This window comes from Xiphophorus couchianus, chromosome 21 (genome assembly GCF_001444195.1).
Source record: "Xiphophorus couchianus chromosome 21, X_couchianus-1.0, whole genome shotgun sequence".
Taxonomy (NCBI): Eukaryota; Metazoa; Chordata; class Actinopteri; order Cyprinodontiformes; family Poeciliidae; genus Xiphophorus; species Xiphophorus couchianus.
The window spans coordinates 6355039-6643396 of NC_040248.1; the positions used below are offsets into that span (position 1 = coordinate 6355039).

Below are 288358 nucleotides of genomic sequence, written 5' to 3' on the forward strand. Positions count from 1 at the left end.
AAAATGCCAAATTAATGACATCCATGCTCATGGTGAGTGTATGTGTATTTCTAACTTGCACTATAAAGCTTCATGATATGTTGAATAATTTCTACTATAGGACTCCGCTATGCTTTAATTGTTGATAGTCATTTTTGCCTCTGGGCAAGCACAGCCCAAAACATTGCCATATGCTTGGGCTACAAAGTCCTAAACTTTTTTTCTCATCTTCAAAAAATACGTTGGTTTTTTTTCCTTTGTTAAATTCAGAGTCCTATGTTCCCAACGTTTTCCCCTGTATTTGTTGATCTATGAAGAACATTTTTTCATTTGGTGGAAGGTCAACTGTATTAGATCTTGAATCGTTTTTTTAAAGTACAAAAGTTTGACCTCCGTTTTGACGGTTCAAGACCAGAAAGATAAAAGCACTTCCAGGTTGGGACTCTTGCCTAACCTCTGTCTGGAATAATAAAGGAAAAATATTCAATAATACATCACGGAAGCTTTTTGTAAGAAGAAATCTGAGTCTTTTTACTAGACAGCTGAGAAAATACACAAAGAAATGGGATTTAAGAGCAGCGTTTCCCTCTGAGACGTACTCACGTCATTTTTGATTACCGAGATGTGCAACTGTCCAAACAGACCTGCACTCTTCTGAATCAGAAATTAGAATCTTACGCCCAGAAGTGATTCACGTGCAATTTGGCGAATACAAAAACATCCCAAGTGTGCCTTTGCCTCCAGCTAATGATCTAAATTACATCTGAAGTAGAAGCAAGAAACAAAAAAGAAAACTGCTGTGTAAGTTAAAATAGTGACTCTGAGGTTGAATTATTATGTGTCCCCTCATGTGGCACAATGCTGAATTAAATAGCTGCTTTACTCATTTTGAAGAAGAAGAAATGAAGAAGCAAATGAGAAGTGGAAAAAAGGAAAACAATGTCAAAGGACACTGAAAGAGATGTGTTAATTTACTAAAGACGTCTGGAAGAGTTAATTAAGCCAGCTATAGGGAAGAGGAGAAAGTGCTGAGTCCCGGAGACACAAAATATTTATTCATCAGCCTATTAATGTTTAATTTCTTTTTTTGCTCTGTTTTTCAGATGCAAATAGGAAAGGAAAAAGCTTTGAACATTTGACCTTGTATGTAAAAAGTATGAGGTGAGCCTGAAAACCCCTAGGGATTGTCTTAATCACTAAGAACCAGCTGCAAAATAAAAAAAAGGATATTAAATGAATGGAAAATATCTCACATCATAAGAAAATGCTTTTGTACTCCTGCAGTTTGGTTTTCCACCACCTCACATTCAAACACAGATCATCTACAACTGCATCAGAGCAAGGGATGCAACACTTCGAAAAAACATTTCTACACTCTGAACTTTCATTGCATTTCGTCACTTTGCAACCACAGACTTGAATGTGTTTAGATCGCCTTGCGCATGAATGGTGCCATATATGTACATAATATTGCTTTGTTTTAATGGAATTCTATGTGATCAATGAAAAGTAACCCATAACTGAAGTGAAAAGAAAACAATGGTTTTTAAGTTCATACAGTAGTGAAATTGGACTTCCACCTGGTGAGTCTGTCCTTGGATATAAAATTGTTTTCAAGATACAACAGAGATGAAAAAGCAAAAGTTATGCGGCCCCTCATGACACAGGAAATCACTGACTTCACTTAATTTCTTTTTGCTTAGTCCCAGGAAACATTTTGTTGCGTAAACTTACAATCAGGGATCTGGGTGTGCTTGTGTGATGTTCTTACGTACCTTGTTCTCTGTCCTTGCCTCCAAGGTTTCTTCCCAGGTTACATCTTGGATCTTTTCGTTCTGTGACTGTCTATCAAGCCACCTTGTGCAATAATCCACCCAGATTACCTCATCCAGGCAACTGTAAGGTTCCCTACTTTCTTAAATCCTCCAACCAACCTGTCTGCCCTCCAAAGCTCCACCGTCTACTCAAATCAACACCCTAAACTTCGTTCATTCCTCCCTGGCTACAAACTGTCCTCTGCAACCAGTAAGACAATATTCTCATTCTGCGATGTTCATTCCTTAAATGTTCTGTTCTGCTCATCTCTTGCCCTTTAGTCTCAGTTATTCCAACCTCTCTTTGTTAAAGGAGCCTCCCCTGACACTTTATTTTACAATAAACTGGTTAAATATTTAGCTTGTCTCCTGAGACCCAAAGCATTAGAAAATGTCCTTAGGAACACTAGGATATTTTACTAGTCCTCACAAAATGACATTGCAATGGAACTAATTGGTTTTGTTGCAAAAACAGCAGCAGTTGAATTGTATTTGAATTAAACTGTTGTGTATTTTCTCCCAATATCTTCATTGGTGACTCACAATCTGGCATTTTTATTTGCAGTCATCCCAAGCAGGTAGATATCAGCACCGTATGTTGAATTATTTTATTTAAATGGAAGCATGTTTATTTATCAAAGGTACCTACAGTGTTAAAAGCTGGGATAATGTTTTACAGCAGGGTCTTCAAATCCAGGCCTTGAGTGTCAGTGTCCTGCACCCTGTAAATGCAGGGCAAACGACTCAATTACCTTCTCAGTTTACAGTCAAGTTCTTCAATGTCCGACTAATGCCCTGATTATTTGACTCGGGTATCATGAAGCAGAAACATCTAAGAGTTGCAGGACACTGCCAGACCTCCAGACCTGATTTGAAGACCCATGTTGTACCTAATGCTGCTTCAAACTTCTTCACAATGTTCTCCCTGACCTTTCTCTGGCATTTCTTGATCTTCACGACGCCGTTTGCCTGTGTTATCAAACCCTTGCATTTATACTGAGATTAAATTACACACTAATGGAATATGTTTTGGGTAATTTCTGAAGGAATTGATTGTGCTGGTCTATATTTAGGGCCATAAGAATAAAGGGGTTAAATACAAATGCAGTCCACATTTTACAGACATTTGCGCCTTTTTTTTATCATATTTCTCTTCACGTACACAATTATCCATTACTCTGTGTTGGTATATCACATAAAATCAAAATTAAATACATTGACGTTTGCGGTTATAATTGTGACAAAATGTGAAAAGGTGCATGATTACTTCTGCAAGGCCGTGTGCATGAAGGATCAGTTGAAGATCGCAAACTTTTGGTCTTATCTCTGCATTCAACACCAAATATCTGTTGATATGTTACACACAACAGTACCTGCTCCATCGATCCCACAAAATGAGCGAACCTGGTATGGCTGAGGAGGAAACCCTCGTACGCCTGATTTGTCAGCGGCCCTAATTATATGGCGACAAACGGGTTGCCAATCACGAGAATATATTGTGTGGTTGTATCTCAGGAACTCATCAAGTCAACCCAATTAAAAGCTGCAATAAGAACAGACATTGGCAGCCAACATGGCTCTCATTCACTTAATTCATGATTGCCAATTAAAACAGAATAGCGTGCAAAGTTGTAAAGCTGTCAGAAGGGCCCAGCTAAATTACCCTTTTCCACTTTGAATGATGGATGCGTTCACTGCTCTCCCTTATCTTATTTATTCTGAGTGGTATGGGATGGGTGGTGGGTGGGATGGAGGGAGCAGGAAGAGTTTAAAGAGTGTGACGCTAATAAAGAAAGTTCCTCCTTTCAGAGAATTAGAATCTCCTGGTGGAAGACTGTCAAGCTTTCTACGAAGAAATATCTAATTAAATCACACACTTTGGACTGAAACCTAGTAGATAACTCAGTCATATTTAAGATTAAAAGTATAAAGTGAGATAACACCGCAAGTTAATTGTGCTGTTCCCTTCCCACAACTGCTTTGCAACAGAATACCCATACCGTGCTCACAGTTCACTCTTTGTCTCTTTGCACAGTCATTTCCTCTATTATCGTTTCTCGTTGATTCCATGTCAATGATTTTGGAACTGAAGTTCCCAGATTTAAACTTGAATTGTCTTCAATGTCTTAATGCTTTAGAAAGTGTCTAATGCAAATGTGAATCATGTCCGTGTAAACCCAAACCAGTGATGATCTCAGTCATGTTGTCTTGCTCTTACAAACTTTGCCGTTTTTTTCCCTACATGCAGCAGCACAACAAGAGTCGACCACTGTGATTAAATGTGCCAGATCATATTTATCACCTCCTACAGGGCTGGCATGAGCATTGCATTATTTTTCCAGAGCTTTTTAAATTCTGCTGTTGTGTAAAGTCTTGTTTTTCAGATATGCAACAGAATATGTTTTTGGAAACATTATGTAAACAGAGTTTTAGTATTTGAATGCAAAATGCAGAGATATACGTTACTATTAGCTTTTATTGCTATTGGTAATTACCCTGTTTGATGAGTGCAAAATTAGAAAATAACGGAGTGTTGGATGTTATTCCTAAATCCCGTTTTCGAGTTCAACAGTAAATATAATGCATCATAAGAAGAACAGAGCTTGCTGATTCAAGTTTTCAGCTTTGGAATATACTAAATAATAATGTTTTTTTTTTTGCTTTTAATCTATGTGTGGGAATTAAAGATTAATTCAAACACTTATATTAAAGATGTCCTGAACTACTGATTTTTCTCTGTCTAGCTAGTTATTATGGTTAATTTGCATTATATTTATGTTGTAAATCATTGCAGATATTCCAAGTACAAGCAGGTATACTGGTATCACATTAAACACATTTTAGGTTTTTGACACTTTAAGTAACCTAAAATAAAATATGAATGTAAAGATTGGTTTTGGAGGTTTTTCTCCCCATCATCTCATCATTTTTGTCACTGAATAAATATACTGTACTCTGCTCCAAGTTTGGTGCTGCGATTACAAATACTTTTATTTTATAGTTTTTCACATGCTTACTAAACGTGTGTAGCCCTCACTTAAGCAATATTAGTAAATAAGTGAGTTTTGGGTTCTTTACTTCAGTATACTCTCTACTATTTAACTTGAATCTCTCTAATACTTTTGGATCAATCAGCATTTGAACACTACTACAGTAAATTACACTACACACTGTGTAAAGTAGACTTAGTAACCCTCTTTTAATTAGGCAAAAATAATAACAAAATAAGGAAATGGCAGGTTTTTTGGGTTTCAGGCAAAACAGAGCATTGTTCCAACAGTACAATGAATCTGCATAAACAGTGCAAACACCAGTCACATAACCCACTATTGTAAAAACCTAACCTAATGCCGGCAGAAAATATACTCTACGTTGCAGGCCTGTTCAGATGCTCATGCATGTAGAAATCCCAACGACTCAACAGTGCAGAGCCTCTTCACTCAATGAGCAAAATATTAAAGTACAACTCAGTACCTTGTGTAATCGTGATTTTCCACAGATGAATCCGATCAATACTTCGTCCTGTGTTCAGAAGGACCTTAAAGCGATCCGAAGAAACAGCGGTTCAGGAATGATACAGTTGTGTGGTTTCCATGTGCTCTCCACGTGCTCCACATCTACTGGCCCTCAGTTCCCACGTTGCCAGAGGTACTCTGAGCGACGCGGGCGCTAAGAGTGACTATCTGGAGTCCGGGTCCTCGTTTCCCACGTAGCCAGAGGTACTCTGAGCGACACGGGCACTCAGAGTGACTATCTGGAGTCCGGCTCTCGTTATCCAATCCGGTAACGATCTTCTGTAAACCTTTGAGTTCCACTCTAGCAGCGAAACGGCAGCCTACAGTAGTCCATGTTAGCGAACAGCTAGGTTAGCTTCGCTCTAACTCCCGAGTGAATACAGCGGCAAATAAACAAACATACAGACCAACAGCTTCTCTTTGAAACTCTACTGTGTCCTGCTAACTTGCATACTGTATATTATAACTTCTCCTTACGACAAGTCTCAGCTTACTTACTTCGAAACCAGCTAACTGCTCCTCCTCCGCTATCACCTCTCTCGCTCAACCAACTCTCTCCTCTCTTCTTCTTCGCTGTTTTTTTTTCTCTTCACCCCTGTGCTACCTTCACAGACCGTACTCCCGTAGGAAAATACAATTTTCACTGGCAATTCCCCACAAAGTAAAGATAACTTATTTTAAACAATGCAAACATATTTCTATTAACTTCATATGAACTTTGATATGTTACTTGAAACAAAAGGATATAATAAATGAACTTATCCTTGCTATTTATTATCTTATACATCTTTTATGTTTTTACTATCCAGGTTACACCCTCCCCCCACTAAATGTCTGGTGTCCTCAACAGACTACCAAAGAACTACAAAAACTTCAGGAATAGGATGAACCTAAATAGAATACCCTAGGGGTGTTAATCTTTACCTATAGTAATGACAACCCCTCGATGGATAATAGTAATAGGCTGATCACTAGCTTTCCCTGGCTCATCATAGGTTAATCGAACTACTGGTTTAATCTGTCTCTTTGGCCTTAATTTAGGAGTGTCGTACAACTGATTACGAGTTTGTGGTTTTGGAGTTTTGACAGATGGGCCGACTCTGGAATTCAAATCACGTTCTGGGGCAGAATCTTGTTCATCTTCTCCATATTGGTCAGGCTCCTCATGAAAATCCTTCACTGAATTTGCCTCAGACTCACTGCCCTGAATGGATCCGCTATCCTCCAGTTGCAGTTCCTCATCACTGCTATCCGTAGAATCTTTTTCATCAGCAACATTGTCCTGTTCATTCCCACTGGCCTCTTGTGCAGCTGCTTCAAATCTGATAGTGTGTCTCAATCCTTCTTTCACTCTGTCACGAGTGTAATAGCGTTTCTGAGGCTCATAGTACTCATATTCTGAGGCCGAATCAGAATCTAAGGATAGTTGAGGTTCAGACACAACTGTAGCCTGCTTTGGTGTCTTGATTTTTGCTATTTGTCTATTCGAACAATGCCGGCCCTCTGCAAGGGTAGGCAATCTCACTTGTTGGTCAATAGGAAGGATGTGATCTCTGTGGACTGTTTTCAGATTACCACTTCCGTTCTCTTTCTTCAGTTGGTAGACAGGAAGATTGGGCATTTTCCCAACAACCTGATAAGGTATAGGACTCCATCTGGTTTGCAACTTATGCTTCCCTTTTAGACCCCAGTTCTTTAGCAAGACTCTGTCTCCTACTTCTACAGACTGGAAACCAACTTTTCTGTCATAAGCCGTTTTATTCTTTTGATGGACTTTGTCTGCTGTCTCGGACGCAAGCTTATAGGCTTGATGGAGGTCTTCCTTTAACTTCGACACATAGTGCGAGTGACTCTCATCAGCTTTGTCAGTTGTCGTCTCAAAGCACAAGTCTACTGGCAATCTGGCTTCACGACCAAACATTAAAAAATAGGGTGAAAACCCAGTTGCATCACACCTGGTACTGTTGTATGCATGGACCAAATAAGGAACATGCTGGCTCCACTGACGTTTCTTTTCGGTGCTTAGAGTACCCAACATCGAAAGCAATGTTCGATTGAACCGTTCTGGCTGAGGGTCTCCTTGCGGATGGTATGGGGTAGTCCGTGATTTTCGTATCCCCATGGTCTTCAGTAAGTCTTTAATCAGGCGACTCTCAAAGTCTCGTCCCTGATCAGAATGGATACGAGCTGGTAAACCATAGTGGACGAAAAACTTATCCACTAAGGTTTTGGCCACTGTTCGAGATGTCTGATTCTTGGTTGGGAACGCCTGGGCATAACGTGTAAAGTGGTCGGTGACCACTAAAACATTGCTCATCCCTCTGGAATCAGTCTCCATCGAGAGGAAATCAATGCACACAAGATCCAATGGACCACTACTGGAGATCTGGTGAAGTGGTGCAGCTTTCTGGGCAGGAGTCTTGCGTGTTATGCATTCACCACATCTTTTGATATGTTGCTCAATGTCTTGACCCATTCTTGGCCAGTAGAACCTCTGACGGAGTAAGTCCAAAGTTCTCTCTATGCCTAGGTGTCCTGAGTCATTGTGCACTGATCTCAATACAACATCATGGAAGATCTTTGGCAGGACTAACTGATGAATCTCCCCACCTGAGTGACACTTGGTGATGCGATAAAGCAGACCATCTTTCAGTATGGTCAATTTGTCTTTCTCTCTTTTCAGAAGCAACAGCTCTGGACTGGTGCCAGACCACTGATTAAGCGTAACTGCCTGGACAGCTGGACCAATGACTGAGTCATCTTTTTGCGCCTGAACAAGATCAGCTTTTGAAACATGTTCCAGAGACTGCAATTCCATTCTCAGTGGGAATGCATATATGTCTGGTATGCATTCTGGGGAAGCTCCAGTTTGGTCTACACATCTGGTTGAACACTCTGGGTTTTCTGATACCTCCAGCCTCCTGCAGATGGATTTAACAGCTGCCTCAGGTATAGTCTCCCATTCGGTGCCATCAACAAAGTTCCTGGAGAGGATGTCCGCATCTATGTTGTGCTTGCCTGGACGATAAAGAACATCAAAGTCGTACGTAGACAAAGCAGCCAACCATCTATGTCCCACTGCATTGAGTTTGGCAGTGGACAGAACATAAGTCAAGGGGTTATTGTCAGTACGTACTGAGAAGCGCGCCCCATAGAGGTAGTCATGGAAGCGATCCACCACCGCCCACTTTAATGACAGAAACTCAAGCTGATGTATAGGGTACCGCTTCTCAGACTGACTTAGTTTCCTGCTGGCAAAGGCAACTGGCCTTAGTTCCCCTTCTTGTAGCTGGTATAGTACAGCCCCCAGTCCCTTGAAGCTAGCATCCACATGGAGCTCATAGGGCTTTGTAGGATCAGCGAAGGCTAGTACTGGTGCATGTGTTAGGCAATGGATAATCTGATGAAAAGCTTGTTTGCAGCAGTCATCCCACCGTTCTCCAAAGGGTTCCGACTCTTTCAGATAGGACTTATTGAGGTCTGGACTCTTTTTCTTGCTCTTTTGTGTTGGAGCATAGCCTTTAGTCAGTTCAGTGAGGGGTCTCATAATTGCTGCATAGTTAGCAATAAATCTCCTATAGTATCCACAGAAGCCTAAAAAGGATCTTAGAGACTTTAGGTCATGAGGTTGAGGCCAGGTGGTCACCGCCTCAATCTTCTGTGGATCAGGAGAGACACCCTCAGCAGACACAATGTGCCCAAGGTATTTCACCTGCGGTAGACAAAATTGGCATTTGTCCAGGGAGAGCTTCAATCCGGCTTCCCCAAGACGATCCAGGACTTTAATGAGTCGCTCCTCGTGTTCCTCCAGCGACTTTCCAAAAACAATCAAGTCATCCAAGTATACAAGGACCTGAAGGAGGTTCATATCTCCCACTGTTTTTTCCATTAGTCGCTGGAAAGTCGCAGGCGCTCCTGTTATTCCTTGTGGCATTCTCTCAAATTGGAAGAAGCCCAGTGGACAGATAAATGCCGTCTTCTCCTTATCCTCTTCTGCCATGGGAATTTGGTAGTATCCACTACGCAAGTCAAGCACTGAAAACCATTTACTGCCAGACAGAGAATCCAGGGCTTCATCAATGCAAGGGGTTGTGTATTGGTCCGGAACTGTCCGACTATTAAGGAGTCTGTAATCTATGCACATCCGTATTGTTCCGTTTTTCTTTCTAACTATAACAATCGGGGAAGCATAGGGGCTTCGAGACTCTCTAATGATGCCAGCACAGAGCAACTCTTGCAGGTGTTTTCTTACATCCTCGATGTCTGCAGGTGTAAGTCGACGGGATCTTTGACGAAACGGCCTTGTGTCGACCAGACGGATGGTGTGCTCAACATTCTTTGCAAGGCCCACATCCCATTCATTAGCCGAGAAGACATGGGGGCGTTCTGCTAGTTTCTGTTTCAGCCGGTCTTTCCATTCCTCAGGCACAGGCGAGTCACCAAAATCAATCCGGTCGCTGTCAAATACGGCCCTTTCCTGCTTCTGGCACGGCACAGAGATGACACTTTCAGTGCGGTAAATGTGACCCATAATGGTTCCGATAGGAATAATGGTCTCCCTGGCAGACTGGTTCTCGACCAAAATCCTAAAGTTGTTAACTTGTACAGCATGTGAAGGCACCACCATAGGTTGCAACAAGACATCACCTGGCAAAGGAGCTAACGGAGAGGAATCAACCATCAAGATCTCCTTGCCCAGTGCCTGCTGAAAATGTACCTTGCAGGTTATCTGCACCTCTTTCCCTGGGGGTAAGGACAATGGACTGGACCCCTGCCAAATCACACAACCAACCTGGTCATCTTGGGAGCCCAGGGTGATAGAGTGTGTGGGTATATTTGCAGTTTCACCGTAAACTTGGATGCCCAGAGTTCTAGTGATGTCCCGCCCCTCTTTCCTGCATTCCTGTACCAAATTACGGACATGGCTGGTGTTGGTACCAACAATGACAGGAATCTGCTCTTCCTTTGGGCTTGGACAGATGAGAGCAAGAACCGGCACTGTATGTCTGACACCTGTTATTTCAGCAGGATACTCAATGTCCACCACAACATACCCGAGGTAGGGGTAACTGACATTGGACTCACTTAAACCCCAAAGGTCTAGGCCAGTGACTGGGTGCACTGGGACAGAGGACAAATGGGTGTTGTACCAGGACTCAAATATTATGGTGACCTGTGATCCACTGTCGAATAAGGCCTCACAGGGCTGTCCGTTCACCTTGAGTGGTACAATGCTGGGTGGTCCAATCAGTCCTTCAGGGATTCCAGCCAGAGTGGGAGAAGTCAGAAGACCCTGCTTAACATTGCAATTGGTGTCAGTGGTATTATTCAATGAAGCAGCTGGATTTTCTTTCATTGCTCGGATAGTCTGAATGAGCTTTCTGATTACTTTGTTTTGATTTTCAGGATTTTGACACTTTGCCACAAAATGCCCTTTCTCTCCACAACGGTAACAGAATTGTTCCTCCAGAGATGGTCTGTTCCGATCGGGAGTTCTTGTTGTTGATGTAGCCTCCACTGCTGCCACCGAAGTAAGATGTACTGAGGGTTCTGGAGCAGTACCTTTCTGGGCTACCTTGTTCTGCAGTCTTCTGACTTGTTTCTTCAATGCAGCCAGTTCTTGGGTATCACTGCATTCACCGGACTGCACTGGGGATACCCTTTTCTCTTTAGCATCAGGGGACTTAGATATGCAGGTGGCAAACTTAGTCTTGAGCTCTTTAATTTCAGCTTTGAGATTTTGTATTTCTGTTTGCTCTGTTTCAGAATGTTTTGTTTGCACATGATGGACAGATGAATTAAGTTTCCTCCTCGATGCCTCATACTCTTCCTCTATGCGGATCTCACTTAAGAGCTGGAGGAAAGTTGGGGGTGAGGACTTTTTCTCTCTCAGACGCAGCTGAATTAACATGAGGTCGGAAACAACGGCCCCTCTTAGAAGTTGCTCTAGGCGTGCTTTGTCTTTGCTATAGCTTGTTAATCCTCCTCTCTGAACAACTTTAGTGAGGGACCTCTCCAAGCGCCTTAGGAAATCAGACAGCTTTTCATCTGGTTGCTGCTGCATTAATCGGAATGCAAAATAAAGATCATCTCCAGATTCAGCACTGCCAAATGCACTTTCCAATGCCTCCAAATATTCATCGGGACCTGCTTCAGGGTTCGACTCACGAACGGATTTAGCAATCTCTAACGCGGGTCCCTTTAAGCTTTCCATCAGCCTGCGCCTTTTCTCCTTGTCAGTGTAGTCACTTTCCTCTATCATGAGCCATGCCTGTTCCAACCAGTGGTCAAACGGCTCCTCACTGGGAGGGATTGGCAGGTTTCCTGAGAACAGCCTCAATCGCCGATAACCACCTTCAGCTTGTGGTTTACGTGTCTTCTCCAACAGATCGCCCACCGCTTGCAATATAGACTCAGTAGAATTTACAGGGGGATCAGAGTTGCGCTGTGGTTGAGCAGGGCTGGAAAATAAGCTTTGTATATCTTCCATAGTCTTTCCCTCAGTGTCCAGGAGACTTCTCACCCTCTGAGCGAAATCATTAGAAGCTGCACTTTCATCAAGAGTGACTATCGGCCATCTTTGACCACTGTCCGGCTCTAGCACTTCTTTTGGTGCATTCTCTCGGGGTATATTTTCTCTGCATTCACAGAGCACCATACGGCAGCTCAAGGAGGTGTGAAACTGACGGCCCCTGACTCTGACTCGCCCCAAGCATTTAATAGTCTCCAATGTTTCTTCTATCTTGGCTATCTCCACTTCTTCTGGAACCATTACCAAGAGAGCATTAGCTTCTTCCAAACCTTCACCCCGACACCACCTTTTCAGCTCCGCAGTTAGCCCAGAGCAATCTGCCATACTTCAAACCACAGTAATGAAAAATGTGAACTAGCTACTTTAAATCAATATAATTTTTTTTTTTTTTTTTTACAGTGTTGCTTGTTCAACACTTTTTAAAAAGACCCAAAAAATCCCAGCGGTGCCTCCAATTTATGTAGCCCTCACTTAAGCAATATTAGTAAATAAGTGAGTTTTGGGTTCTTTACTTCAGTATACTCTCTACTATTTAACTTGAATCTCTCTAATACTTTTGGATCAATCAGCATTTGAACACTACTACAGTAAATTACACTACACACTGTGTAAAGTAGACTTAGTAACCCTCTTTTAATTAGGCAAAAATAATAACAAAATAAGGAAATGGCAGGTTTTTTGGGTTTCAGGCAAAACAGAGCATTGTTCCAACAGTACAATGAATCTGCATAAACAGTGCAAACACCAGTCACATAACCCACTATTGTAAAAACCTAACCTAATGCCGGCAGAAAATATACTCTACGTTGCAGGCCTGTTCAGATGCTCATGCATGTAGAAATCCCAACGACTCAACAGTGCAGAGCCTCTTCACTCAATGAGCAAAATATTAAAGTACAACTCAGTACCTTGTGTAATCGTGATTTTCCACAGATGAATCCGGGCAATACTTCGTCCTGTGTTCAGAAGGACCTTAAAGCGATCCGAAGAAACAGCGGTTCAGGAATGATACAGTTGTGTGGTTTCCATGTGCTCTCCACGTGCTCCACATCTACTGGCCCTCAGTTCCCACGTTGCCAGAGGTACTCTGAGCGACGCGGGCGCTAAGAGTGACTATCTGGAGTCCGGGTCCTCGTTTCCCACGTAGCCAGAGGTACTCTGAGCGACACGGGCACTCAGAGTGACTATCTGGAGTCCGGCTCTCGTTATCCAATCCGGTAACGATCTTCTGTAAACCTTTGAGTTCCACTCTAGCAGCGAAACGGCAGCCTACAGTAGTCCATGTTAGCGAACAGCTAGGTTAGCTTCGCTCTAACTCCCGAGTGAATACAGCGGCAAATAAACAAACATACAGACCAACAGCTTCTCTTTGAAACTCTACTGTGTCCTGCTAACTTGCATACTGTATATTATAACTTCTCCTTACGACAAGTCTCAGCTTACTTACTTCGAAACCAGCTAACTGCTCCTCCTCCGCTATCACCTCTCTCGCTCAACCAACTCTCTCCTCTCTTCTTCTTCGCTGTTTTTTTTTCTCTTCACCCCTGTGCTACCTTCACAGACCGTACTCCCGTAGGAAAATACAATTTTCACTGGCAATTCCCCACAAAGTAAAGATAACTTATTTTAAACAATGCAAACATATTTCTATTAACTTCATATGAACTTTGATATGTTACTTGAAACAAAAGGATATAATAAATGAACTTATCCTTGCTATTTATTATCTTATACATCTTTTATGTTTTTACTATCCAGGTTACACGTGTAAAACCAGTAGGAAGCTTTACTTCACTATAGGAATCAAACTATATTTAAACCATAACTCATGTTTTTGCTTTAGTTTTATTTCTTTTTTGAGCAGCAAGAATGTTTGCTTAAATGTCTGAAAAGCAACTTATCCTGTCCGTGTCTTCTGCACCATTAGCCACTGTTGCCACACTATTGATGGCCTAATTAAGACGTGTCAAGCCGCAATATGTCACATTTTTTAAAAGGCTGAAATTGATAGCTCACATTAATTTTCACTTTCTCCAAATGACCTTTAATTTTGCTCACAAAATGCAGGCTCGTGTCTCCGCTGGCAACACCCTCCCCATTTCTGCTTCTGAAACAATATGTCAAACCCGCTTTGACAACACGGGAGGAAGCTACCTGCTCGCAAGAGGGGAGCGCCTGAAAGCCTAAATTGAAGTCACTGTCAGACTTCAACTATCCATCAGAAAATGATAGGCCATAGCCTCCCTGTGGAATATTTGTTTATAACTTTTTTTTCTCCTTTTTTGTTTGATCAATATAATCTTTAATAATAACCGTCCCTATGTAGCCTGGTGCTTTCAGCAACTTGCTTTTGTCCAATTTTTTTTATTGTGTTCCTCCTGAATTGTCTTGTAAAAGCAAAACAAGCCCTAGATCCAGTCACGGTGCTTCAAGCATCTGGAAGAAAGTGATGGCTTCCATTTGGGCCCCCGTCGCTGAGGGTTTGTTCTCATCCTCAAGAGATGTGCTCCGTAGGCCAAGGTCTTTGCAGCAGATTAAAAGAGCGTGTCACTAATGTCACCCCGCTGACGAATCAATGGTGAAGCGCAGGAAATGAAAGCAGTGACGGACACATCAGCTCCTGTCACTGCGTGTCTGCTCGGAGCCTTCTCTTCATCCTTGGCAGCTGCCGGGACCTGAGGGGGACCCTGTCAGCTGGAGCCGGCGTGGCTCCCGGCACAATCCTGAACCACGGGGGGAAAACCCACGGGAGACTCACTTGAAAAGGGCTCACAAGGCTTCTGAGCATCAACTCAATCAACTTCTGATACTTTGTTGCTGCGCTGGGCCAAAAGTTTGGAGAATCCAGCCTCGGCTTGAGGTTTAGAGAGGTGGAAAAAAAAAAAATCATCCAAGTGCGAAGAAAAACAAACAGATGGCAGTAAGTTCATAATGTGTTGTGACAGATTTAGTTTTTCTATGTAACAGAGATAAGCAGCTTATCTCATTCTAGCTCTGTCTTTATTCCTTATGATTGCATCAGTTTGTGCAATAATAGATTTGATCACCATTTATCTTCCTTTTCCAGCTATTTATTCATTATTTTAAGTATTGTAAAGTCACATAGACTTAGATGTGCATCTCTTCCCATTAGTGGAGATGCATATGAGTGTCAACTGAGTATATATTTGACTTGCATGTTCTGGCTATTGCGGTGCACTTTTATCTTTTATGTGAAACATAATGTGATTAGAACAGAAGTCCACCTACGAAGGCTGCATGGCTGACAACTTTACTTTTTAATTTACCGGCTGTTTGATAATCCGTTGGGCTTCAGATTAGTTAACTTTATGAGCGGTGAAGACTTAATTAAGAATCTGTTACAGATTTGTAATTGGCTACAGGTCTGGACTTTGACACATACTTACATAAGTACTTTGTTTCAAATCCTTCCATCGTGTTCATGGTTGTTTGTGAGTGTGGTTCTTTTGGGAGTTGAAACTCCACCCCAGTTTTAAGTTCAATACATCCCTTAAGTATTTCTTACAACTTTTACATGTATTTACAGCTCTGTGTATCTTTATTTGCTGAAACAAGTTTATTCCCACATCATGATTCTGCCACCATCATGTTTTGCTGACAAAAAAATATATTTAGCGTGTTATAATTTAGCGTCTAAACAGTTGGGTTTCTACCCTGGATTTGTAGGAAGTCAGTGTTTAAGCATTTTTGCTGTTTTCTAGGAGTTTGTTCCAGATTTGTGGTGCATAGAAGCTGAACGCTGCTTCTGGTTCTGAGAGGTCTGAAATGTTGGTGCAGCGATAGCAGGCCTTTAATGTATTTTGCTACTATATTTGTGGATCATTCTTAACAGCTAGGAAACCAACCAATTTCAGCAATGCAATAAAAAGCTAACGGCCAGTGTGTCTCTTATGGTAAAACCATGCATATCTGACGTAATTATAAAAAGGTGAAAAAAGGCACGTTTTTGTGGATTCAGTAAACTCTTCTATCTCCTCAGCTCTCTTCCCACGTGACTCTTTTTGGTTGATCGAGTCCTTTAGATTATCTCTGTTTTGGGGGATTTGAGGTTCACTTCCTGAAGCAGCTGGACAGCACCGACACTGCAGGGTCACCGGCTTTGGCTTGGCGGGAAGGCATTTGATTTTCAGGATCAGGACATTTTTGCTCCAGAACAAACAACCACCTGGGCTTGTTTGTCTTCACCTGAGTCTTTCAAGAGGAATAAAACAGCGCTGCTTGTTTCCTCATTACATGGTGGCCAGGAAGCACGGGGGCTTGTTGAAGAAACAGAATGCAGATGCTTGTGGCGTGGGGAAAAGAAGAGGAGAAAGAAGAAGAAGGGACGAGGGGGGCGATAACAAGCTTTTTTTGCCAACCAGCCAGCTTTGCTGGAGTGAATGCAACAGCACCAGCTTTTTCAGCCTGACTGCTGGAGCAGATGAACACACATCTTCCCCACCATGGGAGAGGAGACTGTCATGACAAAGCCAGTCCCTTTGCCTTTTTTTATAGTTTACATCCCTTCCTGCCCCTCTTTCTCTTTCTGTCTCACCCTGTCCCCATTTCTATTTTGCTTGTGTTAGCTGTTGGCTCTTCCTTTCTCTTGGTCTTCTTGCATATATAATAAAAATGAAAAGTATATAGGTGATATACTAGCTATTAAAAGCATGAAACATTTGGCACCGTTCAAAAGCCAGGGTTACAGCTAGCAAACACAACTTGAATACACTTTGCAATCTAAAATGCACATTTAAAATCCATCCATCCATCCATTTTCTAACACGCTTGTCCCTACTGGGGTCGGGAGGTGGTGGTGCCTATCTCTAGCTAACGTTCCGGGCGAGAGGCGGGGTCACCTTGGACAGGTCGCCAGTCTGTCGCAGGGCAGCACAGAGACAGACAGGACAAACAACCATGCACACACACACTCACACCTAGAGAGAATTTAGAGAGACCAATTGACATAACAGTCTTTTTTTGGACTGTGGGAGAAAGCCAGAGTACCCAGAGAGAACCCACGCATGAGCAGAGAGAACATGTAAACTCCATGCATGACCCCGGAAAGACCCCGGGCCGGGAATCGAACCCAGAACCTTCTTGGCAACAGTGCTTCCAATTGCGCCACTGTGCAGCCCCACCTTTAAAATCAATTAATTAAAAGTCAAATGATGTAACTGAACCATGTTCAAAAGACAATAGAAGTATATTTCATTGTAGTATTTCAGAAATGATTCACAGCAAATGTATCAATGTATCTTGTTGTAATTCCGCCAGTCCCAGATGCGGAAGCCGCGGGATCCACTGATCCAGCAGGAGGACCAGGCGTTTGGACGTATTCAGCCGCCGTCGGGCTGAATACGGACTTGCCAACACTGCCAAATAGTCCTCGATCGCTCTCCATAATCCTTCTGGGTCCATAACGAAAAGTAGCGTGCCTCACCGTTCAGTGTGGTCGGGTCCTTCTGTCATAAAGTGGTGTGGATGGTGGTGAGGCAGACGCTGTAGACCCAGGTATGATGAATAATGAATTTAATAAGGCAACACACAGTCCAAAAACAGTCCCAAAGCCGGGCAGCACGGCCGAGCTAAAGCCAGGGCTCGACGCCGGTAGCAACCGGTTAACAAGGGACGAAAGGTAGACAGGGCACACAGGAACGGCACGACAAGCGCCAAGGGCGGCAAGTAATGACAAGGACCCGACAGAGACGCAGACACACAGGTGGCATTAAATACATGGGAGGGGAATCACAGAAACGAGACACACCTGGGAACAATTAAGGGGAAGACAGGACAACGAAGAGACTCAAGGACAAGGAAAACTCTAAATAAATACACAGACAACACAGAACATGACAACAGTAGGTCATTTGTGAAGAAGATGGCTGCTCTGAATGCTGAACTGAAGATTATTAACAGGAAAATAAGTGGAAGTTAAAAGTGTTATGCATTCTGCAGCATATGTATTACCTCTCCAGTACAACATCCTACTGTTAACAGTCGGATACTGATACATGACTTATACATTACAGTGAAGTATCTGTATTGAACTGTGAGTGGCTAGACAGAGATTAAAACTTCAAAAATGCAAAGAAATTCACTACAATCATGTAGATTCAAATCAATTACAGATGTTCCAATTTGAGTTCCCAAAAGATGCAGTCAAATTCAGTCGTCTTGTTCAAATACATATAGTCTTTAAGGAAACCCAGCAGATTGCATCAAGTCACCGAGTTGCAGAAGTCACCTTACTTAAAACAAAAGTCTTGACAGCTGAAGGCTGATGCCACTGAGTCGTTAACTTTGAAGCAATCCATTCTCTTACCGAGTATGCATGGGGCGACAGCAGGAAGGAAAACTCCAAAAGCACAGTGAGGAAAGAGGTCAACAGCCTAAGCCCAAAGCTGCATCACAGAGGTTGCTTATGATAACATAAACACTCTAACTTTTTAAAAATGGCAATCCATACAGCATTTTGGATTTTAGATAAGCAATACTTTAGTCATAATCTGTGTACTTGTGATCTTGTGTTCAGTTCAAAAAAACGATGATTCCTGAAGTCCTCTAAGTTTTTGTGCTTAAGAACAAAAATCCTGGCCTTGTAACTTTAATGTAGAGCAAATTAGACAAGAAATTATAGGATAAATGTTGACAAGCTGTTTTCCCTTATGTAGAGGTTCCACAGTTGCATATTTGTGTGGATTGAGAGCACAGCCGGAGCTGCCACTGCTTCCCTGTTCTATGTCACACAGAGCACTGAATGCAGCGAGCTCGGCTGAGTCATTAGGATTCGGCTCAGGATGCTGCTTCGTTCGGCACAAACCGAGGTGAATGAACATGTCTGTCTGCAGATAGACGCCTCTCTTTCACAACCTGCTGTGACGTGTCTGGAGGGAAATTACTGAGGATGACCTTTGTATCTGTCTGTTATTCAAACCTCCTCACAATCTCAGCTATTTACCCCAACATTTCTCCGTATCTTTCTGGGCTCTCTGCCCTCTGACTCTCTTGTGGAAGACGGTGGCTTTATTTCCGGAGCCGCTCTGCAGAAGTGATGTCGCCGTCTGAAATATGCCACGTGTTCATGATAAACTTTCAGTAACATTGATTATTCACACAGATGCAGAAGATTGTCCTTGAAGAATGAGTGTCTCTGCGGCATTGGCAGCCAGTGTCACAAACCACCAAGTCATAATTTTGCTTGCGTGCAAAATTGCATCTGCAAGCGTGACAACATTTGCAACACATTGTATATCAAGGAGGATTAAGACAATTTATATATGGTGGATACAACCAGTGGTAATGCTGAATCTGCTCGTGAGAAAATATGAGAAAAATAAAACGTCTACATTCGGAGCAGGGTGAATAAAAATCTGTTACAGTAAATTATTCCAAGTCTAACCTTCTGCAAGACAACTTCTAAGCTGCAACTCAGCAATATCGCCCACCCTCGCCTATAATCTATTTAACCCCCAAGGGAAAAGCAGAGGTATGGACTAAATTGGTGTAATCTGAATAAGGGTTTCTTGACTACAGCCCTTTTAGCCAGTGAGGGAACGTATCCACCTCCAGCCTCTGCAGACCTGACAGACAATAAGAATATGACCATCTGAATCAATGCAGCCAATCCCCCGTGATTAGGTCATCCATTAGTTCGGTTGATCTTTCAACCCCCTCAATTTGCGTCTGATGAAAATGTTATTGCTCAATACTTGTTGGATGATTTGTTTAAATCTTTTGCTTCTTAAACGAACAAGGAGTAAGAATGTTTTGATCCAGCATATGCAAATGAGGTTTTTTTTTTTTTTTCGGTCATGGTCCAGAAAGTGCGGGGGATTGGGAAGAGGTGTCAGAGTGCTGGCCTCCTCTCTTGAACATCAAGGCCTTTCTGCTGCATCTGATCCTCTCCTGTCTGTTTCTTCAAAAGTCAAAATGTGTTGGAATGCAAGCTGGTGTTGTCTGCTGTCCAAACCTCAAACCAGCTGGGACTCGAGGCCTTGATGCGTCTTAGCTCAAAAAAAAAAAAAAAAAAAAAATCTGCAATAATATTTTGATTTGTTCTGTAAAAGCAACTGATTATACATTTTTGCTTGTGTGCAAAAGTTGTCTTCTGCAATTGAGAAAGGAGGATTTATATATGTGTCTCAAAGCTGACAGTTTCAACAACATGAGCTCTTCAAGAAAGGCTTCCAGAAAGATGGGGAGTTAGTTTACTCAATTTTATCCTTCTTCAGGAGGTGCAGGGGCCTCTGTAAGATCAGAGAAACCTCTGATCTTACAGAGGGGCCTCTGTAAGATCTGGACAGGGAGGCCTGATTTACACTATCTGCAGTAATGTGTCCTGAAGGTGTTTGGTTGAGGTCACAATCCTGTCTCATCCATAGGTTTATTTAAGTTTTCTAGTTCTGTCATGTGTTCTGTTCTCCATACATTCGGCCTGTCTAGATACCTTTGTGTTGTAATTCAGCCATGTTTGGTCCATGTTATTAGTCACCTCTTTTCTTCAGTTAACTGTCATCCATTTTATTGATTGTACTGACCTGGTTTTCATGTCACTAATATGACCTTTTCAGTATTTAAGCATTCCAGTTTCATTATTCATTGCCGGATCCATTTGTTCGTATCACTCTGGTTCTGTGTCTCGTATTCCTCATGCCTGATCTGCACGTTCCTTCATTTTGAAGTTCCTGAAGTTGGCTCACCCGAGTAAGCAGACATGCACACATCAGGACACCCTGCAGTGTGCATATCACTGTGGAGTTGGAGCTGAAGACACCCTCAGACACCTGTCAACAAAGCCACTCTCATCTAGACAAAGCAGGCAGCACTGTGAAGACAAAATTCAGCCTGCTTTGCTTTGTCAAAAACTCCAGAAGACACTAGTGCAGGCCTCAGCAATTGCTGAATCATCTGACAAACAGATCAGTTTGAGACTAAAGGACTTTGTGTCTAACCAGGTGGTCAGCAGCAGTGTACTCTCACCATTCCGGCTATCAGAAATACTGAAGTGACTGTAGTACTGAGAGCTGGTGGACTATTTTGTGGCATGGTGAGGGAATAATCACCTCACCTTGAATGTGAACAAAACAAAGGCATTGATTGTAGATTTTAGGAGGAACAGGGTTTCACATTATTTATCCATCAAGGGAGAAGTGGAGGTGGTTAAGGAGTATGAATACCTCTGCGTTCGTCCAGACAACAGGCTAAACTGGAGACTTAACAGTGAAATTGTCTACAAGAAGGGACAGAGCAGACTGTACTTCTAGAGAAAGCTAAGGTCCTTCAAAGTTGTCAGCAAGATGCTGCAGATCTTTAACGTCTGCTGTGGAGAGTGCCATCTCTTCTGCCGTCATCTGTTTGAGTAGCAGCATCAGAACCTGGGTTTGAAAAGATCATCTGCCTGATAAAGAAAGCTGGTTCTGTTTTGGGGACAACTGTGGAACCTCTGGAGATGATAGTGCAAAGAAGGATTCTTTATAAAATCAAGAAAATTATGGACAAACCTGACCAAGCCTTTCATGAAACTGTTATACAACAAGAAAGAGTCTTCAGTCTGAGGCTTCTTCAGAAATGTTGCAATACAAACGGCTACATGAGCTCCTTTCTGTCCATCAGCATCTACAGCAACTCTTTGAAGAACATGGAATAATATGATTTACAACAACACTGAATTTTCCTATGAATTGATCATTAAATTCTCTTATCTTCTGTCATTTCTGTGTTCTGGTCTACAACAACTCCACTACATGACAGAGGCACCCAATTCTTTGCTTTGCATTGAATTTGGTAAGATAAGGTTTGCATCCAGCTGCTCACTCATAAAACCTTCTCCATGACTCCGTCCATAATGTTCTTGAACTAAACACATTGAGTTTGGAGGTCTGTAGGGATCAACTTTGCAGAATGTTGGCAACCTTCATGCATTACCCGCCTTGGCATCTTCTGACTACATTCTGTGATTTTTACATAGCTTTCCACTTCAAGACCTTTCCTTTTGACATTTTCAGTTGTTTCCACTTTGCTATAACACCACTAGCAGATGACTATATAATATTTAGTAGCGGTGATGATGTTGATTGACCTACAAAATACATGTCAAAGCTGGTGTCATAGTGATTTGACCAATAAGATGTAATTGGTTGTTATGCCTCCCCCTCACAGGTTGCCAACCAGATTTAAAACGCAACACACTAAATTTAATTGAGTATAAATACTCAAAAAATAAACAAGAAATCTGTTAAAATTACCATTATGATCAACAACCCTGTGTGACTCATAAACACTGAGACAGAGTTATTTTTTGTTTTTTAGAGCATAAAAAGCAGAATAAAATCAATTGCAACATAAATAAGACCTTTTTCTTTGTTCAAAAAAAGACATTTTACCGTTGAACAGCAAGCTCATTTTTGACCATTTCACCATTATTCTGCTGTTCTTCTTGCGCTCGCCTTTTGTGTTTATGCAGTGATGCTCCCAAAAGCACATGTTATGACAGCTCTTTAGCTGCGAGCACATCAGCACGTTTTGTCCACCGGGAAAATCAATACCTTGTTTAGAGCTGAAATTGGACAGTCAATGGGCACAATCATCTGTTTCCAATGACAGTAAATGGCAGTTACTGGAATCAGAATGTCAACTGTTTGGGACCGACCAGCAATCAACACTGCGGATCAATTTTTCCACTTACTTTGCAGTTATAAACATCAACCCACATAAACCCATACATTATGTATGGTTAGAGGAGTAAGATGTATCCAGGTGTAGCCCAATGTGCAAATCAGCAATGGCTTAGAGGCAAGTCCAGACTGCAAAAAGAAAAATTTACAGCACCACAAACATAGGATTAGCTATTTCTAGCTTGCTGGGATATCGAACTGTTAGTGTGTGGAGAAGTTGGTGAAAAGGAATTTAAAGTAGTGATCTGACTGGCAAACATAAAATTATGTATACAAACTTCAGTATTTGCAACATAAATGGGTGAATTCAGTATCTGTTGGGATGATTAGGAGGAAAATAAATATAAAAACAGAGTTAGATCTACAGTAGTAAAACAGGAAGGGCTGCAGTTTTCAAACACACATGTCCTCATTTTTCTGCTGTCTATTTTTGTTCTATCTCTTGATGAGGTGCAAATTTATTCCTATTCTTGCTAAATTCTTGTCCTGCTTAAAAAAAGGCATGTCCAAAATGACTCAGTTTGTCCCTGTCCATTCTGTCTTTTCTGACTGTAACAACTGTAACTCACCATACAATACATAGGTTTAACTCAATTTTAAGATTTTTGTGTCAGAAATCGGGAGAAACATTGAATTGTTTGTAAAATAAAAGGAGAACTGTTTTTATTATTAGCTGGTTCATTTAAAAATTGCAGTTTGTATCAGTGACAATAAAAATAATACACAATGGACAACAATTATTTAGCTAAAAAACAACAGCAAAAAAAGCCCCATAAAATTACAATTCCAACCATTCATATATGTAATTTATCCCAAAAATGTTGAAATGATTTGGGGAAAACTGCTTGTATTTCTACAGGGTATATCTCCAGAAAATAAGGTCTGCAAACTGTGGTTTTGCTTTTATTTTGCTTTGAGAGTAATAGTGTCTTCCTTTCTCTACAGTCTCTCAGCTCATTGGTACAAACCTTGCTTCACTGTGAATAATGATGTTCTCTCAACAGCTTTACACAGCATCCTCACAAGGTCATTAGCTGTTTGTGAGGTTGATACACACTTTGTTTTTTTAAAAAAAAAAAAAAAAAAATGTTCGATTCTTTCCTCTCTTTCACAAACAAAAATAATTTTGGTCATTGCAACTGACGATGCAAACATAGAAAGCTTAGTCTGATTTAGTCTGACAGTGAGACAAAATGGTTATTTTTCTTTTTATACAGTCTCCAGTTTTAATTTTGCATAATATTTAACCGTGCGACCATTATTGCCCTCAAGTTAAACTGCTGCAGTTAAAATGTAGGTTTTTATATTTGCAATGAGAAACTGCAGATCTTCTATTAATTTGTTGTTGATCATTAGTCCAGTTAGAACCATGAATCATCTGAGCTTTTGTTGAAACAGACAAGAGTTCTCGTACTCCAAAGATATTCCACATCTTTCATTGGCCCTTATCAGATCCAAGAATATTATTATTGAGTCCATAATTGAGATTGGATTGGTTCGGTCTAGATCAGTTCACTGAAGTTAAGATTTTCACTTTTCAAAACCTCTCAGCTGAACCCACTTAAGAAAAAATTAGCAGTTACTGATTAAGACAGACACAAAATCTTTTTGCTTTGTCCACAAATGCATGCTGCTCTTGGCTCTTTGGTGGGTTAAGTTAAGTCACCAACACAAGGAGGTTAACTTTACACATTGTGAAAGGTGTAAAATCATCAATGCTGACAGTAAAATGCAGCCTGCCACTCCACAACATATTTTCAAACCACTCTTTTCTGCTGAGGTGACAACTTCAAAAACAAGAAAAACAAACCTTTGTGCTGGCTAAACAACTTGAACTATATTTTTATTTGAACAAAATGGTTTCTTTTTTCAGTAAATTTTTTATGTTTTACTTTGGGACTTATAACAAACAGAAAAAAGAAATCCAACCCTGTTGTCCTTGGGGGCCATATTTCATTATTCTTTCATCAGCCGATATGGTGTCCCTTCGCGGTTTCTCCTTAGTCTCTGAACAAAAAGACCCATCAAGACATAAATGCGTGTGTGTGCGGGTGTATGCGTGTGTGTCATTGGGGAGAAGATAACAGTAGTCCAGGTGATTAGAGGTCATTGCATCCTGGCTGGGGGTGGAGCTGGGTGGGTGGGTGGGTGGGGTGTCATGGAGGCATGGCCGTTAAATGCCGGAGTGGGAAACGGAGGGGGTGTGTAGCGGGGACGCAGGGCCACATCACCTCGGGCTTCTTCTGACTGCCTGTGATTGATGGGGAAGAGCTGATGAGCCAGGCTCCCAATGTCACTCTACAATTAAATAACTCTCACCACTGAACTGCTGTGGACTCCTCCTCCTCCTCCTGTTCTGTGATAAACCTCCGCCTGTCTCCTCCCTTTCTCCTCTTTCTCTACTCTCATGCTCTACCCACCCCCCTCCTTTCACTCTTTGCCACTCTTTTTTTTTTTAAGACATGTGACAATCTCAATATGATCCACCCTAAAATGTCACCTTCTTTGCTTTTGTCACTTGTTTACCACAATCCAGGAAGCAGGTGTTTATCCTCAGCTGCTGGTTGTCCAGTTCAAACTTTGCCAGCTGTTCTTCCAGGTATGACAGACAGAGGCTGCTCTTTCTATTAGTTTGGGTCAGTGCTCCCTTCCCAAACGAGAAGGAGCTGCACTATTGTAATGCGCCTGTTTCCAAAAATGCAAATAACGCTGAGGAAAAACACAAAGAAGATAATCCATCCATGACTAATGACTCTAATATGAAACCTAATGTGGAAACAGGTGTTTAAACTTGGATAAAAATATGTAAACCATGTGCTCTGAAGTAAACTCCAAAGAGCAAGCTGGAAGAGACTGCAAAGATTTTACTTGAATAGTGTGATGATGCATACAGAGTTTGCTGCATATTGCCACTAATTAGGCCTATGACTAATATTGGTTTGTTCACAGTGGGCTGTAGTTCATGGAAGCCAACCTTATTCTGCATTCTTTTGTCACCCGATGAGCTTACTTTGCAGCTAATTGGGCAAAGTATAAAACTCTCGGCGCACGAATGTGTATCTTCTGGAGAACATTTGGGATGTTAGAGGGAGTTAAGATGTGATAAACAGACTTTTGAACATAAATGTTCCATGCATTTCAGACATATTTGTCTTTTACATTTTCATTTATAAAAAAAATAATATGAAAAGTGTCTGGGTTTTATTTAGGGGTATCAGATTAAAAAGGACAGAAGACAAATGCACACCAGACTTTTCACAGTTTTTATTTGAAAAGCACACAATCAGTTTCCTTCAGCTTTTGGTTTTTTGTGGTTCTTTGTCTTGGGCTGTCATATAACCCCTGGTGGAACATGGAGGTGGCAGCTTAATGATACGGGAACGCTTTTCTTCAGGAATGACAGAAACAAAGTTCAGAGCTGACTGGAACATGGAGTCGGCTAAATGCACGGAAATGATTAAAGTAAACTTGCTGGTGGTCAGAGATTGAGGTTTGCCTCCAGTCGGAAAATGACTCCAGACGTCCAGAGCCAGAATAGAAATGGTTTCTTCACAGTATAATAATGACTTACAATGGCTAAATGCAGAATGTGTGGCAAGACATGAAAATTAATGTGCACAGATGTTCTCTACATAATCTAATTACAGAATCAGATATTTTGCAAAGTAGAATGAGCAAAAAGTGTCTAGCCTTGAAATGTTAAGAACTACCCCTATTGAATAAGTAGGGAAATGTACAATTCTATCCCACACTTTTATGTTTTTCTTTATAAAACAATTAGACAAAACTGCATATTTTTGCTCCACATTTACAATTAAAATCCCAATAAATATGTTGAAGTTTGTGGTTGCAGTGAGACATAATCTAAAACTAGAAATGGGCATCACTATTTTAATATATTTTTACTCATATAAAAGTAAAAAGACATTGATGCTGTGCACATATCTCTGAGCTCACCATCCCCATGGTAGGGCAGCATCATGCTGGGGAATAATTCCTTCTTCTGTGGAGACACAATGTGGAAAATGTTCAAATGGTATTAACACTTTTTAAGACACTAGGTGTTAATAAAGGTTATGTCACCCCACATTGAGAAAAATAATTCTGGTGGAAAACCCACCCTGCACATCAACCTAAACACAAAATCCCTATAGTGAGATAAAGCGGTAGCAGCATCATGATGTGGGAATCTATAAAATGATCTGTTACATAAAATGTTGAAGTTTGTGGTTGTAAGTAGAAAAATAGGAAAGGTTTAGTGAATCTTTCACGAAGTGTACATGAGAAATGCGCTGTTTTTACATGCTGCTGGCACGATTTAACTCTCAAAGCAGCAGGAGGTGAATGTATGAATCCTCTCATTGGTTAAAGATGTCAAGGAATTTGCATTGACTTATTTTCTCTTCTACTTCCTCCTCTTACCACTACCAAAGCATTCATTTAGCAGCATACATGCCATCTGCTGCCAAAAACCTGGCAGCTATAATTTTTTGGTTCTCCGTTGCTTCTTGTCAGACGCACCGCGTGTGTCTTCTGGCTTTATCACCTCGCCAACTTATTTTTGGTTTACAAAAAAAGAGAGCGAGGAAAAAAAAAATAAAACTCCATCCTCTCCAGTAAGGAGAGGATTTGGCTCGGATGAGAGCGTTATTTCCCGTCTCCAATCCGCTCCTGCTGCCGCTGCTGCGCGTCCCTTGTCGCCTGCACAGTACAAGAGGGATGTAGAGACTAAACCCCGAACCCTGCAGCTGGGGTTCCCTGCACACCACCGAGGCGACAGTGCGCAGGAGAGAGATAGAGAGCGAGAGAGACACGGAGGGAAGTATGGAAGGAGGGAGGGAGGGAAGAGGAGAAGGTGAGAAACAGAGACGGGGAAGAGTCAGAAGCGCCATCTCCCTGCTGTGGTTGAGCGTTTACGCGCGATCCGAGAGCACATCTCCAGCCTCTCCGGGACTAAATCCACCATGATAACTTCCAAACTCCTAATTCTCACATAATCTGGCTTTCTTTATGGGCTGCAATAAGAGAGGGAAGGTGCAACTTTTACCAACGGAAATCATCCATGTGAAGTTCCTTTGGTAAGTAAATGTCCATGTTTTTAATTTCTTTTTTAATAGAATGTGCATTTATTTTATTTTATTTTTGAGTCATTTCCACTCTGTTGCTCACTTAATTCACGCATTTGCTTGGATTATCTGTGTATATTTCATCCCATCGTTTATCCTGTCATTAGTATTCCACGGACACGGGTTTCCTGCGGCGGGCGCTCACGGGGATGTTTACTGTCGGCGCTTCCCCGCTGCCTGGCTCCCCATCATGCGCTTATTTACCACCTCCTGATGTTCTTAATGTTCGCTGCTGGTCTGTTTCCCCCATCAAACTTCTAATCGCTTTGCGGAAATGATTCGCGCATGTCTTGGTTCTTGTTTCATTTCGTCGGGGAAACCGTGGCTGGCTGATCGGATCCAGACGCGCTGCGAACTTTTCCTGCACGGTGCAACTGTGTTGACAGCTAATGCGCAGTGATTGATGTTTAACAGGAGGGTCAAAAGCAGCGAGGTCACAGAAATTTTACCTTTGAATTACTTTGGCTGCGTTGATGCAAATGCCGCGCAGTTTGACCAAGTTGTGTGTTTTGGAGTGAAGTCGATTTTCCATAATTTTTACTCAAGTCTCTGTTCAGCTTTCTAAACAAAATAGAGTGTGTGGTATTTGCGTGGCATTGACTGCATTCAATTATTGCTTGAGTGCACTAGCGTTACAATTTCATTTCTATTTAATAGAAACCCTATTCAAAATGTCACACTTTTTTGTTTCCCACTAGGTGAAGATGTTTTTCTTGTAAATCTGATTGTTTGCATGGTTGGAGGTGGAGGAGAGGAGTGGGATTAACTTTTTCATGACTTTCCACACTTTAATTAACATTGTTGCAAATTTGTTACACTCGCAGGCTCAGATAATAAATCATTCTTCGAAACAAATATTTTTTCTCTCCTAAATTTATGAGGAGCAACGTTTTGTATCATAAAAGGTTTAGAAACTCAGAAAATGTATAAATATTTATGCATGGGGAGGTCAAACGTTAAAAATGGAATTCATTAAAAAAGAGGAAAAAATACAGTGATACATGACAATCTTAATAAAAAGAACATATTTTGGTGTCCAAAGAATATAAATTAGGAATGCAAATTTCTTAAAATATTGGAACATCTGGCTCCTCACAGACACGCTGTCTTTGTTCACACTGTTGTTTCTGATGTCAAACTACAGCTTTTGGATATTGCATTTAAATTTCATTTCATAATTGGTTTTGGTGGCAGAAGATTGCACACTGGAGCTGGCAAAGGGGATGGTGGGGGCATGTGGGAATGGCTAAACCAATAATACTGTTGACTCTCGCTCAAACTCTTTGTATACAATTCATTTATATTAATGAAAAAGGCAAGTTTAATTGAATTAATTGAATAAATGATCTGCTAAATTACAATGCTTTTTGTTACGAAACTATTTATCTTTTGATTAATTTATACTTACGTCATTTTGAGAATATTTTTTCCACTTTTAAACCATTATTCTCAGCCACAGCTCCTGATATATGAGAGCAGCATAATGAATTTAAGATTCTTTTGTTTTTATATCTCTAACAGAGTCAGTGCCCTGGTCCACCCAGACCCCACCCCTTTGAAAACTTAATTGAAGAAATGTCTTTTTTTAAACTCATTTATGTGCCTGTTTAATATCCAACTTTAAATATACAGTGTTTGTGCAGCAAATGCTTTATTTGCATGCTCCACATAACGTGACAGACCCCCAATGGCTACATAAAATTTATCACATTTGAATGCATGTGTGAACCCACATTCACTGGTTGTCAGCGTATCAGAAACCATGATACTGAGAGCTGAAATGCAACTCAAGCCATGGAAGTGACCCCATTTCCAAGTTTTATTTACATCTAATGTGGAAAAACAGCTCTTAAGCCCTTTATGGTTAGAAAGATAAATCTAGGAATAGAGATGTTTCTTCACACAAAACCACCAGGGGCAACTACTTTTCTCTATACTTTTTAATACTTATTTTTTCCATAAAAGCAAACTAACTTTTACTTTTTTGACAACTTAACCTCCCAGCATCATAACTATCTGTATGTAAACATATTTATATTCTGCTGTGAAGTTCAATCAGCTGCATATCTACTTGAGAAAGTTGTATTCAAGCAAATCAATGAAGGAATGGTAGGAATCAGTGAGAGGATCCTTTCAGCTAGAGGGCTCAGGTTCAAGCTTCTGGCTCAGCATGAGTCTGCGCTCTCTCTCTCTGTGTGTGTGTTGTAAATAACCTGAAGGATAACACGGAAGCTCCTGCAGACAGTAAAAATCAATGAATCTTCTTATTACAGTTATTACAGTTATGAGGCAACTACTTGTTTTATTTCAGGAACACAGAGAAAAGCATCACTGGTTTGTGCGCTCTTTACCTGAATCAAAAAAAAGAGAAAAAAAGAAGAAGAATCTTGATTTAGAAGCTGTCCTAAAACATATTTAGCTTAAACTTTGCACAACTTCTTATGGCATTTCCCGCTTCACCGTCTGAGTGATGGATGAGCGGACAGATACGAGAGAGCGTGCGATTGCTAAAGTGAGAGCTGCGGTGCTGGTAATCCTGTTGTGAGGCTGGAAAATGGGATTAGAGCAAGAGAAACAGAGCCAAAGGAAGACTGGAAGACGCTTTACATTCACAGCTCTGGCTCACATTTTCACTTAATTTAATGACATCACTTTGACACTGGTCAGCGATGAGTCTCTGGAGGTGACCCAATGCTGATCCAGACTCACCTGCTGTCAGATCGGTGATTTTCTCTAGTGATGTCTGAAAGTACTGAAATCCAGCATCTTTCTCAGATTAACGTGTTGTACGTGTGCCACCGTCCCCAGGCGTTGGCAGCATTATGCTTTGGGGTTGTTTAGAAAGTGACAAGGCAGACAGCCAGAGTTGATGAGACATTGTGGTGTTGTCTGAATATATTTAAGCTAAAGCTGAAGAGCTACGTTTTTTTTCTTTGCAATCTTGAAAGTTAGAAATATTTTTGAGAGTTTGGAAGCAAAACATTGCAAATATTTTATTTGCAAGCAAGTTTACATGACTTCCATATTTTAAAAAAAATATCAGATTGTCTCTTTAAAAGAAAGATTGGAAATGCTGTCCCTTTGTAAAAGTTGAATAAATCAGTTGTATATGAATGTTCAAGACGTTTGCTCAACAAACGTATGTACTGGAGTAAAAAAAAACTAGATGTGATACTTGAAAACTAGGAAGCTCCCTTTGTACAATATGACAATACCTTGAGCTATTTTTCACTGTTTGTGCTGCCAACTCCACTATGAAACATGGAAGTGATGGCACCACGCTGTGTGACTGTTGTTTCAGTAAGGTAAAGGAAGTTAGCCAGAGTTGATGATACTTTGTGAAAATGTCTGATTTCCTCCCCTCCCACCAGGAAAACTTGTCATGTAGGAACATTTAGATGGTTTGAAAGCATAATATTGGAAAGACCTTCACAATATTATCTTCCTTATTCAACAGAAAACAAAATGTCTCTCTCAAAGTAAATTTGTAAGGTATTTTTTCTTTGAAAAGTGAAACAAAACTCTTGAATATGCCTGCATGAATTAGCCTCCATCTATCAACACACTTATTCATTCACAATGCATGATAAAAAAACTATTGTGACGATAAAATTAGAAATAATAGTTGAATGCGACTGAGATGGATCTGTTTTGCACTACAGGCCAGAACTTCATGAAACACAGGGGTGGCAACATGATGCTGTGGTATTTTTCAACACAGCCAGAAAAAATAGCCACAGTTGGTTATTCTTTGTGTTGATAATTTATTTCAATTAAATATAAGAGGCTCGTTTGTTACAATCTTTACATTTGGACCTGGTGGCACTAAAATATTGCATGCAAGGTAAAACAACCTCATAAAAGAGGAAGCATTATGTCTCTTTAAAAGCATATTTAAGTTATTTTCTCCTTAAAAAGCGACATAAAACACTGCAGTTTGCCAGCAGTAAAGACTTTTGGCTCCACCGTCGCACTTGTTTTTTTAAAATTCTTTTTTAAAGAAATTCTGCCATTTCCTATCAACACTCATCATTCTTGCACAAAACAAGATATAAACTCTTCTACTGTGATAATACAATTAGATATGAGTCTTTTACTTTATTTTTTTAATCAAGATTGTATCTTTTAAACTAATACTGATAAATTTTAAGCCGACATGAAGATCTTGTCATCACATCCACGTTCATGTTTTGCCAGTCGAATATTTCATCTAGATTTTATGCTTTTTTTCTCCAAAATGATAAACTGCATCAAGAAGAAAAATAAAACATTGATTTCCTTGGTGCGTGACACCCCTAATAAATTAAAATCAACTTGATGGTAAATCAGAAGAAACTCATTAAATAAAAAGCCAATATCTGCTTTAGTGAGTCCATTTCTTATACCAGAGCTGCATTATCTCCAATCTGTATGAAGCTTCCATCTCCTCTCTCTCACGTTGGTGCTTTAGCAAAATGACATGCATTAAGTTGGCTTGACTCGACCCCGTCGAACAACACCAGCGGTGCGGCCGGCCTTCGCGAGTCGTGTTGCCCTGCGGCCACATCTGCTCCACTTTTCACCTCTGCCACTAACTCTCAATAAAGAGTGTGTTTATGTGTCCATACTTTTCGACTTTTTCAGTCGATTGGGATGAGTTTATGTATTTTTTTTCCCTCCACAGCGTGCGGGCTGAAAATACACACAAGTATCAAGTAAATCTGCAACTGGTGAGGATTTCTCTTGCAAACATTCAGCTGTCTGTGCAGAGGTGTTTTTGCAGCTGTGATTTATTTCTTTATTAATTATTAGCGTTGCCTAATGACTTTCCTGTGGTGAAGTACAACAAATCACTTCCACAGGATGTGTGTGGTGTGCGTTTTTTTTTTCATCCTTCTTTCTTGCTTGAGGGGAATGGAGAGGAAGTAAAATGAGAAGTGGAAAGATCTGTGTGGGAAGAAAGAGGTCACTGTATGCCAAAGCAATTACCTTTCTCACCCAGGGCTGTGCCAATACTCTACATAGAGGAGAGACAAAGAGAGGTCAGAGAGGAAACAAACATGAGCACGTGTGGTCAAAAACGCCATCCTGAAGTTCACATTCACACATAGACCTTCGGAAAACAGTCCCATGCAAAGATATTCACACCCATTGACCTTTCGCACATTTTATCAGATAAACGTTTCAACCACGTTGTTTCACATGATGCACATGCATATTTGGGAAGTGGATGGAAAAAAGGTGCTTAGTCATCAAACTGTTTTAGTTATGAAAATCTTAAAAGGGTGTTGTGCTGTTGTATTCGGCTTTGTTTAGTGTAACACAAATAAAAGGAGAGCATCATGCAGAAAAGGTCCTTTAGCCTTTTAATGAATGTATTTGTCAATTTAATTAATTTTTAAAAGTTGTGTCACAGACAGTCATACAGTTTTATTTTAGAAAAAATGGATTCTGTTAATAACATCAGCTTTCACTGTCTTTTATTGTCCATATAACAAGTTCATATTGTTGAGCAATAGCATTGCCTGTTAGAGTCACCTGTTGCTATGCTAGGTGTTGCTGCAAGTGAAAAGCTAGGCCCAAAACACATGCAAAAAACCAAGGCATTGAAAGTTGTGATTGGTGGGACAGATGGCTTTTATGCTTATTAATAGGTTTCCATTTTGAATTTTTCCCTAACATTGTGCTCATTACTCATCGATCTGTAAAATGATGCCCTCCACAAAGCTGTTCCATGTTACAAGAAAGGTTGGGGCCTTCTGATGTCTGGAACACATCAAACATGTGGAAGATGCGAACTGGTGGTAGAACTAAAAAAACATTTGAAACAACCAGAGACAACAAACCTAAACATACAGCCAGAGCTAAAATGAGATGGTCTAGGCCACAAAATGTATCTACGTATTAAAATTGATGTTCCTAGATGCTCTCCATTTAATTTGACTCTCCAGCTGTGCAAACCTTTTCCATCTATTTCAAAATGATGCACTATGTGTTGGTTTATCTCTCAAAATCCCATTAAAATACATAGCAGTTTGTGGTTAAAGGATGTAAATGTGACAAGATGAATATGTTTGCAAGGCTCTGGATGTATTGCTGCAGATACCGTTGGACCTCAAACAGACTGATAACAGCAGCCGTCATATGAAGTTCCCAGGATGCTTTGTGACATGAAGAGCATTATCTGTCAAAGCCCGCCGCTGTCCTCGGCTCTGACAAGTCGTCATGTTCTGGCGTCATCAGGGGGGTTGGGAGTCTGTCGTAGCATGTTGATGGCAGTGAGACAGACCCGCAACCCCACCCCCAAGCCTTCCAAGCCCCCTCTTGCCCCTCCACACCCTCTCTTGTGCTCCAGCCGGAGCAACATGGTTTTTCCCACTCGGAGTGGAGGTCAGGATCGCCGGGCCTCCATGCATGCTGCTGACAGCTCAGATTTATTTTTAATCACGGTGATGAGAGTGCGCGCCGCTCAGATCATGTGGCTTGCTAGAGTCGAGTGGCGAGTCCCATTCACCGTCACCATCATCTTATAGAAAGAGAAAATATGACAAAATAATGACCTTGGTGAGACAAGGCCTGGATAATTGTTAGGCTGCTGAATGGCGTTTGATTGTTATGCTGTCGTCTCGCTCGGTGTGAAATCTCTTTGCTTGCATTCATTGAAAAGCCCTGTCATTTCTCCCTCCATCTTACCCCTATTAACACTTTGACCTCACCTGATTCTCTTTGCAGCATTTGTAGGTGAGAGTGTGTGCATTGCATTTACTGCCTGTCCGCTCTATTCATTTTTTTACCTATTTCCTTAGGATTGCTGGAAAAATGCCATTATCATTGCATCAGCAGGCCCATTACGTGCTATCAGAAGTGACTGCGGTCATAGAGACAATTCTGCTGACACGCCTCTCTCTTCTCTCCTCTGTCTTTGTCTTTCCCTTCTTTTCTGTTCTGATAGGTGCCAATTACAAAGAGTCAGTGTCCAAGCCCCCCAGTCAAGTCCCCGGTGAACCTCTCGACCAGCTCTCTGGGTCCAAATCGGCAGGAATAATCCCACTTTCCCTCTCCGATAAAGGAGAAACAGGAAGTTGTGCAGCAAAATGCAGAATTTGAGTCATTTTCAACCCGTGTGCTCTTTTCAGGGTCCAATTGCTGCTGCTTTCTTGTGAAACGCAGAGTCCGGACTGTTCAGATAAAAGCCCAAGGGTTTTGACATTTCAGTTCTTTTTAATTTTTGCTCCTGTTCTTGCTTCAGTGCATTTTGGAGGGGAGCCCAGACGATGGGTTGGTGTTGTTCAGGCATATGCAGAGCCCTGGCTCTCCTGGTGCTCCTGTTTGTCTTGCGGGGGAGAGGCTGCTGCTGTTGGGGGCTGAGTCCCAGCTCTGGGGACGGGGAGAAGTCCCTGCGCTCTGATCCGGACTCCTGGGAGGCCCTGCACAGGAACAAACGCAGCTGGGTATGGAACCAGTTCTTCGTTTTGGAGGAGTACACAGGAAACGAACCTCTTTACGTCGGCAAGGTGAGTGATCCGTAACACGGGTTTTCAAAGCTTAACAGTCTAGAGCTGCAAGGGAATGACATAAGCACAGTGATGCCAAAATACATCCACACCCCTCTGCTTTTTCCAAGTTTTGCTACATTATAGATTTGTTCAAAATAGATCCAGTTTTCTAAAAAAAAATACCTTCTCAAAAAACTTGTTTTCAGAGATTTAGGTAAGTTTCCAAAAAACTGTGACATACCTTTGCAATGACACTAAAAACCATTGCATCCAAGTTGTACTGGTCATCCTTCTGACGCTGCTTGCAGAGAACATGGGGTAAATTCAGTTGCTTCTGCTCACATCCAGAACTGAACAGTTTGTTTTTTTGATTAACTTGACTAAATTACACCCTAGCAGAGAAAGTTCGATCCTAAAGACCAGGATTCAAACATGACCAGAGGATATCTGTGAAAAAGGCAAATAATTCTGATTGCAGGAAGATATTGCTGGGAGAAGCGAGACACATTTGTAAACAAATAAGAGTTTCAGTATCAGAGCTGAAATGGGAGAAGTTTTAAACCACCAGGATCCTCATTAGAACTGGGGAAAAAGATAAAAGAGAATGCGTTGGTCACATTAGTGAAGTTTTGTTCAGTTGCGGAGCTTAAAGTGCCATCCAGAAGGTCAACCAGTTCTGACACACACCACCTACAAGACCTTTATGATGGATTAGCCACAGGCAAGCCACTCCTTAATAAGAGGTACATAGGAACCTAATTAAATTTGTTAGACTAAGAGAAATACAAAAAAAACATGAGTCAAATGAAATCAAAATAGAACCTTTTTGACTGGACTTTCATTGCTAAGTATGGAGAAAAACACCACCATTATGCTGACAGGAATGAGAAATATGTTACTAGTCACTATAGTAGGTAAAATGGCAGCAGCCAAATGGAGAAATACTTCAAGGATACCTGCTCCAAAGACTTGATGATTCATCTTCCAATCTACTTGATACGGCCAAGATAACAGAGGACTAAGAGTACTCTTCAGGAGCAGGCTGTGGCTGTCTTTGCATAGCTAAACCAGAGCCCAGACTTGAATCCAAATGAACATCTCTGGAAATACTAAAAATTGGCATCTAATGATGGCGCCCATTCAACCTTGACGGAGCTCGAGACGATCTGCAGGGAGAAAATACCCCAAAACAGATGAGCCAAGCTTGTAGATACATAACCAAGAAGCCTCGATGCCGAGGTAGTTGCCAATGATTATTAAACTGTTAAGCCATGGTTGTGAATACCTTTGAAAGATAATAAGCTTTTGGGGGGAAGAGGATAGTTGCTTCTGCAGGAGATTATTGTGAAGAAAGTATAATGAAGAGGTCTGAATACTTTCTAGTGGGAATGTACTGTATATCACCTGTGTCTGAATCTTTCTTTGCTTAAAAATATTTCCTTATGTCTGCAGGTTTGGTGCACCTGTATGGTAATATGTATATCAATAACCTGTTAACACAGAGACCTGCAGAAACTGGGACACAGCAGAGTTTTTACAGAGTTGTGCATATTCCCACTGTCCTATATAAAATGCAAAACAAATGAAAAGACTCCTCACAGACTGTGTGGGAAGAAAGGGACTCTGCATTTTATTTCAGAAAGCTTGGTTTTAAAAAAACATGTTTTTAGTTTTGAGATCAGCATCGATGTGACAAGGTAATTTGCATTGTAATAAGTCCCCAGGAAAAGTATACATTACACAAATATGCCTTTTTGCTGCCCTGCCAAGGCCCAAGCTGATAGATCAAAGATATGCCAGTTTTGGCAGGAAAATAAGTACAAAACCCTCATAAAAACATTTAAGACAAGGCAAAAATATGGGGACTAATCCTTCTTTCATGGGAGTTGGCAGTGCAATCGGTTCTTCACGATTCTCACTTTTTTTGTTCAAAGACCAACAGTGAAAATAGCCTACAGGTATATATTTTTTTACCCTAGAAAATGAAATACATGTTTGTAGCATCATAAATACTTATATGCAAATATATATTATGGAAACTGAGTGAAATCAAAGATTTTGCTATACCATCTAACTGGAGGAAAAAACTCATAAATGTTACTGCATAGAAGTGCAGACCAATCTAATCATTTAGTTTTGCTTGGTATTTTCTTCAGGTTTAGTCACACTGTCTTTATTAGTAACAACGTAGCTACAAGGTTAGTGCTACTTTACTGGAAAGTATCTTTATACTCTGTAGGAAAGACATTTTTTGTAAGGTCACACAGTGCCAACAGTAATAATAATAAGTTGAACTTGAATTCAACTTCTGGTTATTTTTGTTGACATTCAACCTACATTTGCTCCATGGCTAGCAGGAAGATAAGATAGGTAAGGATTGTTTGGATGCCTACTGCCTAATTGAAAGTAATAAAATAAAAATAAAGATCAGAATACAACTGAAACCAAATCCTGTACCTGTTTATTATCAAACAAGCAAAAGTAATCAGAATTGTTTGCAAAAACTTGGAAAACTATCACTTGAAATCTCAAAAAATGGTTTATTATATCGGGATTGCTTTGATCAGGGCAAAACATAAAAATTCTCAAATCTAATCTTTACCACCTGTTTCTTTCTGAGCATTAGTTAAAAACACATCATTCTTTTACAGTTTTAGGGATTTTTAAAATATGTTTAGAGGAGACATAAAAATACAGCTCAGCGGAAGCCATATCTCTTCACTTGTTCCTTTCACATACAAATTAGCCTAAGTAGAACAGTTATCTGCAACAGAAAGTTAGAAAAGTTAAAACATGACCTTATAACTCCCATGAGCTATGGCTTCCAAAGTTTTGGGATTGTTTATTAAATCTTTAGACACAAAATTTAAAAATAACTGCTAACACCAAATCTGCCCTTGTTGTTAAAAACAAGGTAGTATATGCAGCATAGCCAGTCCTTACTGGCTAGAAAAATAGCATCAAAACTCACATGAGTTATTGCTTTAAAGCTTTAGACATTATTTTGTGTTTAATGCAGAGGACAAAAATTTAAATAAACTAAATGTCACAGAAATTCTTACACTGTAAGATTCTTACAGACACTGATTAGTGTAATTACTGTTATTACCTGTTTAGGGTCTGACACTGGTTTTTCACATTCTGTTACTTGAACATGGGTGATTAATAACACCGATAAAATGCTGCAGTCTTATGCTCCACGTGGTCACAAGGAGGAGATTTTAGTGTAAAAGTATATCAATATATTTCTAATTCCATTCTATCTGAAAATCCTGCTGGACGTATATTGTATCTTGCAAAATGCTTTTGCAAAAAGAGCTTGAACTTCCTGGGGATTAGCCTCCTTTCTCCACCCAGGTGTACGCCTTACGGACAAAACATTAATACCACTGCAGGTGAAGTGATAAACATTGATTTGCTTCCAAACTGTGCAATGTTCTGCAGGAAAGTATTCATTTTTGACACTCGTGAGAATGTTACTCTGTATTGCACCGCCTACCTTTACAGAACAAATAGATCTACTGGGAAAACTTGTGGAAATCAGATCAAAAAGCCTCTCTAACCTCCATTACCAGCTTCTGCATTTCCAATACCCTGACATAAAGTAAATGCAGTCTGCAAATTAAAATCAAACATTATTTTGCTGAATAGCAGTAGAGACTAACTGGAGTGACTGTATATACTTTCAATCTTGGGAAAAGTTTGCTAACCCCCTGAATGAGGTGGAAAGGTTTATCTGGGATTTTCTCCCTTACCTATAATCTCAGAAATTCCAACGACAATGAATGGATGGGTAGAAATAAATAGAAGGCTATTTTTTGCCTTTATAAAAGCATAAAATGGTTGATTTGCATGCTATCAAGAGATGCACCAAGCAACTTACCATCGATTATACTCTAACAATTTTCCTTTGATAAACTCTGATTTGCAATGTGCAAGTCAGACCCTAAAAATATTTTCTGTTATTGAATGCGTCAATCTTATAAACTCCCTCCATTTTACAAAGCAACTATCAGTATTCACTATGATTCACCTTTTTATAGGTAAGAGTTTTAAAGATATGCTTTTATCCATAAATTACAAAGATCTTGCAATGGATTTATTTTTGGTTGAATTCCAAACTACCTCTAAGACAGAAACTGAAGCACATTTTTTTCTCCCCTCCAGGGGGTCTTTTGTGGGCTCTAGTGTCCCTTATATGAAAGTAGGCTGACAGGAAAGGGGGAAGGAAAGAGGGGAAGACATGCGACAAATATCGCCGGGTCCAGGAATCGAACCCGCGACGGCCACGTCGAGGACTCAAGGCCTCCAAACGTGGGTCGCGCTATCCCCTGCGCCGCCACAGCACGCCTGAAGCACATTTTTTAATCTCTTTTATTGTGCTGAGAATAAGAATTTATAAGCGATGAGAATCACCATCGATGTTGGCCACAAGAAACCTGATCAGAGCATTTCTATTTGTAACTGTTGGTGTTGAGCTCATAATCCAAATATAAAACAGCTAAAAGCGTCTTAAAATTGCTGTATGAAGAGTGTTAAGAGAAAGAACTCCTCACTTTAAAATAGAATATTAATGTGCAAGTTCTCTTGCTGTGCAACTGTGCAGACAGTTTCTGTGAGCTTTTAGCACCACCAGTATAAATGGGGGCCCTCCTGCTGCAGAAAACGGCACATGCATGTGCAGTACAAGCCAGATGGTACTTGGATTGGTCTCTAGATCCCCGTTATCTTGCCGAATTTTCTGGTCTTATTATTAAATTAGTTTTCATCTTTCCGCTCATCTGCGGGATAATCATTCTTATCCGCCGCGTATTTGCTGGGTCTGCTCTCGCAAACCCATTTCCTCACCGTCTCTGGACTGAATTAGGATCTCCAGCTGGAATTAGGATACATTTTACTGTCCTATTGTTCTTCTTCTCTGCTTTGGTGCCAGGAGGATGCTGCGAGGGGAAAGCATCTACATCAGACCGAGCATATTTGCGGCTCGCCTGGAGTTCAGCTAAGGGTCATTTTTATGTCCAAGTGTCTGTCGTGAAATATTGTCATCTGTGATCTGTGTGTCTCCTGATATCTGTTAAGTCTGACTGCAGGGAGGGGCAGTGTGGACCTTTATCATCTTCTGATGCTTTGTCTTTGTCGTAGCCCCTTTTCAAAATGAAACAGAGATTTCGCTGAAGAAGCTGAAGTGCCTGTTTTCTTTTGCACTATCTTGGGCCTGATTGCTTTTCTTGTTAGTAAATCCTGAAGCATGCAAACAGACTGATTACTTATTCATAGACATGTAGTTCAGAGCACATGAAAAACACACATTTATTTTCAAGGTTTGTTCTGAGAGATTCTCCTTGTTTTTTTCTACATGTGTGGAGTGATTTTTCAGTTAGTTTGCTTTTTTAGGGTTTGCCAAACAAGTGACACAGTTCTACAAATAAATAATTCATCAGATAAATATTGATGTATATGATAAAGAAAACTGTGAACTATGTATCATGTTATAAGTTAAATTAAAAGTCAATTGCAAGTATTTTTAGGTTAACTTATTGAGGGTAACTCAAACAATTCGTGGAAAATGTTTCATGATAGTCATTGCTATGAAGGGTGACACCAAAAACCATGAGGTTGTTAAAGCAACCTTATAACACCGAGAAGTTTTAAAAGAGCCTTTTGTTTGTTATTAATTACACAAACATTAAGATGATTATGTATATTTTGTTTGAATAATTGTATTGGAACTATACACGCAAAAAACAATCCATTTTCAGCACCTTTTCATGAACTGAATTTTGGTCCCTGATGCAAGTAGTGTGACGAAAAACAACACTGAGTGTGAAAAGTTACACAATCTACATCTTTACATCTAACCTCCTACCCAGACTCAGTCTAACCCTTTCAAAAATACTGAAAATCTGATTCCTTTTCTCCCGATGGGAGGCCCAGGCTGCCCAAGAACTTGAGAGGCTGTCACATTATTTGTTCCCTCAGATCATAGCTGTCACACAGTGTGGGTTTGTTTGGTATTGCAAGGTCACAGTGTTGCTGTAAAATATCTGGACGGGACACCCTGACCTCGAGCGACAAGGGAGGTCCTGCCATGTCAGGAAAATGACCTTAATAGAAATGAATTCTTCATGCAGCCTCTGCAATAAAAGATGTAGGGAGACAATGAAATGGATGCAGCTGTGGCTCTGAATTTTCAGCACTTTTACTGGCAAAACCAGACTACCAGAGTGGTATGAGCAGTAATTGCTTTCATCACTTGTTTCCTCATATCTAACATGGCAAACAATGGGAATCTGTGTCCAAACAAAGGCACAGTCTGCTGCACGACTTGTGTGGCTGGAAGCAAAGGGAAAATATGATACAGTTGGTTGGAAAATGGGAAGTCATCGCTTTTGGCCCCGGCCTCTCCCTTTGCATCTGCAGTCTGCTTGGCTTTAATGCATTCTGTCAGATTCTGAATTCCACAACCAAATCTCTCATTACGCCTTGGCACTCGGCCTCGGGTAAGCGTGCTGGCCTGGAATCAGCTGCAGTCACATCAAGCCGGCAGAAACATACATTAAAGAGCCTCCGAAAAGCTGAACAGAGATTGGTGATGCTTGTATTTAAACAAGCAACAACGCCGCAGCGAGTCAGCCACTTAACAAACACTTGCACTTTTGGTAAACATGATGCTATTAACAGATTCTGCAGGGTGTTCATGCTGCTAAATATTTGCAAAGCATCTGCTGAGTAAGAGAGGTTCAGAGGCAGAGTTTATGCAACGTAGCAAAAAACAAAATAAATTGTTATATGCAATTTGGAGTGCATGTCTTTATGTTGCATTAAGTGTTGTTGCTTTAAATCTCGAAGTTTTACATTTTCATGTTTGCAAGCATTCTACCAATTTTTTAATAACTTCATATGCACATGTAATAAATTAACTGTTTTTGTGAATGAGACCCAGTTTTTTACCATTTGATAAGGATATGACATTTTACTAAACTAACTGTCATGAAAGGTATTTTTCATTTTAATGAAAATGCCCTCTATATGACAACTATTCCACGACATTGAAAATCAGATAGGAAATAAATGACAGACGTCAAGAAAGCGGCACACTCCCTATTACATGTTATAGAGCTCAATAGTTCCCAAATGGCGTCTCATTATCAGGGTGGCAGCATATCCATGCTGAGTGGAGCAGCCTGGCAGTAGTCAAGGTATCCATGATGTGTGGTCTGCACACAACTTTTTGAATGCCAAACATGCTTCATGCCAAAGCTACAACCTCATCACACACATTAAGCTGGCAGTGCTCCATGTCATTTATTTTTATCCTTTTGGTCCAATGCTACTCTGTGCGGCATCTTGCTGTTGCTATGGCTGTAATTAAAATGATCTCATCTCACAGCCTGACAAACACACCCCTACACATATAGATATTGGCGCACTATGCTACCTATGGAATATAGTTAAAAGCTTGTGAGAAGTACACACACCTCCAAATTGCGCCAAATAGACAGGTTGCTGGAAGACCAATGGAAATTTTGAGTTCTTCAGCTATTTTGTAATTATGCAAACTGTTAAAGAGAAGCCCTGGGATCGTGTTTAGCATGAAGACGGATGAGTAGGAGAAAAAGGCGACCTGGTGGTCATATACATTCATATTTGATAAATTTGAATATCATTAAACAGTTATTTATTTCACTGACTGTATCATAAATAAAAACAATTTATATAGATTAATTACACAAGTTAGTTATTTCAAGTCGACATTTTTGTTAATTATGAGGATTTTCGACTTACAGCTAATAAAAACACATAATTTAAGACGAAATATTACATCAAACTAATAAAAAAACTGTTTTAATACAGAAAAGTAGGCTTAATTAAAAGTATATTTAACACAGGCCCAAAAATTATTTTCAGAAAGTACATTTAATCTGACAAATAAGCCTCATCGTTATACTTTTTAATGAAAAAGACTATAAATATTTTCAGCAATTTAAAGCACACAAAAAAGTTGCTCAGAAGATTGCACAAGGTTGAAATTATTGCATTATAAATGGCAGTATACACTACATGTTGCTAAACAGCTCATGAAAATGAGATGTTCTCTCTTAAGCAATCAGGCTTAACTGAAGGTTGAGGTCAAAATACTTCTCATATTCTTTGGAAATTTCATATACAGAAAGAAAACCTTTTAGAAAGGATGACCAAAGAAAGCAATATGGGACATTTTGTCATAAAGTGGTAGAGCCTTATTTGACTTCCCTGTAAAATAAAGCTTTCTTAATGTGTCTCTGTCCAGTGACATTAGAACAGTCTTGGAGATCTCGGTGACTGTGGGGCAGTTTTATTCCTGTGAGAAGGGAACATAAAGATTAGCCATAATTTGCACTAAAATCTCTGGATGGGTCCTTTATCATGCTTCCTTTTATTGCGCAGCATTAGCACATTAGCTACAACGACTGCTCATGATGAGCCTTTTTTGACCTCATGGGGAGAATTTGGGGGCCTGAAAGATAGCAGTTTATTCAATATTCAGGGGGGACAGGGTAATCCCACAGATAATTACATTGAACTGAGCACAATATGATGCAGGCTGCTTCATTAGCATTCTACTTGGCGTTTACTGTCAAATGGGTTAGACTCATAGAGCACAGGGTGCTGCTGCAAAGGTCAGGCTCAATGGCATCTCCTCACACTCGCTGGTGCTGCAAACACACCAGAGCAGCAGCTGGGGAGCGAGAGCAGCTTTGTGAGCCAGAGAGGGAAGAGGCTAATTCAAACTGACAGAGGGAGGGGGACATCATACACCGTTGCCCAGGGACAGGAGCTCACATTGCGGGGAGCTTGTAAGGCATCCTCGAGGCCTATGGGGATGGTGGGAGAAGCCTTTATCTGAGCCTGGGATTCAAAGAGGATAGAATACAGCAGTAAAAAAGCGGACAAGAGGGTGGTTATCAGCAGGGCAAGAGAGAGGAACATTGTTTACACTCAGTCTCTCTCATATGTGCTATAGGGGGGCTAGAGTCAGCACTGCATTGGTGACTTTTAGATGTGAAATTTGAAGTCCACGGGGCGGTCAAGGCAAAATCAAGACACTGCAGTTCAGACGGAGGTCTAGTTAAAACCAAAACAGCCTGCAGACTTGACTCAACAATGACTCCTAATTCTGGCTCCTTAAACCAGCATTGAAATTTGTTGCATAGATCAGACTGGCAGGGAAAATGAAGCTGCTCTTCTTCAAATCCACCAGGAAATATCAAGATGACAAAATCTGGACAATAAGTGAAACCAAACAAACCCTTTCTGATTGGAAAGAAGATTAAATACTGTTCTGTCTCGTTTGTTTATTTGAGACGGTACAATGGATCAATTCTGATATCCATCAGTTGATTGGAAAACTAAATCCAGGATAGAGACTGGAAACAATAGGGCACAGCTCTCAAGTAACAGAATCCTCCAACCAGCACCTTTAAGTCTCTCTAATGAACTACTTTAGTTGGTTGCATTCAGGTCTGTTTCTGGGCAACAAAAGGATTCTCCTGGAAGTTACCGCCTTTCTTTGACAAAACAAAGAGGATTAACCACAATGAAAATATACAAGAAGTATCACATTAAATTAGTTGTGGAAAAATTCTTCCATGGTTTTCTTAGTTGTTACTGTTAAAATATGGCAATTCTCATACTGGCAAAAATTGTCAATTTGTTTTTCTTTCTTCCAAACTGATGTAATCTTGTATGCAGAACTAGTCATTTGCAGAACTAGTCATTTTGAATATGGATCTTTGTGATTTTTCTAAAAAAAACAACAATATTAATCAAGCTGCCTGTTTCAAGCTGCCTGTTTGGTCTTATGTTAATTAAGACACATATGTAACGATGAATAAAAACAAAATAACAAATTCATTTGCTAATGCTACATTGAAGTGGTGCTGCCACCTTCCACTGACAAGTGTTCATAACAAGAGACACAAGGTTATTATTGTGTTATTCTAATGCTACTGAAATGCTATTGCTAAAACTTGTTCGCTTCTTTCGCCTGAAAGGGATTAAAATTAAGTTTGCTTTTGTGCTTGAACCAGTTTGTTGTAAATCCCATCTTTGGGAAACATCTCGCAAATTAATGCTGATCACTTACTTAATGTACATTATTTTAGTCAGATACAACATGTTACACTTGTAATTGTTATTTCTGTAACAGTCTCATCTACTAGCAACAAATTTGAAGTAGAAATGAATCATTGATTGTCTTTGTGTGGTGTATACAATAAATACTCCTTTATGGTTTGTAATGTAATCCTATATAGGATTTAGTGATATTGTGGGCAGTAGAAATAGTTTTACGTAGAGGCTGCTGTATTTGATCTTTTATGGGGTGTGTAGATGTTCTTTTAACAGCATACTTTTATCTGAATATGCCTTTACTGAAGTTTCCTGAAGTGCTGATGTATCGACTTTTCAGCATCCCCAACAGGTCAGATCTTGAATAATTCAGGAGAGGTCCTCCGCCTGTGCAGAGAGTATAGATGTATTATGAATACACACAAAAGTTAAGTTTTCAAATCTCTGTATTCTTCCTCAACAAAGTGGATAACAAGTGGCCTGGAGACTATTGCATTTGGTCTGATGGAATTATCAAGCATTTCTCTCTGCTTTGAATAAAGTTAGCAAGTTTCAATAGGCAGTTCATGCAAGTTTGATCAACTTTTGCCTTTTTCAATCCCCAGAGATGGGAATGATAAGTTTAAAAAACGATGGTTTGGGAGTCTGTTTACTTTTTGTGAAATGCTTGAATATATTTGTGCTGATGGAAGACCATAAATGAACATAATAAAATCTGAGAGGGAGAGAAATAATCTTTAGATGGGCACTGAAGCTACTTCTGCTCAAGATGCAATGAGATTTTAAGATGTACATTTTTCACGGCTAGACATTTTACAATAATATCAGTTCTTACTGATGTCATTTCCATCTCAGTAAATTTGTAGATTGTCAATGTGCCTGAATACAGCAGTGAACTGGAAACAAAGGCAGTCACATATTACTCCTTGAATATAAGAGCTAAGATATTGAATTTCCCATCTTTATGATGCCTGTGTCATGCCAGCATCCCTTAGGTAGATGCTCATTATGTCAAGTATGGTTTGAAATTGATTTGTTTTGTATAACCTGCTGTTGCTGGTGGGACCCTGGGTTTAAAGTCTATCAAAACTCTCAGAGATTTGATTTTGACAAAGACTTCCAGGCTGCCTCCTAATTTGATTGCTTTCCACTTCAATATGTATTCTAATTTCAGGAACGTATGACTGACAAAGTAAGTTTCCTCTTTTCAGGTTAAGAGAGGAAGAAATTAAGGGTTAAGCAAATGTAAAGTCAATTAGGTTTCCTTGTTCAGTGCACTATTTCTTGGATCAACGACAGACGCTACATTATTGAACCAAACAGGAATTCTTGTATCCCAGGTGGAACATGGAAAGCAATGTTTGTGATTACAATTTTGTAAAAGAAATTGCTCAAATTAATAGCCGCCATATTGTTGAACAAGCATTGTTGTTTGCTGGGATTGAGTTTTGCATGATTGCATGCAAACATTGAATGAAAATGACAACAATTTTCCAAGTTTTTAGTTCAATATTAAAATTAAAGTTTCAATAAATCAATTAGTTGTTCTGTGTAAAACATTAACAAGTAGCAGGTTAAATTTAAGTTGAAACCTATTGTGACCTCACATTATATTCCTCAAATTCTCCGACTAACCTTAGCATGCTAATATAACTATCTCATACTACGTTACCATTATATCAGAAGCTGGATTTAATTTAATATTTATATTTACATTTGATGTTGGTTAGGTTAAAACATTAAGACAGGATATCTGGAATAAGAATGTCAAAGTCAAAATTTTAATCTATGAAAACATCAAACATTATTGCAGATGACTGAGTTATATAATCCTGGGAGTCTCATGTTGAACCTGTTAAACGTATGGCTAATATTCAAAAACATCTCATCCCCATCAACTTTGTTTTGTTTTCATGTTAAGGTTTCAACATGGAATGTTTTTAGGCATCAGATCTAGTGATTGTTACATTTTAATAGACTCACAAACATTATGTGATCATACCAAAAGGTAGAGCATTTAGAGACATGTGATTCCCATCGCTTTGCACTTTTTTGGGTTAGGGCTTGTTTGGGAGCGAAGTGAATATGGCATTAAACAACAGCGGCTAATGTGGCTACACAGACATAAGTTTTAGCAGATTATAAACTTCAGAATATTTTCCAGCAGATGTTCATATAAGATCAATATGTTCCATTACAGGCTATTTTGCTAAGGTTGAGGTTCCAAGGCAGTGGACAGTGGTCTATTGTAGATATTAGCCTCTGTTCTCATGCTATTACAGTTTGCACTGTGTGAAATATAGCGTATTACACCACAATTTGCATTAAAACTATTGAAATAGGCAGTTATAACCATATTCAGAGGGACTCTCACATTTTTGTAGATTCCAGCTATGGATGTGCTGTTGTGGTCCATAACCCTCAAGAATGCTGGGGGTTCAAAGTAGAACATAAGAATGTGAATTTGAAGTAACATGAAACACTTGCCATATGTTCAGCATTAATATTAAACTATTTCATGACCTGTGTGACAAAGGCAAATGCAGAAACCTGTTGGGGGTAAATGTTTTCACAACACTGTGCCTTGATACTGGTAACTAGCACATGCTTAGAAGGCTTTTCCCCCCCCTTCAGGATCACAACACGACAGTGACCACAATCTCTTCATTTCTGTCTGATTTCCACAGTTGCCAGTTGTCTCTTACTCCAAAGAGACACTTGTTGGCTTCAGCTATATGGGAGATTTTCATCTGAATATGCAACTGACAGATTTGCAGCAGTTGTGTGATGCTTTCAAGTAAATATTCACCAAAATCTCCAAATAATATTGCTGTCCTCAATGAATCAATACCATTCAGTATCAAGGCAGTCCTGCAAAAAAAAGGGACTTACCTGGTACCAGCTAGTTGTACCTAAAAAAGTGGCTGATGGGAATAAAAAAAACAAGGACATGGTTTTAGTAAAATATTTATTTGACTTCAAAACTGGAGATTTCCTTTTCCAACATCTTTCTTTTTCCTTTGGAAAAGAAATCAATGGAGTACATAAATGCATTATGTCACATTAACCTGATTACACTGAGCAGTCTAGCTTTTACTTGTGTTTGTGCACAGGTATGCATGTTGAAGCTGAAACTCTCTGCCTCTATTCTTCTCCAGCTACACATTTAAACATGCTTGACTCATCCCCACTCCACCCTCCATTTTCTAGACATTTACCATCCAGTGGATGAAGGGACCCTAATATCCTAAAACCAGGGATGCATTGGCCACCTCTCTCTGTAATTAAATTCAGTTGTAATGAATCATACCCCCCTCCTTATAATCCTAAAACAGACTCTATTTCCACTGGGAGGGGGAATGACCTACATGTACTAGAAAAGCTCTTAGTGTAGTCTTTCTTGCTACAGCTTTCCATCTCGGAAGTAAGACAAATGCTCACAAACCTTTTAAAGCTATGTAAAAAGTAAATGAGTGCCATACGCTTATTTCCATATCAGTGTTGTTCATTATGCAGCATATAGATCACACGGGGCGTAGTTTACGCAACCTGCCTGCAGCTTTGAGCGCCTCATAACACAACGCCGTGTGTGGGTTTTTCTTAATAACATGGTCAAACATCCCTTTCTTCAGATTTTTCTCGTTCAGCTAATGTTTTGTGACTTGAATAGCAATGCAATGCGCAACGGCTCATTGCTTGGTGGAGATGAATGCGTGCATACAACACAAGGTAATTAGGGTATTGTAAGAGCAAGTCGGCAGGCTAATGCTTTTGATTCACAATGGTGCCGCTGTACCTTTGCTCTTTGTGCTGTATTTTATCATTTGCAGACCGTGTTGGTTGCAGCCCAAGATACTGTCAGCGACTCATTGTTTAAAAAAAAAAAACAAAAAAAACTGCAGCAGGGAGAACACAAATATATTGTGAACCTTGTTTTTCCTCTTTTAAACATCCTCAGATGGAGAAGGAAAAGATCAACCCGGCGTCTGTGAAAGATAGCCCATTAATTACGATTTCTATCTGTTTTATGTTTGAATCACTGTGTTCAGTTCATTAGTCTTACTTATTTAATTGCCCCAAACCATTAATTGAATGAATGAATCCGGCTTTTGTTCTTGCCAAATAATAATGATGCAGTATAAAACATGAAGCACTAGAAGACTATTTTAATGTTGTCAAACTGCTGTTTATTTTGGCACACATTATGCTTGCTTTTGTATGTTAGTCTTTTAAAGAGCAGAGCTGAAAGCTTCCAATACTCATGGTAACATGTGGTGGATACATTATCAGAATAATAACACCTAATCCACAAACACCTGGCAGGAATAAAGCTCATTAGCTCCTAATTCTGTTTTCATTTTGATTAGAGCTCTTGCTGGTTTAGTGGTGGTTAGCAGCATTGGCACGAGTCTCATCATTAATGTTTGGTCATTTGAGTTGAGGAAAGACTTGAAACTGCGACAATTGTCAGCACACTGACTGTGCTGGTAGAAAGTACTATCTGTTTTTATTACTTTTAAATGCTTGAGGTCATCAAGCAAAATTTAATAGCCGACTAAGATGATCTCAGTTAATACAAAATGCAGTTTTTCAAATGCTTATTCAAGGGAACAAATGTAAGGAAAAAAGACCTAATCAAACCAACCTAAACCAAATGTGAACAAGTTCATTTCCCCTTAGTCTAGGAACTGGTTGGGCGCTTGGCAGTAACAACGATCATCAAGCTTTTGAGATAACTGGCAGAGTCTTTTCAGAATTGTTCAAAATTGGTTTTATCTGTGTGATATTTTTAACATTTTAAGGTTATGCCACAATATCTCAATCAGATTTATGTTCAGACTTTGACTAAGCTACACATTTAATTAGTTTTTTCTGTTAGACTTTCAGAGTTGCTGGTGTTCTTTGGGTAAATCATCCTGTCACAAACCACAAGTAAACTTGAGCTTAAGGTCATGAACTGATGGTTAGACATTCTCCCTCAAGATTTTCTGATGCAAGGCAAAATCCATTTTTCCATTAACAGTGACAATTAATTTAGGTCCTGATGCAGCATAGCAGCCAATGATGATCTAAATAAAATGGTAATTTTTTCAGAAATCTCGTTGTGAGTTTACACCAGATCTAACAGGACACAGCCCTTCCAAGAAGTTCCACTTCATCATAGAAATTTGAGATGGAGCTTTGTGTCCTTTTCATCAGTAGGTGTTCACCTTAGATCTCTCCCATGGATGTAATTTTCCGCCAGTATCTTTCTTTTTATTAAATTATAAACATTGACCTTCACAGCGAGACATTATATCACCCTAACTCTTGTTCTGGATTTTTTTTTGTGACCTCCTGGAGGTGTCGCTCATGTCCTTTTGAAGTGATTTGGGCAGGCAGTTCACTTTTGGGATGGTTCACTACTTTTCCATGGTTTCTCCATTTGTGGATAATGGTTCTCACTATGGTTCAATTGACCCTCAAAACCTTAGAGATACCTCCAAACCCTTTACAAATGGAAAGATATGATTGACTGTATTTTTCATCCATTCTAAAATTTCTTCAGATTGGTGCAGAAAATGTTCCATTTTAAGATCTGTTAGCCTATTTAATGTTGTCAGATATGCTCTATTGAAGTGATTTATTTATTCTACATATCAATCAGTAATCAGGTGAGGGTATGTCTCATGAAACCAAACCAAAAATCTAAAAGTCTAACATCAATTTTATATAAGTACTTCTTGAGAATGGATGTAAAACTACAAATCCGAATCAAGTCATTAATGGCCCTCATCCTGTTAAGTAAATGAGGTGGCTAAACAATATTGCAATATAACAGAACATTTACAGAAGTTGATTTAAGAAAATATGATTTTCTCTAAAGTGGAGATGTCAATTAGTGCTGCTAAAACCAACTCTCCATGTTTTGATTCAGGTCATGTTTAAGCACAGGAATGTTTTTTAACTTTTAAGGCTTAGATCCCAGTTCAAAGAGAACAAACAGTTTTCCTGAACAAATAATGGAACAAAAAAGCTAGGATATAGGTTTTTGAATTACAGAAAAATATATGAAATGTATACAAATTTAATTTCAAACAATGTTAAGATTTTATTTACTCTATTTTGGTTTTCGAAAAATATAAGCAGTCATTTTTGCATTTATTTTTGAACATCTGATTGTTTTTTGTTTTTTTAATATGATTTTCTGAATGAACAGTCTTGCAGGGAATTCATTGGTAGTTTGTACAAAGAAACCCAAGCAATTCATAAAAACTCAGTGCTGAATATATGGAAACAATTTTTACAACATAAATAACTCTAAAGATTTTAGTTACACTCAGCTCTTCGGCAGAAATACATTTCCCTTCGTTGGTGAGCTGCTGATGTCTTTGTCAGTCGAATGACTCACTGCTTCATTCTTTACTGAGACTGCTTCTCTTCCTATTTCTGGAAGCCACTGGCTTTTCTCCTTCAAAAACTGCGTGGCTTACATGAGGTTTAGCTTAACATGTCAATCTGTATAAACACTATTATTTCAGCTTGATGCTTTCAACTGTCAGACACAACAAATAAGTGTTTAATGTTGCCATTGACTGTACCTCCAATAGCTAGACTACTGTCCTCGTGTCACTACTTATTTTCCCATCCACTGCTGTCCCCTTTTCTCTGTGAGTTAATGTTTATATGGATTGACACATAGTGACATTCTGGCTAGTGGTGCATTGGTCATTATTACTCACTCAGATCTTCCTAATTTAAGTAACACCTCATCAACTAAGTGATCCCTTTTTTCTCTTGAACTATGTATTAATAAAGTATACTAATGTGGTGGGATCTGGTACATGCTCTTTTGTCACCAGGGAAACAATGCTTGGTTTATTGTGTAAAGCAAGCATTGGTTTACACAATGCTTGGTTTTAACTCAGAAATAAAACTGAATTAAAACTCTAGAATATACTATGCATTAATTGTGTTTGCAAAAAAATAAAAAATGAATTATTCATAATAAATTAAAAACAAAACTTCTATAAGGACTAAGCTATTTTTGACGTTACAATTCAAACTGCTTTAGAAAGGTGGACAAGTAGCCATTTAAAAAGTCAAGGAGCTGCTACTGCAATAGAATGACAATGATTTGTTGGATTGTGCCTGAATCTTTCTGTGTTTGTTTGTTTAAAGCATAGCTGAAATGAAACAGCTGAAACAGACTTATATTTTGGTGATCTTGTTCAGTTGGAGTTTTGCATCATTTGCTTGATTTTTTTTTTTTTTTTTACAAATCTCTTAGCAGGACATTTGTAACAGGAGTTTTGAATACATATGGCTACATGTCATTAGTGCAGGTAAACAATCATGGGTAAAACAGTGACTATGAGTGACATTCAGCTGCTGTCTTTCACCATTTTTTGTTTCTGTATTGCCTGACAGTCATTTCTGTGTCACTTTCTGTCATTTTTGTGTCACATACATTTTATTTTGAAGAGGCATGTCTAGAAGGGTTGCTTTTGTGTCAGAAAACTGCATTTCAAATTTATGTGCTTTGAAAAATTTGGGGTTTCTGTTTGTAACATATATTTTCCCTGTGAGATATTTCAATAAAAAAAAAAACATGGTATAAACATTTAGAAGATCATTATTTTGATTCTGATTTATATTCCATAAACAGTAGCCATAGTTGTTCACACTAAACTTGCTGAGAAGTTTTAGTCTTAAAGTACTAAAGGTATGCAAATGGAAATGTGTAATTAATACAAAGCCTCTGTTTAATGACCGAATGAAGGTAAATAATTCTAATTGAGGAAGTGATCTGTTCTTGTGTCAGCTTTGTTTGAGTCACAGGGACGACTCTTAAAACTTTAGTGTTTGATTTAGATCCCAGATGCATCAGTGAACCAAACTAACCCTCTTTCTTCTTCACTGACTTCATGTACGGTAATTCATTTTAGAAATGTAATACATTTAGGATCAGACTTCAGGAGTTCTTGGCTCATCAAACCATAAATACAGTTACTATATTGAAAGTGCTGGTGGCTGAATCAATCCAGTTGGATTTTCATTTTCTTAGCCTGGAGCATTCATTCAATTTCAGGGACAGCAAAGATAAGTGGATGTTCTTCTGCGGGTAACATTTAGATAAAAAGTGCTTGTTTGTGTATTTTTCTGATGATATAGAGAACAGGGGAAATTCCTGATTTGTATGATTTAAACATACTATTTGGATTTTATTTTAATGGTGAGTCTTTATTGCTATCTATTTTCCTTTTTATTTCATTTTATGTTAATCCCACTTTCCGTCAAACAAGTTCTTGAGAGTGGAGTAGCATAGCTAAATGTGAATTTTCTTTTATGGCTAATGTTTAATAAAGTTCAGTGAGTTGTTTTACCTATCTTGAGATAAAGATATTTTAAGATAATATAATCAAACAAAAAGCTGGAATGTCATAGACATTAGATGCAACTGTCACATTGTAGCCAACACAGAGGAGACTGTTGCAGACAGTCAATGACATCCTCCACAAGATAGGAAAACCACAACTATTGAAAAATAGGTTTGATGTACATAGAGATCCATTTTTGGATATGATTGTAGCACTGCTACAATGCCTTAGTTTAGTCTTAAAAATCTCAGATAAAAATATATTTAGAACCACTGGCTTTCAGCTTCTTCCAGTCACTAATGCAGGACAATTTTCATGCTCTTTTGCAGCAATAGAGAGATGTGGCTCCAGACATCCTGTCTTTATTTTTAAATGTTAGTTTCTTTTCATTTTGGAGTCTTGTCACACTAAATTGTATTCAATTTTAGAATATATTCTACCCAACGATATCATTTGTACGTATCCATCTGAGATTTTGTTGAATCTTGTGGTTGAACAGAAGTTTGAGGTATTTGCTGTGACGATACTGTGTTCTTGGAACCCAGCCCATTCATTTGCTATAGCGGAGATGAGTTCATATCCTGACAGTTCTAAATTATGCCGAGGGGATGAAGCTACGCAAAGACTACGGGGTGATTCAGAGATGGATTGAGCTGTGATCTAAGGTTGTTATTGAATTTGGCTCCTGATATCCCTCAGAATGAAGAATGGAGTCAGGAGAGTGATTTGCTCTTTTTTTTTTTTTTTCCTGGTGCGAGACTAAATATATTCACTACTGGAGGGATTGTGTACACATCAAAAGTCTTCCTTCCCAAAGGTTCTCTCATGTTGGGGTTTAATAAGGTATTTTATTGTTTGAAGTAGTAGTGCTTGTTTGAGTTGTTTATAGTCCCTTTGGATTGAAGCAGCAGTGCAGTCAGTTGTGCGAAAGAAATGGCATTATTCTCATGTTTTTCTTTCCTCCTCAACACTGGGCTTCAGTTACAGTTTGGGTTTTTTATTCTCTCCTCAAAGAAATAAAGTAAGGTTTGAGTCACAGAGTTCACAGTGTACTTCAATGCTAGAGGTGGGCACACTTGTTGTTCATAGAGGGAGCTGCCACACAGAGAAAGCAGGGATGAGGGGAAAAAGCTCACATAACATGGCTTCAGTCCTTGAACATTTCAGTTTTTAAAGTGTTATTACAGCACTGGGATGAGTCACTGGTCAATGGCTTTCTGCTCTGCGCAATCTTAAGTTTGTTGATGGTATTTTATGCTGAAACAACGAAAGCACTGCAAAGGCCTATTGTAATCAATGGATTTTTCTCATTCCTTTCCAACCAAAAGCTCAAATTTGGGGGCCAAAACATATTTAAAACTCACCAAATCATAAAATTTGGAACATGTGAAACTTCTCAGTATCTATGAAGATGATTCATAGATACTGAGACCAGACTACATGTGGTCTAAACCCCACATGAAGTCGACCATTTTGGATCTAAGTCAAAGTGGTGAAGGGAAAAAAGCCAGAGAAAGCTTCGGTTACTGCAATATGTTCTTTTGTGTCTTAGTTTAGAACTTTAAATTGGAGGAACGGAAGAGTGGAAAATTATTGCTGGTTCAAACCTTTAAAAAAAAAAAACTAAAACTAAAACCTGTTACCTGAAACCAACCCATGTCTATTGAGGGACAGACATGTTGTCTTTTGCAGAGCAAAAAGAGTTATGTAATATAGAAAAAATGCCTTATTTTCTGTCACTGACACTATGTGCTGGGAAAATGCTCTAAAATCCAATCATGAACACAAAAGCCTTCAGCAACGGAACTAGGAGCCCTTATATTGGAAAACAAAAGTGACATTAACTATATTGACTGTTGGCTGATACACTGTAAGCTGTCTGCAACACTAAATTCTGCTCAGCTGCGAGAAACTGTGGAGAGGCTTACCTGATTTTCACAGTCCTAATGATGTTACCTGTGCAAAGAAGAAAGCTCTGCGTGAAGCAGTGCAAGAGCCAAACAGTTATTTAGGAGACAGGCGTCAATGCAAGCACTTATTATTTAGTGTCGCAGTGCAGACTCTGATATTGAATTCAAGCAGCATTGTTTCATCATAGTCATTTTTAAATTGGGTTAATTGAAGTTTATTTATCTAAGATGATCAGATCTACGTTTATATTATATCCTGCCATGTGAAATCATCATTTTCATCAAGTTTAACAGCTACTCCATGTAAGTTTAGATTGGTAACAAAAATCTTTTTGAATTTCATTGGCCCTACTCTTCAGATTCTTACTTAAATTTTATTAAATGCAAATTACTTTCTTTATCTTAGCAGCCCAAATTATCATGCCAGGTTAAAAGTTTGCAAATGTAATGAGAAATTGGATCAAGCTGAAAATCCATTCATATAATTACAACGGATATTAATTTGTCAGGACTTTCATGCAAATCACCACCTTTAATGGTATATTTAATTTACCAAAAAATAAATTAAGTTACCTAAAGGCCACACAATGCAGAGGCCGGTCTCTGAACTCCTGATTACTTTCTGCACAACTCTGCCCAACAATTCTGAAAGTACTGCAGGTGTGCTCTTAGTGCATTCTCAGAAATCACTGGGTGAATAAGACAAGAAGTCAGGGTCAGTTGAAATTAAACCTTGCACTGAGAGCTCTTAGCATTAATTATGTATAAATGAAAGAACACATCAGAAGAGATAAAAAGGACAAGAATGGGTAAACAAATCTCAGCTGAATTTACAGTGTGCATATTTAGTGTGAGCGAATGTGAGCTGCAAGTGTGCAGCACCTTGAGGATGATTAGAACAAGGTGAATTAGTGGTCATTTACAAATTTAACACATTAAAACACAAACACTGTAAGTACGCCCACGTGGCTTTGAATACTTTGCAACATTCCTTTTGTTATTACCCAGTGGACTAGGTTTGACTTGTCTTGTTTTAAAATATGTTTTTGACCAGCATGACATACATTATGATAATCCTGGGCACAAATACTATGCTTTAACACTCCAATAAAGGGTGTAGCATGGTGTGAACATTTCCGGATCTAATGTAAATGAAAGATAAAATTGTGCTTATTTCAGTTTTGTTATAATCCTTGGATGTTTGGATTTGGTTACATTTGTGTCTTTAACGACTCCTTGATATTTATTACATATGATTAGGTCTTGCCATATTCCATTCAGTTCCTGTATGTATTATTGCTAGAAAGTCTTGCCATATAGGTTCCTTTATATGTGTTCAGTTTCTGTATTCTCTCTTTCGGTTCTTTATGCTTCTTGGATTTTGTTTCCTTTTCTCTGCATTGTTTATTTCTCTTATTTTGTTGTCTCAACGACTCAGTTTACACCCTAAAGTTAATTATTTATCTTCCCTCAGTCTACCTGTTGCCTTAACTCCCAGCTGCACCCTGTTAGTAATCAACTGCCTGCCTCTCGTCTACAATCACACTCTGGATTTAAGCTAACTGGTTTTCATTATCCTTTGCTGGGTTCTCCTGTTGAGTCCGCTACACTCCATGTCTCTGTGTACATCACGCTCTGTTGTAAGTTTGCCTTTTTTTTGATAAATATCTACATTTTACAAGATTTCTATGTAATTTCAAAGTCAAAATGTTATATTTTACCAAGGTCAAATTTCCACAGTCAACAGTCTTCTCTAGCTTTATTTCAAATACACTTATACATTGGTTGGGTTTTATTACAAAACCTACAAACAGTAAAAAAAAAAAAAAAAATTGAAGATGAATACAATGAGAGTGGAAGGAGAGAAGGGGAGATAATTATAAAGATGAAGCAAAGGTTAAAAAAACTAGATTGATGGATGATGGATTGATAAGTTGTCTGATGTATGATTGGATGAATTGATGGAAGAATGGATATTGTTAATATGGATGGATGGGTAATTGGATCAATAGTAAGTTGGATGGATAGTTGGATTGATGAATGGACAGTCTTATAATGGGCAAATGGATGAGAAATACAGTAGGTAGATGAATGTATGGTCATAATAATGGACAATTTAATGGATGGATAGATGGATAGATGGATGGACAGATGGATGGACAGATGATAGCTGGAAAGGTGAACAGAGAGGCAGATGAACAATTAGACGACTTGGATACAACTTTTAGAGGATGGAATAGATATCTGACAAAACAAATATTTTGCCAAACTCTATTTTATTCATATGTTTCCAGACTTTTCAAGATTAGGAACACTGGAAATTATTATGGCTCCTGGGCATGAAGGTGTGTACTTTAGGACAGATGGCCTGTATTACTGTTTCTGACCTTTTCTGAAATACATTTATAGGATATATAAATAGTTTTAACGCTCACATTAAACCAAATTGATCAATCTCTCACTCTGAGTTTAAAGAATAGAAAATATTCACAGTTCAGATGACATTTGTTATCTTGATGTGACTTCCTACCTCTATGTTGCTGACAAACCTCTTAATTTTAGGTTTGTTGTTTTTCTGAATGGCTTACTGATCACATTTATTAAAATAACAATGGCTGACTGAAGACAAAGCAATCAGAGGAATAATAACTGACAATCAGCTAAAATGTCTTAAAATCCTGTAGTAATGTAAAACATTTTTTACTGCTGGTTTCATATTTAAAAATCTGTCTTCATATTTAAACTAGTGGTGCAGTGATTTTCTAAATTTTGGTAATTGGTTGATACTTACATGTAAAGCTGATGTTATCCACCTAAGCTAAGGTCTAAAAATGAACCACTGTCCTCCTCTGCTCTCCTGTGAGAGAAGCTTGACTGACTGACCAGCCCGCTAGGTCATGTCTGCGTGCTTGCAGTTAACAATAGTCATCCCTCTGTTACCACCTCAGCGACTTTTTTATTAAATATTTTTAAAAACTTACTCAACGTAACCATTTTATCAGAACTTTTAGGCAAAGAAATTAGTTAAAAAATGTAAAATGTCACAATTTCAAGTAGTTCTTGTATGATATAGCATTCCAGACCATGAGGAGGTCTGACTTCCGTGCTTTACCCAAACTTCTGCTGACTCTTCATGTGTTGGCCTCGGGGTCCTTTCAGCAGATGGTGGCTCATGCAGTAGAGATGTCACACTCACTTTTGTACTGTCTGGGGCACTTAAGGCAACAGCATGTAGCAGCAGAGGCACACTGGCTTTCCACAAGTGGCAGATGAAATTAAAGCTAACTTGTTCTTGACAGCAGAGTTTCCAAGTGTCATGTGCACAGTAGATGGATCTCTGTTTTCCATAATATCACATTTAGGCAAACTAGAAGACATTTCTTCTTCCTGGATGTTGTCAGTGGTCTTCTCTGTTCCACATTGTTTTCATGGGTATTTATCACAAGCACAGTGAGAAGAAATCAGTTATTTTAAATCTCTAAATCTAGCAGTGTCATTGTAAACACTGTTTCTTTGATATTACGCAAAAGAAATGAAGCAACATTTACCAAACAATTTTTGTAAATTTGGTCAGCTAATTGCTATTAAAGCTTAACATTATTTCTTTTTTTACAATAAAACATGATAGTTTATTGCTTTAAAAAAAGATAAGACAAGATATTGTAAATACTTATTTACTTACCAGATTTACTGAACTAATTAGAATGTGAGTTAAATACTTCATAATTTTGTCTTCACTCCTTATATTAACATAGCAAAAGTTTCAATTCAAGAACACCTGACATTTATATTAAAATGCAGCAAAGCAACATCTTGACAGGAAACATATTTTGCCTTTTGTTTCTTTGAAACATGTCAACTTTAAAATTTCACATACTACAATTTCTGATCTTAATCTTTAAAATATAGCAGCTTAATCTGTAAAAAGTCATCAGTCAACAGAACATTTTCCACATCAGAAACCATGTCTCATTTTAGTAGAAAATTGTCACAGGGCAATCCAGGGCAACATCCGGAACAATTGCACTCTTTCACTGACAAAAATATAACATTGAACAGATACAATAAACTTGCTGTACAGAACCATAGAAACAGTATTCAAGCTAGTTGCCAGGGCAATAAGTTTCTTTTTGAGTCACATGTACCTGGAGCTGGGTTTTGGGCATATTGTATCGAATCCCACAAAAAGTCTTTGAAAGACTTCGAAGGTTTTCATAAGTTTGGAGGCATAGTGGAGATTCATGGCATATGTCAGACCAAGGAGCAGGAGCAAATGTATGCTTTGGCTAAACTGCCAAGATAAGTGAGCGCCAACACTCTGTCGATATTTATGCTCACTGCATCTGGACGGCGAATGCAGATAATCATGAAGCAGTTTTAGGTGCCTCATCCACACTGTGCTTCCCGTAATGAAATGGGCAAAAACATTTCAATGCAAAATAACATAAATACAAACAAACTGCACAGATGGTATGCTACTTTGTCCAAATGACATCTAGGGTTAATACCACAAGCGAAACTGAAAAAGCGGTTTAGAGTTTGGAATAAACTGGAGCTTTAATAAAAGATGGCAGAGCATTTCAAGTTCAATGCGAGACTCTTTTTAATATGTTACTGAAAATGTTTTGCAATGACTTCATTTGAAATGCAACAAACAAAACAGATATTATACAATCCAGGGCTTATCATCCATCCTGGAGTTTCTACTATTTGGCTGTTTGTTGCTTCTACTACATACAATTTCAGTTCACCTTTCAATACAACTCATCACATCAAACTTGTGCAACAGATTCAGGTAAACAATTCTGCCATTTTAAAGTAAATCTACAAAGTGATCAAATGAGCTTCAGTCCACTCTCTCCCATAAGATTAATCTCAGAGTTACATTTCTTCTCTACATGGTAGATATTTGAGTCACACAGTTATAGAATAATTAAGAAAACCTTGCAAACTGTGCTAAAATTCTGAGAAAATTTAGAAGAGTAGGTTATTCAGACAAAACTAACACAGATTAATAAAGATGCTAAGAGCAGGTGCCAAAATAACAACAGTGTAACTTTAAATAGTACAATTATCAACAGACTGAAAAAATCTGATCCCACGCTGAGCACAACTCCTTGTATTGCAGGAAATTGGCATGTTCTTGATTTATTTCTGTTTTAAGATGTTAATGTAAGTTTTATAAACATTTAATTTATAAGCATTTCACTCCATTAACTCCAACATGGTAGTGTTATAGTAGAGCCCCGTATAATTACCAGTAAATTTTGGACAACTTTTCTGATTTATAAAGAAGGAAATTGGTGTTAATTTTCTTTATGCGTTGGACAACATTAACAGTTAAAACTATATTAGCAGCATTTTTGCTTATTTGCACCTCGTTGTAAATGTTCACACAAGCGTTTGGAGGCTGCGTCCTCAGAGGCTGCCTGTGTCTCGCCTGATGTGACTGATACATCTTACTGACTCAGACGAAGCAGAAACTTCACAGGCTCATCTGAAAACCTCTTCACGGTCCCGCTATGACTTTTACTAAAGGCCATTTTCAATAAATGTCAGGCTCCAAATATTGGTAAACAGTTTTAGCTCTGATCAAATTCCAGAGGGGAGTTATACACCATGAGGTTACCATGTCTGTAGGATTACAGGGGTTCCACTTCCGAAATGGCACATTAAACAAATGGAGCATTTCCCTGTGGTGACGGCAGTATTTACTCCCACCACTGTGGAGGACTGCCCTTTCACTTCATGTCCCTGCTTTCCCAAATGTTAAAGCCCTCCGTTGCCTAGCCTATTACTCATGAAAGGTTGTTTCACCACACTACAAAGAGCACTTCTGGAAGACAAGCTGGCGAAATTGTTTTATTTTGTTGTATAGATCAACTTTTTATGGCACATTATATATCCTGAGTTTACTCATTGCTCTTACAGGCAAATTTCTCCTAAGCACTCTTTAATGTAAAAGTTTGCATCATGCAAATTCTTACCTTCTTTGATATATACATGTAGTGGTATTGATGTTTTTGTTTTTCTGTATTGGCTCAGAATCTATAGAGAAAACTGCAGTTTTTTACAAAAATACAAGTCAGCGGTTCCTGAAATTGTGTGATTTATGGTGAATGAAGTAGGTGGTTATCTGTGTCCTGATGCAGATCTGTACTATTTGGATTGTTCATTGTCCTTGTCGGTCATCTTCCCCCAAGGATCGGGAAGGACTGGCCGCTGAGAACAGATTATTGATGTTATTGTCATCAGCGGTCACCTCAGAGTACTGGGAGTCATCAGTGCTCTCTACAGGTTCACTGGTTTTTAATCAGATTCATATGTACCAAAATAACTGTAAAACAGTTTCAGCAGAGAGTGTTGAGCATTAAAACATATATCTTTTGTGCTTAATAAGGGCCTGCTATGGCAATGAATGGAGAAAGGAATATAACTGGTATTGTTAAGCCTTATTTCTACTGAAGCATCGGATATATCTGTAGGATCCTTTCCAAATTATTAGAATAAACCTACCTATACAATTAAAAATGGAGTAGAGCTGGGCGATACCATGAAATAAATGTTCCTCAATAGACATGTGAGAATAGGTTGATAGATCTTTGATGTACAGAAATGTTTAATAGATCCGTGCTGGACCAATCATGTGGCTAAAATAGAGCCATGCAAATTTAAGTTGATGCAGACAACACATTAGGAGCCACAAAGTGCTAATGGCAAATGCCTGAGGTATTTAGCTATTTAAAGTTGGACAAAAAGACATAAAACTTAACAATCCAAGATGAGAGCGAGTTCTTGGCCTCCCTGAAAACTGAGATTGTACGACATAATTTCTGACCCAGCACAGGACATATTAACATCACTGAGACAGTACTCCATGGGTAGGTTTACTTTTTTATCAGAATAAACAGTCTGCTTTATTCATAAAATTTTTGTCTTTCAAAGTTGTTGAAGTTTCTTTTTTTTTCTTTCCAAGACAATGATTATAGAGTATTTTTTACTTGAAAGCTGCTTAAATCCACATTGAGAATGAAAACAATTGTTTTTATTTATTCATTTTTTGGACTGCTATACAAAGGAGAGATTCTGAGAATTTATATTTCAATAACTTTTATTCATTTGACCTCAACAGCAAACCTTTTTTTTTTATCTTCAGCCCAGACATAATAAGTTTGATAGCAGATATTCAAGTAAATATGCATTGCATCAGTAAAAAGTGAAAATGAAATATGAAACTTCACTGTGAAATGGGCTATTTCTTATGTGAAGGTGTAAATTTATTATTTTTTTATTGCATTCAGGGATTACTATCCTTAAAAAACTAAATATAAAGCTCTGACGTGGAGTTAAATTTTTAGGACTCTAATCCATACCTGAAGGGGGAGCGTAACTAAAAGAACCAGACGAGGAGATTAAATCATTTTTGGTGGTACCGCATGTAATCAGTTTAAAGCCAGGTTTTGTATTTTTTTCCCCTTCTTCTGAATACACTTTTCCTGACATTTCACTTACAGACAGGTTATTTGTTCAGGCATACGAACACACATTTTTAGCTCTTTCACAGCTATTTATGTAAAACCTACTGGATTTGCTTTGAATCTGTTCCATTAAATATGCACATACAGCAGATACAGAGAAGAAAAGCACCCAGATGGAAGGCTTTGGAGAGAAGAAATGTAATAACTACCCCAGCATAGTCAGTCTGACTTCATTATATGGAAGTGGGACACATACATGTTGAGTAAATGTAAGAAAAATTAATAAGTAGGAAAGTTGCTGTTTGAGTCCTTTAGTATGTAATAATATACAGTTAGGCCCTGTTGTGACGCCGTCCTGCTGTGCTGCAAACTGCTGCTTATGCTTTTATCATGCTGAAGGGAATACAACCGTCTCTCATCACAACGTGATTTAGTCATGAAAAGAAAAACTTTGTGTGTACTGGAAGGAATTCTGATTTTTCAAAACATTGTGGTAAATAAAACATTTGAGTTTTGTTTGCCTTATACTTTTTGTATGAAGTAACAAAGGACAAAATAAAGCATCAGGTTAGAAGTTTTAAGCTGAAAAATTCCTGGCTCTACACATAGCTTTTTTCTTTATACAAATATGAAAAATATAATTGAATAAAAGTGCATCTTGCGACAGTGAAACACTGATTCTTGTGAAAGTGAAGTCGGTCTAGAAAAGCCTCATCTTTTTGCTGTCAGCATCTGACTTACCTGAAGTCATAAAGAAAGTAGTTGAGTTGTTGCCAAGTTGCATTGTAGCAGCAAATGAATAAAAACTTCAGTTGATCGTAAAAACATAAAAACTATACAGCGTTTTTTAAAACACAGTTTGATATTTTGAAACATGCAAACTATTTACTGTTCAAAATTTTTGAAACATTTACTTGTAAAGTAATAAAAATAGGATTCTGAGGTTTTCCAAAAATATTATTTTAAATATTGTCTTGTTCTCTTGAATACAGACATTGTGCGTCATCTTGTCTTGTGAGCTGGGTGTATCAGGCCATCTGTTGTAACTACTGCAGGAGCGCTCACAAACACTGCAAATAAATGAGTCTTGTAGTGTCAGAGAATCTGTTTGCAAGAATCCTGAGATGAATCTAGTTTATGTCACTAACCTGGTTACTGGCACATTGTTTACAAAGAAATCAACTGAGAACTGATGAATAATTTACTGTAGAATACATTTTTAATTTATTGATGTGGTTCAGAGCTGGCTATCTGGCTGTGGAAAACCAAAAGATCTTCTTGATCAAACCAGAAAACAGCTGCCCCCGGATGTAGCCCTGTTTAAGCACTGCAACTACATTGATAATAAAATAATAATATTTTTTAAAGACCACATAAACTGCACTTATTGTATATTTTACATAAGGCAGGGCGTGAAGGTAAAATACAAACTGTGCAAATTGAATAACAGTAAATCAAAAGTAAAGGATATTAAGATTATTCTTCAAACCAATCATAATTTTTATACCTTTTGTCCAACCTAGAATGTGTTTGGATTTGGACTTTGAGCATGTTACTATTCAAATCATACACCTGCAAACAGTCCAGTTAAAAAAAAAATAAAAAAAAAAGCCAAAGGTCCATGAGCACAAACGTCTTCCTGCTTTGAATTCTCAGGAAAATTACATATTAATATGACATAAGCTACTCTTTCTAAAAGGATGAAATTTGCACAATACCCAGTTTGACTCACTTGGGTATTAATTTCCGCATATAATGTTTATAAAACTGGGGGTCACAAGCCATAAGTACGACCACTTTGTCATGGTGTCTCATTCTGCCCTAATTATACTTGTATAGGAGAAATTTTGTCAAACTTGACGGGGTATGGAATTAAAAAAAATTATTTCTAAAGAAAATGAGGTGGTCATCAGCCTATCAAAAGCTGTCTCATATTTGAAAAGGAATTGGATGGTAAAATAATGATTGCATTGAAGAAATCCAAAGGAGTAAATATCCTTTCCCGGCCGGTCAGCACTTTATAGTTTAATTAAGAAAGACTCTCCTGAGTGTCGTGTGACCTCACGAGTGATCCTAGCTACCCCAAAACACCTATCATGGATTTTATTGCTGTTAAAGTGCCGACCATTAGAAACCACAAGGCCTCTTCCCACCAGCAGCCATGATATTCATCCACAGAAAGCAGATCTTTTAAATACAGTCCTTTTTGTTCAAGCTTTTTAGTCCTTTTCAGTTGAAAAAAATGCATGTTAGATGGAAATAGTCCATCAAAATATTATCTTTGTTGGTAGAGTTCAAAAGTTGAAGAGCATTTCATCTGTTTAACCCTTGTGTTGTCTTGCGGGTCAAAAGTGACCCACTGGCATGTTTAGCTGTAGAAAAAATATCTTAAAACAAACTTTATAAAGCAGAATTGTTTATTTTCTTCCCATCCCAAATGGAAGTCATGACCACACATGCTGGATACTTTCACCTTAGCCGTCTGACATTCTGCTGAATGGCAGAGCTGCGTAGAAATCATTTTGTTGTTGTTGTCTGCAGAAACTTTGACATGCACATTTGATGAAACATTTGTGTGTGTAAAAGTCTACAGTGTAGTGAAGTTTACACAAGTTCGTGACATGAGAAAAGTACCACATGTTGTACAAAACTATTGGTATTGATTCTTTTTAACTTGGAGGGATACAGGTTTATTCAAACTTGTTCACGCAAAAGTAAAGATTTATTTATTTATTTTTTTAAATTATATACTCTGTAAGTCGATTCACAATGACAAAAAAAAAAAGATTTCTTAGCAGGGATGTCTTAAGTGTGACCCTGCGGCCATTTGTGGCCCTCTAAATCTTCTAGATTTTCATTCCTACATTATATTCCCACAACCTTTCCTTCTCCTGTGCCAGAATTTAGCTATGATAGTTAATATTTATGCACTGTCACATTAAAGTTTTTGTGGTTGAAAGGAAATACCACAATCCTAATGTGATTGCACATTGATTACATCTTCACTTCAAATGCCATGTTAAAATAGACAAAGCCTCTACTTGTTGTTAAATGTAGAAACTAAAACATGCATGGCATAATGTACAGGCAGAGTTTTATTTTTATTAGAACATGTCAGTGAAGAGGATGAGCAGCTCTAGAGTCTGAAAGCTGGGGGAGGTTGAGAACAGCAGGTCAGGCTATATTTATAGCCCACTTTAACCTCCCCTACTGTACTGTATATCCTGCAGATGACCTTACCTGTAGAATTTAGGTCTTTATGCCTCCTTGATATATGTGGTTCTGTCATTGTTTGACTCAGATGCCTGTAGCAATATTACCTAAACTAATTTGTCTAAATTTTACTGGAGACACTTTACTCTGACAGCTCCTTAAAAGTCTACGATTTAATTACGGATTATGTACATGTTCCATCAGTCAGTTCAGATAAAATTCCTTTTACATTAACAGATTGGATGAGATGCTTTATTTGATCTCTTTATATCTAAGACCATACAATTCACAGTGTTAGTTTTTCAGATTCTTTTCAATTATGTAAAATTGTCATGTGATTTTAGATAAATATAAACCTCAGTACCATGATAACAAATGTTGATCTCAGAAAAATTAGATTGTACGATGATTGAAGATTCAACATGTCTCAGTAACACAATACACTGGTACAACAGCACAACCTTCGACCTCGTCTGTATTGTCTCTCTGTCATTTAGACACAGGAGTTTGTTTTGCCTTTATACTTTTTGGAATAATTTATTTTTCTTATTTGTGGAAAAGCCTGGTCATCTCTCTCTGTTCACCATATTTCAATGGTTTCCTTCTTCCCTTTACCACCTTATATGGAAAAAAAATCCCTTTTGATTGTCATACGTGGCTTTTCTTCACTTGCACACAAAAATAAGACAATAACATCCAAGGATGTTTTTTGTGATGAGAGAGAGGTTTGATTTTTCTTTTCTTTAATGCTTTGAAAAGGATGCCTATTCCTGTGAACCATTTTTTTCCATCATTTTGATTAAAACAGTTTAAAGCAGACAAAGAGAAAAACACTCAAAGAAAAAAGGAACCATAAAGTGTCAGTAATGTCTATTTTCAAGGAAATTGTGGCATTTTATAGCATAATCAAGTAATGGTTTACATGAGTTGTTATAAAAATGATGAATATATGAAACATTAAAGAAGTTTGACTTGGTCCCTGTTCTTTCAGGCATGCTTCCTTCTGCAGGTCATCACAACATTTCTCAATTATGCCGTTCATATCTGTTCTTAATAGTGTTGGATTGAGATGTAGTCCGTATGAAAAGCTCAGCAGATGCACAGTCCCACCAGGTGTTTGCTAACTGCTGCTGCTAGTCTGGAAGAGCTGAATAGGGAAGGCTTGAGTTGGAGACTGTAGCTCACCAATATCTTAGTAGCTTTGGCTAGTTCAGGTCCAAAAAGAGCATTTTGCTGAGAACACTTAACCCCTTAACCTGCAGCGGAACGCCCGCGTGTCATTGTTCCAGTTTTCCATTGTATTTTTCTGGGGTGAGGGTTGAGGGGTTTTAACAGCTGCAATTAATTATTTTTTATAAAATAAAGTACAGACCAAAAGTTTGGACACACCTTTTAATTCAATGAGTTTCCTTTATTTTCATGACTATTGACATTGTAGATACACACTGAAGGCATCAAAACTATGAATAACACATGTGGAAATATGCACTAAACAAAAAAGTGTAAAACAACTGAAAATAACCCTTATATTCTAGTTTCTTCAAAGTAGCAACCTTTTGCTGTGATTACTGCTTTGCACACTCTGCATTTTCTTGATGAGCTTCAAGAGGTCGTCACCTGAAATGGTTTTCACTTCATAGGTGTGTCCTGTCAGGTTAATAAGTGGGATTTCTTGCCTTATAAATAGTCATGAAAATAAAGAAAACCCATTGAATTAGAAAAGTGTGTCCAAACATTTGGTCTGTACGGTATATAAAACATATTTAACATAACAAATATAACAAATATTTTTTTGTTATACATCAACAAAAAAGCAGTGTTTTTTTGTTATGCAGAAGGAGGAGAATCCTATAGCTTAAGAAAAATTCAGTTCATATATATATACACTGCTCAAAAAAATAAAGGGAACACTTAAACAGGTGTTTAACACTTAAAGTGTTCCCTTTATTTTTTTGAGCAGTATATATGCATTAGGTAGTAATGTACCCACTTAAACAAATGGTGTAAGTAAAAGCATTGTTTTATACACAAAAACATTACATTTGTGATTATTAATTAGTTGTAGCAATGTCTCACAGCGATAAATCTTATGTATCTTGGAAAGCCTGTTTATTCCCCTTTAAATCGTTCCACATTTGTAAGGAAAATGCATCTCTAGGTTCAGCAGCAGAGTTAAGTGTGTCGGTGACGGCCAAGAAAAGTCTCCTGCTGCATAAAAGAGCTACCAGAAACTGAATTAGCTTTGCAGGTTCTTGGTGAGGTCTAATGAGATGTGTTAGGGCACAGTAGTATCCCCAGTTTTGCCTCATCCAGATTTAGTTTCCCAAACGATTTCAGTATGCTTAAAACTATCACTGTGAGGTTGTGGTGATGGCTTATTTGGGTCATTTGTGGAACATGAGGAGTGGTGTTATGATCTGGTCAGAGGGAATTTTAAACACAGCAGGACTTGTGGAAGGATCATTATGGGAAAGTGCTGCTGACCAATAGAGCCTGAAGGAAAAAAACAGGGACAAGGTTGATAAGAAAACCGTCTGATTTTGGTCACCAAATGTTTTATCGTTGAATCTTTTAAACAAAACAAAAAAAATCAGGTGGACAAGTTTAAACTAAAAATGATTTTCCAGAAATAACTACATGGTAAGAAAAAAGATTTGCACAAATCCTGGGTTGATGCTAACATAAGAAACTGCATAATGAAGATACACTTAATGAAAAATGTGGAAAAGCATTAACTTTTATTTAAGTATGAAACAATATTTGGATTTTCAGAACCTTATCCGATTGTAGTGTATACAAGTTACGTCCCTCAATCCATCCATCTTCCAAATGGAAATCTTAACCATGAATTCAATTTGAGTTGATAATATATTAAATTTAAGAATCTTATAAAAACTATTCCTTTAAAGCACTTAATGTGTGCAAACAATTAGTTTATTTTGGAAAAGTCTTTCTAGCAGTCAGCTACTCATTTTGCATTGTTGTAAAACTTCCTTCCTGAACAGTAAGGCAATGCAAATTAATTTGTATTTCACATTTTATGTGCAAGACAATTGAACAAGATAAAACAAATGAAATATATATACATATAATATATCTCTGTGTGTGGTACAGAGATATATTTTATGATCTTTCAGGTATGATCTTTCAGACTACAAATATTTGCTAGATTTTTCCGTATTAATCTTTTTGCTTTGCACCGCTTTAGCCATTAAACTAATTGGTACTTTTCTTATTTTCACACATAGAAGCAATCAGCTGCAGTCAGTTGTAACTACTAAGAAAATCATCAACTTGAAAATTATTTCAGAACTGTCAACACCATTGAATTACTTTTCAAAGAAGTTGTGTAGAGCCAGTGTGTATAATTTTCCTGGTAAAATATTATCATTTTTAAATTACACATTTCATATTATGGTCAGTTAAAACAACAGGCAAAAGAATAATTTAGAAGGTTTTGAACATTTCAGAACCATCATTTACAGTAATGCCAGTAACAAGCCCATCTTTAATAAAAAAGCTACTACACAGAATCTGAGTTTTCATCTGGATCCTGTTTTGATGTACATATAAACTTTTTAAAAATTTTTTATTATGCCTTGCAAGTATTACAAATAAAAACTTCCCATGAACTGCTGCTGGACTATGTAAAAAAAAAAAAAAAAAAAAAAAAAACAGGTCTAGACAGTGTTATGAAAACCTATTTAGGACTTTAACTGCTTGTTTCTTTGTCTTGAAGCAGGAGCATATTATTTCCTGCCAGATCCTGGTTGAAGGTTCTTTTGCAGACGAGGACTGTAATGTGTTTCGTAAAAGTGTGGCGAATGCATAAATAAATACATTTAGCACCTACATACATTAGTATTTTTTTTCTTCATTCACACATAGAACCAAAAATGCCTCATTGAGGTATTGGATTTCCATGCGATTTTCTTCGCATGGGGGATCTTGTCTCATACCTTTTAAGGTGGGAGAAAATCACGATTCAATTTCCACATACAGCAACAGAGCCATTATGTCCCTGGTGTTATGACTCAGTCAGCAGGTGCAGATATGAGCTGTCGCTTTCTGTTGGAAACAAAATAAATGAATGGCAGTCACAATACTGAAAATCATTTTTCTCGACTTTCACCAAAAGCCGATTCTCTCGTGTGTACAGCTGCCGCCTCGGAGACGCAGCGGTCTCATCCCTGCTGAAAACGGCGCCTTCAGCATTTTCATATTTATCCTCTAAAAATAACCGTCTGCACTTTGCTTTGTCTGCTGTCAAGTCGTGACACATGTCTGTATCTGTTTGCACTGAAACTAGTTGTAACCCTCACCCTATTGGAGCGTTTTAATCAATAATTTGCAGCAGAAGACACAATTTCTCCTAATCGTAAAGAGTATGTAGCTCCTTTGAGGACAATATAGTGACACTTCAATTATTTCAGTTTATATTTCAAGTGCTGTTTCTGCCAGTGTACAGACACATCTACTGATCTATGTCAACTGACATTTCAGGTGCATTTTTTCCTCTTTCACATCTGGCAGAACAGCTGTCGTAATCATTAAAGAAACCTCTCAGAATTGCTTGTGGGAACTTCTTTCATGTCTCGACGTGTTCAGATAGAAAACAAAGCAAATATTTGTTCTTCTTTGCGAAGCTTTCTTAAAGATCTTATCAAATCAACAATTTACAGCTCTTATTTTGCACATTTTGGAAGGGAACTAGAATTACTGTCCCTTACAAAAGTATAAATGCACCTTAAAACTTCACATTTTCCATGAAAAATATAATTTTAAGCATATTTTTGGTCCTATTCTGATCTGTGTTTGGGTTGCTTTCTTCCAGCAGGGACAGGAAAATTGAAAAGAGTTGTTCAGAAGATGGGTGAGGCAAAAAAGGACAAAGGCTCTGGAGAAGCTGCAGAGATTTACAGCTCTTTTAATGGGATAGCTATTAGCATGTCTCATCAAACCACAAATCGAGGTTTGATGTTAGACTGGCAAGAAGAAAGCAATTGATGAAGTCAGACTGAGAAAAAAAAGACAGAAAATTATGAAAGATGGTTCAAAGAAATCAAAAGCAACCATTGGTTGAGTTCAGGTATTCAGCAATCTCCTGTATTCCTCATTAATTTGGTCCAGAACAATCCTGTGTGATGCTGCTAAAATAAAATTTTTGGCCCACGTTTCCAAAATTGACAAACTAGCCAATGGCAGCATCATGATTGGGAACTGCTGTTCATTGGCAAGAATTTTGATTCACAAGAACAGCTTATCTCATTTAGAATATCTTCAGTATTGATAAAACAAACAAATGCACAAGCTCATTCATTCATATTACGAAGAGTAATTACCGAGAGCTAAGTTCAAATTTAAAACATTCCAACTTCATCTGTGTGGCAGCAGTCAACTTTGCATGGGATTCATCTCGCTGCATTGCAGAGCTATTTTACCTCTGCACAGCACAGACAAGGATGGGTTTGGAAGCAGAGTGCAGTGCTCCAGTCATCTTATTTGAAAGAAGCTGAACACCTTCAGTTGTTCTGTTTTTCCCCAAATGTTCCCTGACCTGATGTCAGGGTGACCTTGCTGGATTTCCTTCCCTTGCAAAATTTTTATCTGTCTAAAATGTTTTTTTTTACTTGAGAATAAACTGAATGTTGTACTACGTTTTTTGGAACTCGCTCTCAAACTTATCTTAAATCTTTTGCTTGCTAATACTTGATTTTTCTGATTGTTGAATGTTGTTTTATTTCACTTGTTTTATGTTTAAATGTCCCACAACAGAAAACCAATAAAAGTTCTGCTATGGCAGTATTGGTTACAGTAATATGATCAAGTGGCAGTTGCAAATGTTTCCACATTTCTTTTATTGTTTATATTTTGTCATGTTAAAACTACAGATTTCAGACCTGCTTAGGAGAGTGAGATGGCTAAGATCAGAAAACATTCATGAAATGGTCCAGTCAGTTTCAATTTCCCTGATTCTAAGATCTTTAAAGGACAGAATAACTAAAATATTCCCTAAAACTGAATGTAACACACAATTTCCTTCTTCACTCCATATCCAACTTCACCTTTTACCCCCTGCACAAAAAATTACTCAGAAATTCTCTCCACAGATGCTTCAGTTGTCTCTGATAATGACAAGAGACAAACAAATAAAAGAAAGCACAATTTCTTCTGGCATACCTGTCAGGAAATTACAGCATCCACATAAGTCTGCTGTCGTAAAAACTGGTGCATACACAAATGTGACTGATTCGACCTGACAGTTGAAATATTTTTTCCTGTTTTATTGAAACTACAGGATATGTAAGCTGGCAGAATCAAAAAGTGTCAAATAAAAATTTACATCCTAAAAAAAATTACAAACATAAGTATGCAAGTGAAACACATTTTTTCTTTTTAGGGGAAATATGCGACAAATCCCATGCAACTGTGCTCTGCTTAGTGAAAACCCACAGTCTCCCTATAATGATTACTAATTCCCCACCTCCCAGTTGGAAATGAAAGAGCCACTGAGCCTCGCTCCCAAAGCACAGCTCCATGGCTACTCACCAGAACATGGCCGAGTGAATAGATGAAAAACCAAGCATGTCTGGAGCCGATGTCACTGACAGCTGCTCCTTCTGCAAATGTGGCTCTTTTTTGTGGTGGAGTGACCCTTTTATTCTGTCTTAAGCTTGGTTTCATTTGATTTTTGTATACATTTTAGTTGTACTTGCTGTACAGTTGGATGCAATAATGTTAAGCACTAAAGTAGTAAATAATAAATGGCTTTTTAACACATTATTTAGTCTTTAATTTACACTCAGAATGATCTAACAGTAAATCTGTCTTTCCTGGTATCTTTTTTAAGATTTAGCTCTCTGCATGCTTCTTCCACATTTTTTGTTTTTCGATTAGCTGTCGAAGTTGGTGCTATTTTTGATTACCATGCAAATTGTGGCATTGTCATGTAACCTAATTCTGTAACATTTGGCCTAAAACCATCTTTGCCCTCTTTGTTGTAAAGGTGAAAAATGTTGGTAGGAGATTTTACCTTAACCCCATTTTAATTGCAATTAAATATGTCATTATTATTATTATTATTATTATTATTATTATTATTATTATTATTATTTCTTCAGAGAGTAATCTTGGGTAAGTTTCCAAGTCTGGGAAGGCTAACAATAGTTCTGTTTTCTCAATTTTTTAAGAAGAAGCACAATGCATTGTGTTTTGGGATGTTTGGGCTACTTTATGTTGTCAAATGGGCACCATTTAAGTCGTCAGCCACTAATCAGGCCTGGGTTTCATTAACGAAATTGAACTAATAACTAGTATTTAACTCATTTATGATCTGAGAAACAGGGAACATGCTATTTCAGGTATTGTCATGTTGTTTCATGGAAGTGACACAAACTTTCAGAGCACTGGAAATGTTAAATGTGTGTGAAAGGTCATATCTGATGTTTGTGTTCACTAAACACGGGCGCCAATTAGTTTGGAGGGCCCCTCATTATTGCCCTACCATGTTTGTCGAATTCTTGATGCATGTTTCTGTTTGAACTCCTTTGTGAAAAATCTGAGAGTAGTTCTTTATTGATGGCTGTTAGGTAGTGGGGGGGAAGCTGTTTCTCTGCTGCAGACTGAGTAATGCTCGTGCTATTGTGTCCATTTTGAGTTGTGGAGGCTTCGCTGAGTGCAGGGCATTTTTTTCTCCTAAAAAAAAAATTTTGTTCAGCCACCTTGAAACATCTGTGTCACTGGTTGTGTATCTTTATTTATTTGAACTTCTGACAGAGGTATATGTTTTTTCCTTTTGGTACTTTGCACATCCACTATGAAAGAGACACTTTTGCACCTTCATGCATCTGTTTTCTTCATGTACCGGATGGTGAAAATCAACAATTCAAATGTTTGATCTCATCAAGCAGAAATTCCTGTTTAAAAAGTCTGAATCGTCGGGTTGTTACTGGCTCTTTCATGCTTACTGACCTGCCTTTTCCGTCGCCGAGCGGTACACGAGCAAATTCAGAAGTTAATAGGCTGGTCCCCGGAGACCTGCCAGCACACAAAGTGATGATAAGTGTCAGGACTGATTTCAGAAGACTCTGTGTTTAGATCCCACCCCTCCTCACAATTCCCCGGGGTGCCTTTGAGCTACACCGCAGAGCAGCGCCATGCTCCGTGCTGTGTTACGGCTCGCCCTCAGGGAAGCAAAAAGGGAAGAATCACTAAGCTACTATTTTGATTTTATTTTTTTATTTTTTATTTTTTGCAAGTGAAGCAGCTTTGTGAAAGTAATAAGAATTGAGTCTCCAAATAGCACCTTAAAGTGAGAAGCTAGCATTTTCAAATGAAGCAGAGAGATAAAATCATTTATTCAGGTCTTATTCTTAATAAGAACCCCCTGCCTGTACATATCTCATGCAGCTTTTAGTAGAAGCAAGATGTGGCGAGGTGAAGCCAGTAGCCTTTCCTTTTGTGAGGCTTTTACCACCGAGGGGAAAGTTGGAGACACAGCAAGCCAAACAGTCCACGGAAAAGACCACATGGTGTGTTTGACCCGCTGACCTGGCCCGCTTTGTCCTTCTTGTCTGTGGCATTCACTGGAAACAAACTGCCACGGATGGCTTCCTCCAGATTAAATGTTGACTCTCTCCAAGACTGACAATTTACCTCGGCTTTGCTCCCGACAGCAGGAGATGGTGAATAAACATGGCGGGCTCCATATAAGAGAGGCCACGTATATATGTGTACGTGCTAAAGCATGAGGACACAGCCAATCCAATCATCGTGGCCCCTCAGTGCGGCATCTATCAGGGAGCTGATGGATTCCATTAATAAAAGACCTTTGGTGTTGTATCCTCTGTACAGCATGTAGTCTGTCAGTGCCACCAAAATAATATTGACCTAATCATTCTCCTCCCCTGGAGCACCGACTTGCAACCTGAAATAACACTGTTATTTATCCCATAATGAGATGTTGACATTTACAGATAAATTGAAAGAAGACTTTCGCCAATGTCATTGCATGAGTACATGGTAATAGAAATAAAATGTTATCCTATAGGCGTTTTCCGATGTTGCTCTACACAGAAAACAACGACCGAAGTGAGTGACTAATTGAAAACTGCAGCAGACATTTTGTGCATGCTATGATTCTAGAAGAGGAGCGGTATTGAACGCCTTCAATAGATTTTCAAGAACAATTTTTTGCTGAATGGAGTAAAACAATAGCTTTTTTGTCCTCCTTAGCTCCAGCTCAATTACAGCGAGAAAAAGTAAGCCTTGCCAAACCACAAGGCAACTGAAGAGGAAGGCGGACAGGCCTTGTCCTGTCTTCTTTCATTAAAAGATCCTGAGCAAGTTGGAGATTGAAAAAGTGAAGAGTTCTTGCACTCGGATCGAACTTTGTTTAAGAGTTCGATGAGGTGGCAGGCTGACTCAGAGCCACAGCTTTCCAGTATTTATTGGAAGCTCTGGAGCTCTGTGACGAAAAGGAATATTTACTCATGATAACATAAACTGTTGTACCATCAATCAATATGTTATGATGGTCTGTGTCAAATATGGACTTGACATTTAGTCAAACCAATTCAGATTACATATCTATTCTTTGTATCTGTGATAAATTTGTTATTAGAGAATCTTTCTCATTCATTGTATGAGCTTGTATGCTGAGGGATTTCATTTTTATAATATTGCCCACTCATTCAACTCTGCACACTTTAGTTTTGTCTCTTTTGTCATGCTTAGATGCTGAATTAGATGACCTTTTTTCCTATATCTCTCGCTCCATTTTGACGTTTGCTATGGGCGTCCATTTTCTTGAGATTGATCATAAGATAAAGTTTTGTTAGATTTTAGAACTGCATGTATGTATTTGAGCCAAGGTAAGAACTTTGGATAAAATAAGGCAATTTATTTGCAAGGGCAGGGAATTATTACCTATTCTGTTCTTTTCAGGCACTAAATCTCAAGGTACAGTTGAAGAGAAGTGTTTGTGAATCTTAACAATAGAGCCTCGACTGGGACATTAATATGTTCAGTGTGGGCTGGACTGGAAATCTGCAGCTTTTGTTGCAGGCAATTTTACTTGAATGAAAAACATTATAAATAGGAGACTTGTGAAACACAGGTCATTTGGTAAATTTTAATTATGTTGTTTTGCTCTCAATTGTAACATGAATCAGGTTTTGTATACAGTGGATAGTTATTGCCCAGTTTAAGTGACATTGTTCTACATTTCCATTTACTGATTCCTGGAGACTTTTATTTGCAGCCTGTTTGTGTAGAAATTTGTGTAGAAAAGGAGAATTATAGCCCTGGAACTTAGACCAACATAATATGTTTAGAAAGCTTAAATGGAAACTTTATTTGATCAAAGTTTAAAACAAAATGTCAAAAGAATCAGTAAAAACATGCCTCCGAAATGTGTGCTGTGGATTGTCTGGATGGTCATTTTTCAGTTTGTTTTCATAGAAAGAGACATTGATACTCCGCAGTGATCTGACAGCTAAAGAAAATCTGCCTCCTCATTTTCGAACTCCAAACGCTGCCTTCACTTCATGTGTAAAAAAAAAAAAGATTCATCAAACATCCTGACTTCAACTATGATTATTCAAAGTTTGTTTGTGTCATCATGATTTCAATCTCTTTCTTCAGAGTTTTTCCAGGATTATTTTGTCATAGTCATGATTTGAAAACTGGAGCCCATGTCAACTTTAACCACCTGACATGCTTTAGGATTTCATCTGTCAGGAGAACAATTTTTTTTTATTAACTTCACAGCATTCAGAATAAACATGGTGCAGCAAAATGAAAATTATTATCACAAGTAGTGTTATGTATGAATTCCAATATAGTTGTTAAATTTAATACAGAGAGAACTGAAAAAATATTTCCTCCTTTTCTGTTTTTGCTTTTGTCACACTTCGAAGTCTCATATCATCAACCTGATTTTGAGACTAGAGAAACATATCCAGAGTAAATACAAAATGCAGACTGCAGATTAGAATTTGATTTAGAAATAGTTAATAATGGTCCCAACTAACCTGGCCTTATATGATGCCTGGATATTGCAGAATTAATGGTTATATTAATTAATCAACAGCCCATCACACTGCTACTTCCACATTTGATTGTTGGTATGGAAGCTGATGGTCTCTTTCTGACATGCTGTGGTCATTTTATGCCAAAGGTAACAGGATGCACATCTTCTAAAAAAATTGTTGTTTTGTCTCTTCGGCTGCATAGAACATTTTCCCAAACATCTTGGCTATCCTGAGTTATTTTTTCTTTTTTTTTTGGAAAATGTGAGAAAAGCCTTTATGTTCTTTTTTGTCAGCAGTGATTTTTGTCTTGGGACTCTCCAGTGGATGCAATTTTTTGCTGTCTCTTTCTTATTGTAGAATCATGAACACTGACCTTCCCTGAGGCAAAGTGAACCTTGCATTGTGGTATATGTTGATCACCTGGGCGGTAGACACCAACAAATTATTCCAATGTATTTTTTATACATATTAAACAGTTTTAGTGATATGTCTTCACATTTTAAGTGTGGTTTCTAATATAGTCTGTTTTAATACAAACTTATACATTAATAAAATTCCTAATGAAGTTTATTTAAAAAAAGAAAGAAAGTAAACACTAAATTCTTACCACTGAAGCCTAGCATTCACAGTAGTATTTATATTTAGAAGTATTTTTCTACTTTTTGGCCATTCTGTGCATCTGTGCAACACGTCTTAGGTCCTGACATTAGTTGTTTAAATGGTTGGATTATTTTCTTTGGTAGCCATTATGCAATTCCCTGCAGAACAGACATGATGCTTGTAGTAAAGTTTGAAAACGGCATTACTTTCGTAAGAATAATATTTTGGGCTCTTAAGGTGCTTCACCTCCATTTCCCATCTTCCAATGTAAGCTAGTGTATTAAAAACACATTACGTAGTTCCAGAAGTATGCAAGTCAAGAAGATTTCGTGGAAAATCGAGCTCTGACAAGTCTTTAAAGGATGTGAGTTGTTTGTTGATGAGCTCTCATTTTGAGTAGCACATGTGCTTTCGGATCAAGGGTGTGGAGTGCAGCGTTTTGCTTTGAGTATCATTACAGTGCCATCTCTACAAATAAGGATATTTAGCTTTTGTACTTGTGACATCATTATATAGACGTTGCAATAATTTTTTTTTAACAGAAAACTTGTGCCAGTCTTCTAATGGATGGTGTAACAAGGTAGTCCTTCTGCACCCACATGCATTGTTAGATATGTTAAGGCAAAACAGTTCTGATTCATTTTTTCTAGCCAGAAACAAATCTTTGTGATGTCCATAACTTGCTTCTTGTTTGTTTCACACTTACAGCCACTCTGCTGCTGCAGCTGTAAATGGACTTCAGAAAATAATGCAGATTAACCTTTTTTTTTCTTAGAATATAAAAAAAAACTTGTCAAAGTTTTTATATAAGGAAGTATAGATCTCTTGTTGTCCTCTTCATTTATAAAAAGAAGAAAAAAAATTAGATTCCTTTAACAAACTTAAAGACAAACAAATCAAACCTGCGCTCATTTTCAGGGGATTATGTTTAGTGGGCAGTTGCCAGTTTTCCAGAGTGGTTGAAAAAAAACCCCAAAAAAACATTATCACAGAATAGAATACACAAGGCTGCACTGCCAAAGACCTCGAAATGGTGTCTGAAAAGTTTGAAATGTTATCAAGAAGTTCCACAATCTTGAAACTTTGAAAAGATTTCATGGAGGCAGTTCAAAACGGACGTGCGACAGAAGAAAATCCGTGAAGGTTAGTGGCGTTTCTGTGAATGTGAAGAGCTTCAGGGTGATCCAGTTCAACCTGAAGTAGCTGTCTCAGCCTTTGCTGTACAACACAACCTGCAAGAAGAGGATATCCAAAGGCAAGACAAAAGAAAATACTGAAGGAAGTAGAGAAACATCTGGACGTAACATGTCAAGCATAAAATGTGTCACGTTATGGACTGTTGAAATAAACAAAATGGTAAAAAAAACCTGCAAGAATATCAGGAAAGAAATCCTTCATAAGGGTACAGGATATCAGAACAGCACATTTACAGATTTCCAAAAGAAAATGTCATTTGTAACTTTCCACTTATTTCATGGAAATAAACATAAATAAACATTAATAAAAATAGTTACAAATACATGCACAAATCATACCTTTTCCCTATGTTTATTTCCTCTAAAGTTTATATATTGATTCTTTTTGTCTGTATGCTGTTAACACTTGGAAACCAAGGCTAAATTCAATGTTTGCGAATGCAATCCTGGCCAATAAAGCTGATTCTAATTCTGATTGTTAGTGTTAATCTACCGTGTAAAATCCCTGTAAGGTACTTTGAACATGATGGTATGCAGACTTTTTCAAAGTATGTCACGGCAAATCACTCCAAATCTCTAACTTCATCTTAGTTTATTAGGATTTATGGAGAAACTATCGTCCAATGATGAGCTGCATGTCTATGTGGTGCACTGATACTGGGCTTCATTAACTGTAAGTTCAGAATTTCCCTAAAAATATTAACTTTGGGCCAGGTTGCATAAGCCCAAAAGACCTAGGCTTTTCAGAGATTATTTATACAGATATTTGCAGAGGAAATCTTTATCTCTATATTAATATTTTATGTCTTGTTTTAAAGTAAAAGAAAGTGCAAAGCAATGTGCATTACTTCTGTTTAATTAATTACAATAGGTTTTGATGTCTATCATGTGATTTTGTTTGACTTTATGAAGATTTTTGTCTTTAGTAATGACCATTGCATATATTATATTTATGTTACATAGAGTGTCAGCATTTAGTTGTTGAGAACAAATGTGTTTTTTTAATAAAATGATTAATGCATAATTATTCTCCTGATCTGATTTGAATGTGTTCTACAAACACCCGGTATTTTCTTATCTGTAGACATTTACAAATGTCTACAGATAAGACATTAGCTTAAAAATTCAAACAATATCAATATTGTTTGAATATTAAATACTTCATTAGGCTTGACTTCATAATTGCATTTGATACACAAATGTGCTAATGTATAGGAAAATCATAAAATGTGCCGAAACACGACATACTTTAAACTCTAATGCAGTTAAATCAATGAACTTGGCTTGTTATCTCTGAATAGGTTATGTGAGGTATCACTCTCACTGGTATAATCATAATTTAATCATTGCTTTAGTGAGAATCCTGTGGGACAGAAGCCCTGAAGTCATCCTTTATTAAGCCAAGCATTTCGACTAAAATATTAAAGAAATTTTGCTCCAATAGATCATTAAGTATCTTATATGACAGTTCCTCGTTCTTATCTTTTAACAGCTGCACTCTGATGTGGATAAAGGAGACGGCAAGGTGAAGTATGTGTTGTCTGGTGAGGGGGCCACCTCTATCTTCACTATCGACGAGAACACTGGAGACATCCATGCCACAAAACGCCTCGATCGGGAGGCCCAGGCTTACTACACCCTCCAAGCTCAAGCCATTGACCGGATAACCAACTTACCTGTCGAGCCAAGGTCTGAGTTTGTGGTCAAGGTGCAGGACATCAATGACAATGAACCAAAGTTCCTGGACGGGCCGTACCTGGCAGGGGTGCCAGAGATGTCACCTTTAGGTAAGCCTCCCTTTTTTATTGTAAACATGATCGGATGAGTTTCTCTTTCAACTCTCGGATCACTTTCTCTTTGACTTGTCCTCGCTCTAACGTCTCTGTTTGATAATTTTCCACCTCGCTGAATCCGTCTTCCTAGTTCTGCCTCTAGGTCATCAGGTGGGTTGGGACGTGTCCTGTGTTAATATGAGTCCAACACTTTGCAAGGCTGAAAATTGTGCTCATCAAATTTGACTTACATGAAATGTTGCTTGTTCATGAGCTCTGTGTAAATCAAGGTCAAGGTTAAACTTTTACTAATTTGCGTTTCTCATAGTCAGATATTATACCTGCAAATATGTTAACAAATAGGAAGTGAGGCATTCTTCAGTTCAAGGTTTACTGTTATTGATAAGAGTGAAACTTATGTGAAAAATGATAAGAGTCATACGCATGTGACATCTGAAGTACATTAAGGTAAGCACATAATGAAAAGGCCACCTAATGGAATATTGAAGGACTCCAAAAAAGTTTATTCTTGATTTGAACTACGTCTGTGAAAGGTTATAGCTGACTCCGTTTTTAAGATAAGACAACATCATAACTTATGAAAATGGTTTCACAACACTGCTTAAAGCAATGTAACAGCCGCAGAGAATCTTCTCACTTCAACATATTATCCTACTTTATTGTGTTGTTTGTTTTTCTGAAACAGCAAAATTTTCTAAGCTGTTAGCATGAGAAAATAATCAGATAGCTGTCAATATAAGGTAGCTACAAGGGATTATTGCACATTGCCAAACATGCTTAAAACATTTTTGCTCTTTTTTGTTTGGCAGTTGGTGTGAACTGTGTAATTTTTCAGAGTTATGACGGGTTGTTCTGAAAGTAAATTGAATTTTGATAACACAAGCAGTGAAAAATGTATGTTGTACAATAATACTACGTTTTATATTTGATTTGATTTTTGACCTGTCACATAAGTTATTTTTTGCCATGTAGCCGAATTTATTCTGTGATAAAATCCACTGGAGAATTCTTTGAGAAACTACAGCTAAACTACAACTTAATCTTATTATCTAGCTCGATAGACTTCTTATTATCTGGGGTTGCTATTGTATTTTTCCTAAAAAGAATGGATAGCAGCCTATTTTTCCCAGTGAAAGCTTCACCCAATATTCTGTAAATTTTTTAGGAAAGGCAGGTAAAATGCCTGTGCTAGCTTGACTAGCTGTATGGTAGACAGTTGCATTATTGTACAATGAAGTGTAGCAGGATGGTAACATCTTTGCAGAGTTGCACAATCCCAGGCAGTATGTTATATTAAAGCTTAGTCCATAAGAAAGAAGGTGTTTTTGGAGATGGTTGGCCAAAAACCTCCCAAATATTGACTGTCTGACTGCAAGGAATGCACACAAATGTGATCAAGGACATGTAAAGTGTTTCATTGTTGATTTTGTTTTCTTGTCAGCAGTTTTGTATTTTATAATCAAAATTGCAAAGATTAAAATCTTGGAATATTAAGTGTATTTTCCTTATTTTTGTATCTCCTAATACTATTATGTTTATCACAATACCCATTTGCATAACAAAATCTGCCTTGTGTACTTGGAGGTTTGTTAAATAGACCAAAACAAATGGTTAAAACATTATTTATACAAAGGGAAATGTCTCTTGGCATTATGCGAGTCTCCTCCAGGCGTATTGAGCTGTTTACATATTCAGAGTGATGTACACCTTAAACAGATCACCATCTCAGGACGACATCACTAAGCATGAAAGAGCTTAAATTTACGAATGCCATCCAAGTCCTAGACTGTCCCATGACATCACACTATGCTCATCACAGCTGCATTTAGTATTGCACTGAAACCAATCCTGAAGGAGCTCCTACTGAATTAATTCATGGTCAACAATTCTTCTGCAGTTCTGAATTAGTCCCTACTATCTTGTTGAAATTGTGAAGACATGTAAATGAGTAACAAAAACATCCCAAGGCCCTTTAGTTGAGCAGGTGGTGGAAGAACACAACATAGTCACCTTGTGTTGTCTTTTTAATCGGAACATATTGTAACCAGTTTGGCAAAGCTAATTTGAATTTTTAAGTTCATTTTTAAGGGAAGAGGCTATCAAAGGGATAGAGAATCACTTGCTAAACTGACTTTATGTTTCGTCACTTCTAACCTAAATAACTAACCACAAAAATCAATGCAGTATAGAGCTATGCAAAGTAATGATTGAAATATATTTACAAAGCTTTAAACATTAAGACACGGAAGCAAACAAATTTTTAGTTCTTTGTGTTTTTTTAAAGTAGGAGCCAATCCATTGTATAGTGATGTGAAGCCCGATGAGTAGCAATTTACATATTTATTGCTTTAAATATGCCAGCACACACCTCTGGGCTTTGAAATGTTGATGAGTGACGTGTTTGAAAACTAACTTAAGGTCTAAATCCATCCCGAGACCCCTGGGCATTTTTTTCCCTCCACAAATTGGTGTTCATATTAGCTGAAGCTTTCGAGTACCTGCCTGCTGAAAATGTCAAATTCTAATGAACACATTTCTATCCATCCATTCACTTCCCTCTTCACCATGACAAGGTACGCAAAAACATTCCAACATCCCCAACTTCCGCCAGATTCTCCTGGGGGATTCCTGGGGTGATCTGAGGGATGCTGGGACTTGTGGTCTAATCACAAGTGAGATATAAGCAAAAATCTAGGGATTAGAGTTGTGAAAAAAACTCTTTATTTGCAATTATTTATTTAAAATAAGTATTTAATTACAATTACAAATCAGCAAACAAAGTCAGATTCCTGATACTTGTGGTCTTCAGAAAAGGGAATCAGGATTTTTTAATTATTATTATTTTAAACAAATGTCTAGATTAATGTAGTGTAGTTCTTAGTTGGAAAGTATAAAAGGGTATTTGAAATCTTTGTACACTAAAAATGTGAACACTATAAATTCCATTGCCTAAACTCGTTATTCAACACAAAATAAATTGATTTTAGGCAGAAAAAAAATATCTTTACTATCATAAAGACTGTACCTTTATTTATTTCTCCAGCATCAGACAGCAGTGAGTGGAGCCAGTGAATTGACACAAGGGGCAGACTGGGGCACAGAGAGTTGCCAGAACCTTTTCATCTTGGATGACCCACTTTTCACACAAAGCATTTGTTGACAAGATCAACTCTTTGAAAGAAGGTTTTCTTTTTTAAGGATGAGTTTTATCATTTGTATTCTGATTGGAAGTTGGAAATCATCCAGTTTTCTGAGAAGTACGATAAACACAAAGACTTGCACGTCTTAACCTTGACAGAAACTTGGACAGTGTGAATGCTGTAAATAAAATCAACTTAACCTGTGCAAAGAGATAAAAAAGCATAGAGTGCAAACATGATTTTTTGTATTTCATTGCATGTATTTCATTGCACTCCATGGGACATGGAGTCTCAGTGGACTGTGTTCCGTGCCTCCATTGTCGAGGCGGCTGGTCGGAGCTGTGGCCGCAAGGTTGTCGGTGCCTGTCGTGGCGGCAACCCTCGTACCCGTTGGTGGACACCTTCGGTGAGAGATGCCGTCAGGCTGAAGAAAGAGTCCTACCGGGACTTTTTGGCCTGTGGGACTCCGGAAGCAGCTGATGGGTACCGGCAGGCGAAGCGGCGTGCGGCTCAGGTGGTTGCTGAGGCAAAAACTCGGGCGTGGGAGGAGTTTGGAGAGGCCATGGAGAAAGACTTCCGTACGGCTTCGAAGCAATTCTGGTCCACCATCCGGCGTCTCAGGGGGGGGAAGCAGTGCGGCACCAACACTGTTTATAGTGGGGATGGTGTCCTGCTGACCTCTACTTGGGACATTGTGGGCCGGTGGGCAGAATACTTCGAAGACCTCCTCAATCCCACCAACATGCCTTCTATTGAAGAAGCTGAGCCGGGGGACTCTGGGTTGGGCTCTCCAATCTCTGGGGACGAGGTCGCCGAGGTGGTTGAGAAGCTCCTCGGTGGCAAGGCCCCGGGGGTGGATGAGATCCGCCCGGAGTTCCTTAAGGCTCTGGATGTTGTAGGGTTGTGTTGGCTGACGCGACTCTGCAATATCGCATGGACATCCGGGGCAGTTCCCTTGGATTGGCAGACTGGGGTGGTGGTCCCCCTGTTCAAAAAGGGGGACCGGAGGGTGTGCTCCAATTATAGAGGGGTCACACTCTTAAGCCTCCCTGGCAAGGTCTATTCAGGGGTCCTGGAGAGGAGGGTCCGTCGGATAGTCGAACCTCGGATCCAGGAAGAGCAGTGTGGTTTTCGTCCTGGTCGTGGAACACTGGACCAGCTCTACACCCTCGGCAGGGTCCTGGAGGGTGCATGGGAGTTCGCCCAACCAGTCTACATGTGTTTTGTGGACTTGGAGTTCGACCGTGTCCCTCGGGGAGCCCTGTGGGGGGTTCTCCGGGAGTATGGGGTACCGGGCCCTTTGATACGGGCTGTCAGGTCCCTGTATGACCGGTGTCAGAGTTTGGTCCGCATTGCCGGCAGTAAGTCGGGCTCGTTTCCGGTGAGAGTTGGACTCCGTCAGGGCTGCCCTTTGTCACCGATTCTGTTCATCACTTTCATGGACAGAATTTCTAGGCGCAGCCAAGGTGTTGAGGGGATCCGATTTGGTGGCCTTAGGATCTCGTCTCTGCTTTTTGCAGACGATGTGGTCCTACTGGCCTCATCAGGTCATGATCTGCAGCTCTCACTGGAGCGGTTCGCAGCCGAGTGTGAAGCGGCCGGGATGGGGATCAGTGCCTCCAAATCCGAGGCCATGGTCTTGAGCCGGAAAAGGGTAGAGTGCCTTCTCCGGGTCAAGGGGGGTGTCCTGCCCCAGGTGGAGGAGTTCAAGTATCTCGGGATCTTGTTCACGAATGAGGGAAGAAGGGAGCGGGAGATCGACAGGCGGTTTGGCGCAGCGTCTGCTGTCAAGCGGGCGCTGTACCGGTCCGTCGTGGTGAAGAGAGAGCTGAGCCAAAAGGCGAAGCTCTCGATTTACCGGTCGATCTACGTTCCCACCCTCATCTATGGTCATGAGCTTTGGGTCATGACCGAAAGAACGAGATCGCGGATACAAGCGGCCGAAATGGGTTTTCTCCGTAGGGTGGCTGGGCTCTCCCTTAGAGAGAGGGTGAGAAGCTCAGTCATCTGGGAGGGACTCAGAGTAGAGCCGCTGCTCCTTCACATCGAGAGGAGCCAGTTGAGGTGGCTCGGACATCTGGTCAGGATGCCTCCTGGACGCCTCCCTGGTGAGGTGTTCCGGGCACGTCCCACAGGGAGGAGGCCCAGGGGAAGACCCAGGACACGCTGGAGGGACTATGTCTCTCGGCTGGCCTGGGAACGCCTCGGGATTCCCCCGGAAGAGCTGGAAGAAGTGGCCGGGGAGAGGGAAGTCTGGGCCTCCCTCCTGAAGCTGCTACCCCCGCGACCCGACCTCGGATAAGCGGAAGAAGATGGATGGATGGATTCTTAATTGTTTTCACTCCAAATTCTCTGAAACCATAGGATAATAATTCACAGCCTACAAACTGCAAAAAAGAAAAAAAGTTCTTATATTTAAGATTTTTTCCAAGAAAATAGTAAGAGGCACATTTTAGCTGGATGACATTGGTGAAACTCCATCAGAGATGTAAGTGCTTGTGGTTAAGTGGTTATTGGAAGGAATGTGGGTGAGTGAGCTCTGCCCACTGAGCGAAGCCTTGAGAGGAAGTGACAGCTTGAGATTTTGGTAAAAAGTAAAAGGTGAGAGGCCAACTTTTTCAGTTTGCTTACAAACTGACATCTCACTCTTTAAAAATGTTGCTCAAAAGAAGAAGAAGAAAAAAAAACATTTTTACCTGTCTAAAACTGTGGGTTGCATTCAGATGGTGAGTGTAAAACTTAAGTCAAATGTAAACAAATTCACAGATGACTGAATGTATTGATTGATCCTCTTAACATGAGCAGGAAACACTTTGGAAATTAAATGTGAAGTAATGAACTCGCAATCTAAAATAAAACCAACACTTGGACAGGTTTCAAATTTAACTTGGATGGCGATGGAAGATTTGAGTTTGAGTTTGTTTATTATTTGTACTTTTGAAGAATACCGCTACCACTGAAATGTTTTCAAACTGTTAAATGCAGCCAGTAACTGTAAGAAACACCAGCTTGTGAACAGAGGAAATTGTAAGAGATTTCAGTTTATGCGTTGAGAATTTCTGCTCCTATAATTAATGTCTTAGTTTTCAGAAGATCTGTTTGCTTTACCTCACGTCCAAAAGTAATGAGACTTGAATTATTGCAACACTGTTGTTGCTCATTATGGTATTTCTGTCTTTGGCATGCTCATATTGGTAAATAAATTATTTACATTAAAGAATAAGGAAGAACTCATGACTTCTGATGAATTATTGATATCTTATTGCATTCTATGTTGTGGAAACAATTTTTTGATGCTTACCGACTTTTTTGTCATTGCAATTAACAGCGCACATCATGTAGAAAATTAACAAAAATATTCTTCTTTATTAATAGCTGAATAGCAGAATGGAGTTGTGTTGATAGCTGTGACTGAATCGCTTTACCATGACCTCTTTCACATGAAGTGCATGAACGGAGTTAAAGCCATCTTTGCCTCAGCGCCTCACACAGACAGCAGCATCCAGGTATAAGTCAGTGGTAACAAAGGAGCTGAGGCATTTTTAGAACCTTCAAAGTCAAAATGAGTATTTAACCAGGCATACAGTGACACCAGGAAGCCTTCCAAAGGAAGCAGCGCTTTGCTTACAGCACAGGCGCAGAGATCTCTAAAGGATTACACAGCTGACTGTCAACGGGAGGTACAGAGCTCAGGCTTAAAGAACCAGAGGATTAGAGTACAAGGGCTCCAAGTCTCGTGTCCAACCCGAGATAAGACAGGAAGTCGGTGTGCGAACTACAGAGGAGGGCACGTTTACACCCTCAAGTGCTGAAAAACGGGGTGACCTGAGTCACTTTATTTACTCTGCCACCTCCTGTGAAAGTCTTCAGTGCAAGTTGTGCAGCCAACAGGAGAATAATGCATCACCTCTCTTTGTAAATATCTGCCCAGAGCAATCACCAATGCGATAAAGAAGAGGGAAGGGCCAAGCACCTCCTGTCCTCAATATTTCCTTTATAGATGCCTTTAAATCATTAATGGTCACAGCTTTGCCCCACTGATGAATGAGTTCAATTTAGAGAAAATCATGAATTTAATTAAAGTAATCAGAGACAGAACCCATCCAGAAACACTGAGACCTTTCGGCCCAAGGATCTCTGAAGGCTTTTGTCTTAATCACTGGAGAGGTGTCAAATAAAAGCCAAGAGAGCTCGAGGACAGTTGGAGGTGTGACAGTCATGAGGCCAGGCCCTCTCCTGCTGCACCGCAAAGGGCCAAAAGAGCAGTTAGAGGGCTCATTACAAGCATGGGGAATGTAATGTCAACCCAAGGCCACAGCTCTTGAATTTACTACTCCAACTTTATCCAGCTGTCATACTTCCTGTCTAATTCATAAAAGCGCGGATGAAGGATGAAATCTTCTTCATTATTTAAAGATGGAATTGGAAGAGAATGTTGATTAAGATCCTTTGTTGTAAATATGCAAAGTTTTTGTCACTATTCATTATTAATGAACATTTCAGGTGGACATTTAAGGCTTAATCCAATCCAGTGAAAGAGCTCTGCAAAATTTATTTCTGCAAAGATTTCAGTCTGCAAATTGAATTGTTCAACAAAAAGTGCGGCATTAATGTACAGTTGTCATGCATGTAGTTAAACCGAAAGGACTAGGAAGTGTAAACGCAGAAGTGGTGGTGTTAATTTAACAGATGTTTTACATTATCAAACTTATATCTACATGTTAATATTTTAAGGAAAAAAAATTCTAAAAAATATCAAACCAACCTTACGTGCGAAAGTAATGTTGCTAACATGTAATATTCCTCTGGTGGGGTATATGTTGGGATGGTTTTGGGCCGGTGTGCCCACAGGCCCCCGGCCCGGAGCTTTTGATGCATCAATGGGCCTTGGGGCCTCTTAAGCTCACAGAGAGGTTTTGGAGGAATGGTGGTGTTGCTGTTTCTGTGGTATTGACCCGAGAGAGCTGTTACTAGGCTGGACTCTGTCTTTGTTGCTTGGCTAAATTGTGAAGAATGCAGGCTCAAACTGCAAGTGTCGTACTTTCTGTTTATCTAAGGGCCTGAAGAATTCCTGCCTCTGCTTCATGATAGGCACGCCGCATTTATTTTACTTACTGACACATGACAGTTGTCCACCAGAGAAAAGGAAATTATTAGAAAGAGTTTTTTTCTATACAACTGTGGTGAATGGATGAAAAATTTGAAGCTCTGTGCCATCACATCAATGAAGATGGACAAACATTAAAGGGGGCATTGACAGGCTGACAGCCTGGTGAAGCAGAAAGAATCAGTTCAGATATCTGGATGCTCATCTGTGATTTTCTTTTTTTCCTTTTCTTTTCATCCATTTTACCCTGCTGGCATCATAACAATATTTATTTTTGTTACAGAGGACACCAAAACAGCTAAAAAGTTCCAAGTTAAAGCTGTGCTCTGTGCAGTTCTTTATGAAATTCTAATTTAAATCTCCTTACATGAAGTGATAAACCCATAATAAAAAAAATTCTGACGTTCCCTTAGTACTCTTCCATACAGTCATACAATTTGACCTTGGTGTGTTAAACTACCAGTAATATAACCTGTCAAAACTAAGAGGTGATGATATAATCTAGGTGTCCTTCCCCAGCTGGCCTGGTGATAACTTCCCCAAGGTTTTTTATTTATTTTTTTACCTTTATATTGTTCACATCTAGGGCCAAAGCCTGTTAATTCTGCTTTATGACCAAAATGGAGAACTCTAATTTTCAATTTTCATGATCACTTCATTCTGTAAAAGCCTGTAAAACACATCTCATGTAAGAATTGAGACTTTTATTGGAAACTTTTCTCTTGAGTAAAAAAAATTGTTGTAAAACAGCACTTTCTGTCGTATATTTCCATTGTGCCAGATGATGTGGAATATCGAACATACCAGGCTGTTACCATGCTCTAAAAAAAAGTATTTTCTAGTAACAGATTTCTGCTGTTCTTGCTGTTTGGCACACTAAAATGCTTCAATTCATTATACAGTACAACAGCCATCAAATGATTTAGATTTACAAGGAAAAGAAACCAAACTATCCCCATGTGAATAAGTAACTGCCCCAAAATTTAATAAAGGGTTGTGCCAACCCGGTTTGTTGAGTCTTTTACATCCACTGTGGAGGAATTTTGCCATTCTCTTTTTTCTTTAGTTTTTTACTGTATCGTTTGTAAATCCTAAATCCTGTTCCAGCCATCCCACAGTATGTCAAATGAATTTAAGTTAGAACTTTGACTAGGCTCGAGGGTTCGACATTTTCCTTTGTACTTCTATACAGGTTCTTTTTGACCTATGATCCAAAATAAGTCAATATTCATGATGATGTCGTGATTTAAAAGGGAGTGGTAACTATCTGATATTGAAGCTGGTTTGATGATCTGAAACATTAAGGTGTGCTCCAATCAGAATCTATGAGGGGCAATTAATTTTCCAGAGAGCTGTATTCCCATGCTAGGCTGGAAAAAGCCTTGCTCTGTTAGAATGTCTGTTTTTTTTTTTTTTTTTTCAAGGTTATTTTAACAACGCCTGGTGTTGATGATTTCACTGCGGCCAAGTTAGAGACTGCCTGTAGGCGTCAGCTTTAGGCCCCGCACTGACGTCTAGTCTAACACAGCAAAAAATACCCTGAGCCATCACAGTTGTTTGTGATAATGTAAGAGTTTATTAAATAGCTTTTCCTCCACATTATCAGATGGATATCAATTCTTTGACCTAAAATTGCTTTCTTCATGCACATTAAACGAGCCCAGTTGGAACAGAAAGGCTCATTTATACCATAATGAATGTCTTACTGAAATTGAATGGCACTGATTTTTGCTGATTATGCTTTTGCCTGGAAAATGTTTCTCTGCTTCGCTTTCTGAGCCAATAGCTGTCAGTATAATTCACATGAGTCAGGTGTAATGAGGAGCAAAAAAAAGGGCTTATGTTCTCTATTTTGTACTAAAAGAAGTGTGGGAGAGGACAATGCTGTGCTGCATGCAGACACAATTTATCAGTTGTCAGTGGGTGTGTGAACAGTTGGGTTTAAGAACAGATTTCAGTGTTGGATGCTTGGTGGAAGTTTGGCGATTTACAAGAAACAGAAGGATACTATTACAGGACCAGACCACGTATCTGGACTTTTATAGCAGTGCACAGTGTCAGTTTTGACCTGGAGGTAGTAATCTCAATCAACATTATTGTTACCTTTTCCAGTATTGTCTGCAGGTTATGATTCTTTTCTTTCCTCCATGTTTCTTCGCAGGACTATTTGGCCTTTTTTTCCAACCATTTTTTACTGTTCTGTCTAAATGAATGAAATGTGAACTTAATAATAAAAAGATTATGATGTAATTGCTCATCAATAAGACCAATAAAAAGGATATTAATGTCAAAACTTTGCATGACTGTGAAGTTATGACCTACACATTATTCAGAGTGATGTATCCAGGCATAATAACGGAAAGTTTGTTCGAAGGAGAATGTATCGTACAAAAAGGAGCATGAGTAGCAGGGGCAAAAGTATAGTGTATGTGAAATGGTACAATTTGATATTTCTGTGGTGTTCTACTACCATATTCAGATTTTTGGAAGAAACTGCATTTTGTTTTTTTTTGTGGTTTTTTGTTTTTATTAGCTGAACGTCAATCTACAAAAATGATAAAAACAAATGCTTCATATCACTTTAAGGGAAATAATCTATTTAATATTTGAGTTTGACTTGTTGAATGTGATAACTGAAATAGCTTCACTTTCTGATTATATTGTAATATGGTTATATAGACTTGATAACTGGCCAATTGTCTGAGTACAAACTGTTAATAATGCATCAATATGCTAAGAATAATGAATAAATCACAATACATTAATTTTAAAGTGTGTGATTATGAAGTTGGCTAATCTTTCCAAGGTGTCAGCTTTAGGTTACTCTAATTTAAAAAATGTCCGTCTAGCACACCTGTACTTTTGGTCGAAGTTAATATTTCTGCTGCTCGAAATAATTTGCTCCATGCATATTCAATGAGCTTTTAATCTATATTTTTAATTAATTATATAATAACTGGTAAAGTTAACTGGTCTGTGACAAGTTTGAATAGAAACATCGTCTAACCATCAAAGTATAAGGCAGCTTGGATTGCTTCTCTGACTTTTCACACCAAATCTAAATAACTTCTTCAGTTCAGAACGTGTCTATTATTTCAATTACTTACATTTCAATTCGATCATACACGTAAATTAAGTTGAAAATGAAAACTGGAAAAAACATAACCTTAGAAAGCCACATATATTACGCTGAGTTATTGACTTTGCAGCAATCTCATATTTAGCAGCAGTGGAATGGAATAACTCCTTAATATGGCAGCATTTGCTTTTACGCTGCCTTGCCTTATTTTGTTTTTGTTTCTTATAATTTGTTTTGCCTCTTCCTGTATGTTTCATCTAGATGTCTGAATGATGACATTTTTTTCTGATCATGAACTATACTTTCAGTCCAATTTTGTGCTTTGTTTTTTAAACCACAATCAAACACAATGTTGAGTTAAATTATAGTGTTCAAAAACACATTTCCTTTTACAAACAGCAGCACAATGTACTCATTTAAATACCAAAAGCACAAAACATTTCCTTCTGTGCTCTGTTAAAATGTGATGATATTTTGAAAGAACACCCTACACAAGCAAAGGAAAACACCTCAGATGTTTGCACCCTATGGCTGCAATCTTTCACTTGCTTTAAGATATAATTTGAACTTCACAGCTACACTTTTCCCTCTGCAGAACAATACACTCTCCAGGAACAATTTTTCCATCCTAACTCTGTTGGATGTGACACTGCCTGTGCAAGTCTTGTATTATAGTGTAAATACAGGTTTATTTATTTCTCATTTGTTTCTGGAACTGTTAATAGATTCTTATTTAGCCAGAGTGGAATAAGATTAAATAAAAATACATCCTGCTAACATTGCCAGGGGGCATATTTGACTTTCCTGAAGCCCTAGAGAGTTGCACTTTTTTGAATTTACTTTGTTGTTGTTGACTGAGACTTAATAAAATGACAAAAAACAGGGCTGCTTACTGATCTGTGCAAAGCAAATGGCTAAAAGTCTCAAGTGGACTCTAAAGGATTGAAGTAATGGTTTAATTCTGTTTTGGTTTCTCTGTGAATTTGTGGCAATAACAGGGTTTTATTTGTTCATTCTTGTTGGGGAAAAAAGTGTTTGAAACTCAGTCAAGCAACTTGCATGAAGCAATATACAAATTCAGAGTAATCACCAGTCTCAATGAAAGAAGACAGTGTGAAGACAATGACTAATGAGATTATTTAGTGGCTCAGAAGTTACATTTTCATCCCTCTCCTCCCTTGCTTTTCAAGTCGCATTTGTCACACACTGAGCTGATATGACTATTTCCACATTTAGCCCAGCATGACTTGGCCCTTGAATGTTGTCTTGGAAACTAATGAGTGGCCGTCTGCCCACAGGAACCATGGTGGTGCAAGTGGCAGCCACAGATGCAGATGACCCGACTTACGGGAACAGTGCCCGGGTGGTCTACAGCATCATCCACGGGCAGCCGTACTTCTCGGTGGAGCCCAAGACAGGTAGGTGTAATTTCATTCCACCCTCTTACAGTCAGCACACACAATTACTGTAAATGTCAGACAGTGTGGATATCTCTGTGTTGGTGAAGTAGGCTCGGTGAAGAAAGTGCTGTATTATGTGGTGTAATAATAAAGAACACAAATCTACCTTTAGATTCCTTTACGGTCATTTATCCACTTTTAACACTCTGGTCCTTCACTAAGGCCAAATAAAGTACATTTCATCAAATTGGAAGGTCAATAGAAAATGCTACACATGCTATACTTTGTTCTGTTGTTGCCATTTTGATTGTTAGAGAAACCAACCTGTCGAGTGTTGAGCATTATTAAACATCTGGATCAGACAGCATATGGCTATTGATTTGAAACAGGTATATATACATAATATTGGATCTGTCTGTTTTAAATCTCACACTATTAAGGCAGCTGGTGTGTCGCGTAAGGTGGCCTTTTGTCCTACTTGAGTACCCATCCTCCAGAATGTCTAATTACCTTTGAAGACATATTAGCTTCTGCGTTAGTGCTAGAACAGTTTCCACTGTGCATATGTTTGTGAATAAAGGTTTTAGTTGTTGTTTGATCCATTAAAAACCAAGGTTATAAGTGTTTTTTGAGGGGTCTCAAGTGTTTTAACTATTCGTGGACAATTGTGATCCCTAACTCCTGCGGAAATTTGGGGTCCACTGTATATCTTTTTTGTTGTTACAAATAAATGTGCATTATAAAATGAAATAAATATAAAAAGCTGATTTTGCATGTTATTTCTGTATATAAAGGGAAAAACCTAACCAAACCAACCCAGCAAGATGTGAAGATGCATATACTGTCATTGTTAAATCATAAATTACACATAAATTAAATAATACATTTTAGAAAGCTGCGCTCAATGTGACTCATTTCTGATTATTGCCAGGTATGTAGATTCACATCACATCAAGTAGAACCTGTCTGACAACATAAAATCATTAAAAGATATTTGTTTTTAGGGGCACTTTTGAAGTTATTTATGTCATTTGTGTATTTAATAAGGGGGGGGGACACATCCCTTAGGTGACCCTTTAATTGATTACTATTATTTTCCTGTATAAGCCCTTACTGCTTGTGGCCCACATGGTAAAGACTTTAAAGCCCAACTTCAAAGATTTCCAATTCTGCTTCACATTCACACATGGATTAAGGGACAGCTACAGTATGTGTCCACTTAGTGATCTTGCCATCTTTGGCTGAATACTGAAATGTGTTATGTATCCTGGAATTGTTTTTGTCATTATTGCCCTTATATGAAATATATTGCTACCAGAACAAAAACAAAGTATTAGCATTATCAGTCAGTGTTTGCTTTTCCCCTTTTTGTTTCAATAGTTTTCATGAAATCAGTGTCCCCATAAACCGATTGCTTTAGTTTTTTAATTTATTTTCAGACATTATAATGCACTACAAATAATAACTTAAATTCCCACTGTGGAAGCGAACACTTTACCCTGCTGTTAGATATTGAACATCTGTAGATGTAGCCAGTTTAAATAACACATTGTCATACTTGTGATAACAGCTGTGAGAGGGGGAAAAATTATACACTTGCACAGTTTTAAATTAGCTATTTAATGTAAAATCAGCCTTTTGTCTGATGCTGTATTTTGACTGAAAAATTAATATGTTATCTAAATAATTTAAGTACTGCACAGACCTTGAGAAAAATTGTATGCTCCCATCATTATTTATTAAAAAAACCTCATTGATCAATATCTTGTTTTGTTTTTTTAAAGTGATGTAATTTTTTTCATTGTTAGTTGAAGCAAAGTATTTCTATCAAAGCTTACTAATCCACATATTTATATATATATATATATATATATATAGATGACCTGCCCTACCTTTTTACTGCAACACATTTGGGGGTTTCTACTGGAAATGTACCTGCCACAAACCCAGTGCTTGACCATTTATCCTGAAGGTTTGCATCCACCGAATTGATCAATATGACATGGATACAGCTAATATGTATTGTGATAACCCTACGTTATATAAAGTCTGCTTAAATCAAATAAAGTTCAATCGATCTTTCAGAGGCCAAATACTTCCATTAATTGAGTCTATTTGATTGTAGTTTAATCTCAGTATGAATGCAGCCTCAGACGTTAGAGAACATAAATGAACAAACAACATCAAAAAGACAAAAGAAACAGACAGGAGAAAGTTGTAGAGAAATTTAAGGCTGGCTTTAAACCTTGCACACAGAAGTTTGAAATTGATAATCTGAAAATTTGAAGAGCATGTTGAAATTCCAGACCTACCAAGACACAGGCTTCCATCTAAACTAACAGGCTAGGCAATAAAAGCATTAATCAGAGCAGCAGCCAACAGGCCCATTTAAACTCTGGAGGACTCAGGTTTGAGGATCTATCGGCAAGAAAACCATTACTTGTGCACTCTAAAATTCGGTCCTCTGTGCCAGAGTGGCAAGACGAAGCCGTTGTAGAAAGGAAGGCCTGAAGAAGTATGTTTGCAGTTTGCTACAATCCATTTAGACGACATAGCAAACACTTGAAAGTAGATGGTCAGGTCTGATGAAGCCAAAATTTAACCTTTTTTGGTTAAATGCCAAACAGTATGTGTGTTGAAGATGTATAAAACACAGTAAAGCATAATGGTGATGGAATCGTGCATCAAAACGGCCCAATTCCAATAGTTTTACCTGAAAGAAATATGCATATGTGGTACTAAGTTGGACATGTATCCGATAGTTTTCAAAGCGTCTGCAGTCTGAACAGTCATATCTCATTTTATCTGACTCTCACATCATTAACATGAGAGATTAATTTTAATTCTGCACTGAAGAAGCCAGATGCATTACATTCAGACGTAAACAAAGGCTGAAGCCATCAATGCTAATGCTCAGCTTTGTTCTTTCTTAGTTTCCCTCATTTTCGTATGTTTTTGTGACGATACTGTCACCTCTCATTGCTCGACATCTTTGTAATCAGTTCATAGACGGCTGCGTCTATTATTACGTCCGTGAACAGTGCACTGCTGTGTGACGTCTATGTTCTTATTCTGTGCATGTGGGTAGTTTTGGGGACGTAAAATCTTCACACAAAAGTCTGATTGCAGCCGCATTTAATTAGCAGTATGAAGAACATCTACACACAGACAGACACACACACAACAAAAACGCGCACAAAAAACGGATTCAGCAAAAAATCTGAACTGAGCATCAAAACCTGCTGTGAACGCAGTCTTACCAGCCAGAGCTACATGTTATAATGAAGATACTTTAAATTTGTTGTTTCCTCAAGTATCTGTATCTTTAAATATGTTTACTTGTCAGAATGGCCCAGCCAAAGTCTAGGCTAGTCAAAAAATTGCTGTTCATAGATGCTTGTTATTCGATCACATTGAGTTTAAGTTACTAAGGAAAGAGCAGGCAAAAATGTAAGTCTGCAAAACTGGCAAACCTCAAAAATTCCCAGCTAGCAGTTTCTGCCTTCTTCACAATTATGTGTTCCTGGTCTGTCTCCCAAAATTCCAAGCAAAGACATAATTTATAATTACAATCTGACAAAAGTTTGAGATATGTATGCAACAAGCTAAAAAAAAAAAAGCAACAGCAGTTTTACAAATATTGGTGTTGAAAATGTAATTTTAATCCATGCCTACTTTATTCAATTTAAGATGATACATTAAATTCTGCAGCCTAAATAAATGGGCTCAAAACATAACTCTAGCAAGTAATGTAAAACGAGATGGAAAAGATATCTATTTCAAAACAAGAAAAGTCTGTAAAATGGGTTTAGAAAAGCTTGCAATATAATTTGTGAGGTGGTTTGTTGATTTGTAGGGCGTATTACTTGAGAAAGTGCAGCTGCAGTCCTTGCTACATCTTCATATTCGGCTCATTAGCCACTGCCCTGCCGAGGCTTTGCAAAACTCATGCAAAGCAGTCTTGCAAGGAAACAGAAAAATAGAGGCCATTCCACAATATTAGGCTTCATCCTCTGCCTAGAAGCAACACGTCCACACATGCTTTTGCATCTTTATATATGTAGTTCCAAATCATGGACTTGGAAAAAGCACTGCAATGCAGAGACACTTTTATCTCTCAGACACAGAAATCTGAGGGATGCTTCACAAAACGAACTCTTCCATAACCAATCATTTTCACCGTAAACATTCATTAAGCCATAATGCTGGAAAGAAATGGAGCAATTCTGAAATAAAAATAATGTGCATCACAATAAAGAAAATAGCTTTGTGGCGTGTTGGCATAACGACGTTTGGAGCCAGAGAAGGAAAAGATGGGACAAACATCAAAGTTTAACATGAGCTTTAAAAAGCCTGCATACAATCACAGGGAATGTTTTCCCCCCTCTTTCAAGAGAACTTCATCTAATGAAGCTTCTCGCTGAACCTTCATTTGCCAAGATATCCATATTAACATATTTTGGTTTGAACAATCAAAGTTTTGATACCCTAAATAAAAATTGCTTTTGTTGGTAGTCTTTACATCTCTGCAGTTCCTCTGAAAACTTTCCATAAATCTCTGAATATAAGTCCACGTCCAAGAAGCTGAGAAGTTCGTACCTCTATGAGCTAATTAAAGAGTTAATGTGCGGTGATATCTTTCTCTTCAGGGTAGTGGGCTTAACTCTTTCTTTTTACATGGGTAATATAAAAGAACAACTTAAAGCAAGTGGATGATTATTTCTACAGAACACTGTATGTGTTAAAGGGAAATCATGGACTCTACGGTGTTTATAGTCAATTTATTTTTCAATTAAAAAATTTCACATCACTAAGAGATGGATCACAAAACAGATTCAAGACTGAAAACTTTAAAATTCCCATGTGGCTTTGCTAAAATATATTTTCAATGCACTTTCTTAAGGGCTGTGATTTTGTAGGATTACCTCACTTTCAGCTTTTAAATAGTTTCGTATTCTTACTAACAAAGTTGCAGAACACAATTGTCATCTTCCAAAAAAGCTAATTTAGTTTATATGCAAACTAAATTAAAGGCCTAGAGTTAATTTTATTATTAGATGCTCAAATTACCTTGTCTCTTCAGACCTACCTGACGTTTTGACAGTATACTTCAGTCTTTGTCAGCGTTGTCAAAGCTCTTGTTCTCCGGGTTAACACCAAGGCGGTGTAAACCCATCAACAATGACGAGCCGACACCGCCTCCTGCTGCTGGCTTACTGCTGGAGGACAATTATCATCCTTCCACTGCAATCATATGAAACAAAGTGATCCAAGCAATAAATGACTAAATAGGTTCTTGTTGAAGATTTGCTACAGTACCAGCATATCATCTTTAAAGGTTCTCTTAGATGCAGTCCAACCTGAATGCAAACTAGACTGACCAGATCTGAGGAGGTTGTTCTAGCAGACTGAAAGCTGGTGTTTTATGTTCTATCCAGTAATTATGGAATTTTTTAAATAAATAAATAAAATATTTATTTTTCACTTTTTTAATTTGGAGTGGAACCCCACCTCTTCACCTATCCTATTCTTGCAGGGCAGCTTTTGTACCTACCTCCAACAATCACTGGGGAAGAGGTATACTACACACTTATTGCGAAGAGGTTTTTATTTCAAGTAACCCAAAGTGAAAGACATTTTCAATAAATGAATATAATGAGTAATAACTATTTTAAAAGCTGCTTCTGTCACCTGCTTGTACCGCGTTGTTCGACAGCTAATTAGTATTGTTTGTTGTTTAACCCGCAGTAGTTTGGACCCCAACTGTCTGTCTGTGATATTGTGGGCTATTAAACAAAAAACTTGGAGATAACTGCCTTAAGTGATTAAATCCATTAAAAGAAATGTGATGCAGCAAAAAATTCCTAAACTGGAGGAGGTCTAATAAAAATTCGATCACTTGCTAGCTGTTGGATGCTCTCTAACAAAGTTGGTGAGAACACTTGCATCCATTGATGACTCTTGAATGAGATTTCATTAGATCAATATCAATTAGAGTGAGAGCAGACATTTACATAAATGATGTTCAAACGGCGTGTCTGCCCCATAAACCTCCTATTATTCTCATATCATGTTTTCTAGACTCTCGGCTCAATGACCAGAGCTCGTACTTTCACAGCCTCAGCTGAGGAGTTTCATTAAGCTAAGTGGATTCTTTGAATCCCCAAGGTTGATATTTGGAAAGCTTTAATGGGATATAATTACTTGCTTTGAGTGGTCTGTGTTCTTTCACTGTCAAGTGCAATGCTCACCAGGGTTCAGTGTGTATTAAGTACATTTTCATCGGAGCACACACGGTATGAAATGCAAAGGCACAAGAACATGTTCACCTTTCTGTATGGCTGAACCGAGCTGAGAGCGTGTCAAATTGTTGTTTACTACCCTTCCTTCTTAAAGGGACACCAAGTAAAACCTTATTATGGGCTTGATGAACAATATTTAAGCTTCTGAGTCACTAATTTGTTTTGAAAACATACAAAGTTGTGTATCTAAAGAGTGTCATAAATTACTCATACCCATTAAATCTACCTAGTAACAACAATTTCAATGTATTTTACTGGGAATTTTATAGAGCACACAAAGCAAGCACATAACTGCATTGTACAGTGTTGTATATGCAGACATTATTCATGGTTTAAATATTCAAAATTACACTGATGGCAGTCCTCTGCCTTATGAATAGGTTTTGTTATGCATTACATGCAGTGTGAGAAGGAAGTAAAAGAAGCCAAATGGATGATTTGTGATGCTAAAGAGCTCTGTGTATCACTTCTGACAAATGACATTTAAGTGGTGACTTTAAAACTTTCAACAGTTAATAGAGAAAGGAAGGGAAAGCATTTAAAATCAGAAACTGATTCAGGTACTACGTGTAATAGATTAACAACCCCTCCACCCACATCGTTTTTCTGATGGTTCTCATCTGTTCTTACAGTTTTAAAAATTATTCCATCTACTATTGACACCAGCTTGTTCTTGCAGGATTGCAGGAGGCTGGTGTCTGTTTCCAGGTGCCATTGGGCAAAAGGCGGGATACACCCTGGACAGGCCATTAGTCCATCACAGGAAAACTTAGAAATAGGACAAATAAACATACACACACACGCAGTCACAATTAAGAAATATCTTTTAGAGATCAATTAACACAACAGTTGTGTTTTTGGATTGTGGGAAAAGATAGGAGTACCCAGAGAGAACACCATGTAGAAAGCTCCAAGGATTCAATTGCTATTAGTGTTGCTTGAAGCTGCATTATGTAGCTTTTCCAAATAGAAAAATGTTTTGTTTTTTTTGTTTTTTTTACATTAAAGCTATCATTAGATCGTGACGTTATAGTATGAGATCGATAACCTGTGAAAACAACCAACTTCCCCGTTTCTCTCTGCTACACTACAGCTGGTTTACTACAATGGAGCCTTCCATGAATGTTCATTTTAGTTAGTAAGGCACCATTAGCACATTTAGCAACGTGTACCCGAGTTTGAGTGGCAGCACTAAGACTTTCCTCCTGGTGCTGATTTGTTGTCTTTGATTGAGAGCGACGCATTTTTGCAAACAGGGAGGAACTGGGAGGAGGTGGAGAACCTCGATCTTTTCACAGATTATCAGTCTCATATTACAACATGGTGACAGTTTAAACAAATTTGTAAAAGTTACATACTGCAGCTTTAATGGATGGTGGGAGGGAGGGATGAATGGATGGGTAACATTTAAATTATGTGACAAGGAATAAAGTCTTTATATGCAAATGTTTTTCTGTGCTCAATTAGACTTTTCACTTTCCACACCTCGTAGAAACTCTGCTTTAAAGTAACTTTATTCCTTTGTGCCTCCTGCAGGCATTCATACTTGTGTCTTTAACATTCAAATAATGTATAATAATCAAAAAAATCCCACAAAGTTTATTTACTTGTTTTATCAGGTTTTTGTGCTCACGCTACAGATACACATCCATTTAAGCTTCCAGCATTTTTCTGCCTATTAGCACTTGTTGCAGCAGAGTATGAGGCTCACATCAGCTGTGGGTATTAAAGGCAGTCAGCCAAGAAATTGATAGTGTAATTATTCTTAGTGTTAGGGGCAAAATACCACGAGCTGATTACAGTTCACTACAACAGAACTGCAAACTGTGGCATTGAAAACAACAAATGAACCATTTCTAACATTAGTTAAAAAAATAAAACATTTCTTTAAAGAAATTAGGTCTTCAAGGTACTTTTGAAATCATAAATACAAAATTAAATTTCACCTTTATTTGTAAAGAAACAAAACAAAAAAAAAAACTGTAGTTGCAAAGTCTCCTGAGTGGGTGAGTCAGTATTCAGCTTTTCCAAAGAACCTTTAGAGCTATTATTGCCGTTATTTGCAGTTTACTGTAAACTGTGTCTTTTTCCAGAGGTATTCAATACCTCAGCTCGTACTGGCTGTTAAATGGCCTGTGTTTTTTTGTATGTGCTTGCTCTTAAGTCTGTAACATCCCGTTGATTCATATATCTTTCAGAATACACCCTGGGGATGAGACACTAGCTGTTAGTCAGCAGCCCGGGATTGAGTGTATTGCAATCAGTGCTGTTCCTCCATCTTTGTAAGTTTCTAATTAGTCTCATTTGCAGTACAAGCCTAGACCATGGCCCCTGCTGACTTTGACAAAGTACCGGAGCCGGAATACATTCTAAGCTTTACGCTGCAATTCTGTGCTGGCGATTAACTGGCTGAGGGCTGATGGCTTTAGGAGGAATTCATGTGACCCCATGTTCAGTGGGTAGCATCCTGTCTCTTACAAGTTACCCAAGTTCCTAATCCCAAATTGAATCCACAAGGTGCCCTTGGGAAAAGAGCCTAATCCTGAATAGCTTCAACAACTTCCAAGCGGTGTATAATGGAAAATACAGTTTTAAGGTGCTTACTTAGGACTGTATTTGGTAATATATATTGGCTGATTACCTGCAGTTCAGTCTGAAGGTGAAGCTGAAATGGTAATACTGTCAAGGACTATGCTCTAATTGATGACAGACCTCAAGGAGGTTTTTGAACAGCTGCCTCCAACGCCACACACCTCAGCAATATGGTAAAGTCCTTTGGAGACAATTAAACGTGCACATTAGCACTGCTAAGCATGCACACACGCATAAACCTCCAGTAAGCTGCAATAACAAGAGCGGAGTTCAGGTTATGGGAAATGCCAGGTGCCTGAATGAGAGGATTAATTACATCCTGAGGGTAGTATTTAAAGATATGACAAGACGACGTGAGTATGACATCTGAATATGACAGGCACTCAGGTGGAAGAGGAGCCATGGCGGACTGAGCCGTGTCTGCCCTCGGACCAAGAATCTAATTAAAACCGAAACAGGTCACACAAAGGAAAAAGGCATGTCCAATCCTTATGTGGCATACAGCTGTGAATTTTTGACACTGAGGTCAGAAGATGATGAAATTGCTTTAGTTATGGATATTAATGTGTTTCTTATTTTCTTTTCCTAAAACATGAATCTCACTATGTACCCATTTTTAAAAAAAATCTTTTTTATAGTACATGTTGCTTTACAATGCCTGGTTGCTGTGGCTACTGAACTAAATCAAGAACATTACAGCTGAAGGCTAGATATAAATCTGGCTATCTCCTGCAGTTCAGGCAGGTAATATAGAGCATCGTTTCCCAACGGTGGGGTCTGGACCCCACTATGGTACACGGAAAACAAGCCAGAGGATGTGAAATGATCTTCAGAAGTCAACTTCTGCCCCAATTGTCCCACATAGATTTAAAAAGCAGTCACTGATAATGGATGAAAATAGTTTGGTATTCCTTGTTGCTGCTTATTTTGTTGTTATGGTTTTGTTTCCTGTGTCTGCTTCCTTTGAATATTTCAATATTTAAGGTAGACTGACACTTTTCAAAGCAGGATGAAAAGTGTTCAATGGAGTGCTATCCATTGAAAAGTATCAATGGATAGCACTCCATTGCTATCCATTGATAGCAATGGAGTGTCAGTTCATGTGTTTGCACAAAATCACTAAACATACTATTGTTGCTTAAGTGTACATGCAAAGTAGTAGAAAGCACACATCACCAAACTAATATAATAATAGCTGATAATAAAAGCAAGCAGATGGATATTAAGGTTTCTGCTTTGACATCATTAAGCAGACGTCAGTGAGTTTTTAGTATATGGAAACTCAAATGGTTATTAAATAAGTGTCTGTTTATGGTAAGCTTTTTCTGTATTTATTTAAACATTTGACATCTAGCATTGTCTTAATTATATTGATGAAGCTGTACTTTTCTCCCACTCCAAGTAATTGTTTTGTCTTGCAGGAAGACAAAAGAAATATCTAAAAATGTTTTATGTAACTTAAACATTAGACCTACATTTTTTATGAACAGGTCTATTTTAAAAATATATATATTTTTCATCATATTTTGGGTTTGTGACAGTTGACCCTTTTGTCCCCATCTGTCCATCCATCCATCCATCCATCCACCCTTGTACTATCTGTCTGATGCATCATAATTCCATCCAGTTGGTTTGATATCAGAATCTTCGTACCTCATCAAATTGCTAAGAGTAAATCTAAATGCTTTTAATTGTAATCACAGGCATTGCACACAGACAGTTATATTTTCCTTCATTCTGATGTTACACTGACTGGAGCTTGTTTTCTTTCACACACTGGTTGTCATGATGCATGAGTCCACCACCCCGGCCTTTTCAGCCCTGGTATCATGCGGCTCTTTCAGTCTTGTGGATCCCTGGGTGGCTGTAGTAACTCGTGATTAAAGCACGAGGCTTGAATGTCACTCAGTAATAAAGTACCAGAGCTGCAGGTTTTATTCCCTGTTTGTCTGACTGTTTTTTGTGTCTGTTGAAAGAATCTATTCCTTGTAAGTGGACCGCCTGAGGGCTCTGCAAATCACATACTGCACCCTTCATGTTTAAGTGTACATCACCTTCATCAGGAGATCTCATAGCTGCACGCTGAGCCAGAGGGCTCCTCTAAAGCCAGTGCTTTTATTTTCCTCCCGTCACAAGACAAATGTCAAGTATCCAGGCTTTAGGAGGGAGCACGGCCCACCCGTCTGCCGCCAGTGGTTTGGAGACAGCTAGATGAATGTGAGGCTACAATGCGTCTGGCTCGCACCGGAGGCAAGGAGTCACGGTGCAATGAGGAGGCCGTGCTGTGATAACGACAGAAGGGTTTTAATCATCACCGCTCCCCGGGAATGACACCAGCGCCGCACGGGGTAACAGAGACAGAGAGCAAGGTGGGGTGGGGTGGAGGAGGGCGACTGGCACCCAGCAGACAAACAAGCAGCTTGTAACATCCCTGTGTGGATTAGCACTGTTGCTTGGTGTGAAGCTCGTGTTCTTCTGGAAAGCCAGCAGGAGAAACATATTACCCTTTTAGTGTGTTTTGCTTTAGATTTTTTCGGCATTACAAATTGTCTAGCACCATTAAGTGTTGATTTTTTGAAGAGTTTAGATTTTAATTGGCCAGTATGGGGATTGAACCCATGATCTTGGCATTATAAGCACCACACTCTGACCATTTGAGCTATCCAGCCATACATAATGTTGAGTTTTCATGTATGTAAGAAATACTTACACGATCTTGACAAAAACAATGATATTCTAATGTTTTTCAAAATCAATATGCATAATGGTTGAATTTAAAGCCTCCTGTTATTTTGAAGCGTTGATTTTCTGAAGACTTTATTTCACAATTGGCCAGTATGGGGATTGAACCCATGACCTTGGCGTTATTAGCACCATGCTCTGACCAGCTGAGCTAACCGGCCATACATAATGTTGACTTTTCATCAATATAAGAAATACTGACACAATCTTACCACAATGTAGATTTGAAAAAGTGCTAATATTATGTTTTTCAAAATCAACATGCTTAAAGGTGTATTTTCCAGTCTTTTTATTTTGATGTGTTGATTTTATTTTCCACCCTTTTTTATTTTAAAATGTTGATTGTCTGAAATACTTTAGATTTCTATTGTCCGGTATGGGGATTTAACCCATGACCTGAGCGTTATTAGAACCACACCATGTCCAGGTGAGCCAACCTACCTTAAATAATGTTGAGTTTCCATGGATTTAAGAAAACGTACATGATATTACCACAATGGAGATTTGAGAAAAGTGCTCATATTCTAGTGTCTTTCAAAATCAATATGCATAGTAGTTTAATTTAAAGACTTCTACTATTTTTAAATGTTAATTTTCTGAAGAGTGTAGATTTCAATTGGCCAATTAACACTTCAATTAGCTTAATGTTATAAGCACTGCACTCTGACCAGCTGAGCTAACCAGCCATACATATATTTGAGTTTTCATCAAATTAAAAAAAAACTTACATGATCTTGACAAAACGGTGATATTCTACTGTTTTTCAAAATCAATATGCATAATGGTTTAATTTGAAGCCTTCTACTATTTTTAAACATCATGTTTGTTTTTTCAGGTTTATTATGTCAAAATTAAAACTGTAGAGTACCTCACAAAATTTATTTACAGCCCTTTAACTTTTGTACATTTTGTCAGGTTACAGACAGAAACGTAAGTGCATTATCAATTTATGTAATGGAACAACGCAACGTAGTGTATAACTTTGAAGTAGACAATTCTTCTCAGATGTTGAGACAGAATTTTTTACCCACTTTTCAACAAAAAAAAGCTCAAGCTCAGTCAGATTGGATGGGGAGTGTCTGTTAACATCAGTTTTCAAATTTTGCCACAGATTTTCAATTTGTCTGAAGTCTGAGCTTTGACTTGACCACTGCAACACATAAATACAGTATTTGTCTACCTTAGTCACTCCGTTATAGTCCTGGGTGCTGTATTTAGTTTTCTTTCTGTAAGTTGAATATTTGCCCAGTATATAGTTTTTAACTGGTTTTCCTCCCAGATTTTTTTGTATTGAGCTCCATCTGTCATCCAATAAACTGCTTTTCTGGCTGATCTAAAGCATCCCTAAAGTGTCATGGCACCATCACCTTGTTAGATGGGGGTAATGTGTTAATGGTGATATCATTTTTTTTGTCATTCCAGTGTTATGGCTTTTGTCATTTTTCTCTGCACATAGGGTTTCACATTTTGGCAAGAAAGCCCAATTCTCATCTTACCTGAGAAGATGACCTTCCTCTCTTTCCCTACTGACTTCTTTACATAACTTGTGGCAAACAGCATCTGTACTACTGTTTCCCCCCCAACAGTAGCTGTCTTCTTTACATTCTTTTTAGGAAGGCCAAGTTTGTTAAGTAAAAAATTCAGCAGCTTGAGCTGTGAATTCCTCCAGCTCCTCCACAGTTACCATGGGTCTACTGGCTGTTTCTTTGATTTATTGTCTCCCTCGCTGGGCTGTTAGATCAGATGGACCTCATGTTGCGGTAGATTTACAGTTCTGCAGTACTCTTTCCATTTTTGGAGATGCTTAAAGCTTTGCAGTTTGTTTGATAGATTGGACTTAATGGAGTTGATTTATTTTAGCACACCTTTCACTTTATAATGCAGCACTACCTTGTATTGGTGTATCAAATAAAATTCAAATGATATGCACTCTAGTTGTAATGTGACAAAATATAAAAATGTTACAGGGACAATATTACTTTTATGCTTCTATTTGGCAAAATTTATTTCCCCCGTTTCCAGCTCTGCAAACTGAAAATATTTTTTATTTCCTTAGCTTTTATGATAATCAAAACATTACCAGCTTCCTCTACATATTCAGTTGTCTCGGATATTTAAAGATGCCAGGGTTTTTTCCAGGTCTAAACATGAATGCCTGATGTTTATGGAGCACAGAACCAGAAGAAAAAAAACAACTTTTGTTTGCATCTTGCTGATATTTACTGAGCTTTGTGGGATTGAAGTCAGTTATCTGATGGAATTTAGTCACCAGGTCGATGATGTGAGTTGTGCTCTTTAATTGGCTCACTCTGCATACAGATTTTAAGTATGCATGTACGGATGCAACAGATAAATACAGCAAATGGCTGAATATTAAAGCATTTGCTTAGAATAAATAAATAAAAAACATGTTGTTTAGAGGAGAAAGGCATTTATTTTCCTCACAACCGAATGTTGAACTGTTCATTAAACGCCATGATTTATAAAAAGAAGTGAGGATTATTGTTTTATTGACCGGCGTCATCCCAGTGTGAGCCCACAAGCTCAGGCTTTACAGAAAAAGAAGTGAGCAGCTCACCATAATTTAACTAACTGAGTCATTTACTTTGAAAGCCAATACCATTGTCAGGTGGTGGGTCTGTAATGACATTATTAAGGAATAGTAGAGAAAATAAATGAAATACCAACTGGAATTCTTTTTATTTTTTCACCATGACCAATGGTCAGAAGGAGGCTTCATTTTCGTCTTCGTCTTCCCTCTGTGCAAAAATTAAATGTGTGAGACCTTTCTCATAACACAGCACAGAGGGAGAAATGTGGACAGAAACCCCCTAAAAGGAATAAAATCCACAATGAAACACTTTTTCTGTTTTTGTGTTTGATGGTCACACTGAAACATATATAGCTACTTTATAGTTAGAAGAGTGAGCTCAAATGCCTCCACAGAGATGTAAAAGACTGTAAAAGTGTTTATTATGGCAAATGGCATTGTGATTTATTTTTAATATTGAATATCCCCCAATTTAATATTTCTATGGTGATCAGTAAAAATTGAGTGTGGGAAGAAATATATCCTCACTCCCACTTCTCCAAACAGCTGTCACCAGAATATGTGATATTAGGGAATCATACAGATATTGTGTTAGTTTCACTTTTTCCCATATAACCAATCCGTGTTTTACTAATGAGAGTTTGGCTATGGCACTCAATAGTATTTAAAGATGTTAATAACACAATTTAAACTCTGACAATCTAGTTAGTTTTCTCACAGCAGCACGTTGTTTGAATGATTCTGTTGATTGAATGACTTTTCTCATTATTTCATATAAAGTCTGCACTAGAGCAATTTGGTTATGGTTATGTTTATGTCTGTCTGTATCATGGTCAAGGTGGGTGTGAATTATTCCCAGATTAACCTGATTATTATGGTAAAACACTGAGGATTATCATCTGGAAAGAGAGAGAGACAATAATGAGTTAATGCTAGCTGCAGAAATCAATACATGATTTTTATACTGACACACAAGACATAAAATATTGACTCAATGAAAAACAAAAGCACTTACCAGACATAATAAAAGATCACAATACCCACGGTCACCTCAGTGGTCTGGTTGTTGACTCGCATCTTGAGTTATCATTTGAAGCAACTAAACCGTGTTTTGTACTCAACCCTAAGGTTTGAGTAATTGTGTTCCTTAATTTTGTGATTTGACCTGCTCAATAATCATGGGGCAGAATTTGCTTTCCAACAGTGAGAGTTTTTGTGAGTGATAAAAATCACACACAGACATTCTTTGTAGATAGTGCTTACTCTATTACTTTTCTGTGTTGCAAAAAACATCAACAGATCCATTTGACATATTTTTACTGAAAATATATTATCAAGGTAACAGTCTGTTAACTGAGTGATTGTTGATTCAGTTTTAAGAATATCTTAACCACCCTGCTGTATTAGAAAAGTGCATTTTTAAATGAGATGCTTTGAAGCTAGTAGAAAGGTTGATTTTCATATATGTTTTATTTATTTCTAAAATATATTTGCAGCCATAAACTTTCAAAGAAAACTGACAACTATTTTTCTTTTCAGAGTTTCCAATCACTTTCACCTGCAAAAAACAACAAAGAAATTAGCAGTAATTACTCTGAAAAAAGGAAGCAAACTTATGAGTAATATTGAAGAGCCAAAGCTGCTAAAGAAAGCTCATATACCACAGAAAAAAGACACAGTTAAAAGAAAATACTTTTGCATCCTTTTAAAATGTCAAGGTAGCATGTGTTGAAGAAAGTAAAAAATACTTTATTCAAAGTCATCATTTTAATGCCTCATCAATTAAAGATGGCATGTAGCACAGCTGCTTCTTCTGTCAATTGCATTAATATTAGCTGCTTTCATATCTAATCATTGCTAGCAGATTATCTTAAAAGGTATGCCAACTATTCCCTGACTGTGTCATTTTTCTTTATATGTCTTGAGTTTCAAAAACATTATCTGACAAGATAATGTTTTTCACAGTACACAAATGTACTGTGTTGGATACATGTGTATCCTCCCTTATTTCATCTTTTAAAAATTATTAAATCTTTCCACTTTTTGGTCCTTTGTCAACCGGCTGCATTTCAGGGATCTAAGCATCCTTAAACATTTCTATGTCACATGTAGATATATTTCTTCTGTCTTTATTTTTTGTGTCATGCTTAATCAGATCATGAAATATATATTTTTTGTATGTCAGATAAATATAGTCTGGGTAAATACAATAAAGTCTGTTTCATACTGTGATTTTATGTATTAAGGGAAGATAAGCTTTGCAAACCAACCTAGTTCTATGGAACAAAGTAATTGCAACAAACTAACTAGACCATAAATCTAATTACATGTTCCTCGCTTTGGTCAGAACAACTGCCAAAAATCAGTTGTGGAAACTATTAATGACTCTTTCAACTTGTTGTGATGGAATTTTGGCTAAGTCTTCTGTGCAGAATTATTCAGTTCAGTCACAATGGAGAGATGGTGCAGTATAAAGTATAATATATAAATCGACACAACTCATAAGTTGACTTGCTGGCGTGTATGGATCATGTTCTGATTATAAGCTGGTGTTCAGGCATTCTCGTTAGGATGTGCTTGAATACAGGAACAATCAGCTTCTTCAGCAATTACCTTATATGGCTTACCCTCCTTGTGAATGGTGTTGATGACTGTCTTCTGGACATCTGTCCAGTCAGCAGTCTTCCCCATAAACATGTAGCCGGCTGACCCGGAGTGACAGATCATTTGAAGGCTTAGGAAACCTTTGAGTCAATTAGCTGATTATGGTGCAACACCATTGGATTCCAGTAATTACCTTTTCAACATCATTCTAATTTTCTGAAACAGAATTTTGGGTTTTCATGATCTGTAAACCATTATCATCAAAATTACAAAAAGCGAAGGCTAGGATTACATCATCCTATGTGGTTAAACCATATTATATAAGAGTTTCATTTCTGAGATGACTGGCAAAAAATATTGCACTTACATCCAATATTCTGATTTTTTTTAGAACTACTAGTATATACAGTAGGGCTGACTACCTGAAAGGAAATGAGTGAGCGGAGATTAGAGTTTGGGTCAGGTGGCCTCACAAGTGTGAATGGGCAAGTGGGAAAGAATGATGAGGAAGGAGAAGAAAAATAAATGAATATTCCTTAACATGATGCTTTAAAGTCAGATCAGTGTTTGTGAAAACAAAATTTTCAAAATGAAGAGTGTATATATCAGTCCACGATAAGCACAACAGCTCAGGAGGCTTAAGCCGAAAATACTGGTATCTAGGGAAATCCCACTTTGCAGTTGGAAACCCACCAGTGTGTGGAAGAAGACGGAGGCGTGTTGTGGTATATCTGTTTCCGGAAAGCTGTGATCTGAGTCGTTGTGCTGCTGACTGATCGGATGTGTCTGTACTCATCAGATCAGTGTTGTCTCGCTGTGGAAGCTGACCGTTTTGGCTTTTTTATCCAGTGCCATCCATCAGAGAAAGATTACGTTATTATGCTTTCCCTGCATGGGTCACAGTCTGCTCACTGTTTTCAGAATCAAATAACTGTAATGATAGAAATAAATATTACCATCTCATTTTATATTAAAAAAATTATACTTGTTACTCAGTCTGAACATTTATTTTGTGAAGTATTTCATAGAGAAAACAGTACAAGGTCAACCAACAAGCTGCAATGCTTTAGTTTGATTTATTTTGATTTAGTTTGATTGCTAAGTTATGATAATAATATATTTTATTTAGAAGGGCTTTTTCTAACACTCAAGATCATTTTGTGAAGAAAGTAAAAACAAATCTTAGACTTTCTGTGGCATAAGGAAACCGATATGCACTTTGTTTAAGCAGCAGGAAAATTATCCAAAACACACAGCTTAGTGTACCTCAACATGGCTAAAAGTAACAAAAAAAACAAGACACAAGTTTTGGTTTAGCATAGTCAAAATCTTGATTTAAGTTCAGTCAGGCGGTGGCATGAGCTTAACCCTCCTGTGGTCTTAGTGCTACGCTCTAGAAGAGTGTCACAGTAGGACTGCAAGGAAGCCGGTGGGGTTGTCCTGTCAGTTTCCAAACCCACACACATAAAAAATATTGTAAAAGTGCATGCCAGAAAAAACACAAAATAAAAATTTTGTGGCGTCTAAATGACCCCATCTCTTAAGACTTGGTGGGTGGGATAAACCTGCTGGTTCATGGCAAAAAACCCTGGACTGAAATTTCCTTGCAAAGATTTTAAAGAGTCACTGTCAGTTACTGCATGACCAATTATTAACTTTAGATTGAATAGCTTTTCCCCCCCTTGAAATACTTCTTTGATAAACCGCATTTTTTAATTAATAAATTACAGAAACATAAAAAATACATCACACAGCACGATAGCAGGAAAAATATTATGACACCATTGATTAATTTCACCTCAGCAGGTTTTAAGAACAAACTGTGATATGTGGCATTATTTAAAACAACCATGAAATCACGCAGGTGGTCAGTTTGTGTGGTTGATGTAAACTACTGTTTGGATTGTTTTACACTTTAAAACTCCATAATTGTGCCTAGACCCAGTGCAAAATGAAGGTTTTTAATTTTTAATTGGATGATTAGCAGATGCAACTTGAGTCCAACACTGATCAAGCTGTTCTTAGAGTGACAGTCTATATTAAAATGCAGTGGCTGCATGCTTCTGCGGCAGGAGGAATTTTAATGTTCTTGTGGAAGACATTATAAGAGTCACATCCTATGTCAGTATCCACATTTTAAACATGAAGTTTTGAGGGAAAAATACATGTAACTTGTAATATATGGGAACCTGAGGATATCTGCTTTAGCATTCACATACTATTAAATTGGATCCCATGCAATGTTTTATGTAATTTCAAGGATTAGACCTAGAAATTCATTAGGTTTCAGCTCTGAGAACGAGGCCCTATTTTCATCCTCTATATCAGGACTGCGAATTTGATAAAGTATGAAAATATGATTCATTTATTCAAGAACTGTGCGCCGCGGCTTTATGTGGTTCTTAATGAGTAATCTTCCATACTCTGTGGGAATCTTTAATAAGTGCCATTTAATGAATGAAACACGTTGTGTGGCAAATCATTAACTTTGAAAGCACCCCTGATTGCTTTTGAAGGATTACAACACTTTTCTTTGATTTAAATGGGTTGCGTGAATTTTTCTGGAATTATCTTTGTATTTAAGGGATAAACTCTAGATTAGAAAAACGCCATAAATAAAAATATTTTCCTCTTTAGTCATTTGAAATGTTTACCTCTTTGCTTTTGTAGCTGGTATTTGGAGGGGTTCAGGTGAAACCAGACAAATGGCAGTTATTTGATGCCAGCGTTGTCACATCTCTTATCTTTTTTCGATAGAAATCAATCACGACAGCGGGAACAGACAGATGATTCCTCCCCTGGCGGCCCAATTGTCCCCTTGCATGTGCTCACTTTTGTGACAGTGTCTGAACATTTGCCTCATCATACATCAAACTACTAAACCGTTTGGATTGACAGCACTTTTCAAGCAGAGAACACACACCAATCACAGCTACAGAGGCAACAGCCAACGTAGTCTTTCACTTTGACTTAGAGAATCCTCAGAATTGCCTACTGAAGGATTGATGTAAACCATCTTTAGCAGTGTGAAATGATCTTCAGATCACCTAGACATTCAAGGACTTGAGTGGTGCAGTTGCCTAAAGGCTTAACAGGTGAAAAAATGTCAGTAAATTTTACATTTAGTAATTAAATGTACTTTAAACCATCTGCTTTTGATTGTCAGAGTTACAATAAAAACAGTGAAATGTACTGTGTTGTGAAAAGCAATTTCAATTACCCTTCACTGATTTATTGTGTTTTTGTTTTGTTTTCTTGCCTAAATATTTCAGGTCCTCAAACCAATTCTGATACTGGCCTGGTTAGTCAGATCAATATCAGACAAAGCTATCCAAACTAATCAGCCCATATGTAAAAAATTATATACATGCTGACAGTCCTCTCAGTTGTAATGGAGGGTTGAACCCTTTTAGTTGCACACATTTTTATGCCACACTTTTCTTCCACTCAACTTTCTGTTATTATGCTAGGATTCAGCATTTAGTGATTACTTTTTGTGGCTAATCTTCATTGTGGAAGGTGTAAATGACTGAGAGAATGTACTGAAAAGCGTTTCTGAAACAAAAAAAATTATATTGATCTTAAATAATATTCTATTTTTCAAGATGAATAGAAATGAAAACTTGAAATAATACCACTCTATGTAATCTATATACGAGTTTCACTTTCTTATTTTAATGAATGAAATATTTTGATGGTACTCAAATTGATTATAACTCACTTTAAATGTTCCATAAAGGATGGATCCCGCTCTAATCATAGAAGAGAACTGAGATGAGATTTGAGAAAACGTTTGCCACTCTCATCATCTTCTCTCTCATACTTTGCAGGTGTCATAAGAACAGCTTTGCCCAACATGGACCGGGAGACGAAAGACCAGTATGTGCTGGTCATTCAGGCCAAAGACATGGTGGGCCAAATGGGCGGCCTCTCCGGCACCACCTCTGTCACGGTCACTCTCACTGATGTCAACGACAACCCACCTCGGTTCGCTCACAGTAAGAGACCTTTTTCTTACTGCCTCCACAGTGCTGATTGAGTTTCTACATGTTCAGCAGCTACTTAGCAATCAGAATAAAACCTCCACATCTTTTTTTCCACCGTTTTTGTTCTCTAGGTTGAATACAGCTCTTAAGATGTACTCTCACTGGAAGACCACTTGAACTAAGAGAGGGGAATAAGGGCACTCGATCAACATAGTAAAAATGCTAGGATTCTTTTCACACAGATGAAAGAAACTGCTTTAAAAATGACTTTTTCTATATTACTTTTTAATAAGGAAAAGCAGCAAGTACTTCTCTGTCAGTTTTGATTGAATGAAGTTTCACAGAAAATGAAGAAGTTAATTTTTCAAAATTAATATCTCTTATCACACTTTGCCATGTTACAGTAAATCTTCAGTCTGAGAGCAAAGTGCTCTGTTAGGAACATGTGGAATAATCAAATCTCTTATGTATAACTTCTTATAAATAAAAATAATGACGGAGCTGATCATTGCGAGAAGGAAGGAGAATCTTAAATTCTGTTTTGGATTTAACAATAAATCAATGAAAATAAGCTAAAGTAAGAGAAATATGATCCGTCTTTTTAATTTTAATTAAATTTTCTAGAACTTAATTTAACAGAAATTAGGGCTACATTTTTTTCAAACTTCTCTTCAAGCTTTGGACATGTAGACTGAAATCTTTGCTAGTTGATTGCAAAAAGAATAATTCATAGTTAAATTGAATGTAGATGCATCTATGGATATCAATCAACAGATTTTCAATTATCTGTATGTCTGGACTTTGACTGGGTCATTCTAACTCATGGATATGTCTTGGTTTTGGCGTGAGGCCATCTTGTGATGTAGTTGGAGTCGTAGTATACTTGTACTGATTTCAGATGATGAACTGAACTCTGCTCTGTAAGATCTCCAAAGATTAGGATGTTGTTTAAGAATTTAACCCCACAATGAATCGCTCAACAACTGCATCTCTCTGTTCACTGATGCTGTCTAACAAACCTTTAAGCCATTTGCTGGTCCGACTGAAAATGGTTCCTCTGGATTTTATTTAAGAGTTTAGGATTGCAAAAGTTGAGAAAATTAAACAGTTATGAATATCTAATTCATGAATCAGCTGAAAACCTGAAAATAACTTACTAAACTGACAAAAAAACTTTGTGCAACTACGTTGCATTTATATTTTCAGGAAGGACTTGGACTTTTCCTAAAAAATTCAAAAAACAGTCTGTCTATAAACTGTGCACCTCCCAGCTTCATTCTTCATCAAAGACAGTCCTTCCTTTTGCCTTGGACACCGAGATCAATCGGGTTTCTTCTTTTTTTCCCCCCTTTTTCTTTCATTTTGTCAGCCCTTTGCACAGGCTGCTAATGGCTTCCAGGAAAAGCTTTACGATTCAAAGGCATGCAGTGCTCTTCATGATAATCCCGAAGCACCAGCAATCGGTTTACTGCTGATAGCCCGACCGCTGGTCCGGCTGGAGCGCAGTCACCACTAGACTGCCGTGAAGCTGAGTCAATTTGCCGGTCCCCGGGGTGAAAGGGAGATTCAAGTTTGCGCGACAAGTCATCAGTGTCGTTTTAACCCAGCGCTGTCACACTGAGAAGAAAGAGACTTTAGAAGAATTCTGGGGGGTTTTGCTCCTGCTGTTGTGCTCACAGGGTCATGGGTCAGAATCGATATGCCATTACAGTGCTTCAGAGCAGATTGAATCCAGGAGCACTGCTTAGTTGATGATATGTGGGGAAAAGGCTCAGGACAGGCAAGAGTAGGAGGTGGGTGCAAGGGCAATAGGATGGGAGAAAAGTATTTTTGGGGGGCTTTTAAAGAGCTGCTATTCCATGGCAAATTAAAAAGCCATTATAAAGATTACATGGTGGCAAACAATGTCAGGCAGATTAGCATTTAGACTGTGGCTGAGGGAGACACTGAGGAACACAGAAAGGTCTGGTAATGAGCTCTGGCTTGGTGATTGGAGAGATTATGATTATGAATATGATTCCCTTCTTTATTCTTGTAGGAGTACTTTAAATTTAGGGGGTCAAACAATAGCGTGGAGAACACGATGGAGAGTTTTTAGAGTAATAGAATCCTTGAGTGGACATTTCATCCAGTGAATTGCAACAATGGCATTTAAACGCAGCTCCTGTTGTTCTTTTCTTTTGGTCTGGACAGCCTCAAAGTGAAGAAATTTTTCATCTGGCTTCATCTATTCTCCTAAAAGTAATAGAACACTATGAAGTGAAATTAGTCTCGCTGTTAAATAGGATAATTTTTTTTGCCCTCTCTGCCTGGAAATAATCAAACTAATCCAGTGATTCAGTTTTAGGAGCTACAGTGGATTTTTGTATCTGCTACTGTAGTGCAATGCTAATACTTATGAGTACTAAAACTATTTACCTAATCGTTGGAGACTCAAGTTCATTTATACTATTTATTCCTGTAGTTTTTTTCAACAATCTATGAATAATCTATCATAAATATGTAATCTATAATTGCCTTACTTTTGGATCAGTTGTTTTGCTTTCTTTCTCACTTTATCTAACTGTTTGCATTTTAGATTTTTTAAATTAATTTGTCAGATTATTATTATTATTATTATTATTATTATTGCTCAAAACTCATTTATTGATAAGAATCAACTGGCCCAAACAATAATTAGTAACAAAAATAATTGTCAATAGAGGGTAATTCAAAGTTTCTAAAATAATATCCATGATTCCTTACAAAGCTGAAAAGCAATGAAAAATAAACTAAAAAAAATGACTGTAGTACACACGTATGAAATGTTTGTTTGGAAGTAGAAGGGACAAAATAACTTTGCATAAGTGGCTCAGTTTCCCCTTTCTCTAAGCAATAAACCATAAACAATTTTCTGAAATTTATCAAAGGATCTAAATGAGACTCCTTTTCTCCAAGCCGTGACGGCCTCTGTGAGGAGAAATTTTTAATTTTGCCACATTTATTCTTTTAAATGTGAAACTTCTTGACCACTGTGAACTAAAGTTGGTCTTGCTATTTTAATAGCATAATTTCCCTTTTTTCTTCCTGGCTGACTTTACCACAAATTGGAGTGAAAACTGAGATTTATGTGTCATTGCCCCTGCTTGTTAGTCTAACGCAAGCGTGGTGGTTGCAAAAAATAAGCACATCCATTACAAACAACCACCCCTGTCCTTCCCTTTGCAGAAAGCTATCAGTACACAGTGCTGGAGTCGCTACCAGTGCAATCTGTGGTGGCCAGAATCAAAGCGGCAGATGCTGATATCGGCTCCAACGCGGAAATGGACTACAGGATCATGGACGGTGACGGGCCCGGCATGTTCAATATAACAACAGACGAGGACACACAAGAGGGGGTTATTATCCTGCAAAAGGTAGAGTTTGGAAAATAGACATATTTTCACAAAAGAAAAACCTGTCAGTTTTACTCATCATGACTGTAGGAGATACATAGCTTTTACAAGGTTCTTTTTTTTAGACAAGTCTTTATATACCCTATGTTTTTGTAGCAAAATAAATAAATAAAAATTGTGGATTGGACTATATACTATATAAGTATAATATTAAGTAAAAATACCATATTTTTGCGATGAGGGTAATACAAAAGTTGTAAAACAATGTTTTAAGCATGAATTGTATGGGTTTAAAATAGACAACCAACATTTTTATTAAACATAATCAAATAAAATAAGAAAGAAAAATTATGACAAATGCCAATATTTTTTGGAAAATATTTTGTGAACTAGAGAGACAATAGTGGAAATTTTTTGAAGGTTTGTGTGTGTGTGCCCCATTAATTAAAATAAACAACAGTTTAGAAAAAAATATACAATAGTTAAACATGGTGGTGGTAGTATGATGGTCTGGGTTGTTAAATTTTCCAGGGTCTTTCTGCCTGTCTAACAAGAAGCAGTAAGAAGACATGTATGACCTCTATATTGAAATAAATGCAATCAAATAAGTAATGCATTATTAATTGAAGGTTAGTTCTTCCATTTGAGCTTAGTAAATTGTAATAAAAACACTGACTAAACATTTTGGTATGTTAAAAGGTGATAATTATTGTGCTTCTTTAATTGATTAAGAACTGAAATGGTCTAAAAAAATAACAAAACCTACTTTGAAAACATTTGGAGTGATCGTGATGTTTTTATGTCATCCAGGAAAATTTTATTTCTTTTTTGTTTGTTTGCATTTTTGTGTTTTCCAGTTTTACAACTACTTAATGATGCCACGTTTTGTGAGGTCATTCAAGTGTATTGGGAGTAAACACAAATCAACCAGTGTCCGTCTAGTTATCCTGGAAATAAACATTAAATAATAAAGAGACCAAACAACAGTTTGAAACAAAGCAGGGAAAGTCACTGCTGTGTTCTTAACTGCCTTCACTAAGTCAGGTCAGTTCAGTTCACTTTATTTTGGTAAACTAAACAGAGGAAACAAAAAATAACAATAAATAAACCAACAATTTACCAAAAAAGGAATAGGCTGAAGCCAAAGCTTATGCTTGCCTAACCTGTTCATATACTTAGCCATCATAAAATATATCTTCTGTCTATATAGACATACAAACAAAGATGCATACCTGTACATGTGTATGCATCTACATTTTTTACAAACATGATTACACAATGCATGTGTACATCTATACAGCAGTATAATATTTTATCATTTTACATTTTAGGGCTCTAAATAGATTACACTGTTATCCAGTAAAATTTTCTACATTCACTGTATTTGTTCTTATTTTGATAAATAAAGATGGACAACAATCATATTCGGTCTATTATTGTTAGATTTCCAGTCATGGTGCACAGAGTATTTTAACACAAATATTTAACACCAAATGTTTTACTTTACTGTAGTAGGATTATTTATTTATAATTAAATGTTGTTTTTTTTCTGTATCTGTTCATTAATATATAAATAGTACAGTACATCAAAACTTCTGGGCGATGGGTCAGATTTCCAGGTTTCAGTCTTGAAATGGTCTCTTCAGGCCTCTTGAATGTGACAGCTCTGCTGCCTCTCCTTGGTCAGAGTGGTAGAACCATTGTTGCCCACAGGCAGTTCTTGTCAGACTGGCCAATTTGATCCTTTGTTTGTTTCAAACCAAAACTCAAACAAATACAAGGCAGAAGTGAGTCTCTGACAATGAAACTGTCAAATAAGCGTGCTCAGTATATTACATTTTGCACAGAGAGTTTAATAAGCCAGACAAAATGTTTGAAAAGCATTTATCTTTGTACGCTTTCATCCACCTTGTGTGCCTTTCTTTATAATCACCGTTGGTTCATGTATGGGACAAAGTCGCTACAATTTATCATCAAATCCCTTTGTCTGACAGTGTGTTAAATTTTAGGAGTGCTGGAGACCACAACCTTAATTGTGATCAATATCACCAGATTGGGTAAATGAATGTAAACGTATCTTCACACAAGCTGTTCATTTAATCAGAAAATTTTGATATTTTATTTTTAAGGACAGTGTTAAAAAAAAAAAATATATATATATATATTTTGAGGCACTTTTCTTGTTTGACAAATAACCAAATTAAAGTTGCTGTAGGTAACTTTGATAAAAAGGTTTTTACATATTTGCCAAAACTGTCACTATGTCATGCTAGTAGAAAATGAGACAAACAAAAAAGTAGAAAAAACACAGCTCCTTCCAGTGGTCCTACTGCCATCTGCAGAAATACATCTCTCCAATTAGAGCAAGAAGCACTGTCAATCATTCTCATGTATGTGCAGCTCACACTTTTATCTGCCTCATATTCTACTGTCAGGACATAGTGACAGTTTCAGCAAGTACAAAACACATTTTTTTAATAAAAGGTAGCTACTGCAGCCTTAATTCAGAGTCAAGAAAATTTGTGATCTTCATATTGGTAGCTTCCAGGTCTCAAGGAGTATGTGAAAAGAAAACAATATGGAAAAATATATAAATATCCAGAATTTAATCCTTAAAAAAGTAGGTCTACCCATCTATCTGTTTGTCATCCATCCTTCCAGGAGTCATTTTCTTTTTTTATTACATCTTTCATCCAGTTAGTGAATGTTGCGGATTTAATATTTTACACCTTAAAATTTTTTTCCATAAATTTAACATGTCTTATATGTTTACTTAAGCAAAACTTGCCAGAAATGGGCTAAAACATCTGAAAATTAGGAAAGATGGAATTTTTACAAAAAAGCTGTGTGGAAACCTTAATGTAACCCATTTTCTGTTATATTTTTTCTATTCCCTTTTTTCTCGCAGCCCCTAGATTTTGAGACAAGAAGTGGCTTCGCTCTAAGAATCGAGGCCACAAACAGGAACATTGACTCCAATTTCTTGAGCCTCGGCCCATTTAGCGACATAACGTCAATGAAGGTTTCCGTGGCAGATGTGAACGAGCCGCCCGTCTTTTCTACACCGCTTTCCAAACTGAATGTTTCCGAGGACGCCAAAGTGGGCACCTCAATCGGTAGAGTCTCTGCCCACGATCCAGATAACTCCAACAGTGGCATCAGGTACAAACGCCGTGCTTCTCCGCTGCGCCACACAATAATAGGCCAGAAATCTGATTGGAAACAAAAACCTCCAGACACTTCTCTTCCTTTCAACTTTAAGTTATGCAATTAGTTTACAGAATTTTGTGTAAAGGAAAAAAAGTAAACAGTACCCCAAATATGCAAGCAAATTGCTTCTCAACATTATCTGCAAACACAGACTCCACGGAGCCTTGAAAGTCCCCAATCTGGCTGTCACAAAGACAGCAGCAGATGGTGGGCGGGCCAAGGAGTGCTGCATTTGCAAATATAAAATGCCATCTTGAACAAGAGAAGGGCATTCCTGCAGGAGGGTCAAGGCCCGACACTTGCGCAGTGGCATTTACGACTCAAAACAAGCACTCACATTGTCAATCTTTACAGTGTCACTCTCGAGATGCTCCTAACCCCGCCACCCCCTTCTGCTCTAATTGAATGAATATTGTATGGTATTCATGCTTGGTCTGTTAGGATTGTTAGTAATCTTAATCAGAAAATCTAATTACTGCTCCATTGTAGCTGTAAATTGCCTTTTTTTGCCCCCGTGACTGTTATCAGAATCAGCAATATATTTCTCTACATCTGTTGAAATTAAAATTACTGTGGAACTAATGCTGCCACAAGAGTCAAATTACACTGCAATAATATCCTTTGGATGTATGCTAATTGAAGCTGTAATTTTCTTTTGAAAAATACGCTCACAAGTATTGAAAGGACTCGATAAGTGTTGTGTGTTGAGGGAACGTCTACACTTTTATCAAAATTTAATAGGCCTTTGTGTCATCCTATAAGTTCCAAAAAAAGGTGACATTATCTGTGACATTTAGAGAGCAATTGGAAAAAAAATATATTTCATGAAGTTTAAAATCAATACAAGGAGGTAAGTATGGAGCTTATTATTTTAATTTTGCACAAACTGATGAAAAAGGACAGAACAATGTTTTCCTTCAGGTAAAAGAAACTACTATACTTTAATGTCAAATCAATACAAGTTAATCTCATTTTTAGCAATATGTCATGTGTAATAGAAATGAGTTTCTGTGCCTAGGTACTCCATTGACAGGAACACAGACTTGGAGCGTTTTTTCAACGTTGACGCTTTGAGTGGCATCATCAGCACAGCCAAGTCTCTGGACAGAGAAGCCAACTCCATCCACAATCTCACCATTTTAGCCATCGAGAGCTGTAAGTCGATCAACAGCAACAAGATATTGAGAAATGCAATATATTTGTTCAAATTCTCCACTGTTAGTCAAATAATTAAGTAACTGTGATAAGTCATAGTAGTTTTCAAGTAATTGTGCTGGAAGATATGGCTGAATCTGTTGGAGGGCCCTTACAGAAAGGGACAGGAAAAAAAAAAATAAAGGTTATTCAGAAAACTCAGTTCCGCTGAGTTACAAATACAGAATTAAATTCAACTTTTATTTATAGTAAAGAATGGTTATTACTATAGTTGAAGTATAGGATTCTAATTCACGAATAAAAATCACAAAAATGATTGAACACTCACGTTTTAGAAATAGCTCAATGTATTTTAAAACAGTATGAAAAATTTACCTGTACTATATATGACTTTTTTAAAATAAAAAATAAATGTAAGACTTTTTAAGGCATTGAAAAAACATTTAATACAGTGACTGCTATAAAGACAGTTTTGATTGTAGTTATAAAACAATACAGAGGCAGTAAGTTTATTGTTTCAGTGGTAAAAAAGTTTTCTGTCCAAGGACAATGTGTCTCATTGTGGGTGACATGGGATTTGAGAAAACAGAGCAGATACACAAAAAAAACAGAGAAGCACTGTAGTTTGTGTAGTTTCCATGTAATGAAACAATAAAGTCAGTTGAAGCAGCATCTCCTTCAGCAGCCGTAGTACAGGGAGAAACACAGCTAAACATAGAAGCTCTGAGCTAGTAGTAAAATCAATGATATGAAGAACAGAGTACACACAGTCACAGCAATAGCTTCTTCTGTTGGTTTGTGTAGTAGACAGAGAACATCATTGTTCTCTCTGGCAGACTTCAGTCTGAACTTTAAGAGCGAAAGCAAAGTTTCCTTAACACACGCCTCATATCAAAGTAAGAATGGTGCGGTGTCTTTTTCATGATAGAGGAAGTCACCTTCATGGCAACAGTGAGCCAAGCAGGTCATGTGATTTAGGGTTTTTGAAGACTTCTTTTAGTGCCATACAGTCTGCTTTCAGGTTAAATTTACCTAGAAAGTCATGTTTGAATGTCTTATTGAATGTTTTTTTATAGACCATTTTCCATACGATAAAATAGCTGATTTGAAGATCTTTAGAGAACTCTACCAGACTGACAAGCTTTTTTCCCCCTAAACCCCTCAAACGGTTGTTTCATTCTCACCACAGTTCAGGAGTCAAGATCACAGCAAGCTGAATGTGTGGGATTTGAACAGGCCAAACAAAATGCTGAGTAGCCATGTTCTCATTATGTACACCACATACATATGAGATACACCTGATTGTGGTTGAAGCCATTTTAAGTGGATATATATGGAGCTTTCCAAATTCATTCTCCTTCAGAAAAAATATATTTTTTTGCATTTTAAACAGCACATAGGTTGTTGTAGAGTGTCCTATTCTTCTCATACAACTGTATTTTTTAAAATATCAAAATAACAGCTTTAGTTTATCTTTAATGTTAAATGAAAAATGGCAGGAGTGTCTTGCCCTGTCTTTTTTTTTTCATATTTTTGTACCTCTCTTGAAGAGTCTCTTCAAACGTTGCTGTCAATTTATTACACCATGTACTTACTTAAGATTCTGTCCATTTTCTCTTTCTACAAAAATGCCCCCCAGGGTTTAGAGAAGTGTCATTTAGCCTGTCAGTAAAAAATTGTCGCTCCTCTCAGACTTCCTAATGCCCATTAGTCTGCAGTACAGGGGAAATTACAGCACATAGTCACGGGGTTGACGCACGGCTGTCAGGGAATGTTAATTTACACACAGGACGGTCACTCTGACCTCCATGTCTCCCTGAGCCATGGGGACGAGATGCTGACTAAGGGCAGACCGTCTCACCCACGGGTGAACAATGTTAATGTGATGTGAAGAAGTGCCGCACGCCTTTTTTTTTTTGTTCATCTGTCAATGCTACAAGGACGTGAACACCTTTTTTTCCCCCTCTTTGCTTTGCAGTCCCATCATTTTACTGACATTACGCTAACACAGTGGCCAACTATCATCAGCACACAACCCACTGAGCACTTCAGACAGCTGCGTCACACCAGTATAAGTTAAGGAAGACTAGCAGCCTGTCAGCATTGCACTTCTTCTGTTTTCCTATCTTAAAAGTGACTGTTGTATAAAGAATGTTCAGTTTATTTTATTTATTTATTTTATTTTCCAAACCTTTTATGCTTCTGCACTTCAAAGCTGTTTTTATTTACGTCTCATGGCACACAGATGTACTTCTTGGTTGATTTCAGAAGTGTCGCCTGATATAGCACAAGAGAGAAGGCGGGATATAATAATAGCCATATGAAATGTCACAACAGTCCCTCATGCGTGAGGTACTGACTTCTGACACACAGTGATACTCATGCACTGTTTTCAGCTAAAAAACATCTTTGATTTGAAGGATTGACGCTGATATTCCTTGCCCTCCGCTGCCTTCTGACATTATTAATAGTAAATGCGTTCTATGTAGCTAAAAAAGAGAGCAAGTATGCTTCAGTGGAGGCTTGCTGGGCATTTGAGCCGGAGTCACTCACATTTCATCCGCCCTCCGCTCCGTCCAGTCCACGCCAATGACAAGTCTGTGGCCTGAGGCTCTGCGCGCCCTTTTTATCACCATCAAATAAGTCGCCCCGAATGTCAGACCATCATCTCTGGCCGGCATCATGGCGACGCCACACTAAATCATCGTCTCGCACTCAGATGCATCCATTTAGCCATCAGTGTGTGTCAAGCAGGAAGAGCCATGAAGCCCACTGTGGAAGATGGTTCACGCACATAGCTTTCCCTGACAACAAGCCTTTACTGAGGCTAATCGCTCACACCGATCGACAGCAGGCAGGTTAACAGTGCCGTCTCTTTGAAGTAGATTTAAATTTACAGTACGGTACCGTGGAAATTTGTGCGTTCACAGATTTCTTCAGATTTATCTCTTTTTATGTATTCACAAGGTTTGTAGAAGTACAAAAAAAGGCAAACTTTGGAAGAAGTCAACTCTTCTTTGCAGGATAATTTTAAATCACTCACATAGAAGGAGCGTTTTTGAGATTAAGGTAATTCCTTGGTAACTAAATCTTATTTACATGTAGAAGTTAAGACCCTTTCAAAAACTTGAATTTGTTTTCAGTTTTTGAGTCAGCTTATAGAAATGTGTTGACAGGAACATTAATTTTGTCATGAAGATGTAAAAATTATTATCTACTATGCTTTTAGCAACTTATATGTTAACTTGCTTGCTTATAACTAGAATCTTATTGAAAATTAAATAATACTATATACATCTAGCAGTTTATGTGCTATATTTAATTTAAAATGCTAAAATTAGCAAATATTCTAGCAGTAGTATTTTGGCTAAAGCCTGCATGTTAGTTGACACCAAGTAATTCTAGCTAGTGATAGCACCAGACTATATTTTAGCATTTCTTTTGAATGCTAATCTTAGCTAACACACTAACATAAACATATGTCAGTGTGCTAGCCAACCAGTTCCTCCAGTTTTATGGAACGTCACAATCATGGAAATTCATACAAAATCAATAGATCCTTGCATTATTTCATGCTAAAGCATAATTAGGAAGTTCATACTCTCAAATATGCATTAGAAATTCTTCCACTGTCTGGCAGTTTTTCATACTCAGCCTTACCTGATGTTCTATAGTTCATGATGAGCAATATGACAAGAAACAAATCAACACAACAAGGAAAATACTGTTTCATTTAGTGAATGCCTATTTCGATTAAGCATGAAGCTTCAGAAAATAACAAAAAATACTCAGTAATACAGCCAAGAATGTCAAGGTCCAGTAAAAGCAGAATTAAAAATGGATTTTGCAGAAATATGTGAACCTGGACTCTTCCCTTTGTCTTTGTATTTTTTCCCCAGTGGATCCAAACCAGATTGGGAAAGGCATAACTCTGATCACGGTGTTGGACGTAAATGATAACGCCCCAGTCTTTGCAATAGACTACGAAACACTCCTGTGTGAAAACTCAATGCCAGGGCAGGTAAGACCCAGAGACATCTCTGTTGTCTGTCTGGTATCCTTTCTTCTTTTCTTTCCCTCTCTCTCTGTAAACTCCCTTGAAGTTTGACACACAAAGACAGCCTGCTGAGCCTCACAGCCATTAAAACTCTCCCCTCCCTCTAAACAACTGCATTGTGCTCAAACTGTATCTGTTTTGCAGCTCAGGGTTGCGCCAGGTGGACAGCATCATTAGTAGGAGACACAACCTCAAGATTTAATAGGAATTGTAGGAGTTGCTGTTCATTAGAGAACTTTCTCTCATTTACTTTCTTGCCACTGTTCCGGAGTTAGCCTGTGGTCTTTTTGCACACTTGAATGTCATTTTATGGAAGGCTGGAGTGGTGCTTTATAATAGTTTGATAATAAGCCTGTCGTGAACAAGAACAGAAAGTTTATCTTAGTATTGTGCTATGATGTCCAATGCAATTTATGCTTCTAAAACAGAAAAAGGGGGAAGTAAACTGTGTCCATGCATTGCATTTTCCCCCTCCACATTTGGCCCCATTCTTGCTGAATGACTTGTGTGTGTTGTGGCTGTCATTTTTCAGCTCTTGGCATTTGGAAAATACAATCAGAGGCAAAGGCTAAAGAAAGCGTGTATGCCTGAATACGTACAATTGATCAGAATGATGCATTTTTATTAGAAATGGCTATTAGGCCATTTTAAATGTGCTATTTGCATTCATATGTTGTAGTTCTTTTATCATTGGGCTCATGGTGGCTGTGTAAAAAAAGGTAAATGAGTTTATTTGGAAAAATGAAAAACAATATTTCATTCTGAATGTGCCTTTTTTGTTGTTCTGTGGGCATAATTTGTGACCGCAGTATTGTTTTACTTTAAAGAGGTCACACTGCCTTCAGGCTCCAAGCGTTCAGTCATTTTGTGTTCATATCATTTGTTTTAATGAAAATCTCAGTGTGAATCTTAAAATAGAAAAGAATTAAAGCTTGCATTGGAGGACATTTTGTCAGGTTACGGTTACAAACCTTACTGCAAATTGTTGGGATTTTGTGCAAAATGCAAACAGAAAATTGTGACGTGGAAAGGAAATTATTGTTTTTTTTTTTTCTTTTACAAATAATATTCTGGAATACTTGTTGGGCAAATATATTTAGTTCCCTTTATTCAGATACCCTTAAATGAATCCATACAAACAATTTATCTTAAAAAAATCACCTAATTAATAGCCTGTGTGTAGTTTAATCTCATTCAGTGTAAATAAAGCAGTTCTGCATAGGCAGCTGTAACATTTGAAACATTTCAAACTATGGATAAGTTCAAGATGTTTTAGTTTATTTGCAAGCCATGATGTTTTACAGACTAACTGAACTAAGATTTATATCAGAGTTTAGTCATAATATGTGCAGAACACTGACTTTTACCAAAAACAAATACGTTCTGTCAGAATCTCAACTTTTGAAATTTAGTGGATACTCAGTGCAATTCTTTCACGGTCACCTCAAAAATTACAGCAGAGAAACTTAAGCAAAGTGATAAATCAACAATTGTATCAGCCTCCAGGACATAGGGACTGCCATTGCAGTTGACAGCATCATCAGGAGGAAAAAGGTATAGCAGATTTGTAATTACTCAGCTCAAGCCGACAGATTGCTTACCTAACCCCTATGATAGCTGAGCTGCCACCTCCCCTTGGGGTAGCCACTGGCTCCTCTGTAAAACGAGAAGCTTCAGCCTCTGTGTTTGTCCACCCTGTGAATTGATATGATGCATTCAAATTCTGCCAGGATATGTTCAAAATTATTCTGCACAAAGAACTGCTATAGTTTGGAGCTGAAATATGCTTTAGTAAACATAAATCCAACAAATAAAATAGTGATTAGGTGAAACTGCAATTGATTTGGATGTTGTATCTAGATAATACATACATTTTCAAAGCCTGAAAGTCATAAGAAATTACAAATGTCTTCTGTTTTCTTGAAAGAAATGTTTCAAGTATTCTAATATGCAAGAAAATCTGGACCAGATTAGGTATCAGTAGGGATATGTCTATACAAAATTCATGGTTCTGTCAGCAATTTCTAAATTAATTGGATTTTATTATGTTCCAAAAGTAAAAAAAAAAGAAAAGAAAGAAAGACAGGAAAAAAGACAAATGAAAAGTGTAGAATTGACTGGAGAATTGGTTAGATTTTCTTTTTGTCAATAAAGAAATTAGTATAAACTGGCATAGCCAATCCCTAGATAGATAGAATACACAATATAACTCCTTTTTTATTTAATGTGCTCATGTTTGAAAACAACTTCACTTTAACAACCATGCAGAGTAACACAACCTTTTCAAATCAGTTCTAACAAGGTCAGAATAATGATCTACATCACAACATTAAATAACTTAGGACAATGTTGCAACCACAGAAATTGGGTCTGAATTCTTTGATGCAGGCCCCAAAAATTATTTCAAGATTATTTAATAAACATGGTGAAATCACTTTGAAGAAAATCAACTGTAAAACAGACAATAATGTTTAACCGTGCAAATAACAACAACAAAATAACAATAACAATCCTAACAAAATCATTTCATAGAGAGCTCGTTGTATTGGGACTTAACAGCTGTGTAGCCTGAAGAAAACCATTTATCAGTGGGGTAGAAGAAGAAAAGGTGGCTTCAAAATGGCTATGGAGCGTAAAGATTGAACTTTGGAGCAGTGGAAAAAGGTCATGTGGTCTGATGAATCCAGATTTGTTCTGTTCCAGAGCAATGGCTTCTTATGGTAGGAAGGGCAATGGATGAGCTGATATATCCGTCTTGCCTAGTGTCTGCTATGCAAGTCTCTGGGGCAGTTTTATGATCTGAAGTTGCTTTCAGTGTACAGAGTCAGAAGACAATGTGAATTTACCAAATCCCCAGATCCTAGATGAATGAATTTTCTTATTTTCCAAAAAAAAAAAATAAAATAAAATAAAAAAATAAAGTACTTAGAAAAGGAAGTCTACAAATAAATTTGAATGTTTGGGATGTGCTCATAGCAGATACCTGTGATAGTAGATCTGTGCAGCAAAAGTACCTGTCTGAATTAAATCATCAACACCAGTTTAGAGTAAATGTGTGGTGTGATTAAATTAAATTAATTGATCCTGTAAATTACGTCAAGTGGCTACTTTAGCTCTAATATTTAAAACTGAACAATTTAGAAAAAAATTGTATTTTTGCATTCAGTACATTTACTATTTTTCCATAAGTTTTTAAACAAAAATTCAGGTTAAAAGTCCCCATATTTACATACTAAATATATTGGATTACTATTGAAAAATGTATTTATTTCAGTAACTCAATTCACCAACTGAAACATGTTATGCATATTAATTACAAATAAACTGATATTTTCAAGCTTAATTTGGTTAATTATGATAACTTTCCATCATAATTAAAATCATCATCTTCTCCTCATATTACTTATGAGGATAAGTATATTACATCAGACCAATAAAAAAACATTTGTTAAACAGAAATGTAAGTGTAATGATAAGTATGATAAAAACATACTTAAAGGTTGTCATTTTTAAATCTGACAAATGGGCCTAAGAACACAAATTTTAAGTTATTGGTTATGATACTCAGAAAGCAGATCAGTTCAATTTCTTGTTAGGATAAACAGAACATCATCCAATCACATGGGATGGGCTTTGAAGGACCTTTTAACATGGTATGGTTTTTGCTGCAGACAGGCTAGTTTGATTATTTCAGACCTGCTGAGATCTACTGGAGTCTCCATATATAGGTAGGTATCTCTCCGGTTTACGGTAAGCATAAATGAAAATATCCAGTGACTAGAAATTGAGTGGGTGAAAATGTTTTGTTGTCATGGGTCAGGAGAGAAAGACTTGCTTGAAATAATAGACATTTGACAGTAGAACCAAAAAGTTTGTTTAAAAGTACTGGACCTTGTGTGCTATTTGGTTGGATGAGATTAAACTTGATATTTTTAATAAAAAATAAATCAGGTGGGAGTGGCATAAAGCACAGATTGAAATTATATAAAAATGTATACTATAGCCATTGACAGGCATGGTGGAGGATCTGTAATAATATGGGCTTATTTTAATAGCAAAGGTTCCACTGAATAAATGTATTAAAATTAATGTTTAGTTTTTTTTTCTTTAATTCAGCATAGGATTGTACTTTTTAGCAGCTTTTCACACATCCTTACCGAGTGGCCTATAAGTGTGGAGGGTGTTGCTGTTTTAGACAGCAACAATTACAGCTGTAAAGCAAGTTTTTTAACCCGTTTCATCCTTTTGTTGTTAAGACGAATCACAGCCGCAGACTAGAAGTGCTTGTTTTTGTTTTCATCTCTCACTTTTAACAATTTCTATTCAATCCCATTCAAACACAACCTTCTGGTGGGCAACACCGCAGTGCACCGGTGGGATCCCACCTTCTGACTGCATAATGAAGGCAGGGAGGATGGAAATTTCATGATGAAATTTACACCCAAAAACACATACAGAGCAAAGGGAAGGAGAAGGGTTGACATTTGAATGTGAAAACACAGTTTGAATTACAACGAGGTGTCTGCTGCCTGTTACCAAACAGACTGGGTGGACTCATTACCTGTCTGATATGTGCTCCACCAGCTCCGTGATTCCTAATTAATGAAAATGCTCCTGTTGTGTAGTGTATGTGTGGATGTCGATGTGAACATGTTGGATGCACTAAATGGGCTTGCTAACCTGTAAAAGCTTTGTTAAGAAAAATAAATAAATAAATAAAATAAATATCGCAAGCTGCCCACGGGTTGTCACGCCCATTGGGTTATTTAGAGCCACAGCAAAGATGAAATAATAACATTTGCCAGTTAGGGCCAGAGTTGACTCTGCGGTTCTGATTAACAGGCAGTTCTGCTGTGGAGTAACCTGCCATTTTTCAGGCCTAATTAAGGCAGTCTCGTGGCACTGGCTCTCTCCTGAGATGCCACTTGTTACAGTTCATTGGTGCGTCTGTCTTCTGCCATAATATAAATTGATATCATGATGGGGGTGGAAGGGGCCGAGGCACTGTGGATTGCGATGGGGACAATGGGGAGGAGGGGCGGATTCACATTGTACAATCTCTTCATTGTAATCATTACACACATGAGTGGATCTGGGATTCTGCTGTCCCCAGTCTGCTAGCAGCTTCCCAAAGGGAGGTTAGTCAACAATTATGTGAAGAGAGTTCTATATATAGGCATGTGTTTAGAGTTGTCCCTTAGCAAAATTGCACAAAGTTACTATTTGACATTTTAATTACTGTTGTGCAGAGGGTTAAGCTGGACTTATTCAGTTTCCCTTTTAACAGCTCAACTCTTTGTGGAGTTTATTAGAGGATTTGTGTCTTGATTATATGAAATATTGTACCAAACTGCCCAATTTCTGCAGATAAAAACCAAACAAAGTTTCTTCTCACATTTTACAAAATTGTTATGTCACATTTTTTTAGCTGTTTCTGATTGAGTGGTTAGAGTCCTCTGTACATATACGTCCTGTTTTATCCTGTCATCTGATTCTTTTGATCACATATTTATAAAGTTAGCCAATTGAGTCAAACTCAGATTATATTTGTCATTTTAAATTTAACCTCAGACATATGAGAGAGATACATGAAAACAATGTTTCTTTAAGTTGTAACTCGCTGTTAATTTGGCACGACGTTGTTCTTTATATACAGGTTTACTGTGAAAGTGAAAAACATTACTCTATTACTAATGCAGCTTTATTAAAACATTGAAACAAACTAAATAACCACATCAAAATCAAAAAGGTAAACTCGATTGTCCCTGCCCGTAGGGGAAGGTTTAAAAATGTGAGACAACAAATCAGATTTTTATTTTCACTTTAAGATATATATTTTTTATATCTGTGTTAACTGAAGGGAATACACTACTTATGAAGTAAAAATTGCATGCATGTACAAGACTCCAATTCACTTGCAGGAATATGCCATGTTATACCCCTGTCACGTTAATATTTAAATTAGTCTTTTAATTGTATTAACATGTTTTTATTTCTTTCTGGAAGCAATATTAATGTTGTTGGAGTTGCAAGACTCCCAACTTGAATCTTGATTTGGCATCTATCTTTTTTTTTTTTCTCATTATCAAATCGTAAACTTTCTGGTTGGATATTAATTTGACCTCAGGGGTATTGATAATTTTGGCCTTTGAGCACACGTCTCAGGGCATAGGCTGGTTACTGGTATGTAAGCGTAACAGAACTTTGAATCCACTAAAATTTAACTCATACCGTTTCTAGTTTCAATTCCTTCTAATGACTTTCCCAGTTATTGGAGTTTTCTTTGACAGCATCGACCATGGAACAAAGTTGTCACTGCCGCTCAGTTGGTTTCAAAAATACTGTGAAAACTTTCTCTTACAGTAATTACATATGAGGAAATTTGTAAGGATGTTTTATGTAGTGCAATTGGGTCCCAGATAAGTCCTCATACGGCCCTTTATTTCAGACTGTAAACACTATTGTCAAATACCTTTTTCCACCTTCTTCCTACGATTAAATCTACCTTTTCTGCTTATTCCTTAATAAGTAAAGCAAAGCCTGGACTGTCAGTACAGAAAAAATGTCTTCACACCTCTGGTCACCAATTCAGATTATCAGTTTATCAGAGGTGTTGCGTTACACTGGAGGATGAAAACAGATATACCACGGCACAAGGAGCAAGGAAAACATTAGCGAGCAGAAGCGTGGCGTCTGTTCTATAAAAAGAAGAAGCAAAATTTAATATCAGATCTCACCAGAAGATGACTTATCCCCGACAGCTTTGGCTTCTCGGGATCATGTCAACAGACGTGTGCTTGTAACAAGCCGAGTCTGAGCAAATGACTGAGTTGGTGTGAAATGAAAGAAGCTCACGGAGGGGAAAATAATTGAAGATATTGACAGATGTCATTTACAGAACTCCATATATTGATTCCAAGTGTAATTTATTTTTTCTCTAAGAGTGTGCCCTGCATTAGGGTGCAAAAAGTGAGTGGGTGCTGCTAACTGGTGGGTCCGAGGAGTTATGGGCGTCATGTGTGGGTGATGTTTGGGGCGTTGATGTCGTGGGAAGCGGCGCATCGAGGGAGTGAGCGAGGTGGTGCGAAAACAGCATGCCCACCTCCTCCTTCGTCAACACAACCCCTGGTGACAGCTGTCACATCGCCATGGCAACGAGTGCCACCTATTTCTTGTGATGCTTATTTATACTCTTAGTTCAACTTTGAAGTGGCTGGCTTGATCTTATTGTGTGACTCATCTGCGAAGGGGGTTTTAAGGTAGCTTAAAGGGAAATGCTCTTAGCCGGCAGAGCCAGTCACACCCTGCTCAGAATCGGATAATTACACTTTAACAGACAGTCTGACGCTCATAACAGCACTGCAGACTTTAGAGAGGGAGAGGGGAGGAAAATCAAAAATATAGTTTTTATTTGCGTGTGTGGAGAATGGAAAAATAAAATATGCGATAAGAGCTTGTTATCACTAAGATTGCAATTTGCCACTCCAGCCATGCTAAATTAGTCGACATTACTTCCGTCATTAAACAGGCCATATTTTCAAACCGCCAGACTCAAAGGAACACAGAAGCTTTGTGTCAGAGTTGCAGGGGATTGTAGTCTTTGTGGTTCACTTAAACACTTAGGGGCATTTGTAAATGAACTGGGTAGGTGGGTGGGTGGTTAGGGGTGGGGGAGTTAAAGCGGGACTGTTTGAACTGCATGCTGGTGAGAAAATAAAAAAGAGAGACGTTTTACTTGGCAGGATGCTCTTTGTGGAATTACTGCAAGTAAACGCTGAGAGAACAGTGAGGATTTCACCTATGAAGGCTTGGCTTCATCACTGGGTAGGAGGATGCATGAGGAATTGAAAAACTGCTCCAGAGAGGGAAGTTTTAAAAAGACCAGACCGAAACTTTAACTTTAGAATAAAGATAAGGTTTCAAAGATCATCAAAGCCACTGAAATTAAAAGCTACAGTTCATTAAAAAGCTATATGATTGCTTTATTGCAACTGCTTAACACACAGCGATTTCTCGGGTCTGTGGAGAATGGTTAGAGAAAGAGACAATAAACAATAAGTAGCTAGGATCAGAAACTGGGGCTACATTTTAAACATGCTCGCCAAAGTTGGCAATGATTGGAGAAACATTGCCTCATCCAATGATTCTCCATTTCAGCTTTCACATTAAAATGGTTGGCTCAGAATTAGGTGCAATCAATATGAATACATAGATCCATCTTGCCTTGTGTCAATGGTAGTGGTGGTATAATGATATAGAAAATATTTTCTCTGCCCTATTTGGAGCCCTTAGTAAGAACTGAGAAATGATTATTTGAGTGCAGTGTATGGGAAAATTAGCATAATGAATGTGCAACCAAAAAATTGGCAGCAACTGTATGATGCTTGTAAGTCAATGTGGAAAGAAAGGAAAGTTTGAAGCCTGATGAAACGTAGGCCTCTAAGAAATTAGCCAGTTTTGAAGCCAAAAGGATGTCCAACCCAGTCTTAACAAGGTGTTCTAAACAAAGTGGCGAGTGGGTATCTGTTCTAAACAAATTCTCTGAATCCTGCTCCAAAGTGAGAAATAGCTGCATAACTTTCCCCTCTGTATTTTTTTTGATCTGACACGAAGCCAAGCATAAACTCAAGAAACCTTTAATTCCGTGATTCATCGGCCTCTTCGGTCGAGCCTTGCGACAGGCACCAGTCGGCTGCCGCCGTTAATGTCTCTAGGAGAGAATTTATGTCTAAAGCCGTGCCTCTCTCTTCCTATCTCCCACTCAACCCATTAGAGGATTCCCCACCAAAGGTTTTGCAGGAACGCCTTCCATCAAGAGCCATGCTAATGAAAGGCATTATACATTACAAAGTGTTTGATTTAGGGATGATTTACAGTCCCTTTCCCCTTAGCGTTGAGAAATGGAAACCTTCCCTGAGATAAGCTCAGAATCCACCTGCGATATTCAAAGGACATCAAAGGGTTCACATGGTGTATAGGATTCATTGTCTGCATTAAGAACCACAAGAACAGCTTTCTATCAGATCTGAAATTTCCATAACAGAGTGAGAGGCTTGAGAGTTATTATGTTTCCAGGATCAATGGCAGCTTTGGTGATACGCGGCCGAGCTCGCATACGTTGCATGTTTGGGTGCTGGATCGCTGCCTCTGCCTGTCGCTGATCTGACGCCGACACAAACATCACTTCTGTCTGTTTATACAAATATTCCAAATGTTCCTGAGCCGCAGATGATAACCTTTTTCTCATCTCCGCTCTGTATAAATTCCCCCAGCTCTGCAGAACTGAACTGTAAAAACAGACGGCTGTACTTTTCTATTAACTTTCCGTTGAGCGACCAATGACAGAGCTTCGCAAAAGTATTTACACCCCTGTTGCTAAGTGCTATGTGCTAAGCCAACACAACATGGTGCATGATTGTTGGAAGTGGAAGAAAAATACGTTTTCAATCATGTTTTTTGCAACTAACAATCTGAAGTGTGGTGTGCAGTTGTGTTCCTTTCTCTTTATTACCCCTAATTAAAATCCTCTGCAAGCTACTGCTTCCAGATGTAACCTAATAAAACAGAAGTGATCTGTAATTTATTTTCAGCATAAATTCTGTTTTTATCTGCAGGGAGAGTAACTAGAGGGAGGCAAAATTAATTAAACAATTTTTTGACATTTCTGCTATCTACATAGTAATAAAATATTATTTTATCAATATTCCAGATGCAGTTTACATCACATAAAACATAATTAAACAGCAACATTCAGGGCAATGTGAAAGACAGTACAGAAGTGAACAGTGCACAATTGTTACATTCTGAAGTTGCAAGGTTACAGTGCAAGAAAAGTTGCTCAGAGTTGAAGGAATGTACATCAACTTGAACACACAAACCTTACCCCAAATGAAACATGGATGGATGGATGGATGGATGGATGGATGTTAGACATTACGACAGACATCAGTTGGTTGAAGGTTCACCTTTCAACGATGGAATAACTCTGAACGGGCAGCCAGATGTTGATAGAAAATTGTGAGCAAGGGGAGCTAAATACAAATGCCGGCCACACTTTTAAGATTTATAGTTGTTTAAAAACAAAACAGAAAATTGTGTAGCTTTACTGTTCAAATCCTTGTACTATTTTGCATTGGTCTGTCATATTAGGTCAAAATAAGAAATATTTGAAGTTTGTGGTTCTACCAAAATCTGGAAAGGTTTACGGGGTACAAATACTTTTGCAAGGCGGTGTGTTTTAACTTCTTTTTTTTCTTTTCTCGCTGCCAGTTTTAATAATTGGCATGTTTTTTTTGTTTTTTTTTGCCACCTACACGAATACTTAATACCTGACAGCTTGTAACCAGCAGCATTTAATCACAGCTGACAACTGATAATCCATGTCTCCGTCCTGATGGATCATTGACTTTCATTTTTCTCTTCCTCACCCTTCTAGTCCCCCTCTCCTTATTTTTGTCTTCATGTTAGACAAAAAGCTGTTTGGGGCTGGAAGATGTGATAATCATGAGTGAATTCCTTCTAAAAATCTCTTGGATCACATCCACGGGTGTCAGCTGTCACAGGGTTGAGTTCCTAGATCTGCTACAAAAGACTCAGGAGGCTTGATGTAAATTTATGTGAACATTGCCACAGTAACTCCAACTTTGATGACCGTCCCAGTGGCTATCATTAATCGTCCATATGGCATCTTGGTGTGTGATGTTCCTCTCATGTATAGGATGTACTCATTGAGGTCTTTTTCTCCCTGTTTTTTTTCAGCTGGCTGCTCAATTTTTTAGGAGATAACTCGATTTCTAGAAAGTGTGTTTTGTATGAATAAAATAATAATTATGGCACATGCTGCTGGGTGTGGATAAATTGGATTATTCAGTAATACTTCCTCCAATCTTTATAGTTGTCAGCTCTGTTGCATAATAAAGGCAGTAAGGCTTCTCTTAGTCCGAGGTTCAGAAGCGGAACGAAAAGAGGCAAAACAAACAGCGTCTACTTGTTTCACTCACAGATATGAATTCTTGTCTTGCAACGCCTCGAGCAAAAGCAGTTCTTATCGTGAGTCATTTTCATTCCAAATAATGAAGTAAACATGCCTGGCTGCACAGCATACACATTTATTTTGGACAGCATTAGTGTCACGACACGCAACGGACTGAGCTGACATTGTATTTATTTTTCATGTGGTGCTCAAGGCCAACAGATCCGATGCTGCTCGGGATATTAGAATAAGAGGATTGCGTGTGTTGTCAACTTTCCCACTGAGAGTTGGAGTTTCTTTCTCTTGCTAATTGCAAAAACAGACAAGGCTTTGTTCTAAGATTGACTAAATGGATTTGCCAAAACAAAAACTGCTTTTAGAATCAGTTTTGATTCAAAATATTTAAAACGTCAATCAACTGTTATGAAAGGCAAGAAATCAAAATGGGTAAAGACACATCAGTAGTAATTTGGTCCTTGCCATGTTCCCATCTTCAGCATGAGACATTCAAGCTAAGAAGCATTCAGTACACTTTACATCAGAGGTATACAGATAATCTTTTGTGATTATTAAATAGGAATGCATGTAAATAACTTTAAATTTGTCTGTATGACTGGATTAAATGGATGTTTAATTTTTATTTTGTATTTACAATTGTAAATGTGCTTATCTACATGTTTTTGTTGCCTAATGTGTCAGGTAGGATAGTTTTGTGACTCCAATGAACAGATTGTTTAAAATTATTTTGTTTTAATCAAGAGTCCTAATCTGTCTTTTTTTTTTTATAAGAAACTTTTGATCAAAACAAGAATGAGAACCAAATTCTGAGTGAAGTCCAATATAAAGTTTTCTGGCTTTTTCTCTCCATTATGTAGGAAACTAGTGGAAAAATGAATGATACACATACTGTAGATATTTAATAGTCTTTTCTTAGGGGTACAGAACAGAAGCAACACTGGACAAAATCACACTGTATAGGTAATTGCCAAAGATTTAGACTGACTTGGAACCAAGTGCTTCTCAGTTTGCCAAGACAAATAAGAAAATGAATACATTTATATCCTGGAATGAAATGAAGTCATACCATCTTATATTAGATTGCTGGAAAAGCAGATGATTGTCTTCGTACTGATTCATGTTTTGAGATGTTAAGTCGATAATCGATCTTGGCCCTGTTTAGTGGTCTTTTGGCACGCAGTTCAAGGAGAGAAAATTCCTCAAACATTCCTAAATTTCTTCAGCATCTCATTTACATGTCACACCATACACCATTTTCAACATTCCTTTGAAGTGTCCATGTTTACCAGGCAAACATTGCGGCTCTTTGTCACTTTCAGCTGCCTCCAAAGATAAGTGGCTCCTCGTGAAGCGCCATGATAAAATACTCAACTTTACAGCAGCAATAAACTGTTTTATATTCTATTGATGAAAACATTTTAATCTCGACAGCCAGTTTTTCCTTTCACATAGGATCGAGATGCTTGTATGTCATCCTTTTAAATTATCTATGGTGGTATTATTTTAAACAACGTTTTGTTATTGTAAAAACCTTAAATGTGCTAAAGGCCAACAGTTGGGCCAGAGAAATAATCTCTTTGAAATGATTTGCTTTGGAGAAATCACTTCCTAAAAGAAAACATTTTTACCCCTAAGAGGTTACTAAACTCTTGCCAAATAAGCACTTACTGTACTACAGGGAACAAATGACACGGATCCCATGCCAATAGTTATAAAACAAACCTTCTCCATCAATAGGAATTAGGTTGGTTTTCTCTAATCCACTCACTTGGTCGCTTGGCCCTTCAAACAGGATTTGTCACTTGATGTGTTTAAACTTTTCATAGTGAAGAAGACCAGATATACAGTACTTTGAAAAAGATATTTACCATTTTAGGCTTTTTTTTCTTTTTTTCATATGTAAATGTTTTAGATAATTATATTGCAGAATCAAAGATAATCTGAGGAAATATAAAAAGTTTTTGCATGATAGTATGATTCGTTAAAGGAATAAAATCAACTTTGTTCCTTATATGAACTAGTAACTCTTCCATAAACCTGACGATTGTTTATGCTACTCTTGATAGGAACACCTATCAACATAGATTTGACCAAATACGTTATTTATGGTAGTATCTTTCTTTTTCTTTGCAAATTTTCACATTTCCATGTAAATTTGCTTAAAAGCATTTGAAAAATGCCATTATCAAATTTGTCTAGCAAATACAGATCAAAAATATTGATCAATGTTCCAGTTATTATCAATCAAAGGCAACTCCAAACTGGTGTGTTTTTTAGCCTAGAATTAAAGAAATTCAGTGTTTCAGACTTTATGCAGTTTTCTAGAAGTTTGTCCCAGATTAGAGGAGCATAGTTACTGATTGCTGTTTATCCATGTTTGGCTCTGGTTCTGGATATTCAGAATAGACTGGAAACAGACTGATATGATAACAGATTTTTTATGTATTTTCCTACAAAGCCATTCATTGTTTGAGCACTAACTGAAGTATTTTAAAGTTTATTCTCTGAGCTTGGACACACAGTCCCACCCGGTGGCGAGTCAGGAGTTGGAATAGTGAGTGTGGCCACAGTAAATATTGATCAACAGTGTTACTCAGCTTTACAAATGTGTGATTTACTGGCGACGGGTATTTTGCAGGATGGTGACTGTGTCAGACTGTCTGCAGTGGTTTGGAAGTGGAATGAGCTCATGGCAGCACTCGCTCAGAACAGAGCAGGGTTGCAGCAGTGCTGCAGGGCGTTGTCTCCAATATGACTGAAAAGAACGTTTCTAACGGTGTGTGGAAAGTGGCTAAATATAGCAACAGAGTTTATAAGTTAGCCTCTATCGTTCTGACAACAGCCATCCCTGCACTTGGCCACGCCAGCCTTTACTCCGCCCACTTTGCTGGAATTTTTCAAAATGTGTAAGTGGCGGGATTATGTTGTCACAGGGGGCCAAACCCTCATTTGGAAACTGCTTTTCATATTTACTCAGGTTATATCTGTCTAACATGAGATGAAATTCTTTGCTTAAATACCTTTACATTACATTATGCCATAATGCACTCCTAAGTGATGTACTGAGGAAGGGTTTGAACATCCTCTGACTCCATGAACCCATTAAGCAGTTTACAGCTTCAGTTCACAGCAGATTGGACTGTAAGATAGGATGAAGATCACCAAACTAACTGATCTGAAATGTCTGTTTTTTTTATTCCTCTCTTCCTCAGGTGATTCAGACCATCAGTGCGGTGGACAAGGACGAACCTCTGGACGGACATCGCTTTAATTTCGCCCTGGATGGAACCGTCGCTGGAAACCTGAATTTCACCCTGCGAGATAACAAAGGTGCAACTGCCTTTCTGTGTCACTCTTTGATGCTGTTCAAAGATAGTGGTTTACTCTTTATTGTGAATTTATATAAGAGTGCCAGATGCACACATACACAGAGAATCTGTGAGTGTTTGATGCTGAAAGCACCCAAAAAATATTTGGAGTCGGTAGAAATTCTTTATTTGGATTAGAAAACAGAACAATGTTTGGCTATTAAGGGTTTTATTTTCTCATTTCTAGTTTAAGCAGTTGTTACTTTGCTTACTTTTAAATTAGTGAATTGCTAAATCTTTTGTTATATTTTTTCTATTATTGTTTAGCTCTAACTTCTGTCACTTTATTAGTTGTTTTACTGTCAACTAACTACATAAATATTTTTTTTATTAGTGATAGCACATATGGCACTTTGAAAGGAACTGAATTTTGAATGAGCTATTCAAATGATCTATTCTTGAAAATACAATTTTTTCCATTTCATTCAGTTGTTTACAAGTGTTGTGTGTATTCATCACATTTCAGTGCTAATTGTAATTCAGAAACTAAATAAAAAGGAAGATGTAAGAAACAATAGAGAAAAAAAGTAAAGATGAGTTTCTTTACCAGAAACAAATGCACTCCAAGCTAAATGACTCAGCTACACAAAATTTTAAAGCATCTCTTAATATTTTTTATTAGTATTTTATTATGAATATATATCATTATTGTAAAAATTAATTAAACATACAGTAGGTCTGTCCCAAAATTTCAGAAAAACACACTGACTGCCATAAAGTGTATCCTGAGTATTTTCCACGTGTCGGCGTGGGTTTGCGTTGTTACTTGCATCTTTTTAATTCAACCAGCCAATGCAATTGATTCTTCCCATCCCTCACTGGGACTCTGCACAGCATACACCACCTACACCACATTTCTGTTTAAGACATGAAGCAAAATCAACAAAATCATATGGTACATGACTCTATTTGTACCACCATATAGTCTGCGACAGCATTCTTTGTCTACTAAACAATGTACCTTTAACCTTTTGACACAAGATGCAACTGCCTTTATAACGCCATAATCTGCTACCCTCCCACACATAAAAGTGGGTGGAAAACGTCATTTTAATTTCTATGTAGATGTATAGACTCGAGAGAGTTGTACTTGACTCTATGATTATGTGCTTTCACAAATGGCTGCTGCTTTGAAAAGAAAAAGAAACATGTTCAGGGCTGATAGACTCTCTGAGGCGATGCCCTGTGTTGAGTGGTGCGCTCACCTGTGTGGGAGAGGAGTTGAGGCTGTCTCCATACCTTTTCTCAAGGTGCAGCAGCCATCATGCTGTGCCAGAGTAATCCACATGAGTGTGAACACGTTAGACACTGAAGTGTATGTTCAAGGTAATTCAGGTAGCAGACCAGGAATTATCTAGTCTGCATTGGAAGACCTGTTTTGTACCTGTACGGAGGCAAATACATTTTTGAGAGAGTAGCAATCAGACCAGGAGAGCCTTGACTGATTATTTTTGCATGTGAATTTTTATACTTACATAGTAGATACATATCATGTATAATTTCAGGAAATATTGATTTTATGCATTTGAATTTGAAGTATTTTTTTAGGACATTAAAATCTTTCAGAGTCTTCCAGCTGAACTGAGTACAAAAAAACGGACAACTGAATTCTCCTGACAGTGGGGACAGGTTGTAGTTGCCACCTCATGTTCTGACTTGACTCCACACCTGGGTGCTTGTGGAAAGCTTTCACAGAAGAGTTGAACCTGTTTTTGATGCAAAGGGTGAACCAAAACCATTTTAAAGCTGTGAGTTGAGCTGTTAGTTGAATAAAGACAAAATATTCATTTTGCTTTTACTCAAGGAACACACTGCATCTTTAACTCCAAACCTTAACATGTTTCCCGAACTCTGATCTTACTGATGCTTACATGGCTTAAAGTGGGAATGTATCTGAAGTCTTTCCAAAAAATCACATAGGCAGCAGCATGGATATAGCCAACTGTTTGAAGCAATATTAACTGCATAAACGCATTGCCTGATTGATATTTTTCCTAATTTTGATTGGTGGTTTCTGACTGGAGGCAGTGTTTTTCTGCAGATGGCAGTAGGGCCACAGGGAGGAGGCAGAGGAGCTTGAATTTTCACACATTATCTATCTCACGTTCTACTGTCATGTCATAATGACAAATTTAACAAGTATGTAAAGAACACATTTTTATAAATGTGCAACTTTAAGAAAATTTTTACCATATCATCCATCTAATTTAATCTTTTTTACTGATATGTGCATTTTGTTTTTACTCAAGGGAATATGTCTACCTCATATTTCAAGGGATTTTTTTTAACATCTGTTATGTAAACCAGCTGTTCTTTTTATTCCTAGGTGATCGTGTTTTCTTTACAATAGAGGCCCTCTTTGTAATAAATTTCATTTCTTTTTTCTCAGACATCTGAAAGCAAACGAAGACAAAGGAACAGTCTTTTATGGTGAAATCTACATTTCAATCATGGCGGCTCAGTTTGAGAGTGAATTTCATTCTATTGATACAGCCATCATGAAATGCTTTTCCTTCTCTTTACCCGCTGTAATGGCTCTTTGTTTTCCTGACGCTCTCTTTCATACTGAGATTTGACATAAAATTTTACTATGAAACCAAAGCTGTTATTAGCCAACAGGTGGTCAAGACCACAAGAAGGTACCACTGTGTGTCATATAATAAACTGTGTTAATGATACCATCTGTTAGCCTTTCTGGTGAAGTCATCTCAAAATTCATGAACAAAGCAAAAGAAGGTGTAACGCTACCTGCTGTTAATATCTACATTGGATGGATGCACCATTAAACTTGTGTTTTTCTCTCTTTTGCAGACAACACTGCCTCCATACTGACGAAACGAGGTGGCTTCAGGAGACGGGAGCAGGCCGTATATCGACTGCCCGTGTTGATTACAGACAACGGAAAACCCACCCTCAGCAGCACAAACACGCTTTCGGTGCGTGTATGTGACTGTGACTCGGATGGCGTGGCCCTGTCTTGTGGAGCCGTGGCCTACACGGCAACTGGTCTTAGCACCGGCGCCCTTCTGGCTATTCTGGGCTGCATCATTACACTTCTGGGTAAGAGCTGGATGACCTCAGTGTCAGAAACATAAAGCCTTGTTCCAGCTGTTTGTTTTTCCCTTGGCTGTTCTATTCAGCATAAAGGTCAGAGTGGGCAGCTTTAATATTGGAAGAAGGTTACAAATACAGATTTTATGCTCCTATTTCTTGTTTCTGTTATGTGGGTCTTCAACTCAAGTATTAAATGTGCTATTAAAACATTTCTAGGAATATTAAAACATTATGAAAACAGTATTAAAATGATGTGCAGTGATGTACAAAAGTTTATTCACAGGTGGTGGAATAAAGTAAAAATTTGTAATTTCTAGACTTGATGAATTTTTCCATTTTTATTTTTAAAGTTGAAACCCAATATTACTCAAAAAGCATTTCCTCCACTTTCAGATATCTCCTCTTTTTTCTGCTACATCTTTTTGTATCTGACAAGTACATACAAAATACAGTTTTCAAATTATGAATTTATTTATTAAGAAAAAAAAAGTATCCCACCCAACATGGCCTTCTATACAAATAACTAATATTTCCCATTTTTGTTAAATGGTTATCTATGATAAGACAATGACAGACACACCTATTACTCCTCCTCTTATTTGCTGAAACAACAGAAAGTTTTTTTAGTGGCCTAGTGAAAGTCTGGATGTGATTAAGAAAATGTGGCAGGTAGTTCCTGCCTAAAATCTTCCATTGTATTTTCAATACATATGAAATTAGTTACAAAACTGGCCTTTTATCACCTATAGTTGTATAATATATTATTTTCTGAAAACTTTTTATCATCTCCTGCTTCCATTTAGTTTGGTTATGACGCCCATGTGACTTATGAAATACATTCTAATAGTATTCCTGACAGAACTAAAGAAGGTCTTAGCGACCTCCTGCTGTGTTGGATATTTATTAAAGTCACATAATCACATTTCCTCATAGTTGAATCCATAAAATCCCTTTAGGTTGATGGTTGCCAAAGCAGTTATGAAATGCTGTAATGGCATGTACTAATTGAGGGAGATGTAGAAAGAAACACAAAAACATTTTTTAGCTGAAAGAAATCATTCAGTAGTTGCCGTTTCATATCAAAGAAACAAAATTACTAATGGTTGAAAAGATCTCATAGCTGTTTTGTGTTGTGGTCTCCTTACGTCTACAAATAGCTTAAATCCACCTATTTCCACACATCTCCTCCTTGGGTATAACTGAGCTTCCTCCGTACATACAACCTGTAAATTTTATCTGCCATTATTTATCTATAATTCATTCCCTAACATTCTTGTATATTCTGTATAATCTGTGTAATCTGTGCATATAGCTCTCATATTTATATTTATACACAATATCTATATCTCTTGCTATAACCCCTTATAGTCCATACATACATAGTCTTGTGAATCTGTAAATAAATATTTATATCTCGTAGAGCACTTCTGGATAGATGCAAACTACATCTTGTTGCTTGTACTTGTGACAGTGCAATGACAATAAAGTTGAATTCTATTCTATTCTATTCTATTCTATTCTATTCTACGGAGCACCTCTCCCCCTCGCCTTCCCCCATCTGCTCCATCAGACTAGCAGCAGCAGCAATTAGAAAACACCCGGTGGAACTGGGCATCTGCTGAGCTTTTTATATGATCTACTTCTCAGTCCAACACTCTTAAGAATGGTTGTTATTGGGAGAAGTTACTATAATCAGCTGATAATGAGAAGCCTTGTTGTGATGACGTGCTGAAGGCAGTGTGAGGAAAGAGCAGGAGTTTCTTAAAGAGACAGAGATCATGTTTAAGTCATGTTTTATATATACAGCAGTTTTATAACAGCTGAACGTTACATCTTGAGTAATACCCCCTTCAATCTCAGTGAACCTCTCTATCTCTCTATCTGGTATGTTGTGGGCAGTTGCAGCTGACATGTTGAATCAATATGTTGTATGCTGTTTTGATATCGGTGGCTGGAAGTGCTGAGGTGATATGAAAACATGTTGCTGCACAATTTGAACAAAACTATTGCTTGGTCAAGGGAGAATATTATAAAAATGATTTTAAAAAAAAACAAGCCAAATCAAGGCTGTCTCATCTATTCTTACTGTTCATTAAAATTTGTCATTGTTCAGTGTATCTTCTTCTCACCTGGGAAACAAACTTTAATTGGATTACTGCCATCTGTTGGTTTGGGGTTTATTCATATACGTGTCTAGTATGCTGCACATTTTGTAACTGAGAAAGGTGTCCATTATTTTTAAGGTCTTTTGTGTAATTAAATTAAATTAGCTGCTGTTTAAATGTAGCTAAAATGCTTCATTATTTTTCTGAAGCAAAAATAAAACGATGCACACTCAGGGCTTCCAGGCTTTACCATCTGCCTGGTTCTTGTGCATTTTTCATTTTCCTACTTCGAGCTTGCAGATAATATTCTGTTCCATATGTTTTATTTGCTTTTTGGTCTCGTTATGTATGTTAGCAAGGAAAACGGATACAATATTTTTATATTTAGTTTGTATTTTGTTCAATTCTGTTTATTCTATAAATGTGACTGTTAAATGTTGGTATCTGAGTGAAAGCAGTGCTTGACACTACAGTTTGTTCCTCTTTTATTCTTTTAAAATATTCTCGCTTGCAGAGAAATTTGACAGAAAAGGATTTGAAAATATAACTACAAAACCTGATTTCCTTTAAGCAAAAGGAAAATACAAACTGTTCCTCTATTCTCACCCCTGTGCTCCCATTAAAATTCAGTCCCTTAGCAAATCTAGGGAGTGGGCAGTGCATTGACAGCTTATACACCCTACTTTGGCATTGCTGCGCTCCCTCATAATCTCCCTGAACTTCCACTTTGCAAACTCCGCTCCGTTTGACTGTTGAGTTGCAATGGGAATTTATTTAAAATAACAACCCCTGCAGTTCAGAGAGTAGTTCAGATGTAAGTGAAGGTAGTGCAGCCATTCAGTCCAGTACTTGGAACCAAAGAGAGCCATAGAGTTTGCAGCCAGTCCTGATCTATCTGCAGGCGGTTGAAGAGCCTCAAAATCTGACATTCTTGCACAGGTCAAACCTGGAAGGAAAATATTTCCCTTAAATTTCCATAACCGGAAAATATAGTGACCTTGGTGAGGCAGCTCTGAATAGCCACCCTGATGTTTACAACTTGAACACCAAGAAAATCCAATAAGATCAATTATGTACAGTAAATGTTAATGGAAGGGGAAGTTTTGAATTTTAGTTAAAAAATATTGGAGGTGAAAGCTCAACCTTTGGCTTTTTGTGTCAAATAAACCAAATATGTGCCTCCTACAACAAATCCAGTATCCCCGGGGATGTTTTTAGTTATTTACAGATTCTAAATGTGTGAATAATAAGCCACCCAATAATGGCAAACATCTGGAATGAAATTAAGTAAATATGACATTTTGAATGTTGCTATACAGCAAACATGATCACTGAGAAAAAGGCCCTCAAAGTTTCAAAGGTTGTCCCAAAACCTGATCAGTAGCCTGGGTGTAAAAAAAGGCTTCAATTACTTTGCATTAACTTCACCCCGCAGCATTGACTGTCAACAGGTATACTGTGCCTGGGAAGGTGTGCAGACAAAAGCTTTTACAAGTCATATTTTGTCAGGCTTATTGAGTAAAAAAAAATATTTTCTCGTAAGTTTTCAGCTGTTGTCCCTTTTTCCAATAAGACTGTGAACTTCTGTCTTGTGAGTCGTAGAGTTGTCTGTGAACCCTAAAGAGTAGTTAAGGTATAAGTTATCACTGAGATGATGATGGTAAAAGCAGGATGCTACCTTCGCCCTGTTTCATTGATGTAATAACATTGTCCATTGTTAGGTTGTGGAGTGTTGTGTCATTAAGGATCATAAATCCTTAATGCAACAATATCCCTTTAATTTTCTTGTCTGCGTTTGAATGGTATTTTCTAAATAAATTCTCAGATTCATTTCTTAAGCTTCAAATGAATCCAAGGGATTATTGAAATAAGTGCTAGTGCATTTCAAGGATGCTCTGCTTCTGTTTTTGTGTAACGCCATATGTAAGGATGCCAGTAAAGACACTTGTAAATGAGCATTCATTACCACGCTTGCACAGATGACGCAGCTTTGAGCTGTCACCTCTAGGAAGCATTATTACTCATATAAACCCACAGACACAGTTTAGCTTTTAGCTGATCTTCATTCATAGAGAAGGAGGATGCAAGGTGCATACAATAACTGAGAAAATATCTGTGATAAGGTGAAACTTCTCTCTTTTTTTCCTAATCCTCTGGTATTTTTTCTCACCATCAGTTCAACAGAGAATTCCTACCATGTTGAATTGACATTTTAAAGGAGGCAACATGTCAGAACAACCCATAAATGCACTTTTGAACAAGCCCTTAACTGGTAGGATATTCTAATTGTGATAACCTCACACACTCAAAAGACTTGCAGCCTTTATTGGATATTGACTTGAGTGGGTTGCAGGGGGTGTGTGGTAGGTTTGAGGGGGTATATGTGCAAACCAAACCTTTTAGACTTTTATTTGGAGGACATTCTGAAAACGTTACAAGAATCCATAGCTTTGTGTTGCTATATCACATTAAAAATTGAATGGTTATTGATAAATTTGTAAAGCATTGGACCATGTTTTTCCATAATGTCCTAAACTCGATTTGGAATTCTGCTGAACTTGCATCTTTAGACCAGATTTAACCTAGCTATAGCATGTGGCACAATGCTAAGTTTGACATATGACACCATCTCTTGACTTATTTACAGAGGAATTTAATTATGCAAGGGTTTTGTCGAACAGTTGCTGGGGTATTAACTTTTTAAAACAGTGGTGTAACTATTTCTTGGCCTAGTGTTAATGCCTAAGGTTTTCAGACTAAGTTTCCTTTGCATGTAAATTTAATTGTGCATGATGCTCTGTCACCATCTATCTATTTAGCACAATTAGATGAGCATCTTTCCTCCTCTTCTTCTCTTCCTCCTTGTGAATATTGGTCCCAGCTCTCCCTCTGTAGTGGAACTTTGTCCTTGGCTTGCATTAACCAGGCCATGCGTGACCGCTCTGACGGATCCTTTATTCTTATCTCCGTTGATAGGCTTCCATCAGGAACCTTTTCAATCTGTAGGTTGCTATTGAGGCCGTGATTGCGTGTGATTGTGTTGTTGTGGATGACAATCGAGCTTGACTGCATCTCACCGCTGTCACTCTCAGGTTCTGTCACTCTTACGTTGCCTTTTTTTCTTCCCCTTTTCCACTCTCAGTTTCTCATCAGGTGACCACCAGTAATATTGTTTCCAGTTACCTGTCATCATAATAACAGCTAGAACATATGTTACATGTAGAGAGCTGCTTTTGCCAGAATGCATCACTTACTTTGAGAGCTTCAGCCAGGACAGATGATAGAAAACAGGCAGTTTTCACCTGCCAAGCTAAAAACCACTAAGAGCTCTGTTTGCATTTACATTAACTCTACATGCTCATGAGCTGAGTGGTCATCAATCATGGCTTGATATTTTTAGATTTAATTACCAGGCTTGTGCTTCTTGCATTAATAGCTCCGCAAATGCCTGAATACAACTGCACTTTTGAAAAATGTCATTTTAAACCCATTTTATGATCCAGCCACTTTGGAAGATATGTCTAAACTACTGAGACGATCATTATCTCGTTAAGATCCTGGGCCGTTTTTCCCCCAGTGCAGGTCAGGTATGGCTCAGCCCTCCTGAGAGCCAATTAGGATATTACGTAGCACTCCAAATCTCCAGGCATTTATTTCTAACTGGACGTCTGACTTGCTTATCAGATCTATTTCATTAATCTCTGTATCTGTTTGTGTGTCTCTGGCTGCTCTGGCTGTCCCCTGTGGAAGTCTTGTGTGTTTGTCTCTGTTTCGACATCTCCAAAATAGTCAGAGATATTTTATGTTCAAGCTGTTTTGTTGGAAGTCGGCCTTTTCTTTGCTTGAACAAGCCCATTACCAGCAGATTTTATTCTTGTTACACATGGAAAAAGCAGAAAAATGCCTCACATGGGAGAACTGGGAGGAAATGGCTCAGAGCTTCCTAAAAGGATCCATAGAGGAAAATATAAACACAAAAGTTTATGGAGGAGAAAATAAATACAGAGTTTGAAACCTGTATTGTACATACTAACCCACAGATGTGGACCAATTTGTAGGGACCCCTGGTAATGACAAAATAATAAAAAAAATAAAAAATGGCACTTGGATGATCTTTCACTTAGAATGAAGAAAATAAAAGACATGTATTTTTAATACATTTTTGGAAGTGTGAAGAAGCATTTTCTGCCATCTTGGGACTCAAAACTCAGGAGTTTCTACTCCATATGGGGATTGTTTCTGGAAAATCAGAAGGAATTTCACTATACAAGTAATTACTTTTAATAGCTTACTGCCTTTTATCACTAATAGGGACAAATAGTTTTCCTGAACCAGGATGAAAAATGAAATAATTAAAAATAACACAGATGTTGCAAGTAGAAAAGCTGTCAAAACAAGAAGACAGTCTTAGTAAAAACGATTAATTAGTGAACTGATCAGATAGTCACCAAAGCATGAGTAGATCTGACGGTGTATGTAATGTACATTTTTGTGTTCAATCATAATGTTGCTGGGCTATCATTCAGACATGAGGGAGAGTTACAGCTTCATTATGCATTATGCAACATTGGTTGTTTTAAATGTGCTCAACTCAAGTAAAGAACACATATCTTGTCATCTCAGACCATGTTTAAAAAATGTGGAACCTAGGAAATAAGCCTATAGAATGAGTTTTATCATCATCTTTAGGCTGGGAAAATAGAGTATCTGTTTCTGTTCATAAAATGGTAAAAGTTATTCCAAAGCTGAATCATTTATATTAGCTTAATGTATGACCTGTTAAAAAAAAATTTTCTAGCTAGAAGTAGGCTGAAGCAGTTATCCTTAGTCCAAGGTGTTTAAAATTTTGAGCATCATGCATATTTCAACAAGTATAAAAGTTTTTAAAACTGAAAGTCAGCACACACATCTGCTGAATTAGGTGAAAATGTTTAATAGCTGAAATAGCACAAAGTATGCAAAAGCCGTTAAGTGACCAAAGAACATCAAAAGGATCACATGAGCGTGTGTGTGATATCTTGTATTCAGAAGTATGGAGAAAGCTTCGAGAAGCATTGCTGAAGAACAGAGGAAGTCCTGCATAACTGTTGTGATTGTGCCTGTCTGTTGTCATTCATCACTTTGTACATTCGCAGCAGCAGACAGTCACATCCCTGAAGGAGAAAGACACCTCTTTATGTGACCAGACACAGTTTTTCCATTTGCTCTTTTCAGTGTGTGTTGCTCTTCTTGCAAATGTATTTGCTCTTTCGGAAAGATTGTTTTAACCAGGTTGAATTCACAGTAAACAAAGCTCAATGTGTGGGTGTAAGGCAGTTGGGGGATCGAAACCTTCACATTTGATTAGATCAATCAGACATTCCCTCTAGTTCCTGTAGTCTAAATATTTAAGCATTGCTGTTATTTCTCTTGTAGCTTATTACCATGCTGGAAGGGGTGAGTTAGTCATTCCAGTTGTATATGTAAATCTAAGTATTTCTGCACAGGGCCTTCCGAGGGCAACAAATAACTTTTTCTTTTCTATAATGAAGGAAGACTCAAAAACACCACAAAAAAGTTCAGAAGCAAGTATAGCATAGAACCTATGGCTTTATTTGAGAAACAATCAATGGGCAAACAGGAAGCTGAAGAGCTGAAACAAATGAACCAATTAAAGTTAGCTAAAGAAAGCACAAGCAAGACAGTGAGGGAAACAAAGTCTGACTGATGTGAACAAGAATGAACACGACATTAACAGAGAACCTAGCAGAAAACATATACACTTGAATATTAGGAAATATGGCAAAGTTAACATAAAGGGAATTGAGGCTCTTTCTAGAGAGAAACAAGCTCTGAAAAATTCAATACAAGGTAAAAGAGAAGGCACCCAAAAACAACAAACTTGAAAGTAAAAGATTTGTCAAGCACTGCAAAACGTGAACATAAAAACATGCCAAAACACTAAATAATAGAAGCATTTCATAAAACTCAACTTTTCAGCAGATGATTTAGCTAAACAAATGCTTCAATATTCTTGAAACATAGTTTGTGTTTTTGGGTTAACATTTTACGCGTTATGAATGATTTCTACAAAAAAATCAAATAATAATTTTGGGTTTAAATTGAATGAAAGGGTGCTTAAGTACTACATTTCCTATTATAACATGTGAGTTAATATTAAAACATGATGTAACCAGGCAACATGAAGTTTTTAAAAAGTGTTTAGAAGTAAATTCAATTCTAGCTGAATGAACTCTTTCCTAAAATCAAACTTATGAAACCAATACTTCCAAAAGGCTATGTTTATGTGTCATAAATTAACAATAAGTTCATGTATACACTGTTCAAACAATAAGTTTAACTTTAACATGTAAATCTGTATCTGGTGCATTTTTTATTAAAACAAGCCTATTCTTCAGTCAGTGAAGTTTTTCACAGTGGGTAGAGTTTTCAGAAATCTTACTTCTGTAGGAGTAGCAAGACTTCATAATAATATCACTCACTTGGTTAGAAATGCATGTTATAGTATATGTATAGTAATTGTTTTGGAAAGATGACATGCAGGATTTCAGCAACAAAAAAGCCTTGAGGAATTAATTGAGCAATGCAAGCTTCGTGTGCGAGGCTTGTCTACATTCTTCTTACATGTCTGTGTCAAAGTCGTTGATTAATTCATCTTTGTTAAACAGCAGCGCAGAGACACAGAATGTGTGGGTGAGGCAGTGAGTAAATAACCTGTTACGTGTTCACCTGAATCACACATATAGAAATACTCTAATGAGAAAGCGATGCCTGCTGGTAAGAAAAGGGCAGGAGAGAAAATTCACCTTGTTCACTATCGATTGCGTGGGGTAGATCATTTAAACAATTCAATTACAGCAAAAGCCTTTGTAGCGCGGAATTGATCTCCTTTTTTTTCCTCTGTTGTTCACTTAGTTTACATCTGTTCTCCAAAGTGAAGAGTGGGTACCTGTCGTACCGTGGCTGCGTTTGCTAAAGCGTCCAGGCTGCAAACTACATCTCTCAAAAGAGCCTCGGAACAAACTATCTGTATTCTCGACCATCAACCAGCTCCACCTAGAAGGCTGTAACTGGATGTTGGCTTGTTTCCAGTCTATGAAGCATTGTGTCTGCCTTCTAGGCATTAAACCCTAAAGAGCTTTGCTGGAAAGCACTTGGAATATTCTATTTGGATGTGCCACTTTGTAATTCATTTTAGCGGAGCCTTGCTGAATTGAATAGAATTTAGAATGACTCAGGGCTCTAAAAAGAGAAGAAACAATCTCCCTTGGAAAGGTTTGGAAGCACTAAAATGTGTCCTGGATCTAAAGAGGGTAATTGGAAAAAAGGGACCACTCAAAGTCCCAGCGAGCTGCAATATTTTGCTTTTTACACAGGATTCTTACACATTTTGTCATGTAAAAATTCCACTCTCCCACACTCAATTTTTCTTTAGTTCTCAGTCCTCATGTTCATTTTACAATGTAAAATAAAAAAGTTCACCATGTATTCAGAAATATTTATACAGCAGACATGCTTTTAAATTTCGTTGAATGGATCAAGTAACAAAGCAAGAAAGAAGATCAGCATAAAATTGAAAGAAAAAGGAATGAAGTACAGCATAAGGGAAAGATAAAGGAAGCAAGAAAGGATGCAAGACAGAAGGAAGTTAGTCAACAAGGAAATGAGGAAGGAAAGACACAAAGGATAAAGGAAGTATAACATTTTTCTAGATTAAATCCTATTCCAAGATTATTATTTTTCCACAATTATCCTTATTTTGACAAATTTAAATCAAATGTTGGACTTTTCCAGACCACTATGGATGCATGCAGTTGCCAAACAGCTAACAGAAGGCTGCCCATTCATCTCCCCAGTCCTTCGGCGTGACACCTCTCTCCCTCCTTCCCATCCCTCTGTTTGCTCCTTTATTAGAAGGTGTGAAGTGGTCTTTGAATTTGGTTCCTGGGCCTCTTTCTCTGCCGCCAGCAGCAGCTCGATGCCGGGCAGGAAAAGAAATATGGACCAGTGGAACGATATTTCACTGGCACCGGCCTGACATTGATGGATAGAGGATCATTAGACGTTTGCCAGTTTGCTTGGGCGTGGAGTTATTTTCAGCAATAATGTATGGGAAGAGGGAGCAGGGGTTGAAGGAGAGCTTCTGCTATATGATCTCAGAGGCCCGTGCATTCAGCAGGGTGGAGCTGTGAACAAGTCTGGAAGCGGAATGTGGGCGGCGGAAAACACAAAAATAAATTACATCAAAGGTTTAGCTTTGCCTTCTCAGCTTAATATTTGAACTGTTTATTTATGACTCTCTGCCTCTTTTTCCACCATTAATCTTCCATCATCTAGTCCAATCATTTTGATAATTTAATTTCAGTTTAGTACTTCCAGGTTTGTCTTTTACTTTTGACAGCACATATATTGTTTAATAACGCAACAAGATGTCTGGGGTACACTAAGATTATTAATACTTTGTACTAATTCTGTTTGTCAGTTGCACAGCTCTTTCTCTTCTTTTGTTTCACACGGTCATGAAAGAAGATTGATTTTGTGGTTTAATGACCATATTTCGTTTCCTTGGAACCTATTTGATTTTTATTTTAAAATGTCTGGCTTCACATTGCCATGTGCTGAAACGAGGTTAACAGGAAATATTTTTTCTCGTATTCCTTCTTCATCATGTCAAAGTAAAATAAGTTTTTTTTTTCCCAACATGGCTTCCAGACATTGGCATTTGAAATGTGTCTAATGGTTTTTACCTGAAATTCCTTATTATTGTATTGTCCATATATTCAGGCCAGCTTAGCTTTTGAAGCCATTTTAATAAATCTGCTTGACATCCCCATGTTGAAAAGTAACTAAGAAAAATGAAACTATATTCAATTAAACATTTATATGTTCCTACTGAATACATATATTCAAATTGAAGGATGGAATTAAAAAAAAAGATTTGTGTTCTGAAATAAATGTGAACTTATTTTTGGGATTTTCCACCTTGTTACTAAAAACGTGGTGGACACTGTATGCCATGTTGGAACAAATATGGTATTTTAGTTCAAGGCAAATCTTGACCTAAACCAAATCTAATTACTGTTTTGAAAACAGTTTTTTTTTTCTCACAGATAAACAAATTGCTATTTTTGTTCTTGTAAGGAAACTTGGCGATCTTACCTATAATACTTGAAAATCGATGGAACTTGAAATTCCAGTGATAACTGTGAATAATATTTTTATTAGAGAAGTACTTCTACTTTTCCTCATATGCTTACTATGCATCTCATTTTTAAAAATTGGAAGGACTGTACTATTTTCCTCTCAGTTGACGTATCAAAGAAAAAAAAAATTGTCACACTACTCCTCCCCGGTTGTCTTAAGTCAGTGTGAAGTGATTATCAGCACACAGATAATACACATCATCCACAATTTCTCACTCCAAGATGTCTCCTCCTCTCTCCTTTGCAGTGATGGTTCTGTTGATTGTGACAATGCGCCGGAGAAGGAAGCAGCCCTTGATTCTGGAGGAGGAGAGGGACATCAGGGAGAACATCGTCCGCTATGACGACGAAGGAGGGGGAGAGGAAGACACGGAGGCCTTCGACATGGTCACCCTGCGCAACCTCAACATCATCAGAGACCCCGCCGCACGGCGAGACGTCACGCCAGACACTCCCACCTTTTACCAATACACCTCTGCTTCCCGTCCGTCCTACAAGTCGCTGCCCGACAACGTGGTGTTTCGAGAGTTCATCTGGGAGCGGCTGAAGGACGCCGACGTGGACCCCACGGCTCCCCCGTACGACTCCCTGCAGACGTACGCCTTCGAGGGCAGCGGTTCTGTAGCTGAGTCGCTGAGCTCGCTGGAGTCACTAAGTACAGACTCGGACCAGAACTACGACTACCTCAGCAACTGGGGGCCGCGCTTTAAAAAGCTGGCCGATCTGTACGGCAACAGTGACAGCATGTTCTCGTAGCCCCCAAATGTCTCCCTTAGCAGTTCCGGAACTTTAAAACATGTGAGTAATATATTGTCAGAGCAAGTGGTTTTGTCCGCCTTGGTGCAGCTGAGGAAAAGATTCAAAGACAACATAAGTGATTGAAGGAAAAACACTTTGACTTCAAAGGTTTTTTTGGTTTGTTTACCTCCTAGTATGGGCTTTCAAAAGCGTGCCATGGTGAGTTTTGACACTGACTTCAAAAGTGGCTTGACTGAGGAGGAAGCCTTGTGTGCAAAAGACATTAAAGGTTTCACATTTTGGGCCTGAGTCCAACCGCTGACTGCAAAATGCATTACATGTGGAAGCTTTTTTTTTTTTTTTTACAGGGAGAAACCTGTCCTTTCATTCCAGTGATGGGCACAGTACCAACACTCTGGCTTTGATGCATTCCTTTGCTATCTCTGTGCTAAAAAACAAAAAGTTTCTCATGAAAGGCTGTCCCCCTGGCAGCTAATCAGTAGTCTCTGGACTGCTCAGATGAAATATGAGAACAATTTATGTTTCTTATTACCGTTTTTTTGTAGGAGACGGTTGAAAATGGGCTGTATTTTATAAACCTTTACACCCAGAGCCACATTAGTCATGGACTCAGTCATAATTCTTAAAGTTACTAGCCAGACTTTTCTGTAAAATCTGATCAAATTCTCTTTAGATATTGAAACCTACAATATATATTTTTTTTATCAGGTTTTCCTTTTTGTTTTGGTATTTTGTCTTAAATTCATCCATCCATTGTCTACACGCACTTATCCCGGCAGGGTTGGCGGACTGGTGCCATTTTATGTCAAATCCTAGTTATAAATCCTAGAAACACACACTTCTGCTGATGTCACAAGGGGCAGAGTTGAACTAGCTGTAGGGATTCATGTCTGACCGACTGCAACCAATTCCCATTTCCTTTTAGGAATTTCTGCAAGCAGCTAACAAAATGTAATAGATATATAATATATCACAATAGATATTTTTGTACCTGAAAATTTGAGTAAAATAGACAAAGGAGGTGAATGACCTGTACCTGCTGTTGTAGTTAGCACAAAAAGTAAGGACATATTAGTTTGGCTCACTCTATATTTGCAGAAATAATGAATTTTGGAAATGAAACATATATTTGGAAAGCCTGCTTGTTTCTCCTTAAATTGTGGCACATTTGTGAGGAAAATGGATTTGTAGGTTAAGCAGCAGAGTTGAGTATTTGGGCAGCACACTTTTTTTTGTTGAATGGCATCATATTTTTCAACCAGCATTGAATCCATCAGTTTGGTTCTGTTGGTCACCCTGGCATGTACGACACACCTAAAGTTATCCCACAAGTGTTCAAAGGGGTTGTGGCAAAGACTGTAGGCAGAGTTTGGCTCCTTAAGTCAGTCATAAATTCTGAGTAATATTCCAAAAAACACCAAAGTTGTTGAAGATGACCAGAGTTTCACCCTTGAGGAATTGCTGATCAGTTCATGCAAAGTTCCTGAACAAACAAACTGCTTATTGTTTTACTTTAAATTGGAACGGAAAGAAGAAAATGTTTCCTGCTGGTAGCTGCACAGCTGCTGCATCACCCACCACTACCACCAACTATTGTTGCCAGGCATATCCACTTTTGATGAGCCAAATCCTACCTGTTAGTTCTACTACACTTGCTCCTGCCAAATATCCTATGCCGCCATCGTCTTTCCAGTTGCTCTGCAGCCAGATGGAGTGAAGGTGTATGGGGGAAGTGCATTTGTCCATTGAGTCATTGGATTGGTATGTACCAGTAAACAAGCATTCACTGCCACTCCCACTACATTGTGGCCTAACAAGTATGAAATAGAATTGAAAAGTGATGAACATGAATGGATGCCAGTCAGACAGACACAAAAAAGTACTCAAAATCTCTGAAGTTCCTTGAATTTTGCCATGTTAAATTACAAAGAGTGTTTTTGAATACTGGTTTTAATTTTATATGGGCAGTAGGGAATGGGAGGTTGATCAGAGTTGATGGGGAGTTGGGTGGAGGTAAATACAGGACAATCATAGAGGAAAAGCTGTTGGAATCAGCAACAGACTTGAGATTTAGGTTCACCTTCCAGCTGAATGGTGGCCCTCAACAGATAACCAGAGCTACAATTGAATATTTTAGATCAAAGCATGTCTTTGCGTTAAAATGACCCAGTCAATGTTCAAACCAAGATGCACTATGTTCCTTCTGACTGAGCTTGAGTTATTTTGCAAAGAAAAGCATACAAAAATCTGAGTCTCAAGATGCTGGTAGAGACATTTCCAAAAGGACTTCTATGCTGTAATTGTAGCTAAAGGTGGTTCTCCAAAGTACTGAATACAGGGAACCTGAATACAAATTAACGTAATACTTTTCAGTATATTATTTTGTATAAAATTTTCAAAACCAACTACTCTTTTTTTTCTTCTTTCTTCTTTTTTAAACAATTATTTTCTAAGTTGTGTTAGTCTCCATTGAAGAGAATCCATTGAAGTTTGGGGTTGTAAATTGACAAGTTAAGAAGTTCAAGCAGAATGGTTACTTCTGCAAGACAATGTACATATAATTAAACCAGTTTATTTTCAAAAGCCAATGAATGTCCTCCTCATCTTTTCCATCCACAGCAGTGCTGCTCAAGGCCTGGGGATCCACAGAGCTGAATGGGTCACAACTGGAACTGTCCCTCTGTCTGATGTCATTGTATTGTATTTTCCTTCATCTAAGTTTAGTTCTTCTGGAGGTTCCACTGACAACATCAAAATTCAATCTATATGGTTTATTCCTGCTGGCTCATGTGATGCCATCAGCTCAAACACTAGGATTATTAGAGGGTTTTTGTTTAATGTCTGCTTATTAGAAACTTTGTATTCCACATTAATAATCCATACTTCATGACTGTGTCTTCAGTATTGTTGTACATTTATTTATGAAGAAACATATACATATGGCTAGTATCTTTAACACTACGTGACACAGACTCATACCTATAATACAGTATAACCAAGTACAGTAGTTGATGTGCTAAGGAAGTTGTGTGAATCATAAAAAGAAAGACATCCATCAGTTTTATATATCAGCAGGGTGACAGAGAAACACAAACTCTTCTTCTCCTGACAGTACATTTTGCAGATGTCGCGATGTAGTGTGTGTCTCAGTCTGTTTCTACTTCTGCCTTTCTATTACCAACAGTATCATTTCTCAGCTATGAAGTCGGGGTTTAGTTCTGCTTTTCTACAAGGTGGGAGCGTCAGATCTGCGAGCCTTGATGATGGATTTGTCCGTGCTGTGCTAGAGATTCACAACACTTAGACTTTAGGGGGCGGGGGGGAGTCAAGTATTTGTTTTTGAAGTGGCTGACCTCACAGAGGTCTGGTTTGTAAGTAAATTAATTTAGCTTCTGTAGTTTGCAAAGTCCAGCATATATTGTCATTTTAAAATTGAATTTTAAATAATGTATGGTTTGAATATCGATGGTGAACGGACACACTGTATGATAATCATATTGTGGCGATTTTCTTTTCTTTTTCTTTTCCCAGCTTAAACAAGTTATGTTACAACTGGGTGTGCACATGTGCAACCGCTATGTATTATTTATTTCAAAGAGGCAGAACTGTGCAAATGATGTTTTTATCTTTTTGCTGAAAATAAAATTGATATTCAGTTCCTTAAAAGGCTTAAGGGATTTATTTTAGGTTATCTGAACATAAAGGTCATCTCTGGCTAGAAACTACAGACAGCATACAGTAGCAGTAATAACCAGAGACTCTGAACCTGTTGCCATCATTAGGGACCTCATAAAACCAGAAAAGGACTCAGGAGGGGAAGAAGCTTTCTCTGTGTGGCTGTTGCAGCTGACAAAGCATTAATGCTCCACAGAAGCTGTTGTGATGCCTGTGAGGCTCACCAACGCTCATTTGGGGAGCTTAGTGCAAATTTTTCATGCCCATTTGATGCAGTCAAATAAAGTCCGCTTGTTTTGTTGTTAATTGCTGCATCTCAAGCGACCAAAAAAAATGTTAATTGACTCCCCTCATTTAGGAATGTAGAGTCAAGAAACAAATTAAATGAATCATGAACAATATACTGGATTTAATTAAATGCTGCCTTAGATTCCACACACAGAGAGCTAGAAGCATTTCGGAAAAAGCTGAGTCTATTCTCCCTGTCATGGACGGGAGGCATTTTTTCAGTCAGCTGATCAGCAGTGGGCAACAACAGGTGTGAGAGGGGGAAGTGCTAATATCCCAGAAAAGCTTATCCTGGCACTTTGTCTGACCTCTCTTATTTATATTTAAGTCAAAGTCTTGAAAAGTCTCTAATAGCATCTAAAAATTTGCTAGATTTTCTGAAAGAGTCATTAGAAGGTTCAGAAAATGTCTGATTGATCAACATTAGACATACTTGCATGGATCTAGAAGACATGTTAACTAACATGCTCTTTAGGGCATGCGTAACTCACATTCTTACCTTACTGAAATTCTTTTCATTTAAAATTCATTTTAATTTCAACTTCAGGGTATTTCTTAATTGAAATGACATGCATTATTTTGAATATCAGCCACAAGATGTTTAAGTAAAAATCCAAACAACTGAGAACAATTCTGTGCGAGACCGTTTCAGATGTTTACATTAAAAGCTACAGCCGTACTGCTCTATGTTTAGAGTAAATTAAGACTAAATTTAGGTTCAGGGAAAACAAGGGGTGCTGCAACATATGGCATGGCCTTGATCTCCACATCACAAACTCTGTGTGGGATCACATAAAAAAGACAAACAACAGAGATGGGCTAAATGCACAGATTAGCTGTTCATTAAAAAAAATAAATAAATAAACTTGGAACATTTGTGCCTTAAAAAATCCTCTAAATTAACCATTGATTATCAACAAAAAATGTCTGACACATTTTGAAGGGATCTTCTGTTCACGTTAATGCCCAAGCTTTGAACAGTTCTCAGCTACACTAACAGATGCACAAAATGAATAACCTCAATGTTTGTAATTCCATTTTGTCATTTTATTCCCCTAACATTTCACTTTTTATTTTTTTCCTGGCTTGCTCAATCCAGATCTAAATCAAAGCGAAAACAGCTTGTGTCCCGAGCCGTTTCAAGTAGTCAGAGCTCCATGAATACAACTGACGGTATAATTCATAGTGATGCAAGAGATTGCAATGGACTTGTTAGGTGTTTTTTACCTTGGTAAATATGTCGTCTTCTTACAGGTATTGACACATTTTTGCAAAGCTTTGAACCTGGAAAAGACAGGATTTTGTCAGAGTAACTATAGTTACTGTGTGTGAGCATTATTGTTCAATCAAATCTTATTCTTCACTCATTTTTTCTGCATTCAACAACTGTAATTACAACTTCCTTCAAAGCCTGTTTGAAATAACGATCCTCTTTCATATGTGCATGGTGATAATAAAATCCACTTTTAGGTTGACATTATTGGTTAATTTTCTCATAATACTACAACAAAAGACCCTGTTACAGCAGCTTCATTAGGAGCGAGAACACAAGCTTATGTTTATGTAATTATCAGATTTTTTAAATCTCATCAATTTATTTTGTCTCAGAAATCAAAGCGTGATGTGATCGAACAGAATAAATTGATTTGTTATCTAAGCAGATCTTATAACATTTTAAGAAAACAAGAATAAAAGATTACTCTTAAATAATTTGCACTTTACAGGCAATTTAAAAATTTATGTGAAATAGACATCCCTCTGAGGTACAGTATATATGCAATGATCATCTTTGAAAATTAGTGGAACGGAGCAAAAACACCTTGGAAATAAACTTTTGGATTTATTAATACCCTTGGTGAAGACGTAGTAAAATAATTTTTAAAAATGCATTAATTAAAACTGCAAAATATATCACTGAAAATTTTAGAACATTCGGACCTTTAACATTTTATTCAGTCAGAAAAAAAAATCCCACCTAAGAAAACTAATGCTTTAACAAAATCCCCAACTGTTGAGATCCTAAGTAAGCCATAGAAAACAAAGGCCACCGAATCTTTTTTTTTTAATTTATACCTTACTTTTTAAAACAAAATAACTTCTATTGTTCATCAGTGAGGCAAGATGAAGTATGTAGATTCACACTAATATAAGAATATAAAAACAGAAAGTAAAAATAACAGATTATACAGTAAGGTCAAACTTACGGAATAGAACAAAAAGACAGTGCAGTTAATAAAAAAATAGTATACTCAGAGTCAGAAATGTGCAAGGATAACTTAAGTTAAGTACAAAATGTGCAAGTATATGTATACACAAGGGAAATAACAAACTATTTACGGGCAGTAATAAAACAAGAACATGGATGTGCAAATAGCAGCAGCAATCTTATTAGAAATCTGAAAAATGCTGCAAAAATCTTCCAAAGCGTATGTTTAGAAAGCTGCATTTAAAACTGGTATTTTGGGATCATCAAGTTCCCACAGCACCCACTAAACATTATCTACATGTCAGCCAGTTGTTAAGTTAGCAGGCCAGAAAACATCTGTTTTGTCCAACCCTTACAGGCTCAGCTTGCTAAACCGTACTAAAAATATTTAACTGCTACTAGGTGGTTTGGTCAGATGCGACTAAGACTGAGATTCTCAAAAATAAAAGAAACAGGCAGGTCAGGCGTAAATAAAAGGATGAATTACGTGGAAAATCCCATCATGCATCCAGTTATGTAGGGTGAAGGATCTATGATGCTCTGGGCGATTTTCTCCTGTATTCACCCTGGGAACCTCAAGTGCTTTTCACAGTGGATTATTTGAAATATCTAGACATTTAAAAAGAAAAAAGGAGACTTCTCCCAGAAAACTGATAAATTGTCTTCATTGGACCTTTTGATAGGACTTTAGCTATAATGGTATGACCACATCATCAACAGACAGATATTCCAAGTTTTATGTGACTTTAATAAAAGTACGATTTTAATATTGTATTTTTTTTGTGCTAAAATGAAGGAATAGCTTTTACAGAGCTACTTAAACATCTTTGCTAATGAGTGTAGCTGATGCTGTGTGTTTTTTTTTTAACCTGGGCATTCTTTCATCTTCTGAGGCAACATGGAAAAACAATCCCAGTAAAGATCTGAATGCACCTATAGTGGTATAGAGCTGCTAGATGATTTGATCTCAAACTTTTAATGTAAACTCCGGTGTTGATAGCAGCGGCTAACAGTTGTTGATTTTGAATGACCCGTAGCTGTCGATCAAAATCAGCAGGAAAGTGTCTTTAGCTGTCTGCCGCCTGCTATACTTATAAGCAATCAGGAACATTCAGTTATCAGGCGTTCGATCGGAACCTCGGCTGATTGCTTGTGTTGGCCCCAGTGCCTTGGCTGCTGAGGCCCCTGCCGCCTGCAAGCACTTCGTTCTATTCTTATCATAACCGTAGATCATCAACAAATTGCCCTTACAAAGAGGTGGCCATTTTTCGAGACTCTCAGCGAGATGAGGAACACGCTTTCCCTCAGATTGTCTGCTGGAACATCACTAATAGAGTTTGACCTCCTGGCATAATAAAAAAAATCTGTTGCTGTGGTTGCCTTTTTCACTTCATGTGCTATACAGACTTTTGAGATAATTTCTCTTTCAGTTTCCCTGTTCTTCAACAGCATTGCTTTATGCTGCTAAAAGTTTTGTAATTTTTAATTCCACTTTTAAAGAGAGCAGTTTTCCCTGAATAAATCTAGGATGAAAAAAGCAGAAATAAATTGCAAAGCAGCATAGGATATTAGCATGCTGACTCAAAGCAAATGTAGATTTTCATAAACAATGACATCTGATTCATAAGCTGTAAGAAAGTAGTTAAAATCACATAAAAACGCAAAAGTCATGATTTCAGGGAGATAAAAAATTTAACATGCTCCCTTGTTGCACATGAACTGAGAGATCAGTTGATGTATGTAAGCCAAAAGGGAACAAGGGTCTTGCATATTTTTATATATGGGTGAATATTCATTTCTGTGATTAAGCAGGCCGAAACAAAACAAAAAAAGAAGTCGGCCTACATGGGTGCACTCGGATGTTGAGCAAAATTAAAGCAATAATCTGCTCTGCGTCCATCGTGGGTACCTGTTTGTGGCTCATGCTTCGCCATCAGCTGGATGACTACTCAGAGGTCCTTTGAAAATGAGCAAAGGGAGGAAAAGAAGATCAAAGGCCGTTGCAACACCATGTTTTATTCTCTGTCTCTCTCAGCAGCGCTCACGGCTTGCTTGCCTGCCTTCAACGAGAGAAATGTCAGACCTCAGGTTTGTGTACTCTAAAGCTCCTCTAAAATTAGACTGGTCCCAGACCTGGGCAATATAAATAATTCTCTTGAGAAGTTTGGTGTGAGTGGGAGTGCAACAACTTGCTCAGATAGCGCCTGGGGAGCAAGGCAGGAGTGGAGGGGTGGGGGGAAAGTGGGTCACACTGGCAAGATTATGGTAATAAAATGTAAAAGAAGAGAAATGCAAGAAAATTGCTGGATGGTGAGTCAAAGTTGCTCTATGATGAAGACGTCAGTGTAAGTTTGCAATAACTGGGCAGGGTGTGCGGAGAGGTGAGGGAAGAGAGATGGAATGTGATCAACAATCAATGTGTTTGTTTTCCAAAGGTCAAACACAAAAAGATATCAGTGACAACAATGGGATCATTCGTCTTTATAATTCCAGCTGTTTCTTTTCGGTGAAATTACAACCTGTGTGATTTATTCCGCCGGGTTTCTTTCGTGTCTTCTCAGAGAACATGCAAGAATCGTCACTATGGCAATGTAGTAAGAGAAAATGTTTTACCTGCATTTGGCACGAGGTAGATCTCTCTGAAGGTGTGACAAAAACATATTCACTTAACACACTTGTATTAACAAATCATTCTGATTTGTAACCTGCTTGTCAAGGTGAGAATCTTATTGTGTGGTTTTTTTTAAGTGAAATACTTTTTTGCTTTTCTTTTCTTGTCTGTTTGCTATTTGATCAAACCAAATGAGAAAAATGTAAGACCCTCAGAATTCCCTCTTTGATTGCTGTTCTTCAGTACAATGATTCATAAGAGAGTATAAATTTCTCCCTGGAAAAAGCTTTCACAAAACATGCTTTAAATTTTCGGAACTAATTCACAGAAATGCCAAAAGGCACATAACTTTGCTCCAAAATTAAATGTTAGCCCAAACTACATACAGTGACCAGATTTTACGCTATTTCCATCAACAAAGTCAAAGATATGCAAGCATAAAATTAAAAACACACACAAAAAAACAATCTTCAGGGATTTGTGAACATTCCAGATTTTGTGCTTTGATGTACACAGGATCTATCCTCTTCTGTTCCCATTTACATGTGTGACTGTGTGACCGATCTGCACACAGATGAATTATTGTAATTAGAAAATGATGCACCGTAGCCCTCTCCAGCAATGATTGGCAAAAACATGTCAGGGCAACACCAGCATTAATGAGCCATAATCGACACAGGCCTAATTAGCGGCGCTTTGTACTTTTAGGCAGGTTTATCATCATTAGCCATGCCTGACTTGACGTAAGAACTGGAAATGTGAGGGAGAATAAATGTTTGTTTATCATGTAGACATGGAAAATAGTTACATGCTACAAGTGCCTCAGTGGAGATGTGTTCCTCTAGGCCTACAGTTCCCATCAGAAGGGGCCTCAGGGCTAATTAGATCTCAAAAGAATCAGGAAGGTAAGTGTGAAAGCAAACATACATATTTAAACAAGCTGTGTTTAGAAGAGGTTTCTTGGTTATTTTTAGTTCAATTAAATCTATTAATAATCTATCAATGGGAATATTATAGCCCATCAGATGCAATTTAATATGACTACTGAGCATTGCTGGAGCGTCAGTGTTTGCATTTATCAAGCTAAATCCATTTTAGGTGATGTTTCTATTTTGGTATTCCCTTCCATACTGATTCTATGATTGTTTGTCCAACATAACTGAGAAGAATTATCACCCATCATTTCTTCTCTCCGCCAAATTGCATTGTTTAACACAGATAAACTAAGCAAACACTCAACCCTCTGCTCAATAATTCACAGGCAGACTTCCCTTTCAGCTACTGAGGTGCAGGCATGCAGGGTTTATTTTCCCAATAAAACCAAACGAAACAATGAGATGATGGAATTATCCTGGTTGTATTTAATTGAGTTTGACCGGGTCCCTGCTCGCTGTCCGTCTAATCTCCTGACAGCGCTGTAGTCTCACTCCCGGGGAAGACGGAGGGCGGCCGATAAACTTTGAAGCTTACGCTAAGAACCAGCTCACTGCACCTCCTGCATTATTCATGAGTCCGGGACTAGAGCATCTTCAAATGGCTTGTCATTTCTTTTTACCCTCTGTCACAATGGCCATATGGTACACAAACACAGAGGAGATTAAAGCAATCGGTGGGACAGAGTGGCTAAACTGGAGCACACACGGTGCTTTCCAAATATATTAACTCTTTTACATTTCATCATGTTACAACCATGAGAAACTTCTGGTTTTCGTGTGGATTCGGACATTTAGGAAGCCATACATTTTATAATGTCAAGCCCACTTTGTTATGATACCCTTAAATAAATTCCAGTGTAATTATCTGCCTTTTAAAGTCAAATGATATGTAAATTAAACTAAATGTGTATAATTTGTGGTATGTTTTAGGATGCAACTGCCTGAGTCAATACGTGTGGAATCAGCTGCAGCTGCAGCTGCAGCTCCAAGTATGTTGAAGTATTAGTGTCACACATAACACGTGAAAAGTTTTCCATACGTTTGGCAAAATAGCCACTCTTTGAAATCTTTGTCCTGCTGGAAGGAGAACCTCCATTCCTTACAACCTTACATCAAATATAAGCTTTGATCATATACCATTATCCTGTCACCACCATATTTTACTCCTTAATTTGTATTATTTTTTAATGAATGTGACAGAACAAAACAAAGTAGCATGTAACTGTAATGTACAAGCGGACACGTGAGTCTTCAGGTATTTATACTAATTTACATATGTATTTATGGGAGGGGAAGCTGCTCTCTATTTCACACAACTTGTGACGTATGAAGAAAAGTTGCTCAGCCACATGCATGCAGACAGTTTTATACGTCTTAAATTTAGAATGTGCCACACTTTTCTTTATCTGTGATGCCTTCCTGGAGACATTGACTGAATGCTGTGAACATCTAAACATTGTCCCTCTCCTGCTATTAACTTTTTACTTATTGCTATATCAGCTCTTCTGTTTATTTTGGTGTGCTTGCTGTGTCTTCTCAAATCCCCATTGGTCGTGGCAGACTGCTCATGCCGAACCAGGTTCTGTTGGCAATTTCTTCCTGTTGAAGGGAAGTTTTCTGCTCCGCTGTTGTTACATGCATGATCAGTACTGTAAAGTCAGTGACACAAGGAAAGCGATTGTCTGTTGTCACCGTATGCTCATCCAAGAGGAGTGAACGCTGGAATGGCTTGATGCAATCTGTTGGGTTTTCTTAGACAGATAACTTTTCAAACCAATTTGGAAAGTGAAGTTAATCCACTGTTTGACAACTAGATCAACTGAAATGTATGTGTGATTGAACTGAAATTACTTGTTTGCAAATCACCTCCAGAAGAGACCTGTTGTAAATAGACACACACTGAAATGAATTAAAACATTTTGAAAATGCTGTGTTACTTTAATTCAACTCATGCTGATCTATTAAAAAAACATAAAATTTAATACATAGAAGTGAAAAGGTTTAAAGGTTATGGATGTTTTTGTGAGGCGCTGTACATTGTTTGAATCTACTTGAGGGACTGTATACACTTGAGAAAGCTTTAGAATGTAAAAACCTACTTTGGTATATTCTTTCTCTTTCAACATTCAAGACCAACCTCCTCCCACATATTTCACCCCACGCAGCTCAAGCTGAAGGTAGCCCTGTTGTCTTCCCGAACTCCTTTGAAAACTTATGAAAGGACACACAAAGGGGAACAATCAAAAGTTTTTGGAAAAGGTAACAACCGCACTCAGTCTCCACAGAAAACATCCATCCATCCATCCATTGTCTGTGCACCCTTGTCCCTAATGGGGTCGGGAGGGTTGCTGGTGCCCATCTCCAGCTACGTTCCAGGCGGGAGGCGGGGTACACCCTGGACAGGTCGCCAGTCTGTCGCAGGGCAACACAAAGACATACAGGACAAACAACCATGCACACACACACTCACACCTAGGGAGAATTTAGATAGACCAATTAACCTAACAGTCATGTTTTTGGACTGTGGGAGGAAGCCGGAGTACCCGGAGAGAACCCACGCATGCACAGGGAGAACATGCAAACTCCATGCAGAAAGACCCCGGCCGGGAATCGAACCCAGGACCTTCTTGCTGCAAGGCAACAGTGCTACCAACTGCGCCACAGTGCAGCCCCCACAGAAAACAAAGGATAGGAATCTCTCCCTGCGAGGCGCAGTTAATTTTTTTTTCTTTCAATCTTATTCGTACGCTAAACAAAGTACGGAGGCGTAATTATTGTTCAGGTTTATGCTGCACGGTTTTCAGTTCTACCAATTCTTCCCTCAAAATCGGTGACATTTTGTCAGTTCCCTCAGCCAATGTTCCACACACTGTTTGTGTTTACAGAGTTTGTTTGTGTGACAAAGCCACGCAAGGCACATCCCCCAAGGTAACTAGGATTGCCGTCATTTGGCCTCCCTAATGTGTGCCATTCAGCATTAACATATCATTAGCTCTTTCTGGGACCATTCAGTCAGAAAATTAGAGGTCTCTAAAGGCCTGTGGTTCCATCACTAAGGCAAAACCAGTTGACACCTTCACTTCAGTGTTCTCAGGGGAAAAAGAAAGCAGGATAAAGACATGCGTGGGAGTGAGAGTGGGTTTCAGGTACCCCTTTATTATAATGATTTCCAAAACCTTTTGTGCATTTTGCGACTGGATTCAATGGGGTATAATTTTAAAAGAATATTTAAGTGACTTTTCCCTTTCTTTTACCGACCTTCACGTTGAAGTAAAAAGACGGTGCCAACAGATTGTCGAATGTGATAAAATTCCATGTATGGTTCCCGAGGGCAGAGATGGATTCTCCTACGGCCACATCAGCCTCAAAGCGATTGGTTAAATGCTACTGTTAAAAGCCCGTCCTTGCAGAATGGTCAGGATGAACGGCTCTGCTTCAAAATCTAATGACAAAACATCTGGCAGATAGTTCCAGTGCTGCGATGGAACTGCCGTAGATGAAGCATTTAGTCTTCGTAATACCTTGTTTTGACACCTGTAATGGTATGGAGTCTTCCTGGCTTTTGTTGTTCGTGGCAAAACATCACCTAAATAGGTCGAAGCTCCTCCTTTGCAGGGTAATTACAGGTACAAACTGAAGCTAAATAGAAATACAAATGTGCAACAACATGAATAGCTTTTCCAGATATTTTCTTCTAATCTAACTTGTACATATGGTACGTGTTTGAAAGATAAATGCTGCAAATGTTCTCGCTTCAGAGGGCTTCTCGAGTTCACCTACTTATTGCAAATGATATTTTCTTTCTGTAATTAGCTGACTTGGAAGGCATGCATTAGAATACCTGCAGTCCTATTTGCATATATATCCTACGGTATGTTGAAAAGGTACATACTAAAATATATGCCTTTATATTAAAACTTTACATTTCTTCTTCATTGCAATTGTCTGATAATTCCAGCAATTTTCTAGTATTTACTACAATTTCAGTTACATTTTTGTATAAGAAATTAGTAAGAAAAATACCCTTTTTCTTACCTAAGTGTTTTTTTTCTAGTAGCAGATAAGACATTATTTTTAAAGATGGTTTTCTTGCATTATGAATAAATAAATATAATTTTATCTACTGTTACAAAAGTTAAGGGTACCGGTAGTTAAATTAATAAAAAAATACCAGTTAAGCCCAAAAGCACAATTTAATTTCCAAAAAGACTCTGTTTTGTTGTCTTTAATAAGCAATTTGTTACATGAAACCAAAATTAAGTACCGGTAAAAAATTGCAATGTCTGTATTTGTTTTGTTGTTTAAGGAGTATGTTTTCAACTGTAACACTACAACCGTATAAAATGCTGAAAATGACAGCAATAAAATTATACTAGAATTCACAGAAAAGTATGACTATTGACTGTGCTTTTGATAGAACTAATTGAAATACTTGAAATACTGCAGTTAAAGGCCGACTGTTAAATGTTGTTTACCCATTCAGACATAACAAAAATAATAAGTGAAATTCTAATGACAGTAAGATACTGTTGAATGAAAGTCATTAAGTTTATTTGAAACTTCAACATAGCTTTAGATAAAAAAAATGGACAAGTATCAATCCATGTACCTTTTTATCCTTGCAGGGTCATGTGGCGGCTGCTGCTGCCTGTTTCCAGCTGTTACTGTGTGAAAGCGGGATACATCCTATACAGGTCGCCAGCCAGTCGCAGGGCAACAAAGAGAGATTCAAGACAAACACACACACACGCCATTCACGCACACACACACTCCTAAGGGCAAATTAGAGGGACCAATTAACCAAACTGGCATATTTCTGGACAGAGAGAGGGCTGATCCAGAGCACCTATAGAAAACCCACACACCCACTCACTGTTCTTCACTGTAAATATAAGCTATCATTTCAAGAAATTAGAAACAGTTTAAAATTTTGTTTGATATTATTTTTTGAAATGTGGTAAACATTTTTGCAACAATTAACAGAAATGCACCAATCACCATTGCTGTTTTGCTTTTGACCATTCAGTGCAGATTTTAGTCCATAGAGATGATAAAATACAACAGAAAGTGTTTATGCAAAACGTTTAGCAAAGTTAGTGCAGTTAGAAAAACAGAAATCATATATCCTCAACATGAGCCTGAACACTCCCGATGTCTGCAGGTATTTTCAAATCCTGCAAGGCCCTCAAGAGACAGAAGTTGGAAGCTAAATTTTAGTCTGTTTAATTCAATGAATGCAGCATTTTCCTTTGCATTCTGTAACATATTTAATATAAAAGCCAGATAACCTGGGCTGCCCCAAAAACTGTTGAACATGTCAAGAAATTCTGCATCAACAAACCTCACACGATACATAATGCACATTCACCACTGCTACAGCATTTACACAACTTCCACTCCTATATTACAGCAACAAGCCAATAATAGTGCAGCCTTTCAAAACCTGTTGGTGAAAATCCATATATTAGTTGCACTGCAGTGTTCAAAGCATTAGAAAAAAAGAGCAACATATAGTCTGGAAATTATGGTAAATTAAACAAATATCTGTAAATACGATGTTCAGTCAGTTCTAAAATAAAATTAAAAAAATAACCAAGGTGTTGCAGAAATTACAAAAACTATTCTAATCTCCGTAGTTGTTTTTATAGTACTAATAAATATATTTTAAGTTTTTTACTGTGACTGAATGTTTTTATTTTGTAAGTATTTACTATTGCTGCTATCTGCTGTTACCTGGAAACTCAAAAAATATATATATTTGATTTTATTTTCAATATTTGATGGAAATATAAAATATATTTCACAAGAAATCTGACTTTCACCACTTCAAATTGAGTCTGCTGGTTGATTACTGGAAGCACATTAAAAAATATATTTGATGACTCGCATATACTGTCTGAGAATGTATATCCCCACTTGGACATTTTATAAATATTGTGTATTTCTTATAATTCATTGGTATTATTTTGACACCATCAGTAGTCCTTTTTTTTATTACTCTGCATTAATAATACTAGTCCTACAAAAAAGACAGGTTTAGGCGGCACAAGGCTTCAAAGCCAAGCCAGAGAAAAAAAACATCAAGGTTCACACATAGCTAGCAGCTAAATAAAGCTATCTGCCCCATGGGGATAAGTTTGGGATCCTGATGGGCATATCTGCACAAGCAAATGATAAATATTTTCAAATGGACAGACATTAAAAAGTCACTGTACATTGGCGAAGGCTGACTAATCCTTGCTGGGGTGCGTGTATGTGTGTGTGTTTCAAGTCCAGGAGACAGAAGGAAGCTGATCCAATTCCCTGCTTCCTGCAGGACACAGATCTGCATTTCCACTGCACTTTGATGAAACAGCAGCCAAGCTGTCCCCCTCCATTAACAGCTCCTCTGATTTTGCACTGTGCTCTGACAACCTGGTAAGCTTGTGCATTTGCCTCAGTGCTCGTCTGTGGGTGCATATTGTAAATAAGTTTTAGTGCATATGATTGTTGTGTGAGTCTTGGGGAGGCAGATATTCCACAGAGCCTTAGAGATGAGACCAGACTTGTCTGTTTATTCTTAGAGGGTGTGGACAGACTGAGATCATGAAGGTTAAAGGAAAAATATGTATATCAGACCTAATTTCTGTCTGCAGCAGTTCTAATGGTTCATTTAAAGATTATAGTTGGAACATATTTAAAAATCTAGCTATAACCTTCTAAACATAGCAATTTTGGGGGTTAAAGTGGTTACAAATTCAGAGTTTAACCACACTATAATCCACCTGTGGAACTACTGAAGATGTCAAATGATACCACTGTCATTGTTCTAATCCAGAAGAGGGGGGTTGGTCTCCACACGGGTAGGAGATGGATAAATATATTTATCCATCTCCATGATCACCACCAATTGGAACTTAACCGACTCAAAACTGTGAAGATGATGGTGGAATTCCAGTGAACACGTCCCACATTCCCTTTCCTTCACATTGTCATGAAAATAATAACGTGACTGCCTTGTGTGCTGTAGCGTTCACGCTGGGTCAGGAGAAATGTAATTTCAATATGTGAATTATCTGGTTTATTCTAATGAGACCCTTCATATTTTTTTGTGTTTCCGTCTTAAATATCTAATTAATTACACTCATGCAGAGGGATTCCTCTGCATGAGTGTAATTAATTAGTTTGTGTTATGCCCATTGTTGTGCATTTATATTCAAAGTCTTGATAAAATTTCTAAAAAGGTCATCTGACAGCTGAAGCCACATCCTAGACTCTCTTTTCATTGGCTGATAGCATTGCACAGTTCCCGTGCAGTTGTTGATCTGTTTACCCTATCTGATCGCATCCAGTTTAAACATGTTTGTTTGATTGCGACTCAAGTTGAGTTGACAGCCCAGTACAGACTGATGCAGACTTTAACCATGACTGGGAAATCAGGGGTAAAGGTGGTCAAATTATTGTGTAGCTTGGCAGCAGCTTCGTTGTCTTGTTTAGAAGTCATGGTAGGATAGAGTGGGAGATAGACAGTTAGATTGGGGACTTCCTCTGCAGTAATGGTCCTGTCAGTAAAGCGGACCAAAGAGCTGAGCCAAAAGGTAAGGGTCCCCACCTGTAGTCATGAGATAAAGATCATAGCTGTAAGAACGAGATCCAAGATAAGTGAAATAAGTTCCTCTGTAGAATAGATTGAGCCTATCCTTTTGAGATAAGGTGAGGAGCTCTGTCATCTCGGAGGAGCTTGAAGCAATTCCCCAACTAGGAGTCCACTGAGGTGGTTTGGGCATCTAATCAGGAAGGATATCCCAGTGCGGGGGATCCAGCAATAGGACTGTATATCCCTTCTTGAATGGAAGCGACTTGGCATCACCCAAAATGAGCTGGCAAGGGAAGCTGAGCAGAATGCAGTCTGTTTTTTTTTCTCTACAATTTATGATATTTAAATATTTTAAATTATTTCCCTCAAACTACCAAGTCAGTTGTTCATGTCACTGAATTTTGCAGCTGCATGTTGCAATTATGAAGCGAGGGTAAAAGCTGGCTTCACTCATTTTGATATCTCATCAGTTACATACAGAAAACAATGTCACCTCATAAATCTAATGCTTGTAAACGTCTTTTGCAAATTTGTTCATACTGTTTTTTTTTTAAGTGAGAGGAAAACTACATTGAAGTTCATACCGTTTTATAAACCAGAGTAGATTTTTACAACCTCTATATTTATCACTCCCCCTGGCGCTGGAGAGGCTGTTTCTGTCATCTTCAGTTACTAAGATTTTTTTTCCTTATTATCATGTTTGATATTGAAAGAGAACTGTAAATACATATCTCATGTGGCTACTAGTCTTCTACTATGTAATTACCACAGTTTTGTGTTCAAATTGAGCTCTAGTCTGATTTAAGTGAAAGTGATCATCAATCAAAAGGACATTTGTTTGGTGAATCATAGAAATATTGCTGAAAAAGGCGAAAAGTCCCAGCAGCACTACAATGTTTCAAACTGGAGTTACAGAATAAAACTCAGATGGCCACAGCACTGCATCTGGGTGCAGTATTTGGCACACAGTCTTTGAATATACTGCCACCAACATGTGGCAGTATATTCATTGGGCTGTCATCTCTTAATATGTGTGTTATAAGTCTGTGACAAGGACAGAGTTGTATAAACCAAGCACAGTTTTTTTTTTTTCCTCCCAAAGTAATATTTTCTAGGTCACATCATTCCAACACTGGTTCAGTATATGAACATGGCTGGTGGCTCAAATACTTCGACCTAAGGGTCTGTTAAATGCCACGCAGGCTTGTCACGTCACTGAACACCGATCCAAACAGCTTGAAGGGCAAAAGTAGAAAAAGGAAGAAAAAGAAAGAAACATGGCATATTTTTGTTTCACCTCCAAGATGACGTGCGCACACAAGATGGTTAACAAAAATAAATTGGTCCGAAATTGCCCAATAAGTTCAGATGCGGTTGTAATGTGGTTTAAATTGCATGCCCTTTCCGTCAGTGGAACAAACCCTCTCAATGTCAGCACTCTCTCCCACATGTTGAACGCCTAGTTTGCCATGCAATACAAGATCTCTGGGCCTGTTTAGTATTCACCCACTTGAGTTTCCTAAAGGTTACCAAACCTAATTAGACATTTATGCAGGATCTTCAAAGGTCCCTCCGTTATTAATGATGTGCTACTTCTGAGGACTGCATCGATGCCTTTTTTTTCTAACTTGAGAAGCAAGCGCCTCACAATATGCGCATACACAATGTAAACATGCAGAAATGGAAAATGCAAGACGAGGCTGATGGCTGAAATGTCTGGATGAGATGCAGTGAAATACATGAATACAGGGTTAAAATCATCAATGAAAGGATCCCCCAGATGAGTCCAATTCTGGCCAAGCTACAACTAAGCCTGGAAAAGCTGCACTGCATAATGACATAACATTTAAGGCTGCTCGTTCCTTTTAGTTTCACCACTGATTAAACTGCAGGTTATGCCAAACTTGAATAAAACAAAAAAAGCTATCAAAAATTAAAGTATTTGAAACTTTAAAAAGTTGTCAAGATTTTTTTTCAAGGTGAACTTGATAAGGTAAACTGTTCTAAAGACAAGAGGGTCCAGTGCCATACCAGCAAAGTGACTGATAGCACTTTGTTTTGCTTATTGATTGTTGAAAAGAAACTTTTTGACAGCAGTTTTATTATTTTCTGTGATGATAGCAAAAAAGCCACAGAAGAGATAAGTTTCCAGTAAAGTGGCATTTTTAGGATGTCAAGTCTCCATAATATCCAGTAGAAATTATTAATATGGCAACTGACTGTTTTGGAGAACTACCATTATTATTATTTGGTAATAATAATGGCATCAAGTGCCAAACAATAAAATTTTAATTGACCTCGTGAGCATGTTTTCAGCGACAGATACTTCCTTTTGCCTAAAATAAATGATTACTTTATGGCAGATCATCATAATGTGGTGAATCATCTGTGATGTTGTGGGTCTTTTTTTTGCAAAAACTCTAAGAATTGTGTTAGTGTTTTATTCATGAGCTCTTTGAAACAGGGTAATTTTGAACTAAATCTGGTGGACTCCATCAGAAAACTAAAACTGGGTTGTGATTCGTTCCCACAAAAGGAAAATGATCCATGAACATCTTCAATTTAACACAGAAATTGCTTACCAGACACAAATTCAGCCTTATTATACAAAGATCTCAGATCCCAGATGTAAATCCTACAGAAAACATGAGGCCTGATCTGAAGATCCAGAGAGGGAGTGCATAAGAGAAGACTCAACACTTAAATAAGAATGTTCAAAGACCCTTTTCTCAGTTTTCTCCAACCCTCTGAAGTCTTGAAAGAACCAAAAAAGTGCTGCCCTAGTTTTAAAGGGGTATATGCAAAGCACTAATATCAGGGTTGAGAAAACAAATGTTGTTTTCAACTATTTCTAAGACGTGAATTCATGTTTCTACATCAGTCAATACATCAATTGACTGATGTATTTCTTTTGTTAGGTTTTGATAGCATAAGTCGTGTGTGTATGCAGACAACATGGTAAATTAACTCTTGGCATTCACAGGACCCCCAGGAGAGCAGCAAAATAATTTCTGGGGGTCGCCAGATGGTTGCTGAGAAAAAAAAATCAAAAACAAAGTGACTCATTTAGACTGGATAATGGTTTGTATATTGCTATGCCCGTGCCAGAGATTGGGAGTTATCTAAAAAATAATAACTGAACGTCCAAAGATAACACTGACTGATAAGTTCAGTTATTTGCTTTAAAAAATAGTAGCTCGATTTCCAAAAGTAACTGAACATCCAAAAATAACAATGACCTACAATAGCAATAGATTCTTGAAACATCAAGAATTAATACTGAATCAAGACTATAACTTATGTTCCACTTATCCGAGATCAGCTTGTGGGGCCAGAAGGCCCTTGAGAAAAACTCTATCCCTCTCTCCAGTTACAATCTCCAACTTATTCTGTGGGATCTTGGAGTGTTCCCAGTGGGATGTCCCTGAAAAACCTCCAAATCGGCACAGAAGGCATTCTGATCAGATGCTGGAATCACGTCAACTCTGGCTCTACAATGAGCCTCAACTTCCCCCAGGATGACCTGGCTTTTCAGCAGAGTATCCCATCATTTTGAAGCATTGCTCAGCAAATACTAAAATGATGTATTCGAGGTTTGATTAGTCAATATATTTTACCTTTTGAAATGGAGATTCAAACATGTTAAAACTGTCCTTTAGTTTCCAGTTGTTTGGACTCTAACTCAGATCCTAACTTTAGCAACCAGCTGTTACCTGGTGTTCTCAAAATGCTCTCAAATTGTTCCAATAATGCTCTATTTTAAAATTAAAGTGCCTTTTGAAAATATCAACCTTTTAAGTAAGTGTTATACTTTCTATGAAGCCCACATTTATTTATTCTAAATGCTTTTATTGGTCTGATGTAATTGTTTAATCTTAAATGTCATGTTTTTATTAGCTGTGAGCTGAATATCATTATAGGTAATAGAAATAAAGCCTAGAAAAGATAAGTGTGCAAAGACTTAGTAAAGAACTCAAAAAATAAACAACATACATATATAAAACAGAACAGAGTAGCAGTGCCTGATGTTGCCACAGTTTTATCCATTTAACATTGAATATTTCCTCTGCTGTCATCTTGGAGTAAGACACTTTTAGACTCTCTAAAGGTCTTCCTCACTACTTGTAACATTTCTTCACTTTAGCAGCCCTCTGAAAGTCTAAGGTGCTGAAGTAACAACTTTTACCTAATTGAGGTAAAACTCTAAGAAAAATCTTGGATTTCAATAAATTTCAAGAAATTTTCTAAAACGAGCTACTTTTAGTCTTAGAATATTTTGAGAACATGGACCCAGTCCTGTGTCTATGATAATATAAGTTTGTGCTTCGCTCTGCTGTCTTTAGCACCGTGGAGTCCAGTTCAGCTTTGAATGTTTAACCTCGAGTAAACACTTTATCAGACGAGATCACATGTTGACACCAATGGGATAGTGCGTTGAAAGAGAGACTTCACTTTTGACAAAAATTTTGTTTTTCTTCAACTATTAATTTTCCTTCAGTAAAAAAAAAAGATGTTCTATTTATCTTAAAACCTGACAACATATCCCCCCCAGTTTAATTTTGACATGGATATACATAATGTGATGAGTAATTATCAAGTAATTACAAAATCCTGTTTACATCCAGCCTCAGATATGTATCAGGAAACTACAGTTGACAAGTCGCCAGGGAAAAATCTCCGGTTTTCATTTGTTATTTGACTTTTGGATTTTAATCAATTATAAATGGCAGCTAATTAGAGATCTTCAGGGACCATCACTCTCTGACGTGTCAACGTCTTCTAAATGTACTGTATGTCACGGAGGTTGGACATTGACAAAAAACCTCTCACTACTTCACGGATTTAGGTGTCTTTTTCCTGAAGAGTCTTCACCAATCATCTGTGAAGGAATGTGCTGGGTGCTTGTGAGACTGTGCATGAGGGCGTGAGAGAGAGCGTGCGTGTGTGCGGGCGTGTGGGAGCGTGGGTTTCATAATAATAAGGCGGAGTGAAAATGAAGAGGAGCTAAACTGTGTAAGTCATTTCTCATTTTCTTGCTTCAGTGGCTGTCAGGAGAAAGCCCCACATTTTTTGAATGATGGTTCAGACAACAAAAAGTGAACAACAAACCCTATGGCTGTAAAGAGGAAAACGGAAGGAGAACAAGAAGAAAAGAAAGTACTTAGAAGAAAAAAAATGACAAATGCATGTTTTTTTAAAATGACCAAACCAACAAACAAGGCAAAAATCGCAATATCAATACCCTGATAATACCACAGAACATGCCCTGAGAGTGAAACATAATAGAGGGAGGGTAAAAAATCACCTGTACAGTTGGCACTCGTACAGTTTTAGAAGGACCTTTCAAGGGGCTGATTTAATGTGAGAGCATCAATCCTTTTGCAGCGCAGGGCCTTGACAGCAAGTGAAAGTAATCTCTTCTTTATTAATGGGACTTTTCACTTTGGACCCGGGGCCTTTGGTATTCCATAATGGTACTTTCACACTACAGACCTAAAGAAAGAACAATATGAAATCAGATCAAGTGGATGCATTATGAATCGTAAGTGGGAAGTATTCCTTTGTAAATTCAGAAGCGCTCTTTTAAAAAGTGAAGGTGGGGGAAGAGAGAGAAAGAGATATGCAAAGCTAAGCTCTGAAAATAGCTTACACACAGAATATTTTACGTTCTTTAAAAATGTGTCGAGGGATGTTTTTGGAGGACTAAACCTTTTAAAACAATAGGGAACACTTTAGGTTTCAAACTATTTTTAACATTGTCATTCTCAATCTAAGGATCTCCTTTTAACTGTAGACCTACTAACTTTTCACTTTTGCTCAACAGTTGGATGTCAACAGCAGAAGTTTTGGGCTAAAATATACCCAGGAGCTGCAAAACTTACTATTTTCTGAAATAAACCTTCAAATTGTTCAGCTTGACATATTTTGTATGTTTCTAAAGTTTTTGGATGTGCTTAGTATTTTATAAAATGTTGTGTTATGGCTTAATCTTTGTTTTTTTGTTACCATGAGTGAACCAACAAAATTAAAATATACCTAAAAGTAAAGACTTGCTCCAACTTAATCAACATGTAACTAAACTACAAATCTGAAATGTTGCAGTTTACAAATTACAGCTGTTAATAGACTTATATGCACTTATTTGCTCCATGAAATAATGAAAAGCTTGTTTCCATATTGCTAAAGGTATCCCGTGGTGGAAAATTACTACAAGTTAACATCTGCTGATCATGTTATATGAAATGCGTGTGAACTCTCACCAAAAGAACTATTTGGGTTACATGTACAAGGCTGGGAGTTGTTTTCTACAGCTGCATCAGAACCAGACTGCCTTGCTCCTTGTTTTAAATTCCTTATCCTTGGTATGAAACTCATGTGTTGTCTCTGCCTGGCAGAGCTTTTCATCCGGACCTGCTTCGTTATTGATTGTCCTACAAGCTCTATGTACTGTGCACAATATATGAATAAACCTGATTGAGTGATTTCACCTGACAGTGCTTGGTAAAATATTTTTTTCCACAACAATACCCTGAAAGAAGAAACCCGTAATTTCTACTGCGTTGTTTGTTGTTCACATTTTGACTACAACTCTGTTTATGCAAATTTGGGCTGCCGAAGCTGAGAGGGTCACTGCCCTTCACTAGCCTGTTGCTTGCAGGAACGTTGGTGAATTTGTCAGGGACAGAGGAAAGCAAAGATGCCTGTCATGAAAACTACACTCCCACTCCAAAGAAAAGTTGCACTTTAATATTTCTCTGGACCACCTTTAATTTCTATTACTATGATTTCCATGCAGCTTTGCATTAAAATATATATCTATTTTTTGCCAAAATCTTGTGAAAATGAAGAGTAAGTTCGAGCACTGTTCAAATTCTAGATGCAGTGGAAGGGTATAAATACCACATGAAAACTGCAATAGAATAAGGAAGCTTTTGAAATAATTGTGTCCATTAAAGTAAAAATGTCATCCTGCCCATCTGCTTTGTTCTCAGTTCCTAATCTATTGTGTACTATTTGAAGAGTAAAAGCCATCGCTCAGCGATTGTGTGACTTTCGATTTGCAAGTTTGAAGCCATTAATCCAGGCAAGATAAAAAAGAAAATCATAAGTAGAGAGAAGCTACCTCTTTTCACTCGTCGTGGGCAGAGGAAGTTTGAGAGCAAGAAGAACGTTTCAGACCGGAAAGGAGGTTTGAACAAACATCATCAAATGTGAGAGAAGCAGAAGCCTTGACAGAGGGCAATGCAATATCTGAATAAAAATAAAGAATCTTGTACTTAGATTAAAAAAATATACACCCTTGAATAATAAAAAGTATTTTAATGATTTTTTTTTTTTTTTTTTTACTGCGTGATCGAACTCTCTCACACATGCTGAGAGTAAACAATCTGATTAAATGTGAAGCCTTGTAGGACATGGAGGATTCCTGCTGGTGTCACTTATATTACAGTAGAGTCTGGAAGTTGTTCACTGCTGATGACTCTTATGTTTATTCATACTAATCATCACGCCTTGCTTTGGTCGTGCTTGACATGTCTATGTTAATTTAATAAATAGAACTCATACCTTAATACATATTTATACATCTACTTAGTCTCAGGTAGACCCAACCACTTGTTTTCTGCTCTCTGTCCTGTTCAGTGCTATTAAAAGGTTGGAGGCTTTCTATTCTCATCAGGAAAGAACATTGTGAATGAACTACTACATACAAATACTAACTGATTCCACTGGGTGAATGACACTGCATTTGTAAAAATGATGCAAGTAAATTTCAGGACAATTTAAAGTGTAGAGATCATGAGAACACAAAAGTTAATTCTTAACGGCTGGCCACTATTTGGCTGCATTTGACATAAAAATACATAAATATGGGCAGACTTTATCCAAAAACTCACACAGCGCCTCATGTAAATGTATGAAAACTGTTTCAGTGCTGAGGCTTTATTTGCTTAGTTGAGCTCATTTTGGACCAGATGTGCAAATATGTTCATGAACTTGCCATTTTTAATCTGAAGAATGAAATTGTCTTTGAGTTGCTTGGAGTTCTTGCTGAAAACTCCCAAGATCTCTAATATTTTCACAAATCTTCTTTTTTAGAGAAAAGACAGTATGCATAACCTACAGATTCAGCACCCATTGTGATCCATACAGTAATATTTAACACAACCAGTGTTGTAAAACTCAAAATTTTTCCTCAGATTTTAATCTTTCTATGTTATAATTATGTTCACGTTACCAAACTGAATGTGAATCATTTGCTCCCACTTCAGAAGCTTAAGGCATACATGCAACTAATGAAAGAAGGAATGGCTCTCGAAATCCTTTCAGGCATCTTTTCAATCATCTCACTGTCTGCCTAATGAGAGTCCCTCTTAAAAACCCTCCAGTGTGCATTGTGGCGCTGTGTGATGAGTTTGGCTCTGGGTTTGGAAAAGGGGAGCTGAATATCAAACCTGTGCAAAGATAGAGACAGTTGACAGAGTGAAATTCCTCACGTTGCCGTAATGGGTATAATTACACAAAGAAAAGGGCTGTTAGGTTAAATTACCCGTAATATTCACCGTGGATAATGGCAGAAATTCAGAAGGTTAAATGACACCAGTAGCCGAACCCCTTTTGACATCAAGGTACGATTGAAAAGGAAATTATAACTGAGCTTTTACAGGCAAGTCCAATGCATGTTAGATGGTGAAGATTGGTTTGAAAAGACTTTTAAAAGGCCTTTAGAAGCTATTGTGAGCTGATGATTTAGTCTAAAAAGAACTGGCCGGTTAGATTGTTTCCATCAGTGGAAGCTATTTGAAGCCCACTTTGAGTTCTGGGGATGTCTGGAAATTGTCCTGCTGAGTGCTGCACCTACTCATACAAGAAACCACAGCGGGAAACGCTGAATAAATCCTTGCAATTAGTTGTTTCCATCGCCTTTTTCTTTCTTATTTCATGTTCTTTCTTCAAAACAGACATGTGCATGATTGTTTTTTTTTTTTTATATATTCCTTCAGTGGTTACTATATTCTCTCTGGTTCAATCCCTGACCTTCACAGCCAGCAAACCACCCAATTAGTGTATGGGCAGGTGAAGAGGGCTGGCCCTGATCGCCACGCAATTACCTCGAGTCATCCCACAAGCAACCGCCTACACAGCTGCATGCGGTGTTTATCTAATGACCGTGAAGAAAGAGGGGAAAAAAAGATCTGGTGTTATTCTGTATAGATTTCTTACTGTAGTTGGTTCCCAGCAGTTGCATTTCCTTTATACATCTCAAATCAACTTGTGGCACACTTTCACTTCTCTCTCAACCTTAATTTACAAGAAGTTATAAAGTAAGTCGCCTCTCTGCCCTTTTGATTGCTGGCTGTTCAAAATGAGTGGTTTGATGGGCTCTCAGACTGGTCCATCACACAGCATAATGCATGTTGAAGATTTGACATTTGCTGTATACTGAAAAAAAGCAACACATTTGAGACATACAAAACTTATGAAAACCAGAAAGCCAACAAAAGTATATGAGAACAACCAAGTAAAAATAACACAAAAGTAAAAGTGTTGCATTTACCTGCAGCCAATGTTTCCCAATAATCGTCAGATAAAACCATAAAAGCTCATTGTTAAAGAAAATGACTTTTAACTGGGTATCCCAACATATGGCTAATTGAGCAGAAGGGAAAAAGGTTGAAAAGGATGAACAAACAACAGATATAATGTGATGTGAAGCCCATTTAAGAGATTAAGGAAATATTCACAAGGTGTGGAGTGCGGCTAGAGTCAATACTTCAAGAGCCAACACACACACCAGGCTTCCTTAACACTTCAGCAAAACCACAGGATTGCCTCCACTGATGCAGCAGTTCCTGCAAAAGGTGACCCCACCAAGTACCAATTACATATAATGTACATTACATGAACATACTTTACAGTAAACTTACCATCTTATCAAAAAAACATGTTAATAGACCTTGTCTGATATTACAATTTGCAATTGATATTTATGAGAAACTGAATTTAGGGATTTTTTTTATTAGTTGTAAGTCATAAAATATAAATGAAAATAAATAAATGTTTGAAATGTACCACACTTTGAATGTAGTCAATCTAGTCACTCATAAATAAATTGCCATTTCTGTGATATTCTTATTAATTTAGCTGTAAGAAATGAAAAATGAGTTGTTATAAGCCAGTAATACCTTTTAGCAATAATGAAAGTGCAACAGAAAAGAAGTGTTAGTGACATTATGTTTTATTCATCTTATAAAAAACAGAAATAGTTTTGAGAAATAGGCTTCTCAACAGCCTATTTTTCAGTTCGAGCAGAGAGTGTATTGTTCAGCAGATTGTGTACAGTAAAGCTAATATGCACTTCCTGCTTAGTGCAACAAAGTAGTCAGGGAAAAAAGCTACAAACGTATAGCTTATAGATAACAAGATAAGGAATCTTAAAATTGGCCCCAAGAGTTGGTGGAAAGCAGCAGAGCTAGATGGGTAACCACTTCCTTCAGGAATGCTTCTGTTGCTAGGACACAATTGTGATCTACAGCTGTAAGGTTACAGGGCACATGACCTACATAGGCAAACATCTCAGCTAAAACTGAGAAAGAAAAAGTGAAAAAGTTTAAGACGTTGCTAACAAACTGTACGAACGATCTTTACATAGCTTCATTTTAGTCTTACCAATACTTTAGAAGCTAAGACTAAAATAAAGCTAAATTTAGTAAAACCTTGGTAGGTTGCAATCTAAATTTAGATGTATAATGGACATCTGTACAGCTCTATGGCTTTTGCTAAAAGATAAAAAGGATAAAATGTCAAGAAATTCCTACAAGGTCTGTTGAAATTTATTTCTAGTACATTGGATTCACTACAGTTGGCAGGTGTTAAATGGTGTCTCTAAACGATCAAATCTTGAAAATGAACAGAAAAGATTCTGTGACAAAGTATTAGTTTATGTCTGTGCAGACTAATATATCAAGCTTATACTAACTCATTTTCTAAATTTTCAATTAAACCAGTTGGGGTTTTTTTAGCTTCTGGGGTAAATATTGTATTGTATTTGGATAAAGTTTGCACAATTTTGTGATCTGCTGTGAATGTGAAATTTAAGTATCTCCTAAAAAGAGAAATGAACTGATGAACAATAGAAGAAGAAAGTAGTTTGAAATGAGAGTGGAGAGGGGAAGATGGAGAAAAGGGGGACAACTTGGGATATGAATTGGTAAAAGGGTAAAAGAGAAGCACATTGTGGACTAAGCCATTGATTATTATAATACAATTATAATTTGAGAACTTTTTGGTAGATTCAGATCCAGCTTTATTCAGGTCCTGAAAGGCCATTTAATGTTACAGCAAGTATATACTGTATAAGAAGTGTGGGAAAATCTATAAGAAGTGATAAGAAAATTACGAATATAAGAGCATGCTTTTTATTTCCTCCAATGCCGTTTACATGATCTCATTGGAATAATATTTTCAACTAAATGATACACAATCCCAGTCAAACAGGCTGAAATTATGTATTAGGTAATAAATATAACATTTAAAAGAAGTAAAGAACAGAGAGGAGAGTTGAGCAGTATATGTGGTTTTAGAAAGCAACAAAAATACAGCTGCCAAAATGGATTGGATATGTGAAGCTTGCCAGCAGTAGCTGTTTTTATATAAGGCTTGATAGTATCTTCACAGCAATAGTTTGACATTTTAAAAAGTACACTTTGTCATTGTGCAAACTGTCAAGATGAAGAAAAAAATGTTGAAGCCTGCAGCCTTAACAGCCCTTACAGCAGGGAGAAGAAGTCAGCCTGAAATCTAACAAAAAAGAACAAAACTTCAAGAAATATTGGTACAAACATTTACCCTACATAATTTTCTTTTTTCACATTTTACAAGCACAATGTATTTTATTTTGGTTTCATTCAGATACTATGCAACAAACCAACCCAAGGCAGCAGAAACATGGCTTGCAATTTCTTTTTAATAAAAACCTCAAATGTGGGGCAAACGTTTGTATTCACCTTTACTCAAAAAATATACACTGATAAAACATTTGAAAGTCATGGATCATTTTCCATCATCTTCAAAATCAAATGTTGAATTACTTTGAGCTGACCTACCACATTAAATCCGGATAAAATATGAAAAATATTCAATGAGTGTGAATATGCCTATGAGAAATCATCAATGTCTGTTTGATTAAAGCCTACTGGACACAAACTGTCCTGGTCTTTCTACCCTTTAACAATTGTTATCAATATATAAAAGGGGTGGGGGGATAAATCTTTAGAAGAATGTGTCCTCCTCTGCTCCTCCGTACCAGGGGGTGAGTCTTACTGCATAAGGATTGGTGTTACACACAGGTTTCTCAGGTTCAAATTCCAAACAGGAGTCCAATGAGCTCAAAGACCCTGAGGACGACCCTGACCCTTCGTAAGCGTAAGTCCGAAGGCAATCAAATGGTGGGACATAAGGATCCTGATCGGCTTCTGCCAGTCTGTCCAGGATAAACTGCCTGAATACCTCGTCCTCCGGCCCAATGAGGTGTGACTCTCGGAGCGACATCCGTATGCTGGCCCTGACTTCCTCCCTTCGCAGTTTCCTGTCTCTCCTCCTCGGATGGGGGCGCAGTGGGACGGGAGGCTGGCAGAAGTCCAGGCCGTCTCTCCTCTCTCCGTAGTAAAGCACCTTCTGGGAAAAGGTCTCGGGCAGCTCCAACTCCTTCACTTCCATATCCGTCCCCTCCTGTTGCTTTCGCCTGTGCCTCCTCACAATCAGCATTAGAACCGACAGCGCTGCAGACACAACACAGTGCGAGATCATTATAGTTAAACACCAGGGCATGAGCTTAGCGAGAAGAAAAAAACAAAACAAAACAAAAAAAAGACACAACATACGGTGCCTGATGGAGCATGCATGAAAATAATAGCAGCCAGATTTGTTTTTCTGCAACATGTTTTCCTGCAAATATGAAAAAAAAACATTGGTAATATTTTACTTTTTTACTTCACTTCAAAAATAAAGAATAAATTCCTTTATTCGCTCCATGTGACACAGAATACTAAAAGAGCGTTTATCTTCTTTTCCTACTGTTTTAACAGGCTCTTGTTCTCTGAGAAGTGTTAGCATAGCGGGTTTTGTCATTAATCTTTCATGTGATGGGCAAAGGGAGGACACAAAGCAGCTAAGGTCATAATAAAGCTCTTCACTATGCACACCCATCAGTGTCCCAGGATGGCATTGGTACTGATGTATTGCAACCAATACACTCATTACCTGGCATCATTGCACAGCACACTCCAGCATTGTAATTGTGTGTTAAAGGCACGCTGGTGAGTTAAAAAAAAAAAAGGTGGCCTCAACAATGAAAGCAGAAACTTGTTAATGAAAACCCTGCTGTTTCATATACTTGCCAAACGGTTGTCAGGTGGAAGTGCTTTAGTTCACATCTGCTGGAAAAGAGGGACTTTATGAAAACAACATTTCAGAAAAACATGACTTAAATTTTTTTTGCTAGCAGTTTTATATTCTTCTAAAGTCTTTTATGGTTTGTTTACCAATGAGATGCCTCGAAAATGTGTAGTTCAGACTCTTCTATCACTTATCTATGTCACCATGTAACACATTACCTTACTGCTGGCCCAGTAGCTATTATACACCCTCTGACAAAGAACTAGCTGTCATCTCTTTGCAAAAGGTGCTTCTGCTTAGTAGAAAATGTCTGAGCCTTAGAGCAAAGCAGATGTTCTGGTAATAGCGACAGATCCGAACATGAACTCCTGGAATAGAGGGAGCTCTTCCCATAATGGATTATGTGGGGGTTTTTAATCTGCTGCCACCCAATCATATTAATGTTTGGAACTGTTACCAGCCGACATCAAACAAAACTAATTTTGAAAGTGAAGTGGATTTCAGACAACCCAGTTCAAATGTGGGTTGTCTACATTTGAACCGTCACCTTTTGATTGCATTTTTTTCTATAATTAAATGCAATCAACTGGTTAAATACATCAAAATTATTTTGACTTGTTTCAATCCTAGGTGAGAACAGAATTTTAAAAATGATCTACTAAGATGTATAAAGTGTGCACACAGTAAATTTTGGTGAAGCATCTTCTCATTTAATTAGAGAAATTAGTTTTCTTTAGTTTACAACCAGCATTAATTATAGTGAGTGTTATTAACCTGATTTGAGGCTCAGCTGTCCAAGAATAGGATTTTTATGACATTTGATTTTTTTGCATCCTTTAGGTAAAGCTCGCAGCTTGCAAAGAGGTGACAAAGGATCCAAAGGATTTCAATTTGCCAAGATGTCCGTCAGTAGAAGACTATGAGAAATTATCCACATCATACATCTGTATTATGGTAGTGAACACAGGTATCATGAATATTAGAAGTAGAGGGAGTATTGGAGAGCCTATAAATATCAAATATTTCTCAAAATTTGCTGGAACCAAACTTGGTCTTCATCACCAAAACTTAGTAACATGCAACAGATCGGAAACATTTTGCTCAGTTTTAGATGTCTACATAATATGAAAATTCACTTTCTGTGGTAGAGGGGGAAGACTTTCATTATGTTCTCTGAATCCAGGATATGGGAGGTCTTTTTGCCAGGTCGCTGTATAAATTGTTGTTGTTGCTGTTCCTCAGGTAATTTTTTTTTCCAGTAAGAAAAACCAGAGAAGCTGCTCTTGCAGCTCACTGATGTAACAAGAAGGGTAAAAGACACAGATATGAACTTATACAAGTTTAAAACATGCGTCTATGCAATGCCAGATAACATAAAAATCCCAGAGAGTTGTTACTGATATTTCCTTTGCAGCATCTGACAAACCTGATGGAGCTCTGCCTCATAGCTCTCTATCCTGACTACATAGTGACGCAACATAAGCAGAATACGTTGTTCGTCCAAACTTTGCAGAAACGTCTCTGTTGAGCAAACAGACATTATCTGTTTGCCTGCATATCACCAGGCAGTCCAATGCTTGTATCACTATGTCAGTTCATTATTATCTGAAATTTGGGTGGGGAAAACCTTTTCATTTTCTTGCAAGGTCTACTACGTACTTACAGGATGCAAAATGACGTCATGGGTTCATCATCATTTCCTATTCTCTGCTATTGTTGTTAATTCTTAACCAATTATAAAATCGGTTTAATTAAAATTATTAAATAAATCAGGATGACATATGGCTCAGTGGTAGGACATGCACACACACCATATTCAGAGGCTACAGTTCACAGTGCTGCTGTCCCCGGTTTGATTAGTGGAACCAAATGTACTTGTTGCTGCATGTCCTCTTCTTCTCTCTCTGCCCCTCTTCCTGTCTAGCTCCTATTCAATAAAGGCCACTGGCACAGCAAAAACCTTTAATAAAAATAATCACAATCCAATTTTAAAAAACATCCAGTGTTTGCATGGATTGGGTCCACAGGTGCCAATGAAAGACTAAAATGCACAAATTCTTGAGACCCCTTATTGAGAAATATTTATTTTATTAGCTGAAATGTCAAATATACCTTAAAATGCATTAATATGCACGGTGGAGAGGAGTACTACATAGCTACCGTCTTCCTTATCTCCACTCTGGGAGGTCCAGCCAATCGGTGGCAGAGTAGCCCTGAATTGGCTGCTCTGCAAATGCCAGCCAATAGTGTGTCAAGTAGCATTGTTCCTATGTATTTCAGTTCCCCACGCTGCATTTTCCTTAAACTATTTTAAATATGCTCTATGAAAAAATGTTATACAATCAGGCAGATAGAAAGATCAAAAGAGCTGAAGGATTTTCCAACATGTACTGGTACAATCCTCCATATGTCTGGAGTAAATACTGAAGCAGCAACGCATTTATTCCAAAGAAATCCTCTGAGCCTACAATCACCCAAAACCTCGTTGGAGGATGTGCTGCTGTCTGATGAAACCAGACTTCAAATTTTGGGCCACTATTCCAAATGAGTATTTTTGGCTCATCATGCAACACTAAAAGAGCAACATACCTCCACTAAAGTGTTGGTGCCGTTATCTTCTAGTATAGTGTGTCTTCAGATGAAACTGTAGATTTTCTCAAGGTAATTTCAGTTTTGATCACAAAATGTTTGTTGATCAAACGCTGGTACAATGTGTGTCTTAAGGATGTGCACACTTACATAACAGGGTAGTTACTTCTTTTTTCATTTTTAATTTTTTCATATGATTTATCATTGTTCACCTTTTCATGGCACAAAAAAACTGACATTTTATGAGGGAGTGGTAGACATAAAGACGTAAGATCACAACTATGTTTGCAGATGGAATGGAGTTAATCATGGTGTCTCAAATAATTGAGAGATTTTTTTGTTTGATTCATGCCCAGTCTGCTCCCAAATGTTTAAACAGCTTTCAACATGGCAACTGATCACAACAGATTGTTTCTTCATCTGATCCATTATCATCTCCACATCTACATATTTCAGTAGAAATACTATGAAATTGTACGTCATTAATTGACTTATATTCTTCCCATAGAATATAAGCCAATTAATGGTTTTCATTCCTTAAGAACAGGTGCAGGTAGTTTCACCCTTTGCCATTTTGTGCCTTTTTAGTCATTTGAGATCTAAATTGTACAACTACGAGACAGAACCACTTAAACAATAACACTGTGTCAAGGTCACTTGGAGACACAATCTGTCATTACGGCATATAATTGAGTCTCAAACTATTTGTAGGTTTTTCAATACCATCATATTAATATGCAATGGTTTATTTGAATGGGTATTAAGATTCAAGAAACACTGCTGACCTTAATAATTCAGCTAGCCGCTAATTAAAATTAACCTCGGTAAAAGTCTCAAAGTGGGTTTTTTTCAATTTAAATTCCTATTTCAACATTAAACTAACATTTTTCTACAGATTTCCACAGTGGTTGTAGTTTTCTGAAATGCACACATTTTGAGAATGCTGTTGAGCACAAGGGGAGCCTATGAAGAAGCCGTTATACATTTTAAGACATGAATGTGTGCTCACACATTTCAATTAATTGTTACTATTTCAACATTTTTGATAAGCTGATATTTACCTCATTAATAAACAGATTTAAAAAGCTGGAAATGCAAAACAAACAGCAACAAGATTAGGTATGACCAATGACATGTTGTGAATTTGAAAAATTTGTAAAAGCACATAAAACAAGACAGGCTGAGTAAAATCCATTTGAAGGAAGTAATCTTGTCTATTCAGTAATCAGTGAAAAAGTAAATGAAAACCTGTTGCACAAATGACAAACAGTGCAAAATTGGACCTCCTGGATATTTATGTGACAGATCTCCTGCCCGACACAGTGGTAACTTTATGGCTACATGACTTCAAGAACAGTGAACATTGACTTTCACTTGTTAAAAAGATTGCCAGGAAGTCATCATCACGTCCATTCACACTTACCAGTGAGAGTGACCAGGCAGACTAAAATCCCTATTAAGGTTTGCATGCTGAACCCGGAGAGAGCGAGAGCCTCGACCCCCGCAGTGGGACAATGGCCAGCAGGGAGGCAGCTGCAGACGCCGATGGTCAACGTGGTGGTGCTGGAGAGGGCCGGGGTGCCGCTGTCGGTCAGCACCACAGGAAGCAGGTACTGAGTCTGATCTTTACGTGTGAAAGTGCTCCTGCGCGCCACAATGCCTGCCGTGTTATCTGGAACGATGTCAAGAGTGAAAGACGATTTTTAGTAACTGCTCCTCCATGTGCGGGTACCTAAAAAAGAGGATTACAAGTGGGTGGGAAAACCTAATATGACTTAAAATTTGAAGTCAGATTTTTCTTAGAGAAAAATCAGTTTTCATTGCATTTCTTTCATTTAATTTGACCACTGAACAATAACTGACATAAAATAAGCTGTGTGGCATATAGTAATGCGCTTTCTTTAATGTTCCTTTTCTTGATTCATTATTTATCAGCCAGTTTCTGTCTGGACGGCTGTCAGGTGCTCGCATGGCTAATCATCAATTCACCGCACCATTGTATGTTTCATTATAGCTTATTGAATACATTTAAAAGTACTTTCTGTTCCATTGACGTGTTTCTATTCCTACTGTCTCTATGTATTGTAAACCTTTAGAAACAGTTACAGTTCTCTGACTAACAAAGCAAAAATGTTTATTTACTTTCTCGAACGCACAAAACTAGAAAACTACTCATCTAAAGACACTCAAAGATTTATGCATGTGAACAATATTAAGAGTGCAGCAGTCATTGAGTTATATTAAGCTAAGCTAACAAACAAATCTGTCTTTTAAGCAATCAAAATTCAATCATAAAAGTCTGTCTGAAGAACTTTTTTTTCAATTCCTAATGAATAATCTGGCCTGGTAATTATCATAATCAAAAGTACTTTATTATTACTATTAATAATCATAGTATCTTCTGATGATTTAATTAAGTAAAAAGAAAACCAAACAAGGAAAGGTTTTCTCTGTAAACTTCTACAACTACCAGGAGAAGGTTTATAATTAAGAAATTAAACTCAGAATAGTAATATACTGTAACTGATAAAAGTAAAATTCTTCCCAAAAGTTTTGTGTCTTTCAGAAGATTCAAGAAAGGGGCAACCAGGCTTTTTTGATTTTCGACAGTTAATGTTAAATTGAGGGGGGAAGGGAAAAGAAAAGGATTATTTTTCAGAATCCATACTTCTTAAAATGAGTGTATCCACAAGGCGGAGGGGGAAAAAATGTTTTTGTAATTGCTTCACACAAAAACCAAGTGAATGTTGCAAAATCTACAATCCAAACAAAAATCTTTATGTTAGTCTCCTTGGTTCAAAGTTGATCGAGTAAAATATGTGCTTAGTTGTCTTTCTGTTAATTACAGAGCTTAATTGAATCTATAGAAAGATTAGTCAGAGAGTGGATCAGAATCAGAAGTGGATTTTTAACAGCATGCAGTTTATGTCACATTACTCTTTTAAGGATAAACTATTAGTTTTCTTCAAGATATTTTTTGTCAGGAAAAGTCAAAATGTATTTACAAAAGTATGCCTTGTTTTCATAACTTTGGCATATTGGTAGATGAGGACATCTTTTGAAATCAAATTTCTGACCTTTAAGGAGGTTTAATAACTGCAGTTTAATATATTTTTCAGTTGAGACAATTTACAAGCAACTTCTTACTTTTGTCTCCCACTTTCAGCTGAATCTTCTTCTACTGATGACTCACTGACTGAAATCTTTCTCCACCAGACTGAGAAACTCAACAAACTACCAATGAGAGAAGAACTACTGTATCTGCTGCCTAAACATTTCAAATTATGTAATTATTCTATTGAATAATAAGAAAAGCTCTCATTTAAAGTTCAAATTATTCAATCAATAAATTATGACCACTAAGTTGTGACTCAATTAATGGAATCCAATCATTTAGATAGGAGGCTCTTTGACAAAGAGTAGCAACCCTGCAGTAAAATTAATCTTAACAAAGCTGTTCTCTTGTTTCAAATGTTCTGTTTGCTGACTGCTGTTGGAAATGTGTGGTTGTGTGTGAGGTTTAAGACTAGTGTGTAATCAGAGGAAAGAGGAGGAGGGAAATGAGAGAGAAGAGGGGTTGTCAGAGAGGTTGGTAAGTGTACTCCGTGTGTGAGTTTGTAGCCTGAGTTCAAGCAGTTTTGTTCTTCTATTGGTGTGATTGTAGCCCACAGTTTCAACATGTGCAATAAATTGACAGTTATTTACCGTCTTTTCAGTACATCCAGCTGGACATTATGACACGATGCATATTCAGACAACACTACTTCTTAAAACCATGAGCTTTGAGGATACAAATCAAATGTATATCAATAAAAATTAAGATGTTCATGGTATGGACACAGGTTTTCTCGTGTCTAAATGTAAAAGGCAGACACGGATGTGTTGAAGAGCCTAAGTTAAGACAGTTAAATGTATATGAAAGCTCATATCCCAGGTGTTTTGTGCACTGTTAGTGGTCCTTTGGTGTATTCATTGAATGAATTTATGCTCACAAAAGTTTTACAGCCACTGTAAGGAAATGCATACAGACTGATCACATTTTTTACTGGTGTGCAGAGGTGTGCACTGTAGCCTTAAGTCTTTTGCAAGAAATGTCAGGAATGTTCATAATGACATTTCTTCTTCCTAGAAGAATAATTACAGATTTAATTTATGCCAAATGTCCCTGCAAAAAGACCAAGTCACCCAAGAGCTCATTTGCTCAACTTCATGGAGGACTTATTCAAACTGCCACCGAAGTTTGTTGCCTAGACTGAAGCTAAAACTATAATCAGTTACATTTTAAACTATTTAGCAAAACACAATGCTTTTTATTCAAATCAGACTCTTTAAATGTACATTTGTTGCATGTCTGCAAACAGCTTAATGTTAGGAAGCTCAGATTGCAACCAGAGATAAAAAAAAAGAAAAAAAAAACTAATTTGGCTCTGTCCAAAGAAGAAAAATGTACCTGCAGCTTTTATGCTCTGTTTCCACACAGCTTAGTATATTGTCTATAAAGATGGATTACCTTACATCCAGTCTAAGGAAATGTATTTTTTATAGGTGGCTGAAAACTTAACAGGGATGCCTTATTGGAAGTAGGCCAATATTGTTGTTGCTGTTTATCCCTGCAGATGTAACAAAATTCAGACTTCGACTCTGTGTGTGAATAAAATGAACCAGCAAGATTGTAACGTGAAATAAATGAAACCTCCAAGTGTCATTCCGCCAAACTGTGTTTTACCAGCATGTGCTAATGAGCAGCAAGCTGGCATGGATGTTAACAGAGCGTTTTTTTAAAAATAGAAGCTAAAATGTATTAACTCCCTAAATCTTAATAAATCAACAGCATCCTTATGAAGCCTTGCAACCTGGTGTAACTGGAAAAGTAAAGCAAATACGAATGAGCCACAAGATCGGTAAGCTGAGTTTGTGGCATCATATTCAAAAAGACTCGAGGCTGTAATTGATGTCAAAGGTGGATCATTAATTATTAAACAAAGGCTGAAAGAACTGACATAAATGTGATTTCTTGGTTTTCTATTTTTAATAATTTAGCAAAAATGTGTTTTTTCCACATCATCATAATGGGGTAATTATGATGAATTTTCAGGAAATTGATTAAGTTAATACTACTTGGAATAAGGCTGTAACACAATAAAATGTGGAGAAAGTGAAGCACAGTGAATACCTTCCAGATACACTGTAGAGCTTTGGACTTCAACAAGACCTTCAGGATTTGCTTTGTGATTATTTTTCCCCTTTTAAAACCATAAGTGTTTAATAGCAAACAACCCAACTTCCACCTGCATTTGAAATGTTGTGCTTATTGAGTATTTTCAAGGATTTGTGTCAGGACCAACATCCTATAATTTTTGATTAAAGTCAATACTCCAAATCCAATTTTTGAACAATGTTGAATGTTTTACCAGGCGACCAGTCAGTGATTGTCTATTCAGACAAATTATGACTTCTATAAACAGAATCTGGCTGGATGTTTAATCCAGTCTTCATGCAACTGAAGAGACCTTGGTGGAATAATATCAAGAAACCGTGGGCTAGCAGATTGATAAAACACAATCTTGATGAAGCAGCTTTCTTAAATAGCAATAAAACACTAAATATTGCACAATAGATTAGTTAACTTGAGGACAGTGAATTATCTGGGTTAGCACTACTACAAAATCTATGAACCCATTATACAATTCTAAAAGTATTATTAGCTGCCTTTTCAAGTAAATGTAACCTTGATTATCTCTGATGGTGAAGTTTGGATTGATGCGCTCCTGAGGAACCATGGAGTAGTAGAAGTGGTGCTCCTCCACAGCCTTGTCCGGGTCGACAGCACTGAGAAGATGAATGAGCTCAAGAGACACAAAGGGAGAGGAGAAAAATAAGCACCGCAATTACTAAAACACAAACATCATATAGTACAATGCAGTGGGTTTTCGACTACCTACTCCTCTTCTTTTTGAGAAATAATAAAGAAATGTAATTCAGCTGCTGATACTTTAATGTACCTGGTGTCCAAATATCAAATGTTTTCATGTCATCATCACAGAAAAGAAAACAGGATCAAATGACTATGTTCTTGTGTGACAAAGCATTACACCATATTAAAACACTTTTTGATTATAACATTGCCGCATAGTAAATCCTGAACATGAGCGCATCATAATGTACATACTTCTCCTGCTTGCGTGCCCTCGCAGATATATGGCTGGTAATCCCTCGCAAGCCTTGGCACGTTGTCGTTTACGTCCAGCACGGTGATGAACACCACCACGGAGGAGGATAAATGGTTTTGCACTGCAGTAGTGAAGACAGACATCTACTGAAGTCCACTGGGTGCATGTATCACAGATGCTTTGTGAAAGCTGTGGCAAAATAACACTTCAGACTGATAAATGTTTGGTTCTCTAAGAACACGAATGCGCTGCACAATGAGGACTGCTGAGCAGAACCGGAACATAATAATCAATGGATGCAATTGAATGAACCACAAACTTCACAAAACCGAGTGTTTTGCCCTGAATATTAAACAGCATGTGCAGTGAAAAACACTGAATATCACCCTGAGAACATTTAGATGAAAATGGTGGTGGGGAAGTAGAAAAGAAGATGGTTTGAACCTGTAAAAGCAGCAACAATCCTAAACATACAGCCAGAGCAAGAATGGATGGTTTACATCAAAGAATATTCATGTGTTTGAATATCCCAGTCAAAGTTTGAGCTAAAATTCAAGTGACAATCCAAGGTGATATTAGACAATCAAAGAATATTTCTGTTCTTCATGTAATCTGACTAAGTTTGTGTTATTTTGCAAAGAATAATCTGTCCAGCTGACCTCAGACAATCAAATGATCTATGTTAACTTTGCATGGGAGGTTAAAGACAAAAGACTTTTCAGAAACATCATTGTGTGCTTCATGTTAAATGCATAACTCTCTTTAAGGATGAGAAATATTCCAGTCAGATTGTGCTTAGCAACCAGTTGTGCAATTTTTCAGAGTGATAAACCAAGCTGTTATTTCCATTCTACCTGAAATATGAACTATAATTAATTTCTTAATGGACTGAAATGCTACAAATGGAAAGTTGAGAGGCATGTCATAACTTTCCAGGTGCATCTTTTATAAACTCATGTTTCATTCATAGAGTGTTTGCATGTGAAATAGTTTGCGAACAGTAACATTATAACATTAATGTGTTCTCTTTCTGTCTAACTTTTAATTGTAAAATTGTGCATTTAAAGAAGAAAAGTTTCAGGTTCAAATCATTCATCTTTCAAGAAACTTAATATATGACTTTCTTTCAACTGAAACCAAAACTTGTTCACTGCATTAAGCGATATAAATATTGAGTGTACTATGGCTGGAAAGCTCTTCAGAAATATTGTTGTTTGCTTCATACAAACCACAAAACTGCATCTACCTTTGCTACTTATGACTGGTACTACTGCTGATTATCAAAACATCCAGCCTGGTTGAGTAATTGTTTGATCATCTAACTTCACTGCATGGACTCCACAGGTACATCCACCTGTACCTGTACTACTTACAGTCACCATCAACCAAGCATTTCAGGTGAAAAAACTGAATCTGTGTACAAATGATTAATGCTACTTGCAGCATGTTAGCTGACAAGTGCAAGTTTGTGATTATTAGAGCAAAGCCAGGTAGAAAAAAAACTTCTACTCCCTGCAACTTTCAAGAGTCTCAGTGAAGAATCCAAAAGAGCCGTAACTAAAACTTAGTTCAATGCTAAAGACTTCATATATACCATAAGGCAGATACCCTAAGGCAGATGTAGAATATAATTGAAATTTAAACGTATTTTGTCCAAATGGAACATTTCACAGAAATTTGCTTCTGTTAATACAGCATGGAGATGATCAGGCTGTGTCTCTGCTGAAGAAGCCCAGCTTGCTTTAGAAGTGGCCTTCAGCTCACCTGTTGGGTCTGATTTCATTCATCTTCCAGCTGACAGTATTCAACCAAATCTCTGGGGTTTAGGTTTGGCCAGTTTGCTGAATTAAATCAGGATCTCCATAAGGCTTGTCAGCAGAAAGTATCGTAAGAGTTCCTGGTAGGCAGACACTAACTTTGAAATTGAGGTTATTCCATTTTTGACCATAGTTTTTTCTTCCACTCCACTTTCCACATTTTTTTTTATTTCAGTAGTCTGCGAAAAACAAGCTTTACTCAATACACGAAGAGTCAGCAGTTTCCCCTTTAACTGATTTAATTGCTTAGGTCATAACATAATTTTGCATAAAATTTTGTTCTATTATTGGTCTGTTCAAAACAAATAAACTGAAGTTTGTTTTTTCACAAGCTAAAGACAATCACCAAAATTAAATCAGCAGAAATCGTACTTGAAAAATATACACTGAAATGAATCTGTGACTGCTTTATTTAAAAAAAAAAATCTAATTAATTAGAACTTTTCATTTCTACCTTAATTTATAAAGTTTTTACATGTATACCAGTTTGCAGGTTTTTTAATATACATTCACTCCAAAAGTAAAAAAAAAAAACAGCCATCTAGTTAGTTGTGAATTTCCTGGAACACACTGATTAGAAGTTTCAAATGGGAATGAAAATAAATGTGCCGTGGCTCTATCAACAAGATCCAAATCAACAAGATATCCTTACTGGTTTCCTTGGCTTCAACGCTCATGTTGTGCCAGTCTGCAGTTTCTCGATCCAAAGCCTTAGCGATAGCTATGGTTCCATTGTTTGGGTCTATTTTGAAAGCGTTGGTGGCATCGGTCTTTTTGTCGATTGAGTATCTGGGGGAGAGAAATTCACAGAAATGGCACATTTAACACGGAAGGTTGGTTTCTGGGCAAAGAAGACATTGCAAAACCGCAGGGAAATTAATTAGACAAACTGCTCATATTTTTATCTGTTGACAGATATCCAGCAAAACAAGTACACACACAAGCTAGTGAGAGAAAAGTGACAACAAAGTGGTGCAAGGACACAGCACCTTACACTGATAACAGATTTGTTTATGCTTCCAGTCAATATAAATTGATTTTCATTTTTAAATAGCAACCCTTGCTTTTCTCGATGGTATAACTGATGAGTAATTTATAAAAAAAGAATAAACTTTTTTTTTTAAAGCATGGAATTTAACAGCATTTTGGAAGAGAATGGATAACTTAGTTTTTCAGACTTTATTCCTTCACATAATGTTTTTAGTTTTATCTATATAATCATCCATCCATCTCAAGTATTATGTATGATAATGAATTGGAAGAGGTTTTTATTTTTGAAATAATCTTGTTCAAATTTTAATTCCAGTGCATCCAAAGTATATGCATGCTCTATGTTGCATCTGAGACAGACAGAGATTAAAAGTAAACCACAGACATGGAGATGAATCATATGTTTGTACTGGCAAGGATGTTAAGAAGACCCTTACAGAATCACCTGTGTAAGGATGTAGCAATCTAAGCAAGTCAGAATTTGTTTTCAGACACGTTTTTGCATGCTTTCTAAATCTTTTCATTGTTCAGAGGATGGTGAACTCCCTGATTTATTCACAGATTTAATATGGTTTCTATATCATAGTTGAGTTGTCTGAATAATTGTCCACCAACTTCCAATCATCACTGTTGTGAGAAAATTTATTTATTTTTTCCTAGAGCATTGTCTTTAAAATCGTCATACATTTAACTCTTATCTGACTTTAAGGTGACATCATTTCTGTGCACTAATTCAAAGAAGGTCTGGACATGGCAAACTTAATCATATTTACTGGAACTCTGGAAACCCCTAAAATGTCAGCCTGAATTTATTAATCAATGAAACACTGTCACCGGAGGGACAATAATAGACGCTGCGCTGAGCATGATATGCAGCACCTGCCACTCTTAAGCTCTGCTGAGATGGACTACAGGCAGCGCTTGTACGGCTGTCTCCTCTGCAACGTGCCCCACTTGCAAATGACGGCAAATCTCAATTCCTTATGCCACCTCGCACGGTGCTTTATTACATTCGCACGTTCTCTGCAACGTCGCTTTGCGATAATACCGCTGCAATAGACAGAAAAGCCCGTGAGGTGCAAAAAAAAAAAAAAAAAAAAAGAAATGTCATGATTTATTCAGGAGGGCTCATTTCCCACTAAAGTATTATGAGATAAATATGACCATGTTCTGGGTATCCAGAGATCAAGGAGGTAGAAATGGACGCAGCAAGCCAGTAAGCCTGTTTGAAATGGAATGATTTTTCACCCTGTGGAGGAAGCTGTCTCCAGGTGTTTCAGTTTGGGTGTCTAACCCGTCATTATCATGCCAGTTGTTGGATGCTGGATGGCAGATGCCCCACACCCCACACCCCACTCCTGCTCACACTACCTGATGGGATTTTTGACTGTGTCAGTGTCTCTGGCGCTAACGGTGCCAACCACTGTTCCCACTGCTGCATTCTCAGGAATCTTCCACTCATAGACTGCTGAGAAGAAGACAGGCGGCTCGTCGACATCCTCCACAAAAATCTTCAGCGTCGTCCTGTCGCTGAACTCATCCAGAGGCAAGAACCGAGTGTCTGGGTGGTTGTTACTTGCCTCTGCCACCATCATGTAGCGTCTCTTGGATTCATAGTCCAAAGGCTGTGAAACAATAAAATAAATAAATAAATAAAAATCTAACATTTCACAACAACAATACAGCTCTTTGTTTCTCATCAACTTTTCAATCAGGTTTCTCCAACTTGTGCTTCAGACAATTATTCCATTGGAAGTAAGACCTTTTTAATGATGTTCAGCAATTGTCAATGAACTCCAAGCTGTGAGAAAACTCTTAAATAATGCTATGGTTTTGAAAAACATTAAGATGCAACTAATAGGAAAACAGCAGGCGAAACATTACCACACGCTCAAAATGATTCATAAACAAAGTCAATATTTATTTTCCATTTCATGGCGTTTAAGTAGAAATCTCCTGCCTGTCGTGAAAAGCAACAAATTACTTACAGTGTTTGTGCTGGAAAACAATCCTGACTCCTTCTATGTTAATTGGAAAAAAAATACTTTATTTCGAACCATATATGTGTAGTTACAGTATGACCAGATGAGGAGAGTCGCACAGAAATAGTTGTACAATTTACAATGTTTTAAGACAAAATATCCTACTGACTTTCTCTAGCAACGTTTCTATTACAAATGTGAGTGAATCTTTGTCTAGATGCAGCTAATGTAAAAACCCCCACAATTTTACTATTTTGATTTCTCCATTAATTAAAATCATATGAGAACAAGCTTGTCTCTGCTATAAGTCATTCAAAATCAAGGTAACAGATGTAAACCGTCACAGCAGCTATCAACCGTCAGAGGAAACGTTGGCATCTTATTCAGGCCCCTTATATATGAGAGCAGCTATGTGCAACCTTTTGGGTAAATCATAGTAGACAATTTTACAGAAAAACTATGGATTCAGCATGTTCTAATAACACACAACTTTTTATGAACTGAGCAATGCTGTGAGTGCTCTGGTGGAGCCAGCTGCATATTGTCCAGAAAAAAAACAAACCACCACTCTCCGACTACTTCCTGTTGTCTTCTTCGACATTTTCACCACTAGTAGTATTTGGCTGTTGATCACGTGACTGATATGAGGTGAAAAGGTATTTTCATTGCAGTTTTGCAAAATACATCTACTTCACTATGGCTGAAAAACCACCTCATCCTAGAGCAAAAAAATTTATCAAAAAACAACGATGTAAAAGACTCATTTATGACTTAGTTGTAACAAGTTCATCAAGACGGATTGATAATTTACTAGTACATGGGGGTGTTTACTTTTGCACATTAAGCCAGGTTGGTTTTTACCCTGCTTAATAAAGTTTTTTACCCTAATTAATAAAGTTATTGTTTTTACTCTTTATCTTTTTTGTGATTTGTGCTTTTTTGCCAGCATGACCTCTTTATTTTAAGCTTCCCTGGGGTCAAACCTTGGAAAATGCCCAAAGTCAGTCTGCGAATTGTGTTTTCTACCTGCAAGTCACAGAGTCACTGCAGGAGAAGATATGAGCAGTAATAGCCTGGTGTTTTCAAAGCTGGACTTAATAGGAACATTTACCAGACACAGTAAAAATGGATGTTTAGAGCCGTGAAAAGAACTATACTGAAGGAAAAAATAGTGCACACTCTTACCCTCCTTTATATTACTGAACTTTTACAAACACCAGCATTTCCCAAAAAAAATTCAGTAGTAAAAACCAAGGTTTTCTTCTGCACCACTCTATGACAACCATTTGTAAATTTCAGCAGAATGTGAGTTGTAAAGTGCAAGGGCAAAAATTAGAATGGTAAGTTTGCCTGAATAAATGGAAAACTGAACCTAGCTTCATTAGATGGTATTATACTGTGCAACAATATAATAACAAAATAATAAAGACTGGACTGTTATACAGTAATAATTGTGAAAAAAGACTGCTTTTTTGGATCACACATACAGATATATTTTCCACATTATTGTGACTTTATGTGGAAACCATAATATTATGGTTTCATATGCAAGTCACGCAAGTATTTGAGTTACTGCTAGTCAGGCTTAAAGCTGCAGTAAAGCTTGTTAAAACTATCATTATGTTTGACAGTATAACATGAGACAAATGGAGGGAGAGAATCGGATTGTTTTCATGTCTGAAATTAGGTTTTAGCCCTGAAAAACAAAACTTTGTACTTTTTCAAAGAAGTAATTAAAGCAGAAATTAGCAGCGTAATAAACTAATAAACTACTGATCATATCCTTGAACTCACTGCAGAATAAATGTGTTTACAACTGATGAAATTCTATGACTATCTACTCCAATGTACTCCTAATTCTATGATGCTGAAAAGATTCAAATATATGAAGAAAATAACTCAAAACTTTCCAACCAGAAAAAGTGCACACTTAAGTGTACCCACGGATCAGATTCTATTTTCTGCTGATCCATACAAAAACGTTACTCTAGCTTTCTAAATCTGATTAAAAATTAATTCTGACTGAGCCAGACTAGGTCTGTCCGATCTGTTTGTGGTGTTTACATGATGATCTTCTTACTACTGATTGGGCTATTAAGCTGATTATAGATAGTCCATGTAAACACAGCTAATGAGAAATGAATCACTGATGGAATAAAAAACATCTTTCCCCAGATCTTTAAATACACCACTGTCAATAAAGCATTTAGATCCTTAAAAGTATCTGAATTATAGTTAGCTGAGAGATTCACAGTACTGTGGGATAATATGTGCAGACCTTCATTAGTACTGATTGCCCACCATACAGCCCTTCAAAGAAATATCCAAGGAAAAATTGAATGCATTCTACTCATTAAATATTGATGCGTTTTTTTTCTACTGTCTTAAACATTTCAAATGCGTCCAGTTGAATGAACTCAGACTTTGCTGCATTTCATCAGTTCAAAAATCAGCTACAATGTGAAACATCTTTGCTGAATCTTGGGGAGGTTTATAGGATGTTGTGGCGTTCCTTATTATGGAGTATGAGAGAGTGATGGAGTGAGAGTTTCCTGTTATGTCTCCTTTGAGCATTTACAAATTATCTGTGGAGCAGTCGTGTTAGTTTATTATCATGATGGCAACATACAGTATCTAGGTCATCGGTGTGGGGATTGGCTGGTAGCAGCAGTAATCTACATGTGTTGGTCATCACAGGTTTTGAAAGAAGAGTGGCCATGGTTAGAAACCATCATGCAAATCCCTGCACTGGAAACAATAGAGACAAGGCTACTATAGGACTCAGGTCGCCCCTCTTCTTTACCTTTGTGGTGAGATAACTGAAGGAATATTACCAGAAAGTTAAAACAAGTATTCCAAAACCCCCATGTCAACAAAAATCCAGTCATAGAAAAGGGATCCTAGCTGTGAGGGAAACACAGCCAACTTCAAATTGTGCATTTAGCACTGTTTGCTAAGAATTTGAAAAAAATTGCATTTTTTTATGCTACAGTTCAAATATGAAAATAATCTGCCACACTGTCAGAGAAAACCTAGCATCATATAAATACATAATATTCACAGCTTCATGCTTTAGAGCCTTGATGAGATCAGTTCCGAATGATCAAAAGAAGACACAAAAGCTTTGGATTTTCTGGGATTCGGCAAAAGTATAAAATATTATCAAGTTTTTGACATACTCCCATTTTCAAATATGAGAATGTTATGGAATTTACAGTGTTCTGCTGCATCAAAATGTTTACGTAACTTTCGCAATGATGGCTTTTTCTTTTTTTTTACTTGTATTTACAGATTAATCAATCACCTGGGAATTTAATTTCAATGATCAATGAGTGGTTACACGTGGGCAGCTACTTGATCAGAAAGTAAATCAAGCTCTCAGTTTTACTGCATCTGACATGGTGAGGTGAGCAATGCTTTAAGACGGCAAAAAATGTAGAAGAAACATAATGTTATTGTTGATTCATTGCTGCAATATTTTAGTGGTGAGCCCAAATAAATCTGTGACAATGTATCTGGTGATCAAATTTGGTATGACTGTCAAATACATATATTGTGATTCCAAACTATTATTTTTCTAGGATAATATGTATTTCTCCACCACTGGAATACAGAAAGGATATGCAATAGTGTGACAGAGATATTAGAGAGCATCCTAGGGCAGATGTAATACAGGTGGAGTCACAGTTGTCTTAACACCTAAACATAGGTTTTCAATTTTAACCCAATAGACACTTGTTTGAACAGTCTTGAAGGTATTACAGACCATATGGCAGTCTAAATCCAGTGTAAAGGGCAACCAACTATTCAATGAATTTACAGAATGTTTTTTTTTCTTAAAGTCACAGTCACTTTCAGACAAAGAAGAAAGAAAAATAAAAGGAGTAAAACATATTTTCCATAGGAAGATAACTGGTATAATGCAAATGTATATATTAAGCAAAGATGCTTATTTCAACCATGGCCAAATGGCAATGAAAAAGAAATGCTATGACTACACATATCCACAGCTGATCTACAAGAGCAGGGCTTCCCCCAGCATGGTGGTTTCTTGAACCTCTAAGTGTTCTCTCTGTCTAGATCAACAACCTTTCAGTGAATATTTGGGATATTGTCAAGAAGAAGACCAAACAATGCAGATGAGCTAAAAGTTGCTATCAAAGCAACCTGGGCTTCTATTACACCTCAGCAGAACCACAGGCTGATCGCCTCTGTTCCAGGCAGGATTAATGCAGCAGCTCGTTAAAAATGAGGCCATATTTCACTCCATGTGTAATTAACCTACAAAATATATGAGTTTCCTTTATGAAATGAGTGGCAAAAAATCTGAAAGGTTTTCATTAGATAAAATTCTTTTGAGATCTATCTGTAAATGTAAAGCAAATTGCACATATGCTGTACGTACCATTCCCAAAAGAATCACTCCTTCCTGCGTCACTGGGTCTGTTTCAATGATAAAAGTGGAGCTTTCTATCAGGTCATCTTCCAGGCGGTATGTCATTTTGGCGTTACTGCCAATGTCTCCATCTTCTGCCATGATTCTACCCACTGTGGTCCCAACGGCTGCATTTTCAGGCAAAGCAAAAGTGTACACATCTATGGAAAGAGGAGAGGTATGGATATATTTTAGTGTTACTTTATGCCTTTGGAAGTGAAAGTCAGCATATAATAGATTGACCACATTTTATCGAGTCACAACAACAAACTTTGTTGTACTTTAAGGTTTTTATAAGAAAGTCCAAGACAAAATTGCACATGGGTGTGAAGATTAACAAAAGTCATGCATAGTTTTCAAAATGTTTTACAAAAAAGGGAGAAACAATAGTGACACTACCAAGAGGTCCATAAAAAGCAGGAGCAGGAGAAACTGCAGTACAGGTGGTTCTCTCTATAAAACTGTCCTTTATGAAAGACTGACAAAAAAGAATGCCATTGTTGAAAGTGGGGCCACACCAGAAATAGTGACAATTGCAATACTAGTGTGTACAATGCACATGGCAATGTTTTACAAAACCATTGCCATGTGTATGATTTTCTAATATTGTGTAGTTTAAAAAAAAACTCGTAGGAAGTTCAATTTGCAAAAATGCCTCAAGTCATGTAACGGATACAGCGAACATGGTAGAAGATGCTCTGGGCAGACGAGAAAATCTTTTAAATTTCCAGCCTACATGCAAAACACTACACATGGAGAAATTACAAAACAGCCAGTTCACCTTGAACATTCTCATAGTGAAATGTGGTGGTGGCAGCATTATTATCTTGGAATGCTTTTCTTCAGCATAGACAATCAGGTTTATCACAGTTAGTGGAAAGATAGCTGGAGCTAAATACAGAGCAATCCTAGAAAAAAACAACTATTAAGACACTGCAGAAGACTTGACAAGGATGCAGGTTCACTTTCCATCAACACAACAGCCTTAAGCATATAATCAGAGCTGCAACAAAATGGTTAAGATCAAGGCTGTTGATGTATTAGAATGCCTTCATCCAGATTAGAACATCTGTGGTTGTAACATGAAAACGTAATAAAAGATTGAGGGGTATGAGTGTTTTTGAAAGCTACTGTAAAATACAACAAAAATATTTATCCAGTAACATATTGTTTACAGAAGGTGACTGTAAGTTGTTAAAAGCCAGAAAAGAGATTCTGCAGGTTTCTAAAGTGATATGAGAGAGAGAACATTGGAGTAGATAGTCAATTTGTGTCAGTCCCAGATAAGTTGTGGCAAACCCCATATAATCCCAGCCTAACTCTAATAAGAAGATGAAAAAATCTGATTGTGTCTTCGAGCGGCTCCTTTTTGAGGGACTGGCACTACTGGGAGCAACTCAACAGGTAACCAGCTGCTCCTCGAAAAAAAAAATAGCCCTGCTGATAATAATTTGCAATTATGTGACAATGCAGAGGGCACAGTTCAAAGTGAAGTACAGCCATCTAATATTAATAAGGCTTTTTTCACCAAACACAGAATCCATGGGATACACCGGCTCCTGCTATGAATTGGGATGTGACATTAATAGTTAAAAGCTCAATCCTTGCTGGCTCTTTCCTGCAGAATTGATTTCTTCCCACTGCAGTCGTTTAGTAAGGTTTATCCCTGAGAAGGCTCAGTTTGTTTCCAAAGGTCATGACGAATGTCCTTTCATGTGTGAATGATTAAATTCAACCAGCATGTGGCACATGTACGTGTGCACACAGATTTGTGGAGCTTTCCCATCTCATCCTTCGACTGTCTGCTTTTTAATTTTGGGCCGTCGGCTGAATGCCATGATGTGCACAGTCAAACGCAGCGCCAGCAGCAACAGCCGCCCACCCGAACCAGAGGAGCGGGATTAAATAAATACCTTGTAGGTACAATATGAAACACTTCCTCGATGTCTGCAACACTTTGTACTCTTTCATTGATTACCAGACTTTTTTTGTACGTGCGCATGCGGCCCTCAGCATTTGCATTAGCCGCAAGTTGTGTACGTGACTCACGTTGCTGAAATGTGGGCGCATTGTCATTCACGTCAGTTAGAGTAACGGTAACCGTGGTGGAGGAGGAGTAGCCGCCGCTGAGTCCCAGCATGTCCTTCACCTGCACCACCACCAGGTATTCCTCCCTGGCTTCACGGTTCATATCAGCCCATGATGTTACAATGATTCCTGTAGTGAGGATGGAAAAGAGATTGAAAGAGCGGACAGAAAAAGTGAAGTATTTGGTTCATTAAGTGTATTTCTGTGGGTTGTACATATGTTTCATTAAACTAAACATGAATAAACAAAGATTGCCTGAAGCAGTCCTGCGGAGAGCCACCCACAACAGTCATCAAGAATTTAATCAGCTAAAAAAAAATTAAATGTTAAGCGCTCTTTGAGATGGTTTAATGGTTCTTCTGTCTGGCCAGACTGGAGGCTGTGGGCAACAGTAAACTGAAGAACAATTTCAGAATCAGACTGAACCATTGGTATCTTTAAGGTCATCCTTTCCATCAGTGAGTCGTGTAATTTTATAACATGACATTAAACTTTACAAAAGCATGTCAGAAACCAAAGTTAACCGCTTCACTTTAAAACTCATCTGAATTGCTTAATGTTTGTTAACCAATGGATTAAATGCAATCAGTAGTGCATGAACACATTGTTTTTTTTTTTCAAGAGAGTCTTAAACAAAGTCATAATGATGATATACAATGACCACAATAACTGCAGTGGTAAAATTATTTTGGGCATTTGCATTAAGCTTATAAATGATCACATATAGCATATGACTCGGTGGAAAACCACCATGACATTTTTAAATGTTAAAATAAAACATATTTGTACTTATTTCTTACAGGTCACCTGAAATCATCAACAAACCTAAAGACTTGTAGATGTTTAGAGTGAACTGCTGCCTACTGCTTTATTTCAAAAAATATAACAATGGGCTCTGTTACATGTCGTTTTTGTCCTCCCATACACTGCATCAATTTGCATTTAAAATTTCTTCAGCGTCAATGACGCCCCCTTAAAGCTCTTCACAGTTCAGGTCAACAATGTGCGTGGGAAGTGTTGTGGCTGACCTCAGTATTAAAGCATGAATCCTGTATTCATGAAAACTTGTTGAATCACATTTTAGATGCGGTAACTTGTACTAAAAGAGCAGGAAAATTTGTCACCAATCATGTTTGAAGGTGAGAGGATCATTGAGTCTAGTCCTGTCAAAAGAGGGGGACTAGAGGGGCTTTTCAGAAAAGTCAAATATCTCTGAAAAGTGTATTTATTTTTATAATTAAATTTAAAAACTGAAAAATATCTTATATAGATTTATTACAAAGAGAGTGAAATATTTTAACATATTTCAAGCAATAATTTTTCATCATTTTGATAACTTAGGCTTCTGAGTGCAAAGAAATATGTCATATTTTGATGTGAAAAGGGGTCTGTGGACCACTAACAGGCTGCCTGTTTTCCTATCTCATGTAAGATGATTGTGATGATTGTGACAGTCCTGGTTCTGGAGGATTTAGCACAAGAATAGCAACAGTTGAAGCCCATTTCCTGATGACCTCTCCATATGGTGGCTCCTAAAGCCCTGACTCCCGCTACAGTCTTGGCGCCATAAGTCTATGTGCCGTTTATGCACCACATATCTATGATCAATTTCTTGAGGAAGCTTGGCTCTACTCTCCTTGTTGCAGCATGCTGTTTCCTTCCACTGAACTTTCCACTGAATACATCATTCTGTGCATCACCAAGCGTTCCCTCAAAATTCCTATAATTGCATTGCTTCAAAACCTTTATGACTGCTGCTGTTCCAGCAAATTTTTCTAGGACACTGTATCCTTCCACTAAGCTTTCCATTAATCCACTACAATATATTGCTCTTCTAAAATTTGGCCTGTTTAGCAATTATCTTTTAGGATTTCTTGAGGAGGGGTTTGATAAACGTTTGTTGTACTATTGTGATGAATGTGCAGGCCATGAAATAAGACTTCAGTGCTAAAAATATTTCCAAATTGTTGCTGTGTAATAATCAGCTTATCTGAGAAAGAAAATTTCATTAGATGTCAGCCATAAACGTCTAAAAAAAAAAAAAAAACTACAACCAGAAATGTATCACTGTGTAAAATAAATCTACATGCTATAGGAGTTTTGCTACTTGAACTGAATTAGTGAAACAAAAACCTTTTTCTGAGAAATTGCCCTTCCTAATATCTTTATCCTTTTAAATTTAGTCTTAATTTCTAGATATAGAGGAAGAATTTAGACATACAACATCCGTTCAGTGCCGTACCCGTCTTTGGCTGCACAGAGAAGTAGGGCTCCCCCTGCAGGATGGAGTAGATGAGCTTTGCGTTGTTGCCAAACATGGGATCATCCGCATCTGTGGCTGTCACCTGGGCCACCGTGGTCCCTGTGGGGGCAGGGAGCGGATTGCACAGTCAGAGTACACTCAGGCAGCAGTTCCAGTCGACAGGGAAATAAAGTGATTATGCCACAGTCCCGCAGGGTCTGTCTGTCTGACTCAGGAGGTGGAGGGGGAGGCAGTGGAAATGGAAAAAGCGGAGAGCAGAGCGAGTCTGAGGGAGAGTTAGTGGAGGGATGTTGACAAAAGAGAGAAGGGAGTGGTGGGGGGGAAGTGTGCTGGCCTTTCACAATATAGAGCAGGTGTGCGTGACAACCTTTCCAGCCCTGTAGGGACATCTCTCTATCCTATTGCCCCAGGTTTTCTCTCCTTGATTCAGTTTTATTTCACTATCTTTCACACTTGCCACCTCTCTCTGAGCTGACCATATCCTTGCCCTCACCTTGGTTTCTAAGATATCTTGCTCATGCCTGCTCTCTGTCTCATTCTTTCTTCCATGCGAGTGGTCTGTCTTTCATTCACAGGCACGGCTTTACTGCCGCGTTTCCTATTTTCGGCTGCCCTCACTTCAACCTTCCCCTTTCACATTCCCTCTCTGAGTCAAATTCATTGTGATTTATTACGAGTTGGGGGTATTATGCAGCAGAATCAGATTACATACAAAATGAAATGGTAATGTTTTTTTTTTTTTTGCATGAAAGTGCAGTGGTTATAATAAGCTTATTTAAGAAATCTATCAATAAAAGCATCCAAGCTGTGATAGAAAATCCAATACTTTTAACTTCCGGAAAAGGGGGACGGGCGGATGACAGACGCTCCTATAATTCTTTGTTCATGGTCTTCAGTTGAGATTTCTTTTAAGACAGTTTAAGACAGTTCCCTTTTATCTCAGAACTAAAAGGTTGGATCAACCTCGTTACAGTAAACATACCAGTAAATGGAAAATTCATGAAACAAACCTTTACTGCTTTATAGTCTGGAAATATATTGGTTATCTTTCCCTTTCTTCCTGGATGTGGACACAAAACCTGAAACCATGCTGGACTCATTATTTTTAACTGAAACACAGGAGACTTTTCAGCACTCAGGACTCTTCTTTGAGTCAAGAATCTAATTATAACTCACTGTTTATTTTCCTTCGCTCTTTGGTTCAATTTAGGTAACAACTGTTGGGTGTTTTCTGGTATAGTTCTTTGCCAAAACTTTCAGTCCTTCCACATTTTCCTTCCTTTTCATTTTTGCCACAAACTGCAATGTTTTTTCTGTATATTTTATGTGATAGACCCACACACGGTAACATGTAAAGAATCAAATAATCTTTTCCCAAATCTGAAAGATAGATAATCATAAAAACCTCGCATTTATCTACAAATATAGCTCCAGGTCTTTTGTTTTATGTTCCTATTTTATTTATTTATTTATTCTTGCACATCTGAAGTCAAGAAATTCCTGCCAGTTTCTTTTCGAAAAATAACCCAAGCTCATTCTGATTGGATTTTGAATGTCTGTGAACCACTCCCCGCCTATGTCTTGAATAGACCACACTTTTCAGGATTTTATTTTAGAAAGAAGACCAAACAACCCATGTCATTTTCCTTCCACTGTTGGTCTATCACATAAAAACTCAAGGTAGGTCCGAACAAAAGAAAACATCTAATTAAACAATTGAAACAGTTAATTGAAACAGTAAAATATATATTTCAAGAGACTGAATCATTTGAATAAAACAAGCTACTTTTATCTTACTTTACCTCAGAACAACAGCAAAGACAATACATACCTACTGGACTCATCTCAGGGATGCTGGAGACATAAGGTTCGTTCAGGAACTGCGGAGCATTGTCGTTGATGTCCTGCACTTTGATTATGAACTCAGACTGGGGCTCCACTGGCTCCTCAGTCCTTGTATTTATAGCGTGGGCCTGAAGGACATAGAAGGCCTTTTTCTCGCGGTCCAGCTTCTTCAGAGTCCAGATCTCTCCAGAATTCTCGTCTATCTTGAACACATCTCCAGCACCTTCTCCTGATAATCTGTACTTGATAGTAAAAGTGCCTCGATCAGAGTCAGATTTGACCTACAGAGAAGGAAAAAAGGAAGGTTTAGAGACTTTTTCTGAGGTAAATGTTAAACGTGTGTTTTCAAAGGGAATAACCATGTCAAGGACATGGCGGGCATTCAGTTTGAAGCATCACCTGGCCAATAATTTGAGAAGTCGGATCTTCCTCCTGGACAAACAGCTGCTTCCAAATCCAGCCTCTCTTTTGGCGATGGTGCAGAACAGTGGACCCCCGGGCCAGCTGTTGGCCTTCCAGACCCTGAGTATCTCTTATATCACTCAGTAACCCGCCGGGAATCATAGAAAACACTGTCACCACAGCCAGCACCCCCGGGGTGCTCATTTTTACTGTCCGTGCATGCATTTCCTCTCCAGCCCCCATAGTCAAAGAACAATAGAAAAGAAGGGGGTTGTGTGTGTCGGTAATCCTTTATTTACCAGCGCGGTAGATCATAATCTTGACAGTGCTGCATCCCATCTTCTGATATTGTTTGTATGCAGGTTCATAACTGAAATAACAGTTCACAATGAAATTAAATTTCTAAATGAACAACTTCTATTTGTGCACAAAATTTCTGTTGAATGGAAGCACATTCTTTTCAGCAAAGCTGCTTGATTAGAACATTGTTCCACTTTGTTGGAATATTGAATCAAACTGTAAGTCAATGTTGCCTGAACAGCACTCAGCACTCAACATTCAGTGCAAGTTCTGTAACATATCTATTAATTCACACAAAATTACCCACTCACAGCTACATTATAATAAAGCAAGATCCTGAAATAACTTTAAATTCCTGGAGGGTAACCAGGTTAGCTTGATCAAAAATGTTAACTGAACCAGTTTACAGTTCCTCAAAATCAGTAACGGTGTGTAGAGAACTGATTGTTGGAACCAAAGAGCATTTTACAGAAAGCTTCTCAACTTTTTTTTTTTTTTACATGTGGACAAAGCCCTGTATTGTGTTTTATGTCTGGGATGATGAGCCAGATCATCATTCTTAAGGATGACACTATACTCTGCAGCTGACTAATGAAGACTTCTAATTAGATCAATGTCTCCCTAGACACAGAAAACAGAGACGCATATACCGCTGACAAACTGTGAGTCAAATCGATGCACCAATTATAATGTGCAGCGAGATCGGGGCCAAGAGTGCGAGGACAATGAAAGTCAGGGCCAAAAACAAATTTGTAAGGCGCTTCCATTTACGTGTTGTCTGACAGGCCTGGGAAACCTTTTAGAAATTTAACACACACATGCACACCCCGTCAAATTTATTTTGTGTTTTATAAACCATGGAAAATGCTTATTCACTTGCTTTGGTCATCGTCAACCTCAAACTGACAGCTCACAACAACAGGTAGTTGAAAGTGAGTGAAATATCTGGCTTTCAGCAACACAGTGGAAGTATCAATACTCTATGACATCACAGTTTCCATATTTATTCCTGTAAATGTAAATTAGCTGTCAAGATTCATTTGCAAAAAGCTGTTTAAATCAATTTCTTATACAGGACTTCCTCCTAAATTAAATTTCAAGATAAGGCCCGAATGAAGGCCTCTGTTTGTGAGTTTGTATGTCTATACAGGCCATATTCATATCTCTGAGCATTGCGGAGTGACACTCCAATTAGTGACCAGTGAATCGTGAGGCGTTGTTGTCTTTCACGGTGACTGCCAGGCGTGTGCCTGGACCGAACGTCTCGAGGCAACACCCAGACAACAGTCCCTCAATGATGTTACACCAAGCAACTGCCAACCAACCAAGGAATCTGTTTCAAAATGCTTCAGTGGGCTGAAATAGTGCACAGGTCAAGAGATGTTTGGCTGTCAGCTTAACAAGATGGGGCATTTTGAAAGTGAGTGATGAAATTGTGGATAAATAAAGCCAGAGTAACTTAGGTCAGGATCTGGAAAAGGGAAATGTGAGGCATGAGTACGGTAAAAACATGTTTGTGTGTGTGACAGCCATGCTTATAGTACTTGATAACAAGAGCAGCTAAACCAAAGTGTGGTTTTAAAAGCACATTTTGTAGATAGAGGCTTTTATAATGCAAGCATATCAGCACTTACATGTGTTAAAGTGTCTGGAAAATAAACTATGAGGACCTAAAACTAGAGAGATTCATTGGACTAAATGGTATATTTTCTCCTTTTTAAAGGAATCCTCATTGTACATGACACATTTAACATGTAGAGTGGCCTGTGCTTGACAGCCATTCATTAAATCTAATAGGCCTTCCTCCCATTTCCAGCCAGCCTCTTGCAGCCCATACGTACCGAGCAGCGCTGGCGCTCTGCTCTGCCACATGACAGAATGACAATGAGCTGCAGTCTCACCATGTTAGGCACTAGATGCGCTGAGACTGTCCCATCATTTCTCTATACGTCTTCTAGCTCATAAAACGCAGCTCTTTTGTAGGAATGGTTCCAGGATGCCATTAAAAGGTATCCTAAAGTGCCAACACATTTAGATGTTGTACATTGAAGCAAGGCAGTAATGAAAAAGAGTCTGTCTTTTGACATTGTGGGTGACACATTAATATCAATTCCTGTTGCTGCCTGAATTAATACATTAATGCTCTAGCAATATGTCCAACTGAAAAGAACATAAATTATGGTGCTTTAAAAGAATCAATCATTTTGACTTGTTCCAATTTTGTCATGTTACAACCACAAACTTAAATCGACTACCTCTGTTGTCTTATTCACCAAAAAAAAAATGGCGCAGACAGATGGATTTTTTGTTTCAATAAATAATGTTATTTTGAAATGACAAGTTTAGAGTTTTAGATTCTTTAAGTGTATGACAAAATGTGTTTGATTACAGAAAGGAAATCATCCTATCTACATTAATGTAGTTTAACTTATCCACTCTTATCAGTGCTCTATTACTTGGTCTTCAGGATGCTGTTTGTTCACTAATGTCCATTAACAAACCTCTGAGGCATTCTCAGAACAGCTGAAATTATACTGAGATTAAATTTCACAAAAGAAGGCATGGAAAGAAAATGTTTTAAAGGTGTGATTACTTTTACTATGCACTATAAAGATTTACTAGTGTTATTTGTTTTCTGCTATTTGAAATTGTTAAAGAAAAGTGCATCTACTAATTGTCACTTCCTTAAGATCATGCTTTTCAGACAAGATATCCTTATAATTGGTCATTTGGGAGTCAGCCAGGGGAGTTGCAGTTTACAATTTAACTTCGTAAATCAACAACTTTGACACTGACATGTGGGTTGTGTTTACTAAATCGAGACCAAAGTCTCAAGACTAAGGCAGAGGGATGTTAAGTCACGATGTAACTTATTTGTATAGTAATTTGCTTTATTTTATTAAAAATACAAGGTATAATTTCTGCTTTGCAATATATAATGAATTTACAGAGATTTATAAGTATTAGCACCACATTCTGTTGTTTATCTGCTTCTGAGGGAAAAAAAAACAACAACAAACAATTAAAGAAATTCTTGAATCCTGCAACGACAGAATAAGCCATGACTAGAGAGGTTTCAATTAAAGTCAGCTTTTGGTTACCTCTTAATTAGGCTACAAAAGCATAAAACACATGCTGTCTTCAATTTTGAGAGATTTTGTAATGACATTAAATAAAGAATGCAGTGCACCATATTTAGCTCACTGTATTTTATGTTGGCATATTTACATAAAACAGTACAAAGCTGAGATATTAAATGATGAAGAGAAGATATGTTTTATACTTTATAAGTTATCTAAGTTATTTGTTAAGCAATGAGTTTTAAGTGTGATTAAATGTAAAAATCATTATGGTTATATCTTTTTCATGTGAAATGTGCTAAGGTTTGTAGCTTACTTTAACAAAATGAACTTCTACAAACAAAATTGAGAAATAAAAAAAAAGCTCTATTTTTTTGAGTTCATAACCTGAAGATTGAAATGTCAAATCATTCAGCGAGGTGGAGGAACGCTGGAAAAATGTCTGTGAGTAGGAGCTTTGAGATCTAACAAACCAGCACCCTATGGAAGGTATTAAGTGCTCTGTGATTAGTGAAAAATAGTCTGCCTGTACTTCACTAATGCAAAGAATGACCATTTGTGACACAAGCTTTAGTTAGACATTGAAATTTCTGCTCAAGTTCTCACCAGCATTGTTGTTCTGATGTGCATGCAAATGTCATTAAAAACTGCAGTCTGCCAAAAAATGAAATAATCAACCTGTTTGAAAACTGACATTTGTTGAGAAAAAAAAAAAATATATATATATATACTATATATACTTACAACAAGTTGGGCACTTGGAGTTTTTGCAATTTGCATTTTAGTCAGACCAAATCAAGTTCATTTGTAATACAAAATTTTAAGTCTTTTATCAAATTTGCTATATGTTTTTTAGGACTGTACTTAAGAAGACTCAATCATGAAGATTAACAGAAAAGTTTTGATTTTTGTTTTGTCTTTTACAACAAAGTATCAACCATATGTAACCACTGAGGTACTTCAGTTTTACTGTTTTTCTTCCTCTTGTAATTTTCATCGTTCTTCCCTTGAATTGTGCAGGATAGATGCTACATTGTGGGCTAAGTTGTGACATATTTCACCATATTCAGGGTCTTTATGGTATACTAATATAAATACCAGCAGTTGTATGGCTGTAACTGAAGCAAACTGTGGTTACTTTAATATTTTAAAGACTAATGTTGATTATGTAAGCAAAGCCAATAAGCAATTAGCTTCGGTATTAATAATCAGTTATTCTTTTTTGTTGTTGCTAAATAATATATAACCTCACTGAATATTACAGTGCATTGTGATGGTAAAGGCAATTTCAATTTCATCTTGAAAGTAATGAAAATAGTATGACTTGAAGTTGAAACACAGAGGAAATAAAGATGAAAATAATTAGTTTGAAAATCTGAATGGCTAACTGACTAAGATATTTCCAAACTTTTGGGGTGAGGAAAGGTGAAGTGCTAAATCTTGTCAATGAGTTTATAATACAACATAACGCCACCAAGTTTGAACAGCAGAAGTAGTAAAACTTCACTTTTAAAGAAAACAAAAAAGGACTCATCTAAAATCTTGTCAGACTAAAACATATTCCTGCTTTTATGCTGTTGTACTAATAAAATATTTGAAACCAAGTTTGACTACATCGCCACACCCACCTGTTTGTGTGATTCTTCTGTCCGCCAAGTCACTGGTCCGGGCTGCCTCCAACAGAGATCACTATTGGGTTTAAGGATAAACAAACAGCTTAACTAAAGATCCTGGTACATAAAAAGAAATTCACTCAACACAGAAACAGAGAGGAATGATCATACTTCTTTCAATGAGTAATCCCTTCAACTTACAACCTCGCCTTTTCTTCTTCTTCTCCCTTTTCTGTCCTCCTCCAACTTTCTGAGGAAGAACAAACACAGGCTCTATTGTCTGAGACTCCAATCTGAACACTGCAGAACACTCGGGGCCTTCATTGACATTCAGATAGCCCCAGCCCAGACTTACAAATGGTTTTTTATCTCTTTTTTTTTTCCTTGGTTTTTTTCTGTCTCGTCTTTGTGAACAATCCTGTGCTTATTAGAGTTGAGCTGGAGCACTGAGCAGATGGTATTTCATCCACTGTAAGGTCACCATTTTTGCTAGTGATAGGACACCAACAATCTGTTTTTTGACATTCAAGCGGAGGGAGCATGCTGTTCTTCCGCACTTCTTTCAAATCTGGTTCTATTTAAATATTAAAGCCCCCTCCCACCTCCTCCAGTGACTGACGGTTGTGAAATTAATCCAGAAATGTTTGTCCTTCCATTTTGTCCTACATCATCAGCACAAATGGAAAAAGATTCAAATGTATTAAGTTATACTCTATAAAACTGCATCGATGTTTAATTTGTTTCAGCAAGTAGGTTTAAAACTTACTATCAACTTTTCCTCATCAAACACCATGTAGAAGATCCACTGTAGTGGGAAAACAATATTACTTATTGTAATTATGTAAGTATTAAACATGTAATGCCTTAATTAGCAGCTAATAGCTTTAACTTTTTTGACATGAGCAAATCCACAATAATTTGACACTTTTTTTTAAAAGGATCTTGAAGGGGTGAAGTGCAAATTAAACAACAACAAAGACAAGGAGTTCAGCATCTCCATTAAACTGAAAAATTTAGTATTATATTTTTTCTTTCTCTGTATCATTAAATTCTGAATGTATGCAAAAAATGTACTTGCCCCAAGGACATGTTTGAAACAAATACTGACTAGCTGTGATCTTTATGCCCTCAGGCAGCACTGCATGAAACACAGACATGATTCTGTGGTAGAAATTACTGCCTGGGCTGAATACCATTGTCAGTACAAACATACTGTTAATCGCTGTGTCTGTGATTGCAAATTAGTCTCTGCCAGTCTAAGAACACATACAGAGGAGCTGTAGTGCATGTGGCATTAAAACTGAAAAGAGTATCTGTTGAGAAGCAATAACCCTTTGCAACGCTTCAGTCGTTCTGGGTTCCAGCATCGTTTACGGGTTTTTGAACCAGTATGAATTAAAAGAAATTCATAATGAATTTTGGACATTTCCATAGATGGATGGATAGACAGACTGACTGAAAGATAGATAGATGCAACACAGCATATTTTATACAATTTGGCATTAAAATACTTTTTTTTTTTGCTACTTATTTGAAGAAATTCTCATACTCCATTTTGATAGTAGAGAGAATATAATCTGGACTATTTTCTATATTGAATAATCTTCTTTCTTTTACCATATTTATCCAGACATTGAAAGCACTTCCATTGATTTTTCCAAACTTTTCCAGACTGTGTGACTACTCATGTTGTCTGAGATGTGGTGAATGTGGGGTTTTTTTTCACACCCCCCTTGTTTAGTTCTCCAAAGCAATTATAGTAACTCCAATTACCAAAAGTTAAAAGTTGTCATTCTTAAGTCTTTTTTTGATTTGACAACCCAATTACCTTTCGTGAAAATACCACAAGACTCCTCGTTATGTGCTCCTCGTAAGCACACTAACCTCAGAGGGCTAATTACACCCCTAAACAATGCTAATGGATTCCATCATTAAAAAACTCTAAGAGGTCCAAGCCAACACCGTTGGTGCAAATGTCCCCTAAGTGACCACAGAAGCCTCCCTTCAGAGCTCCCTGACAGGGTGGAATTTGTTATTTCGGAGGTTGAGATTAGTTCTCTGTGTGAACTCCACTCCTATTCTGATTCCATATCAAACAGAGAAATGTCAGGACCTGCTTTGTGACATTTAAAACCTTCATTGTAGACCTTGTCTAATTGAGCCTCCCTCATTATAATGATGGAGTGCAGGCAGAGCGTTGGAAAAGAACATCAGAAATGAAAGCTGCGGTTTAGAATTATTTATATTCTCTTTCTCCCAACGCGACGGCGGAGATGACTATCTCTTGGTCTCCTGTGACATTTTCAGCAAAATGTAAAATAATGGGTGCAGTCTAACGGTCAGCATATTCGAACGAAGATAAAGGGAAGTCTGGTCAAATAAGCATTCACCGAGATGTCATACTGTATAAATAACGCGAGCTATAATTGTTTCTTGTACATCTAACTATCGGTGAAGGTGTCTTTCTTGTAGCAGGAGCCACAAAAAAAGACAAATCTGCTCTGATATTAAACTGATCGCTTTTCATATTTTCCGGCCTTTTGTGCTCTACTGATGAATCCCTCTAAAGATCTTGTTGAAAACCAGTTATTTCCCAATCATACACCATGCTGACATAAAAAGTTCACAGGAGATGGAGTACTGAACTGTTCAACTTTGTCATGTCGGAGGCAGATGTGCCCTTCACAGCTTGTGTACATATTGTTAGATTGTCTCTGTGTAATTGAAGGAGGAATAAAGCGTCATTGGCATTCTGCTCAGTCCACTGTGGTGAATTTGATGAGGATGTCACATTAAAAATGTATGTTCCTCGTACGTTCTTTGGCCTTTGTCTTGGACACTTATGACAAATAAGGACAGAGACGATGCCGCCCGAGGTGGATCTCTGTGTTTGAGAGGAAACATCAGCATCTTTTTTCACTGTCTGCCTCCTCCACATGAGAGGAGCAGTTGTCAGCTGTTGGGCCTGATTTATGGGTATAAAGCAGGGTTGAAAAAAAGTTTCATGGACTTCATGAATATAACCCTGTCAGAAAAATTTGATCAAAGCGCAAATCAAGTCATACAGTCTCAAATTCTTCACAAAGTTAAGGTAATCCAAGTCTGCGCAGTTGGCTGTGTGTGTTTTTTTTTTTTTTTGGTATGTTTTGACATTTTTGTTGAGATTTAATTTTTTCTTCTTCTTGTAAAACTCAGTTTGTTTTAGTTTTAGGTTTGCTGTTTGATTTTGTATGCCACATTGTTTTTGTAAGATTTCCAACATCAGTCTAATACAGCTTGTAGCAATTCAGTCCAAAGCAAATCAAAAGTGTACATTGTCCATTGATACTAAACATTTATCACTATACAAATGAAGTAACAAAGGAAAATGTAAATGAAAAACCTTCATTTGTGAAGGCAACCAATCAAAGGTGGACTGGGGGAAAAAATGGTCCACGAGTTTCAGAAAGTTCTGGGTTCAAATTTCTGCTTGGACTCTTGCTGCATGGAGTTTGGATATTCTCCCATTGCATGGGTTCTTTCCAAGTACTCCAACTTAATCCTGCAGTCCAAAAACTTGAATGTTAGGTTAACTGGATTATTTAAATTGCACTTAGATTTGTGTGATGTGTCCATGATGCAACCCGCTTAACGTCCAGTAACCTCTGAAGACAAGCAGTAGCTCCCCTGCTCCCCTGCCTGAATAAGCAGGTACAGACAATGAATGGATGGATGCACAGGCTTAAATGATCTTGGAACACTTAAGCTCCATCATGTAATGCACAGGTGTCAAACTCCAGTCCAGGAGGGCCACTGCCCTGCAACTTTTAGATGTGCCTCTGCTGCACCACACCTGAATAGAATAATTAGGTCATTAGCAAGGCTCTGGATAACTTATCTACATAAGAAGGAGACAATTAAGCCATTTCATTCCAGTGTTTTGTACCTGTGGCACATCTAAAAACTGCAGGACAGTGGCCCTTGAGGACTGGAGCTTGACACCCCTGTATGGGTAGGGGACTGTGTTTTTCATGGACCCCAAAAACCCAGATCAGTGTTGATCTGATGTCAGTGGAGCATGCCACCAGCAGCAGACTCTTATCAAATGACTCCAGTGAGATTATTAGTGATTTTTTTTCTGTGAGCAGTCACAACTTACAATGAAAGAAGATGAGAAAGATGTAGACAGTTGTACCAAGGAGTACTTCATGACCTTGGTTTATATGATGTGTCAAAGACGCATCATCAGATCGTATTTGCTGTTACACCACTCACTGTTAATGTGACAAGACATAGTGGGGGTGGTATTGTTGCTGGTACTTAAATGCACAATGGCATTTAAGAGTTATCACAGATGTGGCAAGCAAATCATACTTCCTTGGTTTAAACATTTATAATGGTACATAAAATATGTACCTGCAGCAACAGTATAGTAAATCTATACTGTTGCTGCAGAAATGGCAGCATACAAGAAAAACTTTAATAATTTTGGAGTTTTCCTTGTAAATTTGGAATATTTTCATCATATAATATTGAAATGCAAATGCAGGGTACAAAGAACACTTTCTACACTGATGATTTGTAAATTTGTACAACTAAAACAACACACTTTAAAATTATGTGTATTTAGTTACAGAGGTTATAGGGGCATATTATGCAAAATCATGTTACAATGTAATTCCTTCATCAAACACACACCCGGAGTGTAGCTTTGACTCATTCATGCATGTCTGAGAAATCCTTGAATTTTCCATGGCAGCCAATTGCAGGTGAAAATAAGTAGGCACTGCTCATACAGGGCCTATTTAACCCAAACTCAACTTTGGAGCTTTTGTAGAGCTGCTGAGCTTATCGTCCAAACTACAACGCTCCTAAGAACGGTTGTAAACTGCATCAATGGACGGCATGGAGAAGCATTGTTGTGAAGGGTAGAAGTTTCTGAAAGAGACAGAGGTCAATTTCTTTTGAGTTTTTTTTTTTAATAAATATATAGTTAGCATTCCCATAACAACTAGATGTAGTGCACTTTGTTGACTGTGGCATAAATGGCTTCATGTGCAGAAAAGCTGCAAATAAATTATGTTGGAGATAACTTTCTTTTGATTTTCATTTAGTATAAATTGTATGAAAAGCTATGGCGCTTTTGAGATTTTTTGTTGTAATGAGAAGCTATGAACAGACATCTCGCTGTCAAAGAGATGTCTTTAACAAACCTTGTTTATCTTGCATGGTGAAGGCCACCCTCGTTTCCAATGTACATGACCACAGACTTTCCTTTAAAATTTCCCCTGACTTTTTAGTGAAGCTGATATTAAAAGTCTTCACAAGAACCTTTATGACATTTTCAGACTTGTTTTGCTTTCTGTCCAAGTTTGAAAAGGCGCTGGAATGTCTATTTAAAATACAGAAAGGATGACAGAAATGCGCTGCAGATAAGATACTGGCTCATCAAGAACTCTCACAAATCCTCACTTCAAATAAAAAAGTGAACTTTGAAATTGAATGAAAACATAAAATTAGGATGAAAAAAAAAAATCTAAGTGCATGGGTGAAAGAAAATTTTCCCAGACCAGTAATATTGGAATAAAACTGCAGCTCAATAGTATACAGAAAGGCTTTTCAGAATAATTTGCAGACAGACAGCTCAGCTCAGGCAGCTGCCTGTAACATTAGACATCTTATGAGAAGATGAAAGACGTCTTTTTATGAGGAGATTCTTATATTTCTTATGAAAGGAAATTTATAGAATGTTATGGCTGCATGTAGCTTCTTTTAAGGACTGCACAGCCTTACTATAAAGTAAGTTTTGCGTTACATCAAAGATTAAAGACAGAGCTCTGAGATGCTGTGTTATGTAGGTGGGCCTTTTGACTGGATGATGATCTGCAGTATGAGCAACTCAAATGGATAAAAATGCTCGAAGCCTACATCTAATTGCTACTGCAATTTTGAAAGTCGAAGTGGAATAAAAAATTCTTACAGACACATTTGATCTGAAAAAAATAACACGTGGCAAAGTAGTTTATGCTTTACAGCAAAACACTTTTAAAAGCTGTACTGAAGAACAAACCAAACCCGTGAATAAGACAATTTAAGCTGATATGGTTTGTGAATGAAGCAACAGACCTCACTCAGTCATGGCAAATTTTCAGCAAATATTGTAAGAAGCTTATGGAATGATTGCCCAAGACTAAAATGTGATTCTACAAAAAAACCTAAGGAAATGTATGTAAACTTCTCAACTTGTTTTCATGTCTTTTTATTCAGTGTAACTGTTTAGTTTAAGCAGTATGTTTTTTCTGTCTTTCTCACTTTCAAAAGTGGTAAAGAAAAATTTGCATCTATAAAAACTAGGCATTGGAAAATTAGATCAGAATTTCTCCCGTTTTGTCGTATCCATCTGCCGGTCCAATCTAAGTAAAATAGAAACCTTTCAAATTCCTCTTGAGGTATTGATGAAATTCTTGAAAACTCTCTCTGTAAATCAGGACATATCTAAAATGATGCAATATTTAATGAGTGCAGGAAGATATGTGACCTGAACAGCTGAAAAAATGTTTGCAAAAAATAAAAAAAATTATTTCTTAATTCTGATGTAAAGGTAGCATGTTTTATTTTTGTCCAAAGAGTAATTTACTTAAAAGAGAAAAAGTCTTGTATAAAAGCCACTTTAGAACTAGAGGTAAAAAAGCAGTTTTTTTTAATGTCATCTCCTGAACTGACAACATTTCTCAAAGGATTCACTCAAGGAATGAGTTGAATGCTCGGCGTTCTCCAGGGAAATATAGTTTGGAGTTAAGAGTGTGGTATCCATCATGCTGATGAAATGCATAATTAATTGTCATCTTTCTTGTATTTCTCTTTCCTGCCTTGACCACGAAGATGAAAAGTACAAGTTGAACAGCCGTGTCGTCGGGCCGGATGACATCCATGCTAGTTTTCTCTCTCTTTCTGTGGCAAATTAAACACAGATGATAAATCAGCAAGATTAAAAAAAGTATTTACACAAATAAGTTAAAAACTATCGATCCAGTGCATCTCACTGTCGTACCCCTCGGGACGCTGCTCCCTCGGAAGAATGCACAACTCCCGCAGCCGGGGTTCATTTGAGACGCAGACTGTGTCTGATTGATCAATGAGAACCACTGCCGAGCCATCAATCTAACAGCAGCAGAATAGGAAAAAGGGAGCATTAACATGTATAAGCTGCCGTGTCCTGACAATGTCCTCTACCTTAAGTTGGTAAGAAAACAGCCACCTCTGGGGACAAGTGGGAAGTCTTAGACCTACGACACGAACGTGTTATATAAGGACAACACGAAGGATGTCAGCATCTTGATCTTTTTTTTATTCTTTTTTTTTTTTAGCTGCTACTCCTGCACAGCATTTTTGCCTGAATTTTACAAAAACAAAAGGCTCACCTTCAAGCAGCCCTCGGGTAATTATTACTGTAAGCTGCTAATGAAAGCATAAAATTGCTGGCACCTTTTTGGCCACCTCCCTGCTGTTGCTGTATTTTAAGGCAAATGGGTGATTAATGAGTGATTTGTTCTGCTATTGCTGCTACACAGCTGTTCTATACCGCAGTGATAATTGGGCAGAGCAGCTAAAGCCATGTTTGTCAAGGTCTTTTGCTCAAAGCTATGACTAAAAAAAAAAGCTAACATTGTGCTTGAGGAGGTCAGGAAACGAGGCGTTTCTGTATTCAGCTGAACGTCTGTATTTTAAATTACTGTATGTTAGAATTAGTTGTCTAGCTGAGGGAGACACAATTTGGCAATATATGACTATCAGGTAAAATTTCAGAATTATACTGTAGTCAGATATCTAATTTAATATAATGCCTTACAGTGGCCAAACAGTTGCTGCATAGTTCAGTAGTGCAGATCTTCATTGCCACTTGGACAATTAAATTGAACAACTTGTGTAAACAGAACGTAGCAGACAAACACACGGGTCCTGAATCTTTAAGCACTACAGCAGCTTCACGCTTCACTGGTAGCATTGCTGTCGAAGCAGAAAGGTGTATTCACATTTTTTTTTTTTTACTTTTTACCGTTTTGAGGTGGATACTAATGAGTTCACTGACTTGTCCGACTGGTCGCTTTCAAGTCACTCGTCTGACTGAACGTGCCTTTTCTGGAAGACAGACTGGGATTGTTCCACCAAAAATACTGGACTTCCAGTTCACTGCTCAAAAAATGTTTCCACATGTATTATCTAATAGCCTTGTAGCTCCATAATGACATCTTCTGGCTATGAAATGTATTATTTGTCAATAAGTTTTTTTATCAGATTACAAGTTCTTTTAATGGAGAAAAGTCCAGTCCTTATGAGCCAGTTCTGCAGAAGTCTGCAAATGAACCATTTATCTAAAAACAGGTATGTTGGAACAGGGAATCACCTGTACTGATTTTGAAATTTGAGAAATAAAATCCCAGTTTAATGGAAGATATTATGATATTAAGATACAAACCTGGATTTAAATGGACCCGTTTGCTTTCATGTAAGATGGGTTTACACTTTGTGGCTTTGTGTGGTGGGATAGACCAACATATTCTAGTATATGATCGTGGGATGGAAGAGACGTGTTTAATCTAGTTTTTGCTAAATAAAGTATGAAAAGTGCTGTGCGTCATTTCAACCTGCCCACCTGAGAAGACACAGTGTCTGGGGTGTAGCAAAATTACACAGATTAAACAAATTAAAACAGATGGTCCTTCCAACTGTGTTCAGGTTATTAAATTGACCCCTCAGTTTCTGTTTTATTACCAATATTTAATGAGATCCCTAATAAGAGCCACACTGAACAAAATTGTCCAACAAGGATAGAAAGTTGGAGAGTTTTACTTCAGTTTCATCTTTTTTTCTAAATTTAACATTAGAAGCTAAGCAAAGAATATCACAGACAAATCAACTGCTTGTTGAAGCCACAAGCAGCTCATGCAAGTGTATTGGAAGTTGAACCATTTCGCAAAAGGAATCTTGACAAAAAGCTGACAAGTGGTGAGAACAGCATGTCTTGTTAGCTTTTGCCGCCCTCATTTTTGCAGCTAATCTTGGAGGTTGAGTAGGTGACATTTCAGTAGCTTCGCCAACCATGCTGTCAGTTTTTTTACAACCTTGTAGAAAAAAAAAATGAGAAAAATCATATCGCTCTCCGTGGAAGAGCATTACCACAATCTTAGTAAGCAGTTAATTTTTGAGATTTGAAATGGCATTAGTGTACATTTTTTACTGCATCGAAGATTTTTATATATATATATATATATATATATATAAATATATATATATATATATATATAAGCTGCAAATATCTACAGGATATCTGTCAGCTCCAGGGATAAACATAGTCGCACTCAGATTGCAGCAGATTTGGTTCTTCAGTGCCCAGTCACAGTTATATTCAGTTTTGGGCATTATTCATTCAGGCCTGCAGTTGTAGCTAATCCCTGCACCCAAGGCACTTCAGCAATAATGTACCTGTAAATAAAAAAATCCCCATCCATGTCATTAGGAATTGTTATGAGATTAGTTAATATTTTTATAATACTTTTGGGGGATTTATTATGTGTGCAGCAAACTGTACACAATCAGATGTGCCCATCTAAGCTTTTTAGTAAATCTAATTTAATTTTGGACTGAAGTTAGATATACAGAAACAAGTATAGTGTTCGAGTTATTTCAATTTAAAATGTGTGATTTTGACAAAAATAACTAGGAGCTGCATGCCCTTCCCTTGCATCAAAATAAACACATAGATTAAAGCAATAGATGGTAAAGATGCACTGTTGGGGGTAGATGTTGGTTGGAATAGGACAAAAAGTTATATAGCCTTAATGAGATAATGTCAAAGTAATTTAGTTGCCTGCTGGAGACTTTTCCTACTAGAATACAGAGAGAATAGTTCAAGCACATTTAAACTTTTGATTTGATTTGTTTCCCTTCCATCTTTGGAAAATGAAAGACGCAGGGCACAAGACAAGTTGCAGCACCTTGCACTTTCAGATTTATGCTTGAACTGCAGCAAGGGGCCTTGTGTAAAAACTGCAGGACAAAATCTAATTTAATAAGATGATACTGTATTATTATCCCATAATATGTCAAAACCTTTAAAAAACAATGATTTGGTGCATCATCTGGAAAATATGTGTGTTCATCTCTCGGTGATAAAGGCAAATCAATTTTTTTTTTAATTAGACAAAGGTCTCTCGAAATGCCAGGTCTTGTGTTAAATCATTACATGGAAACACAAAAGTAACTGTATTTATGCTAATGGATATTAATTTCTTTGTGACAGCCAGGAAGGCTTTTAAAGTAATTTATATCTCTCTTTGAGAGGTTTCTGTGGAGCCTCTCAAGATGGGCTCTCCTTTTAAAGAAAGGAAGACATTTTTCCTTTCTTTGAATGGACATTTTTCCATTCAAAACATATTTTGAGAATTTGTAGAAAATATACTTGTTTTGTAAACTAAACCATGAGATTTTACATTTCTAAGCAAGAAGAGGGGAAGAAATCTAAATTAAAACATGAATATGCCAAAGAAAGAACTGGATTGGGCAGGAAGACAGTCAATTGCAGTTTTCAACAGATAATTGTCATGATTCTCTGTCTGCCTTGGCAACAGATATTAGCAATGTTGATGCTCTTTTTTTTTCTTTCAAATCACTAGTCAGAACACATCTTTTCAAGTAGGCCTTTTCATTGTAATCTCGCATTTGTTCAGTTTTTGGAAATTTCTTGTACATCTGTTTCTATTTTTAGTGTACTCGTATGAAAACTAAAGTAACAAAGTCTGGAAATAGGGTGGGGAGGCAAAGAAAGCTTTGACAATCAGGGATGGCTGATGTCATCTGCTGGTGTTGATCCACCATGTTTTCTGAAGACCATAGCCAAAGCTGCCATCTACCAGCTCTACTATTCAATCTTCAAGCAGCTTCCTGCTTGAAGATGGAAGCGTTCAAATGCCATAACATTGGCAGTTCAAGATTATCCAGCCTAACTGAGCAAACACAGATGCTTCTCTTCACTGGTATTTAAACCCTCTACCTCATGGTTTAGTACCTGGAAATCAACAATACTTCCCCCACGTTCTTAAAATCCAGGTACTAAGAAACCTCTAATATTCAACTTGGTGTGCTGATAAAAATACAGCATTCCTACCTTCCTCTGGTTTGTCGTCATGCAATTGACCAAGCTCAGGTTCCAGAATTATTCCTCCTTTAATTCTTGTTGTCCATTCCCTTTGAATTTCTATCATGACTGTGTTTTAGGTGCGTTTATTTTTATAGGACCATGTTTTGATGCTTTTTACACCAACGACCATGGCAAGTTGAAAGTCACTTAACTTTCCTCTCATCCTCATTCTTTTGCTTAGTTTATACATCAACAAATTGTATTGATAACAAGGCAAATCTATATTTTCTCATAAAATGTATATGTGATGTAAAAACAGATTTTGACGCATCAGTATTAAACTGGCTTTGATACATATAATTCCCTTGTCTTAAAATGATTCTATTTGCTTTTGTAATAACATTACTGAAATAAATAGTTGTTTCTAATTAAAAGTATGCAGACAGACTTTGTTCTTTTACCTTTACAGGGCGTTGGGAAGAAGAAACCTAGGACCTCTGTGAAGTTTGCCAGAGGCAAAATCAGTTAAAACACACTCCTTGACACAAGGAATGAGAAGGCAAGGAGTCCCTGTTGACATTTTTCACTTCACTAAGCTGTTGGAACAGTAGATTAAGTGTGAAATGTTGTTGAAGATAATTAGGCAGGGGCCAGAGTAGGAAGAGTTAGAACAATCCCTGTTGATACGGCATCACATGCCACTCTCTTATAGATTGACAGAAATTACAATTGTATTGGTCAGTAATTTTCCAAGATCCTTAATGTGAATTTTTATCTTGTAGCTTAATTATCAGACAAAAAACAATTCTACTTCACTAGCATACTTAGTGAGCTTTCCACAAGACTATCCTTTACTGTAGGTACATAAAAAAAAGATGTTTCAAAGGTTTTATCTGCCACAATAAGAACAAACAACAACAATAAAAAACCCTCAGCAGTCAACAAAATAAATCTGAATGCCAAAAATCATATTTGTTAGTAAAACATAAAAATGGAACCATAAGAGAGCATAAGAGCGCTGACCTGACTTTAGCTTTTCACTCAGTTGCTGGTTCTGCGTGAGCTGTTGGATGCAAGTAGTATTGATTTTTAACAAAAGCAAAACCACATGGGAGCCTTATTTACCATGTTTGACATGTTGTAGAGGAAATAATAATTTTCACACTATACTTTTGCGTTGTGAAGAGTCTCCCAGGCATACTCTCAAACCTGCCCTCACATATTTCATGGTGTGAGTGGGCAACTCCAGCAGAAAAGGTTCCTCTATGAAGATGACATGTGAGGGGAACACTGGGGAAAAAGCAAAAGCCAAACCAAATGTTAAAAACATTCATAAGAATATTCACAGGAGCAAGAAAGACAAGAAGGATAAAAACTACGAATATTAAATGACATCATATATTTTAACCCTTCACTTCTCAGACCCATTTTAACATGGCTTAGATGCAAAGTAGTATTGGTTTTTCCATCTTTCTAATAAATTTTGTTCAACATGAAATGCTTCAGTAACCAATGTGCCTTATGCAATCTGCCACTGCAGCACAACTAGCTGCTAACCAAACCACACTATTCAAGCATTCTCAAGAATAGTGACCAAGTGAATAAGAATGAATTTTGTTTATTAAACATAAGAATAAAGTTCTGTTCCATCTCAAAACTAGACATCTAAAGAAATCTGTTTTATGACTCTAATGATGATTCTTCTTCTTGTTGTGTTTATTGGTAGTTGGTAAACAATTTTACCAACTACCTAGTGCTAGTAGTATGAATTACTAGCACCAACTGATGAGTGTATGGATCAGATTGTGATGATTCTCTTTTTGCACTATGTCCATGCTGTGCTCCTCTGTCTGACTCGCTAATCAGTTTCTTTCAGCTCACCTGTGCCTGATTATCTCAATTTCTACACCTGTGCTCTCTACTATTTGAGCACCTGCTTCACAACCAGATTATTGGCCTCTCTGTGCCAGTAGAAATCAAGCAGTCATTTCTTGGTCATGTTTGTTTTCTTGTTACTGACTAAGTTCATGGCCCTGGATTATTCTTGCCTTGCCTTATTCATAGTGATGGTGAGATGAAGCCTCATGAGGCATTGAACCACTTGAGCCAACTGGTTCGAGAAAGGGTTCATTTCTTGAGGCTTCATGTGCACACGAAACCACCTACTGGCCAGGTGTATAATCACAGCCAGCTGTATCTTAACACGTATGATGTATTGAATTTTTGTCTATTATGGCTCTTGGGAATGACTTCACAAAAGATGTAGGACGAAATCATTTATCTACATAAATTATGTATACACATATGTGTATAATAAAATATTGTTTGAATGTATTCTCTGTGTGTAATTATTCCCAAAATAGTAGTGTCATGTGATATGGCATGTTGTGTAATAAAGTTTTTCTGTGACTCTAGAAAAATGGCCTGGGCTTAATCAGGCAGAGGACAGTGAAAGTGCTTGTGAACCAGGGAGGGGTAGTGAATAGGCTAATGCTTGTGTAACTTGGATGATTTCATGCATTTTTATTAAGAAACAACAATTTCGCCACAGTTTTTGGTTTCAAACGATTTCTCTTTTTTGACACTACATGGATGAGGTGTTATTATTGTACCCCAACTCCTTGGAGCACAATAAACACCTCACCTTTACAGAAAATAAGAAACAGTGAAAAATACAGCAAACCTAATGCATCTGCAAATGTTCAGTTCACCTTACCTTGTTAGGGCTTATCAAATCAAAATGTTCCCACATAGGGGAAATCCTCCTCTTTCTCGCCGGCTCCATCCTACTCCTATCTATCTATCTATCTATCTCTCTATCTCTCTCTCTCTCGCTCTCTCTCTCTCTCTCTCTCTCTCTCTCTCTCTCTACCAAACTAACTGTCTCAAACTAAATAACCATTATCCAAACTCTGCTATCCAAACTATCAAAACTCTATCTACTCTCTGAACTGACCCAACTCGCCTACAACAACCCACATATTGAATGGAGCCTGTGGGGTTTCTAAAGCTGTCAAAACCCGCGCCAAGATCTGAGCCACTTCCCGAAGCAGTCACGTGGTACAGCCGGGCAGCGAGGCTTCGGACGTCATCGTTTTCGGCTCCTCCCCTAAATGAACCAAGCCTCGATACGCGCTTTACGGAAACGCCCCCTCCATTACTCGACACACGCCTCGAGGCCTCGGCACATCACCTAACATCACTACTTATTCATGATGTATCTCTACTGCATCTCTGATATCTGGACCTCGACCCACGCTACAAACTCTGACCTATGCCCCACAGAGAAATGCTTATAACCCAGATATTCTCTTAGATACAAGCTTGTGTTAGCATACAACAACTTAGAAAGTTAGCTTTTGAGACTTGTGAGACCTTTTGTGATCTATTTATTGTAATCTAATTGTATTTTATTATTAAATGGTTTGTATTTTATTGTATTTTAGTCATTTTATTTGAATCATATTATTGTCCATTTTAGTCAAATGGTCATCCTTCAGGCAAATAAGTACTACCATAATTGAAGTTCTTCCAACAATGAGACCTATGCTATCAATAATTAATGTAAACAATGCTTTTAAATCACATTTTAATAGAGCTAAGATTTTTTTTTTATTTGCTCTACTACATCAAAAAAAACCTTTGGTTTTAAGTTACATGTGTGACTATGCTGCTCCCTGGAAAAGCTCAGGTTTAGCAGCAATGCCAGTTAGGAGTTACAGCGAACCAACCAAGATGAAAGATTGACTCCAGGATCCATGGAGTTAAAATCCGCAATCAAAACCTGCCACCTCCATTCCTCACATGGCTCCGTGTAAGGATAAAAGAGATCATAAACAGCATTGGGTCTGCACTACTCAAGCACTTGTCGTGACCCACTTATGCAGCCACCTATCACTCTCCATTCCCACTGACATGCTTTTCTGGTCTAACCTTGAAAAGATAGTTATTTTATTCTCACCTACAAATTAATTTATACAGTCAAAATGAACAATTATAATCAAGTGCTGCAACATTTTAATCTCTGTGTCGGTATAGAGAGGTTTCAGACAACTTTGGTTTATTATTAGATGGTTTGTTATGTATTTTATTGTATTTTAGTCTTTTTATTTGAATCATATGTTTTGTGTATGTGACATACCATTTGCAGACTTAATATGTTTTATGCATTTTACATAGCGTTTTGGGCCAGTGTGGTAGTTTAAAAGGTTAAATTTAAGACATTTTATATTTATGACTGCTAATAAAACATGTTACACATGTTACAGATATGATTATAGAGTGAGCATTTAGTTTTGTGTGTTTAGTCAGTAACTGAAGTCACCAAACATTGGTGGTTAAAATGTAAATCTGAAAAAGATTATGTCCTTAAAATATAAATTAATTTAGGAAGCAATAGGTTGTTTTTTTTTTCTAAACTAGAAACAAGTATAGAAACTCTTTTCCCCACACTCACTTTTCCATTTTAATCTTTCCAAGACCATTCAGTAACCATGGAAATAGATATACTTGAAATAATAGATATAGCAGATAACAAAACAGAAAGATGTGTTAATTGTTTTTCCTTGTCTGTAATGCAAAATGTGAGTCTCTGAGAAATAAACTTGAGGAGATGTGAAAGATTACTAGGACAAAACTATATAGTAGGCAATTTGTTATACTCGGACTTGGCTGCAGGCACATATTCCAGAATTACACCTGTTTATACCAGGCCTTTAAACTGAATGAGAAGAGAAAGAGAGACTGCAGACAGACTGGCAAGTGTAAAGAAGGAGAGACTCCAGGATGTGTTAATCATGTGGTGTAATCTGAAGTGTGATAACGTCTTGTGTCTGAAGAAATGATTTTCAGCTTGATAAAAATCATTAAAAAGTTTCAGAACTCTTGTACGGGAGAAAAGGAAAACAAGAACTCTGTAGTCTAAATCTGAGAAGCACTGGCTGAAAACAGAAAAATGTTAAATTAAACAAATGTGCAAAAAAAAAAAACAATCTGATTTCACATCAGAAGTTAATTAAAAAGCAGGTTTTATTCTGGCACATGCAACCAATTGGTGGAAACCAAATGATTTTTCAAGGAAAAATAATTGTAAACTGAAACATATTTTATTTCTTATAACTCCCCTTCCCAATGCTTTTGGCAAACACAGTTTCTATCATATTTAAAAGACTTGAAACAATATTAAACACAGTCTCAACTCTTTTCACATTGATCAGCCAAGCAGAAATTTCCGCAACACATGTAGCTCAAATGTGCCAACTCTGAACTTTGAGCATGATGTTGTAGTGGAAAATGTTAAGGAATCTATGATTATTAACTGAATCAATGTATAACAGTATTGTGATTCTTGTGTGACAATGTCATCGGTTTAAATGTAGCTCATAATGCAGAGAAGCTGTATGATTTTATGATTTAGTGGTTATATCTGTTTTTTTAGCAGCTATGCTTCTGTCAGTTACATTACAGGGAGATTGATTAATACTTCTAATATATCGGTTAGTGATGTTAAATACTACCTTTTGTTTTTCATGTATTTTTTTTTACATCAAGTCATATCCCAAAAATATGTTTAGGATATTGTTTTATATTCCAAACACATAGTTTTTTTCCCTTAATTTCAATAAAAGTCTGATTCATCTTTAGGAACACTGCTGGTAAATTACAAGATTTGATTATTTGGCAGCTAAAACACCCAAAGCTTTTATGGAGAGATACAAAAATAATTTTTTTTTTCCTTCATTGTTTTTTTTTCCTTCATTGGTGAAGGAAGTAAAAAAAAAAAAAAAAAAAAAGAAGTAAAATTGATCAGATTCAAGCCGTACTTATGAACCAAAAAGGAGACGAGCAAAAAATAAACTTACAAATAATGTGCCACCAACGTGATCAGAAACTAGAATCTTGCAGCAGACTCAAGTGCCTCTTCAACAGCTAAAAGTTGTTGCAGGAAGGGGGACTTTCTTCAGACTCCAGTGCACCTGTCTACACTCTCACAATTAGGCAAAAGTAAGACAGGGCACAAGTCAAAAAGTGGTGACAGGAAGTGAGGTGCAGAGAGTGGTACTGAAAAGGCATGCTAGGGCCAAAGTGACAGCCTCAAGAGATTGGATGGCTGACACGGTGGGTTAGTAATGCCTCACACCAAGAAGGCCCTCACTTCAGCTTCCTGTTTGCCTTTAGTTCAAACGTATCCACAATGTGTTTTAGGCATTAGGCAAAAGTATTGACATTTCTCTATTTTGCACATCACAGCCATGCACTTCAGCCTATTTCAATGTGATGAACCACCACAAAGTGAAGTGGAGGAAAAAAGATTTTTAACAAATGATATTTTATTACAAATAAAAAAAAATTGTTGTCAGCCCCCCCAAGCTGATATTTTTTGGAACTATGTTTTACTATCTGCTAGTGTAGCTGTTGTGGTACATGCTGTATTTCTACCAGCTTTGGTGATCAATTCAACACAATAAAATTATTTTAGCTCTAGCATTAGTAAAAAAGTGTTGTACATCAGTTTAAGTGTTGCTGTAGATTCTTAATTGCATTAAAGTCTGAACTTTGACTACACCACACAAATATGCTTTGACATAACCATGCCCTTGTAGTTCTGTCTGTGTCTAGAGTTGTTATGCTACTTAGGGAGTGTCCAGAAATCCCATTCATATAAAATTTTTAATTTTATACACTGTACATGTAAACTTTAAGTTTTCAACATTTCAATAAATTATAGTTTTCACTGCAATAACATAAAACTAATATGTTTTAAGTAATTTAAATAGGAAGGTTCTCCCCAGTGGTTTGTGCATGGCTTATTTGTTCCAGGACAGTGCAACGACTGGATATGGATTAAAGAAGGTATTTTAGCAGGACATTTGTATTTATGCAGACTTTGGGATAAATATCAGGGTTAAATTAAAACAACTTTAGTTTTCCTTAGCTTGCAAATACTAATGCCACTGGTATCATTTTGGATTTGTGATTATTGCTACTGTTTGGGTCCCACATTCATGACCACTTCACCAGTCGACAAACACACATTCCCACACTGTGACACAACATGCTGTTTTTTTTTTCTTGGTCCATCTATAAAATATCCAAAAATGTTAAGTAGAAATCATGGATCTGATGTAACAAACAGTAAAAACTTTTGCAAGACACAGCATATAAACCCTTCACAGATATTGATAATGTCATGTCATTTGAAAACTGTATTTTACAAATATTAAAAAAAACAAAAACACAGAGACCACATAATATTAAAGAATACATTAATAGCTTTGTTATTTCACATAGTTGTCACTTTGACATTGCATCTCTACGAGAATCTGAGCTATTTCCCCCACTCAGAGTGACAATGCTGCTAGGTCCTAATCTGAATGTCAGTCTGGACAACTGAAATGATAAAGCCAATTGAAACTTTCAATCTCTGTCCTTCTGATAACAAACAGAGGGAGTCTGTATGAGGGAGGACAGAGGAAGGATGAAAGCTCTCTCTTATTGATGGCCTCGTGCCAGTAACAGCAGAATCTCCATTAGCGTTTTTTTCTTTTGTGCAAAACAACATTTGGGAACAAATCTCCTGGAGCTTGACTCAATGCATTTTTTTTCTCAGCAAAACCGGGTCTAGATCCATTCTCTTTTTAAAAGGAGAAGAGTGGAAACCTTTGTTACTCATTCCATTTAAGTGGACTGACTGATGTTTTGTATGCAGCTTAAAATGTCACTCAAAAACTCTGCAGCTTCTTTTAAACCCTGGCCTGTATGGTAATAAATAAATTCAGATCATTTGAAAAAAAAAAAGAAAACTCTTCCATCTGTAGATGGAATTTCCCCCACTCAGAGTTTTCTCTTCCATCTACAGAGAAAACTGTAGATGGTTTGTGGAAAAATATATTTCACAAACTAGATTACTCATACAGTGACAACTATTAATATCAGACTGTCAAATTTTTTGGATAGTTTTTCTCCTTAATAAATGAAATCATCATTCAAAAACTGATTTTATATTCATCTTTGTCTGATATTAAAAGAAGTTAATCTGAAACATTTAAGTGTCAAAAAAATAAAGAAAATCAAAGCAATTTGTGAGAAAGTATTTTTTCTTAGCTCTGTAATTGAGTCGACCTCAAACTGCATAAAACTCAAGGTTTAAAATTTCCCTGCCCAACACATAACTCTGACAGATGTTTTCAACTTTACTGAAACTGCAAGGTTTGCACCGCTTAGCTTTTTTCAGTCAAAAGTTCAAGTCAACATTATTAACTGAGGTGCTTATTAGGTCAATCTAGGCCCAATGTGGTGCTATCGCGCTCTAAAATAAGACCACATTGGAAGATCCTTGTGGGCGGTTGGGAGTACATAACAACCCTGCTTCTGTCACTGTGTCCATCAGCAGATCGATCCAAAAGGCCTTATCAAACAGCATATCTCCAGCTAACAGGGTGGTGAGGATTGACTTCGCAAATCTCTTCTCACTCTAACTTTCTTTAAGATCTCAGCACAGCGTCTTTCGTCTATGCCTTATAATCAGCTGAGCTGATCTCGTCAGAGATTCTGTCTTTACTGAAGAAGAGCTTTAAGGTTGCAGAATGCCAAATGAAATTTATTTTACCTGATTCTGCTACTCTGAGATATTTCTGCCTCAACAATAAAAAGAAAGTAACTATTTCACCTATCAAGACTGACTTGAGTTATTAACATGTTCAAGTGCCTCATGGGTTGTTAACTTTAAGATTTGTGCAATATTTTATTGATGCATCTTGTGCAACTGTTGCATCATAGATTACACAGAACGGCAGGAATAAGTGGGTTAAGACTGAGGATCATCAGAATAAATCAGGTAATGGCAAATGTTGCTCTGTCTCTTTTTTTTTTTTTTTTGATGGTGACGAGGATATAAGCACCAATCCAAAGATGACACAGAGCGATAACGCATACAGGCAGGCCCTGCTGCAAAGGGACCGCATCCTTCAAGTGGAAAAAGTAATCAGGGGCAATGAGCGAGGTTTAACTGCTGTCCAGTAATGTGCACCATCAACGAGCAATAAAATTTCAGGAGTGAGCCATTATGCTTTGTCAAACAACTTTCATGATCATAAAACAGTATTTTACACTGATTGGTACAGATAATGTGATTATCTATTACAGCATTTCATTCTAAGACGGGGATGTTTATCAGAAACGTGTTTGTTTTGAGATCAAAGTGAATGATGGGATTGTGGAACTAAGATTGCAGTACACTGGTGTGACATCAAGACTGTCAATGTGATGTATAGAAACGCAGAATGATCCAAAATATGTCTTTATTTGAACATTGTTGAATTTTTAGGTTACCTTACATAATAATTAGCAAAGTTGAAAATAGAAATCACAATGATAAAAGAAACCTAATCAAAACACATCTATCAAGTTCAAATGTCATGAAACACCAAAGCAAACATACAGAAAGCATTCAAAAAATGCTGTGGTGGTAGGAAGGAAGTAAGGACCATGTGGTGAAGGCCGCTATGAACAGGTGGGTTTGGAGACGTGATCTGAATGTGGGCAGAGATGTTGACGTACAAATGTTCAGAGGGTGTGCATTTTAAAGTAGGGAGGCAGAGCAGCTAAAAGGTCTTTGTTCCACAGTGGACAGATGGAGCCCAAGCTGTGGGAAGCAGAAAGGCAATAGAGAACCTCAGCATAGGGGTTGGTCTACAAGAAGTTAAGTGAGATGTGCGTGAGCAAAACTGTGAGGCTGGTTTGTCAGACAACCCCATGCAAACCACATAAAAGATGCAACCAACATGAAGAAGGTGCTCCAGCCAGAGGAGAGCAACACGTAACCTTTGGCCTATGCAAACGGCTCAACACACTGTCTCCATGCTGAAACATGGTGGTGGTAGCATCATGCTGTGGGAATGATTTCAAGCATGGACATGGACGAATGGGATATGAATGGAGCTACATTCAGCGAACAACACACAACCAGAGCTACAAAAGGATGCTTTGGAGCAGAGCATGTTTGTAAATTAAAATGGCCCAGTCAAAGTCCAGATCTATATCGAGGTAAAACTATGCAGCAAAATTTTAAAAAGACAAAACAAAACAAAAAACTGTCTCCAGTTCGGTAAGCGGGTGGCTTTACATGGGGGGAGATTTCAAATTTTAAGCTCTGCAGCATCACAGAACACAGAATGCCAATAAGACGCAAAGGTTGTGCTTATTGTGTGAAAACATCTGGAGGGGTTGATACTTTTGCAAGATTCTATAGAATCTGATACAAATTGACAGTGTTAAAAATCGGCTGACCCTACATTTGAGCGAAACAGTACTGTATTTAAATATGCAAACAATCAGGTATTAATCCTGTTACACTCTGTCATGTTGCTTCTTTTATTATAAGACACAATCCATGATTCCAGTGTTTTTAATCCTTTTGGCATTTAAACAAAAAAAAAAGTAAGTCAGCAAGCATTTTTCCCATTGAACTGAAACAGAATAGTGTAGGATTTTTTTTTACAAAAAAAAGGCATGCATAGCAAAAGTAAAATGCATAATAGATAATAAGAGTTTTTGTGCACAAAAAATATGTGCAGAAACGGTTCCAATCTGTTGGAAAACTTTAAAAATAATAAGTCAGTGCAATGAATACTAAGAAGAAAACATCCTTGTGTAATGTCAGTGATCTTACAATATTATCTGGCTGGAAGATTTTTACCGCAGTGTTATCGGTTCTGTCCAAAAAAATATAGCAGGAGCATTTCACCAGTCTTTTTTTCATAAGTCTACCATCTTAGTCTACCATTTCTCTTTCTTGCACCCCGGCAACCCCACTTGGAATAAGTATGTAAGTAAATGGATGGATTCGGATACTGACTGCTGATAACAATCCTGCAGAATCCTACTTACATAAAAATAACAACAAAACTGTATGTTCATGGTCTACCCTCTACCTCTAAGCATGAGTATGTAAAGAATGCTTCATTTCCTCATGCTTTCTGGGTTTTGTAAAATTTATTTTCTTTCTGAATTTGAAGACTTTATTTTTCGTTTTATTGTTTGACACTGAGGATTTCTGATGTTTTTAAGCAGGATTAGTGGTTTGGCAAGGCAATTTCAGGTTCAACTTTGGGTTTTAACACAAAGGTGCTTCACTTCATGACAGAATTTAATTTTAATGTCTTTAGTCAAACTGAGGATGACAACTTGCAGTCTAAACCAAACTTTACCCCACAAAGAATAAAGATTCAATATGAACATGGGAAGAAATGTCTGAGAACTTCTATGGTCAAATATCCAGCCAGCTATTCACAATCAAAGCTACTATAATAAAGGAAACAAAAATTAAAATTAAAATCCATCTGAAAAAGAAGCAGAAAAGAAGCAGAGAAATCATGAAAATGATTTTCATTTTTATTGTTACTTTCAAAATGTTTTTATTATTTATAACCAGAACATCTAAACAAATACTACAAGAGTATTTTTTACCAACAATTCAAATGTTGCTGACAGAGTTAATTATTTCTGTGTGCTTATGAGCTCTGTGATTTAACATCATTAACATAATAAAATATTTAAGAACATGTAGTGATATATGATGACATTTATCATCTGTAGCTCCATATTTCACTTCTCTCCAGTTGCTTGCTCTTTATCTTCCTCCTTTAGAATGCTCTTTTTCTCATTCCTAATATATCCTGCTTCCGTATCTTAGAAGCCTCTGAATAGCTCAGCATCCCTGTGGGACAGGAGCTGCCTCAGCTAGCCGTCTGCAGTGATTGACACCACTGGAAGTGTGCAAAGTGAAATTAGAGCCGGACTTAAATACATTTTTAAACTGTTCTCTTAATTGAATTATTAAATCTCTGATTATGTTTGAGTAAAGGTTATTTTCCATTACAGGTAACTAAACTCTGACAAAGTCTGATGAGGAAGCTGGTGATATGTCTTCATGCTCCAAGATAGGGGGCCAAAGACTTCTCAAGCTTAGTGAGGAGCATAACAGAAAATAAAACCTAGAAATGCAATTTCCTTCCCTCTCTATACTAACAAAGATCTGAACTGTACAGACATTAAATTAGTTATTTTGTAAAGCAAGTCAAAACAAAATACCAATGAAATACAAGTGTTTGTAATTGTAATGTACCAAAATGTGAAAAAACCTTTGCTATATCTCAGGCAGATTTTCAAATGGTTTTTACCTTTTTTCAAGCTTTTGATTTTTGCATTTGAACTGTGCCAGTTTGACACATATCATGGGGTAATTTCTCAAAATCATTTAGATTAAGAACGTGTCATTTTGATTAACCTTTTCAGTGAATCATAAAAGATGAAAACAATCCTGCACAGCTACTGTATCTTCAAATCTACACCCAGCAACCCTTTGGAGCATCAAATGAGCAGGCAGATCAAAGCTCTGCGGTTTAAGCCACAGCAAACAGATTTTGCACAGAAACGTAAAATCCGTACTGTTTGTTCTGCTCTGCGAAAATAAACAAACATGAAAAGCATTTCTTTATGTTTTACCAAGAGATGGGAAATATCATTCAATTATCCAAGAGCATTAGAAGAAGATCAGACGGAATATTTCAGTCCTAATTCTGCTATGGCACACAAGCAGAGCTGTATGTTCAGCACTGCAGGAGGTTACCTTGTCGTCTGTGAGTTTATAGGTTTCTCCATATTTGCATAACAATTGATACAGCTGCAAGTGCAAAGACTCCTGCTATTTTTTTCCCCATATAAACAAAAAAAAAATCAACCTGGCGATATGACAAATTGTGTGCTTTGTTCATTGACCCTCTAGGGTCAATTATGTCTGCTGCACGCAGACACGAAGAGCGCCTTAGGTTCACAAGACCGTAGTGTTGGCACGTTGATCGATGGCAGGGATGCTTATCAGCCACAGTGTGTTACAGACACCTAATTGCAATTGATCCCCCTCCGCTGTACCATTAATTGTAAATCCTCTCTGAATCACAAACTCCACACACACTACATATGTTGGAGTCAAATCTCAAACTTCATTCATTAGAGGGATCTACATCGGTTTCCAATATGGCCCCAGACAGTGCTGAGAGTGAGGTGCTGCTCAGTGTGCTCAGCGCTACTGGGCTCTGAGGCACATGCATGACTTGAAGGTCAAGGTTGATAACAGCTGAGAGCTCTCATCAAGATGTCAACACACTGAGTTCTGCTGTCAAAATACCACAGTGAAAACCAAATCAAACCCAATCTAATGAAATAATTGATCTTTTCACCTCAGTATTGGTAATCACTTGGCCAGTGGCTTTGTACCAAGCAGAAATGTCTCAATAAATAACTAGCCTTGCTAAAGTTTGTATTGACAATGACTCGTTTCCACTAAGCGGTATGTCACGGGTCGGTGCGGTTTGAGATCCTATCTTATGGTCCAGCATATCCAGGAGAGCGTTTCCACCATTTGTTGGACTCTCACAGGGCAGGTGGGGTTAAACCCAAATACCTAACACACAACTGCTTGTTACGAGACATGATTTTTATGTGATGCCAACAAAGGTGGGTGAGATACTAAAAATTGCACTTAAGAGTCACTCTAAGTATACATTAATGAAAGTGCTCAGGTAAGAGTAGAAATGTATTTGGTAAGAAGGTTACTCAATGACTAAGCACTATGGTTTACTGGAGGTCAAAAGTCTTTGGAATGGCTTTCTAACCCTTTTAATGACGATAGATGTCAAGACTTTGTTTCCCATCTGTTCATGAAGTTGTATAGATAAGGCAATGAAGTGTCGTTTTTTAAGCAGGATCTAGCTTGGGAGCTTGCTCTCAAAGTCCCACATGTGGATAAAAACCTCGACAGCTGAGAAACAGTGTGGATCAAAGGGCCAAGACCGAGTGGGTCAATCAATCCACCCTTCCCTCTCTTCCCCAAGGCGACATGGAGTTTGCCACCCACGGGAAGGCACGAAGGCGCCACTGTTCAACAGCCAGTAGAGAGCACTCCTCTCCAAATCTCCTGCAGAGCCAAATAAACAACCCCAAACGCAACGTATCCCTCCCACAGCTGATGCCCTTTGGATATACCAGAACAGCCTTCACATCAGCCCACACCCCCAGGCAGCCTCCTCTTTACCAATACTGCACCTGCATGCTCCTCTCTAAAAGTAACATCACCAGCGCCACTGCTGAGCTACCCCTGGTTGCCTACAGACTACAAACACACAGGATCATTCTCATAGAGTCCACCAGGCCCCTTACACTTGCTCAGCAAGTGCAGAACCCAGGCTTAAAATACCAAACACTGAGTCAATTTGCAAGAATTGTAGTAATATTTCCTTTACAAAATTGTCTTGTCAGTTTAGGAAAGTAAAATAAAATAAAGAAGGATTTTTAAAACTTAATATTTATTGTTCAGGGTAAGCAAAAATGATCTCAGGAGGTTAACGCCAAGAACCTACAGGTATTGCTGTTGCTGACCCCGAACAGCAAGAATTAAAAGAGAAGGCAAATATGAAATCAGCAAAAGCTACCTGTTTGCAAGTTGATGAAGCTGTGCAAAGTATTGTGTTTGCATAAATGACGGGTAAAATGAGTAATGTTTGCGTTTTCAAAGACAAGCTGTGTAATGCTTTTTTGTTTTGTAAATCTAGAGGAGCTTTTCTTTAGACAATACTTCCTGGGCTAAGCACATTTATACTAGGAGCTTCTCGCCAGAGGCTTATTGGAATAAACATACCACTTGACAGGGTGACAGGCAGAATGTGGCTACAGGGCTAACAGTTCTCCAGCACCCTCCACCCTCTGGCAACAGAGTGTACAAAACTACTGCAAGATGCCTTGAAAGAAATGCGTTATTAAATAAGGCAGTGTGGAGATAAAGATGTCAGCAGTAATAATACTTTTTAATTTTAACTCCAAACTTATTTGCTTATAGAGGAGGATGAGTTGTGCAGCTGTAGTGAGTAGACAAAGGGGTTTCCCCCACTGCAGGGAGACTGATATGTAAGCAGAGACAGCAGCTTCGGCTCAGTTGTCCCCTACCCTGGTAAGGACAAACTAATATAGCAGAACTGCATATGTGGTGCTTTCTTAACACACTTAATTCTCCTTGCACAAACGCAGACCAGGCCGAAAACATTCATAACATTCACCGTTGACGGACTGAAGCTGCGGTGAGCACACTGCGTCAGCGTATATCTCACAAGTTTTACTGACGGGAATGATGTGAAGCACCATACAGATGATTCATCCGCTCATTTGTCTTCCAGCAACCCAGTTGATTTTGGTCTGGTCTCACTCCATCCATCTCTGTTAGTGTCAAGTTGTTCTCTTTCATCATTAAGTGAGTATCAATAAATATTACAAGGGCAAAGTGAAAAAATAAATAAAGATTTGCACAGAAAAACATGCAGTGGGGTTTACTGGATGTTTTCATAGGATTGTTGTTATTGCTAAATATATAACATAAAAGGAATAAATAATTTGAATACATTTCAAGGAACGAATAATTATTTTGTGTCTTTGAATATGCTATACATATTGAAAATAATTTTTAAAATATCACATCGCAGCATAGCTGCATGTGACCCCTTGAAAGGGGCCTCTGTCTATCTTTTGTAGCTCTGCTCTTTTACAGATTTTCAGTTTAATTAGTTTTTTTTTTAAGGATTGTTTTCATCATTGGACGTTTTAGCAAACAGTGAGATGTTTGCAACTGGAGCTTACCAGTTACTATTCAATAATTTTTTTTCCTGATCCACCCTAAATGTTCACCAGGCCATTTAGGCTGTCCAAAAACAGCCTTCTGCAACACATACTGAAAACCTGGTTGATCCACAGCCATGGAAATATTCTCTCTTTTGGAATAAATGCACCTTTTCCACCTTTAACACTACTTCATCTAACTGTGGTCAAAAAGTTATTTTTATATTCCATAACTTTCTTCAAATGATTTTTTTCCATGAAGGTCAGACTTTTGTAGGAGCTGCTGCATAGAAGAGTGATTCTGAAGGTCTTATGCAGTCAAAAAGGGAAGAAAAACGATACATGATTTGCCTTTCTATTACACTGTGAGAATTTCTCCTGGAATTAATTACAAACTCAGAAAAACAGCTTTCTGGAAACTCTTTTCCAGAAAGAAAAGAGCTTTATTAGCTTTCTGCTGCTCTGTGGACATTGGTCATCGTAATTCTTAAGCAGCTGCTTAAGAATTAATGCTAAGCAGCTGCTAATCTGCTCCTGGATGCAGATTGCTGGAACAAAGGAGTCACAGTGTTCACATAGCAGCAAAATTTGCATAACCTGCCCTTTCCTAATGAGAACTGTGTAAAAGCCACAGCCCCAACAAGCTAATTAAAACCAAGACTTTGGTTAAAGCTATCTGATCAGGAAAATCTCTCCAAGTGCCCCAAACTTTTGCAGATCCCTCCTTACTTGCTTTGACCAATCAAAATTAGTGCTGAGGGGAAATTTGGCTCTTTCAGAGAGCCAGCTCTTTTGGCTCAGACGTCGAAAGAGTCTGTTCCGAGTACTGAAACGACGGATACAAACTTATTTTACAAAAAGCCACCTTAGTATTAAAAAAGCTGAGCTTATTTATTACACCTAGTCATGGCCTTGTACATGGATCTCAAAGAAACTAATTACATCCTGTTTTGCACCCATTAATCTGTGATAATGTTTTTTTTTTTCTCTCAAATGAACATCACAATCACAATTTATCACAAAAAACTTCACACCATGCTTTGAAGCAATGAGGCCAGCTCATAAATAACCACATTACAAATCCAAAGTAGCAACTTTACACCTTAATTTGGAAACTTCTTAAAAAGGAAAATGCAATCTAGTTTTCTGATCACTCTAATTACGAAAAGTGTTGCATAATTTTTGGTTCATTTCCGATAAAAAGCAATCATACAGTCACGCAAAGGCTGTAACTTCCTGATTGTTACACTGCTGTACCACTCACAAGTTTTAAGTGCCTTTTCTTTGTGTGATTTCTTAGTTTAACATGAAAGGGGTTAAATTACAGTGATGTTTATAGAAATCCATACAATTAAAACATTTAAGACCATATTTTTCCTGTTGTCTTTTTCAACTGTGGTCTTAAGTATTTCTTGTGAATGAATGTTTTTTGAATTGACCAGTGACATCACCACATTTGGCTTTAACTGACCTGGCAGAAACTAAAAAAAAAAAAAAATGTTTTTGCAATTATCTATCTATTTCAAAACAAGGTTCTAACCTTCCCATATTAACAGTATCATGGTGAGTGGCTGAAAAACAACCAGAAGGGTAAACACAATTTAACACTGAAAAAGCCAATTGTGTTGATTAGACGTGCCTCTTTCTTTTCTATTTAATTTAGCCTTCACTGGCTGCAGACTGACTTTTTCTTGTTATAACTCCAGCAGCAACACCAATAATCAGGCCTTCAATCTGTTGAAAGTCTAGTCCTCTTTAAGCCTGCTATTATTCTCCCTGCAATAGGCGTAATTGTCAGGATGGCAACAACTACTGAACTTTTTTATCTGTCTGTCTGGGGGATATGAGAGGCTTAGTTGGATTGCTGAGTTATTAGAGGGAGTTTCTCCAATCTTTGTATGCTGTCTCCAAAAACATTCAGGTCTGAAGGCTCCCTCCAGTGAAAATGTAGTTCTGTTTGTGTAGTTTTTTGGGTTTGTGATGGACTGGTTGGCTATGCAGCATGTCTCCTCTCACGCCATAATAGTTGGGGTAGAGAGTAGCCACAAAAAGGAATGTTTTCATTCTTTACTTTCAATTTGGGGACTTTTATTGGAAGCATTATTAGTAAATCAATAAAATCACTTTTGATGGAAAGTTGTATTGCTTTAATTAACACTCGTTAATGCGTAAGTGACTAACCCCACAGTCTTCATTGGCTGCAGACTGACTTTTTCTTGTTATAACTCCAAGAAAAAGGAGTTATACTCATGCTACACTCGCTTGTAACATTGAGTGTTTTTTGACTCGTACAAGCAATATGTTTTTATGCTACTTTTGTTATTTTGATTCAAAATAATGTTGTATATAATATTTTACTGTTTTATTCCACACAAGAATTATTTCATTATTGAAATATTTTTATTTTTCACTTTTTAAACATTTGTGACAATTTGCAGAACATTTTTAAAACATTGAAATGACAATTTTACAACAGGATTGGAACAATGTCAACAACCATTGACAATGTGTTTGTGAGAGAGCATGCTTGCTGTCTATCCTAAAATTTTACTATTTTACAATTTGTGAAACTATCTAGCAAACAAAGGTAGCTAACATTGCTGTCTGTATTCTATTGTGCTATATTTTGTTTTTTTAAAGCCTATTTAAGCCGTTTATAAAGAGCTACTATAACAATGATTGATGCAGCTCTAGCGAATAATACCAGTATTACCAGAGTAGACGTGGAAGGTTGGCGATTAGGTTTGGAGGTGGGTGGTCCGGTACTTAGGTGAGACTTTTTGCGGCGTTCGACCTTCTCCCCGGCTAACCTTAAAAGTTCCACCAATTCGTTGTGGTACCGTACCGGTTCTCAAGTAAGACTCCGTTTATCACAAGAATTTTGTCTCCATCTTCGAGTCGTCCATCAAGTGCTGCTGATCCATCTTTTTTTACTCTACCCACATAGACGCCATTATCATTCACAATAAATTGTTGGTTGATGCCCCCATTTATATTAAACTTTTGACCTGCGAGTCCTCGTTTCAGATTTGTATCCACAAGTCTTGGGCAGGAGGGCAACGAGCCGTTCATTTTTGCCAAGACTACAAACGATTAAAATAAGAGAGGGTTGGGAAAAATATATATATATATATATATATATATATATTTCTTTGAAGATGGACTCATTGAAGAGTTTCATCTTCGTTAGCTAACATTTAATATAGGACATTGGCCATTACATCAAAATAACACAGATATAAAAGGCGTCGTTTTTATACGTAAAAAGGAGAGGTTGAATTGTCTCCAAAATTTCTGCTTTACAGCGGCAATATATGGGGGGAGGTTCAAGTTAAAGAAGAGCGGATTCCAACTTGAGTGCTTTATTTCAGATGCATTTATTATGTAGGAATTTGTCAAATGGGTGCTAATGGGGCTAAACTCTCCCAAAAGCCAAACAACAAACCAACTAAACCGATAATTAACGCAAATCAACAAAGTGAACTAAACTGAGCTCTAATACGGAAAAACCTCAGCACATACAGAATTAAACCAATATGCTCAGCACACAACAAAGTAATCAAACTGACCTTCTGGCATTCAAGCACAACAACAAACAATGACAGAAAGGCAAAATCTATTCTCTCTAATGCTGTACCAAGAACAAATGCAGAAAAATGTTACTGCTGCTTAATGTTGCACACCTGTGGTGCATTCAAAGGGTGTCTACACAACTACGATGAATTCAACAAGATAGGAAATTGGAACTTACAATGGTAAAATGAAAAAACATACTATAAAACGCAGATAAAGTATAAACAGTGTAGGCTTTCTATCAGTATGACATACAGTGATAATGATGTCTGCAGCAGCTCAATGTCAAATTTGCACCGTTTGAGTGTTGTCGTTGTCTTAGAGAGCAAATGCCATGAATAAATTTGACATTAAACACAATGGAAGTTGAAAGTGTTAAATCATTTTCAGCCTCCTTTTTAGCATTTGGTAGCAGTCTATATTGACAAAGATAATGCAGTATTTTAATTCCACAGTAGAGAAAGCCATATAGTTTCAGTAAGTAGGTATAGGACAAAAATATTGGTATTGATATCGGTAATCGTAGAAATGAGTTTAGTATATTGGCATATTGGATAGAGATCAAAAATCCAATATCGTGCATCCCTAATTTTAAATTATTTGCACAATTTATTTCAAATAATTTACTATCCATTAAAAAGGCCTCACGCATCAGAGAGTTAACATTTCTTAGGTGTTTAATGTTTCTCTTTTAAAGCAGTTTGTGGTCCTTCCTAACCAAATCCTGCTGTTTTGAACAAGGAAATGTTGAGTGCAGTCACTTGAAATATAGGTTGTTTGACATAGGTTTTTGTTTCGTTAAATTGCACATCCATCGTAGATGCCTGATATATGTCCACTGACTCCTTTTAAAGAGGAGCTGGGCTTCTTGAGCTCCTGATCTTGTTCTTGGTTTAGTGTTCCAGATCTCATGAGTAAAGGTGCAAACTGCACTGAGGGAGGCCCAGGATGTCAAGGTTTAATTTTTGGACTCAGCTCTTTCTTTCCATCCTTAGAGTGGAATTGAAAAAAACAAACAAGCAACAATATAGGTTTCTCACGTTCAATTTAAATGTAATATGACTGCAAGTGTATTGTCAGATCTCGCTGATATGCTTAAATTAACGTATTATTTTAAAAACTGCTTAATAGATTACTGAGATTACCTTTGTTTAATATTAATCTATTGATTTACAACATGTAATACATGAAATTTAAACCAAAGAAATTTGTAAGAGGGCAAGTGCCTTTTCAGAGCAATGTAGTATGTAAGAAAAGCTTCTTTGTTTAAGGTTGAAAAAGATGAAAAAATGCACACTACTTTTTTCCCCATGAATATGTTTAGGTGTTTTTTTCCCAGAAAGAGGACTGCAATAACACATCGAGAGCAGTCCATCACCTTTATTGAGGGGGCATAAAGTTTTGCTGTAGCAGATCTTAAATGGGCTCCTTCAACTCAAGAATCTGAGTCACATAAAGTTTCTTCAGTAAATTGAGTTTGACATAGTTTTCATTTTCATAATGTCTTCTTGTGGTGTCATGCATAAATTTACATCAGTGACACACTCCTCAAGTCACAGCTGTGCAGCAAATCAGATCTGTGTCAAAAGTAACATAAGAGGATGCAGTGTCCTGTTTTTTATGTAAATGCAACTTTCCCAAGATTCTAATAAAATACTGGTGGGACGTTTTGGTCAAAACACGCCTTCACTTACATTACCAAAACTTCTCAGTGTTTCCGCACGGTAGTAAATTAAATTAGCTCAAATTAAGGCCGATAAAAGACAACAAACAGAATTTGATTTGGTAGTAAATTTTTCAAAATAATTTTCATGACCCCTTCAATATTTTTTTTTACTTTTTCATTGATGTCAACTTTTTGTTTTAAGTTTGCTTAACTACGAAATCTGTATAAAAATTATAACTACTCGCAGACTCACTTGGTTCTACTGTCCGATCTGCTGTGCAGATGTTTGAACCAGCTAACGTTTTGAGACTAGCAAGTCCTTTTGCACCTCACTATAAGAAAATATAAGTTTTCACAACTGTTCCTCAATGATCAGGTGACAGAGAGGCGTTTTGTAAAGAATGCAGGAAAAAATATAAATTTGACCTGGAATGGCGTGATGGCGAACAAATTACACCTAGCATCTACCATTCATTAGCAGCGGATTCCTGCACAGGGTTAGTAAATCCCTCCTTGGTTTTTTGGTGTGACATGAAATGATACAACTGCAACATCAAGCTCAGCTATGAGCACAAGTATTGCCGTCACACCTCAGCAGAAAGCAGCATTATCAGCAACGCGACAGATGGCGCAGACAGGCTCCCCCAGAAAAGACTGCTGCTCGATTTTGTGTTTATAGTAAAAATATTGTAGAGATTGTAAAATATGTAGTAAAAGGTAGTAAATTCAAATCTAGAATTCCTGTATAATTGCAGTCTAAATGACTGTGTTTCCTTAGTTGTTTAGTGGATCTTTTCTTTTCAGATGATACAGAGAAGATTACAATTGGTTTTGATGCTTTGAGCTCTATTCACATTAATTTTTTTGTTTTAGACTTTCAGTTAGACTGCCGCCTTTTTACCTTTGCAGTGGTTTAGCGAGAATTTTAAGTCTAAAACAGAGTTTGTATTAAGGCAAAATAGTAAGCAATATGGCCGCATGAAGCTTTATCTTCATGGCATTTACTTCTTTACATTGGTTGTTTTGATTCACATATTTGCCGAGGGCTTTGTATGCAAATGAAGAAGAACTCACGGTTTTGTGGTGTGATGGGCCAGGTGTTTATACTCTGAACACATCCTTTAACCTCAAGGCAGCTGGACAACTAAATGAATCAAGGTCTTGTCCTGAAAGCAGAAACTGAACAACCAGATGTCCAGGTGTCTCCCTCTGCTGAATTTGACCATTTATTTTGAGAGTGCTAAAGTAATAAGATGTTTTGTTTCAGGTGGTAGTTGAATTTTGTTTTAGCATTTAGAGACAGCCACAAGGCTGTGTTGGTTGTGCTCCAGGCATTCACAATTTCTGCTGCTTTCCGGGGCTTTTTCATTTAATCAGACCCACCAGACCAGAACCTCTGCGTTGCGAGGAGTCCTAAGTTTCCACATGAAAATCTGAGACAGGATATGAACATAGACTATAAAATCTACAATTACGAATAATGAATGATAAAACGTGCAATAAATGCACAGAGGTGCACAGTGGTGCAATTGAGAGCACTGTTGCCTTCCAGAAAAAAGGGTCCTGGGTTTGAATCACAACCATTTAAGCTTGACCAAAATCCACACACATATTTATTTTTTAAGAAAAGATGTTCCCACTTCATTCTTTACATGTATCATACTTAGCAAAGGAGTGAACAGAATCCAAAGAATTACCATATAAGCTTTCAGTAGTATACTAAGCTTTTTAAAAGGCAGTTAATTAAATAAGATGCCTGAGTTGACTTGCCTAAGTTCCCAGTCTTAATGAGCTTGATTGTGTTCTTTTTAATTAAGCTCCACTATTTCTAACAACTTGTAACTAGAGCTGCAGTAAGGACAAAAAAATATTGTAAATTACTTGTGATTTCCAAAGACCATTTGTTTCAAGCCAAAGCAAAGGAGAGCAGTTGTGAGCTTGCCATACCATGACAACAAGAGGTGAGCTGAGACTGAGCTAATATCATACATGATACATTAGTGTTTATCCAAACAGGCTACTAATTTACTACCCAAAGAAAATAGGGCTCTGAAGCCAATGAATTGTGACTACAGGCACAAGAATACAAATAAATGTTCTTTTTGCTTAATTTTTCTACTTTACAAGAACCGCTTTAGCATTTTTCACATAAGTCAGATGAACTTAGATTAGCTGCTATCATAGAATATACCTACTTATTTCAAAAACACTGATCTTTACTTTAGATTAGCAAAAACTGTCACCTAACAACTTGTCACATTTAATTAGGACTAGGAGGTGAAAGTGCTGTGCTGTGAAGGCCTATTGTTGCTTGAATGTTTATTGGAGGTCTGAACATACAAGGAAATTCACCAAACGTTCACACGCATGAGTTATGTGTGAGTTTTATGTAGAGAGAGAAATACGTTTACTTAGCATTTGGTAATTTGGAGTTTAGTTTCATACTTGGGCTGCACAGTGGCGCAGTTGGTAGCACTGTTGCCTTGTAGCAAGAAGGTCCTGGGTTCGATTCCCGGCCGGGGTCTTTCTGCATGGAGTTTGCATGTTCTCCCTGTGCATGCGTGGGTTCTCTCCGGGTACTCCGGCTTCCTCCCACAGTCCAAAAACATGACTGTTAGGTCAATTGGTTTCTCTAAATTCTCCCTAGGTGTGAGTGTGTGTGTGCATGGTTGTTTGTCCTGTATGTCTCTGTGTTGCCCTGCGACAGTCTGGCGACCTGTCCGGGGTGTACCCCGCCTCTCGCCCGGAACGTAGCTGGAGATAGGCACCAGCAACCCTCCCGACCCCATTAGGGACAAGGGTGAACAGAAAATGGATGGATGGATGGAGTTTCATACTTATTTCTCTGAAGCATAGGCATTACCTCAAGGAAAGACAATTCATATTGTATGTACGTCCAGAGATGATGGTTGTACATTGTTGTATCTATAGTAGAATGAACAAAGACAGTTCTGAAGACAAAAGGGTACCAACCTGGTAGTAGTGAGGTGTACCTAACAAAGTGGCCTGTGAGAGTATATTGTATAATATTTGAAAATCAACTCCAACTTGACTTGTTACTTTTGTCCTTTCTTTTCTGAGATCTGAGCAGAGGATCAGCCAGCAGACAAACTAGCAGTGTGCATGGATGAACTTCAAAACTCTGACTAGACATGCGGTCGAGACTCGGGTTGTACTTCTCAAAAGACACCTTAGCTCAGCTTGTTAACCTTACGTTGGCCTGTAAATACAAGCCAAAAACACCTTCCTCGCTGATGCGCATGACCTTTCAAAAGCCTGTTCTCTTTCATGACATTTCATTTAGCATCCACTCACTGTATTAGTTTTGGTCGGTGCTCACACCGTACTCTGGCTTTGCTAATTCTTATCACAAATTAAGCATGCTGAATAAATCGGCGCTATTGATTAAAGGGTGTTTTTTCAAACCTGGTCGCTCATGATTCTTACCTCTTGAAAAAAAATCAATGCTCAAGTATTTGTCAGACACCAAGGTGAAAGAAAAACACAAACCAGTGAATTGGCCCCCCAACTCATTGACCAATCATCAACCCAATGAACCTGTCATTGGCTGTTTGGGTGTAAAGAACAATTTGATGAGTGGAAAAAAACATCACCTTTGAGCAATGCATTTTTATTTATTCAGCCCTTAGATAAAAGGCTCTCGAGTCCAAAACATTTTCTCTCTCCTTTCAGTTTTGTCTGTGTACTCCCAGAGTCACTAATTATACCTATGAAGAGTCCTAGCAGCACAGATTGGCTGCTAAAATGTGGGTTGTGAGCGTTTGTGTTCTAGTCATTTAATCTAAAATATATTTAAGGGAGACAGGGGCCAGACAAGACACAGCTCTACATCACCCATTGGGGTGCCTGTCTGCTGTAGCCACAGGGTCCGCCTGGGTGATTTATACCACAATAACAACGACTCTGATGGTAATATACTATAGGTAATTGAAAAGAAAATTGAATTAGGTCAACAAAGGCTGTGACAGTCACTGGATGTCCCACGAAAACCTTACAAGTGCAGCATCATTCTGCTGCTCTGGCCTTATTAAATATCTTGCTGCAGCCTAATATCAAGTGACTGGATAATTGTTGCTATCTTTCATTTAGACTCAGCACACTCTGTTAATGTAGCTCAGGCTGTCATGACACACGTTGTGGCACTGATAAGGTTTTGTACAAGTTGTCTAGTTGTTTAATGGGAGATTAGATGTTATCTCTGCAGGAGCACCCGGTTGTTGAAAGGAGTTGACAAACATGCATGAGAGATAAACCAGCATCGGTGCAAGAGAACCCCTCGCTAAAAGCCAGGTCTTAGCCTAAAGATCACATTAGCTTCAGTAAAGTGGACGTGTACATCGTTTTCAACCATGTGTCAACAAATATCACTTCATTATATGGTGACATTTACTGGAATCAATACATATATTCACTTAGACTTACAATGGTGTGTCTTAAAAAAGGAGGGAAGGGGTGCACAAATGGGGGTTAGGGTTCAGTGACGATACACCCTTGATCTTAAAGGCCAGGTATTAATATTTTAGCTGAAATAACTGCATTGAGATGTGTTTTGTAGCCATCTTAAAGTCTCTGACATTAGTGAAGGAAGGTTTACCCCAGGAAGGCATTTGATGGGTTTCTCTACATCCAAAATGTCTGTTTCAGAGACCCATAGTGTCTCAATAAGATCAAGACCCGGACTTTGATTCAGTCCAGGACTTTCCTCTCTGACAAGCTTCAATGTTACAACCTAGCCAGAAAAGTCGATTTCCATAGTCTCTTTCTCGTTCTGCAGGCATGAACTTTCATACCAATAGTAGCAAATGTCCACTGTAGATATGATTATATTTTCCCTCTATCAAAAGACAAGAGCACATCAAAGTACATGTAAAAAAAATTAAATAGGGCTAAGCCAATTAAAAAGGACAGATTAAAAACATTACTTTTTTCACTTCCCAAATGTGTTTTCCATAAAGATATATTTACAATGTCTTAATTGGAAGCAAAGTGGAACAAGTCAAGTTCCTTGTTGATGTGGACAAACTTCAAGATGATTCTTGAGTTTTCAATTGATTCTAAAATTATAAGACATAATGCAATTTTAGCCATTTTAAATTGGATGTGGGGAAGCCATAATTTATCCATGGATACTAAGGATTTCCTCTTGCTAGAAGGGCTTGCTTTTTACCCAAACTCGAACGCAACCTAGGCAACATAACGGCCTGACTTGGTGTAAAAGATTTTAATTTGTCCTTCAACAGTTTGAACATGGTCAAACAAATCTATAGGAAATAACTTGTAATGCAGGGATGTAGTTGCACCTCGTGAGATGTGGTGTTTGAGAAAAAAAAACTAGACTAATTAATTTATGCAACCAGCTGCCTGAGCAAAAGTGTCAGGCAACTGACTTAATTATAAGATTTCCATGCTAAGATTTCCAAATAAAATAGGTTGATGTTCAAAGTTATTTTCTGCAAAAAGTCAATGGTAAATAGTAATCTGCCGGTTCTGATGGCAAATCACTGGTCAAACTTGTAGGTTGACTTGCACAGACTTGGTAGGTTGTCAGTAAGGTTGACCAGTTCTTGAGAATTATTATTTCTTTCCATGCAGCATTTCATCTGTTTATTCAATTAACAAGTCCAAAATCTTAAAATCCTCTAGTGTCATAGAACTTTGTATTGCAAAGGTTTATTGCAACAAGACTTATTTTAAAGACAATGCTGCTGTTTGGTAATGACATTTCATGCAATTGCATTAAATACGCAAAATCATAGAAAGACAAAAAATTGATCACAAACAAATGCAAGTTTAGTCGACAAAAACTACTGCTAACACTCCTGAAGTCTTAGCGCCACACTCAGGAGAAGCGCTGCAGATGTCACGCTGTACAACGGCGATGTGGTGGGACTATCCCGTTAGCTTGTCAAAAAAAAAAAAAGCTCCCAAAAACCACAAAAAAACAAATGGGTCAATGCAACACAGCCGGGAATGAAACAGGGCAAAAAGCTTGTGGGATCCAATGGACCCCGTCTCTTACGACTGCAGGAGGACTAAAAAGATTTTTGTAGTATCTTTACTAATCTGGATATTTTTATCCCTGTTTTTTAGATAAACCATCCCACAGCTAGCCTGCATTTCTTGACATGTATGTTTTTTCAAAAACATGACACCAACGCCTCTTTTCTCAGTCTCACTTTGTCCTGACTACTTGCATTAAATTTTAAATCTAAATTAAAGGAAGACAATGACTAGAGTTAATTCTACCCAGCTTCAAATAAAACACATGCTACAACTGTTTTGTGAGAAACCTTAGCCTGGTTGCACTATGTTGTGGCAGCAGGGGTAGCATAGATATCACAATGTATTCCCTGAGTTAGTTTTCAAATAGTTTATGTTATGAACCTGTGACCTGTCTCACACTGCTTGATAGGAAAGATGCCAGACAAAGAATGTAATGAGATCTTGAGCCACAAGAACTCACAGTATTGAAATCTTTTCAAAGTGAAGTCTGTCTTATGAAGCACTGTTCAGTTGACCTTGTCTGAAAAATACAAAGGCCAAAGCTTTTTTTTTTTGCACAACTTTGTCATTAGTGTTTGTGAATATACTTTGAAAAAATGTGGCAGTGTGTTCTGTACTAGGTAACCCATAGCAAACATGTAATATTTTAGGGCGAAATACGTATGTTTTGTAATGGTGAACCTGCTCCTTACAGTCAGGATTTTATTAGGCGACTCAGTCACAGTAATGAAACATAAAACCTGGACTGCTTAACACAAATTTGGTTTTCAATACTTTGATACCCTTCAATAAGGATTTCTGCACACCTGGTGCTCAGTTATTGTAGCAATAGCGGTGAGTGTCGACAGCTTGAGTGAGAACATTACCTATAGGCTGAAAAAAAACGTCGAATTATAACAGAGCTTTTTAGCTCAGACAAATAAAACTCTGCAGCTGCCAGAGTTGAAAGGGAGAGGAAATGAAAATGTAAAATGCATTGCTTTCATTCACACACTTATTGCCTCACATGAGGAACACGGTAATATGAAATGTGCCTGAAACAGCTGGGTCGCAGTCTTTTTTTTTTTCTCCCTGCGTGTTGAATTTATTCATGGTCTTGCCACAAGATGCTAATCCCTCTCTCCTCCATTCTGTCTGTCCTGCGTGTTTGGTGCTGAGCAGCGGTGAGGCTGATCGGCACGGACAGTGTTGTCTGAGGGGAAACGATAAAGGAGACAGGAGTGACACAACTGTGGCCTCCTGCTGAGAAAAGAGAGCAGGTAAAGCACGAAGGAGATGAATAGGCTAATCTAGGATGCTACCTTAGCGAAATGTATTCCAAACATTCCTCTGTGCCTCTCACAGAGGGATGATGCTAAAATGTTTGGGCAGGTAAGGACCCAACTGGGAGGGAGCACTGCCCTGAGGAACTTCAACACCGCCCCATGGTCCCTGCTGACATGTTCCACCATTCCCTAATATGCATTTAAAACCATTTCCCCGATTCCCTGCTGCAACAAAAAAAACATCCTTATTCAAAACTGAATTCTTTGAAAACAACTCCAATTTATTGATGGAAATATATTGCCCACATAAATTAAAACTGAGAGATCTTGTCTCATCGGGCCAGGAAGCAGAAGTACAGACCAATTTAAAATGGCAAATGACCAAGCTCCCCAAGTCCCCTCTCTAAGAAGTGAGTAATAGATCTCTGATCATAGGCTATTACCGGGCAGTCAGGCTGAGGCCAGGCTGCCTGTGGAATACAGAGAGCACTCCTTGACTTTTACATCAAAAAGATGCCACATGAAAAAAAAGTCCTCAGAGCTTTGGGCACCGTGGATCTCTGTGGCCGCACCACGGGAGGAGTGGAGCTCAGTTTGTGGCTTCATCTTTCTCTGTGTTGCCTTTATTATTGGAAGCAGACTCTTAATTCAGAGGGCTCTGCTGAGCTCATGGCGCTGATTACATAGACAGAAGGAGCTAATATATTAGTTAACATTGGAAGGGTCCAAAAGCCCTTCCAATGAACATTAAGACATTAATGTTCAGTAAAACAGTGTTGATGTAAAATATAATCAGGGTTTTCCAGAGGCATATTTTCCAGAGGCATTATGAAACCACAAACTGTAGTGTATTTTATTCTGATTTCATGTAACATTAGCATGAGGTATGTGTGTAAATTTGAAGAGAAAGGGAAATGTTACATGGGTTTGTTTATTTTTCTTTCAAAGCCAACTGAAAAGGGTGCATTTGAATTCTACCATTCCCCGTCAATACTTTGTGGAAGCACTTGTCACTGCAGTTATCTTTTTATGCATCTCTTTACCAGCTTTGCACATTGAAGGAGACATCGTTGCACATTTGTCTTCATGAAGCAATAAAAACTCGCTGGAGAGCATCTGTAAACATTATTTTTCAAGGTTTGCCACAATTTTCTCATTGAGATTTAGGTCTGGAGTCCACTTATGCCTTTTAACAAACAAGTAAAAGTTTTTTTACAATGTAGCTCTGCCATATGACTTGCAACATTAGCTGTTTCCATCCAGTTGTAATGCAAATTTTGAGTGAACTTGTAAACTGACGCAAAAGAAAATGTGAATGAAGTATATTTCCATCTATTGCTTTGGAGCAAATCAACCAGCCTAACCAAACTGAAATTTCATCAGATGTTGACGTTACACATGTAAAAAAAAAAAAAAAAAAAAAAAAAAAAGGATGTAAAGGTTGCAAACAAACATGGACTACACATCACAGAAGTTCTGCTAGACTTTTTTTGTTGTCCATCATTTTGACTGCTCCGGTCGGACAACAACTTCAAATATGTAAGCTACGTGTTACCCTGCAACCTCGGATGGCTGAGGGTAATGTAGCAGATGATCTTCCCTCAACGTGTGATGCTGCCATATAGAAAAGACGAGACACACACGTTGAGCTCCTTTTACCTTCAACAGGAAGATTTATTCTTCTGGTGTGCTCAATCTTTTCTTGGTCACTAACGTGTCAGCACCCCTAGCGGCCATGTGTAGAATTGCACGGACTAACTGAAATAACACTACAGAACTTATTACGATGATAAATTAAAGATACAAAATGAAAAATTATGTTGGGGTGCCTATTTTCTTACTTCTTGGTTTTGTTTACTAACAACTTGTTTTTCACCCCTCTACATACGCTCCACTGTTAGCCTCCATGTTTACAGTGAGCACTTCTTCTTTTCATAGAGGTTGGCAGAACACTATTGCGCCCTCTACTTCTCATGCGGGGAGCTTTCAGGTCGTTGCCCGTTCACCCTACAGAACACATACAGGTCGCCTAAGTTTGGCAGTGTGAACGGCCCCAGCAAAAAAATCTGATTTGACAACAAATCGGAATTGAGTCACTTCAGACTATAGTGTGAACGCAGCCTAAGCCATAGCTCTCTTCTGGTCCTCTAGAATTACTGCGGCCCCGGTGGCTACTTCTGTAAATGATGCTCACCTTGCCTGACCGGTCAGTTTCAGTAGACATCCATGTCTTGGTAGGTTTGGAGTTACCCTATGCAGTTTCTATTTTCCCAATGATAGATTGAACTTTGTAGCTCCAGTGGTTTGCTATCGTACCCACTGATAGTCTAGGAAGGAGCTGTTATAGATAAACTTTAGCATAGGTTTCTGAAGAAAGTTCCATAAATCAAATATGTATGTCTTTATGGGAATATAAAACGGATGACACAGTGAAATAAACAGTTGATGTATTATTTTCCCATGAAATGAAAAAGAGAAGACAAAGATGATGGGTTTTATGTTTGCTCTCAGTTTGAGTGATGCTTCAGCTTCCTCATTGGCCCAAACAGATCTAATGTTTTCATCAGCTTGCTGTTTTTTTTTAATCTTATCATGATTTACTGGCTTTGTATGTTTCTTTTACTCTTTGTCACAGTTGGATTTTATCGACACACTAACTTAGATCATTAATCAAGTGTAATGTTAGCTGATATTTTGAGCCTGTTTAGATTGCCAGATATTTTACTCTGTAGTGGTATCAAAATATAACAAAAAAAAAGCTTTTGAGAAGATTTGTATAGGTTGATGAAACTAAAAATTGATACATATGCCCAAACGGACATTTTCTATATCGTCTGTTTTATTTTATTTTATCAATACTCTCTTCTCCCACAATTTTCTAAAATCCTGGAAAAACTCTTTAAGAAAAGAGTGGAACAATTCATAGAAAAACATTCGCTACTTAGCAGTCAATATGGATTCAGAGCAAACCGTTCAACATCGCTGGCCGTAACTGACTTAATAGAAGAAATAACCAACGCAACAGATAGTAAGAAACTGGCAGTAGGGATATTTATAGATCTAAAGAAAGCTTTTGATACAATAAATCATGAAATCCTACTTAAAAAATTAGAACGCTATGGAATTAGGGGAGTAGTTTCTGACTGGATGAGGAGTTATTTAAAGAGCCGAAAACAATTTGTGATATTGGGAGATGTGGAATCTAACTGGCAGGAGACTGTCTGTGGAGTACCACAAGGATCAGTATTGGGACCAGTTTTATTTAATCTTTATATAAATGATATCAGTAAAGTGTCCAATGTATTAAAATTTATCTTATTCGCTGATGACACAAATATTCTAGTCTCTGGCGACAATTTAGAGCATCTTCTCTCAACAGTCACCTCAGAGATTAGTAAGTTAAAGATATGGTTTGACCATAATAAATTATCCCTAAATTTGGACAAGACGAAAATCATGGTCTTTGGGAACTGTTATAAAAATACTGAAATCCAAGTTCAAATAGAGGACGCAACTCTAGAAAGGGTTTTTGCTAATAAGTTCCTCGGTTTAATAATAGATGACAAAATCAGTTGGAAACCTCATATTAAATATTTACAGAGTAAACTCAGTAGAAGTATATCCATATTGGCTAGAGCTAGACATGTATTGAATGCTGAATCACTTCATATTCTATATAACTCTCTGGTTTTACCATATCTATCATATTGTTGTGAAGTGTGGGGAGTTAATTACAAGAGCTCTTTACATCCGGTAACCGTCCTACAGAAACGAGCCATTAGAATCATCCATAATGTCGGTTATTATGAGCATACAAACCCGCTCTTCATAATATCCAGAATTCTCAAATTTGAGGAGCTTGTAGAATTTAAAATGGCTCAATTTATGTTCAAAGTATCTAAAAAGTTGTTACCTGAGCACATACAGAGCACGTTTTCTGAAAGAGAAGGGGTGTATAACCTAAGGGGTCACTCAAACTTCAAGATCCTCAATTTTGGAACAACAAGAAAGAGCTTCTGTATTTCAATTAAAGGTGTAAAGTTATGGAACAAGTTACATGAAGATTTAAAACAAAGCAATAGCTTAACACAATTCAAAAGAAAGTACAAGGAGGTAATTTTCAATAGATACACATATGGGTGACAGAACGCAATAAGGTGTGTATTGCAGATAACAACTTGGTGTAAGGGTTTAGAAAGACAAACCAGCATAAAATGGGAAAATGTATGGGTAAATATTAGTAACTGTTACTTCTGACTGCCATTTTGATTTTGATTTTGATTTTTGTAATGACAGTAGGACTCTAAAGTTTCAAGTGTTTAGGGGGTAGGAGTTTATAAGTTCTCACTTCTTCCTACCCCATTTTGAGCATGATATGTTAACTGAAACAAAAAAATCTGTATTTCCTCTTCTTTTTTATGCACTTCTTGTTACTGTGCACTATTTTATTTTTATATTTGTATCATGTTCGAATAAATTTCATTTCATTTCATTTCATTTCAATACGGATGTGACAAAATATGACAAACCATTACCTTAGCAAATAATGAAAATAACTAAACAAACATGACAAACAAAGCAGATCTATTGAAGACTTTTTAATTTGTGTTCATTTGCATGTTATTTGATTAAAATGCTAAATATAAAGTATTTGTGATTTGTATGTCGTATTTTTATATTGAGAAAGAGAGGTGCCAAAAATCTATGAACATTATTGAATCAGTGAAAGCAAGAAAGCAATATATTCTCTTTGGATTATTTGACACCAGAATCATACAATTGACATAGAGCAAAAGTATTTTTTTAAGATTTCAAATGGATAAGGTTATTGAAACAGTCAGCAACTAACATAAAGAGCAGTTGAATTTTTTTTTTTTTTTGTCCCAATACAATGTTAAAAGTTTGACAGCTAAAACAATTTTGAAAGCGGGTCTCACAAAGTAAAAAAGAAAAATCCATAATTTATTGAGCTAATAAAAGAGAAATAAAATCCAAGCTGTAGAGGAGAAACTGAGTTCAGAAGCGACCCAATTGTTTTAATTACATAGACATCTCATCATGTTGAGCTGCATTGGAAAGTCTGTGTATGAGATGAAAATTCATATGAGCTGATGCAAATGAAGACCTTTTTGATCTGACAGTCAAAATTGATGGGTGGGTTCTTAGATCACTTCTACACTGAGATGAGAGAAAAGAAATTTGAATTTCAAATTCCGATCTTATTACATTGTGCGTGTGCGTGCGTGTGTTTGTGTGTGTTACAGGTGTTCAGAAGTGCAAAGAGTGGACATATAGAGAATGTGGAGTATACTTTAGCCAAATTGCTCTCTCATACAGAACTTTCATACAGAAACCCCAGCAAAAATCTTTGGGCAATATCTACTCTTAACCACCATCTCATAATAAACTTGATAACAGTATTCCCGCCAGTGAAACTCCCCCCAGGTCAAACTTAAAGGTCTGAACCTTAAACACTGAAATATTTTGCATCAAAATACTTTTCTGCCACATTTCTGGGTTCAACCGCATGGATAAACATAAAAAGGCCTCTGTGTTTATATTATCGCCTTTAGTGAGTTCTTATTGATCAAAGCTGACAGCTACACATGTTGGATAAAGAGAAACATCATGATGATGTATTTTTGTTGCATTATTTATTGTGACTGGCCTGGTAGGGCGACGCTCCCTGAGGTAATACGTCTCCTGATACATTATGTCAGACAAATCTCAGGCTCACTGGAGAATTTTTCGCCTCCGAGTTTTATAAGGCATTCATTTGCTGTTATGCAATACTTATGGCTCAGGTCTGGGCCAGCCTGTTTATGTGTGTTTGTCTCAGAAACAGAAAGTCGTTGCAAAAATATTAGCTGCTAATTTCATGTTTTATTTATGACCAGACTGCAGTTGTTTTCGAAAGGCACACAATGTCTTTGCTTTACGGCAGCTTTCAGAACTCAGTGCAGTTCAGCTTTGTTTGTTTGAAGATGAATCTAAAGATATACAACTTCAAGCCTTTGTTGCTTTGTACAAACACGGTTAAATTTTAAAAAGCAACTGTGGGTTTTCGGTATTTCAAAAAAGAACACAGTTCTTTCAGATATTGAGAAAGGAAACTGGATATTAAAAATATATATAGTTAAAAGAAATAGTGATAGTGCTGCAGGCTGTACTACAATCCACAAAGTTAAAACAATGAGAATAAAAAATACTTTTTGGTTGAAAATCCAAAACCAGTGAGTTATACATGTGCTATACCAATAAACTTGTTTACCATTACATAGATGATTAAAAATAGTAAAACTTCAAAATTTTGTAATGTATTAAGTTTGAATTAGCATAGTAAAAGTCCAGGTATAAAGTTAGTAAAAAAAAAAGACTCAGAAAGACTTATTATAGGGCAAAATATTTCTCCTATGGAAGGATACAGACAGGTCATAAGACCGACAGTTTTTACTGGTCAAGAAAATAACATCATTATTTACAAATCAGAGACCAAACAAGACTGGTTTGAATTAAGCAATGAACATGAAATCCAACAAAACAAAAATCCAGCACCAAAATACCTCAGGAAACATGATAAAACTTCCTTTAAGGAAGTTGCTGCTGTTTAGTGATTTAGATGTGCTAAAACAGCAGTCAGTAGACACATTCGTGTAAAGCAGAGCAAGTAAAATAAACTACCTGTGTGATTGTTGGAGAAAAATCCCACAGGGTGAAAACTCGTTATCTGCACTGATTAAATAGATATCACCTACAGGAATATCAGTTAAGTGTATTTAAGCATGTGAGTGGTGTGTGAAATTAAAGCTGTTAGAAGATCATTTAACAATGCATCTACATATATATCTTCAAGAATATAGATAATTTGTGTTTCTTTGCTGGCAGAGTTTTCATTTTAATCAATACCAAAATACCAAGAAGGATTAACATGTAATTATTAAATCATTAACATGTATCAAATTATTACCATGCCATTTTCCCACTCTGCATGTAAACAACTTAGTGGATTTGTTGAGATAATCAGAGGAGGACAATAATGAGATTATTGCCTGTAAACACAGCTATAGTGCTAATTACGTGCTCTGCCCCGACTGTCTGAGATGGGTCTGATTAGCTGCGGCGGATCTACGTGAAGATGGAGGATTTGATTTCCCTCAAGTGACTGAAAGAGGTTATGTGTTTGGAGTTCAGCTGTGAAGGGAGGAGAGGCGGAGAAGACGGAGCGATTTTAAGCGCCTGGAGATGATTGAAGTGTGTTAAACAGTTCCGGGAAGTCTTAGGAGCTGTTGGAAAATCGAGGAGATTGCTGCCAGAGCGCCCACAGAGCAGAGAGCTCCCATAGGAGACATCAGCTGTTTTTGTGTGTCTGCCTCATTTGTTCTCACTCATTTGAACAGACTCAACACATCAGCGGGAGCAATATATCAGGGATTCTTTCTGTTGGACTAAAGATTTGTTTATTTTCTTACTATTCCTCCATTTTGATGGTTGTCTTCACAGTTTCTCCACATAAAACCGAGCTTTTCATAGAAAGAAAAGGCCTTAGAAACCCATTTAATTTGAAAATAGATCCCCTGTGTTTGCTTTTTGTTCAGTATGAATTCAGCTGTTGTTTTGAAGGCCTCAGAAGACTGTTAGAGAAAATTAGAGAACAAACAGCATAATGAGGTCCAACGAACAGCAGCAGTCAGGTCAGGGGGAAAGTTGCAGAGATGTTAAAGTGGGGTTAGGTTATAAAACAGCATCAAAAGCCTTTGATATCTCAGTGAGCAGAGCTGGAAACCAACTAAGACATAATCTAGCTAAACACACGGGCAGTGCAGTACCTCCGCTCACATGTGTTAAGCACAGCGCTTGGGGTGCCAAGTGGCCAGGACACCAAAAGAATCAGCCTCAATTGCAATAATTAATCATAATGACCACATATTGATCTGAAATGTGTGAAGCATGTTAATAATTATAAGAAATACATAACAAAATTGCTCCAGAAAAAGCTGAATCTCCTCCAGTCTTCCCTGTGGTGCCTTCACGTCCCAGTGGCCCATTCTATTGTGCCTCAATCCCAAGTTTGGCAAACACCTGTGTTTGAGCATGGCCTAGAAAAGAGGTGGGGTGGAAAAGAGAAAAAGGAAAACAGAATAATGCTCTCCTTGCATTGTTTCTTTCTCTCTCCCTCTTTTTCAAATCAGCTTGCACACAGACAATGTGTAAGGTCACAGGGTCCATCTGCATCCTTCCATGAACAATGTACAATATAGGCAATGTACAGATGGACATAATAATAGTGGGAAATATGTTGAACACCTGACATTCATTGTTTTGACCTGATAATATAGTAGTAGTTGTTTCATGTTTGTAAAATTTAGAATCCAAATGTTTGCCTTTTTGCCTTGACTGGACTTGTTTCAATAATCAAGATGGTAGTTAGCTAAACCTCAATGACAGAATGGTATAACAATTTGTATAACATTAAAACATTTTTTTAAGACTGTTTTATGTTTCAGATCAAAGAACAAGTTTTATGTAACAAATTTTAGGAATACCACTAATTTTGAGAGCTTTGGATTCTAAATCCTCAAAGTAATGCAGATGCTTATTTTTAGATTTTATTACTCACATATTCACTATCTGGCATCAAGCTTTTTCCACACTCCTCTCTTCTTTGTGCCCTTTTCATACTGATAGAAAAATGAGGACTTAATTATACCAAATCAATTTTTTTGCCATCCAATTTCCCCTTCTCCTGGGAATTGTAATTAATCTATTATAAACAACACCTGTTGTCCAATATGTTAATGACGAGACCGCTGCGATTAACATTACAATGGTGATGAGAGCAACACAATGGATCAATATGTTTGAGCTGTGTTCTTCAAATGTGTGGTTGGGTTTTCTCACATTGATTGTTTTTCCTTGATGACTCAAAACCACAGAGAATAAATCACCTACCATCATAATCATCAGCTAATAAAATCATCTTTACTTTTACACTTTATTGTCCCCAAAGGGGAAACTCTTTTCTACTAACCATTCCCTGCACTCCCCACACCAAGTAGACAATAACAACCAGCAACTAGGTAGAAAATAACACATGGAATGAGACAAAATCTAACTCCATCAAAAGGTTCAAAATAAATAATGTCCTCAGCAGGGCCTGTTGTTTAGGGTGGCTATCAGACTTTCTGCAAACAAGCCCCCTGCACCTCAGCATCCTATATCTTCACCCCAAAGGGCAGTAAGTTCAAGTGTTCCTGTAGTGGGTACAGAGAGTCTCTTGTTATTGATAATGCAATGCATGTGATGGCCCAATTATTGAGTTCAGAAAGGTTGAATGTGGGCAAACCAGTAATTTTTGCAGCAGCACTGGCTATGTGTGTGAGCGTAATCCAATTTTTAACAGTGAACATGTTATTAAAACTGGTACATTACAGTAGGACAGACTGAATGATGCTGTGTTAAAGTAGCAGGAAGAGACATGGAGCAACATAGAGTTCAGTAAGTTAATAGAAAGTCTCTGATGACTCTGATGAGATATGATTTGCGACAATATTTAATTTCTACATAAGAATTAATAAAAATATTTTCTGAATTTGTTTGAACAACTTCATCCTAACTCCACTTGACCAAATAATTGACTTTCCATTATAGTCCATTAGCTTTCCTGGAGTCTTCCAGCAAAGCTGTCATTTTAACGTCATAAAGATTTCCTCACTCTGCTCAGTATTCTCTGAATCTCCAATATTCCAATGCATTTTCTCAGAAACAACTAACATATGATTTGTACTTCCATGTCAATGAAAAATTAAAGTAAACAGCATTTCTATTGCCCTGATATTTGTAATGAAGCATCAAATAAAGTACTTTGTGAGGGAGGAACACCAGCCATGTCTTTTGATTCCAAAGGAAACATTGACATTGGTAGGCAATGTCACTCCATCAGGCTGTGATCAACATTTCCATAGTAACAAACTGTTGTAGTGGCTAATGAATGGCCACTGCCCACACCATTACTGCCGTGAATGTTTTTGTCTTTTATCTCAGACATTCACAACAGCTTCAGGTTAAGGGTCTTCCCATGCAAGTTGCCTGTAGCGGTTATCTATGTCAAATTTGTTTCATAGCCATCAGTGAAAAACACAACATGCTTCCTAGGTTACTTGGAGCTGTACAAAATGTTCCTTATTATCCAAGTATTGTCATTTTTATTCTATATGAATCGTCACTCTGTCAGTTTGTCCATCTTGCTGCCTTCTCAGCAGATGCTAATTCAGGTTTCTCACCCATAACAAGCCTTCTGTCATCTTCCATTTATCGCAAGGATCATCATCCACAATCAAAAACACCTATTAAATGTAGAACATTGAGTTCTGGAGAGAACAAGAACTGCCACAGCAAACTTTCACACAGCCATTGTTGAACAGATACTGTGGGATATGAATAGGTTTTGAAGTGACCAAGACTGGTGATGGAAACCATAAAACTATTTGAAAATGTTTTTGAAAAAATATAGATCTGCAGAGTCAATATTGCTCCTTTATGTAAATTGATATTTACAGAATACATAGAGTTCCTGAAAGGACTTTCAGTATAGTCTTTGTACTGGACTAGTGTTTATGAGATGAAATGCATGACTTGACAAATTAAGTGACATGAAGCCCACAAACCACGTCATACCCACTCTTTTCTGGTTCTGGAAAGATCATCTTGCTATTTGCTGGTTGCTGGGACATCATACTGGCTGTACCATGTTATTTAAAAACTCATTTTTGTTCCAATTTCTGTATTGCATGTGCAGTGATTTCAAAGATAACTCACAAAGCCGCACTCTAAGCTGCCTGACGTAAGTCCTGACAGAAAACATAGGAAATAAATTACCTACTATCACAATTATCAGCTAATGAAATCCACAGAGATATTCACATTTAAACGACAGACACAGGAATACAGTGGGGGTATCTTACTGAATACCACTCATCTGCCTAGTGAGGCATAGAGCAACACTTGGGGAGCTACAAGCAGTTTTAACAATGCCTGTCTAAACTTTGCAGTTTGATTGAGTTTTATATTCAGGCAGTATTGTGAATTTCAAGCTTAAATGCATCTTGATCCTCAGAAAATCATCCTGGATTACTGTCAAAGTCACTTTTTCTATACTTTGCGATTAAGTTTCAGTGGATTTGCTCAGACTAAAGTCAGACTGACACCTCACACCATGGCAGACAATAAATGTGGTGTGACGAGGCAGAAGTGAATTATCAAGAAGAATTTGAAGCTACAAAGACGTCTGAGGCATCCAAAGTCTTTCCAAGTAACTTGCCAGTGATGTACAGTATGTATCAGTGCATGGAGAAGATCATATCCTTCAATATTCTTGTACTGTGTCCCAACACAGTACTGTACTGTTCCAAACAGATGTTCAAAAGACAGCAATTATGTGCTAATTCTTTTTAGCTAAAGTTTCTTTCAAATTTCCCATGGATCTCTTGAGATAGTGAAACTGGTTCTACGTACATTAGTCAAACAGAAGTTGAGATTGATTTACTGGCTATCTTGCTAAGGAAAAATGATTTTGGAAGACAAGTTTCACCTACTCATGGGCTTTTATCCAGGTCCAAATTGTCTTCTCTTGAAATCTAGTTACTTCCCATTTTTGGTTAGGCTCCATAGTTACCTGTTTACAGCTCTTCTGGAAAATCTTGTTTATTATCCATCTACTTTCTGGTTGGAAACTCCTCCATAAAACTCACTTTGGAAACCATAAGAGTTCGCTGTTGGTCACTCTCAGCTTCACAGCATACCAGCCTTTCGTCCCTCACAAGACATATCAACTAACAATCAGTCAGTAATAAAAATGGACTCCTGCATCAGTCACACTTGGTGTCTCCTGGATCAATAGTGCCACCCCTGATCAATCTGTGAGCCACTGACTGTAACTTGTATTTGTTGCCTGATAACACAAATCGAAAATTTCCAATAAAAATATTCATTGAAAGAACTCATGTGTCTGTAGCATGTTCATTCAGCAGAGTGACATGCTTAATGAACTTGAAATAGTTATAACAATAAAAGCACCATTAGTCTTATTTTCTATTTCTTTGGAGTAATCTTGATGAATATGAGTCTTGTGCAAGTTTTTGGCATTAAAACCCATATAAATCATGATATCTTACTGCAGACCTGCTTTGCCCAAACAGTGTTTCAAGAAACAAACATTTTCATCAAACAGGCCTTGCAGTTCAGTACACTTTACACACACTTTAGACCTTGAATTACATTGTACACATGAATTGCCCAATTACTTTAGTTGAAATTGTTAAATCTTTTGGCTACTGAACACATTTTACCTTTAACGCCACGGACAGCTCCCCAAGTAATAATTTATATGCTGCTCACAGTATCACAAAGTTTGACCAGGAGCATCCTTTTGAGTGTTTCAAAAACCACATCCACCTTTTTAATCATCAGTTTCTCATTTTCTCTTCATCTGAAGGCTTTCCAAATGATCCCTTTGAATGAATTCTCTTACTTATCCAGGCGTTTCAAACAGCTGCTGCTTTATTGTTGTGGCATTTCAAGGGAATTAATTATTCACAAATGTGTACTGTGAGTTATAATCTTTTATCCTCTTTGCAACTAACATTTTTACTCCCTACTTTCTTCTAGAGAACATATTCGCCCTTATTCAAAATGAAGTGAGATTGATATGAACTTCTTTTGTAGTCTTCACACATGGCACACAACACAGAAGCGTGTGTTGGGCAAAGCATCATGCCACCAAACATCTGCCTTGTTAATGTATAACAAATAAGTTATTTTAAATCAGGGCTAAAACCCCTCATGTTAGACTTGCTTTTGATTAATAATAATGAACATTGATCAGTACATTTAATGCATATTTAATAATGACTATTGTGGTTGATTTGAATGGTGGCATTTAACAAAATGCAAAGTTGTACCTTGTTGCTAAAATGTGCTATACAAATAAACTGGACTTTAAATAGTACAAAAATAAAATGCCCCAATTTAAGTTGTGAATCTTATTGTTGGGTTGCAGTCACGTGACTTGGATGATGTGCAAAATTCAGGTGGGGGTCAGGAAGTGGATTTATCCAGTTCAAAACAGAGCAAAATGGATCACAGTGAGTACGCTAATGCCCTAAATGGGCTGGCACAGATGAGGTATCTTGAAAAAATATGCGTATATTTAGGATATGATCCATATTGTCTCGGTAAAAAAGATTTGTCATGTACTGCGTCATGTGCAGCTCAGCAATATAGTGGGTTGCAGTTGTAAAAAGGACAAAATAGACATGAAATAAAGTAGATGTTCATAAATTTTTTTTAAAGCAGATGAGATCTGGCCTTCACCAGATTTAAAAGGTATAATGAACATCCAGTTTCTGAGAATTAGGCATTGAGTAAGAGCAATATTTTGAAAACACTTTTGGAAAGATATTGATACCAGATTTTTTTTTCTTTCTCGTTTTCAAGATTACAAACTGTGTTCTGAACATTTCTAATTAGTCCAAAAATAATTTACTCCAGGTTTGATTCATCTTTATTCTATGGTGTGCCTGCTTGTTTCAGTTGGAGCTGGCCCTAATAACAGTGCTCCAAATGCTAAGGGTCAAACTTTTCTGTTAAAGTTGAGGTTCTAACAGTAGTATCTTTATTTCATTCACAGCCACTCCAGCCATAGATATTAACAAGAGGATGCACTTGGTAGACACGTCAATCCAGAGCAAGTTACAAAAAAAAAAAAAAATCCAGCACATTAACATTTCACAGCCTCTAAATGCTACCAATTGCCAATTACCAAAAGTTAGAACTTCCTCTAGCAAAGATACACAGCGTGTCTTTGATCGAAACTGCTGAGTTTGTAGCGCCATTAGATCAGAGGACACAGAGATGATAGGTTTAGCTGTATAGGCTGTACCAGCAGTTTAAGGCATGATCCTCAGGTGAAAGTTCCATTTCTTTATAACAAAGTGACAGAGGCTGCCTGACCCAGAGCAGAGGGACACACTGAAGCTACATATTTTACTCTTTCTGCCTGTAGCATTTCAAACTCTACAGGAGAGACGTTAAGTCGGCAGCCAAACTATTTTGTGTTTGGTATGGAGTTGTGAGGGTTATTACCCACTACTGCAGGGACAGTTAGGATGAAAGAAGGTAAAGTTGAATGTAACTTGAATATAAGGTTTATATTCTTCCTCACCAATTGAGATTTTAAAAATAATATGTTCTTGACCATAATTTCATTGTTGGAGTGGCTGCTTATGGGCCTGCCTCCACTTTGTGCCCAGGACACCAGGCCCTGTTGTCCCCTCCTGTCAGCCACAATTGTTCATCTTTGTGATATAAATATACAAAAATCTTATGGTGTTTTAATATTGCTAGATTTTTCTGGCTGTGATATAACTCAGCCTTTCTTCTCCCTTTCCTACCTGCACTCTTCATGTCAGCTGGCTGAACAGCGATTACAGCACTTTTTCAGTTCATTTTTTGTTCAGGTTGCTGCTTAGCTGATACCAGCATTTAAAATTATTCAAATCAAATGTAAAATTGGCAAGGCGACGCACCAAAGATTCACCATGCCCTTACATACCAAACAAAGATCAGTTCCAAACTGAACATACTATGGAAATCAAAAAACAATAAACTTTATAGTTATGTACAAGTAAAACTAAAATTGAAGGAGTAGAAAAGTAGTAGAACATTTCTATTCACTGTTCCAAGTTCTATTACCCAACTACTTCTATGAAGTGACCGACAGTGAACCCATCGCAGTCTCAGTTCCTGACCACCAAAGAGACAGTTCCTTTGAACTCTAAAAAACAGAAAGTTAAAAGAGAAGGGGGTGTAAAGGGGATAAAAGGTGGAGAACACTGCATCTTGTTAACAACGTCCATCATAACTATAAGGACAGAAACTTCCAGACTGTGCACTCAATTAGAGCTGATTTACTGAAAATCAGAAGGGAGGCTTATTGTGCAACATTGAAAGGTCAGGCGTAATTTTTGACTAATATAGTTTTTTATCATTGACTGGCTGCCTTCCTGATTAATTATGTGTAACATCAACATACACAGGAGAGACTCAGGATGCTTGCCATGGCTTGTGTGTGGGAGTGCTTAGTAAACAAGGACAGAAGAAAAAAAATATTTTAGGTCAAAAAATGTAATTAACCCTTTCTCCTTGTAACTGAAGACAGATTAAATTGTCGAAACTCAAATTTATAGCCAGAAGAGTTTGATTTTTTTTTTTCTGATATTTAGCTGTTGTAAGCAAAAAGACAGATACATTAACGTGTAATTTGTGACGTTTATTATTACAGCATACAGAGTATTAAATGTCAAAACCACCAGCAGCTTGACCTGCTAAAGGCTGTGGAACGGACGGTGGTTTTCCAGGGAACACCTTCCCCAGTCCCTCCCTTCACCATCCTCAACAGCGGTGCCTACCATTGATAATTTCTGATATCTTGGAACCAGTATCTCTTAGGAACTGCCATAGTCCTCACACAAAGGCACTATTCTGAAGAATACCCAGAAGAGACTTAAAAAGTTCTACGCAACAATTATTGAGTCTGTCCTCTGCATATCCATCACTCTGTGATTTGGTTCCTCCACCAAACAGGACAAGTTCAGAATATAACGAACAGTTAGGCCTGCAGCGAAGACTGTTAAGGCTGACTTCTCCTCTATCCACGACTTGTCCAGGGCTGGTGTCAGTACAAGGGCAACAACATCTCCTCAGATCCCACAAATCCTGCTCAGAAACTGTTAGGTTGGCGCTACACAATGCTATTTGCAAAAGAAAGCCACCACAGAGACAGTTTCTACCCCCAGGCTGTCTCTCTAATGAACACTTAGCAATCAGACTGCCCAGCTGCACTGCTGTGAATCAACACTATGCATACTGGCAGATAATTCAACCGTATTGTCTTCTTGTGACATAGCACTGCATATATAAATATTAACATAAAGACAATTTTCGTATTCATATTTAAAAAGTTTGTACACTGCGATCAAAGAGGTAACCAAAGTAAAATTCCCAGCTTGTATGCACAAACATGCCAGTAAAGCTGGCTATGATTTAGATACTTAATTAGAGATCAAATCTATGCCACTGCTAATTTATTATCTTCCACCATTTTACTCCTGTCTGATTGCTATAGTTGTAATCATTGCTATAACAATCCGATCAGATCATCTACAAATTTGACAAACAAATACAGAAAATCAAGAATATGCTAAGTTAAAATAATATATTGTATGGCATCTATGCAACTACTTTAATATTACATTTTCCATATATCAGATGTATGATACATGGAAATATATATATATATATATATATATATATATATATATATATAGAGTACATACATACATACAGTACATACACATACATATGTATATATGAAGAGGAAAAAATTAAAAACAACTCAACCGAAACTGAATATCCATTTGTTATTCCTATTTACATTAAAGCTAATGTTATCAATACAGCTCAGATAGTGCGGACAATCACTTTTGGTACAGTTACTGTAGGACATAAAATAAGAAAAAATATTGATTCTAAATGTAAATTCATACTTTTTATATTATTTTTTATTGGATACTTATCAGTGAAAGCACATATGGATGTAAAGAGTTGATCTTTTTTTTTTTACGTCATTTAATTTTTTGTATTTTATTTTTGCCTGACGGTGATGCTTTTTAGAATGTCCAAGTTGATATGTACAGATTTAGGCTATTTTGTTCTGATATGAGCCACTATTTGGCAAAATATATTTTATTTTGAAATTTGCCTTGAAATGTTGAGGTAGGTACTGTGTGCCAATTGGTTTTTAGTAGAATCCAATTGGTATTCTTCAAAAGCTTTTATGGTTTAATGTAAAGCAAAACATTAATATGTAAAGGCATCATTTTTGTTTTACTCATTGCACTGTTAATGACACCAAGCCTTGTGCTGCTAAGCCTGAAACATATTCACAAACCTAAATGTAAAATTTATGTTAGGTATTTTTTTCTTTCCCTACAGGTAAGAATGAAATATAAGCTCAATTTAAGCAAATCACCTGTTTAGATACTTTGTGCTTTGTTCTTATTTTACTTAGTTACACCTTTACCAACACACATTCAAGAACGCAAACCATGCAAACAAGCTCTCCCTAATTTGGGCAAGCACTTTACATTCAGCTCTGATTGATAGTTTTCCCAACAATTGAGGCTGACATTCTGTCAGAGAGACTTAACACACCGGATGAATACCTGGATTGTCAACCATCTTTTGATCCAGAAATATATGTTTAAATCTGACAAGGACAGACTGTTGAATGAGGAGCTTTATTTCCCACTGTTCTATTTGTCACCACATTGAAATCACATCACTGCTGTCAGTGGACCAAACAATTGTGCAGCAAAATATATATGGCTCGAATGGTGAGGAAGATACTGGAAGGCATTTCTAAGGCAGTCTAAAGCTTTATATGTTCGGAGCATTCTCTTATATAGCATAAATATGCCTACGTTGGACTTATAAAATTAAAAAAAATGTTGATACAAAGAGGCTCCACTTCCTCATTCTTGAATCATCTGTAACCATCTGCTTTTCTTTACACAGTGATGTAAATTAGAATATGTACTGCATGGGTTTTATTTTAATTCACAAGGAGCAAAAGGTCAATATCGCCCGATGACAACTGAAGACAGGAACCAGCTTACTGTAACTAAGAGATAAGAGTGTACTGAACAAATTTTTAACTATTGTTGTAGTTTGCGAGTTTAAAAAAGAAATGGTAAGACTGCAGGGGGTCATCAAATTATTTTGAATAAAAAAATGAGCGAGCAAAATATAAGTTTGCTTGCACACTTTTAAAATCAGTTGCAAAAGTCCAATTCTTTCCAATGATGATGGTTTTTGAAATTATCAATACTCAAAAAACCCATAAAAAACAAGCAACTATCTGGTAGCAAAAGCGTATGAGGGGCAGGCTTAGCAAAGCATGGCAAATACTTTAATAGTCTTGGTCTAACGTAAAAAAAAAAAAAAAGAATTGTTGCATGCACGTGCCATCTTCATGTTTGTTTCTAGCATACAAAACAACTACATTTTTACCTTGGAGCTAGGTGTTGAGGATTTTAGATCAAAGATGAGTGTTGAATCATCATGTTTATTCTTTTTTCTTCCTCTTTCTTTTAAAGCCAGTTAGCAAACAGCTTGTAGGTGTATTTTGCCCCCTTTTAGAATGAACTGTGTATCAAAGCAGCTCTAACACTTGATCCTATTCTTCTCAAAATCTAGACAACTTTAAAAACAGAATCCCTCAATTTAATCAGCTTATTAAACATGATTAAGATTTGGTATTTAAGACAATCTCAGAATATGCTGTGTCATTATTATGCATCTTCATTTTAAAGGTGCTGTCCTGTATGTCCTACTCTCAGTTTTGACCAGGATGCAGTTAAAAGCTTGTGTTCAAACTAAAAGCACACGTATAAAAAAAATAGAGCTGTATGAAAGATAGTGACAATGGTGTTAAATGGATATAGAAATATTTTGTTGAAACGTTCATACATTTCACTTTAATTTTTGGCTTTATTTAAGATTTGATAAACAAAATACTATGTGGTCATGAAAATCCTGTCGAAGGGTGTCCTGTCCATGTTCAGACAATCTCTATAATGATTTTCGGTGTATCCTGTCTCTGGGGCATTTTTTAAAGACAACCATCTTGACCTCCAGGTCTAACATTAATGTTCCTGAAATCGAAGTGTCATTTGGGAGGAGTATCAACTGTGACATCTTGAAAACCAAAGCCCTCATTACTTCAGCACAGATCTTGTCCAGCCTGGCAGCTTCCCCTGGTCAGGGCGTGAGCAATAACATCTGACTTAGTGCAACAATTCCTTAACAAGACTTCAGAACTCCTTATTTTGTGATTTTTCTTTTCTTTTTTTTTATAATAATTCTAGTTTAATTATGTCAACTATTAGATTTCCTTGATAAAAAAATTCAATTAACATGGCTTCAACTTACATCTCCAACAGCTATTGGCTAAACCTTTTTCTTCCACTTACAGTCACAAAAAACAGAGTGTGATTAATAGTAAATCGAAGCAGCACCTAAACAAAGCACAGCGTGAAGGACTTACACCACAAGATGTAACACATCCATGTGTCATATTCCATCACAGGGCTATGAAAGTCCTGTCTCCTAGACTGTGGTGTCTCAGTGACAAGCTGCTGGCATACAGTGTGACGGAGGAATGTAGATGGCCAGAACAGGGTAATTGCTCTGGTATCGGGGGAGACGGCACCAAATTGGAACGAATCTCGGAGGCTGATTGAGAAGAAGCAGTGATGGCCAGAAAGGGCTTCTTTCTCCGTGGGAGGACAGATAAGGAAGACACAGATAGACAGACAGACAGACAGAGAAGACCTCGGCATCTATTAGAAGGGTGTGTGTGTGTTGGCGTGTGTGTGGACTGCAGGCAGAGAGGAACCCACAAGTAAGCAGAAGGGGTCAGAAAAGCACAAATCTCCTCTGTAATGAGCTGAATGAGTATAATATTCTGCAGCAGTAAGTCGAGTTTGGCTGTAGCACTGGAGGCTTCTCCAGACTCACTTCCCACACTGCCATTGTTTAATCAAAGCTTAATTACCCTGCAAGCGTTGTGACAAGCACAGGGGTTTATTAGTGACACTGTGCATTCAGACATGGCATCGTTATAATGAATGTGCGGCACAGGCCAATATAGTAGGGGGACTTTGACAGAGGGGCAAGTCTAAGTGAGTCTCATGTAAGTAAATACACAAAGATACAACATATGATCAATGATAAGCCTCAACTGGAACCAACTGTGCATTTTTAAAGAAACCTACCTATATGTACATAAAGTACTAAACTAAAGTGTTGAGTCATCCTTCTTTTCTTTACGTTGCTTCCAAGGCACCAGACTTTCTTTAAATCTTTTTTAAATTTGATCATTAGGCACTTTGTTACCAGCAGCCTGTCACAAAGGCACAATTTGTTCCCAATTCCTTTGCTGAATCTGTGAAAAAATACCAAAGGGAACACGGTATGATAGACAGAAAATGGTATTTCAGTTCCAACAAGGTGATTTCAGAAGACCCATTAGCGAAAACCCTAATGCACTTCTGTAGATGGGCAACTAAAGATGGGGACCTTTTTCAGGAACCAGCTTAGCTTACTGGAGCTTTTCTTTGCCCCCCTGCCATCTCCACCACACCTGTCAAGGTAAAACCCAATCCCATCATTTGAAATTAAATTTCAATGGTCTGTGGAAGTTATGAGGTCATCTTAAAAAAAGCTACTTCCATATCACCTTCTTATGCATTTAACTGTGTGTAGAATACACTATCTGTTAAATAAGGCTGTGAAAAAAAAAATCTGCCACATGAGCACAGCAACTTTCACACACATTCACCGCTGCTTCAGATGAAACTCAACTGCGGCTCAAATGTCACAACAATGAACCGAGAATATCATCCCCTAATCTACTCTAGATTACGTGACAGCTATGCAAGACAGAGGTTTGGTCACCTTGGAAGAATGGACGCTTGAAACTGAATGTGAAACATATGCCATCATTTACTTAATGTGGTTAACAAGAGAACACACCCTTTACTTGACACAACGTATTGGTCTGATCAAGGATAGGGCTGTGTGTATGCACATAGGAGGTGGACTAGCTATAGTCCACTGGTACGGTCAAAGCTACCTGCAGGCTAACTATCTTTAAAAACACTCTCTACTGTGATCACTTCCAGTTTCTATGAATCCCCCTTTAAAAAAGAAAAGCTCAGCAGACACTGAAATTTTTCAAATCAAGAAGTTCAAAAATGCATCATCATCTTCCCTCCATCCAGAAATTATGTAGTTCTAGAGTCCAAAAAATAATTGTTGAGATCTCTGCTGACCCCACACATTCTGGACACAGACCGTTTAGACTTTTACCCTCATGTTGGTGCTACAGAGTGCTATTTACGAAAAACAGCAACAACAGTGACAGTTTGTTTCCCCAAGAGGTCAACATTGTCCAGCTCTTCAGCTGACCTCCGAGGTAAAAAGGAGGTCATGCTAGATCCAAAAAAAAAGGTTGGTCTCTTTTTCTATTCCTTTTCTTTGTGTTCTGGTGCTGTTAGCCATTTCTGCTGTGTACCATATTTGTAAAATTAAAATAATTTAATCTCTTTTAATATGCTGACAGAAGAAATTAGCCGCGCAAGTTTGCACAAGAATTAATATCCTCTACATTTTTAATCACAGCTTCTCTTTATTGGAAATCCAGCTTTATCTCCCCCCTACACAGCTCGCGTTGGGACACACAGATGTCAGCATCACCATGATGCATACCAGCCTGTTTTCTTTATCAGTTCTGTGTACTGTACTCCTCAGCTCGCTCCCAGCAACATACCTCCCTTGACTTTCAGATAAAACATTGGGTCTGTCACACGCCGAGATGTGCTGAGACCCTGACAGGGGAGCCCTAATGATTGCAATAAAAAACAAATGCAAATGATCACCTTGGGCTTCCCTCTTGTGTGGAATCTGTCGCTCAGCCTCTGGCTGTCAAGATGGATCATTGCCATCATCTGTGGACATGCAGCGTTAGGAAAATAAACACCAACTGGGCCAATGCGGGCAGCAACAATGCAATAACAATAATACCGTTATCTGTTCTGTCGCAGGGTGGCAAAATACGACCACTTTGGGTAACAAATGATGGGTCATGGATGATTACAATCACATCCTGCCAATGCAAGTGATCAAATTTGTTTGGGCTGATTCGTAACTTTTGCTATTGCAGTTTTACAGCCCTACGAGAGTTCGGAAAATGATTTCTCATTATTTGTGAGAGCTCATATTGCAAATCATTTTATCGTGCTTAATATTGCCCTTGTCGTGAGGAAGCCTTGTGTGACCAAAACTTATTTCTGGTATTTACGATGCATTTCCGTTTACAGCTAATGTAAAGTTGACATTTAAGGCTATAATATAGAATCGGGACAAATACAGAAATTATTGTACTTACTGAAAAGTATGTTAAATACATTTTTTAATGTTATTTCAAAACAGCTACTTTTGAATGAGACAAGTTATTCTCATAAGAATCCATTTACTAATTTAATGAATATGGCCATTTACTCTTAACCATCACCTACAGTCTGGTGAAATTGTATCATACTCAAAGAAAAAGTTCCTTTAATACAATCGTTTTCTCACATAGAGTGTCCGGGTGCTGATGGGATCAGGAACTGACCTCATCCCTGGGGGAAGTACAACTCCTGCTACGTTGGGTCAAAAGAAATCAATTAAGATGCTTCAGGCATTTGATTAGCATGCCTTATGGACACCTTGAAGGATTTCAGAGTACTAGGAGCATGTCCTACAATGGACTCAGAAGATGATATTTATCTGTAATGACCTAGGAAGCCATGGCAAACACACACCCAGAATCAGCTGGAGATAGAGTGCCTTTAGGCAGAAGGTTTATTCCCTTATTTATCCGTTTCCTTGGATGGATAGATGAGGATTTTTTTAATTTCATAATTTATTACCATCAGAGGAACACCAGAATGTGTTTGCAGTTGCCTGACAGCGTTTTGTAGACTGCAATTAGTGTACTTCTTCTCAGCTAAAGGGCAACACTGTACTCATTATATCATAAATAACATGGACTTCTTTACTCATATTTTATTCCAGGTCAGCAGGTGAAAAACGGGGAAAAAACATTTCATTGACGTTGTCACCTTGAGAATCATCAGCACTTGTCTTTTTCTTTTACTGCAGGCGGAGAAAATGTAAATTACTCTAGTAGCTGCTGTTGAATAGCCCGAGTTCAGTTTGAAAATGTTTTGGATCCAGCAGGTCATAACTAAAGAGTCGAGTCAACACAAATTCAGAGGCTCGTGTAAAAGGATTTGATGAATTATTTTCCAAAGTGTGTCAGCCTTATGGAGTCAGCAGAGGGCAAACCAATCAACAGCTCAGATTCGCAGAACAGTATTTCACCGCAGAAATCTGCTCGATGGGAATCTCCTTCAGCGGTCCTTGGTGAATGGATGGAGAGTAGGTGTTTGACTCGGGGTAAATGTCTCCCCATTTGGTCAACAGACAAATGAAGACTTTGTGTGGTAGAAATGTCAGAGTACTTCTGGGAAAGATGAGACCGGATTTCTTTGTAGGCAGAAGGATCATGCATTGTTTCTGCTAAGGTTTTCTTTTGTCCAAGCCTGGTTCATCCTTCTTGCCAGATGGAAAGCTTTCGCTACGTTCATCTTATACTAGACAGAGATTGAGTATATATGGTGTTGTCAGGTTACTATCAAAGATTTTAATGTGTTTAGAGTCATTGTCCAGCTGGAGAGTGAAACTGTATTTTAGTCACAGTTGTTTTGCAGCCTAAAGATTCTTCCAGAATTACGCTTGCAAGGCACAGTAATGTTTGATTGTCGAGATGAGTCTTCTGATTGTCCTGCAAACTCGTGGAATATAAAACCGGAAGGGGTTAGAAGCTTACGCTTGTATTACAGCAATGGAACAGCAACATATGTGCAGCAGGAAATACCTGCTTTCTATTTCAACCGCTTTTATTGTGTGTTGCAGTTATTCGGTTGTTTGGCTCCCCAGGGCCTCAAGGTGGCTATCGGTCAAAACAATCTAAACAACAATTTTATGATTGATTTGTCATGCAGTTATATACTGCAAGAGAAAGAAATGGAGTAAGAAAGCTATGTCCTGGAAAAGAGATTATATCAGAAGTAATTTTTTTTTTTGCCACAAAATGGAGAAAAGAAGGTTTTATTATTTGCTCATTTAGCTAATGACGCCTACATATCAGAGGTATTTTCTCTTCGGAAACATTGTAAACGATCTTTTGAATGTGACTCACAGAAATGATTCATTTTTAATACTTTGAAGATGTATTTTTCATTCCGAGGTAGAGCAAATTTGAAAGCAGAGGAATTATAATGAAACATAATGCCATTAAGGCATAATGCAGACTTTCCAACTTTTAGGTGGACTTAACCGTCGGCCGAAATGACTTTTTGTAATGAGCTAGATTTGAATAATGTATCCGCTCACGGCTTTGGAGCGTTGAAATAGCGGTGATGAGGATATATGACTGAAAGACCAGATGCAGCATGTACCCACCTCCGTGTGATGCATGACACGTTCCGCACGGTAAATTACGGCTCTTTGACGTTTGCAACCGGTGGCTCAAACAGCCACCCGTTGTCTCGGAGACAGCTCTTCTCAGCGAGATAAACCGTGCTGGAGGGTTCTGTGAGAGGCTTGTGTGATCTGAATCTTTACCCAGTTCAGAGACTAATTTGAGGCACACGGTTGCTTTTAATTTCTGCTTACTGACACGCTTTTCTAAGCGTGCGCTTTGCTCATTCAAGAAACATTATCGTAAGTGTTAGACTGATGCTGTACATGGTTTGAATCAGCAGAAACACAGTGCAGAGTCAGAGCTGCACAGCCCATTAGGGCATACACAAAATAAAAAGTGAATGGATATCGTTTTTTTTCCCTACTGAAACCGTCTCCTCACTTTAGGCCTCCATCTTTGTTGGACAACGGCTGCAGTCCCAGTCCATAACTGAAATGATTTAGTTGCCTTATAAGAGGAAAGCAAAACATGAGCAGCGCAGAAAAAAATAAATAAAAGTGTCTTTATTGCTGATAACCTGCTTGATGACTTTGTGGCAGCGACAGACTGCGAGTCAACTTTGGCCAGGCGCCTTCGATGCTTTACCTCACACCATTCCCTTTTTTCCCCCTAAACATTCAAGATGAGAATAACACCTCCTGAAACCCAATTAACAAAGTGCATTACACTTGAGTCTGTTGTTAAGTAGCTATTTTTGCCTTGTAGAAGATACGTATATAAACCCACGGAGATAAGGGAGTGTGGATCGATATGATGTGATGTTAACTCTCAGCATTAGTTTGTATTACAGAGACCCCTGCTGGTAACGCATCTCTCTGGAGTCTGAGCAGAAACATACATGAGATGCTTGATTTTGCTGTAGATATACGTCTAAGCGATGGCGCGATTGATTTTTTTTATTTTTGAATGGGACTCGTTTGTGCTCTTTACTGTGCAAACAAAGGCAGATGTGTGTAAACTGGGATTTAAGATTCTGATTTAATTAGCATTGACTCTTGGGGGTGCCTCTAAGGTACTTGCTCCTACATGCTGCAAAACTCATTATGGATGAATTAATGAAGTGGGACGTGCACTTGGCATCATCCATGTGGCATGCGCTGATGCATTATGCATCATCATTATTATTATTTTAGGGAGCAAGCATATCAAGTTTGTTTGTCGGGTGTACATTGGGAGACAGGGGTGCAGGTTTATTGAATCAATTTTAAATCACATTGTTTAACTTTTAAACCTGTAGAAATTGAATTATTTTCATAAATCATTATAAGATCTTTCCACAATGCTGATTTCTCCCGTTAGTGATACTAAATGTAGTTTTTAAATGATAATTTCTTTAGCTGTGAAAAAAAGGAGTCATATCCAACCTGCCTCAGTGTGAAAAAGTTATTGCCTCTGAACCTGTCACCTTGCAGCGCCACCCTTAGAGGGAGGATCTCCAATAAGCCTCTGTGATAATTGACAATATTTTGTCAAGATATTGATTTAAATTGTGAATTTCACAAGTTCTGACCAAAACTTTCTCCGTTTTGATGCTTTCATAGTTGTAATTGGTGAGGTTACTTAGATTATTGTAAGGTCACAAGCAAAAGAAACCTTATAAAAACATTCCCCTTCAGGATTTTCTGCTAGAGAGAAGATTTCAGGGTTCCATCATTATTGAGAGTTTTTAAGGTTCTGGTGTTGCAACACAGTCCAAAGTCATTAATCTACCACCACTGTGTTTGAGTTTTCAAATAAGATTTGCACCTTCTAAAATATTCCTCTTTTGTCTCTTCATTCCACATAACATTTTCCTAGATATCTGGATGATCATCAAGATGTTAATATGAGAATGTGCATAGTGATAACGGAGATGGGTCTTTATTTTCTTTTTCGGTGAGCAGAGGCTTTCACTTGAGATTTCTCCCCTGGTTGCCATCTTTCTCTAGACTCTTGTGTTTTCTGATTATGAAAACTGATTTGAACTGAGACGTATGTAAGTTTATTAGATGTTATGGGAACAGTCTTGGTAAACCTGAAACATTGAAATATATTAGATTTTATTACTTTTATAGGAACTGATACAAATCTTTTTAGACTTGTGATTTTGTAAAGACATTTATTTCCACCCTCTGGTTAAACATACAGGAGAATTTTTATTTATTGTGAGATTATGCTGCTGCAATAAAAGATGCATTTATTTTAAAGCTTTTTTCCCCCCCACACATCTTAACTAGTGGTGCCAGTAAATATGGAAGTAACTGTAACTTATTTAGGAAAATTACTTTAACAATGACCAAAATTGTTTGTTTTGCCTAACTGAAAAAGGTAAACATGATTTTCACAGCAGAAAATAATAATTACTGCAGTATTTGCCAGCAGGCAAAAGGTTGATTTATTTCACCAAGAAAGTGAAAAGTAGAAAGGATTATGAATATAAGGACACGTATGTTGCTCTAGTATGTTACCTGAGTATTTTCTGTTGGCTGTTGTTTAGCATGTTTATCATAGCAGCTCTCTATGCAAGCGAGATGAATTTCACTATCAAAAATATCCTCACTTTGACAGATTTTCAAAAATAAGGAAATAAATATACATTTTTAATTTGCAGCTACAGCCATGTGATGTGTATATAAGCCACAGTTCAGGAGTGATAAATTTCACCTCAGTGTCATAAATATCCCCAGATTGTTTACCGCACGTTATTGCTTGCTGTAGTCGACAATGCGTCATTAATTTAAGAAGCTTTCTAATGAATGTGAAATGAAAGACTCTCAAGCAGGCAATTTCTTCGCACTTATCATGTGAGAGGAAGACTGTGGTGGCTGCACTTCCAGGAGTCCTTACCAGAGTGCTTGTGAAACTATTGAGCTCTGCCGTCGCGCTCTACCTGCCTCTCATCTTTCACCCCTGACAGGAATTACATGATTCAATGATCCAGTGGAAGAACTGGTGGACGGCCGGCTCTGAAATGATAATAAACACACTATTCTGTCGGTTTGGCCAACAAATACAGCTTTAAACTTGTCTGTTGCCATTTTTAACTCCTCTCATCTGCTGTTCGATTATTCTATCCCCAGATCACACCCAACGTTCCTAGCAGTCTGAAATGGAAGAAATGTGTAAACGAGTTTTCTGTCTATCCACACAACTATCCATCCTTTCTTCTCTCCTTCCTTCTTTCTTGCCTTTTGAAAACCTTTACATCTTGTTTGATTGAGTGAGTGATTTATGATGCTTGAAGATGACATAAGAAAAATAATTGTCGCCTCTGATTCTGTTCATGAAGGAGCATGGGAGTAAATAAAAAGGGCAGTTAATGATTTTTTTTTTGTATACCACTTGACCTTCCAGCTCACTTTGTCCTCAAGAAAAACACTTTAGCATTCTCGGAGGCCAACTCCACTGGGAAGAGTGGGGATGGATCCCTGGCAAACTGTTCTTCAAGGAGCCTGTTTTCAGTGTTAATAAATCTACTTTATGAATGACTCTCAAGCAGCATTTAATTGAATTTTTTACATATTGTCACATTCAAACCACAAACATTTCTTTGTTTAGATGCGACAGATATGTTGGATAAAGTGAAAGGCAAAGCATGCATGAAATTCAAAATATTATTGTGAAGATGAAAAAGAAATAAATGCTGGAAGACAGAAAGAAGAGTATGGTGCACACTTGTATTCAGCTCCCTCACCCTTCCAGCACAAAATTGAATTAAGTGCAACCAATTGCCTTCAGAAGCCACCTAATTATTAAATAGAGCCCAATAATTTAATCTTAGTGTAAAGAGCTCAGATGTTTGGCAGAGAGCATTATGCAAATGGAAAACAAATAGCATAATGAAGACCAAGAAACATGTCTGGTCTGGGATAAAGCTGTAAAGAAGTTTTAGGGTTTTAAAACCATATTTCAAAGCTGTTCAATTCATCATCTTATAAGCTAAAAAAGTATGGCAAACTGCTAATCACATTGCAGCAAGTGAGAGGCTAAGTCTGAAGCAGAGATCCACAGCTCAGGTGAGAAAATCTGTTGACAGGAAGTTGTGCATGGCACTTATGTGGCCCCTTCAAAACATGTTGAAGTATATGTGTTCACATTTTGACAAGCCATGTAAAGGACACAGCAAATGAGAAATAATGTCCTCTAGTGGGACGAGACCAAAATGTTACATGAAACAGATGGCAAACATATTAGACATCAATTGACTGCATAAAGGACATTCTTCCTACCCACACTAGACATTAACTGCAGAGTTTGACTAGTCCATCTTCATTTCTGACTTACTCTAACTTGCTTTAAGCTGTAATTGCCTTTGGGATAAAATAAAATTTGGAACCTTTTTGGAAAAAGGGGTGGACAAAAATGACGTCTCAATGGCAGGAATGGTTGACCAGAGTCACAGATGCTGTTATTTTTATCTTCACAAGTTTATCCTTGAAAATGTTTTCCATACTTGGTAGAGTAGCCCCAAGTAGCTTAAGCAGCTTGGACTGAATAGAAATGCACAAACACTTTTCAGATTTGTTTTTAGGTTTGTTCAGATCCTTCAATCTTTGCCTTCCTTCTTCAATTAAACACTTGTTATTGATTTGTTATGCATAATCCCCCCTAAAGATGTATTAATTTATGCAGCTGAATTATAAAACAAATAAAATGTCCAAGAGGTTTGAGTATTTTTGCTTGGTGTTGTGCGTGAACTAAAACAGCTTTATTTATGTATTTATTGCTTGCCTCTGCCTGAGAAGAAAAAAAAAGTCTGATGAAGTTGATTAATGACAATCATCTACATTAGTGTGAGTTAGGGATTTGTCAGCAGAAATGACACATCCCACATTGTTCCACAAAAAAGCACCACTTTTACATAAAAGAAATCTACAGCTGTAATGTGGAGGAAGTGGTTCAGATAAGTAAATGATGTTGAGTTTTTATACCCTGCGCTTCAAGCGTATCAAACGACAAATTTGTTCTGCTGTTGTTCTGGCTCTTTCCATTGTGAGCTGACCTTTAGCTGTGATGGATGTTCTTAACTACTAATTAGACTTTCACAGTGCATGGAGCTTTATTCGCCTCTTTTGTTTTTGTAAAAAAAAAAAAGAAAAAAAATCTCTATTTGGAGGAGACAGTCGTTCTGTAATACTTCAACCAACTTTAAAAAATTATTTTTTTTCCTCAAATGTTTGCTTAAACATTATTTTATGGTAAAGGATTTTTCAGACAAGAGAAAATGTCTAGAATGCTTCATCATCCTGGTGGGGAGGGTGTTCATCTCTACTGTAAGAATCAGAGGAAGACAGCAATTAGTGAATTGGAGTTTAATTATTTTCTAATTACTGGTCAGCACAGGGTTAATTATTACTGTCTACCTTACTGTTATGGGGTGGAGTGCTGAAACAAAACAAAGAATCATTTTGAAAACAGTGCCATCTAGCGGGAGTTATCTGCAAGTACAATATATATATCGGACATGCTTTATAATAGTGAATTTAAAAAGGTAACAGTATTGTAAAATGCCATTTATATCATAATTTGACTATAAATAAGGCATTACAGAATTTGCATGTATCATAATGGACATTTCATGAGTTGAGACCAATTTACAGCAACAAGTTGTGTAGTTTTCTGTTGTATTACAGGTTGGTATCCACTAGGTGGCGAACTTACCACTTTATATTTTTTTACTTTTGCCCTGAGAAATCATTGGAGGTTTTCTTTACACGCTGTAATGCATTGCAATGCGAATCCTTTTAATCATGTTTTATATTCCTGAAGTGCTCTTTTGTTGCTGTTGCTCATGAATAATGACTGTGATATGGTTTTTATTTTTAGTCTTAGAAAATAGACTAAAATGGCTGGTAATGGTAACAAATGAGCTACAATAAATGCAACCATAAAGCCACAAATAAAGGACAATAAGACAGAACATGATACAAAGATGCTACGGCAAGGAGCCATGCATCACAAAAATGACCTCATTAATAACCATCCTGTAGTAACTTTGAGTTGTGATCACATGATAAGTTATAAAATCAGAAACATAGGTCAGATATGATTTACTTTAGTGGCAAATAACGGAATATTTTATACTACATCATAATTCTTTTAATTTTTAATTTATTTATTCTTTTATTGAGGCACGTTGTTGCTTTTTAAGAATTACAAATTCCGAGCAACACAAGATAAACTAATTTTATTAGATGCCAATCAAATGGAATATATTCTTTTTCATCTGATTCTCATTAGTATTTCTACAAAACAGGGACTTACAGTATGTGTCTGTGTTGTCCATCACAGACACTCATAGGTGCTACTAAGAGAGACCAGTTCCATGTTTTTAAATTGTGGGAGGAAGTCTGAGTACCAGATTGAACCCAGGACCTGCTTACTGCAAATCAACAGTGCTATCACTGTACAGCCCTTATCTATACATTTATTATTTATTTATATTTTTAATGTATCTGTATTTATTCATATTTTAATTAATAGGACATCACTGTTTTAGCTGTGAGTTTGTTTGGATTAACTTGCAAATTTATGTTTTTATTTGGAAATGTATGTTCTCATTTATTTATTTACTTGAAATCTTTCTATTTTCATTTGTTTCGTGACTTGTATATGTAATTAATTATTCATAAACTCATTTTCATATTAATTAGTTGTTAATTAGTGAGTATTTGCATGTATTTATTCATCCATCCTAATATTGTCCTCTGCTTAATTCATGGTCATTCAGCAGAGAAGCCCAGACTTTCCAGTCTCCATCCACCTGGTCCAGTTCCTTGTGTCTTTCTCTAGGTCTCCCTCTATTTCATTATTATTAATATTATTTATCAGTTTTATTTACATCGAGTAATTAATTATTCTTTATTTACCTGCTAATCATTTTTTTAACTTCATAATTCGCTGACAAACTGTCAAAACAAAGGATGTGTTTGCTCATGTTGTGTAGAAGCTTAATAGATAATTAACTGCTGTAACTTAAGGTGTCAAAAAATTGTGTACTTACTGAAAAACATTGGATTTTCACAATTTATTGACCATAAACGTCGGTCTAGCTTACTGTGAATTATGTTCAGTTCCTTTGAAAGATTTGCCTGTCACCGTTTTTAAAAGGCTATTATTAAAAAGCAAGCCAAATATAAAATGCCACAAACGAGGGAGCTGTAATGAATGAATTCCAATCACAGAGTCAGCGCAGTGGAAGGGCACAGCTTGTTGATTTCAGTGAGATGAATCTGATCTGAGAAGGGAACAAACATAGTTTGCATAATAATCAGTATTTTAAAACCGTTGGAGTTTGAGCTTATTGTCTGACATTTAAAATATGTCTGCAAAATGCAAATGAGGAAGCTAAGTGGTTTCAAGCCACACTTTCACATTACAAATCAGAAGGCATATTTGCACATGAAGACAAATAGAGATGCTGGAGGGAGTTTTTTTTAAACAGACACCTTATTTAAAACTAGTGAGTGTTTACATCTTGTCCACAATTTAGAAGATTTCAGGTGCATCTTAATATTGGGATGTCTTCTGAAGGTGCATCTATTTCTGTGATTCAATTTAGAAAGCAAACTCTAAAGTAGACCCATTCCAGCCTATACAGCCTAGTTGTAATGGATCCATACAACTCATAAAAATAACTAAATTTAGATTACGAAAGAACAATAAAAATATTTTTAATAAATATGTTACTGAAACTGACCTTTCCACAGTTTTCCATTCCAGAAAAAATTCTATTAATATGATTAGATACAGCATTCTGTAAAAAAAACAGTTTCTTCTGCAATTACATATTGTGGGCTGCCAGCCATTTGAACTCTTTGCTGGACAGTTGTCAAGTCATCAATCAATGATTATTTGGGCTATTTTTATTAATCTTTTGTGGTATTCAAATTTTCTGACAAACAAACTTATTGGTGTCCATTAATTGTAAGACAATCATCAGGAATGAAGGAAAAATAATATTTTATCGCTGTGCATCAATATAAAACTAAAGAGAACTACTTAAATAAATTCACAAATATAAGTTTTTTTAAGATGCACCTATATGTTACTCTAAATTTATTATAATCAACCATTATTTTTTTTCCTCTTGATTTTTGTTGTGTTTGACAATTTCTCACCTTTTCCAGATCTTACAGAGAGCTAATCTGACCATCTGCCGGCTGAAGCTTCATATTAAATTGGGAGAAACATTGGCAAAAAAAAAAAGCACGTCTTTGAAATACCAAACTCCTTCCTTTAAACCCTGCAGGATCCAACAAACTCCTTCGGAGCGGCTTTACACAGCACTAAGCTGTATTCCTAATATATTATTTACGGTGTGGCCTGCCAAATGCAGGATTCCTGTAATACATTAGCGAGTTGGGGATGAAATAGTCGGCAGTATGAAAATCAGCAGCAGCATCTGAAAGGGAGCCTGTGCTCAGGTTTGTTCTCTCCTCCGTGTGTGTGCGGTATCCTAGGAGATAAAGAGCGGAGCTCTTGTAACGGATACTCAACCTCGGATGAGTTATTGGCTGTTTGTTATTCTCCGTTGAGGGAAGCAATTTGAGGGTTACAGAGCAATTAGTTATTAATGCATGCTGCCTGGAAGAGCGTAAGTGAGGACACCTAAGCACGACCATCGAAGAATCAAAAGCCCTGCAGACGACTCTCAGACACGAAGGATTTTTTTGCTTGTGTATTGTTCAATCATAAAGTGTCATCAGCAGATTAAATAGTGTGTAAAGACTAAAGTGCTTCTTAGTTTCTTATTACCGTCAGGACTACAATCTGTGCTTTCTACTTAAAGGCTTACGGTTAAAGCCAAAGCCAGGTGGAAGCACCATGGGGTAATAGTTTGACTTAAGCATCAGTCTGAGTGTCACCATGAATATTCATAAACAGCTTTAATGAAGACCTAACATTGATTAAGCCGTTTCTAATGGCTTGTATTGCAGTGAATGCCACAATATAATTGGATTAGTTTGACTTTGGGAAGTACTTTGAGACATTGCCCACATTGGAAATGAAG

At 37.6% G+C, this 288358-nt stretch overlaps 2 protein-coding genes and 2 non-coding genes across 9 annotated transcripts; 1 reads left to right on the forward strand and 3 right to left on the reverse strand.

Annotated features, from left to right (window-relative positions):
* The first annotated feature begins 27014 nt into the window (after positions 1-27014).
* Positions 27015-159254, forward strand: cdh7a (cadherin 7a). 2 transcript variants are annotated; one of them, XM_028005619.1, is made up of 13 exons: positions 27015-27594; positions 32306-32351; positions 34574-35135; positions 80510-80804; positions 93435-93554; positions 114158-114325; positions 117521-117708; positions 120596-120849; positions 121916-122052; positions 125952-126073; positions 140312-140429; positions 143279-143527; positions 155077-159254. In XM_028005619.1, exons 3-13 carry the CDS (start codon positions 34896-34898, stop codon positions 155583-155585), a joined length of 2400 nt encoding a protein of 799 aa, XP_027861420.1. In that variant the 5' UTR covers positions 27015-27594; positions 32306-32351; positions 34574-34895; the 3' UTR covers positions 155586-159254. The 2 variants fall into 2 exon arrangements, with proteins under 2 accessions (XP_027861420.1, XP_027861418.1); XM_028005617.1 differs by lacking the exon at positions 32306-32351.
* Positions 105026-105099, reverse strand: trnai-uau (transfer RNA isoleucine (anticodon UAU)). Its single transcript has one exon. It is a non-coding gene; the product is annotated as a tRNA-Ile (tRNA).
* Positions 105260-105333, reverse strand: trnai-aau (transfer RNA isoleucine (anticodon AAU)). Its single transcript has one exon. It is a non-coding gene; the product is annotated as a tRNA-Ile (tRNA).
* A 23844-nt stretch (positions 159255-183098) lies between the features above and the next one.
* On the reverse strand, positions 183099-216166 carry cdh19 (cadherin 19, type 2). Of its 5 annotated transcripts, none has more exons than XM_028005553.1 (13): positions 216050-216166; positions 215864-215924; positions 210853-211225; positions 210440-210734; positions 208588-208707; positions 206307-206474; positions 204228-204418; positions 199212-199465; positions 197503-197639; positions 195033-195154; positions 194592-194709; positions 190287-190535; positions 183099-185658 (listed from the first exon to the last, which is right to left on the reverse strand). In XM_028005553.1, the coding sequence occupies exons 3-13, from the start codon at positions 211096-211098 to the stop codon at positions 185150-185152; spliced, it is 2409 nt and encodes an 802-aa protein (XP_027861354.1). In that variant the 5' UTR covers positions 211099-211225; positions 215864-215924; positions 216050-216166; the 3' UTR covers positions 183099-185149. The 5 variants fall into 5 exon arrangements, with proteins under 5 accessions (XP_027861354.1, XP_027861355.1, XP_027861353.1 ...); XM_028005554.1 differs by having other exon boundaries at positions 216020-216114; XM_028005556.1 differs by lacking the exon at positions 216050-216166 and adding an exon at positions 186277-186312 and having other exon boundaries at positions 185571-185658; positions 215864-216013.
* Between the last annotated feature and the right edge of the window lie 72192 nt (positions 216167-288358).

Coding starts and splice junctions, on each gene's coding strand:
- cdh19 (XM_028005553.1), bottom strand. CDS start 211,098: ATGGGGGCTGGAGAGGAAATGCATGCACGGACAGTAAAAATGAGCACC. Junction 204,419..206,306: donor TGCGCCCACATTTCAGCAAC/GTGAGTCACGTA, acceptor CTCTTTCCATAG/ATGTGTACACTTTTGCTTTG. Junction 197,640..199,211: donor ACAGTCAAAAATCCCATCAG/GTAGTGTGAGCA, acceptor TCTCTCCCCCAG/ATACTCAATCGACAAAAAGA.
- cdh7a (XM_028005619.1), top strand. CDS start 34,896: ATGGGTTGGTGTTGTTCAGGCATATGCAGAGCCCTGGCTCTCCTGGTG. Junction 35,136..80,509: donor AACCTCTTTACGTCGGCAAG/GTGAGTGATCCG, acceptor ATCTTTTAACAG/CTGCACTCTGATGTGGATAA. Junction 120,850..121,915: donor AACTCCAACAGTGGCATCAG/GTACAAACGCCG, acceptor TTCTGTGCCTAG/GTACTCCATTGACAGGAACA.